Source organism: Erpetoichthys calabaricus, chromosome 7, assembly GCF_900747795.2.
Source record: "Erpetoichthys calabaricus chromosome 7, fErpCal1.3, whole genome shotgun sequence".
NCBI lineage: Eukaryota > Metazoa > Chordata > Cladistia > Polypteriformes > Polypteridae > Erpetoichthys > Erpetoichthys calabaricus.
The window spans coordinates 57,074,157-57,362,514 of NC_041400.2; positions in this window are offsets into that span (position 1 = coordinate 57,074,157).

A 288,358-nucleotide genomic window follows, 5' to 3' on the forward strand; every position below is an offset into this window, starting at 1 on the left:
TATTCTTAGTCTTATTTAAAGAAAAAACTTAAAACAAGAACTTTTCAAGGACTGGAAAACAAACTTCCAGTATAACTATCATTTTAAAAACAATATTCACCTCAGATCAGTAAATTCATTCATAGCAAGTCATGTGCCTAGAAGAAAGAACAAGCTTTTTTAGGAAGATAAAATAACTAGGGCAGCCTTTTTAGTTGGAGAAGTTTATTTAAGAATTAGAAAATACTGGAAATGTTGTTGGATTCTGTTCAGAAACACTGTCATGCCACATTGAGAAGCACTGTATAAGTTTGAGGAACAGCAGATGTAATCAACACATCATAGTTAAGCATTGTTATGAGAAACATGTTCAAGGAGATAACTGCCAAATAGGAACTGCATGTTTTAATCATTTAAAGGTAAACCAGATTAGTTTATATTTTTAATCACTTTAAAGGCAATATCAAAAATCAAGTTACACATAGCACTAGTGAATGTATTTATTGTCTTACTCACTGTACACATTATATTTTTTACATTCTTCATTGTTAGGGTAGCCTGTTACACAAGGGGTTATAACCTGGCATAATTCATTTGATTGTTGGCTCTTTAACATTCATCCATTATGACATTATCCAGTCTTGGGGGGGGGTTTCTAGATGATCTTTGTCTGCCAACAATGCTCCCTAATGTGCCCTGTGTATCCACATAGGTAAATACTGAAGATCTCTGTTGTCAATTGTGGAATTTTAAACTTCTCTGTGTTCTTTCATTTCTCTTGTGCCACATGAGTGTTACATATGCACTAGTAATATCCTAAAGATTGAATATCCTTCACAGATTTTTTATGCCACAAGCAGTCATTGAGAATATTCACAATTCTGATAACTTCAAGGATGTTAGGTATGTTGGTGCCAGACAGGCAGGTCTGCGTAATTCAGAAACTGCTGATCTACTGGGATTGAAGAAAAGCAAATTAAAGTACACAGCAATAAATACTGAAAGAACAAACCTGGAAATACAAATAATAAAGCTGATGCTTCTCTGGTCCTTTCTAGGAACACTTATAAGACCTCCATTATTAACTCATAGGGTGGCCGGTCCATTTTCCAATGCAAACCTTGTTTCATTCTCTGTTTTCTCGCTCACATTTTTTCTTCCAGAAGCACACTGACCTTCCTAACACTTACCAAGTGTATGCTTGCATTCTGTCCTCCAAAGTAGAATTGCCATAAGTACTTCTGGGGTCCCCTTCATTCCCCACGGAAACATTTTCAGGTCACATGCAACCATGTCAACAACAGGTCAGTGTTCTCCACACCCCTGGCAGATCCTGCTGTCCCTGCAACTCCACAGGGTTTTATTCAACAGAAACAGGGTACACTGTATAATATTAGGGCCCATGATATGTCTGTGCGAGATTTGTCTCAAAAATGCCACCACTGTTTCACAGTGATATGTGGATGTATAAAAAAATGTAAGTTTGTGTAACATTCATATCCAGGCTTCAGTGACGGTATGAATGGGAGAAGGTAAATTTTGGATCATACCTGTCGATCTGTTTGTCCACACCCTTTTGGTGAGACACTATCAACATTCATTAATCTCTTTGGAATGGGGCTAAAAGTATCTCATTAGCCTCCTTGTAGGCTTAATAGATTTATTATTAGCAGTCTAAAGCAGGATAACAAAGCTCCTTCATATTAATGTGAAGGGTTTTAATTGATGTAATGTGTGCACAATGAGTCTTTAAATGTACAAATATAAAAAGGTAACATTTTATATATAACGGTACATCATGCAAATGTTTTTTTTTTCACATAAGGTAATGATGTAAAAGGAGCAAAAGATAACTAGGTATGCAATAAATGCACTACCATTTGTAATGTTTTACCGATGTTCAGTCTTAAAGCAATAATCAATATGAGAGTGATTATTATGAGAGCGTTTATTATGGCTGCAATGACTAGAGTTGTCAATCATTAATTATAAACTTATTTAAACCAATCAATAGTCTCAGAAGGTATCTACTGAACATTTGGGAAAGAGATGTATCACTCTTATAAACTTATTCTATCACTAATAACAAAAAGTTTGACAGAAGCTACAACGTTTGTGAGAGAACATACTGCATATGTGTATAAGAAAATGTGTATTTGACAGTTTTTTCTTTTTCTTTGTGTGTCAATTTTCTGGCATTTGAGATTATTATAGTAAATACTGGTCCTTTCTGACAGGTGATCACTTGGATGCCTGCTTAAAGCTAGCAATCAGCCGTTACTGCCCTGATTATTCCAAGCATGCTGAAACCATGCTGAGAAAATAATCACATCAGTTAGGTAAGAGTTTTACCTTATTTTTAAAGTTTTTTTTCCTGCAACATTTCAGGTTAAATGTGTGATGGCTTCTGTAAATCATGATAATAAGTACATAAAAGTATATATTTAATTATATATTAGAAAAAAGTCATTACTTATCACACTTCGCAAAACAGCATGACACATTTTTTGGATGAGTTTATCAGGCAATTATTAGGTGTGCCTTGAGCCATGAAGCAACTTTTATGTGTGGGGAGGGTTAACAATAAGTCTTCAGATTGTATCAAAAATATATTATTTTATGACTAGGGGAAAAAAACACCTGTTACTGAAAACTGACTACACTCAAAATATTTTCTTTTCATTTTTAAAAAATACTTCACCAATCTTTAGATATACACCAATGTATTAGTTACTAAACAGTATGTCAGTAACAAGCTGTTGCTTATAATAAAATGGTTTCCAAACTGAGCAATTCATTAGTTGGTAATGTTGAAGACTTTTGAGTTTACCGGTTTGGACTGCCTTTTGCCTTAATTAAGAAGAAGATTTGCCATAATTCTTCGTGGCATAGATTCAGCAAGGTGCTGGAAATATTCCTCAGGGATTTTGGTCCATATTGATATGATAGCATAACGCAGTTGCTGCAGATTTGTCGGCTGCACAACCATGATGTGAATCCCCCGTTCCACCACAACCCAAAGGTACTCTATTGAATTGAGATCTGGTGACTGTGGAGGCCATTTGAGTACAGTGAACTCATTCTCATGTTCAAGAAACCAGGTTGAGATGATTTGAGTTTATGACATGGCACGTTAATCCTGCTGGAAGTAGCCAGTTAGAAGATGGGCGCACTGCAGTCATAAAGGGATGGACATGGTCAGCAACAATACTCAGGTGGGCTGTGACATTTAAATTGGGCATTTATATTGTTATTAATGGGACCAAAGTGTGCAAAGAAAATATACTCCCACGCCATTACACCACAACAGCCTGAATCGTTGATACAAGGAAGGCTGGATCCATGCTTTCATGTTGCTGATGCCAAATTATAACTCTACCATCCAAATATCGCAGCAGAAATTAAGACTCATCAGACCAGGCAATGATTTTCCAATCTTTTATTGTTTAATTTTGGAGAGCCCTTGCAAATTATAGCCTCAATTACCTTTTCTTAGCTGAGAGGAGTAGCACCCAGTGTCCTGTCCTACTGCTGTAGCCCATCTGCCTCAAGGTTCAATGCATTGTGCGTTCAGAGATGCTCTTCTGTATATATCTGTTGTAACAAGTGGTTACTTGAGTTTCTGTTGCCTTTCTACGTATCATCTCAAACCAGTCTGGCCATTCTCCTCTGACCTCTGGCATCAACAAAGCATTTTTGCCCAGCCAACTGCCACTCACTGGATATTTTCCCTTTTTCGGACCTTTCTCTGTAAACCCTAGAGATGGTTGTGCATGAAAATCCCATTAGATCAGCAGTTTCTGAAATACTGAGACCTGCCTGTCAGGCACCAACAACCATGCCAAGTTCAAAGTCACTTAAATAACCTAAAAATTCTGCTGCCTGGTTTCAACTTCAGTAGGTTGTCTTCACAATGACTACATCCCTAAATGCATTGAGTTGATGCCATGTGATTGGCTGATTAGATATTTGCATTAACAAGAAGTTGAACATGTGTTGAGCATAAAGTGGCTGGTGTGTGTTATTAGTATATTAGAAATGTTTTGTGTATCTTTCATTTTTCCATTTCCACAATAATACACATTTTGTTTTTATCATTGCAAAATTAATCTTTATCACTTTTAGGTAAATAATCTATTATGAAAGGACTACGTCTGTGTACCATCTTAAACTGGAAAAAGTGTGCAAAAGAATAAAAAAATATCCAAAACAGTTATTTCTTAAAACAAAACTTAAATGACATAAATAGAACAACAGAGATGAGAACAGGCCATTCAACTCAACCAGCTTGTCCATCCTAGTCATCTAAATTCTGCAAAATAATATCAAGTCTAGATTGGAAGGTCCCTAAAGTCTTAGCCTCTACTACACTACCTGGTAATTTATTCCATATGTCTGTCGTTATTTATGAAAAGAAAAACTTTCTATCATGTATGCAAAATATGCCTTTAACAAATTTCCAACCATGTCCCTGTGTTCTTCCTGAAGAATTTATTTTAAAATGACTGATGGGATCCACTGTTCCAATTCCCTTCATAATTTTAAACACTTCAATCACACCCCTTCTTAATCTCCGTTTGCTTAAACTGAAAAGGTTCAACTCCTTCTATCCCCTCTCAACTCATATCTCTCAGAATCAGCCTAGTCACTCTCTTGTGGACTTTCTGTAGCACTATTAGTTTTTTTTCTAAAAGTATTACAGGGAAAACATGGTGTTACTATTAAAAAAATTCCTTCAACTCACTATTTTAACTTTAAGTTAGATTGGCCCTTTTTTATAATTAATGCATCTGACACCAGTACTAGTGTGTACGCTGCTTGCCATTACTTAATATGCAACAGAATTCAATATGTAATGGTATGTGGACCCTTTGATGCCACCTACTGCTCTGGGGAGACTCGTTTTCTATCAGACCATCATGGCCACTCTTTTACTTTGATGGTCTATATGTAATAACTTCTAGGGTGCTATTCACATAATTCTCCAATGTGACATTTGCTTGCGTTTATTGGTAGTTAGAAGGAACCTCCGATCAATGGTGCAGCTTCCCTTTTCAAATGCAGCTTTTAGCCAATTTGCAGCTCTGTCTGCCCCTGCCAATTGATGTTATTATCTACCTGTCTGTCTACCAGCTTATTTAAAGCCTGTTAAAAAAGGCTGCGGGAATCTACCAAATAAGAAATAAATGAATGGAAAAGCTGAAAAAGGTTAGAAAACAGCTCATTTGGAAGAAATAACTTACCTAATGCTTGTATTCTATTAACTTGTTATACAAAAAAATCACTTTTCTGTAAAATCTATCTTAATACATTTAATTTTATGACTAATTGTTCATCTTTCTTCTGTTTCTGTTTTAAACAGGCAGACACCTAAAAGAATGCATAATATGTTCTTAGACCTTCCTTAAGATTCAAATGAGACACCGTTAATTGCAAGTCTGTAACCCTGCCAGTTCTGCTGCTATCTCTGCTCATGTCACTTATTCCTGCTCGCCTGTCCTTTTTCCCCTATCAGCACAGCATCAGCACCCCAGTAACTGCAGACACTGTGACATGGCTGGTAAACACTGGTTCCTGTGTGGTCTTCTCCTACCTATCAAATTCTGGCCTGCCTTTATTCAATGTGACAGCTGCCTATGATTACTTAAACTTTCTAATGACATGGCACATGTCACCAGAGGTTAAGATTTAAGAGGCAGGGTGACAAAACCATGCTGACAATAGTTTTTTGTGTTTGTTTGTCTGTTTGTATTGAGAACTTTTCTGTTTTAAAAATGAGAAATTAATTAAAGTAGAACATATAAAGTGTCTCTCATAAATAACTTCATCGGCTCTCCGCCACTGTACAAGGAAATTAAAACTTTTAAAGGCAGTGTTAATAATTTTAGCATAGACAAACATGCTATAGTAATAAAAAAAGGGACCACAGACATGTGGTTTCTGGTGAACAGCATTATCTACAGTATTTATACTTTATCTCGGACAGCATTTTTTTTAAGAAATTAACAGTCACATATTGTTTGCCAAACATCTTGTAATCAAGATGCCCTATTTAATTAGTCTTTCTGCTTAACAAAATAATGTCAAAAACTAAAACTTTCTTTAATTAGTGCATTACTGAAAACATTTCAGAAGGATCAAGCACAATGAAATTTATTTCAACATTTGACTTGGAACATGAAAGTGCCTTTATTAATTTTGGATGAGAGGAGCAGATTAGAAGTCTTTCAATATCTGAAAAATGGCATTTCAGATATCTATAATTGTGACTTACTGGTACAATATTACACATCTCTTTTTAATTATGAAATATTAACCGCATGAAAACCAAGGCAATAATTGTGCTACACCTGATGTTAATATGCTTGGATTAAATGTGAACCACACTTTGAAAATTAGGTGGATTTTCTTATAATGCCCATGGACTTGGTTTTCACTATTCCACTTGAATTTGGTTTTAAGCAGAAAACGTAATATGCCACCCGTTAAAGCATGTTTGCTTCCTTTACACAATTACAATCTATTTTTCTTTATATAATTTTTACATTTATAGATTTCTATTCTGGGATTGGCTCCAGCAGACTCCCGTGACCCTGTGTTAGGATATACTGGGTTGGATAATGACTGACTGATGACTGACTTTTCTATTCAGACTGATGCTGCTGCCTCACTGTTCCAAAAGGCTTGATTTGAATCCCAGGTCCAGTCATTGTCTGTATGTACTATCTTCAGGTCATCTGGTTTTCCCTCATACTACCTAAAGATGTGCATGTTAGGTTAATTTGTGAGCTTACATTGGTCAGACATGACTATGAGTGGGCATGAATGTCTTGAGATGAACAAGATACCAATCAAGAGTTGGTTCTTGTCTGATGCCCCATATAGTGTGACTTGGCACTCGCTTGACAAGGCTGTGCAGCCAGGAGTGAAAAGAGCATTAACACAATTAAATGTGTTATGAACAACATGGTAAGGAGTGGCCTATGTTATACGACATTATTTTTTAAGATATTCTGGAAATAATTACTTGTGGATAAGACATTATATGGAAGATGGCAGGTAAATGCTAAAAGACACAGGTCTTTCCCCACAACCTAAAATGGCATTGCAGGTGGAGTATGGTATAAGTTCTGAGTCTGGGTCTGGGTGTTTATTAGATAGGGCTCAGGAGTGCAGATAGACCTGGGGCTTCCAGAGAGCATTCTAGAAGGAAGGGCTCTGGAACCTCTAGGAAGTGTTCCTAATCCAAGAAGTTCTTCCAGGTATTGTTCTGGGAGTACCTCCAAGGAGATGTATAAAGCCACCCCTAGGCCACAGTGCCTTTGAGCTTGGAGTCAGGAGGTGTGAGAGTATCAAGGGTATCTCACCAAGGAGATTAAAGAGGTGAGCATGGAGAGTTATTGTTGTTTGTGCACTGAATCGGTTTATGCATTTGTTGTAGTTTGTGGTCTCCTTGGGAAACTGCCCCTAATCATTATTTTATGAGCTTTTTTGGTATTCTGTTGTAAATGATGGTGGTACACAGTTGTGGCCCATCGCCAGATTCCAACCCCATATGATGCTTAACTGGATTAAGTGGGCTTCATAACAAATGCCTATATTTTCCTATTCATATAAAAACAATTCATTTAAACATAATCGGAAAGAGATTTCCTATTAAGGCAATAAACAAACATATCATTGAGGAGTTTATATACCAGTAGTCTCGTTTTCAATTTGATTGTTAAAAATTCTAACCTATTAGGCATTAGGCAGGTTAAAACCCAGTGCAGTAGTATTCTCTACTGAAAAAACAGAGTGCATGTTGTCATAAGAATTAATTTTTTTAGGTTATGACAAGACAGAGCTTGTCTGGCCAGCCTCAGCTAAAACAGCACTGCATAAAGTGGCTTCATTTTGTTAATTTAATCAACAGTATACAATCTGAAAATTTTTACATTTCAAAGTGTGGAATACAAATAAGCATATATGTCTACATTTAGAGCACTGTCTGGTAATGTGACTCACTTTGACTCATACAAGGATTTAGCAGAGGGTCTTGTGGTTTATAGTGCAAAATTTAGCCTAGGTCACAATGCTAATAACCTGTGTGTGTCCTTTTGCATTAAATGTTCATCAAATAAGATCAGCCTTCCATGAAAAAGCATGAAAGCAAATATTTTAGATACTGTAACACTAAATCCTTGAAATACCAACTCAAGTTGGTATAAATCCATAAATGAAGAGTCTTCAGTGTTATTAGGAAAATTAGAATAGGCAACCCCAGGGCTGTTTGACAGAGAGAATGGTGTCATCTAGAGATACTGGACTCATTAAACCACATGTATATGTGTCTATATTGATTACATCCTGTGTGGCGTTAAGCTCAGCTCATGCAATTTGTAGCAATCCAGGCCGTCTGAGAAAAGAAGAAAGGTTTCAAGTCCATTAAGAGAGAATTTAGTGTAGCTAAAAATACTAATCTGACATTGGAATAAATTGCTGTAGAATGAATATAGCGCAAAAATACAGTATGTGTTTCATATTAGCTTTTAAGTATACTCGATAATCATGGGGATCAATAAAGTATCTATCAGTCACTAGCCTACATACCTACTGCAGAACATGCCTTGACATTTTGCCCTTTCTAGTGTTATATTAGTAGCGCAAGTCTGAACTTTGAACTCTGGATCTGGTGGCTGGTTTGAAGCCTTGACAGATAAATATAACACTATACCACTGGTTATCAAGACAGACTGTACAAAAACTCAGGTTGTACACAAGCGAATAAATTTAGGCAAGTAAAATTATTGCAGTGCACTATTTTACATTTTACATTTTTCACATATGTTTCTCCCACATTTCCCAAAAATGTTGGGTTAACTGGCAACTCTAATTTTTTCCCATTGCTAACATGGATGTGAGTGTATGCGTACGTAGGCTTTGCAATGGTGTGACATTGCAACCAAGGTTAATTCCTGCCTTGGGCCCATTACTTATAGAAAAAACTGTGGCCTACAGTACCCCCCGAGCTTAATAAGCATATTTGACAATGTAAGTATGTACAGTATGTAGAAATTAAACATGCTCTGTATAAAATCATTGAAAAGGTCAAATTTTTCAGAACTAAGGATAGTCTAATAATTAAATATTACAAAGTTACCCCTGGCAAGAAGTCGTTCTAAAGCAAATGTTGGGGGCATCTCAGAATAGTAACTGTACCCAAAACAAAGAGTTCTAGTTCTAATTTCAAAAATTCTATCAAGAATAATATTTTTATTTACCAAAACAAGCAAGTTGAAGATTAGTATGGGTGACACATAGATACACTACATGACAAATAAAGTGCAAGACATTACAAATTGTCATACACGTGCGCATGGGAGGTAGTAAAAGGGCTTGAGTAAGGGCAATTCTGAATCAGACCGGGATGTGGCAGAGTGCACTGACTCTTTTTCTCTCTTGCCTGCAGACCATTCACGGGAGATTCCACCTGGCACCTCTTGATGTCACGTCCAGGCTCAAGCCTATGGCTGAAGACCTTCATGAGCCTGACCCCTTTGATCTCACTCCTATCTTCCCCTTTAAAAGCCTCCACCTTTTCCCTATTCCCTCAGTTCTGTTTTGGACTCGGTTTTGTGCACATCAGTGCTATCATTTATTTGCAATTTGCAGCCAGGAAACCAAATATACGGGTGGCTGCCCTAAACCTTGCTATGGCTCTTTGTGGAGATTGTGACAAAATACAGTACAGAACAATTAATGACTGAATGGTAAGTTAATGGATGTTTGGTGTATGTTTTATTTACAATTTACTTATTCTAATTATGGCACACTTTATTCAGAAGGCAGATTAAAGAGGGGAAAAATTGTTCTTGAACCAAGAGGTGTTAGGTTTGATACTAGCATACCTATGGCCTGGCCTCAGTTTTGGAAAACTGTCCCTGTGGTAGGTAGGATCACGCAGAATTGCAACATCCTATTTATGCAGCATTTTTATACTGTATATGAACTCAATTGTGAGAAGAATAGAGTCAGCAATGTGCTATGCCTGCTTCACCACCATTTGTAGGGATCTCCATTCCAGTGCTGTGGTGTTCTCATACCAGATTGTGATCGCTCCTGTCAGTCCCCACTCAACAGTGCTGTGGTAGAAGCCTACCAGTATTTGTTTCTGTGTTACCACACTTCCTCAAGCTTCTGAGGAAGTAATAGTGCTGCTGTCCATTTTTAATGATGGAGACTTGTAGACAGAAAACTGCCCACTCTCCACACCACTGCCTTATCAATGCAGACTAGTGAGTGGTACACCTCTTCCCTGCTGAAGTCCGGAATCATTTCTTTAGTTTTGTTTATGTTCCAAGTAAGGTTGTTGATGTGACACAAGTTAGCCAAACTGTTAATCTTCTGATTGTATGCAGTGTCATTGTTATTTTTAATGAGACATATAACTGTGTTATTGACACCAAATTTAATTATATAATTAGTGCCATATTTGAATGTACATAAGTGAAAAAGAGAGTACAGCTTCGGCGTCAGACAACAGCCGTGTGGAGCTCCAGTGTTCAGTTGTGGCCACATAAAAGCTATTTGATTTGCTTTTGTCTCTTAGCCATCCACAATGCCAACCCTGTGGGGTCTGTTGCTGTGGATTCCATGGATTGAAAGATTGTTATGGAGAAAGGATGACAGGACACAGTTTAAAAAGACCGCAAAAGGCAAGCAGAGGAGGAAAAAGAAAAGAGAAAAAGTTTTCAACACACACTGATAAACGGGACAAAAAAATAGCAAATGTTGACTATCCACGGTCAGAGAAAGGATTGCCTCGTCTGCTTACGGAGGTGGCCACCTCGAAGACTTTGCCGGCCGACCCACTCTAAAGTATAAACGGATGGGACAGTCAGGAAAAATTAAAGTGGATGAGATAAGAGCGATCCTTGCTTATGAGGGGTAGTGTGTTTGGTGACTCTAGGGAAAAACAGAACAATGAAAATGGACTAATATTATTATATGTGTCTGGAAACTGCCTAGATCTTGGGGTTTGTCTGGGTTGAAGGTTTTTTTACATACTGCATTTGTGGGGATGTGGGGGAGAGAGGTGCGTTCATAAATTTGGTTGTTGCCATTTATTTTGTATATATTTTTTTATATAAGATTAATCTAATACAGTTATTTTCACTTTGTCTGTTTCTCACAGTTATTGTGCTGAGATTGTGTAAGTTATATTAGTTATCATATCAGTATCGCAGGAAGGGGTCAGAGAGCGTTTTGAAGTTGACCTGCTGTCCAACTCACATACACCACCTTCGGTGGTGACGTATAGTGATATCAGCCAACAAGGTCGAAGCGTTATACAGTATCAGGAATGATGATGTTTTGTTCCCAATCCTAACTACCTGAATTCTACATTTAAAAAAGTCCAGTGTCCAGGTATTGATGGAATTTGACAGGCACTGTTTTCTGAGTTTTACAACCAGTTTGGAAGGGATAATGGTATTAGAACTGAGCTGTAGTCAGTAAAGTGAATCTGTGAGGGTCTGGGATTCTTCTAAGGAGGACATAATGTATCATATAAACAGAAGTAAGATGGTGATTGCACAACTAGCCAAATACTTTACTCCCCTAAAACAGTGATTCAATTACCTATAATATGCTTTTATTAACCTTCCTCTCTATTTCCTTTTCTCTTTTTTCTACTTTCCCATGTCTATCTATGTGCCTTTGCTCAAAATCACCTCACGACCTCAAGCTTAAAGAGCCATAGGCAGAGAGTCACCTATTAAGCAAAACTGCAGAACTACTTTGGAGCAATCCCTGGAATCATTTCCTGAGTCAGAAACACATGCAGAAATTCCTGAGTCCATCTCCCTAGTGCTACCTCTGGCCACCCCAAGTGTCTCTGTACCCTCGAGGCACCAACTCTCACTTAAAAGGCCAAGTCTTTGCTATTTTCTGTTCTGCCAGGTCTACATAATATGCCAGCGTGCTACCATCTGGCAGTTTGGGAGTATTTTCTTGGTGTGCAGCAGCACACAAAACGCAAAGTTGTGAGACTTTCGAAAATAAACCAAAATGGTGTCATCACCAGCCATCCCTGAAAAGGCGACAATCCAACTCAATCAAGGCCCAATCAAATATAAAACTGATCTGCTCTTTAAATTTGGCCACACTTAATACTCCCTTTTTGTTAATTTGTTAAAGGCACACTTCAGTTTTTGTGGTGTGTTTTCATAAGTACACTAGCCATTTTCAAAATCTGAATGATTTAACAATAATGTGCATCCCTTTTTATGCAAGTGGATAATTTCCGCTTTAAGTTTCATGAAATAAAATAAACATATAATCATTAACCACTAGATAGTTATCCATGTTCAGTAGGTCTGTGTTCACCTAAATTAGAGGTGATAATGAAATTTCCACTGCTGCAGGCAGACTTTGATAGCAAGTTTCAGAAGTGAGAATGGATGCCAGCAGTCCCTTGAGAAGAAAATATGTACATACTTCAGAAGCCTAACTTGACGTTTTCTGTTTTAACTAAAATTATCCAATATTTTAAAACAATAAAGAACATTGTACATTTAAATATAATATAGCTTTTTATTATATTTATTTTAAATAATTTTTATGCTCATGGGAAAAATTGTAATACAAGTAAAACACACTTCATTTGTGTTTTCTGTTAAGTTAATCCAAAAATGTTTTACTAAAGAGTCAGCAAAAATCTTAGCATTAGATGTGTTTAGCCTTAATCACAAAGTGCTTCTACTAAACCAAATCCTTCTGATCACATCTTTTATGTAAACATAAGTGGCCCAGATCACAAAATCAATGCACATATTATTTTTAATTTGTATAAATAGGAAACACCTCAATGATACAATGACTGTATAAATCAGCAATGGTATTTTAGATATCACAAAAAAATTGTGTTTGTAGACAACAAGCATTTTGAACTATTCACACCTTTTAGCCATTTTAAAAAGAGGTTAAAGTGATGTATAGATATATTATTTTGTACAACTGTGTGGCTTAAGTGCTACATCTAGCCTAAGAAAACAGTTTGATTTAATTAATATGCAAAAAGATAATGCAAAAATACTGGTGTTCTCTCTCTCACTCTCTCTTTGTCTCTCTTGCTTGTGTCTCTTATTGTGTCGGACCAAAGGAAATTCCATGGGTAATAATGATTTACAGTAATTCTATAGTACCTATAAAAAGTATTCCCATTGTTTGAAGTTTTCACATTGTATTTTTATACAACATTGAATTATAGCAGATTTAATATGACTTTTTTAACTCTGAGCAACAGAAAAAGGACACTTTAATGTCAAACCACAAACAGATCTGAATTATTTACAAATAAAAAACAAAATAATCAATTACATAAGAATTCGCCCTGTTTAATAGGGCACACGTAAATCATCACTGGTGCAGCCAATTTGTTTCAAAAGACACATATGTAATTAGTTCATTGGAGATCAACCCACTGGGGTTTCTGTTGCTTCTGTTGCTATAAATACACTTATCTGGAAGGTCCAACTTGTGCTAGGTCAGTATCGTGGCCTAACCTACTGAATGAAGATGAAAGAACACTTCAGGCCACTCAGTGAAAAGGTGATTGGAAAGCACAAGTCAAGTCAATCATTAAGAAATGGAAGGATTATGACACAGCTGTAAATTTGCCTAGAGCAGGCCATCTACCAAAACTGAGTGATCGTGCACGAAGAAGACTAATGAGGTAGATCTATGATAGCTCTAAAGGAGTAACATGCTACATTGGCTTAAGCTGGAGAGACAGTGCATACACCAACTGTTGCCCAGGTGATTCACCAATTGTAGCTTTTTGGAAGAGTGGCAAATAGAAATCCACTGCAGCTTCTCTTTGTCGCTGACAATATGATGCCATGTGCCTACTTTAGCTTTTCACCAAACATTTTGATAAACACTTGTTTAAATATGTACAATCACAGTAACAGTAGTTTTCCCTTATAAGCTCTATAATATAGTCATTGTCCCTAAAATAAAACACAAAAGTTAAATATTACAAGTTTTATTTAATAAACAGAAAAAATGCACATTTTTCCTGCAAATTCATTGCAATGAAATCCTCCACAATTATGATCCTTAGTTCTAGCTACGACATGAGGCTTATTAACCTTATTTACCTAGCATCATACAATATTATGGTCTGGCCGCTGTAGCAAGATAGGTTAAATGTAATTAGTATAAATGATGTCCAAGGAGCCTCATACGTTTTCCACCACTGATGAAAGTATCACATACTTTGGTATCAGTGAGAATGGTGTAAAGTATAAATTAAAATTTAGGATACTTTTTGTCTTTTGTTATGCTATGTACTTACAATGCATCTGGAAAGTATTCATAGCGCATCACTTTTTCCACATTTTGTTATGTTACATCCTTATTCCAGAATGGATTAAATTAATTTTTTTCCTCAGAATTCTACACACAACACCCCACAATGACAACGTGAAAAATGTTTACTTGAGATTTTTGCAAATTTATTAAAAATAAAAAAATTGAGAAAGCACATGTACATACAGTAAGTATTCACAGCCTTTGCCATGAAGCTCAAAATTGAGCTCAGGTGCATCCTGTTTCCCCTGATCATCCTTGAGATATTTCTGCAGCTTAATTGGAGTCCACCTGTGGTAAATTCAGTTGACTGGACATGATTTGGAAAGGCACACACCTGTCTATATAAGGTCCCACAGTTGACAGTTCATGTCAGAGCACAAACCAAGCATGAAGTCAAAGGAATTGTCTGTAGACCTCTGAGACAGGATTGTCTCGAGGTACAAATCTGGGGAAGGTTACAGAAAAATTTCTGCTGCTTTGAAGGTCCCAATGAGCACAGTGGCCTCCATCATCCGTAACTGGAAGAAGTTCGAAACCACCAGGACTCTCCGTATAGCTGGCCGGCCATCTAAACTGAACGATTGGGGGAGAAGGGCCTTAGTCAGGGAGGTGACCAAGAACCCGATGGTCACTCTGTAAGAGCTCCAGAGGTCCTCTGTGGAGAGAGGAGAACCTTCCAGAAGGACAACCATCTCTGCAGCAATCCACCAATCAGGCCTGTATGGTAGAGTGGCCAGATGGAAGCCACTCCTTAGAAAAAGGCACATGGCAGCCCGCCTGGAGTTTGCCAAAAGGCACCTGAAGGACTCTCAGACCATGAGAAAGAAAATTCTCTGGTCTGATGAGAAAAAGATTGAACTCTTTGGTGTGAATGCCAGGTGTCACGTTTGGAGGAAACCTGGCACCATCCCTACAGTGAAGCATGGTGGTGGCAGCATCATGCTGTGGGGATGTATTTCAGCGGCAGGAACTGGGAGACTAGTCAGGATAAAGGGAAAGATGACTGCAGCAATGTACAGAGACATCCTGGATGAAAACTTGCTCCAGAGCGTTCTTGACCTCAGACTGGGGTGACGGTTCATCTTTCAGCAGAACAACGACCCTAAGCACACATCCAAGATATCAAAGGAGTGGTTTCAGGACAACTCTGTGAATGTCCTTGAGTGGCCCAGCCAGAGCCCAGACTTGAATCCGATTGAACATCTCTGGAGAGATCTTAAAATGGCTGTGCACCGACGCTTCCCATCCAACTTGATGGAGCTTGAGAGGTGCTGCAAAAAGGAATGGGCGAAACTGGCCAAGGATAGGTGTGCCAAGCTTGTGGCATCATATTCAAAAAGACTTGAGGCTGTAATTGCTGCCAAAGGTGCATCAACAAAGTATTGAGCAAAGGCTGTGAATACTTATGTACATGTGATTTCTCAGTTTTTTATTTTTAATAAATGTGCAAAAACTTCAAGTAAACTTTTTTCACATTGTCATTATGGGGTGTTGTGTGTAGAATTCTGAGGAAAAAAATGAATTTAATCCATTTTGGAATAAGGCTGTAACATAGCAAAATGTGGAAAAAGTGATGCGCTGTGAATACTTTCCAGATGCACTGTATATCTACAGAGGATTAATTTGTACTGCGGTGGGTTCGCGCCCTGCCCGGGATTGGTTCCTGTCTTGTGCCCTGTGTTGGCTGACCCCCGTGACCCTGTGTTCGGATTCAGCGGGTTGGAAAATGGATGGATGGATAGATTAATTTGTATCAGAGGCTTCTAAATATTTAGCTTTTCCCAGTAGCTTGTTCGTTCTACCCTGTTTTATTTGAGTAACTTCATGACACATCTATCTATACACAATGGACTAACCTTTCACAAGTTTGTATGCCACAGTTTTACCAAACTTAGTGCCCTCCATGGGTCAGATTATGCAGTACTTTCAGCTTCTTGAGACACCGAGTATTGCTTGAGAATTCCTTACTATACACTTGCATATCCCATGGAATCATTTTACATTTCATCATTCTTCTACTACTTTAGATTAAAAAATAAACCAACATAAACCAAATCTGCCATGATTGTGAAGCCTTGCTTGTAACACTGATCCACTCAGTACCTCGTTCATTTTGTGTCCGTTCTTCTGAAAAATAAGCAAATAAATGGCAGTTAAATGAGATGTAACTGTAAAAATATCTCCACAGCCATTTAATGGCCATTTAAACAAAGCTTTAAGAGTAAACTTAAACTTTACAGCAAACAGGTAAATTACACACAAAACAGAAACTCAATGTTGTCAGTATAGAATCTACACATCTTCCATAAGGAAGGTGCACTTTTTATTTAAACACCTCAATATATATTTGATGTCTGAAATCCCATGAGTATCACATATGGCAAACCTTGCTGTTTATGAATACATTTTTAACTAAAGTGTGTTCATACCTCTCTGCATGCATAAGACTTGGTAACCAGAGCTCTGTCTGAAAAACTACCTAAATGTATGGATGTGAAATACAGTTCCAAGAAATTACTTATGGACAACATCCAGTGGAATTTAAAGGAAAGACAAAGTGAAAATTTCATGTGATTATCAAGTCCCCCCCCCCCCCCCCCCCCCCATACCCAAGCTCCCATTACCCCTCCAAACATGAAGAAGCTCCACTTCCATTTTCTTAGGTAAAAGCATTTCTCCAGCAGGGAGTCTGTTCCCTCTGTGCCAACAGCAGGCATTCAGTTTGCAGCTGAACTTAAACCCAGCGTGAAAATAAAATTACCCTTAATGACTTCTCTCTCTTCTGCAAACAACACCCCCCCAAGGCAGGAGCTGGGCAGAGTGACTTAAAATGAAATTAAAGGAATTATAAAAAGTCTAAATCAATCTGTAAAATATATAAAAGAAGATACAAGGTGTGTTAGAGGTAGATTCATGCAAATTAAACAACTCTTAAAATAATACAGTATGGTATATTAAAGAAACACACCTACCTGTATGGTTAAATAATTTACAGCAAATTGTTAAAAATAGTCTGTTCCACATTCAGAAGTGATTTTTCAAAATTTAGGCCAAACAAAAATAATAACGAAAAATTTACTGAAAGGACAAGGGAAAAATGTAAAAAACATATAATGAGAAATGTATCATATATCTGGAAAATAAAAAGGTTGGGTCAATAATATGGGAGATACAATTTGTGGTTTGAGGTATTGGGCCTAAAAGAGAAGTAAAAAAAACAATGACAAGGAAAGCTAATGTGATCAAAAGCTGTTATTGAAGGAAAAATATTTAATGTTAATGACAGATCTAGGAAACTTACATGTACTAATAACTGAAAATGACCATGAGGTAGTGAATAAAATAAACATATATTTTAACCACATTTGTTTCCAAGAAAGAAAACTATTGTAATGGCTCACTCATATTGAAAAATAATAGACAGATTTAAAAATAGACAAAATATTTAGTATCATTAATTTTCCAAAGTGTCTTATTCCAGCACATGGTAATAGGTACATTATTTCAGTTCAGTGCAATTTATTCTTAAATAGTGTTCTTCTTGGAAAACAAACTTATAGTGAATGTACAGACAGGAAAAAGACCCCAGAATGGGCTTAACTGCTTGCTAGAAAGTCAACAGTTTTATCTTTTCTCCATAACAACATCTTCCCTGACTCAGAAAAAGAACCCAAAAACTTGCAGACCCAGTAACCTAGAAGATGGTAGTCTGAAGACACAGAAGGTAGTACAATATATGCAACAGAGAAAATGAAGCATATGGTATATTTTGTGGGAGAATATTGATCATTCCTTCATTTTTCTCTCTTTTCTAACTTTTATATAATAAATTGGACACGTGGATTGGCTCCCTAAATCTTTCTGTTATGATTTCACAGATTATTTCAACTGTATCAAAACACATTAATAAAGTAAAAAAAAGTACAGTTGTTCTGCTTAATTTTCCAAAAGGTGGAATGTAAGGAAACATAAGATACATACAGTTGGCAAGAAAGAAATGGAAAGCTGGATTGCCATCTAACAGAGTGCCAAGTGAAAATAAACCTCTGAAGAGCAAAGGTGCATTAGAATAACTTTAATCAAAAATGCGATTAACCATTAAGTCATTTCCTCGATGTTCTACAACATACTATGGAACAGGACAGAGTGCATAATTGTAGTTAAATTGCATGATGACTCTATTGGTTCACAAACACTATGAATTTTCATTCTCTAAGCCTGTAGTTGTCACACGGTTAAGTTGCTATGGTATCTTTTGGTCTTCTACAGGGTTTCATTCTAACCATTTTCTTAATTAGTGACTAGTTTATGCTATTAATTAACTTCATTGAATTTATTTGCTATTCAAGACTCAAACCTTTTAAATCAGGGTTGAGCAACGTCAGTCCTGGAGGGCTCCAGTGGCTTCAGGTTTTTGTTCCAACTCAATTGCTTCATGAGAAATCATTTATTACTGATGGAGCAGTTATTGCTCAAGTGACATTTTTCTGGTTCATTTTTGTTGTCTTGATTGTTAAGATTTTGAACCCTTAATTGCTTATTTTAGTCTTAAACAGTTATATTAATTTTTAACTGCCCCTTATTAGCAATTAGATGCAAATGACAAAAGAACCAGCAGTTCTACATCTAGCATGTCTCCATTTCCACCCCTGTGTATTCATCCTTCACTATTTGGTGTATTTAAGTACTCAGAAGGAAACTAAAGAGAAAGTGAAGAACTGAAAATAAATTGTCTGTTTTAGGCTTCAAATCACTTTGATGATACATGTATCATTAGAGAGGAAAAAAAATCTATAATTTAAGACTGAACTGACATGGTAGAATTAATACACTAACAAGTCACAAAATTAAATAAGATCTGTTATTGGTGAGGATTGGCTTCTAATTAAGCAATTGGTTTGGAACAAAAACCTGCAGGCACTACAGCTCTTCAGGATCGGAGTTGGCCACACCGATATATATATATTATTATTATATAATACAGTAATCCCTCGCTACTTCGCGGTTCACTTTTCACGGATTCACACATCAACCCACATACGCCATAAAGGTTGTTACAATTTGCAGGATATTTTACTAATGCTCCCCCTGTTGTAAGAGATTAAAACCAACACAGAAAAAGACGGTTTTTAAATACAAGTGATTGCCCGCCTATCGCGGAAGTTATGTTCCAGACCCATCAGCAACAGGAGAAAATCCGCGATATAGAAAGACCATATAAATAAACATTTTTATAGTTTAAGCCTTAAAATACCCATCCCACATGCTTTAAACACATGTAAACTTATAAAACACACTTTGTTAACACATATGATATGTGGATGTCGGGCTAAGGATATGAGTAACATCTCACTACTATAAAACATTTTAACTTCACGCAAGACAAGACAGTGAGACAGGAAAATTGGTGATGTACAGGCTTTTAAATTATTGACAGGCAGAGCGACAAGCAGCACAAAGCCAGCACAAAGTCCACTTCTCCTTAGCGTTCATTCAGCTCCCCACCCCCTTGACAATGCGAACTGCGCCTCCGGGGAGGGGAGTTTGAGCGAACGTGCGTTCAGCCCTCACACACCCCCACTCCTCCTCCTTCTTCCGAACGCACAGAGCGACAAGCAGGCATTTTGGCAGAAGCAGCACAAAGTCCATTTCTGCTCAGCGTGAGTTCAGCTGCCCCCCTTCACAAAGCGAGTGCAGACACATAGACGTCTGATCGCTGCGTGCAGTGTGCAGTGTTGGTCTGCGGTGTTTAAGAATGTAGAAAGTGTTTAAGAGCATAGGAAGTGTTTATAAGAGTGTGGGAAAGGTTAACAAGAGAGTGAGAAAGGTTTATAAGAGTGTGGGAAGGGTTTATAAAGCCTTAAAATATGTATAAATAATAAAATAAATGTAGGTCGCTACTTTGCGGATTTTCACCTATCGCGGGGGGCTCTGGAACGTAACCCCCGCAATAGGTGAGGGATTACTGTATTATAATATTAATAGATCAATCCCATAAATGATTGCATATACACCATTTGAACTTGCAGAGGTTGCTGGAAATACCAGTGTGAATTCCATCAAGTAAACAAAACACAAAACACATCTAGAGGAATACCAAACTTTCTTTTACATAGAAAATTGATTTTCTGTAAAAGCAGAACAAAAAATGAAAAACAATATGATGCTGACATGTTGGAAAAAGATTATTCAAGCAAATTTTTAAAAACTTTCATGGATCGTAATACATGGGTGCAAAATCTAAAAATGGAAAGAAAGAAGGCTGGTATTCAAAGACAGTTCTTCAGGACAATAATTGCCAGAAAATAATCTTTGAAAAGAAGAATGCTAAAAAGTAAATGTACTGTTTTAAATTAAAATATAGTAGATCTAAGAGAGAGAAATGATACATTTAAAAATGATAAAAGCAAACATTCACTATATGTGAACAAGAAGGGAAGTCTGATGATTATCTTAAAATCAGACTACTGATATGTAAAGTATAGCAGTTACTAACCTTAACAACAGTATCATTGGAAAACCATTAAAAATGTTATGGATAATATTAAAGAGGCATGAACAAATGAGCCAGAAATTAAGGCCAATAAAAAAATAATGGAGCTTTATTATATACTGTAAAGCTTCCTCGTGGGCTATAAACAGCAAGACAGGTCATTGTATAAATTAAGGCTAGAGGAATTACTGTACGAGTATGCATGTTCTCCCCATGTCCTTCGGGTACTCCGGTTTCCTCCCACAGTCCAAAGACATGCAGGTTAGGTGCATTGGTGATCCTAAATTGTCCCTAGTGTGTGCTTGGTCTGTGTGCCCTGCGGTGGGCCTTCAACTTGCCTGGGGTTTGTTTCCTGCCTTGTGCCCTGTGTTGGCTGGGATTGGCTCCAGCAGACCCCCGTGACCCTGTGTTTGGATATAGTGGGTTGGATAATGGATGGATGGATGAATGGAATTAATGTATGAAGCGCTAAAGATTCTCTTCTTAGAATCTAAACCAATTTAAGCTCTTGAAGTCTTAATTGTGGCACATTTTGTTCTTTTTTAATAAGATCATTTGAAGGAAGTGTAGCTTCAATTATTAACCTTACACACCAACTGTTATTCTAAGCACTGGCAATATTGAATTTTCAGCATAACGCAAGACAAAATAATAACCCCACCATGTATTTTAAACCAAACACACTGTTATATGGTAAATGCAACTAGGGTGTCACAGTGGTTTGAACAGCTCTTCTTCTGCTTTAGAGTTTCACACCCCAGGTATGTGTTTGCTTGTTTTATTGCCAGTTCTAATTTAGCCCTGTAATGAAGAATGTCAGTGTGAATGAATGTGCCCTTTGACCAACTGTCTTAATGTTAAAACCTAATTCCTGCCTTGTTCAGAGTGTTGCAAGAGCAGGCTCCAGCTACTTGAAACTCTTTAATGGATGACAGATATTCGGAAAGAATACAGATGGGTAATTGCTTGGAGAATTGTTCACAGTTTATTGAATTATCTTTAAGTACTCTTGGGCAGCAAATAGCGTCTTGTTCAAATGAAATAATCAGTGCAAAAAAGATGGTTATACCAACTTATTGTAAAATGTGATGTATGTTGTTAGGAATATTCATCTTTTACATTTTCTAAAATGGACAATTAAATCAAGACTGCATGGATTTAAAGTCACTTCCTGCCACCATTAAAATAATGCAAAAATTAGTTCTGGACAGGATGCCAGTTGTCCACAGATCACACCCATGCACATGGCTATACCCAGAGTTTTCAGAGAAAATTTATTTCAATAAAAGATGAGCATGAAAATGCCATACAGACAATGATCAAAAAAGGTTTGGTATGGTAGCACTCATAAGTACACTACCCATGTCAAGGTCATGTACAAAAGAAAATGAGGAAGAGCTATCGTGGGCTTGGCAATGTTATAACATCTATTGCACAATCTGACTTGCATGTGAAGAATACTTCAAAGTAGCTGTATATTGATCTGAGACTATTGTGTGAAGAGAATAGCACAACCCGATTACAATGCTAGGCCTTTTTATTTGCTTATTTAACGCAAAAGAACACAAAGTCTTTTCCACTAAATTTATGTTGTATGTCTAATTTGTCTTTTATGAAAGTGTGCAAATTTGACAAAAATGGGTTGATTGTCAGACTGCTCTTTGTTTGAACGTTTCTTATGTGTTTACGCTGTAAAAAATGCACATGCAAAAATTACACAAAAAACTTTAAATCGGATTTATTTTGCTTGTATTTACTTGACAATTTTTCTTAAAGTATGCTAAATAATTGTAAAAATAAATTTTTGGACAAGTTAGTAATTTTCAAAATATGTAAAACTAGGTTTAATGTCATGATTTAAATACTTTTCACTTGGTTTAGATTTAATTTTTTGCAGTGTATGCTTTTTAAAACGTTAAAAGGTGTCAAGTGTGTGCACTTGGGAGGCAGCTTAAGGGCTCTGGTGATGGTAGTTACCTGCCAAACCAGGAGGTGGCGCTGTGTTGTAGTGCCTTTTCTCTTCCTCCCTCTGCAGAAACAAAGACTAAATGCCATTCCACCGCTGATGTCACTTGCATGGTCCAGCCTCCTGGACTCTTGTCTTCCTGCCTGGAACCCATATGACCGGAAACTCAGCCATTTATCTCAGTTCTGTATTGGACTTGTGTCTGAAAAGATGTTGAAAAAATCTTTGTAAAAGATCATTTATTTCCAATCATTTTACATTATGCAGGTTCACAGACATGCCTCAGATCTTTTTCTGTGTTGGTTTTAATCTCTTACAACAGGGGGAGCATTAGTAAAATATCCTGCAAATTGTAACAACCTTTATGGCGTATGTGGGTTGATGTATAATTCAAAATCCAGAAGTAGAATTTTATTAATGAATTTATCAGACCATTATCTATACACAATTAAATTAGTTAAGAAATATAAGTCAGATAGTGCTTTAATTATCTTCTTATATAATACGCTACCATGGCTGTCTGTTCTTCTGTCCAGGATTTTAAATCACCTGTAGCTCCCAAACCGTTTGAACTGAAATTTGGTACACATATACTACGTGAAGTTTACTATCCGCTTTCGGGGTGATAATTGACCTCCAAGGTTATTCCTCTTTTTATTTTTATTTTATTGTAGAATCAGCTCTTGGCAGTGGCCACAGCACATGCGTACAGGCGCCATTCTCATCCCTACCACCTTCGCCATCACTTCCCCTACCTCTTCATATCATAAATCATTTTTGAGGCAGATTGAAGACTTAAGTGCCAGCTTAAGTGAAAAATTAAGGAAAACATACTAAGTAATTGAAACATAAACACCAACTTAATCAGTTTTAACATGAAAAGAAGCTGGTGAAAGAAGAGAAGAAGTGGGCCGCTAGGGTGGAGAAAAGAAGGGCTGCTCAGGAAGCAGCAAGCAAATCAACCTCTGAGCAAACAAATGCTAAATGTACAGAAAAAGAGCATGAAAACTAGGAATGCTCAAGTCAAGTGTATTCACTGCATGTTATCGTGCAATGCGCCGTTACTGTTTTTTTAATAATTAGAAGGACACCAATGCCATTCTGCACATTTTATTTATGTCCTTCGATATTATTTCAAGCATTGTACCATCTTTATATATTGTAGTAGAATAATACAATATAATTGGCACAACTGGTACTATGTTCTTCCACAAAACTATAATTAAATATCTTTGTCACAAAGAGGGTCTTTTCCCTTGATCTCAAGTCCCTTAGAACATGAGCTGATGTCTTGCACCAGACTTCATTTCACAGAAAAAGACAAATCTGGGTATGCAAAGAAAGCCATTTTATTCACTTTACTGTCTTACACACAGCAGTGATACTAAATTTTTTTGGTTATGAAGACCTTGCAGCTAGCGTTGACACCTGATAATCATCTGAGTACTTTCAAGCACGCCTCCCTGCAATCAATGGAACAGAGTGGGCTTGAATGTGTGTGAATTGTAATCACAGTCTCAGTCATTCTCATCTAATGCTGCGTTCATGTGATATGGTTCATTCAACTTGTTACGTGTGCTGCTCATTAACTTGAGCTTCATGGCTCATAAACGATTTAGAAATAGTTAGAAAGGGACAATGAATATCAAAAGGCCACTCCTTTGAATGTGAAACTTTTTTTTTTTTTGTTCTTTATTTCGTCTTATACGATTTCTCGTATTAGAAATTTGTTAGTTTTCGCATACCCCTTGGGGTTAGAGCGCAGGGTCAGCCATTGTACAGTGCCCCTGGAGCAATTACAGGTTAAGGGTCTTGCTCAAGGGCCCAGCAGAGTAGGATCTCTTTTGGCAGTGACGGGGATTCGAACTGGCAACCTTCTGGATACCAGCGCAGATCCTTAGCCTCAGAGTCACCACTCCGCCCCAAACTTGGTTGGATAGATAAACAGCTTTATTGAACATTATTTGGTAAAGTGAAAACGTCATGTTAGGTACTGTAAGTTTTGATGACTAATATTATTAAACTAATTTTGACAATTTTATTGTATTTTTGTGGTATTTGACTAAAAATTTATATAATTATTGGTCTGGGGAATATTTAAAAACATTACATTTCTGACAATTATGTGTTTAGACTGTAAAATTTAACCAGATAAAGGAGTTTGGAGGAACAACTTGGCTTTGCAAAATGAGGGAGGCGTGTAAAAAAAAAAAAATTGATTGTTCCAGCGCTAGTCCACTTTTCCTTATGGAACTGCCGGCACCAGATCATACAACAAATCAGAAACCCAGAAACAAAAATACCCCTCTGTCTAGCCTCGTACCCTCTTCTCAGATTTAGACAATAGGTTTAGTGACTTTGGCCATGGAAGAAAGAAACTCTAGTCAGTGTGTAGAGAGTACTCACTAAGGTAGTATCATAGATTTCCCTGGAACAGAGGGGAGGGTGTTTGTACAGTGAACACTTCCCCATAGAACTCACTCGTACTCAGGTCCATGTATAGCTAAGGCTTTGTAGGATTCCATGCACAGTATATCACATGTTTAACTCTCACAGAACTTTTTGGTACCCATCCCCTAGCAGACTAGCACCAGCAAAGTTCCTATTAAGTTGTATGTTATAAATTTTCCCATCTGCCTCACATTCTAATGCTTCAGATCTATCACATATATGCACCAGAAATCTTTACTTAAAATGGAAAAAGATACAAATTGTAAAAAGCATAAAAGTGTCAAAATTAAATTACAGAACACTAAAAAATTAAAAGAGCCTTGATAAAACTGTCATTAAAAGCAACTAAAATGAAATAAAACTCAGTTTTAACAAACGCTTCCTCATCAAGCAATCTTTCTTTTCCTCTTGATAAAGAGCAGGTTTTAAAAGCCCATCTTGCTGACACTAGCTGGTACAAGATGTTTTTTCTCCTGAACTGCTAACAAGAAAACAAGATAATGTCAAATAAGCCGGGCATGCCCATTGAGGCACCAGAGCCACTTTGCTGCTCCATATTCCTCAGTAAACTGACAGAAAAAGGAAATGAAAGTAGTTATTAGAGGAGGATAAAGACTGTTGTCACATGAGTGTGCTATAAAAAATAAAGTAATTCAGAAAAGGATGTGAATCGTTACAATTCTGTGTGTTAGTGCAACACTGACAACAACTTTTAGAATATGTTTTCGTAACAAATCTACAATGTATAAGCTAACGAATGTTTAGATTTAATGGGGAGACTATGCTTATATTCACATATGTTTCTTGTTTAAAAACTTAAAAGGACAACAGGCAACATTCTGCTGTAAGCACTGGTACCATTTGTGAGTGCATAAGAGATATTAGAATCTCAGCCTGCGATAAACTGGCCACCATCCAGAGCTCCTACTTACACTAATTAGTGGACCTCTGCAATTCTCTTATAGAAAGTTTGATCAAGAAGATGGGTCGATCAAATTAACAGATAGTGGGAATATGCATATGTAAAGAGGGGAGAGTAAAGAGTTCATGAAGAAACAGAATCGTCTGAGTGAATGCGAAAGCAAATAACTATTTATAAAAAGAAGTCAGAATTGGATGACCCAGGAACATTTGCATTTTTCTACAGCACTATGTTGGGAATGTGAGCTATTATGCAGTTATTGCCATGGTGCGTACACAGTACTTAATCCTGAGTCAGACTTTAGCCCACTATAATTTCTGTAGTCTCAGATGACCCAAAAATAGTACTGTGGCAGTGAGTAAAGAATATATTGTAGCACTGAGGAAGGAAGAAGAGGCTCAAGCAAACCTGATTAGCAACTGGCAGCAAGCTGAAATGCAACACAAATGAAACCACTGAGTCTTGCACAACTTTCTTAGAGGTGTGTGGATAGGCTGCAATATATTTTTTAAATAATTCTGCAAAAATAGAAATTGTATATACTAAACAAAGCTCAAAGCTGTATTAGCAGTTATTAGAATAAACAGTGAAATAGGACATTTTTTTAATTAATCATGAACATACTTAAATGTTTCTTAATGTTTTACATATTGTATCAAGCTAAGTTGTGGTACATGGCTAAAAAACATACTTAACAACTTTATTGTTTCAAATTTAGTATTGAAAACGTTGATAAAGTTGCAGCCATCACTATGAAGAACTGAAGTCAAAGCGATACTATCACTTATCTACATCAGCAGATTAGTTGCTGACTTCTCCATTGTGTTATGGATATGTTTGGTTGAAGGATTTTAATATGTAGCCTGACCATTCACCTGGCCCTAAACAGTTGGCTTGCATATAGTTCTTGCTCAGTGTTATTCCAGATGTTTAATGCAATTAATATTGCTGACTAGTTTGACTGGAAGTCATCAATAACACATTTTAAATATTTTTATAGTTCTTAATTTACCCTTCCATTTCTCTATTGGGTGGCATGGTGGTGCAGAGGGTAGTGCTGCTGCCTCGCAGTTAGGAGACCCAGGTTCGCTTCCTGGGTCCTCCCTGCGTGGAGTTTGTATGTTCTCCCTGTGTCTGTGTGGGTTTTCTCCGGGTGCTCTGGTAGTCCTCCCAAAGACATGCAGGTTAAGTGGATTGGCGTTTCTAAATTGTTCGTGTATGTGTGTGTGTGCATGCCCTGCAGTGGGCTGGTGCCCGTCCCGGGGTTTGTTTCCTGCCTTGCGCTTTGTGTTGGCTGGGATTGGATAATGGATGGATGGATTCCTCTCTTACCCTGTAGATTGTAGCTAGAAGTTAAATTAATCTGTTTTCCAAGATTAGAACAAATATTGTGGCCAAAATGAGAAACATATTGAGAATCACAATCAGACTATATTGAAACAGGAAGCATACAATGGAATGTTTTAGTTATAGATATAGAATTTAAGCCAATTCTTGAGTAGAAAAAAATTCTTCAATGGAATAAAATGGGAGTCTTTTATAAAATCTACCAACAACCAAAGCCTTTACTTCCTTAGGTTTCTGAGGAACGTAGAGATGTCACCATGTGTCTTTCCAGCTTATACAGGTTAATAGTCCACACTCCATTGTATTCATTGCCTTTTTTGTCTGTTTTTGGTAATGTGCAACTGTCATTAGCGTGTGGCAAAGGTTCAAGCAAGAATTTCATGTTATGATTATACTAGCCATCCCCCACGGCTCCACTGGCATAGTAGTGAAACAGAATGAACTTTAAAAATCAATAAACAAAAAGTTATCGTTGGCTAAGCGGAGGCAAGGTACACAACAAAACGCAGAGGTAAACCGACTCCCCATTCCTGACTTCACGCTTCCCCCTCCCCTTGGCCTGCAGAATCTGGATTAACATGAATATATGGCTCCTTCAAGTGAACTATGATTCTATGAGAGAAGTCGAAAAATCACCCGGATTGTTCAAGCAAATTCTAGAAAAAAAAAATGATCTAAATCCATTAAGTAGTTCTCTCTTGAAAGCAGCAGACATACAGACAAATGTTGGATTTTATATATAGAGAGATGATTATATGTACACATGATAATCTCTATATCTATAAAACAGAATCAGAGCTCAATCCATTAGGTGGCATATGTGGATGCCTAGGGAACCTTTTATGAAAGTTAAGGGTTGCACACTCCAGACACCTAGGGGCACTATAGAAATTATGTGCTTCCCCCTTCCCTGTCTGTGATATGGACACTGAGGCTCACCATTTTCGTAACTCAAGGGATGCATACTCCAGACACAAATAGGCACCCTTTCCTAGGGCTCCATATGGACTTCACCCAGCACTGAACACAGTCATTGTTCATTTCTTTGCACTTAATTTCAAAGCTTTGTTTTTATGATAACATTTTGTTGTTCTAGGAACACTGCCATTTTGGAGTGCCATTCTCATAACACTTCTATGTAATGATGACCAGAAGTGCTCGGTTTATGACGTCACCTTTGCAATGGTGTAAAGATCAGTGTTATGCACTTCCTTTGAGATTATGGATAAAACAAAAACACATTTGTATGTATTAGTGGTCAGAAGTTAACAGTTTAAAGTCTTTCACTCTAGTTTCTGACCTCAATTTTAGTTTAGCGTTTTGACTTTATTACCTGGGAGAATTGATTTCCTGGTAATGATTTCTCCCATTTTATTAACTATGTTTCGTCTTCTGGATCATGGTGCAGCCACCAAGCTAGGACTGACGACGTGAACATACAAACTGTTGGTGGACTGTGTTAAGCTGCTGCTTAGAAAGACTGATAAACAAGGAATCAAGCAGAAGGTTATCCCTAACTTACTAGTAAATGACTTGACAGAAACAAAAGGGTAAGAAAGGTGTTCAGGCAGCTAAACAGAGCTGGACAGCTGACACTAGAAAAACACAACTAGCTTGGCCCAAAAAGTAAGCTGCAAAGTAGTGAGATAAACCATGTGTTGGAATAAAGCAAGGAGGAGGGAGCTTCTGAGTTGGTTGTTTTCATCAGTCCATCTCATGGGAGGAAAGTTCTATGAAAACAAAAGATTCTGCTTTTTGCTTTTGTTTTTACTGCAGACTTTGAAATATACCTCTGACCAGGCCCATCTTAATGCATGGGCACGCTGGGCAGTTGCCTGGGGGCCCCACGAGCATAATAAGCATGCTAATCTATGTATGTTGTGACTTGCTGTCAATAAATAAATACTATACTATACTAAACTATAAATATTTGTTATTGCGTTACAAGTGGACATTGGCATTCACCTCTGATTTAGTATCACGGGCACCTCTGCAACCACATGTGCATATATGTATATGGATCTCACGAACTACATAATGTAAAAGCTTATATGTTAATGACACTTCAACTCAATTCCCTGTGAGAAATTTCGCTAATGTTTGTGTTGAACACTTGAATAATAATAAATAATTCATAGTAATTTCTTACTGTGCCATCTCCATCTGTATGGTTTACCAATTGAGTATCATTTATATGTTGTGCTTTTCAAGGCTCATGTTATATTGTTCAAATGTTTGTGTTGATTAATCTTTGCAATACAGCATGTTTTTTAATATTTAAATACTGATTTTGTTAGAGGTACCAATATAATAAATATATATTTAATTTTATCGACCATTTACATATTCCTGTGAGTGGATGTGCAGGTAGGATCCTCAGTAAACTGCTTTGCCCGCAGGCCTGTAATGCTGTTAAGACAGTCCTGCCTCTGACAAGAGTAGTGTGCTTATAGACCAGATTTATAAGAGGACAACTGTTATGTCAAGCATTAGAGAGTCTCAATGCGCGTTCATACATGTAGTTTATGTTTGTAACATCATCTGGGGCCTCATGTATAACGCCGTGCGTAGAACTCACACTATAACATGGCGTAAGCACAAAAGTAGGAATGTGCGTATGCACAGAAAAATCCAGATGCAGGAATCTGTACGTACGCAAACTTCCACGTTCTTCCGCTACATAAATCCCAATCAGCGTGAAAAGTAACGCACGTGCACGCGCCTTCTGTCCCGCCCCAACTCCTCCCAGAATTACGCCTCTTTGAATATAAAAATCAATATAAATAGCCTTCTGTGAAAAGACAATGGGAAAAGCACGGGGGAAAATATAAGAATTTCAGCGAATACTAAGTGGAGGCAAAGGAAAAACGCATTATTTGTTGGTTTAAACAGTGGTATAATCAACAAAATGAAGTTGATCGAGTGACAGAGTGTCGGAGAAACTCAAAAGCTCCAGTTCACAAAGTCGCACAGTGCCCGAAATAAAAAAGAAATCACATATCAAAGTCGCTGTGAAAAGATGAGTCGTAGCCCACCGTCTGAGTGTCATATGAAAGCTTATTAGGGTACAGATAAAAAAAATAGGCACACAGTGGGAAAAAAGCACGAAATGACAACTTTAATCTCGAAATTTCCACTTTATCACATAGTTTATTTTGCCATTAAAGTAGAACATCATAAACTTCATCTTAAAATCGTTTAATTTACTAGTTTCTCAAATCCCATTGTAACTAAAGTAGCACATTAAATGCTTTGTTCTGTATTCGATCTTCTATGTGCTCCATGTGTGTGAATCACTACCTGCTTCTTAAACGGGCTTTCTTTTTCTCCGACAGGACACATAATCCATTACATTCGTGATATTACAGCTCTCTGAATAATTAAAATACTGAGATGTATACGTGATATCTTTTTCATGATGATAGGAGTTAAAGCATGTTATTAAACATGGGAACACTGTGGCGCAGTGCTTGTTCATGTCTCACGCAACAGGCTTGCTGCGCCATGCGCGACCTTCGATGAAATAATTTATTACAGAAGTACTGTCTCTTTCAAACGTACTAACCTCCAATTCCTGTCCTTACTTTTCTTTCTCCAAATACCCAATCGCCACACAATCAGCTCTGTAATAGACATTAAGCCATCTGTAAGCTTAGAATGCCGATTCTTCAAAACTTTTAAGGAACATTGAAATATCTTCGTAGTACATGTTTAATTATTCTATCTGTCTATCCTTCCAGTGTCGCGTCAGCACCAGCAAGAATACAGCGCAATGCAGGAGCTATCCGTGAACTAGCTAGCACTGCGGCACCGTGTCCTCACATGTTTAATTATTAACAATACAGATTATTTAAATGAAGTTAAAGTTTTATCTGTATAATATAATCAACATATTTTGCTGCATTTCATCTTAAAAATGATATTGTCATCATATGTAAATACGTGCTTTATAAAGTGGAGCAGGTTGTGTAATATTATAACTGTAGTGCAAGTTTACAGTGAGGTGATTGTACTTATAAGTGCAAACAGTTCTACAAGGAGCACTTGATAGACTGATTGAGTGCGTTTATAGTTCTTGGGATGAAACGTTTTCTAAACCGCGAAGTCTGTACAGGAAGGTCTCTGAAGCGTTTTGCCGTGGCTCAGGCAGCGTCTGCTTCATGCTGTATACCGATAATTCTCTTTCCAATCAGCTGCTGCTGTGATTCCCCACTCAGATACAGTGATATAAATACTCCGAATGATGCAGTGAGAGTAATATGGAAAAAGATGATCTGCTGTGGCAACCCTTAACAGGAGCAGCTGAAAGAAGAAGAAGATGATGCAGTGAGAGTAACAATGCTAAAGCAGTTATGGTATTTGGAATACTATGGCTATTCCCTGGACCATTACACACCATTACACTAATAAACAATATGCAGTTAGTTTCAGTGTATTTATAAAGCTGCATCAGGAATGTGGATCTAAGAAAGAAAGGGTGACCACACAGGAACAGTAGCACTGCTTTGACGCAGGGTGCTGCCAGTCTGCAAAACCGAGCAGAGAAATTGCGTACGCCAGGGTATGAGGTATGAGGTGGAAATGTGCGTGGCTTTACCCCAAGTTTAGGTTTTATACATCGCGATTTGAGCGTGGAAACGTTCATACGCAACATTTCTGTGCGTACACACCATTTATACATAAGGCCCCTGGACAAAATCAAAGACACAAACACAACATAGAACAGTGCCTACTCATTGTCAAAAACAACCCAAAACAGCCAACACTCACGCAAAAGTATGCACAGAACATTCAAGATCCTGATAGTGTTATACATTGTGGGATATGGCCGGCCATTCATCTCAGCCAATACTCCCATGCCGCCAGATGGAGCTCTCCCTGCGGCGTGGAGGTGCCCCGAATTACAACAGGGCATCATGGACATTGGAGTTTTCCTGTACAGCCCTGCTGGATAACGTCGGGCCGCCAGGGGACGCTGCAGGGAGGCCCAGAGACTTCTATTTTACCTATAACCTGGAAGTACGTCTTAGTCACAGCGACAGAGGGAATGACGTGTTTCCGGGATGAGAAAGAAGAGTTTTGATCTGACCCAGAAGTGCTAGGAAGTCACATGGTCTGAGGGTTCAGAAGCACTTCTGGGTCGAGAACTATAAAAGACTGTGAGAGATCCCAGACGGACGAGCTGAGTCAGGAGGAAGGGTGGCAACGCGTCAGGGAATGGAGGATTGTTATTAATTATTGTTTATTTTTTTTTGTTCTTTATTTCGCCTTATACAATTTCTTGTATTAGGAATTTGGTAGTTTTCGCATACCCCTTGGGGTCAGAGCGCAGGGTCAGCCATTGTACAGCGCCCCTGGAGCAATTACAGGTTAAGGGCCTTGCTCAAGGGCCCAGCAGAGCAGTGGCCTTTTGGCAGTGACGGGGATTCGAACCGGCAACCTTCGGGATACCAGTGCTGCTCCTTAGCCTCACAGCCACCACTCCGCCCAAGAGCCACCACTCTTATAGTGGAGTGGAGGGTGCTTTGTGCACTGTATTGTCCAAATAAAGTCAATTATTGGACTTTTACCTGGTGTCTGGTCTGAGGGTTCAAGGGAGCGATAGCGCCCCCGATCTGTCACAACATGAATTTTTATTGTGATGTATACAACTGAAAGTTGCAGTCAGCTTCAAAGTAGACCATGCATCTTGACAAATCATTATTAATTTTTTCATTTCCAAATTAGGATATTTTGGGAAATTGAGTTTATGCTTAATTAAAAAGACAAAACACAACATATTTCTATTCACTTTTAAAACAGAAACAATGAAAATCCAAAAAAACTCAATGATTATTGAAGGCTCTGGTAAATTGTATATTAGCACAGCATAGTACACACCGGTCCTTTTTGGGTACATACAAGTATCTGTTTCCACCTTTGAATTCATAGCTACTGTGAGGAAATGTGGCACTAAAATAGAAATATACACATTAAAGGAGATGGCCCACAGTCAGAATCATTCTAACATGTGAACAACAGCTTATACAGGTGTGGTTAGGGACATGCTAATGACTTCAGTGCTATGGTGGAGGTGTGAAATGCAGTGGCTTTTGAACTGGCTTTATGACGATGAATATGGTCAGAATCATCCAAGTGTATAAGAAGGTGGAGACAAAAATACCAACAGCTTGACTAACGTCATGTTCAACTATCTCTCCAAGATCTTGTAATGACATATTATAGTACTATTGCTCGTATCTGTTACACATTGTATCCCACATAACTTTTGCCAAAAAAGTCTTGTAGGTTCCAGTAAAAAGTGCTAAGAAAAAGCCAATTCTGCACCCCTATTTAGTGTTAGAGCTGAGCACAAAAAATCTCAAACCTGTTGGAGTACACTTCACTCTTCTGCATGAGAGAATTTTACATAAGTGTTTTAGTTAATAATATTTTATCCCAAAATATATTTGGAAAGTTGCGAGCTTACAATTTAATACCCAGTATTGTGCTACAGAAGTAATTTTTTTATAGCTGCTTTGGTATTGTTTAATGTTGTTCAACTTGGGTTTCTATAGAAGAATATTGCATCAGAAATGTTGTCATCTCCATTCTCCATAAAAACATAAAATTAAAAGTTTTTCTCTGCCATCAATACAAACAATGAGGGGTCAGTCATAGATACAAAAATTATATTTTTGGGTTGAGTATTCCTTTAGAGAGATGGTAATGCTTATGAACTTTGTATAATTGTTTGTAGCTACCAGTCTAACCCATCTAAAAATATTTTCAAATTCATTTATTCAATACATGGTTGCAGAGGGTCCGAGCTTATCCTAAGCAGCCCTTGGTGCAAGGCAGTAACCAGCTCCATATTTACAGTTGTTGTATTTTGAATGAACAAACATAACACAATAAAACATTTGCAAACCCATCTATCCATCCATTATGCAACCCGCTATATTTTAACTCTAGGGTCACTGGAGTCTGCTGGAGCCAATCGCAGCCAACACAGGTCGCAAGGCAGAAAACAAACCCCGGGCAGGGCACACACACACACACACCAAGCACAATTTCGAATCCCCAATGCACCTAACCTACATGTCTTTAGACTGTAGGAGGAAACCGGAGTACCTGGAGGAAACCCATGCAGACACGGGGAGAACATGCAAACTCCATGCAGGGAGGACCCGGGAAGTGAACCCGGGTCTCCTTACTGCGAGGCAGCAGCGCCACCCCTGTAAACCCACAAATAAATATAATTTAAAGTAGTTTTGTATTTATTTCTTCTAAATGTCCTCTGATCTTCACACAATATGTTCATTTTCTTCTCGAGCCAGGAAATGCATGATGTTAGACTGAGTCTAATAACCCTGTCATTATACATTTTTAGGTTTATAGGATCATTATTGTTATGTGAGCAGCACAACAAGAAGCAGCAAACAAGTCCTAAACTCTGAAAAGATGTCTTGCTATCAAGTATATCAGCCTACCTGCACTAAGTGAAATTATATTTGAAATACATTAGTTCAGCTATGTCTGCCCTCTACCAATCCCAGAATTGAATTCAGGTGAATAACATAGTATTGGACCAGGAGAATTATGGAGAAAAGTGAGAGCCATAAACAGGCATCAGAAAACCCAAACGACAAAGCCCTATATGTTAACTAATAATCAAATTTGGAAAGTTTTTACAAAATTCCTAACTACCAAAGAAATTCAACATGTAACTAAATCAGAAGGGTTGTTGTTTTATCATTTAATCCACAAACTTGGATGCAGAGTGTTGATCATCACCACCTCCATCTTTTATCGACTTTATTTGTTACCTGTGTATGGGAACACAGTTTCACTTATTTATCAAGATCAGATGGAGTAATTGTTCCAAATCCACACAAGCTCAGGGACAGGGAAGATGACTTATGCAAGTGGCCACTTGTGATGTACATAGATATTTTTTTTTGCTTTATCTCTTTTAATGAACAGTGAAACTTTGAGAAATTAAATGAACAACAAAGCACACCAGTATTTCCACAGCAATAAAAGTGGGTTATTCAGTTGTCAGGCACTTTGAAAACAGAAGAGTTCTTCTGCTCAACAGGTAAAGTTTTGGTTCATTGCACCACCATTTTCATAATTACAATTGTACATTATATATCAGCAGGCCTAAAATTTTTTCTGGAATATTTCATATAGGCGTTACTCTAAATTGATCTGGCAAGAGGTTTGTCTGTGCTACCACACTGAACTGCTTTGCGACCGGCGAGTCTGATGGTGGGCAACATAGTGGAGTAGATGCAATCTGGAAAGCTGAACAATTCTCATGTCAACATCCCTGGTTTGTCTCTTTGTATATTTGATCATTGTAAACCCTTCTGGCATTGTTATCTTCCAAAATACACCAATGCTGATTTAAATATGCAATAAATGTTAGCCTAACAACCATCTACTGACCTAAAGAATATATTGGCTTTGAACTGTTTAAACTGATGCAACAATGCTCTCAGTTGTGAAAGGACAACCCATAATAGTAGATAATGATTGAACCTTCAAACTATACACACTGTAGCAGTAGAGGAGTTTAGCGTCCTCTTGAACCCTCAGGTACCACTCCAAACACCAGGTAAAAGTACAAGTATTATTTATTGTACAACAATCACGTGCACAAAGCACCCTCCACTCCACACTATTCATATAAACACAAACCAATCACTATACTCTCTCCTCCGCTCCGAGACACTTAGCCACCCTACCTCCCAGCTCAGCTCAGTGTCTGGGTTTTCCCAGAGTCCTTTTATACTCCCTGACCCGGAGGTGTTCCTGCCCAACAGTCCTTATTACTTCCAGGTCAGGGTAAAAGTCCTTTTCTTCAACCTGGAAGTATGTCATCTCTCCTGTTCACGTGACCAGGACGTACTTCCAGGTTATAGGACACATAAGAGTCCACGAGCCCCCCTACAGCGACTCCCGGTGGTCCCCAAGGTATCCAGCAGGGTTGTGCATAAAAACTACAAAGTCCATGAGGCCCTGCTGGAATTCGGGGCACGTCCATGGGGTCGGGAGAGCTCCTCCTGGCGGCCTGGGGGTGAGGGCCGGAATATGTTGCCGGCCATCCATCACAACACTACATAAACACGGTACTCTTAGGTAGTAATGGAGGGATGCAAAATGTTGTGCAGCCACACTTTTGCTAGACATCACCAGGTTGGCAAATAATTAAAACATTGTTTCTTCACATACATATTCACTTACATTAATGCTCTCAGCTACTTTAAAATGGGGGTATCATACCAAGACCTTTTTCTAGGTAGGCTTCCCTTGTGTCTGTCTTCTTTCTATAGTATGTAAAGAGAACATGTAAGGTTTCTTACACTGATACATCAAATTAAATACCTCCAGTCGGAAACAGCAGCCTTCCTCATTTTTCAGTTGCAGGTGAACTCCAAAAATGTGCTCCACAGCCACATTGTGATTGGCATGAAACCTTTGATTCAAATCATTCCTGGTAAAAAAAAAATATATATTTTCTTAATGAAGCAAATAGTATCTTGCTTTATCATATCTTGTTGCTACCTGTACTGTATACTTTTGAATGGGAAAGCTCCAGCTAAATGTATGTACACATTTTATCAAAAAATGGCATTCTCCATTTTGCCGTTAAATATAATGTGGGTACTGGCAGGCCAGTTACATCACAACTCACCATGAAATCGCAATGGGACAGATTACTAATCATAAAAAGGGCAATGCCTGTGCAAGAAAAATAATACAAAATGGCAGTGCAACAATACAAAGAATATGCTGATGAAAATTTGTTTATAAATGAAAAATAACAATAGAAATAGAATCAGCACATAACAAAATGTTCATTCTTAATAGTTTCTAGAAGATGTGAACAGTCAGTGATCAGACATCTAAAATATACACATATTTTCAAAATATCTTTGCCATATTACAATTAAAGGGATATGCAGACTAAAACTCCAAACCTTTTTAATGTGCTCCGTGTCTGACTGTTCATGCCTAATAATAAAGAGAATCTGGTTCAGGTAGTAAGACAAAAGTTATTCTTTATTATTAAAATATTGATAAACTATTTTTGCTTGAAAAAGTATGTGAACTTTAAATTTAGTAACGTTTGCACCTTTTTTCAGCAGCAACGACTTTAACCAAATGTTTCCTGTATCTGAGAATAAATGCCCTACATCAGTATGCAGACATTTTTGGCTTATTCCTCTTTACTCAGTTGCTTAAAATGATTTATATTTTCTTGCATGACCTTCTCACTTCAGCTCATGGCAAAACATTGCAAATGGGTTAAAGATCAGATCTTTGACTACGCCATTCCACAAGGAGAATTTAGTTTTGCTTCACCTATTATATTGTAAATTGACTTTTGTTAGTACATTTATGTTCTTTTATGCAGCATTGTTGCATTTTTTTGTAGATGTTATGGTAAAATCTTGACTTCATGTCTTTCACATTTGGGGACTATTTTGTATATCCCCAGCTATGTCTCATAGTTCGGTCCATACATCCATCCATTATCCAACCTGCTGAATCCGAACACAGGGTCACAGGGGTCTGCTGGAGCCAATCCCAGACAACACAGGGCACAAGGCAGGAACCAATCCCAGGCAGGGTGCCAACCCACAGCAGCATAGTTGGGTCAAGTTCGTTAATTAAGTGTAAGTTTTTCATTTATGCCAAAAAGTTTGGCCAAAGCATTATTTTAGCCTTCTTGATTTTTCAGTATCTAACTTCAGATAAGAAGCCGTGATTTTTCTTTTAGAGAGCAAACATTTCTTGGCATCCTCCTACACAAGACACTTTTGTTTAGTGTTTCCTCATGGTTAATAATAGTTAAAATTATAATCAAAGATCACACTCACTCAAGTCCCCATCTCTTTCAGTTATTACCATCTCAGAATTCTTACCAGTCACTCAAAGCAAGAACTACCCAGCATGAAAAATGGCACAACTTTTGATTCACCTCTATATTTCAAAACTTCCAACAGCTCCATCCAACCTAAATTACATACTGTGCAATTCTGTACATATTGTTTTATGCATTTATTTTGTTTTGTTATTATCATTAAATGCTGTTGTATATGATATTTTGGTTATGTCATATACCATGCATTGTAATATCAAATGTATTTTACTGTTGTTAAATATGTGGTTGCAACATTGAACACCTGGCAGCTATGTTTTCTGGAAATAAAACTGAATTCAATTCAAAAGAGTTTCAAGGCTGTAAATAAACCTGGTTAAGAAAAAGGCCCATCACAGCTGAGTCATGGGACTATAATGCAACCTGTTAAGAGACTTGTAGCAGAAATCTAGACTGGAGGTGTAGACCTGTACATACTGACAGAGAAAAAAGTCAGATAAAAACATATTTTATTTAAGCTGAAACCGAAAAGAGTAATCCAAAAGCAAGAAAGGTTATTCAGGAACAAACAAAGCACCACAAGAACTGGGTAAAAATAAGCAAAGATACTATATTAAACTAGACTTCAGGAAAGCAAGCAATATGGCATAAAATTAAAATTTTAAAAATTCAAAAGCTCGGAAGGCTTATGCTAATGGCATTTCACAAATGCTCTAACACGAAGAAAGAGTTCTCCTTTAATTTCCCATTCCCCTGCCATCATCTAACTACAGCTTTATTAATATTGCGCAATAACCAACACTGACAAGAGGAGCCAAGAGCAAACTGGGGGCAGAAGAAGGTAAAAAGAGCAGAGCAAAAGCTCTAATCCTGGAACTTATTATTTAACTTTACAGGTCCTGATATGAAAATCAAGTTAACAAGAAGACTTGACTTCAGATTATGCTTTACCATAAAAATCATTAACTTTATTATTAGTATCTTCCTGTTACTGTGTATGTGCAAACAAGTGTAACTACTGTAGGTACACTTCGTACATCCTGAGCCTTGGCCTTGAGGTATCCCTATTTTGGTGACTGGTCCCACTGTTTTTTCCCTTTGGCTTTTTCTTTATTCAGGTTTGCCAGTTTCCCAATGTATTTTACTTCCAGTCATCTCCATATTACACCCAATCTAGTCCATATCCTTCTTAAAGACATCATTCTATCTGTTTTTTGGTCTCTCTTCTCGTTCTTTCTGCTGGAAACTCCATCTCTAATGCCCTCCTTAGCACATTGTTTTCCTCTCATTTCCATTCATGTTTAGTCCACTATTGTCTTCTCTTTTCTTTCTCTGTATCCTTTTCATGCTTAAGTTCCTTCTAATTTACCTAAATTCAACTTTATTCATGTTGTTCATCCAACACATACATCTCAGCATTTTAATCTGTTCAACTTCCATTCTTCCAGACTACCTTCTAGTATTTCACCATAGTTTCTGTACTATACAGCATTGTTGGTCCTACTACATTGGCTGATATAACTTTGTCACAGAGTATGGCACTACACTTTGTACAATGTTTTGTGTCATGCTCAGATTCTTTACCTAATTTCCATTTCAGTATCTCCAGTTCTTCGAATTATTGATCTTAAGTGACCAAAGCACTCAGCTTTTCCAAAATCATCTGTTCCCAGCCCTACTTTTTTCATTCTTACCCTCTCCAATACATTTGCAAAACATATATTAAGTTATTGATCTGTTCATCTTTATCCCATACCCATCTACAGCATCTAATCACTTATCAAATTCCTATTCTAGCTCTGCCACTTCACATTCCCAAAACTCAAAATCATCTGCAAAAAGCTTTGACCACAGAGACGGTTTCTTTATGGAGTTGAAACAATGACTCATGAAGAAAGTTTCCAGTAATGGTAAGCTCTCACGAATGATTAGCAGCTTTTAAAAGTGGCAGGGTATAATAAACATTGGGTAAACCAATGTTAAAAAAGAAAAAAATCCAGAATAATAGGCATAATGAGGTTTAGCTCATTTAAAAGGTAGATGGATATTTTCTAAAAAAAGAGATATTATGCTTGTGTATATTTAGTGAATTATGATAGGCAAAACACTGAGAAACATTATAAAATATGTATCCAACCATCAGCTGTCTAACCTATATAATCTAGTTTATGCTTTATTAAGGTATATTAATCCAAGACATAGTCACAGCAATATCTAAGCAACATCTATATATATATATATATATATATATATATATATATATATATATATATATATATATATATATATATATATATATATATATATATTTATATATATATATATATATATATATATATAGCTGTGTTAGATACAATTTATTTAAAAATGGCAGCTTTTAAAAAAATAAGGAACCACACCATGTACTAAGTATTGGCATATAATAGGGAAATAAACTTTGATTAACTTCTTCTTCAAAACAGATACTTCAATGTATGCAAATCTGACTAATTTTAGAATTGCCATTTTTTTAATAATGTAAAACTGCTGTGTTTGACACAAAAACGAAACTCAAACTCATACATAGACTGTATTAAGACACTCCCCTCAAACGTAAAATGATCTTGAGTTGCATTATGGCTATTTTTATTTGAGTCATGTTTTCTGTTTGCCCTTACTGTAAGTCATTTATAAAATCATATGCTTGGGAATTCACTATCCTAACTGAATAAACTTTTGCAAGCCTGAACCTAAGAAAGCCTGTAATTAAGATAAAATTTTAACAAAGGGAGACATCAAAGTAAAGTTAAAGAAAACCGTGTACACTTTTAGTGTTATGAGACAAAGTGGTAAACGTCTAAAATGAGTTACAAAATCTTTTTAAGAAAATTCTTTCAAACAAGAAAGGGGGCATAATACAACCATATTAATGAACTGTAGGTATATTTTTTAGATATTAAAAGTTGCCATTAAGAACTATAGGAGAATAATGTTTAAATGAAGACAACTAAGACATGCTGTGATATAACTGTGAATGTCTCTTGTGGCGGACGCCCGGGATGCCCTTTTGGCACTGAATCCAGGGGAGCAGCCATGGAAGGCTTATTTCTTCCCCCAGAACACTTGGTGGCAGCCCCCTCGGTTGCATCGGGGCCACAATTCTGGAACTCATCCCTGTTGATTTCCTTGGTCATTGCCAGGGGGAGCTGCACGGCTTCCTGAGCCTATGTGGGCTGTAATGCAGCCACACCCGGAAGTGCAGCCTGAATTAGGTTAATTATCACCTGCAGTATTTCCGAGTGGGCTATAAGAGGAGCCTGCAGCAACATCTTGAGGCACCAGAGTCGGGAGGAGGAGGAGGACAAAGCTGCCTGGTAAAGTGGAGGAAGAACAGTGTGTGTTGGAGTTTTTCTTTTGTGTATTTTAGGGACTGTGTAGGGCCTATGGGACACGGGGAAGACATGCCCCATGGCTGAAGAAAATGAAATCCATCCATCCATCCATTATCCAACCCGCTATATCCTAACTACAGGGTCACGGGGGTCTGCTGGAGCCAATCCCAGCCAACACAGGGCGCAAGGCAGGAAACAAACCCTGGTCAGGGCGCCAACCCACCACAGAGAAAAGTAAATCTTTTTATATAATTTTTACGTGCCTCCGTTGTCAGTCTGTGTCGGGTAGATGCCAACAGAGCGCTTTTGCCACACTCTGATAGGCCTTTTTCAATCCAAAGTACATGCAATTTACTGCTATGGTACCTGAAAACTAGTCATAAAAAGATTCTGGCCTTTAAATAAAATTCCTGTTTAATTAGGTTGGCATGCATCGTACATACATAACAAGTGTAACGGATTGACGCTTTGTCTCCATGAAAACCTGTCAAAGTGTAGTCTCACAGAGCTAGACGTGATTCTTGAACAAGAATCCACATCTGGGGACAACGCGTTAAAAAGTTTGCATTGAATAGCATTGAAATATGCCATTGAAAGGCTCCGCACACAGGATTTCTTCTTAAAAACCCATGCTAACTTCTGCCAGTTCTTTGACTTTAAATGAATGGGAAACACAACCGAAAACACAAAATTGAAAAAGAAACTGAACAAAAGACTTGACACTAAAAGACAACAGAAGATGTAATAGCTGCTATCAGGTACATAACTTAATGGAACCTTAAAAATTCATTTATATGTTTTAGTAGTATTTAGAGAGGTACTGTGGTCTACATGTACAGTATATATTATGTGTTAAAGCATTGTGACTGCATTCTGGCATGGCATGTTTGGCATTTACAATTAGGCAGTAAAGCTACTTTATTTTAGTTATTCATGTAGAACATACAGCCTTGTCTGTGGTCTGCATTAATGCTGGAGTGTTGTTTGGCAAATTAACTACTTTCAGTGTACTGTAGCTAAATCTGCATCTCGTTGTGCCTTTTCATTATTAACAGAAAAAAGATCAAGCTCAACAGAATCTTTTCACCCTGTTTTTACTAAGTGTGATGAAAGGATTGTGCACAACATTGACCACATATAGCTGGAGGTAGTGCATCGTTCACTTTTACTGCAAGTCCAGTGATGTGCTTGAATGCTAAAGTATAATCTGGTTTTGAATAAAAATGTTTCCATTGTAACAGGTTATGTTTGTTTTTAACACATATAATGTGTTCTCCACACATACAACACACATTTATTTGTTTCACAGGGGTCTTTTTGGGAGACTTTTCAACCACAGAAAGTTGATTCATCATAACCTTAAACTTGATAATGGCTGGGCTACGTTGAGCAGACTAACAGCACTCTTTGCTCACTGCCAATACTGTGTTTTCTGCTCTCATGAGACATTGGATTGGTTTAGAAAAACTGATGCTCAGTAAACCACCTCATTTTTCCCACCCACACGTGTACCTTTTGTGAAAGTGTTTATTTGATATTTGGACTTCAGTCTTCACGCATTATACACTTCATGTCAAAATTTTGTCATTAGTACTATAACATGAAAAAAGTTTGTGGTTTTAGGTATATGTTCAACATTTCTTGCATTTCCGTTCATCCTACATTTACATATATCGTTGTGGACCCGGAACACACACGAAATGCATGTGTTCCAAATAACGATAAATTATTTACCCCATACAACTCCAGGCACCTCACACCCAGATAAACAAGACATGGGATGGGAGAATGTTTTGCCCAAGTTGAGTCGTAGCGGTGGGGGGGATGGGATAGCAGGCTGCTTGTTGCTTATGCTGATCGACACATTTACAAAACAAAAGACGCTGATGGAGAGGTGCGAAGGAATTTAAGGTGGCCCGGGATTATGAGTTTTTTCGTAGGCTTCAGGGATTCTAGTATTAAGCAGAATTCATTTATGGATGTCTCCAGATGTACTGTATATATTATACATCTGTCTCTGCAAAATTAAGAAAAGTGCAATCAAAGAACAGAATTAGACTAGATCCACACCAACTTGGATAATCTAGAAAACACATCTTTTTTATTTGTTTTGGCCTCCTCCCCACATTGAATAGGTGCTGTCGACCAATGAAAATGTATAATTTACAAAACACAATCCAAAGTGTGTAAATTTCAAATTTCTGGGTATCGCACCGTTGTATGGGTAGGAAAAAGCAGCATTTGAAAATGCTGATGTATAATTGACATGTGCTCAAACACTGACTTCCATTTGTTCTGATAATTCTTTTTCTGATCTCATCCTTACTGTGAGGATAGGCATTGACTAACTTGCTGGCATCAGCCAATAAGTACTGTGCCTTCAAGCACTTGAATATTTCATTATATTTATTCTGGCAGGACGCCCAGTTTGTATTTACCAAGACTTTGGAAACCTTATACTAGCTTTTAACCTTTAAAAACAGTTGCATTTTGTCGTCTGTCCAGAAAAAGGAATACATTTTGTTTTTTCATTATTGTTTCAACATTTACAGAGCATCCAGAAAGTATTCACAGCGCATCAATTTTTCCACATTTTGTTATGTTACAGCCTTATTCCAAAATGGATTGAATTAATTTTTTCCTCAGAATTCTACACACAACACCCCATAATGACAACGTGAAAAAAGTTTACTTGAGGTTTTTGCACATTTATTAAAAATAAAAAAATTGAGAAAGAACATGTACATAAGTATTCACAGCCTTTGCCATGAAGCTCAAAATTGAGCTCAGGTGTATCCTGTTTCCCCTGATCATCCTTGAGATTTTTCTGCAGCTTAATTGGAGTCCACCTGTGGTAAATTCAGTTGATTGGACATGATTTGGAAAGGCACACACCTGTCTATATAAGGTCCCACAGCTGACAGCTCATGTCAGAGCACAAACCAAGCATGAAGTCAAAGGAATTGTCTGTAGACCTTCAAGACAGGATTGTCTCAAGGCACAAATCTGGGGAAGGTTATAGAAAAATTTCTGCTTATTTGAAGGTCCCAATGAGCACAGTGGCCTCCATCATCCGTAAGTGGAAGAAGTTCAAAGCCACCAGGACTCTTCCTAGAGCTGGCCGGCCATTTAAACTGAGCGATCGGGGGAGAAGGGCCTTAATCAGGGAGGTGACCAAGAACCCGATGGTCACTCTGTCAGAGCTCCAGAGGTCCTCTGTGGAGAGAGGAGAACCTTCCAGAAGGACAACCATCTCTGCAGCAATCCACCAATCAGGCCTGTATGGTAGAGCGGCAAGACGGAAGCCACTCCTTAGTAAAAGGCACATGGCAGCCCACCTGGAGTTTGCCAAAAGGCACCTGAAGGACTCTCAGACCATGAGAAAGAAAATTCTCTGGTCTGATGAGACAAACATTGAACTCTTTGGTGTGAATGCCAGGCGTCACGTTTGGAGGAAACCAGGCACCGCTCATCACCAGGCCAATACCATCCCTACAGTGAAGCACGGTGGTGGCAGCATCATGCTGTGGGGATGTTTTTCAGCGGCAGGGACTGGGAGACTAGTCAGGATAAAGGGAAAGATGACTGCAGCAATGTACAGAGACATCCTGGATGAAAACCTGCTCCAGAGCGCTCTTGACCTCAGACTGGGGCGACAGTTCATCTTTCAGCAGGACAACGACCCTAAGCACACATCCAAGATATCAAAGGAGTGGCTTCAGGACAACTCTGTGAATGTCCTTGAGTGGCCCAGCCACAGCCCAGACTTGAATCCGATTGATGATCTCTGGAGAGATCTTAAAATGGCTGTACACCGACGCTTCCCATCCAACCTGATGGAGCTTGAGAGGTGCTGCAAAGAGGAATGGGCGAAACTGGCCAAGGGTGGGTGTGCCAAGCTTGTGGCATCATATTCAAAAAGACTTGAGGCTGTAATTGCTGCCAAAGGTGCATCAACAAAGTATTGAGCAAAGGCTGTGAATACTTATGTACATGTGATTTCTCAGTTTTTTTATTTTTAATAAATTTGCAAATACTCAAGTAAACTTTTTTCACGTTGTCATTATGGGGTGTTGTGTGTAGAATTCTGAGGAAAAAAATGAATTTAATCATTTTGGAATAAGGCTGTAACATAACAAAATGTGGAAAAAGTGATGCGCTGTGAATACTTTCCGGATGCACTGTATATCTACTTTGGGTTTATCGGGTTGTTTGTTAGATTTTGTTTTTTTCTGTTTTTTTTTTAATTTTTTTATTTCTCTGGTGTTCTTTCTAGCTTGATTTTGAAGTTATTTATTGAGTAAGTTCTGCAAATTTTTAAATTTTACTGCATACTATGTTATTTTCTCGAAATCAAATTAGTGAAATTAATTTTAAAAGGGTTTACTTTGGGTTTGCTCCATTAACAAACGGTATGTTTGGCTGATGTTCGGCACGTGTCTAATAGGCAAGATTTGGCATTTCAGTGTGAATGAAAATGTGATTGTGGACCGAAAAATGTTTAAAACGAAAAAAATGTTTTCAAATCTATATGTGTTAATTAAGACTAAGCCTTAGAATCATAAATTATTTCTTAATGCTACTTCAATTAAACATTTGTCTTTGTCTTTATCTTACACCCATGGCAAAAATTTATTCTCTCTGCCACCATGAACTCATACAGTTTTTTCCCCGAAGTGTCACTCATAGTATGTCACCTTAGAAATGTGACATGATGTCTTTTACTGGTTAGTTTTGGCACAGGTCCATACAGTCTCTGAAGAAGATTGTTAGAAGATAAGTTGCGAGTAAAAACCAACATTCCAGTGGGGGCTTAATAGAAGTTGTGGGACCTGACATAATAATTTGTGGCACAGACTGAAATTTTAGAGCAAGAGCAGATGGTGAATAAATAGCATGAATGACTAAATTTAGAGTTTTTGAAATTATTGTTTTGCTTTTATTTATTTTTTGTTTATTGCTTTTATTGCAGCTGTTGCATGAATATAATAGATGTGACATGAATTATGTTTTATGGCACCTCACTTTAAGGCAATTTGTGCCAACAGAGCAGTCAGTTAGAATGCAGATGGAAACGTTCCTGTCACATGGGACGTAATTCCTACATTAGTTTCAAACTATGTGCTCAGATGAGGCAGCAAAACATTGGAACTAAACTAAAGCTATTAAAGTATCAAATTGAAAATAAAATATATATCAAGCATTTTTCATTGTTAATGAGAAAGAGAATCAGCTGCTGTTTGATTACCCCAATGAAATTGTAAAAGTTCTAGCTTATAATAGCCATAAGACAAGCACCTCAGATTCAAGAGGGGGCAAAAGTAAGAATGGGAGTGGAATATTATCTAGTGTGTGTATTCAGGAATGAGGCTGAATCCTTGTGAAAGCAGAATAAAAGCTTAACTAAGTGTATTAAACATCTGTATTAAGAAATCACTGTCAAAGTTGAGGTGTTGGAAGGCTGTGTTTTAAATGAAAATCAGCACCAGCGCAAGCATTGAAGTGGCACCTGACAGTGCCTTGCTTTATAAGATTACCCAAGACCCTTCATTATTTGCCTATCTATCATTTTTTTACTTTTCCCTCGGGGTTAAAGGAATCTAAAGTCCCTTTTAACAGCATTTAGCCTAGACTGTATGGAATTAATTTTGATCTCGGGCATACACACCCACTCACTCACACCACAACTTAATACAACATGAATGTCTTTTGGATGTGGGAGGTAAATGGACTATCCAGAGAAAACCCACATGAAAACTCCACACACACACACACACAATGTGGAAATTGAACTCAGGTTCTTTAAAGGAATACTCCACCCATAACTTATATATTTTTATATTCTACCTTCTCCATGTAGTTTATAGTGATGGCCAAGAAAAAAATATTAATCTCATGTTTTCGTGCAGAACAGTGATAACAAAGTTTTTGACCAGCACTGGACAACAGCAAGGATATTTAAATGTCCAGGAAAAAATGTTACATTACTGGCATTGCATAATCCACATTTAAAGTCGTAAGCTCACAACATTCCAAACATATATATTTTTTACTAAAATATTGTTAAATAAACTAATTTCAGAAAACATTCTTGTGAATGAAAATGGAACACTCTCAGCCACACCCAAGCATCTGAACTGATGACCTGCCTTCCACCTCATTCACAGGACAGGAGTCCAGCCCAGTAACATCTCATTCATTGGCTCACATTGCACTTCACATGAATACAAAAAAAGTGCACTTAGTGACATGTAAAAGTTTAAGAAAAGTGAGTGAAAACATTATCAGGAAGCGAATTTCCCTCAAACTTGTGAGTATCTGAGAAGTTTCAACAAGCAGAAGGTGAATTCACCCATTCAACTTCACAGACTGCCGTTAAATAATCTCAAGGTACTCAAGCTGTGGATTTGAATACAGATATAATGATGGGAGACGAGTCTACAATTCAAATGCATGCTCATGTTGTGAGCTGCGGAGCTGATCGCACCTCCAGAGAATACAGACGCTGCTGGGAAAACCCCTGAAAAACGTTGACAGACTACCTTCATTCCTCCTTACCTTTCTGGTAGCTCTGTCGCGTAATATGCCTCTCGCGCGGTACTCCACTTACTTAAAAAGCTTGTACGGGCTTCTGTCAGTTTGGAACTGATTGTTTTGCTTCTCTCTCTCTCTCTCTGACATTCTCTGCTCATGGCGGAACTGTCATCTCTGACTTGTCATGGAGCATGTTTAACCTTTTGAAAAGAGACAAATGTTTGTTTGCAGTGCTTTGAATAAAGTTCCTTTTTTTTCTACAACCTCCTGTGTCTCTGTGCAAATCTGTGACCCAAGCATGACAATGTCTAATTTTTTCCAGAAGTGCATTATTTAACAATATTTTATTAAAATACACGTGTATAGGGTATTATAAGCATATGACTGGACAACTTGACATGCAACACAAGTAATATGATTTTTTTTTTATCAGAGTTTGGATCTTGTTTCCTGTTGTTCACCACCGAAACCTATTCTATCAGAAAGTTTGTTATCTCTATTCTGCATGAAAACATGAGTTTAAAGATTTTTCTCCTCAATCCCTGCCAACGACAAGGTGTAGGTAACATATAAATAAATATTTTTGGGTGGAGTATTCCTTTAATCGGTAGTAATACTAGTAATAGCAGTAGTATGAAAATGAATTTCTTAACTTGCGTGTCCAACCAACATGCAATATGTTGTCAAGTGGTAGCCTTGCTAATCATCACACAAGCATGTTGCTGTGTAATAAAATACCATGTGTTTTTCACATTTCTTCTGAGCTGTGTGGCACAAGGATATCACATGACTTACTGTATATTGTAAATCAAAAATGGACATAGTTTTGTCACACTCTACAGACCCTTCTATATTGCAGAGACAGCAGCATAAAATGGATATTAAAAAACACACTACAATATAATAAAGAAATAACACTAGCTTCCACTTTACTAAAATGCCTGTCTAACCAGGAGATATGTTATACTATCACCTACCTCCAATCTCATTGTGAACTGAAAGGGTACAGTCATTTCTGTTATTCACAATGTTTAACTTTTCAGAAAAATCTTTCTTGATGCTAGTACGTTTCGTTTCATTATCAATCTAAATGCGTTCTTGCTCTGCTCAGAAAACATCTCGACCTATCACTTGTACACTAAACTGGTTCTGGTTTTTGCAGTGTAATTATATTAAACTAATAATTAGAACACAGCTTATCAGTGTGTCTATACTATATTCTTGTCTAGTTGATGCTTATAAATAATTATATGTGAAACATTATTGCTGTTTCTCTATATATGAATAAATCTATGCAAAATGTATGTTAATTTTTCTCTATGCATCATTTTAATTTTCTATTTAAATAGGTTACCATATTCAGATATGTTGGAGGGTGGCAAATTAAAGCACTGCCCCGCCCCGAGCGGCATGAACTCTAGCTACTCCACTGGATAACCCTCTTGCCATTACAACTGTGGCATGCTGTATTCCGCTATTTTCCAGGAATGTAGTCACAGCTGCTGTTTCCTGTCTTATTGGCGGTGACCAGGTGTGAAGATGTCTGTAAGGAAGATTATATTTTCAGTTCTTTTACATTGTGTTCATATCTGCAATGGCATTATGCACAGTATGTGATCAGATCCTCACACTTGTTCTCCAACAGTATAAAAACCTTCTTTCTTCAACCACTGAGAGTGAATCATAGGCAATGAATTTATCAGCATCCTTCAAAATGGTGCAGTAGGACTTTAGTTCTACCATCACAGGACAGTACAGTAGTGCAGTAAGCAGAACATAACTAGAGGCACAGCACCATATCTCCACCAGACCGCTGTACTACTCACATCTCATCCTTGTTATGGTGATTTCCTGCCACAATAAACCTGAAAAATAAAATACAGACCTCATAATTAACAATAGCCATTCTTACCCTCTTTACAGGTCTGGACCCACTGAACTCAAATATTTTACAGCAGTAAATCTAAGATAAAGTACACAATTACAAAAGACAGGAATCACAATCTGAGCTACAGTTTCAGAGGTACCAATCCATCAGTATCTGATATACCAGCTACATAAATGACATTTACTTATTTGATTGACACCTTTATCCAAGGCATCTTACAACATTTATGATACAATTGGTTACATTTCCTTTTTTTTTCAATTGGAGCACAGACAGGTCAAGTGACTTGCCTGTGGTCACACAGTATCAGGATTTGAACCCGCAACCAGTGAGTTTGAAGTCCAAAGCCTTAACCACTACTTCACACTGCCTGATCTGGTGGTCCTGCCATGTTAGACTCCACATACAACAGACAGGGAAGATAACAAAAACACTAGATATACTTTCAAATTAATTTATAATAGCAAAATTAATAAACAACACAATAATTCATACTGTATGTATAAAACAGTCAGAATATACCAAAAACAGAAATAATATCATAAAATACATTTAAATAATTAAATAAGAGCAAATAAACAGCAACAATCCAGGCTGTACCATAACACAGATGCAGTGGCAGATGGCTCAGTATGCCAAAGAACATCCCTCAGCAAAGAGGCAGGCTAAGTGGACCTCCATCATTTCACACTACCAAATATCTGATATTATTTAAGCCTACCATGTTGATCTTCTATAATGTCATAAGAACTGTCTCCTTTTTTCCATTGTTGCCAGGGGAAAATGCTGTTGGGGAGGCCTGTAGGTGCAGTATCAGAAGATATCAGTGGATCCAAGCTACACCCCAAGATTTGCCATGTTTCAACAGTGGAAGTGAACAGAGAGCCACAACTGCTATCAAGGAAAACTGTGAACCAGCTAAGAAATAAAGAATTGCACCAGAGTTGCCATTAACAGAGGCTGTGCCCTGATTGAGTAAGAGAGCTGAACGGCACAGCTGGCATTAAGTGAATACTGCTCCTGGCAGAGGAACCCAACAGCACACCACAAAGGTCATCAATAGCCGCTGTACCACTGGCAGAGGAACAGAGCAGTGTGCTGCCGGCTGGTGATAAAAGAGGCTGTGCCTTTGGCGGAGGAAAAAAGCAGAACACCAAAGTGGGCTTGAAGGAAGGCTGTGCCTCTGGCAAAGAAAGAAAGTGGCATGGTGCCGCTGACAGAGGGAATATTTCTGCCCCTGAGAGACCTTCACTATGAATGAGGAGGCCAGTAATTTTGCTGTTGAGGTGGAAAATGGATGCTTCAAAGGCAGACACAGACTCTGCATGAAGAAGAATACAGACAGTTAGAAAACTTTGGTGCTAGTGTTCCATTAGATTTAGGAAAGGGGTGTCTCACAGCCAGAGGCATTCCTACATATAGTAATGTAGAGTACGGCAAGTCACAGACTGGTGTGCCAATGTCCTGCTTGTCCAATTACAAGTCTTAGGCTGAAAAAGGTAGGCTTAATTAAAAAGTTCAACATATGGAAAAAAATAAGTGAACCATTAAATATATTTCTGATGATTAGTTAACAGCACTCAATGATATTAAGTGGAATTGTATCCCAAACAGTAAATATGCAGCATTCCTTTACATAGAACCACCAACCCAGAGATACTGTTGAAGAAGACATGCTGCCATTTCAAGTGAATGGATTGGCTGTATGGACAGCTGAGTTATAAATATCCATTTTAGATAAAATGATGAAAACAGTTAAACATTAGTGATGTATCCAAAGACAAATGTTTCTTGTGAGAGATTTAAGTTAATAAATTCCAAAAGACAAAAAAGTTTTTCTTCAATATTATTTTTTTAATACGTACATCTGCTTTTCAATATAGGCTACTTTTTAATTCACTTTACTGTGCAGTTTAGGATAAACTCTAAAAAAAAACAGTTAAAAGACAAAAAACAAGTCCAAATGAAGATCAGAGTACACAAACATACACTATTGAAGATTATTTGTGTGGACTCCCATCCAACCAATTCATAGGACTTTTATGGGACTCATATAAATTGATATACAATATATCAGAACTATCATAATATTTAAAAAAGTTGTCAGAGTTGTCAGGTTTGAATGAATTTATATGACAGTAGGAATAATTCTACAAACACTGTTACTACATTAATTTCAGTATGTACTGTCATAACTTCACATACCACATAACATTACCCTGTTCTACGTCAGACATTTTTCATACATTTACTTTCTAGCCATCAACCAGTAAAGCAACACCTCCAAGTTTCTGCCTGAAGAACACTAATGGGGAAGAATTCAGATTATTTTGTCTCACTCAGCTGTTACTCCATCTAGATTTGGAGCTGCTGACAAGCAAGTATGGAACTTAACACCTTGGCTGGCTTCTTTCCAGCAACACTGGAGTTTTTGAACAGTCGCCTCAGAGTGTCACGTTTCCTAATTGTATCAGATAATGAGATCTGTTTTTTTGTTTTTTTTGTTTTTTTTTTAATTCTTGGCTATAGTAACTTCACAAATGATTTAAAAAAAGAACTGAGATCAGGGACTTATTGTAAGATTTATAAAGGTTTCATTTATTTAATTTATCAATACATAAAAAGACTGAAATGAGCTAAAGGGTGTTGGTAAAGCCGTCTTCATAGTTGCACTGTCTGTTGTAGCTGACTTCTACTAAATGCTACATTGATATGCTTTAAAACCACAAAATATAGATATTTACAAACACATAAAAGCCTGCTAGTCCCCACGCCCAAGCTGTGGTTTTTCTTAGTTCAGGGATGGCTTTGAAAACATTGCATGGTTGTCTTGACCAAAAATATCTCTTCTGGTCAGTGTGTTCCTCCCCACAGCTGTGAACTTGTCCTCAAGTCTCACAGCTTCAGGGTGGAACTGAACAGTGGCAACACCCATTTCACCTAAACAGCCCTGAACACATTTTTTTATCAGTTTGTTCCAATTTATAAACATACCATAGATGAAATACTACAATTCCAGATCTATTTTTGGGTCTCATCAGTCCAGGGAACCTTAAATAAAAGTAAATTTAGTGCCACACTTTCTTTATAAATGAAAATACAATGAAACACGCTTATGAAGCATTTAAAGATAGAGGACTTCAGTATTTAAGACTGCAATAAAATACTGCCGGAATAACTGTAGTTATTGCAACATAATACATAACAATAAATTAGTAAAGATTAGTCGTTGTTTACAACTTTAAATGCAGGGAACTGTTCTTAGTGCAGCTGCTCAGTCTGGTGACTGGAATATGTGTGCATATTCTCGCCATGTCTGCTTGGTACTCTTTATTACAAGAACTGCTCACCAAGGGTTAGTGAGTGAGAAAGGTGTTCCATGCAGTGAGCTGATGTCCACTAAGATTGGATTAAGAGGTCTGAAAATGGATGGACATATGGATAGGTGCATAGCTTCTGCTATCCTGCTATAATAATAATAATAAAAATAATGCTTTAAATGTATACAGCACTTTTCATAGCGAGTGGGGAGGCGCTTCAACCAACACTAATGAGTATGCATCCACCTGGATGATATGACGGCAGCCATTTTTGTACCAGTATGCTCACCACACATGAGCTATATGGTGATGAAATGGTGAGAGAGATAGCCAGTTAGAGCAGAGGATGTTTGGGGATGGGGGTGGGTGCAGAATGACTAGGCCATGGAGGGCAATTTAACCTGGACATTTTGATACACCCTGCTCCTTATGAAAGACACCCAGGATTCTTTTATGACCACAGAGAGTCAGGATCTCGGTTTTATGTGTCATCCGAAGGACTGTGCCATGTTTACAGATCAGTTCCCCTTCACTGAACTGGGGTGTTATGATCCACATTCAGATCACAGGTTAAGTGTTCCCTGCTGGCCTCCCCAACAAGCTTTTCCTAGATGATCTCCCATCCAAGTATTCACCAGGCCCAAATATGCTTAGCATAAGGTGGATGTATGGCTGCTGGCACACTAAGATTGGTTTAAGAGGTCTGAAAATGGAAACAAACATGGATAGGTGTATAGCCTCTGCTGTCCTGCCATATACCAAATATGTACATGTTAGAGTTAAATAATAACTATAAATTGGCAAAGTATGAAAGAATTTAGATGTGCCCAGTGATAGATTGCCATCCAGTCCAGGTTTAGTTCCTGATGTCGACAGCATAGAAGTTGACCTCCTGGAAACACTTAAACAGAAAAAATGAGTTCAGAAAAAAACTAATGGTTTGTCATTCAAATGTTGAAACTTTTGGAAAGATAAAATATTAAAACTTCACAAAACAATATGTGCATTTGTGTGTACGCTGTTTTTTCATGTGACGATCACTGGCTACTATGTAATGCAAAAGATCTAAACAATTAAAAATAAAATTTATAATAAAAGCTTCTAGCAGTAAATTTTTAAACCAAAGATTACTTCACAACTACTTTTTTTAGCCATATTGTCTTATTGCTTAATTCAAATGAGGGTCATGAGGAGATGGGGCCTGTCAAGGCAGCACTTGACACAAGGTAGGAAACAGCCTTGGACAGGGTGCCACTTCATTGCAGGATTCGCTCTCTCACAGTGACCAAGGCCAGTTAATAGTTGGCAACTAACTTAACTCATGAATATTGGGAGATGTTTGAAGAAACCAATACAAACAAGGGATGAATGTGCAAAGTCCACACAGACAAAGAGCAGACACGGGTCCCGATCAAGAGACTCAAATCAGTGAAGCTACATCACTAACTACTGTGCTACCGTGCTGTCCAAATGTAAAATAAATACAATTTTATGCAAGGTAGTATCATGATACAGTTTTTAGAACCATTATCTCACAGATCCAAAATCCTGTGCTTAATTCCACATTTGATTACAGTCTGTTTGGAGTTTGTTGTTTTTCTCCATGTTTGTATAAGTTTTTTTTGTCCTGATGCTCTAATTTTCATCCTAAATTCAAAAGATGTGAATGTTAGGGTAACTGACAATTCTAAATGGGCCTGTGAATGCCTGTAAGGCTCATATAATGGACTGACATTCCATCCACAGTTGGTTCTTACTTTGTATTCAGTGCTGCCAGAATAGAGTCTGGCTCCCAGCGACCCCAAATTGGGTGAAAAGGGACAAAGAATGCTTTCTCATTTGCTACAGTTCCTATCAAAGACAAGAAATCAGATATTTGAAAAATATTTGCTATCTCTTGTCTTTTCTCTCTAGCTGCATATTTGAAAGTCTCTTCACCAGTGCTCCCTCTTTGGAGCAGGTTGCCGTAAAGCCTACTTATCAGAATCTGACATTATTTTTGAGACACCTTTCTTGCTTTCTCTCTTTTTTATTCTTCCCATCTTTGAAGGCACCTCTTTCAGCATGTCTCATGCGCCTTTAATTTCCCTCGTGCGTCTCACATTTGGACTTCCTCTTTTGTTGTATCACGAAAGCCAAATTCACCAATCACACCAATGCCAAAATGACCAATAAGATTGCTCAGAGGCACTGGACACAAAGATCTTAGTGTTTTATTACATAGTAGATTTGTTGTGTGTGTTTTGGGTTGGTTGGTCAGAATCAAGTATAACAAATGAATAAGTTAACAGACAAGCCATCTCAAAAGTGAAAACCATTAACTACCATAAATAGTTCTCACCATATTATAACACCTAACAAATGTCACATATTCAATCTCATTGCAAACTGTTATTTTATTTCTAAATATGTTTGTGGTATTCCTTTTAGTTTGTAGCCTTCTCTTTTGCTTTAAAATGACTTTATAAAGTAACTTCAGAAATCTGATTTTGTATGAAATACAGTAGTTATGCTTTTAAACACATTTCCATGTTCCATTCACCCTATTTAATTGTCTCCCAGTTGCATATATATTGTACCTACACATTCTGATACCCAATACTATTTATCCTTGGGATAAAACTATCCTTTTGATGCTGTAGTTTATCCTCCCTAATAATAAACATTCTTTATAAATACACCAGTGTTCTACTTCAATCAATATAGTACTTATTGAATTTTTACATTGCCTAATACCAGTGAACAATGTAAGTAATTAATAAACCATATGTTTAGTTAAAGAAAATCATAAATTCTAAAGGTTTTTAAAACTTTAGACATTTTTCCGAAGTGTATTTAAGCATTGCAAATAATCCTAAAAATATTAAAATTTAAAAAGCAAATTCATTAACTATATTGTATTTGTAGAAAAATTAGTCAGGACATACCAAAAGAATTATACAATATGCAGAGCAGGAAACAGTGTTTTAGCCTTCACAAGAAGAGGCAGATAAATATCTACTGAACTGTTCCTTTACCTAACAATATCTGTCTCTTCATTTAAAGAACCTGTTTAATCCAATTCAAGTTCAGGGGAAAGCAAGATCTTAGCCTGACTGCATCAAGAACCAAACAGGAATTGATCCTTGACTGTTTGCTAGTCCATCATAGAGCACATAAAAACATCCATTACATACTCATTCCAGGTCAATCTGGAGTCACAATACAACCTCATGTTTGGAATATTGGAAGATAATTATCATACCCATGCAAAGATATGAGGAGAACTATATATACTTCACACTGGCAGTCACCAGGCTGAGATATCTTTAATGATAAAAACATGGTTTACTAAATACCATGTGATTCATGTCCAGCTGTATATGTGGGACAAAAATCAAAAACACTCACCCCACATATACAGGAACATCACAATACAGTCAGAAGAAAGGACCCACGGTCTCTGATTTATACACATTCACGTTCAACTGGACACACATTTGAATGGGACTCAGTGCAAGTAAAATTCAGGGCTAATACTAAAATGCCAGAGAACTGGTTGAAATGTGGCTATCCAAAGAAAACACCATTAACAGACATTTGGACATGAACCCAGCATACGCAGACTTGAAAAGAAGAACATGCATATAACAAATAAGACTTTATAACCAACATCCCCCTGAACCCCATCTCATCAATTCCCCCAATCCCCCACATCAACTTACCCTCCCTTCCTTATTTGCTATATATTGCCTTGTATTCCATCCATCCATCCATTTTCCAACCCGCTGAATCTGAACACAGGGTCACGGGGGCCTGCTGGAGACAATCCCAGCCAACACAGGGCACAAGGCAGGAACCAATCCCGAGCAGGGTGCCAACCCACCGCAGGACACACACAAACACACCCATACACCAAGCACACACTAGGGCCAATTTAGAATCGCCAATCCACCTAACCTGCATGTCTTTGGACTGTGGGAGGAAACTGGAGCGCCCGGAGGAAACCCAAGCAGACACGGGGAGAACATGCAAACTCCACGCAGGGAGGACCCGGGTAGCGAACCCAGGTCCCCAGGTCTCCCAACTGCGAGGCAGCAGCACTACCCACTGCGCCACCATGCCGCCCCGCCTTGTATTCCTGTAAGTCTAATCATGTTCCTTTGATGATGATTCCTAGTAAGAGTCGAAAGCTTAGGAATAAAAAACTATTTTCAGATATGTGATTCATTTTCTGTTTCTGGATTTCCACCTACTGTATACAGCGTTTTCATACCTGATTATGTACTTATACCTACAACTCATTGAATTACATTGTAAAATAAACTTCAATAATACACATTTACAATATACAGTAGTTATGCTGGTTGTTTCAGTATAATTAAGACCTAATTTTAAACTGAATCCTCAGCTTTTCAAAACTGCAAATACTCGCACATATTTTTCATGACTTTCAGGATTTTTTCAATATTTGTCAGAAGGAGTTTGATCAGCTACTTTTATAAAATGAGTGTCAAAGTTTTCAAAAGATGTTACTAAATTATTAGCCAAGGTTAGATCTCAACTGATGATCAAATTAAAAAAGATTACACTGAATTTAAGCTCAAACCAGAATTTTTTTCAAAAAGTGGTCAAATACTTTTCTTTTTTTTTTTTTGAAGTCTTTTGTTTATATTGTTTACAACATTTAGGTGCAGTTTAATGCATGTGGACATCTTTTATAATAAAGCAACTGTGACATCATGGGTCACATGGTACTTGCACTATACACCAAGAAACCACATTGCATCTTGGAGACTGAAAGCTCTATAATGGTAGTGACCAGTATGATGTTGCTCAACAAATGTAAAAAAAAAAATAATAAACAAATAAAACAAAGATGGAATAATACTTATGCAATCCCTAAATTCCTGAAACAAAACTACTAGGGGATTTTAAATTTAATAAATGCTCATTTTTTCCCTTTTTTTGCTAATGTTTGCCATTTTTTACCAGGAAGTTTGAATGATATAAATTTGTGAATATTCAAAGAATGGAAATTGTACAAATAAGTAAATAGTGTAGAGCAGTATATTTAAATATGAGGATAATAACAATTAAACAAATGAAGGGATATGGTACACATTATGCCACCAGTCCTCCTAACAGATATGGAGTTTTGACCAGAGAATGCCCTGCATTATCCATCATTGTTTTACCTTCGTGGCACCCACACAAAAGTGAAAATATCCTTAAAATGGGATTCATGTAATACACAAAATATAAAATAAACACTAGAGCAAGCCAAAGAATATAGACATGTGAGCTCTTAAATGGTTAACATGTTAACTGTCTTTCCGTAAATTAAATCTACTATGCACCACAGACATAGCAAATTGGCTTATTAAATCTTAAAATATACATAATTTGTCTCATTTCTTGAACACAATGCTGCCAGGATAGGCTGGCCCCCATGGCCCTGTATTGAAATAAGTGGGTTAGTGAAACGAATCCATGAATGATTAAAATAAAATACAAACACGAACAGCCTACGTTATCTTCCATGAGAAGAGTTGATGGGCATGTTCAATTGATTTGCACCATTTCAAATCTTTTTCTTTAATAAAAAAAAAATCAAATGTGAAAAAATATAACTGATCTTCTTCCAACCTTTCTACAGATATGTTGTAATCAGATTCAGAAATTAAACAGAATTCTGTGGAATACAGGGTTCAATTTTAATGATTGGAATCACTTTCTTAAAACTTGTAATAAATGTACTGACATCTAAACATAAAGAAACTTTCAGTTTAAGGAATGACACCTTCCTGTATCTTAATGTAATTTGAGCTAATAAGCTTTCATAATTACATTTTTTTTAAATTTCTTAGTGTCAGACAAATTATTATTACCTAAGTAAATGTTCATAGAAGATATGAGGTTTTACATACTGAAATCTTTTAGTATCCAATTGTCAAAATCATATGTTTTCAGTCAGGGGGTTTCCCCTTCCTCAGGGCAACATACTCTCAATTGATATTAAATAGATCCATCCTAGACCATTGAATTAGAATGTACTGCTAAAATTTAGTATTTATCATTTTGCTTACTTATATTAAACTCATGGGCGGCACGGTGGCGCAGTGGGTAGCGCTGCTGCCTCGCAGTTGGGAGACCTGGGGACCCGGGTTCGCTTCCCGGGTCCTCCCTGCGTGGAGTTTGCATGTTCTCCCCGTGTCTGCGTGGGTTTCCTCCGGGCGCTCCGGTTTCCTCCCACAGTCCAAAGACATGCAGGTTAGGTGGATTGGCGATTCTAAATTGGCCCTAGTGTGTGCTTGGTGTGTGGGTGTGTTTGTGTGTGTCCTGTGGTGGGTTGGCACCCTGCCCGGGATTGGTTCCCTGCATTGTGCCCTGTGTTGGCTGGGATTGGCTCCAGCAGACCCCCGTGACCCTGTGTTCGGATTCAGCGGGTTGGAAAATGGATGGATGGATGGATATTAAACTCATAACACCACATCTCTGAGATTTGAAAAGTATATTCTTGAGCAGGTCTTCACAAAATACTGCTTATATTTTACTGAAGATCTTACTCAATTAGCACATACATCAACAGAAATCTCTTGCCCTACAATTTTCAGTCTTTGCCTCTTTTAGACCCTTAACTGTTTAAATCTTATTTGCCTTTGTTAAAACCCACCTCAGCAATACAACAGATGTAATGACACATCTAAGAACCATATAGATCCAGCTGAAAAAACACCACTACAGATTTTGAAAAAAGGCTATAAAACACAATTAATAGAATCATTAAAGTGATGGAGACAGATAGACAGACTGAATTAAAATAATATCCCAAACATCTTATTATCAATGTCTGTCTGATGGTATCAATAACAAATTAATCAATTTATTCATTAATTATGTTTGGGGTCAACACGGCTTACACGTTTTATGTAAGTGGTCTGCTAATTCCTTAATTTGTTACTGAATATTAGTGATAAGCGAACAATGCTGAGTTCACTTCACTGTGAATTCAGCAAAATCATGGAAACATCCACAAGTTTCATCCAACTCTATGAAATGCATTGAAGTCAATGTGGAAGGAGGAACTGAACTAGTATTGAGTAGCTTATAATGATGTAATTGTGTCCCTAACGGATTGGGAAGCATCTGCCAACTATGTTGGACTGAGTATTGTGGCCTAAAATATGACCTGAGCAGTGAGACAGCAGGGCTAAACACAGTGGCACTGTGCCTCAAACAACAAAAGACACAAACAAAACGATAACCACAAACAAAATACAACAAATGGCCACCAACAAGCAATAAGTAAAAGATATATAAATATATCATTGCACTCACATAGTTCCAAACTTAGGGTACACATTAGCCATGTGACGAAGCAGCAGCATTAGAGTGTGCCATTCCATTGTTTCAAGTTGTGGCACCTGATGGAGCTGCACATTTTGTTTGCTTCCAATCTCTGTGCAGATGCTTTGCACTTTTTTTCTTCCTAAAGGAAGCTAGAAACATCTTGTAAACAGTAATAAATCTTTCAATTTTATTATTATTTCACAGGGTCACATGTTTTTTCTTTTTCAGAGAGGGGCAGGGCTCCTTCAAGGCTTGTTTTGAGATTGCAGCTGGGCACATGGCTATTCATGCATGCAGATTAGTCTTGTGGTGTTGCATGGTCAGTGCACAGGGATCAGTGTTATATGTCTAGCAACAGTACTCCTAATATTCTCATTATGGTCAGCTAATATACCCCTCAAATGAAAATAGTGCAAGGTTTTTTTTTTTTGTACTTTTTTTTTTAATACGTCTGCAGGATTGAAGGCTGGGGTTCAGATTGGATAGTGACATCACACATACCCAGAGCTAATCCGCAATAATGTTATAGTATGCCTGCTCTGTGATGTCTCATTGGCATTACTAAGCATCATAGAGGGCTGGGAAAAAATGTTTGCCAAACAGGTCGCCGGTAAATACAGCATATTCACTGTAAAACAGATTTTGGTAAAATTTGCTAATAATCACTAATGATATACTAAGTGCAAACATTATTGATAAGGTTGTTTAGATATTGGAATAATTTCCCACAGCAACAGAGAGCACTAGGGAATAGTTTTTTAAACTTAAACAGGATTCCGAGAGTCATCAGCCATAGCATATCTAGTGCAAAAATTTTAAGTAAAAAAATGTGCTTAGTACAATACTGCGTATCATCTTTGGCATCAATCCAAAGCATTTAAGTATAAATGAAGAGGTCAGACACATACAGCATAATTAGCATCTTGCTTTCCACATTTGAGCACCTTGACGTTGTATTTTGATACATATTATGTGTTGAATGAAAGAACACAATAGTAAAATGCAACTGTCAAAATATACAAACGTATGAGGAACATGCTGTCTGGGTATTTTAGAAGCAGAAAAGTCATTTGATCTGTTATGTGGTTGTAAGGCCATAAAAATAGTTCACAAAAATGAACCACTGATTATAATAGCAGAATGATCAAATGACAGCAGGCAAAAAGACCAAAAATATGATAAAAATGCAGTCTCTCTTAACCTAACTGGAGACATCATTTGCCATATTAATATTCATGATTCACTGTCTCTTCAACTGATGTTTATGTCTGTTTCAGTAATAAAGTAAATAATATATGTGTATACAGTCGGGTACTACTTTACTGATGAAATATTGAGATATGAGCTTTAAGTGAATCTATGAGTTTTACAGTCATTGTAGGTGGGAGGCTTCTTTCTTAGATAAATCCCCCAAATGTATAGAGGAAAACATTATGAAATAAAACAGCTTATGTATGTTGTATTTACTGTATTTCTACATTGTTAATTTGTAATGTTTTGTAACAGAATAGGAAACCAAGTACACAGACGCTGAACAGGATGGGTTTCGCTAAAAAGCTAGCATTCTAAAAGTGTTTCTCTTTTTCATTATCACTTAATAACTAAAATATACTTTGATCTGTTGATCTGTTCTTTGCATGCCATTTCTTTGTAAAACTCACCATTATTTTGTTGTTTGGGGTCTTGGGCATTTTCTGTCATCAGATACCTAGGAAAATCAAAGAGCAGAAACTAAACATATACATTACACCACTTCCCAAGGTGGCGAGAGGATATGCATGTTTTCTCAAAAAAGCAGCTTTCTTATCAAGTTCGTGGAAAGTTGCTGAAAGTCACACCATCTCTTCACACTGGTGGGAGCCTGTTCTTACCTGCAAAAAGTGATATGGAAAGCCATGTCATGTCAGTAAGAATAAATTAGTGTAAATAAATATACATTTATATTTCTGTATCAAGCCATTTATTGAAAGAAATATTATGAAGGTAAGAATAAATATCAGTTAAGACATTTTAATCCCCATTTTTTTACATTGGCACAAGAACAAAGCATGGTATTTGCTATTAATTCTCTCCTTATTGATGATACAGCAACATAACCAGGTTTTGTTTATTTCATTGAAAAAGTTGCCTACCCAGCAATAAAAAGTATGTATCATTCTGGGTTGAAGGATCTAAAATAAATTCTTTGACTGAAATATGAATATACAACTTTAGAAACGGGCGGCACAGTGGGTAGCACTGCTGTCTCACAGTAAGGAGACCTGGGTTCGCTTCCCGGGTCCTCCCTGCGTGGAGTTTGCATGTTCTCCCCGTGTCTGCGTGGGTTTCCTCCCACAGTCCAAAGACATGCAGGTTAGATGGATTGGTGATCCTAAATTAGTCCTAGTGTGTGCTTGGTGTGTGTGTGTGTGTGTGCCTTGCGATGGGTTGGCACCCTGCCCAGGATTGGTTCCTGCCTTGTGCCCTGTGTTGGCTGGGATTGAAACCCCGCGACCTTGTGTTTGGATTCAACGGGTTAGAAGATCAACGAATGAATGGAACTTTACAAACTGTTAATTTTATATTCTTAGAGCACTGGGAACTCTTGAAACCATGGACTATGTCCCTGATGAAAGGTCTTCTGATCTATTACATGATTATAAGGCCATCCCTGCAGAAAATGAGTATTTATCTCTCATTCAGAATGAAACAGTGGTTAGAACCGAGTTCAAATTCTGATCTGATCCTGGTGTATACAGAATTTGCCTATCTTCTCCTGAATACTCATTTTTTCCTTTAATGTCCAACAAACCTGTGTGTTAGGTTAATTGACAACACTTAAATGGAACAGAATGAATGAATTTGGATATAATTATGCCCACAAGCCTGAAAAACGGGCCCTTTCAATGGCTACTGCTGCTAAGCCAGGCTTCAAGCTTCCAGCAGCAAAGCAGAAATAAATTGAGCAGGTTTAGTAAATGGATCGACGAATGAAAATTCTCTTAAGCACTCATGGTTAACTCCCTTTCTTGAACATGAAATAAGCAATTCTTCAGAGGGAAAGTATTGCTGTGAAAGTAGTTTTAAGGACAAATTCTTATTGGGACTGACTGTAAGAGGACAAAGAGGTACCCCAAAGGAATGATTGTAGCCAATCAGTAAAAAATTGCAAACATAAACAGTAGGAAAAGTACAGGAAGTACAAGTACAAGAAGACTAAAATTGCAGCAAGGTTAAAAACACATTAAAAATATAAAGACAAACCAAACTGTAGCTGATTGCAACACTCATTTTTGGCCGTCTTCATAACAAAATCCAAGAATTATTAAAAAGACAGCTGAAAACAGCTCAATTAACAAAATGTATTATGTAACATTTTAGTTGTATATACTTTAAATAGAGAAAGTGATGATGACTGATGGGGCTGGCCCTTGCTGAAGGTTTTATTTTTGCTTTGTGTGGTGAGACACGTGCATGCAGCCTGATCACCAGCAACAACAAAACAAAATTGTCCAGGTCTACATGGAAGATGGGGTTTGTAACTTCTAAATGCAGATATTGGAATATACATTTTACTAATAAATGTTATTAATAAATTTTATTAAACACAATTCTTTATTTTCTTTTAATCAGATGAGATGTATCTACACATTTAAATGTGCTTGTCTAAAATGGGCTAAAGAAGTCTAAAGTATAGAGTGATGCACCAAAAGTAGTCCCACTCTTGTTTGAGTAGCATCAAACATAGTTAGGTTAAGCTAGTGTTCCTGCTAGCATTTCATTTTGTTAGTTCTGTTACACTATGTGCATACTTATGTGAATTTCCCCTTGGGATTAATAAAGTATCTATCTATCTATCTATCTATCTATCTATCTATCTATCTATCTATCTATCTATCTATCTATCTATCTATCTATCTATCTATCTATCTATCTATCTATCTATCTATCTATCTATCTATCTATCTATCTATCTATCTATCTACTTGCTGTAGAGGAGACCTACAATATTCATTGGAACATCAAAAATCATTTGTGGAACTGTATGTTCATACAGGCTTTTTCAAGTTGTAATGTGAGGGATTCTTCCAACAATGGCTCATTGTGAGTGCTCCTGCAAAATACTACTTGTTCCTTAAGCAACGCAGCAAAACCTACTGTAGAATCACTTCTGTCCATCCCCCAGAGGCCATCGACAATACAGCAGACAGTATGGAAAGAAGTCCTTCTAAGCTGATGCAGTGATCACCACAACAGATGAGCTGAGGTCTTTTTTCATAAGCATGTTACATCACAAAAAATACTGCATAGTTGCAAATGGAGATCATTTTCAGCAAATTTTTCAAAGTTTTCCATAACATTCTTTAATAATTCTATCTTTCTACCTGTTTAACAGGCAATCTTTAATAATAATAAGACAACAAAATGTCATTTCACATGTAATAATATTCATTATTCATGTATTACTAATAAAATGCTTAATGACATTAATACTTAGATCACCACTCTCTAATAATTATTTTAAAACGACTATTAGAAGAGGAGGTACACAGCTGTTTGGGGGATCTCTTCAATGTCAAAACTTCAAATGTGAAGAGTGTTTTTGCAATTCACAGTCAATCCTTCATGAACACCAAACAGAATTCCCTCTTTTTTCCCCTTAGTAAGTAGTGTCACATATCTCTCTTACCTGCTACAGAGAATTTGCTTCCTTCATAGAACTTAGCATACCTGCACTTCCCCATTCTCCACAGAATTTAAAATTGCTGATATTTATGCCTACAAGTTCATCTTGTTTCTCAGTGTTTCACAGACCTAATTCCAGTGCTACATATATTTATGCATGAGTTTCTTCATTATGTTCTAGCATGTTCTTGTCTTTCCTGTATGTAAAAAGTGTTCCTCTTATTAAATGATTCATTTTTGTTATTAATGACTTATTAATAATTCATATATTAATGTACGATTATTCATTCACATGTAATGTTCTTAAACATGTAATTTCTGCTGATGTAAGCTATTAAATGCTCTGTTATTTTCTACTAGTTATACAAATCTTTGAAAAATTCAGTAGTTAAGTTTTTCCTCTTTGGGTTTGGTTAAGTCAAGTTTGTTAATGATATGAAACTGATTGACTGTAAATCTAAATCTAGCAAAGAAGATCTAGTGTCTGCTTTTAAAATATTTTTATGAAATACAGATCGGATCATATATTTATTCTGCCAGCAGGAAAAGGAAAGAAAGGCCACAAAGGCATGCATGAATAAGGACCGGGATAATGGAAATGTTGAACATAACCAAAATAACTTGAGAAAGCTGCAACCATAGACCATGCAACAAAACCAAGACATTAAACAGGTTGAATTAAAAAAAAAGCCTATGGATGACTCAAAAAGATCAAACCACATAGAAATTAATACCAAACTATCTTTTTAATAGAATCCAAATAATAGACGCTACATAGTATACAGTGCCAGCTTTTAAAGCATCACTTCTGTTATGTTGCAAAGCATGGCTTCCAGAACAAAACGTATGGGGAACATGCTGTTTGGCAATATTAGTAGGTACCTAGCAACAAAACATGACACCATGGAAACTGTGTCACAGAATGGTGGCAACTATAAAAAACAAAACATGGTAGTAAAACAAAATTAACCTTATTTCAGAGAGGAGGAAAATATGAAGTAACAAGTAAGAAATTCTGAATCTCAGTGATTCAAAACTCCCAACTAGTTAGATAAGTGACACAAAAATGTATAGTTTATTAACTTTGCACTATTTGCTGTGATCTGGAAATTGAGGCTACAAAAATAACTATAGGACAGACCAAGAACTTCACTAGCCAGCCCAGAAGAGATACTCCTGACTAGCTTTCCCCAGAAATCTACTTGCAGACTCAAAGTGGGGAAAACCAGCTTAATAGTTCAAAATATTAAGAAATGTCCCAAAATAAAACAAAAACCTCACAAATGGAAGGATGACCAAAGTGTAACCAAAGAATCTTCATAAATGATGGATTGTAATAGAAAAAATAGAAAGACATAAGCAAAATGCACAAAAAGCAAAAAAAGCAAACCTACGCAAACAAGTACAACAGACAATCCAGAAAACATATTCCTTAAACAGACACAAGAAAGTCACAAAACCAGCAATGCCAACTACAACAGTCATAATCACAAATTGTCTAACAAAAGCATAATGATTTCCTGATCTGAGTTTACTCATCTATGTAATAGATAGAGTAAGGATTCAGAAGGTGTGATGTCAGGGTGGCCCTGACTCATTGGGATCCACTCACAAAGTCCAAATGCAGCTAAAGGGACAATACACAATTCCGAACATAACAGAAAATGCATAAAAATATCAATAACAATAATTTTATAAATGACAATGAAACATTACATAAAAATACAGACCCTTACATATCAAAACTGGAGCAAATAGTCAAGCCTTTAGCAGACACAAAGCATGGTGATTCTGGAGTCATAAATTACAGAGGTGCTAGTTACTTTCAAAGAATTACCCAAGTGTAGGACATGGAGCTGAAGTAGTGGGGTTGTTATTTTGGAAAAGTGTTTGTGTCTTCTGGAATTTTTTGTTGTGGTGTGATTACTACTGATGACTGACTTACGGTTGTGAGCTGTTCTCACTGCCAGCAGCCACACCACATTGACTTAAGGCAAATTCATTTTTCCACACTGAAATTCACTTCAGCGTACACTGAAAAAAGTATAACATTGATGTTGTTCATTCAACGTAAATTTTCTCTTTCAAGCTACTTAAGATTAGTCATTTAGTGTTGTAGCTTGAAATATTTGGTTTCAGATCTCAATCAAAGTAAAAAAAATTGTTTGTACCAAAGTAAGTTATGGTGGAGGGAATAAACGTAGAAATCCTATTTCAGTTAACTTAATATTTTAGTTTGTTTGTGTGCTGTGTTTGAGGAGCCGTTTGTATATTCTTCTGGTCGAACTTACCAGCGTGCTGGCTTTCCAACTGCCAAAAAAGAAAAACAACTTAAAAAATAGATTTAGTATAAAACAAGTGAATTGCACCCAATCACCCTAAATGATTTGCCTCAACTTAAAAATTGTGGGATCAATAAGCTAAAAAGAATTATATTGGTTCAGATTGAAAATATTAAGTGTGAATCATCACCTTTTTTATTCAGTGTATGGCCATGTATAATGCATTTGCTTGTACAGAGGTCTCTCTATATTAATGCATATATTTAGGCAAGATGTTAGATGCAATGTGAATGATGTATACTAAGTAGTAGTAAGCTATCTCGTAAAAAACATGCAGTATCTGATTGATATACAAGTACCGGACACACCTACTATACTTGCCAACATGGTGAATCTATTGCCTAAATGAATAAATGTTAGCAGTGATGCTTAAGTAACTAATTACAACTCAAACATTAAAGTTCATACTGTACAAACAGTTACTGTTCAGCAACTTGTTATTTCTATAGCAAAAGGAAAGTATATACGAGTACAGGAGCAGAAGCTGTTTTCACTAGAAATTCTAGTAGTAGTTTAACAAAAGATCCACAAATTCCATGCAGATGATCCTCATTATTTTATTTTTTTATCATCTTAGTCTGATTTTCAAGATGAAACCCAGTCCATTTTCTTCTTAAAGGGATACGATATACTAAGATTAGACACATTGCATTATCATCATAGTTGGATTTTAAAGCTAAAACACAGTTAATTTTCCTCTAAAAAATAAAAAATCATTCACTATTTCTTTAATAAGGAAATATCTGAAATGTGCTATGGATATTACAAAAGTCTTACAAGGTTTCATGACAATAAATACAGTTGAATTTAAACATGATACTAAAACCATTGCAGAATTCACTGTAGATTTCAAGACAATTGCTATTGCCTAACCAGTTTAGTTTTATTTAGGAAAAACTTGTAAGAGAAACATACAAGATGTAGGAAACAATACAGATGAGATTACAGATCTGACAAAAATATGTTTTAGAAATTTCAGAAAAATACAAAAAAGAGGTCATATTTGTAAAGTCAAGTTTTTTTAGAGTAAAAGAATGCTCAAGATTATATGAATCTGGAAAAAATGTAATATGTGGTGGGGAAAGATGGCTGAAGCTTAAAGAGACACAATTTTCATGGTGAGGCCATATAAGCAGAAAAGAGAAAAAGCATATTGTTCATCTGAAGATGTTAAGTTGATGAGCTTATTTTGTTTCTTTGATATAACTTACTTACTTGTATATCGGGCAACAAGCATTCTCCAGCATTTCTAGTCTTTAGTAAAGGTCTCGGCTTCATCCCAACTGATGTTCAGCACCATCAGGTCTTGTACCAATGGTCTTCCCTTAGTGTTCTGGGGGTATCCTTTTGGTTGTTCGGCATTGGGAGGTTCCCATGTCATTGCTGTCTTTGGAATCAAATGGTTCTCCATTTGTAGGACGTGGCAAGCCAGTCGGAGCCTTCTGGGGGTGACAGTGATGTGGAGTTTGCACAATACACTTCTTCATAACAAATAATTATCCTTTTTTATTGACTAGGAGTGCACTGGTAATTTATGTAGTTCTCAACCGGTTAAACAGTATAATTACAATTAATGGAAATCCACTAGATAATGGACTTATTGAATGGGACACAAAGCATTACAACCTAAGGTGATTCAGTCCTTGGTTTTTAATACAGCCATTATTGATTAAGCAGTGTCCTTTTATTAATGGATATAAATAAAGGTATTGCTTGATGAAGGAAACCATATACTGCTTAGTTTCTATGGCTGACAATTCCCACAGTTGACTGAATGCTATGCTAGTGCTAATGCTAGTTTTTCTATGTACAAAATACAAGTTTTAGTCTCAGATATCTGAGAAGTGTGCTGTTGGATTATTGCTTGAAGTCACCTCACAGAGGCAGAATCAATAAAGTATTATAGACAAAATACCTTTTCTAGTTCACCCATCAGTAATTGATTTTTTTTCTAAAATCTGTGGTTTCCTTAACCATATATTGATTTAAAAGAGTTAAATCAAATTAAGCTAGGAAACACTATTTTTACTAAGTTTTATCTTAAAAGTGGCAAGAACTTCATTCATACATGGAATAAATGGAAAACTGCTTTTACCACAGCAACTGAGTAGTATTGTATAGTATAGAGATTAATTAATTAGATTGGAAGCTGGTAACTGTATTTTAGTTGCATAAAAATAGTGATGTTGCTTATCCCAGCAACTACACTCAACTCAGTAACAGTCAAAAAAAATAAATCATTGGGGGAACTTAACTGAATTACAAAGAAAAATTTCACATAAGTGAATCAAGTAATTCAAACTCAGTGCTTAATCTACCACAAGCGAAATAAGTTACATGCAGTGGAAAATGTTATATGAATGGAACTTATTTGAGTTACTTTATCTTATTTTGATATTAACTTTTTAGCGAACAGCTCCGTTATACCCAGTAACTGAATGTTAATCAAAGAAAATGCAAATGCATTAATTGCATATTCTCACATTATGTAATAATTTTGTATCAGTTAAATACATCCAGATGGTTCGTTGTGTGCATGCTTCCAGCCTCTCTAAGTACATCTAAAACACAAGCTTTTAATTTTAGAAACATTTCCACATATTAAGTTGTTAAATCATCTGAACCTTTGATAACAAACTTTCCCAATATCATTGTTAAACCAGACTGATAACTAACCAATAACACATCTGACAGATAGATAGATAGATAGATAGATAGATAGATAGATAGATAGATAGATAGATAGATAGATAGATAGATAGATAGATAGATAGATAGATAGATAGATAGATAGATAGATAGATAGATAGATAGATAGATAGATAGATAGATAGATAGATAGATAGATAGATAGATAGATAGATAGAACGCGCACACTGGTCTAAACTCACACAAAGGAAGAAAACTTCTGACTTGATAAACACAGTCTTGGTCAGAGTGAAGCATTATGCAGGCATATTGCTAATGGTATAAAGGTGCCCAAATAGTGTTTCTGGACACAATTGTGATGAATATTTCATTGGTTGAAAGCCCTCAATGTTAGTGTGTAAGAGGAAGGATGTGCAACATGATACACAATGGCACTCAGTTTTGCCTTCATTAATAATAATAATAATAATAATAAATTTTATTTGTATTGCACTTTATATTTATCTGCTTTTCTGTTACCTCCAGGGGGTTGAGTGTGCATTCCATAACTGAGGCTGTTGACCTGGTGTTATATTTATAGCCTGAGATATACTGCGTAAAGAGAAAAGGAGACAAGACTGTTTCTTGTAGTGTTCCAGTGTTGTCCACATCCGTATCAGAAACATAGCCTTTGACTCTCCCAAACTGCAGTCTGCCAGACAGATAGTCCATTATCCAGGACACCATATTACAAACCACGTGATATGGGGGTGTGCAAAGGCTTTGACAAATTACCCAAGATAAACCAATAAATCCTTATCACCTAAAAAATATTGCTATGTGTAATCATTAACTCTCCCGTGAGATTGGCAAGATATGCAAATCGCTTAACAAAAAGGTGGTCCCTTAATACAAATTAAATAACTTTATGCATTTTTTGCAAAGAAAAAAAATCTGAACAACTGATTTCATAATGAAATCTTTTAATTTCTTGGAGAGCTCTTTTGAAAGACTATATTGTAGTTAGATGGGGACTTTATTCCCACTGATTAACCATATAGGTGGAGAGCATCAAGAAAATAATCGAGTACATTAAGGCTTGAATTTTTAATGTGAATGAATTGTTTTTATTCTGATATTTTAGTTTTTTAATAGATTGTTGAAATTATTAACTCTTTTCACTTGATATGCCATTTGCATAAACATTTCTAAACCAATAGATAGATAGATAGATAGATAGATAGATAGATAGATAGATAGATAGATAGATAGATAGATAGATAGATAGATAGATAGATAGATAGATAGATAGATAGATAGATAGATAGATAGATAGATAGATAGATAGATAGATAGATACTTTATTCATCCCAAGGGGAAATTCACATATGTAGAAATATTCACAAATTCACAACATGTAGAAAAACAAAAAAATAATTTATATGAAATTCAAAATGTGACACAACAACGTAAATCCAAAGTTAGGAACTGAATGCTTTATCAGTGCTCTATAATTGTGGATGCCATGCAACTTAAAGTAATGGGTACAGTCACACTTTAAGCGAGGCATTGCATATTCCTTTCTTCTTAAACATATGCCAAAGAATTTTGGCAGGTGTTTAAACTCTTACTGTTATCCCAGCTGGTCTATTAAAGTACTCCTTCATCGGCTTATCAGAAATGAAAATAATGTCACATAGATGAAATGGCACTTGTGCATCAAAAGTATTCAGCTAAAGCCACACACCTTCTGAACAGGAAACAAAATGTTATGTTTAACACATATGAAATTATAGAACAGAACTGATATATTTGCTGTTAATAAAATTTCTTTAACATTGATGGCTGGACGTTCTAATTGTTTAAGAAATTACAACTGTTTTTGCTTTTATGTATTTATTTCAGTTATATTTTAAGTCATAGAAGGCAGCAAACTATTTAAACATACAGCATGAAACACTCCTAAATAAATGCATCGCTTGTTTGCATTCCTCACTTTGTGGCTGTTACTTTGTCACCAGTTAGCTCCTAGTTTTCTCCTCTCAAGAGGCAGAAACAAATGGAAAAACTTAAATCAGAGGTGTTGCCATTTTGTTGTATATTTTGGTGTAAAAAAAAAAAAGAAAAACCTAAAACTAAAGTAATGTCAGTGATGGCAGTAGTGTAATGCAGTAGCTAAAGCATCTGAGACCAAAACACACTTTTACAGAGTAAGAACTCTCTACTAATTTACTGCATTACTTGCATGTCTGAAGAACCCTTTTTTTTCTAAACAACTGTGATGAGATGTGTCGCTGCGTTTACCCAAAATTACCGAAGTCTGCAGCTTCAGTATGCTTCATGGGATTCTGGCAAAAGCTTTATGTATTGAAATGATTCCACAGACAAAATATCTAAACATTCAAAGTAAAACAGTTCACACAAAAATAGAGAAAAATTGGTATTGCAAAGTAAAGAAAAGTTCTAATTCAAAAAAAGATTTTATTTAAGGCTTATATGTCTTGTTTGTTTCTTTAAGTTCTCTCATACAGTTGAACCATTTCTAAAATGTTCACAAAACTGTATGCCCATCCCATTTTCATATTGTAAGTATGAAAATCCATACTAACCCCTACTTTCTCTGCTGTTCTCTTTCTGGTTTTCTGTGGTGGCGATCTGCGCCACCACCACCTGATTAAAGTATTGTGCAGTCCCTATATTGATGGCTCGACTTCTCATCATTATCAGTATAACATGGAAAGAGTTTCGGCTTTAGGTATGTGTTCAGCATTTGTTGCCTCACATTTCTTTTCATCCTGCAGTTACCCAAATCTTTGTAGACATGGAACACACATGAAATGCATGTATTCCAAATAAAAATATACTGTATTATTTACCCCATACAACTCCAGGAACCTCACACACAGATAATGAGCCTTGGCATTTTGCCCACGAGCTGATCTCAGCCAAGGCAGGGGATGGGACAGCAGGTTGCTTGCTGCTTGTGCTGATCGATGCATTTACAGAACAAAAGACGCTGATGGAGAGGTGCAAACGGATTTAAGGTTTAGATTACGAGTTTTTTTCGTAGGCTTTAGGAATTCTAGTGTTAACACACTGTATTACAGATATAGCAAGAAAGTTTTATCTCATATTAACTTACAGGGTGTAAAAGACTACACCATTGTCAATGGTTATGAAAGAAAATTCTATTCTATTCAAATTAAGCACATACTAATATGAGTTTAACTTAAAGCATTAACTTTCTAAAACTGGCTCTTACAAGCTGTATTCAAAATTTGTTGTAGGAACATGTTCACCAAAAATGTAAAGCAAAATAATGGTTTATTTTTACAGAGTATATGTATGAACACCATTATGCATTCCCACTATTAATGCTCAATTTTATTCATCATTTTAAAGTTCCTGTCTTATGTCAACCTAACAAAAATTGCAATTTGAATGCAAAATATCATTTATACATGTGGGAATTTAGCATTCTGCAGTGTGATCTACAAAAAACACTAGAAAAAATGGTCATATCCAGAAGCATTGGTTGAATTTGCATGAAAACTAGCAAGGCAGAACAACATGGCCAAACATGCAAATGAATACAGGTTGTAAGATAAAAACAAGAGAGATGTGACAGGTGTTGGGGTTCCAGCCAGGAAATCACTGCTTAATTTCCAAAAGCAAAACTAACAAGGTAACAAAAACAAAAAAAAGAGAAATAAAGAAAGAAATAAAGGCCAAACAGCCAGTGGTTAGGCAGTCCAAAGGTCTGGTGCTATGTTGGCCTTTCTGCTCTCTTTGGAAACTGTTTCAAAGTGATTATGAACTTCTAGTGGGGCCATTTACTTTATACTCTGAACACCATAAAAGGTGATGCTTGGAGGTGGAGTGGAAGTGACATCATGTTTCTTCAAGGGCATCATAGCTAGGAGCCATACCAAATGCGCTTCAGAACAGGTCATTGTAATATCTCTTCTCTTCCTCCTTTTTGAGACCAGAAGATTGAAAGCTTTACGGCCATTGATCTGTCATGTGTCTGGACCCACCTCTTCCTACCAGAAGTCCTCAAAGCTCAAAGCACCCATCATCAAATGGACTTGCATTTGAGAAGATGTTAACACTTTTTGAATGCATTTTTTTTGGTTTCTTTTTCAAACAGTTATACGGGGCTTGCCATTTGGTGCCCTAAACATTTATGCTGTGTTGTGTACTCTCTCACAGCATCCACCTGAAGTTAAGCATGTTAGGGCTAGTCCACTACATGAATGGGAGACTATCTAGGAAAAGCTCAGGTTTCTGCTGGAAGAAGTGATGGTGAAACAAGCAGGGGACGCTTACCCTGTGTTCTGTGTGTGGATCCCAATGTCCCAGTGCAGTGACAGGGAAACTGTGCGGCAAATATAGCATCATCCTTTGGATGAGATGTAAAACCAAGGTCCTGACTCTGTGTGGTCATTAAAGATGCCAGGGCATCTTTTAAAAAGAGTATCGTATATCCTGATAGGCTAAAACTGCTTATTGTGGCCTTGTGCATTCTGGCCCCCTAATCATACCCTGTCTCTAACTGGCTTTTCTCTCACCCCTTCACCACCTAACAGCTAATGTGTGGTGAGTGTTCTGGTACAATAATGGCTGCCGTCACATCATCCAAGTGGGTGCTACACATTGATGGTAGTTGAAGTGGTTCCCTTCTCTCTAAGTAAAATACTCTGAGTGGTGAGGAAAGCACTGTATAAATGTAATTAATTATAAAAAAATGTATTAAGCTCCTCAAACTTTAAGGAGGAAAACTTGGAACAGGTTAGAGACTGTGCATCATCCTTATTCTGCGCCCTGTGCTCTTTTAAATAAAACCCTGAAAGGCACTAACCAGACTCACATGTTTGACAAGGTAGATGTCTTTTAAATGCTTAACACCGGTAGAAGATTCCACGTCAGCCTCTCCAGGTAATGATGCTTGTACTGCATCCACAATGCACTAGGAATGCCCTGATAATGCATTAATCGAATAAACTATTAAGTGAATCTCCTATGGGCCAGATCAATGATGTTTCCAAGTCTACATGATCAACATGATATTGAGCAAATAATTGTTAGGGGATGCTGTTGATTACTTTAATTGGGAACAGCACCATGAGATTACTGATAGTTCATGTCGCAGGCTGCGAATGAGCCTATCTCAGTGTTTTCTACCATATACAGAGACGTGGTACTGTCGATAATTTTTTAAGTAACACCTCGGGACCTCAGGAGACATCTCATAGAAGCAGAACTCTATCTGTGGATTTTATTATTACAATTGGCATTTACAGCTTTGCTTGAACAGGACTGAAGCCTAAGCATCCACCATTACCATGGAGGCATGTTATTATTACTGGAACTACTACTATTACTAGTAGTAGTAGTAATAATATTAATAACTAGGGGACTTTGCCCCCTGCTCTCTTCGCTTGCCAATCCCTATGCTATGCGCAAGTCAGTTTGCGGTTCTGCCACTCGCGTATGGGGATGTGGATGTACAATTTAAATAGATTGTTATTTTCATGGGAATTATTACATATGCATAATAGAACTAACTATTTTACATTAGAGCGAGTAATCAACCATATTAAAAAACAGTAAAATGTAATAATTAGAAAGTGAAAGTTGCGTTACAGTTTTTCGTTGCGTTATACGATTTCGTTCTGTTTGGATTTGAAATTAACACGCACATATTTTTTAAATTTTACTGTAAAACTTCAGTAAAAACTATTGTTTGAATTAAATTTTCATCAATATCGGATTGAATTTTGATTCTGTGTTTGGACTTACATCATGACAATGCAATGCATTATGATAACTGCCTGTGAGAGAATTTAATTTCTTTCTGTCTAATAAATAAACCGACTTTTTCAAATGTTTGTCTCTGTGATTTGTTAATTGTCTTTGCAAAATCTATTTTAAAGGGAAGTGGTTAACGTTTAATATGAATGGCATATCAAGATATTCTTTGTTGTCTAATGTTGAAGATGTACTACATTAACTTTCTTGGATACATCCTTCTTTCAACAGTAATTCGGGCGGTGGAAGACCAGACGGTGTTAATGGTTGTAGTTATTCTTCGGAATATTGTAAGTTGATGTTTTTATGTTCTGCACGATTACCACCAACTGTTTCAGTATAGTCTGTTGATGCACATTTAACCAATTTGCCGTGTAACCAATCAACAATTTTCGGGTAAATTCGTTTGACTTCATCATTTCTCTGTGCTAGGATTACCCGTGTACTCATTTCTTCTGTTGATATCCCTTCGGGAAAAATTTATAAGAGCTGAGAGAGAAGGAAATGTGTCTGTCAAAAGCATTCACAAGAATGAGATATGAGTGAAATGTTTGCATGTTTGAATAAGGTTGAGAGGAGGGCATGACTTAAAAAAATCTCATGTCAAAAGTCTCATTTCGCCGGTCTTGAAAAAGTCTCTTTTCAAAAAGTCTCGTCTCCTCACAGGATTTTTATTATATAATAGAGAGATAATAACAATAATAATAATGACACTGTAATGTATGTTTGGTTTATATCTTTATCCAAAGCAAATTACAAGATTAGCGCACCCTGCAGTTTTTTAACTGCATATTACAGCAGTTTAGACTTGTTTTGAAAACTGGAATACAGGCTTAAGTTCATACAGTTAGTCAGAGATGAGGACTGAAATGACAAACTTTCCTAAAGCTTGCACAGTGAACATCCACTTTACCATAATGTCCACCCAATGGGAATAAAGATATAGAATCAATACATATATTGTAGTGGATACAATATATATAACAATCTTGAATAGCACACCATCTGAAAAGTGGTTGAGCACTAGTATCATAGGTAGCAGGTACTGCTTGTTAGTAAAACCTGTTGGCCACTCTTTAAAATTTTGTGCGAGGAGTGCAGACAATGTTATTATTTTTCATGAATGCTAATGTGACATATGCGTACTTCTCTGGACCTATTTCTGATGTAGATAGATAGATAGATAGATAGATAGATAGATAGATAGATAGATAGATAGATAGATAGATAGATAGATAGATAGATAGATAGATAGATAGATAGATAGATAGATAGATAGATAGATAGATAGATAGATAGATAGATACTTTATTAATCCCAGGGGGAAATTCACATACTCCAGCAGCAAAAAATATTAAATTAAAGAGTAATAAAAAATGCAGGTAAAAAACAGACAATAACTTGAATAATGTTCAACGTTTACCCCCTCTGGTGGAATTGAAGAGTCGCATAGTTTGGGGGAGGAATGATCTTCTCAGTCTGTCAGTGGAGCAGGACAGTGACAGCAGTCTGTCACTGAAACTGCTCCTCTGTCTGGAAATGACACTGTTTAATGGATATAGTGGATTCTCCATAATTGATAGGAGCCTGCTGAGTGCCCGTTGCTCTGCTACGGATGTCAAACCGTCCAGCTCCATGCCAACAACAGAGCCTGCCTTCCTCACCAGTTTGTCCAGGCGTGAGGCATCCTTCTTCTTAATGCTGCCTCCCCAGCACACCACTGCGTAGAAGAGGGCACTCGCCACAACCATCTGATAGAACATCTGCAGCATCTTACTGCAGATGTTGAAGGATGCCAGTCTTCTAAGGAAGTACAGGCGGCTCTGTCCTTTCTTGCACAGATAATCAGTATTGGCAGTCCAGTCCAATTTATCGTCCAGCTGCACTCCCAGGTATTTATAGGTCTGCACCCTCTGCACACAGTCACCTCTGATGATCACGGGGTCCATGTAGCATATGGGAGACATCGTTCAGTGCTCTGTACATGCTCTGCAGACATTTCATGTGTTATCTGTTCTCTGTATTCATGAAAGGTAGTTTTGTAAGGTTATTTTTAAACTGAGTGTATAATTAACATCATTCCTCAATTCATTTTCTGAACTTGGAGACCAGAACCTTTACTGGCAGCAATAAGCATAAGGAAGCAACCAGCACAGATTAGGACATTCATCAATCACAGGTTATACTCAAGTAAACAAATGCCAATTTATAGGTGCCAGTCCACCTAATGTGCATTATTGCATGGATAAAAAACATGCAAACATTAGCAGTATATCTAAACTTCATATAGCTGGAATCAAGCTGGGTATTTTAACACAAGTGTCTGGAGCTCAGAGACAACAGCGATAACCATTACGTTTTGCATTTAATTTTAAGTTATAAAAGAAAATGCTATTTACAATACAATACAATACAGTTTATTTTTGTATAGCCCAAAATCACACAGGAAGTGCCGCAATGGGCTATAACAGGCCCTGCCTCTTGACAGCCCCCCAGCCTTGACTCTCTAAGAAGACAAGGAAAAACTCCCAAAAAAAACCTAGTAGGGAAAAATGGAAGAAACTTTGGGAAAGGTAGTTCAAAGAGAGACCCCTTTCCAGGTAGGTTGGGCGTGCAGTGGGTGTCAAAAGAAGGGGGTCAATACAATACAATACACAGAACAGAACAAATCCTCAATAAAAAATAAAAAATAAAAATTTTTTAGAAGTACGGAGCAGAATTTAACAGTAGATGATATCACATAATAAGATTTGGATAATTTTAGACTCCTGGAGACCTCATCCATCAAGCTGCCTCCCCCATTCGGCCATTCCACGGCTGAAACAGTGTTGGGCCAGCCAGTCCGATAAAAGGACCCCTCTTTCTCACGATTCCTGCGATCCTCCATCAGGGATGACTTTACCTTAGGCAGGCAATTAGGCAATATTTCAATTGGAAAGACAGCAAGTCCAATATAAGTAAGAACAACACAATATGTAGTTTAAGGTTACACTAGATGAATATAATGTCTGTAAAAAAAATCCACAAAAATAAAGATTTGACAAGGTTCCAAGTACTAGTGTGTTGTACTATGTTAGCCATTATGAATGTAGAGAAAAGCCAAGCAAAATGACACCTTTTATTGGCTAACTAAAAAGATTACAATATGCAAGCTTTCGAGACAACTCAGGCCCCTTCTTCAGGCAAGATTTAATCATTACATCTTGCCTGAAGAAGGGACCTGAGTTGCCTTGAAAGCTTGCATATTGTAATCTTTTTAGTTAGCCAATAAAAGGTGTCATTTTGCTTGGCTTTTCCCTACAAGGTTCCAAGTAAAACAATCATGGAGTAGCACAGATAACAGTGCACCACTGGCTTTTTTCTTCATACATTGAATGAAGAAATATCTGTGCAAATCTTTCTAGTCCCAAGTGAGTAGCTAATAGTCATTTGTAACTGAAGCTTTATACTGTACAGAAAATGACCTTCTTAAGCAAGACAGAGGTCTTGGAAATATGCATTTGTCTCCTTATTCATTTCACATTTACTGCTAAAACATTATATAACTGGTCCCAACGGTGTGGAAGTGAACCATTTATGCGACTGGTATGTTTTGTGTCAGGAAATGTCATAAAATAAGTCATTTAACTAAAAATGCATGGTACTGCACTATGCAGAATTATTGGAATTATACCTAAATGTGGAAAATGTGTGAACATAAGATATAGAAATATTAAAAACGACCAGTTATTTTGCAAAAAGTTTAAAGTTGTCTGTCATTTAAATTATAACAATTCTTTATTAGCAAAATTTTAATGCTTTAGTTTACCTTTCTTTAGTTTGATCCATACCAGATTTTACAAAAAAATTAAACATTATGTAATATCATTATTATTAATTGATGATTTATATTATTTTATTATTCTTCTTCTAGAAACTAAATATTGCCTGTTTTAAATGTTAATTCTTTAGTTTTTCCCTGAAAACATTCCCGACTACATAAGTGAGACACGTTTTTGACAATAAGTTTCAAATTCTAAATTACTTTTATTATCGAGTATACTTTATTTTAAACGCAGCCTTATATGTAATAAAAAGTGACAAATTTCTTCTTACTACCTTAGGAATTCCACACATTCTTTACCTTTCCAGCCTTTCTACACTGCTTAACAGAGGCATGCACAATTTTACAACTCATGTGAAGTTTTCATGGTCTCTCAAAAAAGCTTCTTCTGTGTATACGAACAGACCTGTCACATCATATAAGAAGCCAAGCATCTATTTTCAGCACCCATTGTACTTCCACCAATGCTACAGCTGACTGGCTGAAAACATTACCTTGATGCTGCCGCCAATACATTATCACTAGTATAGGTACACCACTTGTCAAATAGATCTAAAAGCCCCTCTCATTCCTCCACCCCACGATCTATTTTCCAAAATTTATTTCAGTGTAGAATAATGGGGTGCTGAGGTCTATCCCAGTTACAAAATGGGACACCAATTCCAATCTTTGAACCTGAACACATCCACAATCATTTAAGAATCCACGCGTTCAAACTACATTTTGAACCTCTGTGAGCTAACAACTTTATTCTGGACTGCTTGTGATTATTTGTTTCTGTGCTTTAATCATCTATAGTAAAAGACTTTTTGCAGTAACCATTTTATTTTTATTTTTTTCAGTGATTTAACTGAAAACAACCTGTGAGATACTAAGCTATTTTAAAAATTACGTTCAGTGATAGAGCATGCTAGAATTTTTTATTGTCTTCTTTGACATTTTTTCTTAATGCTGGTGCGATTTGCAAGAGTATTTTGAATACATTCCTTCTATCCATTCATTTTTACTTTGGATAGAAACACCTGTTAAAACAATAATTATAATTTTAAATATCCTGAAAGCACTTTTTTCACATATTTTAAAGTTCCATAAATTTAAATGAAGAATTTCTTCTAGACATCTACTCAATAGAACCTACAATGCTATACAAATGTTTTATGAATGTTACAAATGAATAAACAAACTTGACAATATAGGTTTAACAGAACTTATACTTGATTGTCACATGCATACTATATATAGAACAGATATGTCAATATTTGAAAATTCTTCAACTCTTCATTCATTCATTTTCTAAATATAGTACAGGATTGTAGGACACTGGAGCCTATTCTAACATCATTGGACCTCAGAACATCAGAGATCCTGCTCACATACACACAAACACTCATTCATATGAAGCAAAGACTAGAAGATCACACAAAATTAGGAATCAATCAAATACTGAAACACAAATAATACTCCATAAATATACAGTGGACTGAGAAAGTATTCAGATGCCTTCACACTTTTTTGTGTTGTAGATTTAATTTTAAATGGATACATTTGCTGTTTTTCCATCAATTTACACACATTAACAATAATGACAAAACATTTTTAGAAAGGTTTTCACATTTATTAAAAATCAAAATCAGAAATGTCTCCTTTCTATAAGCATTCAGACCCTTTGCTGTTGCACCAAATTGTGGTCAGCCACATCCTATTTGCTTTAATTCTCTGTAAGATGTGTCTTGATGTTGATTGGTGTCCAAATGTGGCAAAATGAATTGATTGGACATAGTTTAGAAAGGCACACACCTATGTGTATATGATATGTCACAGTTCATACTGCATATCAGGACAAAAACCAATCCATGAGGTTCAAGGAACTTCCTGGAGACCGATCTCCATGATGAAACTGTGGTGAGGCATAGATCAGGGAAAATTTTGGAACAACCAGGATTCTTTCATTCAGCCACACTAGGTAACCAGGTAAGACATGCTTTGGTCAGGTGGTTACCAAGAACCTAATGATCAGTTTAATAGAGCGTCAGAAGTCCTCAGCTGAGATGGTAAAACCTGTCAGAAGAATAGCCATCTCAGCAGCACTCTATCAATTAGACAGAACATGTTCTTGAGTAAAATACATATGACCTCCCATTTGGAGTTTTCTAAATGGCATTGGAAAAAGTTTCCCTGGTCTAATGAGACAAAAATTGAATATAGCCAAATACAGAAAGGTCCTTGAAGAAAACATGTTCCATACTGTATGCAACCACAGACAGGAACGACTGTTCGCCATTCAACATGACGATGACTAGCATACAGCCAAGACACACTGGAGTGGCTTCAGAACAAGTCTATGACTATCTTTGAGTGGCCCAGCCAAAGCCCAGACTCAAACCTCATATAACATCTCTGTAGAGACTTGAAGATGGCAGTTTACATAAACTTCCCATTCAGTTTAAAAGAGCATCAGAGAATCTGTCAGGTAGAAAGGGAGAAACTGCCCAAATCCAGTTGTGCAAAGATTGTAGAGACCTTCCCAAGAAGATTCAAAACAGTAGTTGCTACCATAGGGGCTTCCAAAAAGTACTGAATTAAGGGTTTGAAAACTTACATTAATGAAAGATTTCAGATTTTGATTTTTCATAAGTTTTACAAGCTTTCTGAAAACTTGTTTTCACTTCATGTCATTATGGGATACTGTGTGTAAATTGATGGACAAAAATGACAAATTAATTCATTTAAAATTAAATTTACTACACGTTAAAGTCCGCAGAAAATGAGGGGTTCTGAATACTTTTCTCAATTCACTGCACAATGAGTCAATAAAAGAAGCCTGTTTAATTATGAAACTGTAAGTACAAAATGGTCTCAGGTTATAAAGGTTTATTGACCTCTTGCCAAGGAACTTCAATTGTGATTGGTAAAAGGAGGCAAAGTTAAAGGAGTCATCGATCAGTCTACCCCAATCAACCTTTTTAAGAGGTAGGAGAAAACAAGTGAACCTGTTGAGAATTATGTAAACCCCACACAGACAGTACATGGGATGTGATTTGAACCCAGGACTCTGGAGCTTTTAGGCAGCAATACTATCCTTCATTTAAAAAGCAAACAATTTGTTTAGGCTTCTTGGAAAGCAAAGAATACTGAAATTTGTTATCTCCTTGCTTCAGTATTAGGTTGTCAAAAATGGTCATTCTTTAGCTTGAGTTGCAGTTTTCTTATACAAGGGGATATAGTTCTTCATTCAGGTCCATTCAGCTTCACTGGTATTTTTCTATTTACTGGTAGTGAGAAAGTGCAATGTTATCATCAAACTACCTATAGAAATGGTATAGCTAAGCAATTTTGTTTTGCTCCAAGCATAATGTTTATGTACAGTTTTATTTTTGTCAAACCTCAATACTTTTATAATTGTAGTATCTTCTGCATTTTTCTGTAGTGTTGCACAACTTGAGAGTAACAGTGTCAAGAGATGAAAAAGAAAAGAGGAAACATTACAGGAGATGGGCAGAAGCAAATAGGAACAAGCAGAAAATCAAGGTGTTTAAAGAGGCGGGACTCGCAATGTTGATAAAGACAAAGAAGTGCATGTCAAAATGAGAAACACAAAACAAAAAGCTGAAGCCAGGATGCAAAAGCAAAAAAAAATCTTCCCACTTAAATTTTCTCAAAGTGCCTTTTGACTTCCACTATTCTAAAGAGAAAGGTTTGTGAAGATGGATACTCATTTCTTTTTTAGGCAAAACCTACACAATATGTAATAACACAACATGTCATGTGACCACTATGTCACATGATTGGCAATTAGCATTAGAACCATAAACATCATGGCAGTGACCAGGAAAGATGTCAGAATAATGGTAAAAATGATAAATAACATGAAAATCAGGTCCAAAAATGAAACACGCAGGATCTCAAGTACCTCAAAACATTCACTTATAACATTATTTTTTATTACATTGCTTTCCAAGTCCCCAGCAAAGACCAACATTATTGAAGTTTAGGATTTTGAGTTTAAGATAAAAGAAAGAAACATTTGCCCTTAGTCACTCCTTTAACATTACCAATCATATACAGTATGCTGTTCCTGGGCAAGAGCTCAGCAATTTGTAATTGCAGTGCCATAAACAAGCAGGCTCCTTTCATGTTTATACAGTGGAGTCACTGTATATTTATTAAAAGATTATTTGTGTTTTAGTATTATTGTGATTCCTGGGTTCCTCTAGTCTTTGTTGCATTTAGCTCAGTGTTTGTCAACCATTAGTCTTTAATCACAAAGGGGGGGTGAAGACAAATGGAAAAAAGATCTTATGAACTTGGCCTGTGACCTGCACTTTGCCCACTTGTAATTGTTGTCACATAATCTATGCTGTGATCTTGTCCTCCCACTTGTTCAAACAGTTGCCAGTTTTCTTTTCTTTGAAGTGGTGTCTGTATATTAAAGTTAAACATATTTAAATTCACTTATGGGTGAGAAGGGGAAAAGACTTTAGTAAAAGTTCAACGGGTAGCTATACTCTGTGTCATGTGCATCTGTTATAACCCAGAAAAATTGCAAAGAAGCACACAAAAATGGTGTGCTGAGATGGTATAACACACAAGGGGAGGGATAAAGAATAGAGAGAATGCAAAGTACAAAATAAAACAAAGAAAACCAACGCCTGTTGCCATGTCTCTTATTGTGGTGAGACATTAAGTATCCCTGTCTCTCTCATTCCTCTTAAGCCTTTCCCTTTCTCTCATCTCGATTCCTCTTTTGCCCTAGTTCTACATAAACAACAGTGTATACTGCTCACCCAGTTTTTTTTAAGAAACTAAGGGGTTCTAAGGCCCCCTGCTCACTTTGCTTGCCAATCCCCGGGCGGGCACTACGCGCTAGACACTTCGCGGATCTGCTGCTCGCATATGAGGAAGTAGATGTACAATTTAAACAGATTGTTTTTTCATGGGAATTGTTACTTATGCATAATAGAACTAACTATTTTACATTACAGCGAGTAATTAACCATAGTAAAAAATAGTAAAACATAATAAATTGAAAGAAAATTATGTTCCATGTTGCATTAGAGGTATTCATTGCGTTACACATTTTCATTCTGTTTGGCTTTGAAATTAACATGCAAATACTTTTTAAACTTACACTTTTACTGTAAAACTTCAGTAAAAACAATTTTTTGAATTAACTTTTCGTCAATATTGCATTGAATTTTGATTCTGTGTTTGGACTTACATCGTGACAACGCAACGTATAACTGCCTTTTAGTGAACATCGTTTCTTTCTGTCTAATAAATAAACCAAATTTTTCGAATGTTTGTCACTGTGATTTGTTAATTGTCATAGCAAAAGCTATTCTAACGGGAAACTGTAAACGTTTTAGTACAAATGGCATATCAAGATCTCATGGCTGCAATAGGGTGTCTAATGTTGTCCGCGGAAGATGTACTACATTACCTTTTCTGTCGCCTGTTAAAATTTTACATGTCAGAATTGTTCGACCAATTTTGAATACAACTAATTTTGTCCTATTGCATAGCCCATCACTCAGACATAAATTATACAATAGGATTTGGACATAATACGTCTTCTTTTATTGGGAACTTAAAGTTATAAGAGGTGAGAGCAAAGGAACTGTGTCTGACAAAAGCATTCACACGAATGAGAGATGAGGGGACTATGCGCATGGTTGAAAATGGTTGAAAAAATCTCTTGCCAATAGTCTCATCTCATGTGACTTGAAAAAATCTTTTGGCAATAGTCTTGTATCAAGATTTTCTTTTATAATAGAGAGATATGAATTGTACACACAATGAACCTCGAATTATTAACAACAGTATTGCTGAATGCTTCAAAATGGTGCATACTTAATGGATCAATGTAAGACAACCACACCATAGATGCAAATATTGTTTTCTTTGTGTAGCCAGTCAAAATCTGCACATTAATACCACATATGACAAACAATTTTAAAATGTAAAACAGTTTTAAATAATAAATATAGCAATAAATATTGTTAGTTTTATTTAAAATAAAATTGTTAATGTCATTGCAGTTTGCTCAAAATAGTCCATTTCACATTTGAGGTATGAAAAAAGAATTTGACTCATCAATAAATGTTTTACCTGAGTTACATTGAAAGTTCATGTGATTCTAAAACTATTAAATGCAAGTTTATTATTGTGGATGGTATCCTAGGTATAACATTAGTATTCAAAAATGTCAACTAGCCTTAAAGTCAGTGAGAATTTTGCTGTGAGTTAAAATGCCACTCTTAAGATACAAGGCAGTGTGCATAATAACACTGTTGCATAAATATGTTAGATAAAATATAAATACAGTTTGCTCTTCTCATGTTTTTTGTTCTTTAAAGTATTGTACACAAGGTGACTAAATGACATGTTGAGAAGCTTATCAGGAGGATTAGAAAAAAACTGTTTTGAATCAATACAATTTTCCTCTAGGCTTTTTCTTCAGTTACTTTTAACATTCTACAAAAAGAATTGTATTGTAGAAGTTTAAAGACTTACTCCAAAGAAATGTACTAGAAGAAGATAATGGAAATTTTGCAGCAGGAATATTTTCAATTAGACATTAGAGGTGTGAGGTGTCCATAAGATATCACAGTAAAAATCCATGTTTACACTTATATTTGTGTAGATTTGCTCAAGGAATTCCGATTTTTGCCTATACTGTATATCAAAGACATACTGTTATGATGATTGGAGCCTCTATGGCAGTCTGGAATTGGTGTGAGCATGCGTGTTTACCTAACAGTCTGAGTTTAATTTCAATTTTCCATAATCAGTTCATCTGAACGTATAATCCTGATCAAAAAAAAAAAAAGCTGACATAAAAGACTGATGCAAAAACAAAAGCAAATCTCCATTTTAATGTTACTTGTTAAATTACTCCAAAATGGTTTAGGAATGGGATTACATTCAATACTACAGAAACATCCAGATAGATAGATAGATAGATAGATAGATAGATAGATAGATAGATAGATAGATAGATAGATAGATAGATAGATAGATAGATAGATAGATAGATAGATAGATAGATACTTTATTAATCCCAAGGGGAAATTCACATACTCCAGCAGCAGCATACTGATAAAAAACAATATTACATTAAAGAGTGATAAAAATGCAGGTATAACAGACAGTAACTTTGTATAATGTTAATGTTTACCCCCCCGGGTGGAACTGAAGAGTCGCATAGTGTGGGGGAGGAACGATCTCCTCAGTCTGTCAGTGGAGCAGGACAGTGACAGCAGTCTGTCGCTGAAGCTGCTCTTCTGTCTAGAGATGACACTGTTTAGTGGATGCAGTGGATTTTCCATAATTGATAGGAGCCTGCTCAGTGCCCGTCACTCTGCCACAGATGTTAAACTGTCCAGCTCCATGCCAACAATAGAGCCTGCCTTCCTCACCAGTTTGTCCAGGCGTGAGGCGTCTTTCTTCTTATTTCTGCCTCCCCAGCACACCACCACGTAGAAGAGGGCGCTTGCCACAGCCGTCTGATAGAACATCTGCAGCATCTTATTGCAGATGTTGAAGGACGCCAGCCTTCTAAGGAAGTATAATCAGCTCTGTCCTTTCTTACACAGAGCATCAGTATTGGCAGTCCAGTCTAATTTATCATCCAGCTGCACTCCCAGGTATTTATAGGTCTGCACCATCTGCACACAGTCACCTCTGATGATCACAGGGTCCATGAGGGGTCTGGGCCTCCTAAAATCCACCACCAGCTCCTTGGTTTTGCTGGTGTTCAGGTGTAGGTGGTTTCAGTCGCACCATTTAACAAAGTCATTGATTAGGTCCCTATACTCCTCCTCCTGCCCACTCCTGATACAGCCCACGATAGCAGTGTCATCAGCGAACTTTTGCATGTGGCAGGACTCCGAGTTGTGTTGGAAGTCCGATGTATATAGGCTGAACAGGATTGGAGAAAATCCAATAAGGATTTAGAATATTGTACTTATATGGAAATCAGATTTACCTTGTGTCATACATGTGCATATGGGAGGCAGCTAAAGGGCTTTAGTAAGGGCAATTCCGAATCTGACCCGGATGTGGCAGAGTGCACTGACTCTTTTTCTCGCTTTCCTGCAGACCATTCACGGGAAGTTCCATCTGGCCCTATTGATGTCAATTCCAGTTCTGGACCTATAGAGGAAGGCCTGGCCAACTCCGGCCCCCATTGATGTCATGTCCAGGCTCGAGCCTATGACTGAAGACTTTTCCGATCCTGACTCCTTTTATGTCACTTCCTGCCTTGACCTTTCAAAGCCTCCACCTTTTCCCTATTCCCTCAGTTCTGTTTTGGACTCCAGTATGTGTACATCAGTGCTATCATTTACTTGAAATTTGCAGCCAGGAAACCAAATATATGGGTGGCTGCACCAAACCTTGCTAAGGCTCTTTGTGGAGTTTGTGACACTTGAAATGTTATCATTTGAATTAGAAACATAAAAACAGTATTAATGAGCGCATGCCATTCAGCCCAATGTGTATATTGGATCATGAATATGTGAGCTCAAGTGACACAAAAGAATCAGTATAGTTTTTGATCAAATTAGGTGGACAATTGTAAGCTACTCAGGAGTATCTGGAGACTAGTGGTGAGCATATGGAAGTCTGTTCAGCGTTACTTAATCTTTTACCAAGTCAAACTATATAGAACATGAACTGAGAAATTATGAGGTAGCATAAAAGAGTTGGAGATGGGCGAACAAATAACTGCTTTAGAATATTTAGAGGTTTTGTGGAGTAAATGGTTATATTAACTTGTGTTTTTTTTTCTTTTTTGTACTGAATTGGATCAATGTTGAGTAAACCACAAAGAGCAATCATTAAGACTCATCTGTGGGTGGGATGCCATCTCAGCATGTAATGTATACATGTCAAACCATGAAGTCTCTCACTCTGCCCACACACACATATTTCAAACTGGAATTAGACTATAAGGACAATCTAAATCCATTGAATTATTGTTGAAAATGTCAGTTTATCTTTTTTAGAAGCATATTATTTAGGGTGTGGTGGTATTTCTGTCATTTATGAGGACATGTGCCTCCCAAATCTCAATGAGATAAGCAGGGATTAAAAATGAACAGAGTATTGTTCTTTTCCCCTAACACATTATCCATCTACTTTCTGAAACCACCATAATGAATACTTTCAATATGTTACTTGAGCAGCTAGAAGTCTACAAAAACAACAATTTAGGATTGATTACTCGAGGCTCAGATATCATTGCTTAGAAAAAGCACTGAAGAGAAAAAAGGGAATATAAAAGAAATGGCAGAATTCAAATTTTTGTGATTTAAATTGTGGTATAATTCCCAGAGGGTGTGTTCAAAGTGGAACATTTTCATGGGTTTCCTTCACATACTGTAGGTATTAGTTCCTGTAAAACCTTTTTTAAAACCTGGCAGGTTCTAATCAATAACATTTTAGAATAAGCGTATTCTCTTCCCTTTTTTATTTTATTTTATTTTATTTATTTATTTATTTTCCCTACTATTAAAGTTTTACTCTGTTGACCTAGCTCTCTTTCTCATGGGTAGGGGTTGATTTGACTTGAACTTACTTCTGTAAAATTTGACTTGCTTGTATGGAATGTTATTTGCTTTTAATAAAATCAATAAAATGTTAAAAACAAAAAAACTGATAAATTATTGTTCTATAAAGTTCTGCCTGTGCATGTGAAACTGGCTCATAGGTTAGTGACTGAATAGTGCCTGTGACAGAAGTATTCATTATGGCTCTTGAGCTTTACCTGTTTCTTGCATTTATTACAGTCCTTGCTGAAAGATTGTACAGTCAATCTTTAACACATGTTCATGCAAGTTTTTAGTTATACTATTAATTCTATTTTTTGAAACAAACACTTTTCCCATCGGAGCAGCTTACATGATTAGCAAACATTCTCATATTTTGTAAATGAGTATAAAAGAAAATGAAAGATCACAAGGGCTTGGGGTACCAGCCAAGCAATCTCATTTAATAGTGCTAAGATTAAAATATTTTTTTTTGATAGTACACAATCAGTTGGATAAGACAGTCCATGGCTCTAGAAGTGCCTCCCATGCTGCCTGGTTGGGTGATGATGACTCTTGTCAGTTGAGACCGAATGTATGTTATTGCAGGCTGAAGCAGAGGTAGAGTCAATGTCATTCCTCTGTGTCATGGTCATCCAAACTAAAGGCAGAAAAAGAGAAAAGGGTCAGTCACCTGCTTAATACAAAATCCTTCCATGGTGCACCCATAAAATATTTCCCACACATTACCAGCACCTGCAACAATATAAATATTTTTTTACAACTGAAGCACGTGGAAGAAGTGACTAATACTGCATTTAACTACCTTGTGGTTATAATTCCAGCCTCTGAGAAACAAGGCCACAAGACCTGGTGGTTGTATTCTTAATCTGCTAATGAAAACTGATTAAGTGCTGACAATATAATGTTCTAAAAGTTAATATTATATTACGAAAGCCTGAGATGACGTGATATAAGTTATGGTTGTTTGCATTTGAGGTTAGTGTTCTTGTGCTTAATGAGATGTTGACTTATTGTCAAAGTTTTCTTTTATTATTATCAATCATTTTGCTTAACATAGTGTTTTGTTTTTTAAACTGATTAAAAAAATTACCTTTGCTTTAAATGGTAAGGTATTAAATAATATACTGATTATTAAAAGTATGATGTCACAATCAAATTCATGTGAAAATCAAGAAAGAATTATGATTCTTACTTTTAGCAATAGATCTTGAAAAAATCAGAGGACACTTGCAGAGATGGGTCATCTGAATAGCAGTAAGAAAATAAGACAAAAAGGCGAAAGTAGGTGAACATTCAAATACCAGATAGACTGAGTGTCCACTTAGGAAACTTGCTAGTTAAAATCAGGATCAGGTGGGGTACCAAAGAAGTAACTGCAATTTTGGGTTCAACCAAATGAAAATACTAAAGAAGGTGGCAACCACTACATTGTTTGCAGAGTACTTTATTACATATTTTATAAATCTACATAAACATGGACCCCGTGATCGTCAGAGGTGACTGTGTTGAGAGGGTGCAGACCTATAAATACCTGGGAGTGCAGCTGGATGATAAATTGGACTGGACTGCCAATATTGATTCTCTGTGCAAGAGAGGACAGAGCCGGCTATACTTCTTTAGAAGACTGGCGTCCTTCAACATCTGCAATAAGATGCTGCCGATGTTCTATTAGACGGTTGTGGCGAGCGCCCTCTTCTACGCGGTGGTGTGCCGGGGAGGCAGCATTAAGAAGAAGGACGCCTGGACAAACTGGTGAGGAAAGCAGGCTCTATTGTGGTAGAGCGACGGGCGCTGAGCAGGCTCCTGTCAATCATGGAGAATCCACTGCATCCACTAAACAGTGTCATCTCCAGACAGAGGAGCAGCTTCAGCGACAGACTGCTGTCACTGTCCTGCTCCACTGACAGACTGAGGAGATCGTTCCTCCTCCACACTATGCGACTCTTCATTTCCACCCGGGGGGGGTAAACGTTAACATTATTCAAAGTTACTGTCTGTTATACCTGCATTGTTATCACTCGTTAATTTAATATTGTTTTTTGTATCAGTATGCTGCTGCTGGAGTATGTGAATTTCCCCTTGGGATTAATAAAGTATCTATCTATCTATCTATCTATCTATCTATCTATCTATCTATCTATCTATCTATCTATCTATCTATCTATCTATCTATCTATCTATCTATCTATCTATCTATCTATCTATCTATCTATCTATCTATCTATCTATCTATCTAAACAAGATACTGAGCAATCAATACCTTCCTGTTTTCACAATGCCACTTGGTAGTACCGTCCTGCATTGCTTACTCAAAGTTAATGTAGCTTATGAGTGAATTTTACGACTTTGTTTTGCTGGCTTGGGTGTGATTCAAAATGTTAAAAGTATGGGGTGGGTCCTGTACAACATAAATATGTACAACATAAATAAATACAACCACAACAGCATACTGTTCATTTCAATGATGCATTGTTTTTTTAGTCTTCCCTGACATTGATGGTGAAATTTTAGCTTATGGTGGAAGCGAGCTTTGCTTTTAAATTGGATGAAGATGAAGAAGAATATAAATGCCCCTCAATCTACTCTTTAATATGAACATGCCTTACCTAGTTGGTGTTTGCAGCAGCATCTCTCAAAAAGATGAGGGCAAAATGTAAACAATAAGCTAAAGAACATATGTTTTTACTTTTGCCTTTAAGACACCAGAGCAATGACCCAGACTGTTCTTAAGCAACTGTCAAATGTTTATATAAAATACAAGGCAAAATATTCAGGACTTAAGGTTGTCTCTGCATAGATGCTTGTAATTTACCTTGTTATTGTGTTACTGATTCTGTAAAGGCTGTAATAAATATTCTCTTTTGTATATTATATATGTGACATTATCTGGAGGTACAACATTATACTCGAAGTTAGACTATTACATTTTGTAGAAAAATATTCACAGAAATTGGGAAGGCATCCCAATATTAAAGATGGGGAGGCATGGCATTTCCCTAACCCTTTTCTCATGATAGCTACTGTAAATTGACAGCATATTCTTATATGTCAATTTAAATATGTTGCTTCTGGTAACTTTTAGGCAGTTTTTGTGGTAAAGTACAGTATAACAAACAGCAATTCCCTTTGGTCCCCTGTTCTTAATAAGTAATGTGCTACAGCTTGGATTGTGGTTCTTAAATCATTGAATTAGCTAATTATTTACAGTATGGTTCAAATATGGTTTTATTTTTGCAGGCTCAGGTCAAATGTGATTTTTAAAAATTGGACCTGTGTGGGTCTGTATTTGGGATGGGGTCACACAGTACACCTTTAGAGAGAAAACTGAGTAAATGTAAAAATTTACTGGAAAGACAAATGATATTTTGAATGCATATCCAAGGAGATTCAGAATACAGATCTGGTGCAAATAAGTGCTCTATTATTTTGGAGTAAATAATAATTAGATGTGAGGATGAGCAGAATGAAAAATACTCACAGGTAGTGGGGCCGTTTAGCGAATTTCAATAATGTGGCTAAACTGATTTGATTGGCAAAACTGACTAAATATTACACAATGGTACTGCATCTTGGTTTTCAGAGCTTCTCATCTGAATGGTGTGAAAGGAAGTTAAACAGGAAATGAAATGTATTCTGAGAGCTAAACCAACGCATAGAGATGTTTTATATTCTATGTACAACATAAGCAGACTCACAACATATTCAGACATTCATAATTCAATGAATTAATGTGTTATCTGTTACTAACCATAGGCTGACCACAAATAAGTTTGAGAGGAACTCAGAACTTCATGATACAAAAAGAACTGAGTAATCTCGAGCTTGGGGTGCCTCAGTAGCTGCAGGTTCTCAGTGTAACCAATTTCCTATTCAGTTTCTAATTTTCTTGCCCAAATTAAGTGTCTGTATATTCCTTTTGTGTGTCATATATACAGAAATATAATATTCGTACATCTGCAGCTTAGCATTCTTTGCTCACCAGAAATTTTCATTTAGTCTCTTCTCTTTACGGTATATATTTTATATAGAATGTGCTGTGGAACGAGCCCCAGACACAGACAGGAAGACATGTTGAAATCACCACCACACGTTTATTTTACAGTCACTATATACAATAACAAGTGCACACAAGCCCACAGACTTCCCCAAAGTCCGGGCCAACACCACACTATGCCTCTTTCACTCTTCAGGCTGACTCCTTGCCTTCTCCAAGTCCTTGTCTCTCGACCTCCCGACTCCAGCCCTGAATGAAGGGATGCGGCCCCTTTTATATTCCCCCGGTTGTGCTCCAGGTGTGTTCCGGCAATCTTCCACCGCCATGCCCCAGTGTAGCGGAAGTGCCGGCTGCATTCCCAGAAGCACTCCGGGTGTCCCTGCTCCTCTTCCCCCCAGCACTTCCGGGTATGGCGGAAGTGCTGAGGTCCAGGGCATCCAAGGCATCCGGGAGCCCCCTGGCGGTGACCACAGGCCCCTACAGGGTTGAGCTTCACAGCTCTGTACCCGTGGTCCCCAAAGCAACCAGGGCAGTCGCCCCCTCGTGGTCTGGAGGAGGCGCAAGCCCTCCTCTGGTCCTCTTGGGCGCCCCAGCTGGGTACCACCCCCAGCCGCATGCCACAGTGCTTAAATTCCAATGTTAAATATATATTGCATACGTGCATTGCCATTTCTTATGTAAAGTTAGTCCAGAGAGATTTACATTTTGTACACATTTTCAAATAACTTACTACACTAAAACTGAAAGCAAACCACAGGCTGTGTTATGCAAAATGCTAGAAATAGTAAAGCATGTGCACTACAATGATTTCCTTTGCCATAAAGTGGACATATACTTGCCATTGTCTAAACATTCATAAAGACATCCTTCTTAACATACCTGTTATGCTGTTATTATGACCCCAATACTTTACTGACAGTTTTCAGTGATGTTTATTTATAGTAATAATAATCAAGGACAACATTTGGCAACATGGACAATGTCAGAGATTTCTGATGCAATATATTCTATTCTCTGAAAAACATTTGGTGAAAAAAGTTCACTCTGTTGCAGTTTCAGATAAGACGGTCTTTAGTACTCTTTTTTATCTTGTTGCACCAAGAAATTGAAGATTAGCTGAATTCCTATTTTTGTATTCCAGAAAAAATTTTATACTCAATCCATGTAGATGAATTTACTTCTGTGATCTCATAAATATGACATGGGTCTGCAGCGATTCGATTAGCACATATTTGTACAAAGTGAGAAAACCAACCTTTGTGAATTTTAAATGTACTGACTACTGGAGAATGTTACATTTCACTAGAGTTTAATCATTTCCACAATGGTCACTTTGAAAACAAAATTACTCTTTTTGCTCAACCTAAAACTTGTCTCATCTTTAAAGTCATCTCTTTTTCTTTGGCCATTGCTTAATGTCATAGCATGGCTTAAGAAAAAAGCTGTATGCCCCAGTCCCACAAGATACCTGTGCTTAGCTCAGTTATAAGCAGGAAGAGCAGGGGAATCTTGATATGTAATGACATGACTGCAGCACAGTAATCATTTTTAGGAGGTGTCAACATTATGCAGAGAGGTTTTACTAATCTGCTGCATTTTGAGTTTATACAGATAAATACATAATATCACTAATTGAATTATAAAGGCAACACCAGTATCATTAAATACATCAGCAACCCTACAGTGTATATTTTGTCTTTCCTCCATTCTGGCAAGTGATTCATGCAGACCATCTAAACAGACAAAGTAGGAGATTGCCAAAAGCAGCCATTTATCAAGGACGGCTAAATGTACCAGATAAATCTTGCTACAGAATACGGCAGGAATTCCATCCTAATTTCTGCATTAAGAACCCTCTCCAAACTTTCCACTATTATGTGATATTTTATGAATAATGCCAGAGCATGTCATCAAAATTGTCTCTAATTATATTAAATGGCTGAGGAATGTGCCAGTCCCAAGATGGACTGCACACCTTGGATTGTACACTCTTAGAAATGGCAGTTTATGGTTATTTACTGTGTTGTGTGGTTCCTTGTAGAGCCACTGCTTGACAGGGCACCATTAGATTCTGAGAAAGGTTCTTTGCTTATGAAGTCGGTTCTTTGTATTTTAAACAACTTCCTAATATGTGGGAAAAAAACTAATATCTCTAATGTAGGCTACATAGCAGGACACTAACAGATTAAGAAAACCTGGACTTATCCTGTGTTACAGTATAGAACAAGAATCCTTTTTAAAATCAGGAACCCATTGGTATTTCTCAAATCTGTTACCATCTATTTAAGGCTATTTGCTGTAAAAAAAGCTTGTTATTAAGCCTATTCTTTCTGTACCCTTCACATACACGGGTCTTTTGGAAATTGAAAATGGTTTCTTTATGGCATCACTCTGAAGAATTACTTTGGCACCCTTATTTTTAAGAGTGTAGTGTACTGGCACCAATTTTGATCATTAGGGTGAGACATTGTTGAATGACAGTGAGTTGTAGAATTTCTAAATAACCAAAACTGTCTGATTACGAATACTAAAAAGAGACCACTAAATAAGCAAGGATTTCAAAAACATAAAGCCTCATTTTTAAAATCCATCATTTTAAACTCAGTTAGCAAAGATGACAATGCACCATCATCAATTCATCAACTCATTGATTCCACTAGAAAGTTTCCTTCACTGCAAATAAAAGTAGATGTAGCAGGTTCTCCTACCAAAAATGGCAGTAATGTCAGTCTTATCTAAAACAGAGACTGACCAGCAGCTAATGTTCAAATGTGATTAGATTTTGAAGGATTCCTGAGGAACAATAACACAAGACAGACTTAATAGTCTGGCTTCAATTTTCGTCGAGCGTAAAACACAAAGTGGCATGGCAAATTGAAACAGACCTTTTCAGCAATGAAGGTCCAGTGTCTACACTTCTGAAAGCTAAACTTAAATAATGTAATAATCGTCATTAATGTAATAATGCATTTTATTTAGTTGTTTAAGAATGTTGTCAGTCAGGTGTGTGCATAGATTTTTTTCCTCTTTTCTTCTGTAGATACCCTGCTTGTGTTTGTCAATGCCCATGAAAAAGAACATTAGAACACTCTAGACGAGAACAGGCCATTCAACCCAACAAAGCTCGCCAGTCCTATCCACTTATTTCTTCCAAAAAAAACATCAAGTCGAGTTTTGAAAGTCCCTAAAGTTTTACTGTCTACCATACTACTTGTATTCCAACTGTGTCCCCGTGTTCTTGATGAACCCATTTTAAAATAACAGTCTCGATCCACTGTACTAAATCCCTTTATAATTTTAAACACTTCAATCATGACACCTCTTAATCTTCTTTTGCTTAAACTATATAGACTCAACTCTTTTAATCTTTCCTCATAAGTCAAACCCCTGTAGCCCTGGAATCAGCCTAGTCACTCTTCTCTGGACCTTTTCTAGCGCTGCTATGTCCTTTTTGTAGCCTGGAGACCAAAACTGCACACAGTACTCCAGATGAGGCCTCACCAGTACATTTAAAGGTTGAGCATAACCTCCTTGGACTTGTACTCCACCACATTGTGCTATACAGTATAACCTAATATTTTGTTTGCCTTCTTAATGGCTTCTGAACACTGTCTGGAAATTGATAGCTTAGAATCCACTATGACTCCTAAATCCTTTTCATAAGGTGTACTCTCGAGTACACCTTGCCAAGTGTTTTGCATTGGCACAGGATATTTACTTCAAGCCATCATGAAAGGTTCAAAAATTTTGCAGGGGTCAAACCAGGTTGCTTTTATGTGTTACTGCCTATTGGTTGTGTTGTTGCAAACTCAATGAGGAAGACACAATTGTGTTTTGTTTAGAGCAGCAAAATGGCTTGTGATGGCCTTAAGATTAGGACTATTAACAGTCACATCAACAGATTCAAGGGGCAGTTTTTATTCATGGGTCATAAGCTTACTCAACAGCTACTCATGCTGGTTTCTTGTATATGCCATTTGACAGTTTATATAATGTACAGTATTTCGTTCTATTTATTGTCAGTGTTGCACTAACCTGTCTCTAGTCTGCATACTCATAACAAACATTTTTATTTTTTTTAATTGATTGTCTATGTAGTTTACTTTTGTCTTTGAGTGCCTAAAGTTGTACTTAGTCTTTGCTGCACCATCACCGCTGCCTATTTTCTGTCAAATGCTCATAACAGACATTCGGTAGGCAAAATTGCTGGCTATGGTACCAATTTATACCTATACCAACAAAATAGTGTCCACATTACCAAGAAAAGACATGCACCCCTTCACTCTACACCAGTGATTTAAAGTACAATTCCAATCTATACCATCTACTGAGCTTCTCAGATGAATCATCACTGCTTTGTGTGCATCAGTGACAATCAAATTATTGAGACATTTTTGGTGTACTGTAACAACTGACCTAAGGCCAAAATAATCTGGTAACACATTAGGTACTGCAAACATGTATCTATTACTCATATAGAGTGAGTAGGACTGCCAGGACGCTCCTTTAGCACTGCATCTGGGGGAGCAGCCATGGGATGCACGTTACGTCTTCTGGAAGACTTGGTGGCAGCCCCCCTGGGTTGCATCGAGGCCACAATTATGTTATACTGGAGCTCATCCCTGTTGGGCTCTGTGGCCACCGCCAGGGGGAGCTGCATAGCCTAACGAGGCTGTGTAGGCTGGAAAGCAGACACACCCGGAAGTGCAGCCTAAATTAGGTTAATTATCACCTGAAGCACTTCCGGGTGGGCTATATAAGAAGCCTGCAGCCACCACTCCAGAAGCCAGAGTCGGGAGGAGGAGGAGGAGGACAACGCTTGCTAGGAGGATGAGTGGTGGTGAAGAGTGTGTCTTGTTTTGGTGCTTTGCTTAATTTTGTTTGGTGTGCTTTTGGGACCGTGTACTGCCTGTGGGACATGGGGAAGACGTGCCCCACAGGTGAAGAAAATTAAATCTTTTTGTTTAGTTTTCTCGTGCCTCCATTGTTAGTCTGTGTCGGGTGCCTATACAGCACCTTTCACAAGAGTTAAACAACATTAGTAAAGTGGTTATTTATATGTGCAATATGGCCTACTTTGAAATGGTCAGAGGTGGGACATACTGTATTACTCCTGATATTGCCTGTTTCAGTATAAGACCTGTGAATCTTTCATATTTTCCAGTAATTTTACCAGCATAAGCTTTTAATATTCCACACTGCACAGATATGAAAATCCACTTTACTGATGCTTTGTGTTAAGGAGCCTTTATTAAGGTCTTGTCACATAACAGTATATAAGTAATAGACACCTTTTTGAAGTACCTAAACTAAAGTGTGTCCAATAATCCAAGCCTATGCAGTTAATAGTATCTATTGGTAAGGTTGTAATCAAGAAGTCTTCAGTTTGTCATAAATGTATGAAAAATGTAAATTTAATCATTCACTATTGAACTTACTGATCTTCCTTGTTTGTTTCATGTAATTTAGATCTCTAATTGTGGGAGTAGCAAATGTTGTGTCATTGAGTGCATTCAAGTGCAGTATAACATAGTAGTAGTAGTAGTAGTTGTTGTTTATTGTTGTTGTTGTTGTGATGAGGACAATGTCTTAACATTATAAGAAAATATGTACTTATAATATTTTAGAAAAAATTGTATGTAGGTTAATGCAGGTTAAAACTAGTGCAGATACAATTCCTTTTGGCCAGCCAACAAGAAGCAATACAGGTGGTCTGAGATGAAAGGCCATTAATAGGCCAGTATGGAATGGAAAGGACAGGTGTAATTTATGGTGCCAGGAGGGAAATCTAGAATTGGGACAGGACTGGAATTGTGGCTGAATAGGATCGGTATGATTAGGAAGTCAACTTATTTTGTTGGTCCAGGAGGTACATCAAAGAAGATAAAGACAGAGGTAACAAAGAAAATCTCTCTCTCTGCCATTTTCCATCCATAGAAGAGGAGGTCAGGCCATCATTGTATTCATTCAAAGGCCATTTGGGACCAAAGACCAAGCTAGGCCAGAACAAAGAATGGACAGCCACCTTGCAGCAAATATCTACTTAGGTTGTAATGGCAATTTTTGTCACATTCATATGAATTATGCCTATTATTTTGCTCATATTATGTATAATACATAAATAAATATGTAGTTTTTTTTTTCTTGTTTGGTTGCCTTGGGTCATTGAATGTAAAAGAAAGGAGGAAGAGCTGAACTACAGTACCTGGATGTATGCTAAGATAATAGGATTTTGGGGCATTATCTTAAGGTGTACATAATAAATGCAATGAAGGGACTAAGATCACCTTAACATGGCAAAAGAGTAGTAGTAGTAGTATTGTCAGTATTCCATAAGTACAAATCAGAATACCCTGAAAAAAAAGTTCAGATAGTCGTTCATAATTGTGCAAGTTCGATATATGGTGTTATATATATCCTTTGTTTAAATTTAAATATTTAAATATCCATCCATCCATTCATTCTCCAACCCGCTGAATCCGAACACAGGGTCACGGGGGTCTGCTGGAGCCAATCCCAGCCAACACAGGGCACAAGGCAGGGAACCAATCCCGGGCAGGGTGCCAACCCACCGCAGGACACACACAAACACACCCACACACCAAGCACACACTAGGGCCAATTTAGAATCGCCAATCCACCTAACCTGCATGTCTTTGGACTGTGGGAGGAAACCGCAGTGCCCGGAGGAAACCCACGCAGACACGGGGAGAACATGCAAACTCCACGCAGGGAGGACCCGGGAAGTGAACCCGGGTCCCCAGATCTCCCAACTGCGAGGCAGTTAAATATTGGTGGGCTGATTAATGTAAGCGCTCTGTGGTGGGATGGCGCCCTGCCCGGGGTTTGTTTCCTGCCTTGTGTCCTGTGTTGGCTGGGATTGGCTCCAGCAGACCCCCGTGACCCTGTAGTTAAGATATAGCAGGTTGGATAATGGATGGATGATTAATGTAACTTCACGTGTATAATGCATATTTTACACATGATCAGTCTGATTGTTTCTATCAATAAGCACACGCAGATCCTCTTTAAGTTACAAAGGTGTTCCAACTGCCTGCTTCTTTTGATTCCAATAAATTAGATTTTTTTTACCTTGCATGTTAAAGTCAACCATAACAAATTATAAAATAAAACTTAATTTATGTACAAATAATTGAAAGACTGATTTTGCTCTCTTGGTTCTCTTTTGCTGGTGCTAAAATGCTTTTGATGTAATTAGGTCACTAGTACAATAGATATAAAGAATTGATAACTAGAGGCACAGAAACAAATCCTTATAAAAAAGGGAAGCCCTCATAAAAAACTGACAAAAATCAATGGCCTCAACATCTGTACAATTTTTGAGTAGGTAATTAGTCTAAATGCCAGACATTGACTACAATCCAATACAAGAATATTTCTTAGACACTGAAAAGTGATGTCCTAAATATTTGTTGTAGCATTTCCTTAACTGTAATTATATCATAACAATACACCCACAATATGAATGAAAGAGAATAGCAAACAATATTGTGACAGAAGTTGTTTGTGACTCAGCAACTTGATGGGCCTAAACATGACTCAATGAATTCAATTAAAGATAAAAAAAGTTCCACTTTTATCTTCAATAACCTTTAAACCTCTCATCATATCTGCAGTATCATTAACTTTACATGCTACGTCTGACATTCCATTTCAGACAAATCTTTCTTTCTTAATGGCTTCTTTCTTGCTGCAAACCCATATATAGGCCAAGTTTGATGTATGAACATTGAATTTAATCTCAGACACAAGACTTTAAAAATCTTTCAAAGTCACTGTTGGCTTCACTGTAACACCCCTAAGCTGTTTTCTGCTTAGTCTGTTTCTCAGTTTGGAAGGCAATTTGATCAATGTAGTTCATGGAAAGAAAGTGGTTTATTCTTCTTCGTTTTACAGCAGACTTAACTGTAATTCAAGGGATCCTTGGTGACTTAGACATTTTGTTTTTAACTTTGTGATCTGAACCATTTTCCTTCTTTAACATACTTGAAAGGCTCTGTGGCATTCATGGCTAGTTTGATATATTATTGTGACTATTGACATGGCATTCAATACAGCAAATAATTTTCAATCAGGGAGCAGTTTTTTGATGTAATGCTAAGCTACGTAGACTGCACAAGACATACCTAGGGCATGCTACCTTTGTCTGGTTTAATACTTGCATTTAAGGTCCACCCAGCTTCATTTCAGTCAGCAGTGTAAATGCTTACAATGGCTTTGAAAGGACTCATATTAGTCTAAGTATAGCCTGTGTGAAGTAACTGCAGGCTGTAAGACAAATGTAAAAACTCAACATGTGCCTTAACAATAAACAGTGAAAGCAAAATGAAACACATAGTGAGTAAAACTTACAAACTGAGAACTGTCTTGACAACATTTTAAATACAAATGTTTGTTTCATAAATGCACATCTGGAAGAACATCATTGAGATGAGAGGACTTCGGGGTCATAGAGGACTCTTCACAGCACACATTCAGACAGTGGTCAAAACGGATTAAGCAGTGATGGGTGAAGGGAAGCTTTTATTAAACTACACAACACACTTGTGACACCTCATCTGTGATATCATATGTAGTTTTATTGTCCATATATCATGAAAGATGTAAACGATATCTAAATGTATAATGTACTGCACGTGGTACACTGCCAAGCCCAAGATGTGATCTGAGGCTTGTGTGGGTGCTACTGCCATGCAGCAGATGTTTGTGTGTAGCTGCTGTGCATTCTGTCTGGTCACCATGCACTTAGTCCCAAGAAGACATGTGCCATTGCTTTGGTGAGTCTTTTCTACACTCTGACAATATCTAATTGCTCAAACTGTTGCCCTGGTCTTAGAAATGGAGGCTTTGGGCTGGTGAGACGGGTGCTTTTGACTCTTTGGGTTTTTGAATTTTGCTTTTGTGTCCTGTATTGCTTGCTTGTACCTGTACTTAGTTACTCCTGAAAAATGTTAGACCTAGATTAAACTTTTTTACAATAAAAGTCTTTATATATATTACATTTTCTAATTGTATTTGCAATCTTGGCAGCACGGTGGCGCAGTGGGTAGCGCTGCTGCCTCGCAGTTGGGAGACCTGGGGATCTGGGTTTGTTCCCGGGTCCTCCCTGCGGGGAGTTTGCATGTTCTCCCCGTGTCTGCGTGGGTTTCCTCCGGGCGCTCCGGTTTCCTCCCACAGTCCAAAGACATGCAGGTTAGGTGGATTGGCGATTCTAAATTGGCCCTAGTGTGTGCTTGGTGTGTTTGTGTGTGTCCTGCGGTGGGTTGGCACCCTCCCTGGGATTGGTTCCTGCCTTGTGCCCTGTGTTGGCTGGGATTGGCTCCAGCAGACCCCCGTGACCCTGTGTTCGGATTCAGCGGGTTGGAAAATGGATGGATTTGCAATCTCTTTTGTCTATTGGTACATTTACAGCTTCATTTGCGCACAATCATTCTTTTCATCATATGATTACAATGACTGTAACATTAGACAAGCATAGTTACAAAAAACATTCACTTACAGAACAGAAGGGGCCACTTTCAGGGCTGCAGATATCCAATTTCAAACTAACTTTAAATTGTAAAATATTATTTCATTTTTAACTTTGTTTTGACTGTGTAAATAATGATACAGTAAATGCATCCAATACAAAAACTGCAAAAATATTTATACTGAATCATACATCTATGTACATTGATGATAAAACTTAGATTTCAGGTTTAAGCGTCTAAAAATTCAACTGTGATAGCTTGGTTAGTGTTAAAGAGCGGCTGAAGGAACAAAATGTTTTTGAAAAGCCTTGGAATATTTTGGGTTGGCACAACATTTAAGTCTTGTACATTAAGACAATGTGGCTAGTGGCTGAGGGTGTGGACTTTAAACCATAATGTAGCAGAACTGACATAATTTTCACTCCCTTTAATTTTGAGTTTTCCTTGAATTTTTTCTAATGTCATTTTGTGCTGTTATACTCTTCATGTTTTGCCTTTAGTACAAAATGCACTTAGTGCTGTAAAAACCTTGCCCTCCTCTATTATACACAAAGATGAAAATCCAATCCCATCATACTTATGATCATATACAGAAATTGTGTAGATGCCAGGCTGCCTTTAAGAAAAAGCATTGATATCATAGCTGCAAGAATACTGCAGCAATTCAATTGTCAAAATTCTAGCTCTGCATTTACCAGACACTTCATTGACTTTGACAAATCAAATGGATGCGAGTGATCATGTCTGGGAAAATGCAAAGAAATGTCATTGAAAAGGACAAAAGAGGTATCTACTGGTAAAGTACAGAGAATGGAGTCTTAAAAAGTGGAAAAATGTGATATCATCATATAAAACACATTCTTAATTGTGGTCATGGCCAATGGACTTCTGTGGTGTACCTACATAAAAAGCATTGTTGCTATAATTTTACTGGCCTTAATAACTGGTATTATGAATTAACAATTTAGTATATTTTTACGTCTCTATAAATTGTAGAGAACCTTTAAACGATAGATAGATAGATAGATAGATAGATAGATAGATAGATAGATAGATAGATAGATAGATAGATAGATAGATAGATAGATAGATAGATAGATAGATAGATAGATAGATAGATAGATAGATAGATAGGTAGGTCCTGTGGTGTGTTGGCACCCTGCCCGGGATTGGTTCCTGCCTTGTGCCCTGTGTTGGCTGGGATTGGCTCCAGCAGACCCCCGTGAACCCGTGTTCGGATTTAGCGGGTTGGAAAATAGATAGATAGATAGATAGATAGATAGATAGATAGATAGATAGATAGATAGATAGATAGATAGATAGATACTTTATTAATCCCAAGGGGAAATTCACATACACAAAATCACAAATTCAAGGGGATTCAGTTTTATAGGCATTATATGTCATAAAACCTGTATATTTATTTGAGCAGCGCCAAATAATTTGCTACTTCTCCCAATGCATTGCAATGCACTACACATACAGTATAGTACTTTTATTCTCTTTGTCTCCATTTTCCTAGATCAATCACATTTTTGAGACATTTGCATAACAGGTTTATTTTAATTTAACTTAGTTAATTTTCTAACTACTGTTCTACAATTCAAGGCAATGGGAATTCAGAAATCAGCAGGAATTAATTTTGGATGGGATGTTAGTTACAGGGCACTCACTTACTTACACACACACACACTTTCTAAAAAAAAAACTTTGGAGATCACAAATAAACTAACATTTCTGTGCAAAGTGAAAAACAAACATGCAAAGTTCATGAACATCTCAGACATAGAGTCACTGAGCTAGGATTCAAACCCAGATTCCTGGAGATGGGTGACAGCAGTGCTAACTATTGTCTTATCTCTCTCTATATATAAAATTCAACGTCTGTCTGTTTGTCAGTATATTTGTCTGTTTTTCATGAGATAACTGCTTCATGGATTTAGATCTGGTTTTTTTCTATAATTTGCCTGAACATTCCGGTTGATTTTGTGACTTCTCTCATCGCGCTATCATAGTTCACTTGCGGTACCGATTTATTTGTGCCTGCACTTAGCTAGCAATACCTGCTTGTTTATTGATTTTTAAAGTTTGTCCTGTTTCACTATTACATGGGTGGAGCCACGGGGGACAGCTAGTTAGTTATAATCTGAGGGAAGATTATTATCGGAAACATACATAGGCTGAAGATTATATATTGCACAATGTTATTTTTAGGCAGGACAAAAGAGACAGAAAAGATTGTGTGTACTATTATTCTTTGACCCAAAAATTGTACTTTGTTTTTAAATCGATTGTTTTTACAGAAGTACTGTATCAAATTTCCTACTTAAAAACAGTAATAATGTATTGTTTCATTGACTGATGATATGGCAAATCACTCAGTTTAAAGATTAAGGTTGAAATATATGCTCTCTTCCATGCTTTATTTTTATTTTTATGTTATGTTTTATGAATAAGGATCATTGTGTTCCTTATTTGTATCCAGTTTGTATCCACTTTTCAACTTTCACATTTTTTTTCTGTTCAGTGAGTTTCATTACTAGCTTTACATATTCTTAGCTCCTTTGGCTGCCTAAAAATATAAACACATTCTCCATCTCACTTTATTCAATTCAGACGATTCAGAGATGCCAGAGTTTATGCCAGCAGCAGTGTTTGTAATTCAGGAAGTAGCCCTGGACGGGGAGTTATTGTTCATAGGGCTTACTCACTCTCCAATTAGCAAGAATTTCTTTGGGGATATGGTAAGCAAACTTAAGTACTAGGAAGGAAATGGTTAAATGTGTAAACCTCATTTAGACAACAGATGGACATGTGATTCAAACCTTCTGGATGCATGAGTCAGCAGCACTAACTACAGCACCTTCATGCTGTCCATTCTAACTGAAATGTTCTGTTTTGCTACAGAGCAAGAGTTTTAATACAGCTTAGAATTCCCTGTTATTGAAAATGCTGTTAATTATGCTTTATATCATTTTAGATGGTGCCCCATATTCTGCAATACTGAACATTTTTCAGTTTCTATATATTTTTATTAAAAGTAATTTCATGTGTACAGGTGTCTCACTCTTAAAGGGTCTGTGGTTACTAATGCCTTTTTCTCTTTCACTTGCAGATCGTAGGATGATTACAGAGACAAATTTTGATGTCACTTCTGGGTTATGCCAAGAGGTTCTTCCTCTTCTACCTCAGGAACTATTTAAAGAATGATGGCCCCAGAAGAAGACATTTAATAAGGAACCTGCAATCGACGAGAATGGATCTCCACAGAAAACAAACACTAGACAGGAGAGGGTGCCTCAAAGTCTGCAGAGGATGAAAGAATTATGTGATTTTTATTTCAACTCTTTTCTTAATCGTGTTTATATTAAAAGGGGTACCCAGTCAGTCCCCAGCTTTTCATGATCTATTCCAATTCTTGTTATTACAATAGGAAAAAACAGTTTTTAATAAAATTTTTATAATTTAGTTTCGGCGGCATGGTGGCGCAGGGGTAGCGCTGCTGCCTCGCAGTAAGGAGACCTGGGTTTGCTTCCCGGGTCCTCCCTGCATGGAGTTTGCATGTTCTCCCCGTGTCTGCGTGGTTTTCCTCCGGGTACTCCGGATTCCTCCCACAGTCCAAAGACATGCAGGTTAGGTGCATTGGCGATCCTAAATTGTCCCTAGTGTGTGCTTGGTGTGTGGGTGTGTGCCCTGCGGAGGGGTTTGTCCCTGAATTGCACCCTGTGTTGGCTGGGATTGGCTCCAGCAGACCCCCATGACCCTGTGTTAGGATATAGTAGGTTGGACAATGACTGACTGACTGACTAATTTAGTTTCTCTGTGCCACCAGACTTAGCCCCTATTCTTTGCAACTTTAAAGAATAGATATTTATGGTAGGATGAATAACGTGATATTCCATCCATTTATTCCATCCATCCATCCATTTTCCAACCCGCTGAATCTGAACACAGGGTCACAGGGGTCTGCTGGAGCCAATCCCAGCCAACACAGGGCACAAGGCAGGAACCAATCCCAGGCAGGGTGCCAACCCACCGCAGGACACACACAAACACACCCACACACCAAGCACACACTAGGGCCAATTTAGAATCGCCAATCCACCTAACTCACTAAATGTCTAGAAGTATATTAATTGAAAGACTTATTTGAAGAGCAATTTATTTCCTACTTCTCTAATGTCTTTGCAGAATATTTATACTGCTAAACAAAAAGAGAGGCAATTTAAAGGCACTAGTTGACTTCCCAACTAACTAACTGTGTATATTTTATTGTGCTCATGTTCTGACTGCAGACTGAAATGAGAGAAAAACATTTACCATCTGTGAAAAGCAGTTTTTCAAAGCAACAAGGAATGGCAAATGTTACTGTAATGATATAAAAGCAGCTATTTAACTTGTAAAAAATTAAAGTTACAACAAACGTCAAGAAGATGCTATTTTAAGTAGATTTATTTAGTTAGTATTCTGACTTTGAAATACATTGGTAACATATACTATAATGTCCAAGTTGTGGTAAGCACACAATTCAATCACATTGTACTACCTCAGTTCCACACACAATGGCGCAAGGGTTAAATTGTACAATTTTGACAGTAACATCCTTTTGTGACTATTTGGCTATAAATACAAGCCTAACATAATGAGCAATACGCAAAATCACCCCATGTACTGGGCTGTACTGTAATTTCAGTGCCCATACATTTTCAGGCAAGTTAAATTCACAGAGGTGGGGAGGTAGACAGTAATGGTAGGTACATTAAAGCTGTAGGGCCGGTTTCTTTGTGATGCTCAGAATGAAGGCCTTTTGAAGTGGGAATCTGTTTAATACTGGTGTCCAGTAATTGCAGCCCTGAAAGGAAAAAAAATAATAATAATTTACCAGCCTCTTTTCACAATTGTAGATTCTCTCTGTACTCAAGCTAACTAAGAAAGTGATGTTGTTTACTTCTTGTCTGTTTCAGATTTAATTAATACATTACTACTCTCCCCGATTTAAAGATGAAGTACCTGTGAAAGCCAGGTAATTAGAAGAGGATATCTTATTTTGTTATAGCTCCAAACACTGCATTGGTGAAGCAGTCTTTACTGAAAATAATATATAATAATAATAATTCAACTTCAACAGTTATTATAGAAAAAAAATCAAAGCCTTGTGTTTAAGCTTAAAGTCAAACCACATCTAATCTTCAGTTAATTTTTCTGAGCCTACTTATTTCAGTTTTTTTGGTCATTTGAGTTGGGGGCCATACAGCACTGGGAGCAAGAAAGGAACAAGCCATAAATGGTGCATTACAAAACATTTTGAAAGTCACCGCATAAATGCTATTTGTGTTTTTTTTTTCAACTTTGAAAACTCAGTGCTATGAAATATGATACCATCAAATATTAAAAATGTGTCATTGGTATTTCTAAGGTAATGTCTTTTATAATGTATACAGTTATTGTCATACATTTATTATGCTGTACTTTACATGGTATTCTGTTTAACGTTTAGATCTTGTAAGAAACAGTCACTGGCTGAAAGAATACATTTTAAAGAGAAACAAGACAGTAGAATGTAAAGTTCTGGGGTCCCACTGAGATCCCTGTTTAACAGTTAGAATGCTGGGGTTAAAGAAAAAGACAAAACCCAAAGGTAAATATCAAATGTTTATTGATTTTTAACCATCGTAAGTTTGATGCTTCTGCAGGCAGTCTGGCTCCAATATTTGTGGTCTGCTGAATGAACGCAGACTTCTGATTGTGTTATTTCTTTTATGGCACAGTGACCGAAAGGCCACAACTTCCGTGGTGAAGAAGAAAGGATATCACTTTACTTTGGAGGAGTTCTCATTATCTTTAGGACTAGAAGAGGAAAAAGGAAAGTAGCTGTGTCTTACCCTCATCTGTCCTCAAGTTTACTTCATGAGCCGAGTCTTCCACCTCCTCCCATTGCACATGTGTGAAACAACATACATTACAAATGAAATGATTAAATAAAACAAGAAGATTACCAGAAGTACATATTAATTAAATTAAATTAAATTAATTTGTTTACCTTTTGTCACCATATTAAAAAGAAAAGGGTTGTGAACATCACATCTTTTAAGAACCAGATGTGTGATCACCTTAATTCTGTGCTTTATCAAGAGGGTTCTGACCTAATGGAACATAATGTTTACCTCCTTTTGACTGTTGTTACATCCATTTTCTTAATAATACTGTTGGTTCAGAAGGAGCTGGAACCATTGAGTACAGAGGTAGAATCATTAATAAATAGCAAATGATACACATCGACATAGGGCCGGTATAAAGTTACCAATTAATCTAACATGCATATAAATTGGAGTTAGTAGAGGGCAGTATCAGCATGCAAATGAAAAAGAAGAAAGGTTAGGGACATAATGCTATATAGTCTTCATCAGGTGTCTGACTGAAAAAGAATAAAAAAGCCTTCATATATGGTAGGGGCCAGGGAGAATAAAGCTGGGGAAGATGAAATAATTATTATTGAGCATGTACAAACTGGTGTTCATGGCCACAAAACCTTGGGTGAATCTCTATAGGTTGGAAAGGCCATAGATGTAAATTAGCTCATTTATAGTACATAATACAATGTCTAAGGCAGATACATAATAAATTAAAATTATTTAAATAAGTTCTAGGATAAAAACAACAAGTATTTCTATAGCACCTTTTCATACAAAATATGTCACCCAAAGTGCTATACAAATAGTTTAATATAGTACAATTAATGGATGAATTAAAAAGTAAAATAAATAAACAATAAAATAATGATAAAGACTGCGGTGGGTTGGCACCCTGCCCGGGATTGGTTCGTGCCCTGTGTTGGCTGGGATTGGCTCCAGCAGACCCCCGTGACCCTGTGTTCGGATTCAGCGGGTTGGAAAATGGATGGATGGGTGGATAATGATAAAGAAATAGACAAATATGAACTTAATAAATACCAAAAAAAGTAAGTAATAAGTATTGATTAAGTTGCTAAACTCATTTTAAGTGTTTAATGATTATAACAGTAACTCTGATGCTAAAAATAAAAATTCCACCTGGCATAATGCTAGAGAAAAACATTTGAAGGTGTTTCATAGAAAAAAAGACCATTCAGCTCCCCCCTTGGCATTCCACTAAACATCCATCCATTATCCAACCCGCTATATCCTAACTACAGGGTCACGGGGGTCTGCTGGAGCCAATCCCAGCCAACACAGGACACAAGGCAGGAAACAAACCCCAGGCAGGGTGCCAGCCCACCGCAGGGCACACACTAGGGACAATTTAGAATCACCAATGCACCTAACCTGCATGTCTTTGGACTGTGGGAGGAAACCGGAGTACCTGGAGGAAACCCACACAGACACGGGGAGAACATGTAAACTCCACGCAGGGAGGACCCGGGAAGCACACCCAGGTCTCCAAACTGCAAAGTAGCAGCGCTACCCACTGCACCACCTTGCCACCCCAGCTACAAAGTACTTAATCAAATGGTAGTAAGAAAACAGAGTAGCAGAGATTAGTAATGATTTCAAACCTATGAAGTATACTTATTATACCTTTATTAATATATTAGAACTAGTCCAAAAAAATGAAAAAGCCAACTTAATAAAGTGCATTTTAAGACTCTTTTTAAATATTCCTGTATATGGAGACAGACACTGTAAAACATAAGGACGGACATGATTGTTCAGAACTTTAAGTAAAAAATAAAATTATTTTCAAACCAGACCTAAAGGACACAGGTAACCAATGTAATGATATTAAGAATGATGAGATGTGCTTAGATTTGTTTCTTAGCACTTTTTCTTTTTAGGTTATTGCTGCTTAATTCTGAACTTGCTGCAGTTGGTTTAAGTTTTTCTCAGATAGTACTGCTGGGAGTTTATTACAGCAATCAAGCCGGCTAAAACAAAAGTGTGAATGAAGTTTTTCTGCATTTTAAGATTATATAAAAGGCCTAACCTTTGTAATGTTTAGTTGATATGTGGTTTGTAGTTTAAATCCATTTTAAAAGTAAGTTCTTTACTTCTGCCTTGATTTGAAATGACTGTTTGATTCAAAATTATTTATAAGACCTTCATTTATTTCATTTCTTCCAACAACTACATTTTTTTCATCGCTTTCCTTGTCTGGCTTTAACCCTCAGTTGCTGCCAGAATATTAGTAAAATCTGTAAATGTACAAGAGAAAAATTATTATTTATTGGAGTCAAAATCACGAAATTCTCATAAATATGTAAAAGAAAAAATAATTATTATTTAACATAGTAAAAATCATGAAATGAGAATAAAATATTTACTCTCTTACTGATTGGAGTATTCCCGTTAAACTGAGGTCCACTATGCTCAATGAGTATTTATAAGAGACTAAATAAAGGGTCCATTCGTTTTAACTGAGATTCTTATTGATAAAAAAACTTTTTAAAAAAAATGACTGAATCACGTGAAAACTAAGGTTGTATGCAATGGGTCATCATAACTTGACCTTCAGCTAACTAAATCACCTAAATACAAACATTGGTGTTATGAATAGATCATTTTTTTAATTGTTTGTTCCTGTGAAAGACAGTTTACTCGATCAAAAATAAAAACCACGACTTTCTTGATATCAAAAACCACGACTTTCTTGATATTTTAATTTATAATTTAAAAACGGAATAAGAATCTGAAAATCTAACAACATCACATTAAATTTCGATAAATTCTGAAAATTCATATATATGTAGGTTTTAAATTAAGCCCAATTTAAAGCGCGACAAAAAATGTGACATAAAAACATCACATAAAATCGTTGCACAAAATCATTGCACCTTTAGGTTTAGGATTTTATGGAGAAGATATAAGATTGACTGTGGTGGGTTGGCACCCTGCCCAGGATTGGTTCCTGCCTTGTGCCCTGTGTTGGCTGAGATTGGCTCCAGCAGACCCCCGTGACCCTGTGTTCGGATTCAGCGGGTTGGAAAATGGATGGATGGATGGATATAAGATTGAAACCAATTTAAAGGCTTACCAGAAAGACCAACCTAGTAGCTGAGGTGATTAATGGGAATACTGTTGTCTATGCTATGAAATTCTGTGCTCAGGTCCATGAAAAAAATAACAGAAAAGTTGTCTACTTTAACCAACACAGATTCTTTACTATGATTAAGTCTAAATTCCAAATGACACATATCAAGAAATTAGTTTTTATTCAGATAACCATTTAAATTCTGAAACATACTTTTCCTAGAATTTCACTTAAATAAAACCTGGAGCACAGAATTTGCCACCAAGAATAGTGGGTTCAGAAACTAAGTACTTTTTTGCATCAAGAGAATGTTTATTTTTGGTAGCATAAAAATCACAAACAAAATATGTTTGGTCAGAAGGAGGTGGCTAATGGATTACACATAAATACTCTTCTAGGATACTTTTTATCACATTCAACTGAAGAGAAATGACTTTTACCAGTCAGTTTCACTGGTTTTATATAAATTCCTTGCCTTACCTTACAAGGAATAAATTAAGTTACCTGAAACACCTTGGTGCTGAAATATAGTGCGACAACAAAGGAAATCAAAGAAAATTGTCATCAGTAGAATTTAAGTCGTGGATTGAAAAGTAAATAGCAAAAAAGAGCTTTTCAAATATAAACTAATAAAATCTGTCATTTAAGGTGTGTATAGTAATTCATTTTAGAATGTTCAAAGTAGAAATGAACACTTTTTACTACAGCATTTGTTTAAGTGCATGTGTAGCTAGCTGCAGAATATACATTTTATATACATTTCTTTGCATCTATCTATCTATCTATCTATCTATCTATCTATCTATCTATCTATCTATCTATCTATCTATCTATCTATCTATCTATCTATCTATCTATCTATCTATCTATCTATCTATCTATCTATCTATCTATCTATCTATCAAGACAGTTATGCAAAACACAATACATTAAAGCAGGGGTGATGTACATATGGCCCACGGGCAGCATACAGCCGATCACATAGTTTGTCTGGCCCATGATCTGACCAACTGAAATACAAAAATATTTTCTGCTGTTTATGAATGTGTACTCATATACATATTCATATAAGCTGCAACTGGTTCCCTTAAGCTGAAGTTTCTAATTTATCCAGTCTGCACTTGTGCCTTTTCTATTCTGTTGCCAGAGTTGTTGTTTTTTTTTTGTTTGTTTATTTGTTTGTTTTGTGTTGTTTATCAAAATAGGGTTAAATTGGTTGGAAAAGGCTAGTAACTGTTCAGATTAAGTGTTTTTTAATGTAATTCACTTTAGTTTGAGCTGATTTTTATAAATCTGGCGGGTTTGACAAGTCTTTATTAGAATCCATCTTATAAATCTAGTAAACCTGCTTTATTAGACGTGCGAACTAAACATTTTTCATTTGCAGCTTAAGCAAGTTAAGTCTAAATGTCTTTATCTAATAAACACAAGATGGATGCTGAATGTCAAGCATTCCAGGAGAAATGGAACGAAAAAATATTTTTTCTATGAGGTGAACTACAAAGTGGCTTGCTTAGTTTGTACCCAACAAGTTGCGGTAGCCAAAGAGTTTAACATTCAAAGATATTACGAAACCAACCTTGGAAAAAAATATGAACAATATGCTGAAAAATAACGAGAAGACAAGGTCAGATGTTTAATTGCTACTCTTAAAAAACAACAGTCTGTCTTCAGTTATAGTCATGAGGCGAACGATGCAGACGTGAAGGCCAGTTTTATTATTTCCAGGGAGACTTATTTGTTCCAACAGACTACAGGCTTTTATGAATATAATTTTATCTAGACAAACAATTTAGACATTGAACTTAAAAAAAAATTAAAACATTTGTTATCATTTAGGGCAGTGTTTCCCGACCTTGGTCCTGGGGATCCACTGTGGCTGCAGGTTTTTGTTACAACCAGCTTCTGTTTTTAATTGGACTCTTGGGCTAATTAAGTGACGTGTTATTTCCCAAGTTCTCTGTTTTGGGAACAATATAGAAATTAGAAAACTAAGTTTCGCAATATATGTTGTGAAAGAATAAAGTAACACAGGTTTAATTTTGAGGGGTTTCCACCCTGGTTTACTCTCAACGTAAAGTATCGCCTCCACAATACAACTCAAATGGTCATACTGGACAAAACACAAAGCAAATGAGGGAACATTTATACAGAGGGACAGGAAATTGAATCAGAGATGCTGGGAAAACGGAGGAATGCTGGGATGGAGACGTCATCAGATCGTGACTGGAGGGTATACAGGAACCCGGAAGTATGGCTTCCTTTTGTTTATGTAGCGCTTTCTTACGGTGGCAAGTCCTTGTTCTGGCTGATGAGACAAGAAGAGAAAGGTTAGTGCGCCGCCTCTGTCCCTCGGCATGGGTTGTTGTGATGTGGTCTGAGTCCTTTAACTGCTCGACCCCCCCTCTAGCCCAGACCTACCAGAACCGAGAGGTCGTGAGCCCGAGAAAGCGCATCCGCGTTGGCCTGAAGGTTACCCCGACGATAAGTGACGGTGATCTGGTGCGGCTGCAGGTCTAAAAACCACCTGGTAACCTGAGGATTCGACTCCCTATGAAGGGCCATCCACTGGAGGGCGGCATGGTCCGTCACCAGAGTGAATTGTCTACCTAACAGGTAGTACTGCAGGTGAGTTACCACCCACTTGATCGTCAAGGCTTCCCATTCCACTACGGCATACGTTGTCTCTCAGTCCAGCAGTTTCCGGCTCAGGTACATCACGAGGTGTTCATTACTGTTGATACTTTGGCTCAACACGGCGCCGAGGCCAGTGTCTGAAGCATCGGTCTGGAGGAGAAAAGGAAGTGCAAAGTTAGGAGTTCTTAAAATAGGTGCCGAAGAGAGGGCCTGATTTAAGTCACTAAATGCTTGCTCCGCGGCTTCATTCCACACCACATGAAAAGAGGCCCTTTTCTTTGTCAAACATATCAAGGGTGCTGCCCTTTCAGAGAAGCGAGGTACAAACCGGCAGTAATAACTCGTTAACCCTAAGAAAGCTTGCACCTGTTTCTTGAGTATCGGATGGGGCCATTCCAAGATGACTTTAATTTTCGAGCACTGTGGCTTCACCATCTCCCCTCCTACCAGGTAGCCTAACTATTTAGCCTCTGTCAACCCAAAAAAGCACTTCCGGGGGTTGATACGTAGGCCGGCTTTCACTAGTGTTAGGAGGATAAACCTGCAACACATGCACCTCCCAGGTGACGGAAAAAATGACAATGTCATCGAGGTGGGTGGCACAATAGGACTGGTGGGTCCTGAGCACTCTATCTACCAGACGTTGAAAGGTTGCTGGTGCCCCGTGCAGTCCGAATGGGAGAACCTTGTAATGCCAGTGTCCACTAGGGGTACTGAAAGCAGTTTTCTCTTTAGCGGATGCCGTAAAGGGAATTTGCCAGTACCCTTTGGTCATGTCAAGTGTAGTCAAATACCGGGTTGTTCCCAACTTCTCGAGGAGTTCGTCAATTCGGGGCATGGGATAGGCGTCAAACTTAGAGACCTGATTAAGACGCCGGAAGTCATTACAAAACCTCCAAGAGCCATCCAGCTTGGACACGAGGACAATGGGACTGGACCATGGGCTGTGACTTTCTTCAATAATGTCCATATCCAGCATCCGCTGAATTTCCAGCTCCACCTCAGTCCTTTTTGTCTCCGGGAGGCGATAAGGTCTTTTCCGGATAACCACTCCTGTCACAATATCATGCTGAATCAGCGCAGTCCTACCTGGTGCTTCGCTGACCACTTCCAGGACAGACAGGATTGCTCCTTCGAGCTCCTGTCGTTGGAGGGGCGTCAAATTGTTGCCAAGGTTAAGGGTTATGTTTTTGGAGAAAAGAGAGAGGGTGGACCCGGAAGGAGGATGTTCCTCCCTGGTCTTCCACAACTTTAGTAAGTTCACGTGATACACCCTCTCTGTCGGTCGACGATTTGGTTGGCTAACCAAATAGTCAACGAGACCTTTTCTTTCTTTAACCTCGTACGGGCCCTGCCAATGGGCTAGCAGTTTTGAGTGGGAGGTGGGCACAAGCACCAGAATGCGATCCCCCAGCTGGAACTCACGAAGGGAGGAGTTCCTATTATAATTTCGGGCTTGCGCTGCTTGAGCACAAGACATGTGGTCTTTTAATATAAGCTGGATTTTGTCTAATCGATCGCGTAATTGGGCGATGTATTCTAACAAATTTGTGTTGGGAAGTGCCACCCCCTCCCAACCTTCTTTTAATAAAACCAAAATGCCCCGGGGCTGGCGCCCATATAAAAGATCAAATGGGGAAAATCCTGAGGAGGCTTGAGGTACCTCCCGATATGCAAAAAGTACTAAAGGTAGGAGCTGGTCCCAATTTCTTCCGTCCGTGTTGACTACCTTACGAAGCATCTGTTTAAGGGTTTGGTTAAATCTTTTCACTAACCCATCCGTCTCAGGGTGATAAACAGATGTTTTGAGATGCTTAATATGGAGTAACTTGGCCACCTCCCTGAACGTATCCGAAGTAAAGGGTGTACCTTGATCCGTAAGGACTTCTTTAGGTATACCCACTTGGGAAAATAACCCTAATAATTCCAGTGCAACATTTTTTGTATTGGCAGCTCTCAGGGGAACTGCTTCGGGATACTGCATTGCATAATCGACCATGACCAATATATATCTATGGCCTCTAGCCAAAGGCTCTAGGGGTTCAACGAGATCGACTCCAATCCGCTCAAAGGGAGCGTCAATAAGGGGAATAGGGATTAAAGGAGCTCGGTCCTTCCTGGGAATCTGGCATAATTGACAGACGGGACACGACTAACAGACCTCCTCATTAATCCCGGGCCAATAAAATCGGAGTTTAATCCTCTCCAACGTTTTTTCGGCCCCTAAGTGGGCGCCTAAGAGGTGGGCATGAGCTAGGTCGCAGACCTCCCGCCGGTAGGTTCACGGCACTAACAGCAACTTCCGTACCTCGCCTTTGTGGTCCGCAACGTGGTATAATAAGTCATTCTCTAAGACAAAGTAGAGTCCCGGAGGTGTGGAATTTAATGACGCCAGGTCATCTGCGGAAACAACAGCATTCCGGGCAAACTTCAGGGAATCATCATTCCACTGTTCTCTTTTGAAGGATGCCAGCGTAGAGTGAAATTGAAAGTCTAAGCCGGCTAATTCATCAGGGCCTAGGCCCAGAGTGGCGTCCTCCCGAGACGTAACCCCACCCCGTTGTACTTCCGGGTCGGAGTCTGTCCCTGGAAGGCGTCCCCCCGTCTCGCCCAGATCATTAGTTGCCAATGAGCATGGCGTGGGAGCAGTTTGGAAAGTCCCCTGACCTTCCATATGTAGACCCAGGTTGTGTACGGGAGTGGTGACAGTTTTACTGCATTTAATATTAGACCAATCTTGTCCCAATATAACCGGATAGGGTGGTTTAGGCAACACCGCAACTAAAAGTTGTTTTGGAGTCACCTTCCACATTATATAACACCTTGCGGACCTGTATGATATAGTATCTCCTTGCAGACATTTTATACTTGACTTTTTAGTGAGCCATTGTCACGGTAAAACATAACGGTGAGCAACAATGGTGATATTGCTCCCGGAATCAAACAAGGCCATCACCGACTGCCCATTCACCAACACCCGTCCCGTATGTGTAAGTGCCAGAGGGTTTGATGGCGCACAGTACCTCTCTCCTCGGGCGTAGCTGCAGTCCATTGGTTCTGCGTTGAGGGGGCAGGTGGGAAGAATGTGTCACACCTCGCCACACTTGAAATAGCGCGGCGGGGTGAGCACTCGGTCTTTAGTCTTGGCTGGCAGCTCTGTGGTGACAGCACAACGGGGTTCTCCTGTGAGGCCACCCGTCCCTGTTGGATCATGCGAGCAGGCTTCTCAGACCCCCCGATTTGGTTTACCGCCAGCTGGTGCTCCAAAACCTCCAGGAGCCTTTTAATATCCCGGAAGGAATACTCCGGACCTGCTGGGCGAGCTAATCCGGCATGGCATGTACTAACGCCTCACAGGCTACTTGCTCAACCACCTGGCGGGCTTGATTGACATCTGGCCGCAGCCACCGCCCTAGTTTGCCCCAGAACTCGAACGCCTGGGCTCTAGCTGGAAGCTCTGGGTTGAATCGCCAGTTTCGCCATACCCTCGCCTGCTGGCCGGAGGTAATGCCGTAACGTTTATAAAGCTCGGCTCTCAGGAGGTCATATTGGGCGGCTTCCTCTTCAGGGAGGTCATGATAGGCCCGCTACGCCGAACCCTTCAGGTAGGGAGCCAAGATGGACGCCCACTCCGCCCGTGGCTACTGATTTCTGGCCGTGGTCCTCTCGAAGATGGTCAACAATTTGAGGAGGTGGAGGTCTTGCGTTGTCTGGCCTCGCAGCCTCTGCAGCTGCCAGGCATCTCTTTGTCTGAGCGAGCTCCCTCTGTGCGGTCGCTTGTTCCATCTTGACCGCCTGGAGTTCGTTGGCCAAGGTATTTAGAACTGCATTCAGGTCTTGCCCTTCCGTCATCTTTGGGCTCTATCCTGCCGACTACGCCAGTCTGTGAAAGAATAAAGTAACACAGGTTTAATTTTGAGGGGTTTCCACCCTGGTTTACTTGCAACGTAAAGTATCGTCTCCACATTACAACTCAAATGGTCACACCGGACAAAATACAAAGTAAATGAGGGAACATTTATACAGAGAGACAGGAAATTGAATCAGGGATGCTGGGAAAACAGGGAGGAATGCTGGGATGGAAACGTCATCAGCTCGTGACTGGAGGGTATACAGGAACCCGGAAGTATGGCTTCCTTTTGTTTATGTCGCGCTTTCTTACGGTGGCGAGTCCTCGTTCTGGCTGATGAGACAAGATGAGAAAGGATAGTGCGCCGCCTCTGTCCCTGGGCATGGGTTGTTGCGATGTGGTCTGAGTCCTTTAACTGCTCCCCATGCGCTCGTGCGTGACAATGTACATACATATATATATATATATATATATATATATATATATATATATATATATATATATATATATATATATAAATGAAACAAGCAGTTATATGGGAATACTACATTTTTTCTTTTTAACAATATTTTCATCTTAATTTTCATTCTACTTTTCCAGGTGTTCTAATTGTTGAATTAATCCATTATTTACTAATTAGTGGGTCTGATGCTAAAGTAGTTGCAGCCTTTGATTATTCAGTGTTGTTTGCCAGCGTATCTGCTCTGATCATTTTTAATTGACATTAATAAGATATAACGAAGGGGAAACACTGCACAGAGAAAGGGCAAAATATAATGAAATAAACAAAAGAGAGTTAAGCATTTAAATCTATAGCAAAAGCAGAAATTTTTCTAAATGTCTTATAAATGTAAAAATTATGCTGCTGTGCTTTTCTGAATGTCGAATAAAAGAAAAATAACACCAGCTAATTAAATTACATCAGTGTTATCTGGTGTTGTCACTGATAGGGAATCTGTTTGGAACAAAAACCTGCAGCCACAGTGTGCCCCCAGGACCGAGGTTGGGAAACATTGGTTTAAGGTGTGTTTTTAGTCTTTTTGGTTTTGACTTTTGCTTTGCTTCCAACTTTTGATTCATCTTGTAGACCACTCTATATTTTTTATCTGCTCAGTATTCTGTGTCAGGCAATACAAGCCTGGCTGTCATTATGTGCCTCACAACCAAACAAGGATCAGAAACATAAAATGGCATTATCCACACAATTAAGCTAGTAACCAAGAAAAATACACACACAAAACTGCTAAAAAATTATGTCACCTAAGCAGTAAAAATAAAAATGTCTATATCTGTAAACATCACAGAACACCCTTCCTAATGTGCAAAGACTGAATATGTGCAGTAGCTCTAGACTGGTGCATCAACTGAAATATCTGGAGGAAATTTGAAGTGTGAACATCCATGGCTAGTATCTAAAAACCATCATAATCTAGCCAATTAACTAACTAATCGTTTCAAATATGATGGAAAGTGAAACAAATCTTATATCCATCCATCCAACCCGCTGAATCCGAACACAGGGTCACGGGGGTCTGCTGGAGCCAATCCCAGCCAACACAGGACACAAGGCAGGAAACAATCCCGGGCAGGGTGCCAACCCACCGCAGGACACACACAAACACCAAGCACACACTAGGGCCAATTTAGAATCGCCAATCCACCTAACCTGCATGTCTTTGGACTGTGGGAGGAAACCGGAGCGCCCGGAGGAAACCCACGCAGACACGGGGAGAACATGCAAACTCCACGCAGGGAGAACCCGGGAAGCGAACCCAGGTCCCCAGGTCTCCCAACTGCGAGGCAGCAGCGCTACCCACTGCGCCAACGTGCCGCCCACACGAATCTTATAGTGATCTGTCAATTCAAGCTTATAATAACTGGCCTGGCCTCCTTTATGATTTTAATAGAACTAGTTATCTTTAAGCCCACATTCAGGATGGAATTCACTACTCTAAGTCTCTTGAATAGAGTCACACCTTCTGGCCTGATATCTAAGGAATTAATGCAGTTAAACACACAAACTTTTCTCTAATATCTCAGGAAACTTTTTTACTTACAGATAGTGAATTTTTATAAAAGGATATGCCATTCTTCAACAAGGTCTTCTGTAATGTATTCTGATTTCCCTTAAGAAATCAGACAGACTAGGCATAGAACTTGAGGATGAAACCACCTAAATGGTTACATAACCCTAAAGAGGAAAGAAGACTAGTAATAATATCCATCGAGCTGCTTTCCCATGGTGTTTGTGATAGCAGCAACTGCAAGAAACCTGCTGGACTACAATTTAAAGATTTCCTAACAATGAGTTGTTTAGCTTGCAAAATTCCTGGGTCCCCAAAAAGTAAAGGATAAATAATAGGCCACCAGAAACTAATTCAGGGGATGGTTTGTTTCTAAAGCTTTCATCATCATATCTTTTATGCCAGTGGAAGCAAGTTATTTCTACTCTCAAAAGGATTTTTATGAAAGGAATAATGGGTTCTAACTTACTCATTTTTCCTTAGATTCAGTTGCCACACGAAGATATCTGGCTTTCATATTCATGTAAGAAATTATAAAATGAAAATGACTAAAGGTAATATTCATCATGATTGTCAATATGACTTCTTGTGCTTCATTAGTTCACACAAACATTTTCTTTAACGCTGTAGTTAAGTTTATTATTGAATGTAATATGGCTCTAAAGTTATTAATAAAACATTGATAATAATCTGCAAAACCAAAAAAATAACTGAACCTGTTTGACAATATAGGGAACTGATTCTGGTCACATGTTACACAGATACATAAAAAGCTTAATGAAGTCTGCACATCTTATGAAGGTATATCAATTTGCATGTTAATTGCATAGATGAAAGGTTTATGTGAAGAGGTCACTCACTGCTTGTTGAAAAGGTAGAATGAAAATAGACTGTAATGTGTTTTTCTGATGAACAAATGTTTGCAAAGTGAGGCTTAGAGTGAAAAGATTTTTTTCTAACTATTGGATATTCAAAGCAGCCTTACATGGAAACTTTCATACCATTTTACAAACTGTAGAGGTGTCATAGCAATCACAAGCAACAGTGCTGTAATGATCATTTGGAAAAATGATGAGTCTAAACAAACTTGTAATTAATTATTACTGACAGGGAATATTAGAAGAATGGTCAGAGGCTAAGGCCATTACACATGAATCACAACTAATAGTCAAAACCAAGATGCTAGTCAAAATTAACTGTCAAAATTCTTTCCAAAACTCACTACCAAAACTAATCCCTATTTATGCTCATATTTCGAAGTTCTGTTATTGTATGCTACCATGATGAGTTTCCTGTGGTCTTCAGCCGCAAGTTCTTGCACTCCACTATCTTAAATAATGGTGGTGTGATGACTTCCTGCTTTGTGTGTCATTGCTGTCAGCAGTATTGAGGAACTCATGAAGTCAATGATCAAAATGGTGGCATCCACTGAAAAATATTTTAAAAATGGCAGTGTGATGATGTTAAAAAATCATGACAAAATTAACAATAACAAAAGCAAAATTACAAAATAATAAAAATTTGGCAAAATGAATCAGAGCATTTCTCTGATGTGATCCCATCAGGTATTTATTTATTTATTGTTTCACTGTAACACCAAGAGAAAAAATGAACTTTTATGTTTTTCAATACCAAACACAGATTCATTTCTTATTAGTTTAGTGTACAAATGAAATCTTCCTGATATATCAAATTCAAACATGACAAAGTACTATAGAGATGAGAAGAATTTTTATTTTGTATTCAGTTGCTTCTGTCATAGGAAAGAAAATAAATCTTCTCTTAATTGGAGGAAAAATCCACTGGGAGAACAAGAATGATGAATCATCTCTCTTGTGGGGTAAACATGAATCAAACACTTTCAGTCTGTGCTTAAAAAATGTTTAAAGTTTCTGTTCCCACTAAAAGTCCTGGCAGTGATAACAACACTTAATAAAAACTTAAAGTAGCACATTAAACTTTTTTCTTTAGACGATTTACATCTTTATCAATTTCTTAATTAATCAGTTGCTTTTATAAAACACCATTCACATTGTGTACCACTGCAAAATATTTTACAAAGAACACAATAATAGAAATAAAGATAACAAGGTACTGTACATAAATCTCATTAAACAAACATTAAGAGGAAATAGCAAAACTAGCAATATAACTGACTGTAAACACAAATAGTGTATATTCTGTTCTTTAAAAAGAGTGATTCAATAGAACAGAATGGTAGAATATATTGTTTTAATACTATGTTGGGTTAACATGAGCTGACAGGATGTAACACCATTTCTCCATGATAAATATCACCATTTGCTGTTCTGATACTGGGTTTAGAAAGATGTGTCTCAAGGATTGCTCCTGAATCTCCTATAAATATCCAGTTAGGTTGAGATACAATGCCAACGATGGTTATCCTGTAAACAAAATATCCTGTGTATCGAGGGCATTATTGTCCTGGAGGATTCTGATCCAATCAGGAGAGAAACACTACAATACAGGATAAACTGATCACTTTTGCCCACTTTGAGTTAATAGCCCTGAAGCTCACCAATATAGTGAACTCCTCATCATTATACAGCTATGAGAACCCTTTAACCACTCTATAACCACTTAGACTCCATTTACTGTATGCCACAGATGAATCCATCAATCGGTTTTGAACAAAATGAATGTTACTCATCTGTGTAGGTGAATTATCTCCACTGTTATTTTTAGTCTTTTTAGCCTTGCAGCACAAATCAGTGCATACATATCATGCTTGAGGAGTTTTATGCTGTAGTCCACAGTTGCCAGCCTTTGATGTTGTCCTACACTGCATGTTTCATGTCAACACCACCATAGCCTCCATTCCTTATGTAACAATAGTTGATTAGTCCTCATCACTTAGACTCCAGTTAAACATACACCAACAATCAGCTTTTTATTGCAGCCACTGAGATCACTTATTTGAGCCATGGTAGACAACATAATGAGAAAGTGGATCTGCTTTAGCCTAATAAGATCTTAATTGCTGTCACACACGTCCGCTTAGAGGGCAGCCAAAGGGCCCAAAAGAGCATGAAAGAACAAAAGATAGGGGATTGGAACAGAGTGCTAATGCCTTTTCTCTTCTCTCAATAGACCAACAGAAGAATAACAAAATTTTCTCACCTCAGTATATCGCAAATGTACCACTTCCGGCTCCCCATGATAACTCCACTTCCAGTTTCTTCTACCAAAGACGTCAGTTCCGGTCCCATTTCGATGACTTCACTTCCGTCTTTCCCTGATGGCTTCACTTCCAGCTCCCGCTGAAGATGTCATCTCCTGCCGACTTATTTCTGCTTCCTCTGTGTTGTATTTCCTGCCACCATTGCATAAAAGAACTGCAACAAAATTTCTAGTTGTCAAATGTCTATAAATTTACAAAGTACTGTACAAAGTAACAAAATCAACTCAACATTCACCACCCACCCAAGAGAAAGAAAAGAAGGGAGATACAAGTGGGAAAAAATCTGTATATTTTTTTTTAATATAATAGAGCTATTAATAGCATAGGAGAGTCAATCACAGTCCCCAAATGCTCATTCTAAAATAATATTAATGAATTTTTTCCAATATTTAAAAACACTTTGGACATATCCTCTAAGAGAGAATTTGATTCTTTTTTTCTGATTTGAGATAATGTAGAATGTGCTTACTCACTGAGTGTTAGAAGGTAGGTTGGGATTCTTCTAGTTGAGTAAGGCTGACTAAGAAGTATCTAAAGACAATTGTCCAAACTGATATAAATTTAGAGCATTCCCAAAACATTTGGCCTAGTGATGCTGAAGCGATGAAGCAACAATCACAGATTGGACACTGCCTGGGATATATTTTGGACAATTTTAAAAAATATAAATGTTATCGATAAGAGACCTTTACTTGAATTATACAATGCTTGGCACATACAGTATACAACTGAAGTGCATTCTGTATGTGGCAGAGTTCCACTCCCTTTCTGAGAGGCCAATTGAAAGGTTCCGTTCCCATTGTTCTCTAGCATTTTGAAAGGTTGGTTCTGTGAAATATTTGTATATATTGTTGAATGCTGTCTGAGTCTTTATCAAGACTAACCAGTTTGGCCTTGGGGATACTTATGGGTGTGAGATATGGAAAGTAAGGTAAGTTTCTGTTAATAAAATGTCTAATATGTACAGTACGGTATAATGGAAAAAAGTGTGTAACGGGGACGTTAGATTTGGAGTGTAGTTTTTCATAAGATGCAAATATATTGTTTATATAAAGGTTTCTATGTGTTGTAATAAAGAAACAGAATCGCATAAAGGTTTGGGGTTTTTAGCCCCGTATACTGTAACAAAATTCAAGGTCAATAGTTCAAAATAACTCAGAGACATAGAAGGAGGGGTAGACGGACAATTTATGGGGACGGACCGGAAATGAAACAGTGGGATGCTGGGAAAATTGTGGTGCTGGATGGGTAGCTGATGTCATCACAGGGGGACCAGAGGGAAGAAAGGAACCCGGAAGTGCTGCAGCTCTTTGGATTGTCCGGGTGGTATTACGGCGGCGGAGCCTCGTTCTTTCTGAAGAAATAAAGAGAGAGAGGTTAGTACACCACCATTGTCCCCTGGCATGACTTGTCGTGGTGCGTGTCGGGTCCTTAAACTGCTCCCCATGCGCGCGTGCGTGACAGTGTTTACTCCCTCGAATTTTCTGAGAAGGGGGAAAAATGTGATTATCGTGTGTAGAAACAACAGATAAGATTTTTTCTACCTTGAAATGTGTCCTGCTTTGGTTTGATATTTTAAGTAGTGGGTGGTCAACAGGATTCATAGTAAAATGACGATAGTTGGTATTAATTAGACCACAGGGCATAGGATACAAGGAAGATTTACAACAGGTGTGGACGCTAGGGGTCACTGTTGCCCAGTGAAACCCCACAGACAGACGTCCAGGACACACGTTTAAAAGCACCAAGAAGAATTTTAATATTTTCTTCAAATAAAGTGCACAAAGCACCACACTCGCCACAATTACACAATATTTAATAATAATAACAATAATGAATAATCCTCCACTCCCAGCAGCTTCGTTACCCAACGACCCAACTCCAGCTCTCCTGCTGGGTCTGCATCAGTCCTTCAAATAGTCCTTGAACCAGAAGTGTTCTTTCTCTTCTTCCGGGTCAAATGCCACATCATCCGTCTTCAAGTAGCCCAGAAGTACTGTGGGCTTCCGTCCTCGTGACTCCGAAGTAATTCCGGGTTATAAGAAAAGTAGGAGTCCCTAGGTCTTTTATGAGCTCCCCCTGGCGGCACCCAACAGGGCTGAGGAAATGGACTCCATGTCCCATGATGCCCTGAATGAATTCGGGGTACATTTACCATCCAGGGGAGCTGCCACCTAGTGTTCTGGGGGAGGCAGTGTCCTGGAAATGCTGCCCTTCTCCACTGTTTTAGTTCTGGGACGTCCCGGCTGGATTGAACTGCCGGCCGTCTATCACACAGGATTTGTTTTTGTTCTGTTTCAGCCAGTGTTCTTGTTTAAGTCCTTTTGCTTAATTTTTAAGATGATTTGTGTTTATGTTACATTGGTTTATTTTTGCTGTATTCCCGATGCCTGTGTCACATGCCTTGTGTTTTTTGGGTATTTCCTCAAGAGGCAGGGCCACCTGCTCTTCACTGCACATCACTCAGTCAAACAAAGGTAGAAGCAACCCAAAGTCTGTTGTGGTTCATTTGTACAGTGTCCATTTTAGGACATCCTCCTCCCTCCGAAAAAACTCCATCCTTCCTACTACCTTCGATAAAATATTCCTCCTCCCTGCGAGGAATCCCCAGTCACCCCTCCTCCCTCCTCCCTCCTCTCTCCTCCCTCCTCCATCCGCTCTCAGTTCTCCGATGTCCGTTTTCCGCCATCCACCCTCCTATCTCCGTCATCCGCCTTCAGCTCTCCATCAAACCCCACACTCCCCCCGCCCCCTCATCGACATTTTCGTTAATGAAGTGACGTAATACTTCAGCTCCACCTTCTTCACAAGTTCATTAACCATGCCGCCCGCATACAAACTTAAAAGGTTTAAATAAAACAGAAATATATACCTTTATTTTTAACTTCCTTAACTTGTGGAGGGTGTATCCTGTAGCAAAGCCCTAACTTTTTTCACGAAAGCCCCTTTCAGTCAATAAGCCTTAAAAACAGGTGTAAAGATATTGACAACAAGCAACGCAAACCCACCAAGACATGGAATCGTTTAAATCAAGGCGCTGTGCTACCTTATTCCAGATCGGTCCTAAGGCGTTCGTATTTTTCAAAGCAGTTCTGGTTTCCATCTGCATCTGTAGCTGAGTTGAAAAATACCATCCCATACTATTAGTTAACGATTAACACATTTCTATATGTATTGTAAGCATACAATACAACTGATAATATGTTGCGGTTATTTATCTGGTGTACCGACATTTTTGCGTGGTTTGTGCCCTTCAGAATGAAAAAAGTTTGCATTTACCTTTTTAATAAAAGGCGAGCTTTTAAGCCTGAAAAATCACACCGTAAATGCACACGTTTAATTGCACATGTGTTAATATGTATGCTTAAACAATATTAAAAGACACTCAACAATTAACGTCATTTACTTTCGTTCCCACGTTTGAGTCGTGCTGTAAATTCTTACTGTGAAATATAATTGACAAATAATTTGGTTAATGAACTTGTGAAGAAGGTGGAGCTGAAGTATTACGTCACTTCATTAACGAAAATGTCGATGAGGGGGCGGGGGGAGTGTGGGGTTTGATGGAGAGCTGAAGGCGGATGACGGAGATAGGAGGGTGGATGGCGGAAAACGGACATCGGAGAACTGAGAGCGGATGGAGGAGGGAGGAGAGAGGAGGGAGGAGGGAGGAGGGGTGACTGGGGATTCCTCGCAGGGAGGAGGAATATTTTATCGAAGGTAGTAGGAAGGATGGAGTTTTTTCGGAGGGAGGAGGATGTCCTAAAATGGACACTGTACATTTGAATGTGCCTGGGAGTTGTAATTATTTCTTTGAGGTTTTATCTGTGCTTTGCGATTTTTTGATTTTTTTTTTTTTTGCTCTATTCTTAATCACACTTTGGATTTTGCATTGATGCTTTGTTCACCTTGGATTGCCTTTGTCTTTTTGAGGCAATTTCTTTTAGTGGTCCACAGAACTCCTTGCTGCTACATAGCATTTTTGTGAAGAATAAATCCTTTTATTTATGAAGATTCTGTGTTTGGTCTTGTCACTTTGGGGTTTTGGTGGCTATCCCCTCTAGTGGGCACTTTTGGATGTTTTTTGGAACTTTCTGCTTGGGAACTCTCAAATTTCATAACAGCTTTCCATTGCAAGACAGGCAGGTGTGAATGCATAATTTCTGTCAGTTATCAACAATTTTATTATGGGTATATTTGCTGCCCAGTAGTAAAATTGTTAGGTAGTGCCATGCCACATTCTGCTTTAAATTTTTGTAGAGTGGCCTTTTGGATTTCAAATTTCAGGTGAATGATGTTATGAATGAGTCCAATTTCTTAAGGGATAATTTGTTTATGCATTTTTGCATACCCTGAAATAGGTGCAGCAGCTTTGGGAAGATGTTCATTTTTACTGTATTAATTCTGAGCTCTTTTTGACAATCCCTACCCTTCTGTTCTCCAGGCTAGTTCTGAAGACATCTCAATCAGTTGTCAATTTCAACCAGTGAAGCTAAAACTGGCACAATGGCAGCACAAACTGATTGTTTAAATTTTCATTCTCTCTTTCAGTTTGCCACTAGGAAAGTAAACAGGAGTTTTCAGGGGCATGTACATTACGTATTGGCTTACATTTTTGATTGGCAAAAAGTTTAATAATTAAAATAAACTTAAGTATAATGTACAAAAAATAGAAAATGCATATTTAGATGCAATTGGAATGTTAACACTGACATAACTTTGGAGACAAACCAAAAGAGAGAGTGAGCCTAGGGTGGTTAGATATGCAAAGCTAAATAAACATGGTGAAAGTTGCATAACAAGAATTAGGAATAGTAAGAAGGCAGGCATGTAAAGGTCTTGGGTGTCTGATGCATACAACCAAAGATACAACCAGTGGTGACAGATATTTAACGGTGCTGGAATTCACAGCTTTTGAACATGATTGCATGTTGGACTAAATGTCAGTTAAGGGGTAATGTGTTCATTGCATTTGGCCTTAATAAAGGTTCTGGCAGCATTAATTTATTTCCAGTGTCTGCTCAGGGAGACCATACAAAAGAAAAGCACAATAATTTAGTAACAAATTACTTTTCATTCTGAGAGAGACAGTGAGATATTTTAGGATTATGGTAATGTTATATTGTTGACAGAAATAAATTTTGGCAGGGGCTAAGAATCTGTGAGAAGAAATTAAGCAGTTTGAGATAAGCTAAATATTTCACAAAAATAAGACCATGTTTTTTTTTAGTATTTAATTTAACTATGGTAAGCTAATAGACAGCCATGCATTGACTGTGATGGATGTCTGTGGCTAATAAAACTAGGCATATGAAAAGAGCATGAGGTTTTGCTGGTGAATCAGTAGCCTCTGTATCAGCTTGTAAATACAGGAAACTGTAATGCCAAAGTGAAAAATGACTCTCAAAAAGACAATTCTTTTATATTTTCCATCATTGTGAAAGAGTGGTTTTGATTTAAACACAAGGTAAAATAATAGGTGAAAAACTACAGACCAGAAGTTGTTAACAGGAGGGCAAAATAACTGCTGACCAAAATCCCAAAACACCAAGCAAAATTGTGAAACAAATAGATGTGGCCTATGATTCAGAATCTTTTCTAGGCTTTAATATAAAGAAAACGCAAGTGAAAATTGTTTGTTTTAATTAATATCTCAATATCAGGGTAACAGGGATGGCACTTCACTATTTTAAAATATTATCATCAGTAAGTGGTGTTACACATGATAAGATGTGAATCATGTCACTGCAATCAAGATGGCAACTCTACACAATAAGGCTGTGGAAAGTAAAATTATACAATATGTGAAAAAATAATAATAATTTTAATGCTAAATAAAACACAATACCTTAATTACAGAAGCCATATGTAAATACTGAGCAAAGGTGAACAAAGGGTGGAATCTGAAGTAATACAAGAGAATGATCTGAATTATCGTCAACAGATTACTGGAGAGATACAATAGGAGTATACCTTTCATGTATTCTGGCATAGTTTCGAGTTATGATCATTATGTCCTTTTCCACACCACAGATATTTTCCCACTACAGAGGGATCTGCTCAAAAGATTCCTTCTACTCTTACAATCCCACGCTTAACCTCAAGACATGGAAGACAAAGTTGATGTAACTTTAATACATTCCAAAATAGTAACCTTGACAGTGGTTCTTCAGCACAGACAGCATTCCCACACAGACAACCAGGGCTTAGTAAGTCTCAGTGAAATCCATTTTGTCTGATGAAATCTCAGGGACACTTAACAGCTGGTTTCCAGAACAGCATGTGATGTTGTCATAGAATGAGAAGTCTGGTGTAGATAATCCATGTCGTGAGCATATGTTTCCATTGAATATCCACTGTTACTGTTACTTATTCTATTTAATAAAAATATAGTAGTGTACAACAAACTGGGTATAAATGTTGTACATTCAGAGGATCATACAAACACTACATTTCCTCCTACTTACAGTGTGTTTTGCTGTTTCAGTTTGCAACAATAAACTATGTTATACTATACTGGATACTAAAAATTCATCTGACAGATTCTTAAAAATCTGACTTCTAATTGCTGATGTCAGCTTCTCATGAGAATAAGGCCAGTTTTAAGGCAGTTTTCTGGGACATTTGACTACTTGAAGGATACACAAACATACTGTAGACTCGGTCATGAAACAGGCAATGTGTGAAGCTGACTAGGTACCTTGATGGAATTACATTGACTGAGGACTGAGCATATTTTAAATTATCTATACAGATCACATTGGTTTTGAAATTGAACTGTTGAGGGGTACCTTTTAAAGCCAGTGAAATGATGTCATACAATACACAAGTAAGTGGTCAGTTATACTGACACAGGGAGGTCTTTAAAGAAGCACCAGTTTTCAGGGGGAAAATTTGAAGGCATTCTTCTTCTACCAGAACACATGGGTTTTGTTTTTCTTAGGTCTTTTTTATGATTTATAATTTTTTATCATTTTTTAAATTTAGCTTGCTACAGCATGATGCCACATGTTGGAAGAGGAAGTATCACATGTGAGTGAATAAATGTAATGTAATAGAGGATGGTCACTACGGAAGCCGAGAGAGGATGTGCAATATAATTATTTTTTAAATTGTTTTCTCGAGATAATGGACTAATTTTATCAAGATCTCGATAAAACAAAAGATCTTGTTTTCTCGAAATTATGAAATAATTGTATCTAACGTTTAATGTTTAGCTTATTGAAGCCACGTCCTGTTTGAAATGGCAAAAGAGCAGAACTGTATTGATTAGCGCGTCACATTTTTGTTCAATTTAGGGCTGACGCAGGCTGAAATATGTTTATGCCTTAGTTTAGTTAGTGTCCGTCATTTAAGAAGATGGTTAGCAAGGCTTCAGCTGTATAGGCATCGCAATCTAAGTGAGCCTGATGCCAGGAGCAAAGGTTACATTTTGTTTTCTCGAGATCGCGATAAAATTATTCCGTTATCTCAAGAAAACAAATTTTCATTTTCTCAACATCTTGATAAAATGATTCCATTATCTCGAGAAAACAAAGTTCGTTTTCTCGAGATCTTGATTAAAATATTCTGTTATCTCAAGGAGACAATTAAAAAAAAAATAACGATATTGAACGTCCTCTCTAGGCTTCCGTAGGTCACATATTTTTGGTGCTGTTATAATTTTATTGTCAAGCAGCTTGTTCAGTAACTGTTGGCACTTTTCTCCATATCAGGGTTTTCTCCAATACAGTTCTGCTCCAGAGGGCTGAAGAACTGGCTACAGGTTTAAATGGTTTTACTCGACTCATTTTTGTTCATAACTTGTTATTTAATTGTATTGTATTGTATGTCACGTCATACTTACAACCTTTGGAAGCAAGTCCTGTGAGATGGTGACTTTTGCAAGTCACGCTCTACTTACAAAAATTTTCAAACAAGACCAAGGTCATCTAACCTCTCAGTAGTTGGAATGCTTTTGGCACACACAATTCCTGTGCTCTCAGCTCTTAAGTGAGACTAGACTTTGTGCGAAGAGATTTAACTACTCCTGGGGCCAGAAAAAGACAAAGTAGAACATCATAAAGAATTCAAAAACGTTGGCGTGATACCTATGCAGAGCGGGTTAGAGATAATGTAAGTAGGAAAATTTGAAAGTCTCAAAAAAATGATAGTAAAGATTGCATTAGCGCAAACAAATGGAAAATATTACTCGGTGAAATAACAGAACAGCAAAAAGAAATCGAATAGAGATGCAGATCATGCGGCACTGCAGCAGCAGCAAGACGGCAGCTGATCGAGCAAAGAGGAGGTAAAAAAAAAAAAAAACTGCGTTTGTTTCCCATTGTATAATCGTTTAAGAGGGGTTTTGGAGGAGCGACCACATCTCCTTAGAGTGCGTTCAGTTCCCCTCATCACAATGGCGCGTAGCACCGGTGTGAGGGGGGCGAGGGGTTGGCGAGCAAAGCGAGCAAGGACCAAAGCCCTCTAGTCTAAGAAAATATTATGTTATGTTCTGCTTTACTCTCAAATAGACTTAACCTAAATTGACTTTTTAATAGGCAGATCTCTCTTGGTCAGATGAAAGGGCAGTTATTAGAGGGCTGGCATTTACAACAACAAGGTTATTCCTAAACAATGCCTCTGTTTTAAAATAATTTAATACTGGTAGTTTTGAACTTACAAAATTGTGATTTACACTGAGCATTTGGAAGACCATCTGAATTTCGTCTGTTACATGTGTGAAAAAATATTTCTCTTTACTTCCTCCTGGAAGCATGGTGGATGAAAATGGCGTTGTCACAGGGATATTTTTTATTAATAGCCCTTGTAAGTGCCATGGAGGAAAGACAGGCATCCTGGCCAGGATGGAGAATGATTTCCTACCTGGCTAAGACGCCATAATGGATGTACTGGGTGAACATATGTGCCAGGAGCAGTTTGTTCACCCACATGACACGTGGCAGTGTTCCCCTGGGTTGAACCCTATTAGGACACCCTCAGAGTGACATGGGAATTGGAGTCTGGAAACACAGCACTGTCAGGATCATTGGGTGCCAGCAGAGGACACTGACAGGGAAGGAATGTCCTGGTTTCCACATGACCCAAAAGTGCCCTAGAGGACCTATGTGTTTAGTTCAAAGGAATTTTGCAGCCTTACTTCTGGGAATCAGAGTTGTGAGGCAGTGGGCGACACTCAACTGGAGGTAGAAGGAGGAATAGAATGTATTTGATTCTTGAGTATTTTGAGTGGTACTTGTTAGGTAAAGTGATGGTGAAAAATAAAAGCGTTTTATTTGAACCCAGAATTCTGTTGGGTGATATTGTGTCTGAGGTTTGGGACTTAGCAGAGCCCCCTTGTGATTACACCCTAAATGCCTACCTGAAAATCTGTTTTAGAAAGTTGATCACTAATAATTTATTTTATGTACTCTTTACTTTAGAAACTTAACAACTGGTGTCTGTCCGTGTTATGGCTTGGCCCTTGAGCAATCGCTCATCTCGACAAAATTTGCCACCAACCCGATTCATACATTACTGACCCTCCGCCATAATTTTTGAGTTACTTATTTTAATATTTTATTTGAGACTCTGACTTTAGTCTAAAGCTCCTTTTTTTGGACATTCAAAGTATGTGAGTTAAATATTTTTTATGATCTAGCAGACCTGGAACCACATCATCTTTTATGGTACAGTATGTACCATATATAACACTAAAAACAGTAAAAAAAAAACGGCTTCATAGTATTTAATCATTTACTTTATGGTTAATAAGGTGACAAAACAGTAGAACTAAAGCACACAGAAGTTGTTAAATTTCAGATCAGCCTTTTAGTAATATAAGTAGGCAAGTCTTACATGTGCTTTGTATTTTAGCATACCCTGATGTGTATTTAAACAATCTTACTTCACAGTGTTCTAAAATGTAGTCTGAAATGTTAATTCAGGTCAGTAAAAAAAAAAGAACAAGGTAAGGCTGGAAGCAATATAAAAAAAGGCAATAAGACACACGTTAAATTGGCCTTTCATTTAGGTTTAGATTGTGACCTTTGGCTGAACATTCTGCAGCCACATTAGATTCAGCCAAACAAAAGAAATCCACCCCTTGTAAAAATGTCTTTCCTCACAATTTGCTGCTTTTCTTCACATCAAAACATATTGACGGTTTACAATGCAGATTTCTGTGTGTTGGCAATGATTTAACATAACATATACTACAATAAATCAGAAAACAAAACTTTCTAGCAAGAACGAACTTTTCTGACACTTGTATCATTTTTAAACTATCATTATGTTCTGAAATAAATAATAAAATACGTTAACTTCCCAGATTAAACAATTCATAAAATTTTTATTTTTACCCTTTACCATACTTTATATTATCTGTATTAATTAAAAACTTTTTCAGCAAACAATATGCCTTTAATGTAAAGAATTAAATCATGTATAGGCTTATAAATATACTCTAAAGAGGCAGTAAACACAGTTTCTTTAATCTAGAGCCTAGCCACACTCTCATAAAACATTCCTTTTTGTCTAAAGTCACTTTCTGGTTTTTAACTCAGGAATTGGGTGAGGACAAATAAATTTAAAGGAGAAATTGAAATAAATGTTTATACACTTGATGATATATTCCTTATTCTATAATGATTTATAAAAATAGAAATTTTATGAAAGAAAATGTACTCAATTTGAAAGACAGGCTTCCAGGCGTACATATTTCAATAGCTAGGTGGTAAGTTATGATTTAGTATTTAGCATTTTCAGGCAGTAAATCATAATGTTTTTACAATATGTAATCTTATCTTCTTTCATTTAGCTATTACATGTGCAATTATACATCTCTAGCCATATCATGTGCAAACATTGCTTTGATATAATTCAGCTGCATGTTTTGTGGGTAGAGTTTTCTAACGATAATTGGAAGGCAAGCTTAGAAAACATTGGTACTGATAAATTAGGCATTTTGGCTGGTGCACTGTTTTGTTCCATAATAAGGAAAAATTGTAATGCTAGTTAAAATATGCAACAAAAAGCCATGAGTTTACCAGACTCACTAACAATTACTGTTACTGGCGGCTTACTTTGTTTTAATCAGTATATTTTGGTCTAGTATGAGTCCCTGAAAGGCAGCATTATTTTGCCCGCATACGTTTTTTTAAACACATTTTATTTTATACAGTGGCACAGTGGTATGTGTGGGTGTGTAACTTGCAACTGACTCTTGGCCCAGCCAGAACTGCTTTGTGCTTTGCATCTGATTTTGTCCTGCTGGAAAAGGCTTCAGTTCTCTGTGACCTGGTGTTGGACTTAGCAAGTTCACAATGTGGAGGAATGCCTGGATCAAGAGTGCAGATTCTCCCTATGTCTGTATTTTTTTTTAGCATATTCTGGTTTTCTTTGTAAATCTTAAAGAAGCAATGCATTGGCCTCTTATGAAAATGAGTGTGATTGTTTAAGTGAGTGAGACCTACAATTAACTAACATCCCATTCAGGCTTCGTTCTGCCTTGTACCCCATTCAGCCAGTGTTACCCCTAAAGACATTGAATTAGATTAAGCAGGTTTAAAAATGGTAAGTTATGTTAGCTGTATATACTTTGTTATTTTTTGCCATATTCTGTATAGGTCATTTTAGTACATCACCTGCATTACCAGTTCCCTTTTATTAAAAAAATTATCATTAGTAATTTTCCACTTTCACACTAATGCTATATAGATACCAATATTCAGAGTAAATATTTGTATCCACCTTAATAAAAATATAATTGTCTGTGTGTTTGTCCAGTTGCTATGTTTCTAGAAGGCACATCACAAAAATTAACACTGATCTTAACAAATCCCATACCAAATGGCAAATACGGTAACAGAGACATACTGTATGCATTGCATGGTGCACTGCAAACTTTAACACTGAGATCTACATTGGTTACTTAGATTGCAATCTGTTTTAGACAGGTCTCACAGCTAGTAATGTATAAAATGTGACTAATTTTACATTTGATAGTTATTTATTTGTGTGTTAAACTACTGCCTTCTGTCTGATTAGCCCAAAACATGTTTGAACCTAATGCACAAAATAGCAAAACCTTGTAAATTCGGCTGGGGTCATTTAAACAAACACTTTAACCATATATCTAATTTTTATGCTATGATACAATGAAGCTAGATTTACACAAATTCTCATAACACAGGAAATTAATTTATTGAAATAATGAAGTCATTTCAGACTATAGCAGCAGTTTGGCTCTGTGATAAGAATTCGGCTAAACAGCATCTGTTCCAGCTCTGTTGGCTTGATTTTTGCTTATAAAAGTGATTAAAGAAAATCTTTTGCACACCACTTTTCAGAGTCTGAAATAGTTTACATATTATTTTGCAAGAGCAAACATTGTTTTCTCAGAGTTAATAATGGATTAATCCTCTTTGGCTTTTTTTTTTTAATATCACATTATAATATCATATTATTTTTATAACACTACACACCACTCCCTAACCAATAAAAACTTCATGTTCCCTAGTAAAAGTTCCATTTTCGCCATTCTAATTTTGTTTGGTGCAAGACGGTATCCTCTTTAACTGCCATCATTTATAGCAATTGAAGTGCAAAGAAAGAATCCCTGACAGTTTTGAAATGGTGCAAAATAAGCTCCTATCCTGCAGACAGATCAGTCCTACTAGAGGCCATCACAAAACTTGAACACATGCCAGAACAGCATACACAGTAAAGAGGAATGGCAAGAGAATCGTTTTAATTTTGAGGCCCACTTCAAGATAGAATAGCATTATGGAAGGGGGGGGGGGACTGGGGGGTTAATGGAGAGATAAACATATATATATGCTTTGAAATAGACACATCAAAAGACTATAATTTCATTTGAATAGTGGGTGTACATTAATCAAAGATAATTTGTTATCCCAGTGAGAATCGTCTGCTTTGTAGAGTACATGTGATTTATTCATGTATAGTATAATTAATAGCTCGGAATTTTTAAGAGTGGGTCTTCTTCTATATTATTTTCCATAATCTACAGCTGTACGTTATATTTTATTCTATAAGAAATGATAAGGTATGATAGGCAATCATATAGCATATATAAGTGTAGCACTGAGCCCCCTCACCTCAACACTCTCAGTAAATCTACCACAAACCCATGTCCCATAGTTTAAGCCTTTATATGTGGCAATTATAAAAGAAAAAAGCATGGGATGGTGGGTCTAAACTAGAATTTAATGAACACCCTCATTTCAGTACACTTAATGTGGTATCCTACATTTTCTGAGGTAAATTCAATTTGCCTCGCACATAACCGCAGACAGTTACTCTGAAATCGCAGTATAATTTCTACAGAATGTAAGGCCATTATAAGCCCTTTGAAAATTATTTTACTGAATTCTTAAATATATTTGTCTGTTAATATACTAACAGTGCATAAATACTGTATACTCACAGAGCATAGGGATTTCCCCCTTAGATAGATAGATAGATAGATAGATAGATAGATAGATAGATAGATAGATAGATAGATAGATAGATAGATAGATAGATAGATAGATAGATAGATAGATAGATAGATAGATAGATAGATATGCATTTATCCCTAAAAGTAAATTCTCTAAATTGAACTTTTCAGGGTAATAAATATGGAACAGTAGTAGGATTTAATTGGAAGACACAGAATATGCACACAGATAAAAGTGAAATTGCAGGGAAAAGTGAAGAAACACCCCTAATATGGTAAAGGAAAAAAAAAATACACACACACACACACATATATATATATTCGAATTACTCAAAAGGTGCTTGTTTGAAATGAGGGCAATTTAATGTTTTAATTTAATATACAGTAGAATGTATAGCACAGTGGCAGATTCCTTAGGGCTGCTTGACCATTCCAGTGATTTGACTTCAGTTCTCAGCAGCGCCACTGTGTTTGAGAAGTTTGTACTTACTTACCCTGTCTCAAGTGTCTTCTGACGGAGTTCCAGTTACCTCTCTAATTCCAAAAATGTGAAACTGTTGACTGGTCTAGAGTGAGTGAGTATGGCCCACAGATGATTTGGAAAGAAAGAAAGAAAGAAAGAAAGAAAGAAAGAAAGAAAGAAAGAAAGAAAGAAAGAAAATCCTAACAAAATCATCTCTACTCATAAGCATATATTTTTATGTACACTAATATTATATACCCGAAATTTCAAAGGATTTGTTATAATTGTATGTCATTGATGTAACTTTATGCAAATTTGTAACAGTAAAAATTAAATCAGCATTTGGCAAAGGACTGTACAATAAAAGAGCAGATTGCCGGTGAAGCTTTATAGAGCACATGTTGTTGAAGGGGTGGATGGCTCTTGGCAATTACAAATGATACTAAATTTATCCTAAGGTAGCTATAATGATAGCAGGCGCTGACAAGCACATTTAGTAAATGTGGAAACAAATGAGCATTTACTGGAGGGAGAGTTTACCATGAGCCCTTCCCCTGCTGCCTCACCCCACCCTTGTCTTTTCATGTTTATACTTGCGGCTTGACTTCTCACACCAGGTCAAAGTGAAGGATATGGGAGCTGCCTGAAATCTCAGGACATGGCCCTGTAAACACAGGAATGTGCACTGTGCTGCCAACTGCTTCCCACATGTTCCTGATCAGTCTGCCTTCGTGAGCTGTTGATACATTTCTGGCATTTCTGAGCGTGGTATTCAGCCTCATGGATGTAGAAAGACCAGCAAGCGACGCCTGCTCATCTTTTATTTTTCACATGTAGCTAGGCTGAGGAATCTATCCGTAACATGCTGTATTTTATTGGGATGCCATAAAGAAACACTCCTGAGTAAATATGTGTAATTTGGACAAAAAAGCTTTTATAAGGCCCTGCTTTGAACAGAACCCAATGTGTATTGTATTGGGATTTGGCACAGGAAAGATGTTGGTTTAGAAATTGGAAAGCCAAAACCTATCTCGGAATTTGTCCTTTTTAGTAAAACTAAATACTGTAAACAAATACATTGAAATAAGGAGTACATTTTTTAAAATTGTGCTACTCAATTTGTTTCTTTAAGCATCTTTAAGGCTTAATACCTTAGTTAAACGTACATTTGGATTACTCTTCAGCTCAACAGCAGTGACATTGGATCAGGGCCTGATGTCAAAACACATCGCCAGAATTAGATGTTGTTCTTTTGGGATGAATATCTGTGACTAATGATGATTAACTATAAGTTGGTTTAGCAGAAAACCACAGCTTTGTTTTAAATTTTTGACATGAGTGTTATAGGCATTGGAAATGTTTATTTGTGGTTAAAATAAAAAAAAATCAAAATTTGCTACCCTGAATGGATTGCTGCAAGCAATCAGACTATTGTCAGATGAATATGATATATTGTGGATGCTGGATTATATCTTTCATGCAGCAAAGTTAGTTCTTTCTCTGTCTGTTAAATAATATATCTGTCACCATAGTGCCTTCAAACCACTTTATTTAACTTTAATTTTTTTTTTCTTTTTTTTCAAGAAGTAATCGTTGTGATTTCCAAAAATTGGAATAGATTTCATTATATTGATTTAGCCTTTTTTGGGTTTTCCAGATTATGTTACTGAAACCCAGAAGAACAACAGTCATAAATAGGGTTCATTTTGTTCATTAATAATAGTGCAAACAAACAGATGGCCTAAGCACAGGTGTCGAACTCCGGTCCTCGAGGGCCGCAGTGGCTGCATGTTTTCATTCTAACCATCTTCTTCATTAGTGAGCCGTTTTTACTGCTGATTAACTTCTTTTGCTTTAGTTTTAATTAACTTGCTCAGGCCCCATAATTGTCTCTTTTTCCTTAATTAGTAGCCAAACAATAATGAGACGTCAAACTAGCCACCATATTATTATATGACAGAAAAAAGAGAAAAATCAACAGATCTGGAAATGTCTGTTTTGGCAGAATGAGAGCAACAACAAGCCATTGAATTAAATAACGGGCTTAATTAACAGCAAGAATCAGATTCTCATTAAGAGACTGGGTGGAGTGAAATTGGTTGGAGTTTGAAATCCCAGTTTAGCTGGTCATCTGTTGGCTCGTTTCATGTCTAATTTCTGTTTGGCTGCCATTTAATGAAGAAACAAATCAATTCAGAGGACTGAATCCTTAAAAACTGGGCTATTGAAATGAAGGGAAAAGGAGTTAATTAGTATTGAAAACTGGTCACTGATTAGGAAAAGGGTCAAAATGAAAACCTGCAGCCACTGCGGCCCTCCAGGCCTGGAGTTCGACACCCCTGGCCTACAGAACAACCAAGAATACATCAGTGATGCCAAAAACACAAATCAAAATGCATAACTTATTATTATGCTTATTAATGGGTGAGGAATGGTGACTGATAACCCAGCTGAATTTCATTCTCCTCAGAAAAAATTAAGAATACAGGGCAGAAGAGGTCTACAGGATGCATTAGACACTTTAGTATTGTAAGATTCATGCTGACAGTCAACTATTATATGACAAAATAAAAAAAAAAAACACAAGTTCATGGACTCAATTTTTTTAACTATGCGGGCTGGTGTTGCCATTGTGATAGTTTAGGGACTGTATTTGTAGGATATACTGGGTCTCAGGATACATTATTATGGAATAAGTACCCCCCTGTCATGACCACTTTGACCTTTTAATATACGCAGGGTCAAATCCATTAACTATTTGTTCTGCGAGTTGGGGTAGAGTGTTAGAGAAGTCTAGACAAGTTGGGTTTGTAATGTTAAAGATGGAGATTGCAATCAAATTAGAAAAGAACAACATTGGTTCATAGGTAAGGAAAAAAACAGCAACAATAGCAGAATTTTAAAATGAATTTGCCTGAGAAAATAGTATTTTGATCCTAGAAAAGGTGCATTTACTTTATTTGAAACAAAGTGCAGTAAGTTACAGAGCAAACCCACATGTCAGTGACCTTTACATAGACATGTAAAACATGCTTCCTAACTAAGTCATAACAATTAATACTACAATAGTGATGCTTGAATATGTCACTAACAAATTTACTGAATAAATGAAAATATTAAGCATAATAATAATGTAGGACAGCATTCTATAATTCTCTAAAATCCTGACACCTTCCTTCATAGCATCACTAGGCCATTTTGGTTTATTTGGTATGATAAGGCCACAGTACCAAGAAAGTCTTAGGATTAAGTACAGACTTAGCACCAGCTAATCAGCAACCACTACAGGGTATAGAAACATTGATATGGATCAGCATCTCTGTGCCACAACATCTTGACTCTCTGATTTTCTTCAAGCTATTCTGAAGGTAAAGAGGAACTTGTTTCCAAATGGAGAGATGGACCGAATAAAGTTATAGCTTACTGCAATGGGAAGATTTGGTTAGATGAAGACAATAGCACAATTAGACTTAATAAGATTTTTATAGAAATTGAATTGTGGTCTTTCAGTTGAAAATGGGTTTTATCCATTTTCTTTTGCTTTTATTTTAATTTCTTATTGTCCAAATATGTATTTTAAAAATTACAAGCCTGATGATTGGGATTTGTTTTATTGATCGTACTACAAGTATTTGGGTCTCACCCACTTCTGATTTTCACATATTAACTAACCCGTTTTTCATCAGTTCTTTTCAGTTTCTCATTTATAGTGGTTTTCTTTTTTAGGACTGTATCACTTATTGGCTTTTCACACTATAATAATAATGAGGTTAATGGATTATACTTAGCTAGAAGCACTCACTTTTACTCACTTAGTCTTTCTTCATATATTTTCCCTTTAATCTTCTGTAGTGGTAGCATGTTACGCTAGATAGACCAGTCTACCCAGTAAACAGCAATAATTTCCAGGTACTTTCATAGAACCAGTCCAATCCACTTTAACTTGCTTTTCTAGTTCCAAAAAAGCAAGCGGTTTTCCCATATCATCAAGATGTTTGCAGCCACTTCCAACTTATTAAAATCCCTGTTAAGATTCTCCCTTTCCATAGACTCTATGTTAAGTCCTTCAGCATGCAGCTCCGTAAGTTTAATGGTGCAAAATTGTCCAGTCTTCTTACAAACAAACAACCAGAAAGTAAACATTTATTGAACATGATCTTGTGGTGAAGATCAAAGAAAACAAAACATTAAAAAGTTACTTTACTAAAATAATCAAAAGTCGAATGGACTTTTATTTTTTTAATCAAAAATATGTCAGCCAGGAACACTTCATCAACATCAGTAGTCAAAGCACTACTTTGTAAGAAAGTGATGCAAGCAAAATTACACCGCAAAATGTTGTTTTCTTCTAAATTTGTGGGCCCAGCACAACTCTAGAGTCATAATTATTACTGTCAGGTCAACACTTCAGGTGTTCTTCCTACAAAAGAGTGCAATAAGTACTGAATCTGCACAGTGTTACTGGATCCTTTGTCAGTCGTTTTTTCCTCTGCTAAAGGTTTCTTCATGCCTGACAGATGCTCCTGGTAAGTTCTGTTTCTTGTCAGAAATGCTGTCTTGAGCTGGAGTGCAGTGTGTTCAAAGCAAGAGTATCCAGAGATTGTAACAAGTAACTGAAAAGGAACCACTGTTTTGTTTCACAGTCTGTTAGGTTTATAGCTAACTTTCATTCAGTCTGATTTATGCACCGTAGTAGATTGTCATTCTATTCACTCCAGGTTTTTGCTTTGTACCCAGTGCTGCATTGAAAGATTTTAGCTCTTCATTGACCTAAAAATGAAAACAGGAGGATGTTTTAGGATATGACTGCTATTTACCAAATACATCATTATAATTCAAGAATCACTTACTCATTTTGTTCACCCTTTTTATTTTAAAGAAACAAACCCTATTAAGCTCTTAATAATAATTCTTTGCATTTATATAGCGCTTTTCTCACTACTCAAAGCCCTCGGCAATTGCAGGTTAAGGGCCTTGCTCAAGGGCCCAACAGAGCAGAGTTCCTTTTGACATTTACAGGATTTGAACCGGCAATCTTCCAATTGCCAGTGCAGTTCCCTAGCCTCAGAGCCACCACTCCGCCACTCTTGCATTTAATTACAAAAGAAACATTATTTAAAAAGCTGGTTTAAAAGAGACATTCCATTTACATATGGTGTTTTTTTACTGGAATGAATTGATATGTACAATATGTCTATTAAGTAATAGTACAAATATTAATGTACAGTCTATCAAACTTGTATGCCTTCCAAATATTTAGTGAAAAGTAGACTAGAACAAATACACTGCCATTACACACAAAAAAGGACCTGAATGTCCAAAATACTTTCCTTCTTCTCATGGAAAACAGACACCTGTGCTTGAGATTTGCCAATTCCAGCTGTGCCCAGTGTACCATTATGAAGAACTGGCTTTTTTGCCTCATGAATTGCAGAAGGAGATATTCCATGATTTTCCTCTTCAGATCCATCTACTTTAATTTAGGATAGAGGACAATTTTCTGCTAATATATAACACAAGTGAAACATTGTTTATACAGAAGCACAATTCTGCAATATTTTCTGTTACTTTCATTTTTGTGTAATACTGTGTTACTACACAAGGTACACATGATGAACTTTTAGAGCAGAGATTCCCAGTCTCTGGGGGTGCGAGATGGCATTTCAGGGGTGCAACAAAGAGAATGGATATGTCACAAATTCACCAAAATTGAGTGAGGTGTGTTGTCCGATCCAATCTGTGTCTTGCAGTGTGCCTTCATTTGTAGGTCGTTTATGAGTTAGTGCTCCTGATCTATGATATGAAACGAATCAAGCATTACATGCACATTTGTTACCTGTGAATGAACATTCCTGTTGGTTCCTTTTTGTGAATAACTTTTCTTTTAAGAAAATGGAATTTGGACTTTGCAATGATCAATAGAAAAGGTCAAGGACTTCTATTGAAGTATTGATTTCTTTTCAAGGCCTGACTGTGAAATGTTGTTTTGTATTTACGACTTTTTTGACACCCACTGTATGCCCAACCTCCCTGGAAAGGGGTCTCTTTTCAAATTACCTTTCCACTTTTTTTCCCTACAAGGGTTTTTTTTTGGGAATTATTTTTGTCTTCTTAGAGAGTCAAGGCCTTGTCAAAAGACAGGGCCTGTTAAATCCCATTGTGGCACTCCGTGTGTGATTTTGGGTTATACAAAAATAAATTGTATTGTATTACTTGTGTTGTGTTATCATGGGAAAAAAGCACATCAGCTGTGTGTCATTGCTTAGTGTCATGTCGGCACCCTTTGCTTCACAGGGGTCTCCAATCCCTCAAACCCCCTTGATTATTGATTGTATGTAATTTCCTCACGGCGCCTGATGCTTCATGGGATGCCCAAACTCCCAGCTCGTCAACAGAGTGTTTAAGCTTAATAGGGGACACATTTATAAGATTATGGAGATTTATAAAGGTATATTGCACAACTTACAATGAAATTTCATGCACAGAGTTAAAACCTTTTTTTTAGTTCAGTGTGCTACCTGCAGTACAATGGCTGAATTTGTGGTTTAAAAATGTGAAATTTGATTTCATTATCATCAAATGTGATATCACCATTGCAAATTCCATCACCTTGAATAAATATGCCATTTTCTGACATACTGGTTCAGTTATACAGTATTCTGCAAAAATGGCAGATGTTATTGTTAGAGCGGTGGGTGCACCAATAGTGACTAAAGAAGCACTGGCAAGTTGTATCAGAGTATACTCCCTTGTTCAGAACTGGAATTGAAGTCTTTGTGTTTTTTGATGCTGACACTGTGGATAGAACTCCTGCAAGATTTTATAAGGTGGGCTGTACTGTATACAGACTCTAGCTGAGTGTGAGTCATAAGTGGTAAATTAGTAGCCTATTGCAAAATATCCTCTGTATGAGTTACTCATGGTGAAATGACCTGACTCTAGAGATTAGCCTGGTTACTTGACTGCAGCTAACATTTAACATAGTTCATTGGTCTACTAAATGCTGTCATCTCTCTGGCTCAGTCAGTGATGTTACCTTTCATGCTTAAAACAAATATGCAGTGCTCATTAGGTACACATTTGACTTTAAATAATTTAAAGTAGGTGCTTTTATACATTAAATAACTGCTTAGCCCTGATCACTGGCAAGACTCATTGCATTTGCTTCAGCAAGTAGTCTTCATTAGTAAAACACTTGTCAAGATGCCTCATTGATATTTGCGCAGAGAATAAAATAATAAAATGATCATCTTAGAAACACTGCTTACAGTATCTACAAATCCACCCTAGTTTTAAAATATAAATGAAAAACTCAACACTCTGTAATAAAACCAAAGGCAAGTGCACTGTTCAGCCAAGACCAAGCCCTCTGAAACTCACTCCTTAGGTCTGTTCATGAAGATCAAAGGGTAGTGGCATTCAGTCACAATTGAAGACACATTACTTCTAATTTACATGTAAATCAGGTCTAGTATTAGCTTTAGTCTCTTATTTGAATCTTCTAAACTAGCTGTAATAATCCTTATTCTATATTAGTGTCACAATTCCTCTTATTTTATTGTTTACTATTATAAATCATCAGTTTATTTCTTTGTAATTTATCTTGCATTTATTGATCTTGCATGCTATCTACATTACTTTGTAATTTGCTTTTGTTTGCTTCTTTGTGATGGTGTGCTGTGTGAAAAGTGATGTATAACATAAATATTGATTGATTGTCTTGTGCCTAATGCTGCCATGGCAGGTTCTGACTTCCTGTGACCCTGTAATGGCACAAGCTGGTTTAAAAAAATCGATAGCTGGATGAACTTCCAAGTAAAAACTACAGTTTACATCAATTAACAACACTTTCTGTGAAGAGTTTCTAAACACTGCTTTATCTGAAACCCATACTAAATAGGGTAAAGGCCTAGATTCCATCAATTTTAATGCAGATTTTTAGAGATATCCAAAAACCTGTCTCACAGAATTGCTGTTCTTTAAGTTATGGTTCAAAATGGTAATATTAATCTCAGGCAGATATTCACTAGTTACAGAATTTCCTCTGTGACTCTTTTGGACCTGCAAACACTGCTAGGTTTTTCTTATATAGCATGAATGTTTTCTGCACCATATGTTAGATAATGTCAGTTAATGTCAAAAATCAATAGGGAAACATCAGGTGTAAGGTAATGCTTATAAATTATGCCTCATTGTCCAACATAAAAATAAACTCATTTGGGATTTGTGTCTCACTTAGAAAAAGTAAACCTTTAAAACGTTTTTGTTAAAAGCTCCTACAGGACTTCCATTTTTTAAATAGTCTGGTACTGATTACATTCTGTACAGATTGGTGTAAAATGATTCATAATGTAAGCTTCGTCATTTCTGTTTTAGGTAAATTATCCTTAATATTTCTTAATGTATTTTTGCTTCATTTATTATTTTGTGTTCTCAAAGAAACAATTATTAGAGACATGGCAAGATTTTCACTTCTAGATTATGTAAAAGCTATGTCATGTTCAATGTCTTTTTTATGGAAAGATTTGACTCATTCCAAGTTTATATTATGCCAGCAACATTTATAATTTTAAAGTAAACATATGTAACAGTGGTGAAAAAATTTACACAATGCTAGCATTAGTCATGTAACTGTTCCATTAAATTATTTTTGTTATAAAAGTGCCGATATTAGGACCATTATCACATATAAGCTTGCCGGGTGTCATTGCATGGCTACGCCATGTGGAGGGCTGATATTCTGTCAAGTGTTTGTTCCTATCCTGCCCCCACTGCAGCTGGAATGGGCTATGGCCTGAGTTAGGGGTAACATGATACAAAGAAACACGTTACTGTCATCTAATTACATTTCCCTGTAAACAGAGTAGTGTAACGTGTTATAGTTTGAATACTTGTAATCACATTACAGCTACTGACAAAAATAATTGAATTCCTTGGGCTACACGTTTTTAAGCAAATAATATTTTACTGGGCTCAAGGAAGTAAGGGTGGCTACCTGATTTGCAGCCCCTGTTTTCACATAACCATGAAGTATTTTTAATTTTAAAACACTATTATATCAGTACTGCAGATATTTAATGGTATTATATGATAGTTTGGTTGAATTTGTCTTTATATGAAATAAAGATTTGAGTTTTACTTTGAAAGATAAAAACTCTGAGTATTACAACACATTGAAATAATATGATTAACTGAGAAAAGTAAATTCTAGCTTAAGGTGTGTATCTGTGAAATTTTATAATTCAACAGCTAAACTTAATATGCTTGCTCATTGTGATGTACAGTACAGCCACTTGATCAAAGAGCTCATAAGGAATCAGATATAATAAAGTCTTCAGTGTTCAATCAGATGAAAATGCTGTAAGTGTCATGTGTTGTAAAATCTAGTAAATTATTCTGGGATGAATTTCAGTTTTTTCTTCACATCTCTTTCTCATTCCAGTGAAAGAGGAAAAGAAGTCTGTGTACAAGTGTTACATTGATATTTCATAATTAATTTAATTTAACCTGTTTTTGCAGTTATTTCAGACTTTTTTTCACCTTTATGGGGTTTTTGATTATGAGAAATCTACTTGCTCCATTTTTATTTTTTTTTTGGTTTTGAACACTGGTAACTTTTTTTGTATTTTTATACGTACTGTACCGTACTTACCGTACACATTAGCTAGGTGTCGACCTGGTTATGTGTGGCTGTTAAAACGTTGGGATAAAAGGTTGCCAATTTATCCAAGCTTCCAGATGACAATCTTGCTCCTTACGAATTAAAATGCTAATTCTGATTACCTTTTTGGGTTTGATATTTGGTTCATGACTTCACAGTTTTGGTGCTTGAGACATTGAACTCCTGGTTGTAATTTTCACTTTTCCTCTTACTACATCTCTTCTCCTGATCCTTTTTTATTTTGTGCTATTTTTCCACCTTAGCACAACAACAAGTTAACTCAATATTTACCTTAATTGGTAGTGAATGTAAGATAGTTTACAAACAAACAATTCTTTGTTTTGGATTGTCATGTATTTAATGTATTAAGCACCAAGACAGGAAACACAATAAGGCACGGGTGTATTGATTGTTTTACACTATAAACCTTTCCACGACCCATCAGTAAGTGCTTTTATCTGCTGGCTGCTACACTAACAATAATTTCACTCTTTCCCAGTTCTGTGTTTGCAAGTGTTTGAGTAGTTAAGTCTATTTTATTTTTAATTATTACGATTTATTTATTTACTAGTCATTTAGCCCGTTATAATAACGGGCGCTAGAACAGTAGTGCATAAACATTAGTAGAAACAGTCTATATTAAATGGCAAGGGACTTTGACCTCATTCTTTTCGTTGGTCGTATTTTTCTTTCTTTCAGCCTTTCTTTTGTTGATGTTTACTTGCTGAGCTGACCGTTCTTCGTGGGCTGCCGCCGTGTATTGTGTGTCTTTAATTTTCTGTGACAGTGATACTGTCTTGTACGGCTCTATTCAATAAGGGCGCGCACAAAAAGGCGAGCTTCAAAAAGGTGACCTCAATTGGGCGCACCTTTATTCGCTGCGCCCAATTGAGGTCGCCCTTTTGAGGCTCGTCTTTTTGTGCGCACCCTTATTGAAGGATACCGTCTTGTACGTCCGCTGGCTTCTACGTCCGTAATATACCTTTAATTTTCTCTGGCGGTAATACAGGCGTGCGTGTCGGTAATATGCCTTTAATCTCCTCTGACAGTAATGCTGGCTTGTATGTGGCTGTAATATGCATCACTGTATTGTGTACCTTTAATTTCCTCTCGCAGTAATACTGGTTTGTATTTCCGTAAAACGCCTCTAACTTTCTCTGATAATAATATCGCACTGTGCCCCGCGCATGCGCACTTCATCAGAAGACACCCACACACGGACACCTGGACGCACATAGGGATTTTATATATATAGATTTTAAATTCTTTGTTTCCCTGTCCATATGTTTGATATGGTACAGTACTAATATAAATCATGTACTTAACATGTCTAATTTCTGAATTCATGTTCATGTTACTGGATATTTTCTCCTGATTAAAAGTTTTAAATTTACTTTACAACAGGTACATATTTGTAGGGGTTTAGTGCATACTTTAAAAGTAAACTATTTAGTAATTTGATTACTTTTTCAAAAAGATAAGTAAAGTAGTCCCATTACAATTTGAAAGAACTAATAATGAGTACTAGGGTCTTGTACCATGTTAGCCATTATGGATGTAGTGAGAAGTTAAGCAAAATGACACCTTTTACTGGCTAACTAGAAAGATTACAATATGCAAGCTTTCGAGGAAACTCAGGCCGCTTCTTCATTACATTTTGCCTGAAGAAGGGGACTAAGTTGCCTCAAAAGCTTGCATATTGTAATCTTTCCAGTTAGCCAGTAAAAGGTGCCATTTTGCTTAACTTCTCAATACAAAGAACTAATTAGTAATTTGTAATTACTTTCTTTAAGTGACTACTCCAACTTTATTAGCCCTGAATTGGATTAAGTGGGTTAAAAATTAATGGTGAACATTGTATACCTTTCCATAAATAGTCAAAATTAATATATCATTACAGTTCAGTTACTGAGTGAAAATGATAATGGCACCATTATAGTGCCTTCATCCTCCAGCAGTTCACCTGTTAAAAAGAGTTACTTCTCTGCAGAATAACTACACTTATTCATCTTAACAAGAAACACCTGTGTTAAGAACACATAGACTAACACTTAGCAGTCGCTTATAGCCTATAATAATATATCTATGGCCAGATATGAGGATTGTTTACATCTCTCAGAATGACAGACAGCCTGTCTACAGATCCACATTGTTTTGAAAAAACTCATTACAAACTTCAAAAGGCTTTGTTGGACAGTTATCTTATCCAGAGATCTTGACAATACATTGTTCTTTTCTCTCTTGCTAAATTAGCCCTAGCCTGAATGAATCTATTAATTTTTTACATTTAAAATTTCTCATTTAAAGATTTACCAATGTTGTTTCTTGTCCTAGAGTGTGTATATAAACATAGGGAACTTCAGTCTCTGTATTAAATCTTGCCTGAAGAAGGGGCCTGAGTTGCCTCAAAAGCTTGCATATTGTAATCTTTTTAGTTAGCCAATAAAAGGTGTCATTTTGCTTGGCTTTTCTCTCCTTTTAACAAAAAAACTGATCTATATTATATACACAATGAGTTAAAAAGATAGAGTCATGCTATCCTCTGCAACAATCTCAAGGTCAGTAGATGGCTATAATCCTTCCAGCATGTCCTAGATTGCCTATGGGTCATCTCTCAGTGGTTTGTTCTTGGTGCAGCTCCTGAGAGAGGTACACACAGGGCGTCCTCTCTACAAGTCTGTAAAGATCTCATTTCCAAGTTGTTAAACGATTCTTTTATTTATTCTAAAAATCTAATAACAGAGAACAACATATTAGGTACTCCTACCTTGTACATCTCAGATAAACTCCCCTTATATATTTTCATTGAATTCAGTCCCACCCACATACATAACTCCCAAGCTGTCTCTCATTCTAGCACTTTCCATGACAATGTGCAAACAACGTCATTTGGTTCTTTCTAAAATATGTCAGGAATACATATGGTATGATTATAGTTAGAAATTATCTTACAGCTCAGTATGTGTAGCTCCAGGATGTAACATGTGATGTATATGAATATAGAAAATGATTTATTGAATAATGGAAAATACACACAGAAAAATATTTAATGCAAATAAATTGATGTAAAGCTTTCTTTTCTTTTATAATGCGCGTAATTGCAAAAAATATACTTTGTTTTCGAAGAATTATAATTTACAGGAAATAAACAAAATCAGGCAAGATAAGTCCATATGACAAACGCATCCTTGCAAAACTGATTCTTAATCCATTTAGCACATCACAATCTAATGGCTAACAAGGCTTTTGTGGGGTGAAAGGATACAGAATCAATATCAATCATTACTTTTGTGGCCAAAATTTTATAACCTACCTGTTTTTCTACAATTCCATGAATACGAATTTTATAAGTACATGTTTAGATTTTGATTTTTCAGTTTTCTCTTGGTGCTTTAATAGTCCCACTGCCTCTTTTCCTGATAAATTTAGGATTTGCTTTCAAAAGTTTCTTTACCTTGAACACATTGCCAAATTATCTACCTACACCTGGTATGTGAATTAATATTCCACGGATGTGGCTGTGATCTAGCCAATTAAATAGATACTGAATACGTCACATGTTATAGGTACTAATGAAATACCATAGCACCTATATTTTAGGTTTCTTTTTAGCACTTCACAGTATACAAACTACATTTTTATATTTAGTTCCAATCTGTTATTGTCATAAATTAGCATTTACACTTTAATAATATATCCTTAAAACAGCCTTAAATGTTGAAATATGCTAAAAAAACGTCTTTAAATGGGTGAAATCTGTTTGGTGGACATGGTCATTAGTGCTTATTCTGCTTGCCCGATATGAGATCTTGTAAATAACCTCAATATACCTTTAAACTATACCAGCACAACAAGTCCTATCCTGTCATTCCATTTTATGGACTCATGCCAGCCACTCATTTTTTTTTCGCATCACCCGTTCTATTTAAGTGTATATATTTATATACACACTAGATATCTGCATAATTAAAGAGCAGAAGTAATACATTTAAAAAATAAAATAAATGAAAAAAGACTGTAAATACATATAATTTATCTACTGCAGCCATCTTTTTCAAATATGAACCACTGCTGATGCTGGCAGGATTTAAACAACAAATATGACTGATTAGCTGTACATACACGCTTGCACAATTCCATAAGAGTACAGTGATTAATAAGAAATAAATAACTTAATAAAAGTAAAAGAAGCACTTAGCCTCTTCTTACACCCATCACCTGCATGTCCTCTCTCACCACATTCATAAACCTTTGCTTAGGCCTTCCTCGTTTCCTCTTCCCTGGCAGCTCTATCTTTAGCATCCTTCTCCCAAGTTACCCAGCATCTCTCCTCTGCACATGTCCAAACCAACGCAATCCCACCTCTCTGACTTTGTCTCCCAACCGTCCAACTTGAGTTGACCCTCTAATGTACTCATTTCTAATCCTATCCATCCATGTCACACCCAGTGCAAATCTTAGCATATTTAACTCTGCTACCTCCAGCTGTCTCCTGCTTTCTGGTCAGTGCCATCATCTCCAACCCATATAACATAGCTGGTCTCACTACCATCCTATATACCTTCCCTTTCACTCTTGCTGATACCCATCTGTCACAAATTACTCCAGACACTCTTCTCCACCCATTTCACCCTGCCTGCACTCTCTTTTTCACCTCTCTTCCACAATCCCCATTACTCTGTACTGTTGATCCCAAGTATTTAAACTCATCCACCTTCACCAATTATACTCCCTGCATCCTCACCGTTCCACTGACCTCCCTCTCATTCACACACGTTTTCTGTTTCTTGTTCCTACTGACCTTCATTCCTCTCCTCTCTAGAGCATATCGCCACCTCTCCAGGGTCTCCTCAACCTGCTCCCTACTATCGCTACAGATCACAATGTCATCAGCAAACATCATAGTCCATGGGGACTCCTGTCTAATCTTATCTGTCAACCTGTCCATCACCATTGCAAATAAGAAAGGGTTCAGAGCCGATCCCTGATGTAATCCCACCTCCAACATGAATGCATCCGTCACTCCTACCGCAGACCTCACCACTGTCACACTTCCCTCACACATATCCTGTACAATTCTTATGTACTTCTCTGCCACTCCCGCTTTTCTCATACAATACCACAGCTCCTCTCAAGGCACCCAGTCATATGCTTTATCCACGTCCACAAAGACACAATGCAACTACTTCTGGCCTTCTCTAAACCTCTCCATCAACATCCTCAGAGCAAACATTGCATCTGTGGTGCTCTTTCTTGGCATGAAACCATACTGCTGCTCACTAATCATCACCTCACTTCTTAACCTAGCTTCCACTACTCTTTCCCATAACTTCATGCTGTGGCTCATCAATTTTACTCCCCTGTAGTTACTGCAGTCCTGCACATCCCCCTTATTCTTAAATATCGGCACCAGTACACTTCCTTTCCACTCCTCAGGCATCCTCTCACTTTCCAAGATTCCATTAAACAATCTGGTTAAAAACTCCACTGCCATCTGGACCAACGGCCTTTCCATTTTTCATCCTCTTCATAGCTGTCCTTACTTCCTCCTTGCTAATTCATTGCACTTCCTGATTCACTATCTCCACATCATCCAACCTCTTGTCTCTCTAGTTCTCTTCATTCATCAGCCTCTCAAAGTACTCTTTCCATCTGCTCAACACACTCTCCTCGCTTGTGAGTGCGTTTCCATCTTTATCCTTTATCACCCTAACCCTAATACATTTAACTCTACATAAGTATGAATATCATATGCCTTCATTAAATATGCAATATGGGGCAACAAAGTAATGTAGTGGTCATAGTGTACTTTTTTATTTGTGTTAGGTCTGAATGGATACTTATATGCTTCATGTTAAGGTAGCCGCTTACTCTAAATTGATCTAAAATGAGTAAATGTGGACATGTATGCCCACATGTGTGCCCTTTGAAGGATTGGAGGCTTTGTCAGAGTGTACTTTGAAAATCAATCTAAGTACCTAACAACCCAAAACGTTTGAGAAATGAGAAAAGACCATTCCATCTACAAATGACATTAGGTAAGAGCTATCTTTTATAATAACTAAAGTATGGACAGTCTTTAAAGATGTCACTCTTCATTACTTACCAAATAATTTTTAAAGAAGTTATATACAGATGAAATAAAATAATCAGAAGCATAATACAATTTCCTATCATTTATTTGCTTTATTTGTTAATAAAGCACACTTAATCTCTTAATCATCTGTAATGCAAACAATCTTCTTTCACTGCACCCTTATACTTCAAATTTGATCTATTTCCAGAACTCTTTAAACAGTAGGATCCCCTTCAGTAACAAAATAATGCTTCAAAATAAAAAAGTAGAAGAAACTTCTTCATGAAATCTAAGTGTCCTAAAGATCTGAGGCAACATACAACCCACATTGATGTAAAAAAGTAAAACTTCAAATTAGACCTGTATCTGTATCTGAAGGTGTTTTTGAAATGTTGAAGTGTGAAGGATTCTGAATACTTTGTGAAACATGATGTACTGTATATTGATTTTAAATCTAATAGCCCACAGCTATTCTTAATAAAATATGTGTGCATATAAAATATTTCACCTCCAAAGTACTTTTAAAGGAACTATTGTGAGGGACACAGTAAACTATGGGCTAAGCAGGGATGTGAACGGGGATTCATCTGGTTTCAAAGTCGTTTCATTAATAATTGAACCAGACAGTCTCTGAGTTTCAGGGCAGAATCTGACTTACACATCTGCTCTGAAACCAGTCCAGCTGGCAAACTATAGGCTGTATTTATTACACTTTATGTACAAGTTCTTTCCTAGGTCTCTTTTAAACTTTCTTTAAATACTTTCCTTGTAAGGGCCATAATTTAACATTAGCTATCCTGCTAGAATCTGAAACATCCTAATCAAAATACCCTTTAATGCACTTTTTTTCCCTGCTTTATGAGTCTGAATTTTTTCTTGCCTATCTTTAAAAGCATACTCTGGAGTTGCCCGTTGAGTGTCCTTGTACATTTTAAAAAGTAAAATGATATGAAAAGTGGAACTAATTAGTCTATTATTAATTACACTCTGTGTAATCAAGCCATCTAAAGCAGCATAGAGTATGGCACGTCAATTTAAAAATAATTTTTTCTTAGAGAACAGAATAATCATAAGATTAATAAAATAACCTAAATAAACCAAATGAAGTATTTTGAAATGTTCTGTTTTCTTTTAGCTTTTAGGCTGTAAAATTGTAACCATTTGTTCAGTCTGGTATTTGACATTTTTAATTATGAAGGTTTATTTTAATACAGAAGACTATTATGGGAGCTAATCGGTCAACGTGTGCTATTTGACTAACTTCTCTACACCTTCTGTGAATATGAGTAAATGTTGCACACACTGATTAAAAAGGATATACTGTATTTTTTTAATAATTAAAATGTTATCATTTACACTTTAACTATTGCCACTTTCTCCTTATGTTACAAGGACTAAATAGAAAAAAAGAGGCAAATCTATAAAGATGGCTTTGGCATTCCTCACAGCAAGTGGGATCACTTCAATTAAGTTAATTTAATAATTTGCAACACCATGTAGATTGTGTCACAACCTGCAGTCTTTACCAAATAAGCATTTTGACACATTATTATTAAAATGTAAATAATAGTTTCAAAGCAGGCATGCAAGCAAATCTGCAATATCTTCCTATTCTCCAGATGACAGAGAGCACTCAGCTCTCTTTTATTTCACTATGTCCAGAATATGTAAGATGTCCTCCATTTGCAATTTTCCATTGGATTTTACCAAAGAATCTAAAGACACGTTGTGCCTCAAGCAATGGTTCATATATTTGATCCACAACTTCTTATACTTTAAAAGTGCACAACTCAGGTGACCAAAAAGAAATCTTAAACCCAACCGACGTGTTTAACAAAATAAGAAGCATTGTCTCATTTCTTTGCTACCATGATGGAAAACTGCAGTCTGTTTTTAATTAAATCAGAAATTCAGACAACATTTCAGCAAGCCAGTATTTTCTACTCTCTCCTTCAAGCTGTCCATTAATCTAGCCGGAGATCGCCATAAACAGCTGGAAGACGGGACAAAACTTGTGGGAGCAGCATACAGAGGAATATTGTTATAACATTTACAAAATTTAAATACTTATGTGACACATATACAGTACTTTTGTTTTATTTTTTACAATTCAAATGTTAGATTTTGATGCAAGTGAAACGGGATAACAAACACCTGAAAGGTCACTCATCCAAATAATTAAAATATTTACAAGCCTTTTCATAATACAGCAAACCCTACTAAGTAACAGTACTGCATGACAATTCCAGTGACATACCTATGTCAATAAATTTCAAAACTAACCCCATCTTTCCATTAATTTTTTGATCTGCCTTTGACTTCCCAGGCAGGACCCACTATGAAATGAAATGCCATTCCAGTGAAAGACATTCTTTCACATGCTCACATTTTCTCACAAACCATCCTGGGCCCCTTTTTTGTTACAGGGTCGTTTCAAATGCAGCCTATTCTTAAAAGCATAAGGGACAACGTAATAATGTATTTTTGGACTTGAAGAAGAAAAAGGTCTCCAAATATATAACCATGAAAAATATATCATTAATATTGTATCAAGAGAGAGCTTAGAGAGAGAGAAAACAGAGTAGAGGACTATTTGTGGGTATAGTCAGTAGAAAGCCAGTGCCAGCAGTATTAGGGGTGGGCTGGCTGGGCCAAGAGAAATGACTGCAGGCTGAAGAGCAGAGACCCTACCTATAACCATTACTCGATTCAGAGGATGCAAAGATGCATCCCTAATCCAGAATGGTGAGGGCCAAGGCATGTTTCATATGCCCCAGAGGCAGAAGTTGCTGGAAAGGCTGTGGAACTCACCCCAGGTTGGGAGCATCAGCATAATCCTGTCCATCCTTACAGTGAAAGCAGTTGACCTGCTGAGAGGCATGGCCAACGCTCAACATGGTGATCTGATCCTCTATGCTTGCTTTGACAAAGCAACTTTGGGGATAATGGGCTAAGTCTGGAGAAGACTTAGTGGTATTAAGCCATAAATTATAGCATCAAGATGATAGTGGCATGAAGTTGGTGCTACCTAGCTGTATACGATCTTGGGTGCTTCAAATGAGTCATTGTACCCCTGGGCTAGGTCATTTTGGGCAGATGAGGACTCTGTAAATATTTTTAGTGGCCAGGGTGGTCAAGCGATGTTGAAGAGTGGGTCAAGGATTGTGCCATATGCAAAAAGGAAGAACCAGTGAAACAAGGGGATCAGATGTCCTTGGGTCCCATACCAGTGGTGCAGGAGCCATTTAAGAGAATAGAAGTTGCTATAGTTCAGAAAAGATGTTCTGGGCAAAGATTTATATTAATAAAGAATGACTTAGATACCGGGTGGTTAGAAACAGTTCTTCAGCAAAACCTTAGGGCAGGCCATGTTGCTGAGGAACTGATTAGGGTTTTCTGCAGGGTGGATGTCCCTGAAGAAATTATGTTGAGTCAGGAACTTTGACTTACGTAGCTCTAGTTACCTTAATGTGTGTTTCAGATTTTTGGACTGGAGGGGGTTAAGAACACCTCATATACCCAAAGAATAGAACTCACATTGATTGATTCAAGAGTTTGTAAGTGGAACTGGAGTTGAATGGGATCAGTGGTTGCCACATTTGATTTATGTCATCTGGGACATTCCGCAGTCTTCCTTTGGATGATCCCCATACTAATTGTTATATGGATGCCATGCAAGAGGTCCTTTGTAGCTGCTGAAAGATATCCTGGAGAAAGACAGTAAAAACATTAATTACAAATATATGTTGACATGTTTTGTGGAAACGCAGTAAAAGATGGTTCACCTTTTTCAGAACTACACGGAAAACTGAGCAAATGTCTAAACCAAAAGGAAGACCAGATGTGACAAGGCTGAACAACATCCATTGATTAACACTAGAAGTACCAAAGCCTATGAAAAAACTCATAAACCTGGCCCACCTTAAATTCGTTTGCACCTCTCCATCATTGTCTTTTGTGTTGTAAATGTGTCAATAAGCACAAGCAGCCTGCTATCCCATCCCCCCACCGCCACAGAAAGGTCAAAAAGCTCTCTCACATCAAGCCTTGTTTATCTGGGAGTGAGGTAAAGGGAGCTACAGTATATAGTGTAAATATATCATTATTTGGAACACATGCATTTCATATGTGTTTCATGTCTACAAAGATCTATGTAAGTGTAGGATGACAGGAAATGCAAGAAATGTTAACATATACCTAAAAGAAATGTAAATATATACCTAAAAGACAAACTTTTTTCATGTGTTAGTATTAACGACAAAATTTTGACACAAAGTGTATAATGTGTGAAGACTGAAGTCCAAATATCAAATAAGCACTTTCACAAAAGGTAGAAATATAACAGAACAAGTGTGCTTTTATGCAAGACTATAACTGAAGAAAAAGAAATTGGGTTAGTGTACTTCATCGTCATGATTACTTTGGCAGTACAGCGGTAAGAACTGCTGACTCATATTCAAGAGGTCGTGGGTTCAAACTTTCCCACGTCCCAAAATAAATGTTTTGAGTATTCTGTTCTTATTGTTACTATTATACAATGAAAACATACATTTGATTTGAGTCTGTAACAGCTGGTGTAAATATACAGTACTTGTAAAGGTTAGCATTTTTTTTTAGGTTTTTTTTTATTCAGTTTTATTCTCTCAGTCGCATTCACGCTCCCCCTTTTCTGACACTGCTGTTTTCAAATAAAGACATGCTATAACAGAGGTGAACTCAGATGAGGATGAGGGTTCTACATCATAGAAAGAGAACAGAAGCCCTCCCCACAAGAAACATCCACTCACATATAAGAACAACACAGCTGCACCAGGCGTAAAGGCTAAAGATGGCACTGTTTGGATGCAGCAAGAGGTTGGGCTTCATCCTGCCAATCAGTCTGCCCCACACCTGTCCTTGAACGAAACAGCACAGCTTACAGAGCTTGCCAACATATTGTGCAAAATCCAGTTATCTTTCTACAGTGTAAAGTCACAAGTAGACTGCAGAGCTTCCTCTGTTTGATCGACATGGGTACTAAAGCGACTTTAGCTGCAGGTGGAAGCTCCTGTTGCACCCTACACAACTGTGTTTGATCTTATTCAGGGAAAGATCCCAGTCGCCCCACAGGAGAAAAACTTTCAGAGACTAAGGTCATAAAGCTTATGAAACCATTTCTGGAAAGAGGCAGAACCATAACAACAGTTACATGGAGCAGGCTGCTTGCTGCTTGTGCTTATCAACACATTTACAACACAAAAGACGCTGATGGAGAGGTGCAAACAGATTTAAGGTGGGCCAGGTTTACAAGTTTTTTCTTAGGCTTTGATAATTCTAGCGTTAAAGGATAAAAATGCATTGTGTTGTTAGCAACCTCTATAGACAGTGTAAAATATAGGTGGCAGGGACCATCTGAGGTTGCTGCAAAAAGGAGATTTGTGTACCAGATCTGCCTGAAAAACAACAGACTTTTCATTCAGATGTTTTAAAAAACAACAACAACAAAAAAAACTACCCAGAAACTAAGAATTTGGTATACCAGTTTCAAATCTGCAAGAACCCAGAAGGGGCAGGAGCTGAGCTTTGCAGAAACATGAAGAGTCACAGTACCCTTGAAGGAATTAGTCTGAAGGAGGAAGGAAAATGAATCTTCAAAGACAAGACAGAAATTCAGTATGAAGAGACAGAGAATATATACGTGTGTGTGTGATGGTTTTCCTTTTCTTTGAGTTCTTTTTTTTGTCCTAACAAGGTGTTTGCTGTTTTTTGTCTGGTGGGAGGTCATTCAGGGAGGTGACAGAAAATTACTGTTGAGGTTTAGGCAGTCACTTGATTGAAACTGGAATGAGGAATGGCCTGGACACAGGGCAAGAAGACAATGAAGGAAGACTGTGTTACGATTCCCTCTTCGTACTGTATTCCAGATCACACATGTTGAGGGGACAAAAGGTTGTTTTCTTTCTTTAATGGCTTGAATGTCTGGCACCTTTCAGAGCAGCTGCATTGTGATGAGAGAAAATGTAAAGCCCTAGAGTAGTGTAGTGGGAGCTTTGACAGTGGTTTTTTTTGTAAATAGTTTTTTGATTCATTTTTCATCCCCGAATAATTTTTGCTCTGCAAGGAGCAAAAGGGCAGATAATTTTCTTTTTGATTTTTGTATATAGTATTTATTCTTTTTTTTTTTGTACGGTTGTATTTTTCCCGATGATCTGATTTTACTACTAAGAGAAAGGGAGGAAGACTGTTGATTTTTTTTTGTTGTATGTATTTATTGTTTGCCATTTTGGTACTTTTGTTTTTCTTTGTGTGAGCGTTCCAGCTGACTGAATTTGGATTAGTGGATTTTGGAATATTCATTTTTGCACCTTTTTATATTTTTTTGGAAGCATCTGTAAATAAAAGAACACTTGTTTTTGTTCACCACTTGTATTTTAATGTCTGTGTCTTCCGGTCAGTTCAGGAACTGCAAGTACATAGATTGTAGCATGGTGCCAATTCCCACTACACGGGGACTCACATCCCCTTGTTCATTAGTCAAAAACACGCTATTCCTCCTCATTCATTGCCAAGAATCCTCTCTTCAATTCAGAAATATAAGATTATGGAAATGCTTCTTTTCTATTTATTTTGTATGCCAAGTTTTCCAGAAGTGTTAATAATATTTTAGCACATGAATGTATAACGAACATGTGAATTCTGCGACACAAGTTACATATGCATTTTTTAAATTTTTTTTCCAATGGATGTTTTTCATATCATTTGCTGCTGTCTAGTGTTGGTCACTATTGGCACTCTTCACAATCTTTGTCATTTACTTTCTCCATAAAAACATGAGAATATTTTTTTTTTCTCGACCACTAGTACAAACAAATTGGGGTGAGCAACACACAAAAATATAATTTTTGGGTGGAATATTCCTTTAAAATTTGAATATTTATCAGGAAGATTTTCATGGAAATTAAATTAGTTAAATTTCATCACAAACCACCCTGAAAAAATAAGATTGTGCTCATATATTTATATTGAGTTGATTCTTGGAGAAGGGACCTTTTATACCTCATATTACTGCCACCACAGATTAATTTACTTCCAGTCTCATCAGTCTAGCTTTTGCATTGTCCATTTGATCACTGCCCCAAAAAAGTTTAATAAAAATTGTATTATAGTTCATATTCATAAATATAAACATTTCATTTGTCAGATGCCTTGAAATTATTAGATGAGGTAGTAGCATAAGTATGACAGTGCGGGTCGGTTCTTTGCTCCCTCTTCCATATTGGGAGACTCATGAATCCGACACCGTCAGTACCATAACCAAGATGAGCATGACTGATGAGGACAAAACACACCAAGCAAGGGGAAGGTGAAAACTGCAAGTGCTTTCATTAAAACAATCCACAAAACAAGTGTTACAAAAAGTGCAGTGCTCAGAAAAAAATCAATAAATAATCTGTAAAAACATCAAAGTGCTGGTGGAGGTTAAAATCAATTAATCCAGTAAAAATTAGTTTAAAACAATGCAGGAGTCTTCTTTCAAATTCTCATCCCCGGTGCTTCCCTTTAAAAACCAACACCTCTCCGGCTTATCCTTCTAGGACATCACAGCACGGAGAGACGTCTACTAACAGGTGCAGACTCCCATCAAGAAAAAATTTCAGAAAAAAACCCAGCAGATATATAGGTGCTAAAGTGACAGGTGCTGACCCTACCACCCCAGGCATGGCCTAGTTAATAATAAGCTGACATATATCAGCCACCTTTATTGCCTTATTTACTATACCTAAATGCATTTCTTAAAATATATTTCAGAAAATATGTCATGAATAAATACTGTTATTGATTAAATTTGATTTGTAGTGGTATACTGAATACTTTTTAAAAGAGAATCTAATTTAAAATTGAAGTATACTATAAGAAAGTGTACTTTTAGTCAACAATGTTTTTAAAATAAAGGAGAAATTAAGGTTGGAAAAGTGACACAGTTCATTCAGCTGTAGAATTTTCTTCAGGGCACAAGAACTGAAACATCTCAAAGTCTGCAGTAAAATGCATTCCTCAGACAACAGGCGGGTTCCTGGCTTGCTGCTTAAGCACAAATGAAAACTTTGCATCCATATAAACATCTAAACTTTATGTAAGCGTTTTTTTTATTGATCTAGAAACCTGCAGCTAAATGTTCTCACTTGACACAGATTTTGTTTTCTAAAGATCTGCCTAATTATAATGATTTATTATGTAATATATATGTGAGTTTCCCTTCCTGTCTCTTTTGTATTCTGTTTCCTTTATGTTTGGAATTTTCAAATATTACGATTTTTCCCATTCTTTTAGTCTACTGTACATAATTAATATGTATAAATAAGGAAATGTAATGATTGGAAAACAGATTTGAATAGCACCCCAGTAATAACTTTATAATGTTGTAATTATTTCACTGGAAAAGATTTGTTTTTACATAAACATTGTTGGTTAGAAGATCACATTAAACATGAAAAAGTTCTGGCATGATTTGTCTTGATTTCATCCATTTTATCCACAGAATATTTAATCTTAACAAGGGTGTTTAGATTTTACACAACCACTCTATGTACTTTTGTAGTTTTGAGGATAATATGAATTATTCAACTTAAGCTAGAGGTAAGATGTATTATGTCTATAATGACAAGAATCTTTTAAAATTACTATTCATGGATCAGAGAGTTATTGTACATTTGTAACTTTCCAGTAACCAGGTACCTTTCCCTTTCCATGAGACTACAGCAACATTGGGTTGAAATAAAATCCTTCACTTCCTTTGGCAAAAATGGTAAAATCCCTTCAGAGCCAAGGGTTTTGGGTTGTCTGTTTTTGCTCTCTTTTTAATTTTTCAGACAAGGAGTCCATTTCAATATAATTTAGATGAAAGTTTTGAAAGCTGTCCTGACATAGTATCACCGCAACTTACGCATTTCTTTAATCCTTATGAGTATTTTCAAAATGAAATGTGAAATATAAAGCCATGAAGCCACACCCGTGGACCCTTTCTTGAGGGCAGCTTTGTCACCACAATACTAAAAATAAATTCTAAACAATTAAATATCAATATAATATGTGAATAACTTAATTTTAAATACAGTATGCATCATTGACAGAATTTATTTCAAATGACCAATATTTTAACAATACGTAGATCATATTAATGCATTAATACAAAACCCATGTGTGTGTTGGATCTTCAGTATGTTATTAATGCAACATTTCCATTGATTTTCTTCCTTCTCATGTTTATTTATAAGATGTCTGCATTTACAGAATTACACACGTGACAGGACCTGATAAAAAAAAATACAAACTAAACAAAATTAAATAAAACAAGGCCATGTAAAAAAAGGGCAGAACAAATGCAATTTATACGTTTTATTATACAGCCATTTACTTGCTGAAACTGTCATGGTGTCATGGGGGGCCGATTTCAACAGTAATGGCAGTAACAGAAAAGTTTACCTGGATGGAATATTAATCCTTTAAGGGAAATACTCACAAACACTCCCCTAATCACTGCACCATTTAGAGTCATTCATTTATATAAGGAATTTCAGAATGAAAGAGAAGACTGGAGTAACTGGAGTAATTTAAGAAAAGAAGATAAAACTATGCAGACTCTACAAGCGTATTATTGGTGCCACCAAAAATTAAATATCTTTTATATACAATGTGGCTTTGAGAATGCCTGGGGCTGTAATGGCAAGTACATTTATTAAGTGTGGTACATTTTTACAATAATTTGTGTATTCGTGTAGTAATAAAATGTATTGAACATTTAGTTGTATCTGTTTATTTAATACATAGTACTTTACAAGTGGATGGAAAGAAGTTTTGCTAATTATATGAACCAAGTAATATCATCATGTTACATTTACATTTAAAAGAACAGCGAAGTAAAAAAGTGGGAACACAGTACAGATTGATATTTTCAATAAGGAAGGAGCAAACACAACAAAATGGCAAATTAAAAGTTGCAGATTTACTAGATTGATGAGTTTATGCTATTGTTGAATTTAACCTGATAGGAGATGTTAAAGACGAATAAAATTCATGAACAAGTAAATAAATGCATTACATCTTCTCCTTAATAGCTCTATTCAAATTATGTGATTTTGGTGTTGTGATATTTTATTTTGGTATATTTTGTAAAGGTTTTTAATTGGGTTTCACTGTTCTGTTTGGTTACTAAAATGATAAAATAAAATGAACTAAATGAATTTGTACACCACTTCTCTGGAATGTGATTGTGGTGTGGTGTAGGGTCTTGTAGGCGCCAGGGAAACTCAGCTATGTTGTCAGAGCTTGGAGCTGGTTTAGACAAATTAGTCAAAAGGAATATCACATGATGGGTCAAATGAGAACAAAGAAAATTTCATTGAGTAAAGCAATACTTGAAACCATTCCTGAAGCAATGATTGCTGCTAAGCTAATTGTTACCTCAGACCTATATCTTACTGTACATAAACGAAAATGCTTAGGGAAAATTAAATATCTGTACAATGACTGGGACAAAAGCAAACAGAAGTCCAGTGCTTGGTAATGGAAACTGACTCACGATAAGCTGAATTTCATTATACTTGCGGAAAGAATATTAGAATTTGTGTAGAATATTGGAAAACACTGCATAAATACATATTTACATACAGCAGGCTGAAAACCTGATACAAAGTGGTCTCTTGAGGTGATCTCAGGAGTTCAGAGTTGCCCCACAAGAGAGATCCTGGGCATGTGTAGAAGATATGAAGTCCTTAAACAGAAACCATACAGCTGTAGTTTATACTGATGATATGCACAGCCACAAACGAAGAATACAGTGACAAGCCTCAAAGGAGAGTTTGAGGACCAGAAGATTAGGGTGTACTTAAAGGCTAGCAAGATGAGAAGAATTTAGGAGTTGTAGGGGACTTGATACTATTAACTGCCAGACAGTGTTCAGAAGCCGTTAAGAAGGCTAACTGAATGTTAGGTTATACAGCACAATATATAGAGTACTAGTCCAAGGAGGTTATGCTGAAGCTTTATAATGCACTACTTAGACTTCATGTGGAGTGCTATGTTCAGTTTTCGACTCCAGGCTCCAAAAAGGACATAGCAGCGCTGGGAAATGTTCAGAGAAGGGCAAATACACTGATTCCAGGGCTACAGAGTTAAATTATGAGGAAAGATTAAAGGAGCTGAGCTTTTTCAATTAAAGCAAAAGATTATGAGGATACATGATTGAAGCATTTCAAATTATCAAGGGAATTAGTATAGTGGATTGAAACTGTTACTTTAAAATGAGTTCATCAGTAACACAGGGACACAGTTTTAAACTCATTAAGGATAAATTCCGCAGAAACATTTGAGTTTTTTCTGTATAGAGATACCCATAGACATATGGAATATGTTACCATGTTGTATATTAGACAGTAGGACCTTAGGGACTTTCAAAACTAGATTTGATGTAGTTATTTTGGAACAATTACCGTATATACTCATGGATAAGTTCTCCCTCAGATAAGTTTGGTGTTGATTTTACTGGTATTTTAGAATGCTGGTTGTACAAGTCGAATGCAGAAAACTCACACTATTGGTCCAAAAGATTATAATATGCTAACGCCCACCTGAGAGAGTAACCACGGAGCACACTGCCTTTTTTTTCTATGTGGGTGCTTCAATGTGCTGTATCAGCGCGTGCTCCTAACCTCTCTCTCTCTCTATTGTGCCTATGTGACCACACGGTAATACCCGAATTATTCAGAAGCAAAGTTTGCACTGATTTGTGTTTTTTGTATCTCACATCCTCATACACCTTTATCGTAAGAGCATCCCTTATCTACCATGGAGAGTTCGATAAGAAGAAAATATGATGCTGGTTTTAAATTAAACATCGTTGAAGTAGCGAAAGAAATTGGTAACTGCGCTACTGCAACAAAATTCAATGCGTCTGAGAAACTGGTGTGAGATTGGAGGAGGCAATAAGATTTAAAAAAAAAAAATTAAGTGTCACATTTTTGAATGGGCGTATAAGTCGGGGTCTGATTTTATGATCGATTTTTCAGGTTTCAAGACCCGACTTATACATGAGCTAGGACTGACTAGCTTTGTTGGGATGCATCGCCTGTTGTTGTCTAGTTTGTTTTAATGTTATAAAAGATCTGCAGCCAGAAAAACAGATAACCTACATTTTGTAGCCAATTGATGAACCAAAATTCATTTACAAAAAAAAAAAAAAAACGTAAGCAGCAGTTCAAAATGCCAAGAATACTATTGATTAAAATATACAAATGTCTTGGATGCCACAAAACATGTGGGATCAGCTTTAAACATTTTGTGCAAGTGATGTGACAGCAACTTCAGGAAATAACTCTCAAAACAATTAGCCAGTGCATCTTAGCAATGAAGCTTTGAAATGGTAGCTCCTGCAGTAAAACAAAATGGTGATGTAGAAAACACCATACATAACTTTGTTAAAATTCATAATTGTCCTAGAAAGAAGAAAACAGTAAAACTCCAAAAGAGTGTCTCCTGCATCCTGGGGTAAATTAAATACCTGGGGCCTCATGTATAAACGGTGCATATGCACAAAAATGTTGCGTAATCCCGTTTCCACACTCAAATCGCGATGAATAAAACCTAAACTTGGCGTAAAGCCACGCACATTTTTACGGCAGCTCAAACCCTGTCATATGCAAGTTCTCCGCTCAGTTTTGCAAACTGGCGGCACCCAGCATCAAAGCAGTGCTACTATTCCAGTGTGGTTTTCTCTTTCTTTTTCAGATCCACATCCCTGACATTACTTTATAAATACACTGAAATGAACCGCATATTGTTCATTAGTTTAAGGCATCTGATTGTAATTAACATGTAACAATATAATGGTCCACGGAATGGCCAAACTATACCAAATACCATAGCTGCTTTAGCGTTGTTACTCTCACTGCACCACTCGGAGCAGCTGATTGGAAAGAGAATTATCGGTATACAGAATCAAGCACATGCTGCCTCAGCCATTCACCATTTGAACTGCTCTCTTCCGACAAAAGCTTTAGAGCCTTTCCTGTACGAACCTTGCGGTTTAGAAACATTTTCCTCCCAAGAACTATAAATGCACTCAATCAATCCATCAAGTGCTCCTTATAGAGCTGTTTGTACTTACAAGAACAATTACCTTACTGTAAACTTGCGATACAGTTATAATATTGCACAACCTGCGGCACTTTATAATGCGCATATTTACATATGATGACGATATCATTTTTAAGATGAAATGCAGCAAAATATGTTTATTACATTATACAGATAAAATGTTAACGTCATTGAAATAATCTATATTGTTAATAATTAAACATGTGAGGACACGGTGTCGCAGCGCTAGAAACAAGCTGGCGCCCTGATTATTCCTGCCTCGTGCTGTGTTCTTGCTGGGGCTGGTGCGACACTGTGGAAAAACAGATGGATAGAATAATTAAACACGTACTACGAAGATATTTCAATGTTTCTTAAAAGTTTTGAAGAATTGGCGTTCTAAGCTTACAGATAGCTTAACATCTATTACAGAGCTGATTGTGTGGCGATTGGTTACTTGGAGAAAGAAAGGAAGGACAGGAATTGGGGGTTAGTACATTTGAAAGAGACAGTACTGCTGCAATAAATTATTTCATTGAAGGTTGGGCATGGTGCAGAAAGCATCTTGCGGGAGGCAGGAACAATCTGTAGACGAGGAGCCTGTTCGTCACTATCACTGTGCCACCGTGTTCCTATGTTTAATAACATGCTTTAACTCCTATCATCATGAAAATGATATCACGTATACACCTCAGAATTTTAGTTATTCAGAGAGCTGTAATATTGCGAATGTAATGGATTCTGTGTCCTGTCGGAGGAAGAGAAAGCCTGTTTAAGAAGCAGGTAGTGCATATAGAGCATACAGAAGATCAAATACAAAACAAAGCATTTAACGTGCTACTTTAGTTATGAAGGGATTTGAGAAACTAGTAAATTAAACGATTTTAAGATGAAGTTTATGATGTTCTACTTTAATGACAAAATAAACTACGTGATTAAAATGGAAATTTCGAGATTAAAGTTGACATTTCATGCTTTTTTCCCTCTGTGTGCCTTTTTTTTTTCTCTGTACCCTAATAACCTTTCATATGACACTCAGACGGTGGGCTACGAGTCGCCTTTGATATCTGGCCACTTCTTTTTTATTTTGAGCACTGTGCGACTTTGTAAACTTGAACTTTAAAGTTTTTCCAACACTCTACGTCACTCGATCAACTTCCTTTTGTTAATTATATCACTGTTTAAACCAACAAATAGTAAGTTTTTCCTTGCCTCCACTTGGTATTCGCTGAAATTCTTCTATTTTGCCCCGTGCTTTTGCCATTGTCTTTTCACAGAAGGCTGAGCTTAAGGGCTATTTATATTAATTTGTATATTCAAACAGGGGAGGACTTGGGGTGGGACAGCAGGCACGTGCACGTGCGTTACTTTTCACACAGACTGGGATTTATGTAGCGGAAGAATGTGGAAGTTGGCGTTCACACTGATTTATGCATCTGGATTTTTTTGTGCATACGAACATTTCCACTTTTGTCCGTAAGCCATGTTATAGTGTGAATTCTATGCATGCTGTTATACATGTGGCCCCAGGAGTTTCACTTCCACCTTACAGCAGTCTTTAAAGAATCTTTGGTTGATTCTCTGTGTGAACTGTGCAGCACAATTAAATAACTTCATGAAAATATACACTTACTAATTATGGCACTGGAGATTTTTCACATATCACATGTGACAATAATGACCCAATAAAGAAATATAAAAAAAAAACTACAGATTTACTTGGATATAATTAGAAGGACTACTTGTGCTTTCTCTAATGTTTATATTCTTTCTTATCAGGAATTTATGTTTGCCATAAACTAATTGCTTAGTTTCATAAAGGTCAAATGAAGGAAGATGAACTACAGTCATGTTCGACAGGCCTTTATTTTCTCCTCAGTTGGTTGAAAAATATCCAGTATCTGCCTCCGTCAAAAGTGTTAGACCATTTCTCAAGATGGAAACTTTGAGTTTCTCCTTGAATAAACAGAGGTCACATTTGACAAGGTGTTGAGTGTCAGGTGCCACTGGTTCTTATTCCAGAGTATGCTAGACAGTTGTTTGTTAGAGCTGATTCTGCATATCTTATTGTCTAAGAACACTTGAATAAACATGTTGGAAGATAACACTGATTAATTATAATACCTTTTAAGTAAAATCTTGCATAATCCATGTACTATCATGGGAATGTTTCACTCCCTTAGAACTGGTACTATTAATTGTACTAAAGTGACTGTGTTTCTTGTGTTACATTTGTGTATTGGATGTTTTTGTCTTATACCCTAAAAACAACTGTCACATGTCTGAGTTGAGCTTTACTAACGTTTCAGATATCAGCTGTTTTCCTAATGAGCCACAAGTCAATGATAAATAAGCAAAACCAAAGTTGCTAGTGTGTATAATTCTGCAATATAGATACAGCAATGATCCAGATGTGGATTTTATTGATTAAATCATTTAGATTCTGCACTGCTCTGGAAGCACCTGCCTGTCACCAAGGGATATAGTTTCATTATTAATAGAGAAACAGGTTTAAACGCTATCCCAAATGTGAATGTTACATTGATGTGACATTATCAATGATAAATGCTACCAATGAAAGATATGTTTGCGAACTGCCTAGTTCTCAGACTGAAATGTGATAGGCCTTTTATTTGAATGTCTGACCTTTTTGGGAGTGTGTATAGGGTTAGGAACCACCAGTATAATTCATTCTGGTCCAGAAGTCAAGAAGCAGGCTTCATGGTCTGTATCCACACTAAAAAACATCACCAGAGGAAAAGGTGAAAACTGTAAAACCTCAAGTAGAAAATATAATAATTTCTTATAGTTAAAGATACAGCAAGAGGTCAAAATAAGCATTTAAAATGTCAAAAGCGAAACCGAAATAAAAGTTGTTAGTGAAGCCAAGGCAAACAGCAAACAATTTTTTCATTACAACTCCAGTAAAAAGACAATTATAGAGAATTTAACAAACCTTATGGACACAAATGGAGAAATCAATGAAAATCGTAAGGAAACAGCAAATTAATTTGACAAATATTTCATCCAAGTATTAATAAAGGATGAAACATGTGGAATGTCTCATGCAGAATTAAAAACAAACTCTTGGGTCCATTGATTTTAAAATAGAAGAGACAGATGTGCTTCAAGACCTCACTATGTTGAAGACTAATAAAACCCCCTGGACATGAGGGGATTTTACAAACTGTACAACCCTATGAGACATATCTCAGCAGTCACTTCAGAAAGGAGAAGTACCTGAGAATTGGAAAGTTGCAAATGTGACACCAGCCTTCAAGAAAAGATATAAAATGGATGCTAGTAATTATAGACCAAAAAGTCCTGTTTTTGTGCCATACAAAATTATTGTAATTATAATAAGAAATAAATTAGAAAATTGCTTAAACAAAATAATATTCTAAATGACAGGTATATGAGAGGAACACCCTGCCAAACTAATGTTTTACATTTGTTTAAAAAAGCAAACAGAATAGTAGACAAAAATAAAGCATACAACATAATTTACCCAGACTTTCAGAAAACCTTTGATACAGTCCCACAACAAAGACTAATTCTGAAACTAGAAGCTGTAGGCATCAGAGATAACCTACAAAACTGGACCTCTAGCTGGTTAACCATTAGGAGACAAAGAATATAGATAAGAGGAGAATGCTCCACCAAGATCAAGTTCATCAATGGAGTGCCTCTGGGGTCTGCCCTTGGACCATTAGTTTCTCTGATTTATATTAATGATATTGATTTTGGCATAATTAGTAATCTTTTCAAATTTGGAGATGACACTAAAATTGGAGTGATGGCAGACACTGAGGAGGCAGCAAAAAGAATTCAAAAAGACCTGGACAACCTTCAGATCTGGGAGAACACTTAGAAAATATAGTTTAATATAGAAAAGTGCTACACGTGGGTAAAAGGGACATCAATTATAAATACAAGATGGGAGACACTGTCATACAGGATTTAGAGGTTTATGTTGACACAACATTTTCATTGACTAAGCAATGTACACAAGAAATTAAAAAGGCAATAAATATGTTAGGTTATATCATATACACTGTTGAATTCAAGTCAAGAGATGTTATGCTCAAACAATATAATGCACTAGTAAGATTGCACCTAGAGTATTGTGTGCAGTTCTGGTCACCAAGATACAAGAAAGACATAGCAGCATTTGAAGCTGTGCAGAGGAGAACAACCAAGAGCATCCCAGGACTTAAGGACATGTCCTACTCTGACAAACTCAGAGAATTAAACCTGATTAGTCTCAAGCAGAGGAGACTGTGTGGGGACCAAATTCAGGTATTTAAAATCCTCAAAGACATTAATAAAGTAGATTCAGCAATATTCTTATTGGTGAATCATGTACTCAAGGAAATCAGTGGAAATTAATGGGAAATGCATTTAAGACTGAACCCAGAAAGCACTTCTTTACACAAAGAGTTGTGGGACTCTGGAACAAATTACTGATACATGTAGCTGAAGCAGATAGATAGATAGATAGATAGATAGATAGATAGATAGATAGATAGATAGATAGATAGATAGATAGATAGATAGATAGATAGATAGATAGATAGATAGATAGATAGATAGATAGATAGATAGATAGATAGATAGATAGATAGATACTTTATTAATCCCAAGGGGAAATTCACATACTCCAGCAGCAGCATACTGATACAAAAAAAAAACCAATATTAAATTAAAGAGTAATAAAAATGTATGTAAAAACAGACAATAACTTTGAATAATGTTAACGTTTACCCCCCCGGGTGGAACTGAAGAGTCGCATAGTTTGGTGGAGGAACGATCTCCTCAGTCTGTCAGTGGAGCAGGACAGTGACAGCAATCTGTCGCTGAAGCTGCTCCTCTGTCTGGAGATGACACTGTTTAGTGGATGCAGTGGATTCTCCATAATTGATAGGAGCCTGCTGAGCGCCCCTCGCTCTGCCACGGTTGTCAAACTGCCCAGCTCCATACCTACAATAGAGCCTGCCTTCCTCACCAGTTTATCCAGGCATGAGGCGTCCTTCTTCTTTATGCTGCCTCCCCAGCACACCACTGTGTAGAAGAGGGCATTCACCACAGCCGTCTGCTAGAACATCTGCAGCATCTTATTGCAGATGTTGAAGGACGCCAGTCTTCTAAGGAAGTATAGCCGACTCTGTCCTCTCTTGCACAGAGAATCAATATTGGCAGTCCAGTCCATTTTATCATCCAAACTTAACAACCATGACAACCTTGAGATATTGGGACAGCTTACCTATTACCTTGTTGGACTGAATGGCCTCTGTGAAATTTCTTATGTTTCTTATGTTAGAGTTTAATAACAAATTAAAAAAAGAACAAAGCAGAACCTCTAGTGCTCAAAATTAGTTTGTAAAGATGTAGACCTAAAGAAAAAAATCAAATCTATAATCCCAGAACAAAGTCGAAAAGCAGATCCAAAGAATCAAATATCCAAAGGTCCAAAGATGGTCAAAATCTAACACCATAAGAAGATCAAAAGATAAACTAACTAACAAAAGCATCACCTGATGTTGTAACACTAGCATTAAAGGCTAGCTTATCCTTATGTAAGTGAATGTAGTCAAAAGACAATATAAATATAATAAAACATATAATATAAAAATATATAAAAATGAAAGCAAACGCATCATCAGCAACATAATTTGAAAATAATATTTAAAAGGCAACAATAAAAGAAAAAAGAAACTTGAGCCAGGGTTTAAACACTGGCTATCCCTTAACAAGTTAGGGTTTAATCATGTATCTAATTAAAAACCAAATTCAGAGCTTCACTAGGATAGCAACAACTTGGTTACTTGATCATTATGTGCATAAAAAGTGATTTTCTACAACAATTGGATTGCTTAGAAATGAAAACAATAAGCGTTCTAGCACCATGTGTAAGTGGTCATTTTCCAATGTGATGCTTTGTTGATTATATATTCAACATCTTTAGGCTGCAAGTGGTAATAGTATGTTAATTATGGTAAAGTGAGTGTGTGTTCCCAGATTATCTCCTATGTAATGATGCATTTGGGTTTGTTTTTTATGTTGCTCCAAGACTATTTATTTGAGACAAGTTGCTACATTGGTTGTAGCATATATTCTCATTCTGGAAAAAATAAAACGTACTAATGAATTACGTTAAAATTTTATTTAGCTAATAGATTTCTATGGCTGCACACTTTTATGATAGTGTGTCTCATGTTCTGCTAGAACTCTGTTCACGGTATTTCCTTTTTTAGGTTTTCTTCCTCTTACAGTTGTCCTTATTAAGAACGGAGCCCAAGGGCAGATGCTCTCTACCACCCGTTTTGACACTGATTGGTCATTTGTATTACATTCAGTTTTGGTTTGATTAATGTGTGATCTTGAATCGAAATGCATTACATTCGGAGAAACCACTATGCTAAATTAAATATGCTTGCTTTGCTTTTAGCTATGTCACAAAATCTATGGACATACAGTATATTAAAATGAAATACAGTTTTGTATTTCATTTTAAACTGATACAAAATTGTGTGCAATACTGAAAAGCAATTGATCAGTTTGTTGATGTTTTTAATTATTAAAAATTATTATTAAAACTATGCTAAAATTACATGAACACGTACATATACATAGCACTGCAATGTAGTCAACACTTTGGACAGCATTTCATTTTGGCATAAATAATCAGTAGGGTGGGTAAGGAATTCAAAGTGAGCCATGTATGGGGAGCAACTGCAGTACATGGACTCCCTAAAGTCTTCAAGGCTGGCATTAAGGTTAAGACAGGGAGGAATTGTAAGGCAGCAGAGGCTATTGAATTAGTTGAGTTTCGGTTGAGGCTTTGAGGCCTGGTGGGCGCTATAGTGCAAGGAAGGGCTGATCTGAGGTACAGCACAATTTTGCTCTATGATAAGAAGAAAATGATGGGAAGAAGAGGAGAGTCCAGGTGCCAGAGGAGGTGTGGGCAGAGACTGTGCAGAAGAGAGCCAGCAGGGAAGAAGGTATTTAATAACAGTGAGCCTGGGTTAGATGGAAATTAGTAGCATAGCCTGAGCTTTGGAAGGCTGAACCCCATCCTTGAAATGTTTGATCCAGACTGTTCTTATACATAAATGTGTACAGTTCAAAAGAGGTAAGAATAATAAATAAAAATAATCTTAAAATAATAAAAACAGTTCTGTGTATAAAAATCGAGCGTGTAGTAGAAATAAAAACAAACATAAGGCTTTACCTTAATACAGTAACTCCTGATGATACAGTAAAACACACACAGTCCTGGTCAAATAGAAGTAAAATATTTATAAAACATACAACTATTCAACAGCCTCAAACAAAACAAAACTCCTCAACAGCGAGAAAATTAGGAGTCTTCACTGGTTAATAGAAGTACATTAGGCTCCTAACGTATAACCAGCCACTGACCCATGCAGCCTTTTTCTCTGGACTGAAAACTCAGTTCTTTTCTCCCTCTCTCAGTCTCTCACCAGCACCACCAGGCCACATGAATCGACTCCTACTGGACAGTGTCCCAAGCCTCACAGCCTATCATACAACAAGAAGGAACTGTCCTTGAGGGGGAAAAGACCCACTGCTACTTATACATACCTCACTCTACAATGACTAAAGAAAATCAATGATTTCAAAGTCAAACCTTTAACAGTAAATCTAAAAACAGCCTAAAGAGAGATCGGACACATTGTTGAAACCAAAGATTAAATTATACAAAAACAAAGATACACTCGCCCATGCTGGTCATTTTTGGCTTCCAACTTCCTACACGCATGCTGGGCTTGAGCTCCACTTTTAAAATTCCTTGCCAACTTCCACACTCTTATTTGTGAGTTTGATACCGACCAGATAAAGATGGACCTCCCGTGACCCTCTCACAAGGGCAACTGACTAGAAGTGCTGAGATCAATCCATCCATTATCCAACCCGCTATATCCCAAATACAGGGTCACGGCGGTCTGCTGGAGCCAATCCCAGCCAACACAGGGTGCAAGGCAGGAAACAAACCCCGGACAGGGCGCCAGTGCTGAGATTTAACATGTATTTTTCACTGTACTACAATTTTTGTGAAAGACAATTAAAGTAGGCAGCAAAGGGTTCGCTGGCTATTCTTTCTTCAAGATGCTTACTGTCCTTGGCATTTGTTGGGCAAACAAAAGAAGAGTCATAATGTGGCATCTAGGTGGCTATGGATAAGGAGGGGGGAGACGTCGAGTAGAGTGCAAGATTAACCCTGGCTATGTCACCTGGGTGAGGGACTCCCTAAACTCCTGATGTCCCCAGAAACAACACTGAAGATGTGTCCAGGTTTGCACCACAAGATCTGCCAAGACAAGTGTTTTTCTGGGGAACCAGTGGCTACCAGGAATAGTCTATCTGACAACAATGAAAGAGTGGTGACAACAAGAGACTCAGTTGACAGCTCAGAAAGATGGCAATTTGGGCAGTTGGGATTAGTAACCCAACCTACAACTTCTATAAAGAATCCAAAGGAAGTTACAGATCAACCCATGGAGAAATACCCCCACATACCATCCATGGAATTTGTGGGGATAACAAAAGAAGGGTCTTTAAGATAGCCATGGAGGTTGCTTGAGTGGCATTTAGGTGGCTGCAGATTAGGAGTGGAGAACCGTGGGGTAGAACACAACCTGGGCACAAGCAGAGGTTGATCAACCCCGGCTGGGTCACCTAGGCAAGGGAGTCTAATATTGGGAGACCAGAAACTCCTGATGATTACAGGAACATCACTAAAGATGTGTCCAATTTTGCATTGCAAGGTGTGACAAGAAAAAAAAAAACTATTAAATTAGAACTGGTGTAGTGCTTTGAGACTAAAACACAAACAAAATAATTGTGGGTAATTTTATGGTTTCTACTAAACATCCCAAGCTATTTTACAGACATTGTATTATAAACTACTAGTCTGAAATCACCTTTACTTTGGTCTGTAAAGGAAATCTGTCTGACCTACCCTGACCTTTTGTCTTTCTGTTTTGGGAAGGCAGAAACAAATCAACAATTTTTCCTTCCAACATGCCCTCCTGAGTTTTGATAATGCGGCCTTAAGTTAACAAGTAAAAAATAGGATTTGAACCATTACATTAAAACCTTTGTATGACAGCTTTGTGACAGTGGCCATAAGTTCTTTTTCGGGCACAAAACTACATACAGTGATCCAATAATTAATCATTAAGATGGCTAAAGAACAATGGAAACAATCTAGATTCATTTGCTACCAAAAGGATTTATTGATAATTCAGTTATTCTAAGAAAGAGAGAACTGTTTATTCTATGTTAAATTCCACTTTTCACCTTCACTTACTATATGATCTACTTTGGGATAGAGGATACAACAACCCAGCACGGTCTGTTCTTGTATTCATTTGTGTAACAAGATCCTGGTGGAAATAAGTCACTGCACTGTAGTTTGGAATTGCGCCAAAATAATTTAAAGAGCCTCTCAAATTGCTTATCTCACACACTGAGCACACATTAAAGTTTCGCTTTATTGCTTATCAGATGTTTTTACTAACTTTTAAGTCTGACCCAGTTCAAAATAATTCCACATGTAAGCAAATATTGGATGATGTGTACAGTAATAATATTGGCTGTTGTATCTTTCAGCTATTATGTCCAAGAAAAGTGTGCCCTGTGTGTCTTATCTTTAAAGTTTAAAAGTTAACCGCTGTGCATATTGTAATGTGACTAACAATATTCTAAAACATAACAAGAAACCATTTTCAATACGAAAGAATGTGAGTAGTGAACTGCATGTCATGTCAGTCTGCCGAGTCACTTCCACTGGGATTTTAGTTTTCATGTGTCATCGTGTGAAAGGAGCAGAAGGAGGTTAACTGACTTCCTAACGATCACTCAGTGATTCAGCAGATAAAATAGGAATTAAATAGGGGACCCATAATTTATACTTTATACTTCATAGTCTGCATAGTTTAGGCAGGAGACTTTCAACAAAGTCTGATTTCTCATAATTAAATAATATTTAAAATTCATTCTTCATGTGTATCTAACAGGATAGTGTGTACTTAATAAGCAGCAGGGAAATGAAGGAATTTAAAAAGTAAATAATTTTTATAGCTTACTGAGACCATTAAGCTCAATTTAAAAAAAATACCAATAGACACACATGAAATATATAAAATACATGCATTTGAAAACCCATTTAATCTACTTCAGAATTGCAGGGGAGCGGAATCCATCCCACTAGCACCAAATGCAAAGCATGAACCAACCCTTAGCACCGTTCTAGTCCATCAGATGTTCCACTCATGTGCACTTCCACATTCACATTGACACTGTGCCAATTCAGAGTTGCCAACTTATCTAACACATTCATTTCTAGGGATATTGGAGGAAAACTAGATCACCCAAAGGGAAAGAGGGGAACCCATAAGGACATAAGTACATAATTTGGATGCAAGATGCTGGATCCATGGTGCAGTAGTTCTGACTACTATACCACCATTTTCCCCCATATATATGTAAATATTTTGTATATTATATGCTGTACAAATGTAGATGCTGAGGCTAGCGTAGAGTATGCATATTTTGTTTCATTTGGTAAGTATTGTTACAGCATCCATGTGCATGGCATGCCATATTTATTGGAACAGCATATTTTAATTGTGGAGCTGTAAGTTTGTGCAGGCTTCTTCAAGATTAAATGTTACAGATGTGTTGTTTATGCATTTATGAGACGCACACTGCAGCAATTAGCAAAAAAGTGGTATACTTATGGTTCTGTGACCAATACAACAAAATCAAGAAACCCTTTATCCCATACTCCAGAGATTGTCACCAACACTGTTGATTGCAAGAACTGCTCATAAGTGAATGCATTTGTTGGGTTTAGTTACAGTAATCCCTCGCTATATCGCGTTTCGACTTTCACGGCTTCACTCTATCGTGGATTTTATATGTAAGCATATTTAAATATATATCGTGAATTTTTTTTCTGCGGACAATGGGACTTTTAATTTCTGGTACATGCTTCCTCAGTTGGTTTGCCCAGTTGATTTCATACAAGGGACGCTATTGGCAGATGGCTGAGAAGCTACCCAACCAGAGTGCGTATTACGTATTAAATAAAACTCCACAACTATATTGTGAGCACGGGGGCTGTTCGCACCCCTAGAGGATACGGCCGCTTCTCAAAAAACCCTGAAAGATTACCTTCACATTGCTCTCTTCCTTGCTGGGCTTACATATGGCTGCTTTGTCAAGCGATATGCTTCCCGCACTGTGCTTAGCATACTTAAAAGATCAAACAGCACATATTGATTTTTGATTGTTTGCTTTTTTCTCTCTCTCTCTCTGGCTCTGACATTCTCTGCTCCTGACGGAGGTGGTGTGAGCAGGGGGGCTGTTCGCACCCCTAGACGATACCAATGCTCGTCTAAAAATGCTGAAAGATTACCTTCACGTTGCTCCCTTCTGTGCAGCTGCTTTATCAAGCGACATGCTTCCCACACGGTGCTTCGCATACTTAAAAGCTCGAAGGGCACGTATTGATTTTTGATTGTTTTTTTTTCTCTGTCTCTCTCTCTCTCTCTGACATTCTCTGCTCCTGACGGAGGGGTTGTGAGCAGAGGGGCTGTTCGCACACTGGCCTAGAGGATACGGACGCTCCTCTAAAAAATGCTGAAAGACTACCTTTACATTTACATTGACATTTACATTGCAGCTGCTTTGTCCAGCGGTGCTTCGCATACTTAAAAGCCAAACAGCCCTATTGATTTTTGTTTGCTTTTTTCTCTCTCTCTCTGACATTCTCTGCTCCTGACACACACTCCTTTGAAGAGGAAGATATGTTTGCATTCTTTTAATTGTGAGATGGAACTGTCATCTCTGTCTTGTCATGGAGCACAGTTTAAACTTTTGAAAAAGAGACAAATGTTTGTTTGCAGTGTTTGAATAAAGTTCCTGTCTGTCTACAACCTCCTGTGTTTCTGTGCAAATCTGTGACCCAAGCATGACAATATAAAAATAACCATATAAACATATAGTTTCTACTTCACAGATTTTCACCTTTCGCGGGGGGGTCTGGAACGCAACCCCCGCAATAGAGGAGGGATTACTGTATTGGGTCTTCATTCTAACTAGAAAGTAAATAGCTCAACATGTTAGAATCTAACCTTTCCTATATTTTCTTATCCATGATTTTATATCAACATGACACATGCTTTTATATTGTTATGCAATACAAGTGAGTATCTATACACCTACTCACACTTTGTCCTAACATACCATTGTCAAAACCTTTCAATTAGTTTAGTGTCATGTGGTTAACTGAATTTATCCCAACAGTACTTTCTGCAAGGTATGAACCAATCCTACATGGCACAGAAGTCCAATACAAAGCCTGCTCTCTCTCTCTCTCACACACATACACACACATTCATACTCACACCAACTACGGGACACATACTGTATACTAACTCACATGTCATGGGAAATGTGGGATGAAAAGTGGAGTATCCGGATGTCTTCACAGATACAGGTAGAATTTGCAGACTCCAAACAGATATCAGCCATTCACAGAATTCAGGCTGCTGGGTCTGTGAGGCAGTGGTGTTAACCACTGTGTGACCAAGCCAACCCAACACTATATCAGTTTGTGTCAATTCAGACTAACCAATTAGTCTTTGGCATGTGGAAGAAATATTATCTGCTTCTTTTCACTAGACTATGACTAATTAAGATAAAAAATGTGGTGAGGTGAAAGAAACTACTTTTAAGCTAAGAGGGCTAAACTGTTAGGATTGCAGCCAGGGAGCACTTCTTTACACAAAGAGTTATGGGCATCTGGAATAAACTACCAAGACATGTAGTTGAAGCAGAAATGTTGACAACCTTAAACAAATACTGTATCTAGATAAGATATTGGGACAGCTTAGCTATTGGCTAAACATATGAACATCCATCCATCCATTATCCAACCCTCTTTATCCTAACTACAGGGTCACGGGGGTCTGCTGGAGCCAATCCCAGCCTACACAGGACGCAAGGCAGGAAAGAAACCCCGGGCAGGGTGCCAGCCCACCGCAGACATATGAACATGATAAATCAAATAATCTCTGCTCATTTGTCAAATTTGTTATGTTCTTACATTCTTACAAGAAATATAGAACACCTGAGAGGTACTCTACATGTGGTAACATATCTATGACCATTGAGAGAGGTGGCCTGGCTTTGGCTGTTCTGGCAGGAAGGCTAAAGGCAACATGGTCATCATCCTTGTTAAATTAGAGTATTAATGAGTGTTTTAAAATAGAGAGGGGGAATTTAACTTGAAAAATCTTTTGCTTTCCATATTACATTATGATTCAATAAAATGTCACATTGCAGTTTTTCAGTTTGGAATTTGGTGGATCCTTTCCAAATAGAGTGTTGGAGTTTAACAGTTGGATATTTTACCATTAATACTACTTAGCTTTGCTCAGGTTATATTGTATCACAAAATATCTTAAACTTGCCCACTTGTCATATGTGCCCATAACAACTAATATTTTTATGAGAAGCTAATGCATTTGTCTAATAGGAACAGTAGCAGTGAAAATGTTTGTGTCCTTACCTTTCTCAGGAGGCTTTGGTCAATGGTCATTGATGTTTAAAGGTATATTTAATAATTTACTGAGCAATCATCAAATACTCTGAGATACTTATAGTATCTCAGAGTATAGTGATAGTTTTGAATACTTCAAAAAGTATTCAGACCTCTTCACTTTCTGCACACTTCCTTTTGTTATAGATTTAATTTTAATTTTGCCCATTAATCTACAATTAATAATCCATAAGGACAAAGTGAAAACATATTTCCAGAAAGATTTGCAAATGTATTAAAAATACAAAAGTGAAATCTTTCATTAATCTAAGTATTCAGACCCTTAATTTCGTACTTTGTAGAAGCCCCTTTGGCAACAACTACAGTATAGCTTGGTGTGTCTGAACAATCTTTGCATGCCTGGATTTGGGCAGTTTATCCTATTTTTCTTTGCTGATCCTCTCAAATATTCTATGAGGATTGAGTCTGGGCTTTAGCTGGGATGCTCAAGGACAAGCAGTGACTTCTCCTGAAGCCATTCCATTATTGTCTTGGTTGTATGCTTTGGGTCATTGTTGTGCTAAAAAAAGAAAAGTCGCTTCAGTTTGGGGTCTCGTGCACTCTGGAGCAGGTTTTCTTTAACATCCTTTCTATATTTGACTCCATTCTTCCTTCCCTCAGTTCTGACTGGTCTCCCCATCCCTACCACCAAGTAGCACCTCCTATCATGATGGTGCCACCTCCATGCTTCACTGTAAGGATGGAATTAGGCAGGTGATGAGCAATGCCTGATCTTCACCAGCCATACCTGTAATGCTTGGAGCTCAGCTCAACAAATCAATTTATGTCTCATCAGACAAGAGAATACTGCCCCCACCCCCCCCCCCCCCCCCACTTACCCCAGTGTCATTTTGGCAAATAGAGGTTCCAGTCTAGCCGCTGTACCATAACCACCTGATTGAGTGCTACTGTAATGGTCATCCTTCACACAGGTTCTCCCAACTCATCAGAGGACATATGTTAGAGTACCATTGGTGTCTTAGAGTACCATTGGGTTAGGCTTAGAGTTAGGGTTAGGGTTAGGACCAATACCCTTCTAGCCTGGTTACTCAGCCAGCTCTAGGAAGAGTCTTGGTGTTTCCAACCTTCATCCATTTCACAATTATTGAGGCTATTGTGCTCCTAGGAACACTCAAAACTTTACAAATGTTTTATTACTCTTGCTCTGATCTATGCCTTACCACATTTTGGTCACAGAGGTCTACAGAGAGTTGTTGGTCTTAATGGCCTGATTTGTCTCCTGACGTGCAGCGTGAATTATTGGACCTTATATACACAGGTGTGTGCTTTTGTAAACCATGTCCAATCAAAACAATTTGAAACAGGTGGACTCAAATCAAGTCTAATCAATCTACACACATCTCAAGGATAATTAAAGCAATCAGGACGCACCTGACCACAATCTGGAGTGACACAGCAAAGCATCTGAATGCTTATATAAATGAGGGAATTTAGTTTTTGATTTTTAATAAATTTGTAAACTTTTCTGAAAACATGTTTGAAGTGTGTCATTACGGATTAATGAGTGTACATTGATATGCAAAAATGACAAATGTATCCCTTAAAATTAAATCTATAACACAAAAAAGTGTGCAGAAAGTGAAGGGATGTGAGTAATTTCTGAATATATGTAAATACTATAGCAAATGTTTTATTTCTGGGTAGCATGGGGCACAGTGGCTAAATACCACTGCCTCACAAACCCATAGTCTAGTGTTTAAATTCCACTCCCCGTCATCTTTATGATTTCCTCATCATTTCCTTTTAGATTAATTCAAGAATTTAATTTAAAACAACACTTCTTTTTAAACTGAGCTTAGTGAAAATCTGTTCAAATCGTCTGTTGGAGTTGTAATAGTCAATGGACATACAGCAGATACCGCTGTGATTTACAACAGACAGCCATTTAGATGAGATAATTCTTAATCAGCAGACTAGAAATTTATATTGCTTCCTTCCCCGTGATAACATACCACTGATAAGTAGCCACAGTGACAAGAGAATGATAAAAAAAAAAGGTTTGTGAAATAAGCTCAGTTTGTGAATAAGCTCAGAAGGAAGAAAAATCCTCCAAAATTATTCAGACTTTAAAGGAAATCTCAGCTGGAATTAAACAAATCCCTGCTGTAAATACAATATGGTTATTTTCCGTTCAAGCGATATCAGTTTTTACTTAATCTGTATTTTATCTTGCACCTTTACTGTTAAAACACTACAGCACAATATGTAAGATAATCACATATTTTCAGAACTGAAGCAGAAGCAGGTCAGGAATCTTATGTTTTAGTTATTCTGGCAGCCAAATGTAATATCTGAAACTGTAGCTTTTACAATTTCATATAAAACTATTAGATTGTTATAACATTAGAAATTAAACTTTTTGATATTCAATTGCTTGCTTTACTAGCAATTATTTGCATGCCTTTAATTACAGCAATTGGCCATATATTTTTATTTACTCCTTAAATGGGAAACACATTGTATTATGGGACTATGCAAAGAAAGAAACCATTTAAAATAAAGAATTTCAAGAGTCAGTGTTCCTCCATAATGCCAAATCGCATTTTTTCTCCATAAAAACCACTTTCTGTTAAACAGCTAGTACATGCATATATCTGAAAACCTATATAGAAATCGGACAAGCTAATGAGTGCTGCATTCACAAAACAAATGCATGTGCTATACATCATTCTAATGAATTAGTTCCATTTCTAGACAAGCTGTAAAGCATCTCAAGTGGTAAAAATAAGCTTTTTTCCTTCAGCCCTTTCCCTTGAAACGAAAGGCTCATGTTTCTTTAGTGAGCAAATTAGATTTGATGTGTTTCTGTATGGTTCAATTAATCCTAGTCAGTGGTACAAATGTGTGATCTCCTTGATTAAATCCAAACTCGTACTGTAAGTGAATGTAACGCTTAGCTTCCCCTAGACTGGCATTGGCCCAGAATTCCTGTCAGAGACTATAATCATTTTAAGCATTTCTTTGAAGACTGTATCTCCACGCCCTGTGCATTTAATAGGCTAGTACGGTACATTTAAATGTCTTCCATTCAGTTCTATTGCCATCTTCAATTATACCTTACCACCCTACCATGTGTGTAATTTTCAAATCTGTCTCAGGCTCTCCAGACGGCTGTTCACCACAGTGCAACATGACAAATTACCCATCAAGCTGTATCTGCTCGTCCCACAAATGGGAAGTCGCACGAGGTCATGGCTTCATCACATGGGGTACATTTTATTTTCACACAATTCATTTAAGGATGTCATTGTGTCTCTGACACGATGTTGCTGCAAATTAACCATTCTTTTTTTCTTTTGTTTGTTTTACCTGATAAGTGTAGTGGTAAAAATTGTTAAAACAATAATGAGTATAGCAGAGTGCTGTGTTTTTTATGGTTTTTTTTTTCATTTACCCAAACTGCCCTATAGTTTCATATTTTATTCAGAGAAGTTCAGCTCCTTCCACTTTTGCCATATTATAAAAACATGGTTGTCGGTGAGATTTCAAAGTGAAGTTTTTACCTGTTAATTCCATTATTGCCTAACATTACATGGCCAGACAGTTTACTTTGTAATTCTGAGGGACAGACAAAAAAAGCTGATACTGCTTATTAAAAGAAATAAGAGAAAGAATAATGCCAGATAACATTGAGAATGGTAAGGGCATAGGATGAACTGGCTGTTACGCAAAAATAAGCTGTTAATGAATGCAGATGAGTGTACTAATGAAAAAGGTTTTGTTAAAATTTTTTTCTATAAATTTAGTAATGCAGGTGGATATTAAATGGTGAGAAAAATTAGTCGATTTTAAGATTTTAAGTGGAAAATGAAGGTGAGCTAGAAGGGTAAGTAGAAAAATGAGAGATTACTTGCCATTGTCACGGAGTAAAGAAACTAAAGAGAAATAATGGAGGAGAAAAGGGAAATAACCAAGACACCTTTGGCAAAAGAATAATTATGAAATGATGAGAAAGAAAAAGTAAAGTGTAAAAGAGAAAATGAGAAGTAGGACATGAAAACAAAATGGAGGATGGTTTGAACGAAAGAGTAATACTGGAAAAAAGGTAATGTATTAAATTTATATACTTATTTTTGTCATGTCTATGGTTTCCAGTCATTTGAAGCAAAACCACTAAAAGAACATTGAACTAGAAATGTTTCAAGGGCTGAAAGGCCACATACACAGACATCTTTACTAAATGCAGTGGTGAATAAGAACAGCTCTAGACAACACCATTAACATTTCAGCACCATTTAGTGCATTCAGCTGCTTAATGTCAGGAAATAAAAGGTCAGCTCTGAAGGACCCCAGTAACATTCATTTACTTACAAAAACCTAAGCAACCAAAAGCAATACTAAATAAAAGTCTGACAAATCACTAACTTCTGTGCTTACTTAATTAAATGTCAGAACATATAAGGCCACATTTGAGAAACACTAGCAGCATTGTTGTGTAAACAAATACTTTAACATAAAAAATGAGAACATACACATAGTTTAGCAAATCACAGTCTAATTTTTTTTTAATTTGAATGACAGTGCTTGAAATCCAATGGCGAATTCTGTATTCAGGAGCACTGCCGACAGCTCACTAAGGTAAACCATGCACAATGAGAAGTGTAACTAACATCCCAGAAGTGCATTCAATGAAATCTGTTTGGTTCTTTGTGCATAAATGTGTACACATGACATTAACAACAATAACATAGAATTTTTTTTTGGTTTCTTAACTTTAAAATGACATTCCTCCAAGTAGCAAATACAAAATTTGAAATATAACCTTTCATATTATATAAATATAACAAATGTACAACACAGCATTTACCTGTATTTTTACAATTGGAGGCATGATGGAACAGAGCACATCACTTTTATCTCATACATTTAGCGTCCATGGTTGGAAACACACTCCCAATTGTTGTCATTGTGGAGTTTGTACATTCTACCTGGCTCTCCAATTTTCCTCCCACACCTACAGTTAACGTTAATCATTAATTTCAAATTGTTCCCAGTGTGAGTTTGAATGTGTGATGAGTGGGCGTTGCAGTGCACTGGTACCCTGTACAGAGCTAATACTTGTCTTATTCCTGGGATTGCTGGGAGAGGCTCCAACTCCCTTATGACCGTGAATTGGAATGAACAGCTTTGAGAATTAAATATTTTTATATTATATAAAAGTTATAGACTTATATAAATATAAAATTACAATAATAAATTGCACTAGAAAATTTCAGTGTAATAATTTATACAGTAGAGAGTATAATTGGCAAGATCCCACAGGCTGTACGGCCAAGGCTAAATGTTAACAGCGAGCAAGTATTGCGTCAACTACATGTTCCCCTCAACACTCATGAATACCTGTGACACTCTACAATTACTGGTTGTAGATACTGTGGAGTGGGCTTGCATAAATTAATTATGCCCTCCTCTAATTCATCTGCCAGTGTAATTAATTAGTTATGGGGTGACAAGGAGATGTATAGAAATCTGCAGAGAGCATAACTGCAGCAAAGTAGTACATCAATAATACACGAGTTACAAAATATAACATACTTTTTTTTTTATCAAATTTACCATCCAACTGCTGCCACTCCTTTCCTGCCAAAACCTTTCTCCTTATTCACTCCCCCCCATATCCATGTTTTAAATCTCTCCTTATCTCCATAACCTCCAACATAGATATAATGTATACACTGTATTAGAAGCTTGCCTTTATGTGCAGGATAACTTGGAACCTGACCAGAAGTATAATTGGCAATAGACTTCTAAAACCCAGTTATTAACCCCGTAACATGAATTTACTCTCATTAATTAACATTCCTGTTAGTAACTCTTAACTGGCAAAATCAACCCTAATTAAGTAACAATTTTTATATATAATTAAAGCATATAATCTCAATTACAAGCTGGTGCCTTTCTCACGCTGGCTTCTCTATGATGAGCCAGGACTTTGGGTTACATGTAGTCCCTATCTGGAGCCTGATAATGAGCCACTTCTCCTTTTGTGGTGTGGCTGAGGTGAGACTGACATATGGCTGTCTATATGTATGAAGGACATCTTGAGATGGGTATCTGAAATGCCCCTTTCACAATCCTAGAAGCTTTACTGATATAGACAGAATGCCCATATTGACAACTGACTGCTTTATCGTCTCAGTCTCTTTTGTTTTTTGTTTATTGTTTATACTGCATGTCTTATTTGCAAAAGAATGACCAAATGCAATTAACGGAAAGGCAATTATTTGTGGGGAGAAATGGGTAGTTTGACGTGTGTTTTTCTGCCATTCTGCAGTGTCGCTAGTTCTGAGCACTGTCCAGTTCGTCTTTAGGAAGTCTTTACCTTCAATGTGTGTTGTCAGTAAGGTTTACTTTAAATCCTTGCTAAAGTTCTTGATTTGACCATTTGTTTATGGAAAGCTCAATGTGAAACTGTTTTGTACAATAGCCTTGTGTCCGAGAAAGACCTCCATTTTGTGAGATATAAACTATTATTGTCAAAAATTGGTTCTTTTGAATAGTCCTTCCCTGCTGAATACAGCTTATAGAATCTGAAGCACTGATCTGAGAGGTACATTCTGAATAAAACAAAACAATGGGAAAACTGTAAAATGTTTGAATTGACCTACTGTATCTATTGTTGCCATTAAGGCAGTAGACAAAATTTTAAGTCACTGCATGTGTGTGTTACAATTTAATTTCTTCATACATTTTTACAGCTTTATTTTTCATTTTTTCCTGGACATTTAAGTGTTTTGAAGGCAGCTGAATCTTGCTTTAATTACTGTTTTTTGTAAAATACAAATTTTAAATAAATTTTTTCATTTAAAGATGTTAATTTTTTTTTTATATTTCCACCATACTAGTTTGTTTTCTGTGGATAGCAATTTTGTTCTTAGTTTGTATACTGATGTGTTGTTTTGCAGGACATCTGAAAGTGGTAACCCATGATGTCACAGGTTAGAGGGTAGAAAGGTCACATCAAAGACTTCAAGGTAATTCAGGTCCTGAATAAAAATCTTTAGTGGTGAGGTTTTTTTTTTTTTTCTTTTACCTTTGATTTGTTTTTTAATAGACTTAACAACAGATCAGTTTAAAGTTCCTGGGTTCGAAATTTGCAAGGCTTTTGACTAATTTCATTTCCTGTTTCTTCATCAGTAAAAATCTGCCTTACTTCTGCCTGTACACAGTACTGATCACAGTAGGCATGGAGAATAACCTGGACGTGTCTGAAGCAGTGAACCTTTTAAGGGCCAATGAAAATCTGGTTTTCCCCGCACAATAACCTGAGATGTATAGGTGCCTAGGGTGAAACAATGTGATAATACATACTGTAAGTGGATTAAAGAGCTGCTTGTGCCCAGTTGTTTATTTGTAGCCAATCTGTAAAAATAGCCTTATTATCTATAGGTACAATAAAATAGTAATGTGTTTTTCTTTTGTTTGAAATCTGTGTTTCAAAATAGATGGACAGAAGGATAGATGGATGGATGTTAAATTACTCTGGACAATGAACACTTTTGGGTAAATATTATGGATTTTTGGTCTGCTGATTGCAATAATTACATTTTCATTTTCCTATTGTGTACTGTGTTATTGCATTCGCACATTTTTGTGATCTCCTTATACTAAGGGGTTTTGCCCCCTGCTCGCTTTGCTCGCCAACCCCCACCGGCCTGCGCCACGCACCAGCCACTATGCATCTCTGCTGCTCATGTATGTGGATTTCACTTTCACCAGACAACAAATCTTTTAATTCTTGCAGATACGCCTCTTCATTGGGAAGAAGCACTACTTTTCCCTGATGGTAACACAAATTAGACGATCTACAAGTCTCAGACTTAAAGTTTAAATCCAATCTATTTTTGCTGTTCTGTTATTTCACCCAGTAATAATTTCTTTTTGTTTGCATTAGTGCGATCTTTACTATCATTTTTTTGAGACTTTCAAATTTTAGTTATCTCTAACCTGCTTTGCATGTGTATCGCGGCAATATCTTTGAATTCTTTACAACGTTCTACTTTGTCATCTACTCTTTGTCTTTTATTTCCGGCTCCGGGTGTAGTTAAATCTCTTGGCACAAAGTCTCATCTCGTGGGGCATGAAAGTATCTCTCTGAAAAAGTCACATCTCATCCCAGGCTAAAAAGTCTTGTCTCGTCCCAGGATTTTTTTATTATAATAGAGAGACATACACAGTACAACAGCTACAACTTTGAAAAAGCAGGTTTGGAAGATGGATGGATAGATGGATAGATCAACTAAAACAATGTGTCAGCATTATTAATTGATTAAACATGCTATATTCCTTTAAGGTTATTTTCCTGTTTCTCCAAATTTCTATTTATTACTAACAGTCTGAAACTATATTTGTGTTCAGCCTGAAGCTGATCTTAATAATTACCACTTATTTTTCAGGAAGGAAAACGTTTGAAAAAATTGTTAATGGTTTAGTTGAAAAAAGCCCATTCGAACAATATGATGATATACATATAAATGAACTATTCGAAAGATATTTATTACAAATATATTTTTATTGAGACAAGTCTGGAAACTGCAGAAATCTGTACTCTTCAATTTGGATTAAGTGAGTCTAAGAACATAATATATTTTATTAAGATATTCACTGTCATGGGACAGTCAAAGCAGCATATTTCATAATATAACATTCTCAAACCTATGTAAAACCAAGGGGAACAAGAGCATATCTCATCAGTGTCAGGCACAAGCAGAAATCAGCCATCCATGGGGTGTCTTGTACCTAATGTTCCATTCCTCCCTGTAACTCTGTACAGAGTTGAAATGAGCAGGTTTGGAAAATGGATGGATGGATGTTAAATTAGCAGTAGTTATTTAGTTTAGTGTTTATAAGGTGTAGGAAATGACCTGCATTCACAACATGAATATTCTTCTGGTACTCAAGCATCCCAAAGATGTGTGTGTAAAGTTAATTGATAACTCTTGTTAGCCCTGTGCAAATCTGAACATTAGTGTGCCTTGAGATGGCCTGGAGCAACATCCAAAGTTATTTTCCTGCCTGGTTCTTGCCATACATCTGAAAATGCCAGGATATGCTTTAGTCTCCCAAAATCGAGAAACATAATTAAGTGAATATATTGATCTTTTGGTTTGTTTTTTTTGGAGTTTGTTTTTCATATAATCATGCTCTCACAAACAGCCCTGTCTTGGTGATTATTAATTATGATATATTGCAATGATTAAAAACGTATTTAAATTAAAAGAAAGTTGCATTTGTTTAAGAAGCTGTTCAGTGCCACATGCTCTGTTCTTTATGACAATGCAGATACTAGCAAGGACATTTGTTGGGTTAGTAATCATTTCTTTTTTTGAAATACAACCCACCTTATTTCTACCTTGCTTAACTTAGTAACATGCCTGTATCCTGCCAGGCCCTGAAATGCAGTGGGCATGGTATGTCTGGGAGGATTTGCTCACAAGTACCAAAGTAAACCACTCCAAGCCCATTTTGCCAAACCTCTGACAGTATTATTATTGATTGAGCATTTTTTGTGGTTCACTATCTACAATTAGCAACTGGATATGCTCCCAGTCACATGATACACCCTGCAATTTAAGTGGCAGGGCTTTTACTAGGTGTGCGATAGGATGATGTCAGTCTTCTGCTGGAGTAATGCCATAGACCGGGGCTAGCCATGGTTTCTATCATGGCAGACCTGTTAGAATCTGTCCATTTATCTAATGTCAACTAGCTTTCAATTGGAACAGAGAATGATAGGAAACAAATATAATATTCTATTTTAAGAGCACACTACATTTAAATGTCTCTCTTTTACACTGATGGTATTAAAAAATGTAATTTCCTAAACCACAGACATCTAAATGTTCATACCACTGCCTTCACAGAACTATTTTGTGGCCGTTAATAATGATCTCTTATTGATTATTTTAATGCACACTCTTTGTTCTGTGCATGCAATGTTTGTTTATTTTACGTATAACCTTTTTAAAACAGCTTTATATCCTAGCACTGTTTGTTTGATTTAACTGTAATCTTTTTAAAACAATTTTATATCCTATTTTTACTGTTCCACAAAACATTTTTCAGTATTGGTATGCTGGATGACCATGAAACCTTTTCAGTTGAATCCATTCTGAGCTAAAACATAAAAATAAATTATTCTAAGTTACGTATACAGAAGAGCATAAGAATGAAACACTGGTCAGCAAAGGCTATAGCCTAGATACAGAAGCAAGGAATTTTACTCATGGATGGCACATTAACACTGTTAGCACACACAGTAGCTCACAAATACTGATTTTCTAATGCTGGATATGTTGTAAGATTAAATCCATTAAGATAAACTTCCTCATAATAACTAGGTCTGAGTAGGGACACGTGGGTAACTGTTCCTTATGTGAAGATGACAAAATGCAAAATGAATTCAGAAGTGTTTTTTATTTTATTTATTTTTTGACTTTGTTTTGTTTTAATTTGCTTTTTACAGTCAATTCATCATGGTTTGGATAATGATAATATAGCAAAATAGCATACCACTCTGCTATGGTGTACAACGAAATAACATTGCCAATGCACTAAATACCTTTGGCTGTTTCCGCTGGCTGTGACCGCTCTTTTTTTTTCCTTCCTTGTGCCTTGTGAGAAAACAAAGACAAAAAAATAACCTTCTTCATTTTCAGAGATATTTTTGTCTTTGGTCTTTTACGACTCATGCAGACTTGTAAGAAAAAAACTAAAAAACAGAGAAAACAGAATTGCATTAAAAAAGCAGAATCATAACCTCAAGTTGGTAATGCTCATTCTTTCTGCATTGCTTAGTATATACAGTAGTTAGCAATTTCACCTTTAAGTACTGGTGAAACGCTACGCTTACACTAATGACCCATGGCCTTTAAGCCAATGTAACATTACATGACTTCTAGTCAGAGGGGATGTCATACTTTGACTACTGCAGCTGCTGATCTTGTCACTGGAGCATGTCAGGTTACACAACTACAAATCACAGGGCATTTCAAGTTACTCAACTGCATGATGACTTCCCAGCACATTTTTTATATTGCCCCCTTTTCTGATAGCCAATAACGTGTTACCTGATGGAGCTAGTTCTTGTGGGAGGGGGTTACAGGTACCGCAAATTCAGCTGCAGTCCTGGCTCCCTTTTCTTCTTTTTTTCCGTTCATTTGTAGCAGGCAGACCACAAGCCAACAGACAGACAAGTCTCTCTTTTGTTAGTGAGATCCAAAACATTTGTGTTAGTTACTTCTTGTAACTGCAATGAGTGCTCTTTGGTTGTCAGGTCCCATGAACAGAGATGTCTGCCGCTACAACTTAAGACAAAATCTTGATGGGGAAGTCATGGACTAGTTGGACTGAGTTGCATGTCACACTAAAATTATACAAATGAAGTCCACACCAGAAAACTGCTAAAAAGTTAATGGGATGTGACATGGCCTTTACTGTGACGTTATGTTGGATAGAATGGAAGCAACATTCTTTCTCTTTAGCTGTAGTCCAGACTGTTGACTCTAACTTTATACTGTCCACAGTAAAAAAAAAACCCATTTATATTCAAAAATTGAGTTTTTTTCTGTTGAACAACATTAAAAGTAACACTTAAATGATAGTAAATAATCCCATTTTAATAGTATTACTATGCTACCTGATATACTTTTCACAAAGAATCCATCCATCCATCCATTTTCCAACCTGCTGAATCCGAACACATCCCAGCCTGCTGGAACCAATCCCAGCCAACACAGGGCTCAAGGCAGGAACAAACCCCAGGCAGGGCGCCAACCCACTGCAGGACACACACACACACACCAAGCACACACTTGAGCCAATTTAGAATCGCCAATCCACCTAACCTGCATGTCTTTGGACTGTGGGAGGAAACCCACGCAGACACTGGGAGAACATGCAAGCTCCACGCAGGGAGGATCTGGGAAGCGAAGCCGGGTCTCCTAACTGCGAGGCAGCAGCGCTACCACTGCGCCACCGTACCGCCCTTCACAAAGAATCCATCCATCTATCCATCCATTTTCCAACCCGCTGAATCCAAACACAGGGTCACGGGGGTCTGCTGGAGCCAATCCCAGCCAACACAGGGCACAAGGCAGGAACCAATCCCGGGCAGGGTGCCAACCCACCGCAGACAAAGAATCCAGATCATCAATATTTCACAATAGTGCAAGACCACAAATTTCACTTGTACATAATCTAGAAATCTTAACATTTATATAATTTTAAAAAAATGTTAAGGGTGAAATCTGATGGCAAATGTCAGTGTGTTCTAGTGGCTAAGGCACCGGATTTTAAGTGACATTATTGTTCACTTAGTTTTCACCACTAACTAAGTTCCAGTGATTAGTTGTGGAAAAAAATGTGATTTGCATTTTAGTTTAATTAAAAGCATCAACTAAATAAATAAATAAATGTGAATGCAATTAAAATAACAATGATACAACAGGAAGTGCACAATGAATGTTGTAATATATAATGAGAGTTATATGTGTGTGTGTGTTTTAGTGTGTGGGTGAAGAGTTTTGTAAAGCTCCACAATATGATAAAGCTAGGACTCACAGCACTATTGGAATGGTAATGCTGTAAAAGGCTTCTGCTCGGATGAATCATAAATGTTAAGTTTTCTCCCTCTCCTCACTGGTCTAGCCTGTGTCAAACAAGTGAGCTTGGTGAGTCTCTCATAGGGACTGATTTAAGGGTACAGTATGTGAAGGGAGGGGAATGATACAGTCCGTAAAAGGTTTCCCTCCTCTGTCCCTAGAATGGAAAAGAACTCCCATAAAGAGGACTGCTGACATCACATGCTCCATATATTCTGACACTGGGCTATGGAAGACAGCAAGAATAGGAAGTAGACATCATTAACCAGACAAGTAAAGTACCCTAGAGGATACAGCAATGTTTTTCATAATTTCACATTTTTCCGTGCCAGTCTTTTTTGCCTAGAGCACTTAAGCAGGGTTTTGTATCTCATCTGGAACCACAACACTTTCACATCCTTTGTTTAATAATCTTGCATGTGTTACGACTCTGTTGATGCTATCAGCTGTTATACAAGGCCCCAGATCTAGAAACTGGTAATGGCAGCTCAAACTTTCTTAAGAAAAATGACACCTCATGTCAAAAAACAATGTGGGGATTTTGTTATTACACTGCCTTTCTGAACTGACATAATTTCACCTTTAAAATAAAGCTGTGTCATTGTTAATTCACTGCTGGGTACTATAAAACTTGTGTTTTCATTATTTATATTTTTATTAGTTAAAAATATCATAAGTACAAAATTGCATTTTCATTTTTCACTATGCAAGGAAATGATTCAAGTTTGAAGGACGCACTAGAAATAAAAATCCTAATTAACTATTACGGGAGGAACAGTTTGGTGCAGTAGTTAGCTCTAGAGTCCTAGGCTTAAATTCCAACATGTACAACAACATGTCTGTGTCAGATCTGCACATTTGCTCCATATATACATGCATTATCTTCTTAAACCTGTTCAGTGGGCTCTTTGAAATCCTGTTAAACTTTCACATCTTTTACTTTGCATTCCTGTCAACTTGACTTTTTTATTTGTGTGTAACAACTGCACTACCCCCAATAACACTATAATGTCATTTCAGTACACTGTACAGTACTATGCTGTTGTTTTGTACTTATGAACATTTTCACTTGTAATTGTAACATTTAATTGATTTACTGTTTATTTTAAAATGAATCCTCTTCCTCTTTGTAATGACACTTGTGATGTTGTATTAAATGAAAAAATATTGATTAGTCTTGAGGACTCAGACAGCATTTCTACAATATATAAAAACCTTTTAAAGTCCCTCCCTTTCAAAGATCCCAGAGTACAGTGGGAAAAGGATCTCTTACTCAACGTTTCAGAAAAGGAGTGGAAGACAGCCATGCACAGATTTCACTCGAGCTCCATATCTGCAAAGCATACAATTATTCAACTTTAAATTATATATCGAGCACATCTGTCTTGTGTAAAATTGTCCAAAATGTTTCCAGGGCAAGATCCAACCTGCGAACATTGCAATCAAGTTCCAGCCTCACTGAGCCACATGTCTTGGGCCTGCACCAAATTAACAACATTATGGACCAAAATCTTTAAATGCCTTTCAGACAGTCTTGGGGTCACAATCCCTCCTAATCCACTAACAGCTGTGTTTGGGGTACTTCCAGATGGGCTTAAAGTGGAGAAGGACAAACAAACTGTAATTGCCTTTACTACACTATTGGCATGTAGACTTATCTTGCTCAACTGGAAGAATCCTATCTCACTTATTTTAAGTCAGTGGATAACAGATGTTATAAATTATCTGAAATTGGACAAAATCAAATTCGTACTTAGAAGATCTGTACAAAACTTCTTCAAAATCTGGCAGGATCTAATCAATAACATTTTACAATAACAATTTAAATTGAGGAAGCGGATTCTCTTCCCTTTTTTATTCTATTCATTTTTAATTATGAATTTATTTACTTATTTTTCCTACTATTAGTTTTATTCTGTTGGCCTAGCTCTCTTTATCAGGGGTAGGGGTTGACTTGTTTCGAACCTAGTTTTGTAAAACTTGACTTGCTTGCATGGAATTTTATTTGATTGGACCTGTATGAGGGATCATCAGTGCATGTAGTTATGAGTTTGCTCTGTGACAGAACTGGTGAATGCCATTTAGAATTGATTATTGCTTTGTAACGGATATTCCCTGCAAACTTATACTTGAAAAAATAGGTTCAGAGAACAAAACCATATTAAAAAGCTATTGCCTACCTGTATTACACACATCTGACATCATTATAAAGAGAAGAAAAGCAACTTAAGTATTTTGAAATAAATACAAGAAAGGCTGTCTCATGCTACGCGGACTTCTTATCCATCTGTGTTTTTATTTTCTAATTCTGCTTTATCCGCTGCATTGTTATGGGGAACAAAATCGTATTCCAGCAGCACTATACTGAAGAGGCCAACCAGGATGAGGTGCCAGTACATTGCAGAACACATTCATGCACATAACCATCCTAGACTAAATTTCAAATTGCCCTAAATGCAAGTCATCATATGAGTTTGTACAAAATGATTCCCTCTTCACTTTCACTCATCTATGCCTTAGAGCATAAGAGCCGCCACTGTGTGAAATAGAGGCAATTTAGGTTCCCACCTCACGGATGAGTTTACACAGGCACCAGATACTGCCTGTTTCATTAGCTGTCAATGTCAGTTATCAGGAATACTGGCATGTAAAAAGCAATCCATTACAACATTAGTTTCAGTGTTTTAACACATTTCATGGTTGACCACCCCGAAGCATGAAAGATAAAAGTGATCTTATCAGAAAGCTGCTAGAGTTGCAACAAATAGTAGGAGAAGATAGTTTATGAAACAGCTTTGCAATGTTTTGTACTATAATTAGTTGACATTGTGTCATATATAGTTTATACTAATATGTTAAACTTTTTTTACCAGCATTGTGATTTATATTGTTATATTGTTATAAATATTTGTTTTAGTTAACAAAATAAATTTTAACCTGTGAAAGTAAATGCTTTATATCACTTGCATATACCAGATCTTACACATAGCCTGTAGAACTAAAAAATACTCAGTATTCTTCACCTTGTACTCTTATGCGCTCCACAGTACTGCATTTACAGTACATTATTAATATTTTTTCTCAACTAGCATTGGCAGCATTCAGACTTACTTACAGCCGTCAAACATTTGGGTCATCTTTACATATACAGTACGGACAAAGAGACAAACATCCGAGTACATGCAATCGGGCACAAAAAACACTGTTATGAAATATGCATTTACCTTTAAATTGAAACATACAAGCAGTCATGGAAGGAAAAATCAAACAATGTCAAAAGTGTGAAAACAATTGCTTGCAAATCATATACAGTAAAACCTTGTTACTAAGACATCATTAATAGTGGCATGACTCAGGAAATTAAAAAAGTAATTAGCACATGAAATCTTTGTAAGTAGTGTGTGCAAAGCCAAAAGGCTACATTGCTGTTAAAGTAAAGTAAACAGTAAATAAAGTAAAAGTGAGCACTGTAGCTGTTTTGAACATTTTTTTAAAATGTTATTAATCTAGCTGCCAATATTAAAGATAATAACTTTGTAGTCTGCTGAACAGGAGTGAAGTGCCATTCATTAAGACAATAACTTCAGTCAAACTAAAATTTTATATTCTACTAATCAATCCAACTATATTTTACATTGAATTTTCATAGTGTACACCCATACAGTATTATTGCTTCATTGTTTTGTTGATCATATTAACTTATAATATATATTTTCTTCATAACCTAACTAACAGCGTTGCTGCTGATCATGTTTGTTAATGTAGTAAATCATACATATTATTAATGTGTCCTTAAAAATAGTGTTAAACTTCCATCCATCTATTATCCAACCCGCTATATCCTAACTACAGGATCACAGGGGTCTGCCCGGGATTGGTTCCTGTGTTGGCTGGGATTGGCTCCAGCAGACCCCCGTGACCCTGTGTTCGGATTCAGCGGGTTGGCAAATGGATGGATGGATTTAGACAATCTTATCTGGCATGGCTGCCATGTAATATTATTGGTACATTTTAATTTTTTTTGTGAGTTTTCCTCGCTATTTCTTGGTTATCTATGTGGCTTTTTTACCCCTGGAATCTAAATTTTGATACTACTTTTTCTCTTTCTATTTTCTGTAAATAAAAAAGACTCTTGAGTTATCATTACTATTGAAATTCAAAGATGGACATCCTTTTATTACACCTGGCCAGTGGAGCCATGCCATGTGAACAGTTCTGCACAGAAAGGCTGGTTAGTCTTAAAAGAACAATTCCTTTTATCATTGAGGTTCATTTACATAATATTTAAATATATTTTTGTTTACCACAATCGGCACACAGATGAATGGCATATTCTAGTAACATACCTATGCCATTAAGTATTATCTCAAGTCCCAAATTAGTTAAACATATTAAAAGACTTTGACACACACATTTATCTCTAAAGAGAGGCTTCTTTTCTAGAAATTATTAAAAAATAATATGTATTCGATTGTAATTATTTCATCGTTCCCTTGGTTACTGCTTAGAACTCTTTAAACACAGGACATCTTAATAACACATGAAAAGCGTACCCATAACCCTCATAAATTCACTTGTATAAGATATACTTTTGTATTTTTCTGTTCCTTAAATCCTTATCATTTTTATCATCTTCCTGAAACATTATTTTGGATTGCCAAAGCGATGATCCCAGAGCTCCATGGGATGTCGTCATTATCTTGACCAGTGAGTTCCAACTTGTGCCTTTCTCATTTATCCGTGTTTAAATAAAGAATACTTTATATGCTATTCTCTGTGTCTTTCTTATCTCAGGATTCTGACTTTCCTTTTGTTCAAAGTTTTCTGATTGTTTTCCTACATTTCTGGGTTGTCGAAAAAATTCACTTGTCTTTTTGGTACTGACCTCTGCTTGTATTTTTTCAACTAAAAAAATGTTTTTTTATCTCCCGATCCTTCAATTAAAATCAATTTCACTGTATCTTGCTGGAACAGTACACCATGATGTCATAGGTCTCATGGCATATCATAGTGATTAGATGCACAAAACAGTGCTGCCCATGAAAAACTAAAACACCAAATTGTGACTCACATGGAGAACATTAACACACAAACTTGCTGAGAAAATGTACAAACTGACATGAAAATGACATCACCATAATGATATATTATCTACTCTCTCTATATAAAATCCTAAGCCTAAAAGTGCAACGATTTTCTTCAATGATTTTATGTGACTTTATGTGTCACTTTTTTATCACACTTTAAATCAGGCTTATTTTAAAACCTACATACAGTAATCCCTCACTATATCGCGCTTCACTCCATCGCGGATTTTATATGTAAGCATATTTAAATATATATCGCGGATTTTTTGCTGGTTCGCGGATTTCTGCGGACAATGGGTCTTTTAATTTCAGGTACATGTTTCCTCAGTTGGTTTGCCCAGTTGATTTCATACAAGGGACGCTATTGGCAGATGGCTGAGAAGCTACCCGGCTTACTTTTCTGTCTCTCTTGCGCTGACTTTCTCTGATCCTGACGTAGGGGGCTGTTCGCACACCTAGACGATAAGGACGCTCGTCTAAAAATGCTGAAAGATTATCTTCACGTTGCTATCTTTTGTGCAGCTGCTTCCTGAAACGACATGCTGCACAGTGCTTCACATACTTAAAAGCTCGAAGGGCACGTATTGATTTTTGATTGAAAAACAAACTCTGTCTCTCTCTCTCTCTCTCCCTGCTCCTGACGGAGGGGGTGTGAGCTGCCGCCTTCAACAGCTTTGTGCCGCGGTGCTTCGCATACTTAAAAGCAAACAGCCCTATTGATTTGTTTGCTTTCCTCTGTCTTTCTGACAGACTCTGCTCCTGACGCGCACTCCTTTGAAGAGGAAAATATGTTTGCATTCTTTTAATTGTGAGACGGAACTGTCATCTTTGTCTTGTCATGGAGCACAGTTTAAACTTTTGAAAAAGAGACAAATGTTTGTTTGCAGTGTTTGAATAACGTTCCTGTCTCTCTACAACCTCCTGTGTTTCTGCGCAAATCTGTGACCCAAGCATGACAATATAAAAATAACCATATAAACATATGGTTTCTACTTCACGGATTTTCTTATTTCGCGGGTGGCTCTGGAACGCAACCCCCCGCGATGGAGGAGGAATTACTGTATATATGTTTGGTATCATTCTTTTCAGAATTTATCGATCTTTAATTTGACGTTGTTAGATTTTCAGATTCTTATTCCATTTTTAAATTATAAACTAAAAAATATCAAGAACTCGCATTCCGCGAGACGAGACTTTGAGCCAAAAGATTTAACCACGCCTGGGGCCAGAAATAAAAGACAAAGAGTAGGACAGCTGCTCTACAGGCTTTCAAATGTTTGAAGCCCCGTGCGAGCAGATCACGTGGCATGGCAGCAGCAGTAAGCCAGCAGATCGAGCAAAGAGGAGGTAAAAAAAAACTGTATTTGTTTCCCATTGTATCACCGTTTAACAGGGGGTTTCAGAGGAGTGACCACATTTCCTTGGGGTGCGTTCAGCCCCTCTCTTCACAACGCGAGCAGCAGAGACGTGAAGTGGCTGGCGAGTAGCGCAAGCCAGGGGGGTTGGTGAGCAAAACAAGCAGGGGGGAATCCCCTAGTAAATAAATACGTAAAAAAATGAATAGCATTAAACAAAAAGAACAATAACACACATTCCCAGTCAAATGTTTTAGAACATCAGTTTTTATTAAAATTTAAGCAGATTAAGTCCAGTGAATAACCTGAAATGTTACATAGAGAAGTTGTAAACCAGCAGGTTAAACAGAAAAAAGTTTAGGGTTACCAAAAAATTAAACATAATGTAACTTTCAGAGTTATACAAGAAGAGCTTTTCAGGGAACAGGTAATGGATTACGTAAGGTATTGATTCTCACAAATTTGACTTCTGATTCTGTTGTGGTTTTGGGTCTCTCAGACCTGTTCCTGTCAGAATTTCCTCCAAATTTTCCAAGTTCCTTTTGATGGTGTAGAAAAATGTACTCATCGATATCTTCACTTTCTTTGCAATTTCTCTAAAGAGGTGACATACACTTTTGTATATTATTAGTGTTTATTATTGTTATGTTTCTAGTTTTTAGAATACATTAGTTGTTTTGAAAGTAAAGAGGTCTCACTGCTGTCTGTAGACACTTATTGAAGGGAACTCAATTTCTTCCTGAATTCAAGACAGCTAGGTTTCTGGAAAAACATTTATGATGTGCAGTTTTGAGGAAAATGATTCCATGAAGGCATTCTGGGGTGGTACAGATGGTTTCACCCACAATATAACTTCTGGACTGTCCACAGTAAGTGAAATGGGGACTCTCAATTCATCTGGTATAAGTGAATGTTGGGGTGTGCCTGATGAGAATACTGTAATGAAATGGCACCATATCTGGGGTGGGCTGCACTCTTTTGTCCAGTGCAGCTGGCACAGGCTCCATCCAATCAGACGCTGAAATGGACTAAGCACATTAATTGGATTAGTAAACAAGTGGATAATCTGCATAGATTTCTGAGACAATCTGACTAATGATAAATCGATAGGGGTATGCTTCTTTATTTTTTCCCAATCTTATGGCATTACAAAAATTACACTGTACACATTAAGCAGGATTTAACACTTTTTTGAAATCATGCTTTCTTTCCTCCTTAATAAGTTGCAAATATTTTTTTCTTTCTGTCACATAACTTTTCAGGAACATTTTTTCTGTTACCATTTGTTGGCAGCAGGCAAGTATACCTTCTGCCACCTACAAAGACACAAGGAAAATGCCATCTCAAAATTGTCATGCTGTGCATAGAGAGGAATGTGTCATAAGGTAGTATATTTAGAATTTTTAAAACTAAGATTTTACTGCATTTAAAGAAAAAAATACCTTTCCAGGGCATATCAGCTGTTTGGAAAGTAAAATGGTCTCACTGCTGTCTGCAGAAAACTGATGCAAAGAATTCAAGTTCTTCTTGAAAACAAGACAGCTAGATTTGTGAAAAACTTTTATAACGTGCAGTTTTGAAGAAAATGTGATGCCATATGCAAAATGTACAATTATGGAAAATCTGTCCAGTTTTTTTCATTAAATTGTCAAGGGTACTCTTTACAAATAGATAAATTATTGTAAATGTGACATGCAATATGGAAATCCATGGTATATAATTTGTGTGAGTAATGCTTAAAGCTAATTTTAGCTAGGCAGATTCCCTGAAAAGTTAAAATTTAGTTTCTCTTCTGGATCGTGCTATAAAAAAATAAAGTCAAAGTTTCTTTCACTTGTTAATGATATAAATGAACTGTACAGAGCGAGATATGGATTGCACAGTAAATAAACGAGTAGTAAATTACCAAACATCTCAGATTTTAAATACTCAAGAAGCAGATATCATTCTTATATTAAAACACAGGTCTCACTAGTCACATTATTTTCAATATTAATTTAATTTTGGAAGAGCAAATTTAACATTCTTAATTTTCTGTCAGACTGTCATTGCAAAGACAGTTTATTATATCCACATATCCATCCATTTTAAATGTACATATGAGCAAGTTTTGGTTGTGGTGTCAGTTCATTGCAGAGGACATTCATGCTCAATCCCGTACTTTCTAATAACAGAACATTTTACATTCACAAATTATCCTAAACGGCATATCTTTGGGATGTGGGAGTTAAATAGGAGTACCACAAGAAAAACCCACACATAAATAGCCAGAATTTGCAAATTCCACACAGATAGGTGTAAGCACCAGGGGGCACCACCGAGCCCCATACCTTAGACACATTAATACCTGACACACTTGTAGGTTTGAATAAGAGGTATTTATTAAAGCTCAGCACCAATCCAACAATCAGCCTTTCAAAAGCCAGTTGATCCATTACAATAATAAACAATTTTTCCTCCTCACGTCCTCCCGTTGAGTGTGACCCAGTGCCTCCTTACTCTTACTCCTTAATGTGAGGCAGCAGGCTCTGTTTTAAGCCGGACCGAGAAAATGCTTCTGGTGCCATGTCTTCCTGTAAGCACTTCTGGGCCATAAAAAAGTAGGTAGGTCCTCCCCTGACAGAGCCCATTATCAGCACTCAGGGATCCTGAAAGGGCTGCACTTCCAAATTCCAACTCTCAAGCACCCCTGTGGGTTGCCTGACTGGGCTGCCATATGAGGACCACTACTATCTGGTGTATAAGAGAAATGGAACTGTTCCTAAATCTCCACTGGTCTGTCCATTATTTTCTATTGGCTGAGCACAAAGTTATTTTCTCGTCCCTCTGGCCATTTGTTGCTCTGCCCTGTCTTTCCATCCGGGTAATAATCCATCCTCTTTCCCAGCCAGGGTGCCTGTTCTTATCCTACACAGGGGCAGGCCAAGATTCAAACCTGTTTTCTGGGAATCATTAAATAATCCAGAAAAAAAAAACAGTAGAATTCCTTTAACGTAATGACATTTTGGAGTCATAGTGGACTTCCCGACAGTGTTCAGAATCCATTAAGAAGGCTAACAGAATATTAGGTTATATAGCACAATGAGTGGAGTACAAGTCCCAGGAGGTTATGCTCAAGGTTTATAATGCACTGGTGAGGCCTCATCTTGAGTACTGTGTGCAGTTTTGGTCTCCAGGCTACAAAAAGGACATAGCAGCACTAGAAAATGTCCAGAGAAGAGCGACTAGGCTGATTCTAGGGCTACAGGGTTTGAATTATGAGGAAAGATTAAAAAAGCTGAGTCTATGCAGTTTAAGCAAAAGAAGATTAAGCGGTGACATGATTGAAGTGTTTAAATTATGAAGGGAATTAGTACAGTGTATCGAGACTATTATTTTAAAATGAGTTCATCAAGAACACTGGGACACAGTTGAAAACTTGTTAAGGGTAAATTTAACACAAACATTAGGAAGTTTTTCTTTACACAAAGAATGATGGACACTTGGAATAAGCTGCCAAGTAGTGTGGTAGACAGAAAGACTTTGGGGACTTTCAAAATTCGACTTGATGTTTTTTTGAAGAAATAAGTGGATAAGACTGTTGAGCTTTGTTGGGCTGAATGGCCTGTTTTCTTCTAAATTGTTCTAATGCTCTAATGTTCTATAAAAATCCTAAACTTTAAGAGATCAATACAGTATACGTATCCAGTGATCCAGTGTGTAGCACCACAAAAACACCTTTAACTTAATTTGGCTCCCTACAATGGTGTAGAAGGGAGAGGTGTAAGGTACAGATACAGAACTATATGCAATGTTTACTTTCATTTTGCTAAGGGCTTCTCAACAAGGTTGGAAAAGTGTTCAGTTCAACTCGGAATGTCATTGAAAAGAGGAAGGAGCATTGTGTGAAACCTCAAATCCTGGATGCAGGCAGTTCTAGATGTATCTGATGAAAATGTATCCTTTTCTGTGACTAAATGCCATTATGGTGGTTGAGAAACAGAAGTTTTCAACAGAACATTTATTTCAATAGCACATTTTCATACAATTGTAGCTCAAAGAAAAAAATTGCAAAAAAAGAAATTAGAAATAGATAAGAATATGAATGAATAAATGAGATACCAAATGTATTAAATAAGAACAAAGCAATACATACATAACATAGACATACAAATAATTCATAGAGATTAGTTCTTATTTATAGATCCATTTTTAAAGTCTGTAATGATAAGTCTGATGCTATGGTCAGATGGCCAGGGAGGACAGAAAAAAAAATGAAAAACTCCAGGGGTGAGACACTGGAGAAAAAAATCCACAGTGTTTCAGCTGCCAGAAGACCACCCAGTCCCCACAGAGCATTCTACCCGACATAAATGTGCTGGTTGTACACATTCATTCCAATGTTACAGTTGGCTGTGCAGGTCTTTGATCAGGTGGTGGTGGTGGTGGTGAAAAACTGGAATAGAAAGCAGAGAAAAGGAGATTAATAAAGAATTCAACCCCCTGAAGTATATATTCCTATGCATAAATAAAGTATTAGAAGTACAATTAAAATGCCACTAAAAAAAAGCCAAATTAAAAAAGTGGATTTTTAGGAGTTTTTCTATGGTTGCTCTACGGCTGAGGATCTGTGCTGATATATGGAAGGCTGCCGGTTCAAATCTCATTACTGCCAGAAGGAATCCTACTTCGTTTGGGCCTGTGAGCAAGGCCCTAAACTTGAAAATTGCATTGGGGCACTGTACAATAGCTTACTCTGTGCTCTGACCCCCAAAGGTCATGTGAATAAACAATTACCCCTTGGGCATTAATAAAGTAAACTATATCAAAAATGTTTTACAATATTAGCCTGACATGTCTGTATTGGTAAGGCTTTCTAGATTTTTGGGGCATAACAGCAAAAGGCTACCTCGTCAATTCCTTTATACTCAGTTCTGGAAATGTTAGGGGACAGACAGTTCAAAATATATGAGAGAGCCAGGTTAGAGCTTAATATACCATTAAAACAAATTCTAAAGAACACAGGTAACCAGTGAAACAATGCTAAAAATGTTGAGATATGCTCATTTATTTCTTTTTCGGGTTAGAATTCTTTCTGCTGCATTCTGAACTAACCGAACTAATGATTGATGTCTTCCTTAGTTAGTCCAGAAGAAGTGCATTACAGTAGTTTAGTCAACTAAAAACAAAAAAATGAATTAATTCCTCAGCATCTTGCAATGTTGTAAGAGTTCTAACTTTTGTAATGTTCCTTAAAAGAAAAAATACAGTCCTAGTAAAATGATTAACATGCAATCTGAAGCTTGAATAAGCGTCCATAATAACAGCTAATTCTTTACTTCTGTCTTGGCTTTTAATGATGAGGGATCTAGCTTATTTTAAGACCCTCACTATTTCTGTTTTTGCCAACAGTTAAGGTTTCTGTTTTTTTATATTTAGCTTAACAAAATTACTATTCATTCATTCAGAAATATAAGTAAGACATGAGATCAGCGGGTCAAGAGATTCAGGATCATCAGGTGCTACAGACAGGTAAAGCTCCATGTCACCTGCATAACTGTGGTAGTTCACCTTGTGTTTCAAGATAATCTGGCCTAATGGGAGCATGTAGCTTGAAAAATAACACTGGGCCCAGAATAGATCCTTATGTTACCCCATATGCAACATCATGGATCTCTGAACTACAATCACCACAACTAACAAAGAATTTTCTACCTGTTAAATAAGAAACTAATTTAAAACATTGCCAGAGATAACACTCTTTAGTATTGTACTTACCTTTTTAGCTGAAGCTTCTCTGCAACTGTGTATATATTGTTTTGTTGGTTTTATTGTTTTGATGTCACAGCAGTAATTGCTGTTTCTTGGCCATTATGGCTTGTGAAAAATTACAACTCATTTACTGTATGTATCAATGTATCACAGTATGTCACTTTGAGTTTTAATTTTTAAGCTCTTAGCTCAAAATAGGTAAGCTGTCAACTTTTACCATATTTTTCAAATCACTTGATATAATTGTGTGCTGTTTTTCTTAGCTCTTCATTTTGGACGCCCTCTTTTGCTTCTTTTGATGGCTGTAGTGATCGAGTCTTAGTTTCCACATAATGGATGCCTTTCCTTTCTTTGTAGATTGTCTTTTGTATTTGTTTTTATGAGTTCTTCAGATTAGATTCTCTTTCACAGTCTTTGGAGTCTGGATTTTAAGATGTACAGTAGCTTCTTACTGTTAGGCTTAGTGCTAGGGCACTCTTCACAAGCAATGGCTACTGTTTCTCACAAAAAATATTTTCAAATAAGTAGTAATACTAACTTTTTTTTTTCATGAATGATGTAATTGTGACTGGCAGTGATGGATCTGGTCAAAAATGACAAAAGCACTAAATAGTACAGAGATGTATTTGAAAGGATGGGAGACTGGCAGACTGGGCATATGGTTCTCATTTTAAAATGGGAACATGAAGGTGAACTTCGGTTAATGAGGCATTACACTGTTCATTTTCCTAAGGAAAAGACTATGTCATGATTCCAAATTAAACATTCCAGCTGATGCTTGAAGCTCAGATTCAGGATATCCAAAGGCAGTATTGTGATTATTTTCCAGTTAAATTTTTTGCTCCTTTTAAGAAATGTATTTTGAAATAATTATTTAAGTAAGTGTTGTTTTTGGGATTGCTGAATCTGATTCTGAAGTTAGTTTTCTGTGTCACTTTCATTATAATATTGTTAGAAATCATTTATATTTTTCTGAGTCCATTTTGTTTTTTATGGGTGCTGCCATTTTGTGGTGTCTGTTGTTATGGCGTCAGATGTAGCAACACATGACGTAAACAGTGTGACAGTTTAAATTTTATTCTGTTCGCTTCCTCTTTACCTAAGTTTGAGGGATGATCCCTGTGACACTTGGTGCTCTGCTTTTCTACATCGTTTTCAGGCATTCATTTCTGGCAATTGTATTTTGACTACGATTTAGGGTTTTGCATTGGTTTGAGGCAAGATCAGCTAGATTTCCTGGTTTAAAAATAGTGTGTTTCTTCACACTTAATAGTCCTCGATTGAATTTATGTCTGCTGCTTTTTTGCTGAACAAGCAGATTACGTCATGGACATAAAGCAGGAAACCAATTCTTTGTTCTTGCATACATATTTGAAGGGTAGGATTTCAAATTCTTGACATTTTGTGGATTTGGAGAAGGATTTAATAATATAATTTGTGGCATTCCATGGAGGTGCTAGAGATTTGCAACCTGTAGTGCAATCCAGCCCCTGTATTTTTTGATTCAGAGTTATCTTTGTATTCTTTCCGAATAGGAGATATATGGGCATCCTACATAATCATGAGTGCGTATTTTCTTCATTTCATTTTTATACTATTTCAGAACCTTTCCTTGTTCACATTGGTTTTCTCTTTTTGCTCCAGTTTCCATCTGCTATCCAAAGCCTTGCATGACAGGTTAATTGTCAGCTCTAAAATGACTGTATATGAGTGAATGTGTGTATCAGTGTTCTTTGGCAGACTAGTATCCCAACTATTTCCATTACCTACCTTAAACTCAAGCCTATTGGAGTTGGCTTCAGCTCATAATATCTCTAAAATGAATAGAAAAACTGTTAGCAAGATGTAGCTTTGCTTTAACTATCTCTTGGTGCAATTTTAATATACTAGTTGCTTTTTCGGCACTAACAAATTACATATATATAATTTTGTGGTTAATAGTGTCTCTTCTAACACATTACTGCAGCGATCTAATGTGTTATGTTTTTAAGTGAGTACATTTGTACCTGGTTGGGCATCAGTGTCATACACATCCGTTGTTCATTATTATCCAAAGAAGTAATTAATTAAGATGATTACCTTTCTCTGTTACTTTACAGGTTATTGCTAATTGTGCACACATCTGTAGAAGGGCAGTCTGAAGATTTAATGTGCAAATAATATACATATATTCCTTTTACATTTACACTGTTCTGAAGAACATTTTAATTAACACAAATTAGCTATGTGCATAGCTAGGCACATCTATACAACTGTTAAATTGCATTGGTAATGAAACAATGAATTTAAAATTATGCAGGAAATCTAACATATTTAGTGCAAAATATGAAACAATTTTCTTTTAATTTTGTAGATTTATGAAGATAAAAACACACAGATAATAAAAGATATACCAACCAAAGAAGTGACCCAACCATAAATAAAAGTGGTTACTCTGATTTCCTCAAATGTCATAGAAAAATGCATATTAAATTAATGTGTAGCTTTAATTGACCTCACAGGAAAGAGTATGTGAGTGAGAATGCATGTGAGTATATCTTGCAATGTACTGGCACCTCATCCAAAATAGGTTCCTCACTTTTCAATGATTAATAAATGTAGGGAAAAATGAATAAGAATATATGAATTAATATCCACACATTCAATTCAGTTTATTAATTTGTAGTCCTTTATAATGAGAATAGGCTCATAGTATTTATGCATACAGCAAGAATAATACTTTACCACTAAACTTCAAAACTGGACAACACATACTGAATACCGTATGTACTCGCGTTTAAGTTCTCCCATGGATAAGTCGGGGTTTGATTTTACCGTATAATTTCCAGTATTTTATAATGTCGATCGTATAAATCGAATGCGGAAAACTCACGTTATTGGTCCAGGAGATTATGATATGCTAACGCCCACCTGATAGAGTAATCACGGATCACGCTGCCTTTTTTTTTTATCGTACCTACGTGACCACATGGTAATACCTCAACTATTCCGAAGTGATGTTTGCACTGTTTTTGTGTTTTTTGTATCTCACACCCTCATACACCTTTATTGTAAGCACATCCCTTATCTATGATGGAGCTTTTAATAAGAAGAAAATATGAAGCTGGTTTTAAATTAAAAGTTGCTGAAGTGGCGAAAGAAATTGGTAACTGCGCTGCTACAATAAAATTCGATGTGTCTGAGAAACTGGTGCGAGATTGGAAGAAGCAAGAAGAAAACATTAAGGGTCGCATTTTTGAACAGGCGTATAAGTCAGGGTCTGATTTTATGATTGATTTTTTGGGTTTCAAGAACCGACTTATACGCGAGTATATACGGTAATACACACTGCAAAAATTAATTAATCTGAATGGTTAATAAACAAATCACTTCGGTCTTCAAAAATACAGGTGAATGGAGCTCATGCCTGGGGTGGGCTTTACTTTTCTGAGGTATCTTTCAAAGGTATGCTTGCTTTTACAAAGAAACAGATTAGTTTTCCTTTATTAACTTGCTAATATATTATTTTATATTAAAGCCTCTTTTTAACGATAAACTGATACAGATGTAAGTATCACAAATTATCAGAATTTTGTTATGGCTGTACATGGATTGTACAAAGAATATACTAATCAGAAAGTAAGTTAGTAACTTTTAACAAAGAATTGCCTTGCCTTGTCCTTATAATGGAAAATTTGCATTGATAAGTTGAATTCATAGATTGACGGTTGATGAATTTACAAGACAGAGAAATACAAATGGACTTCATGAAAGATAAAATAAATGTTATATTGTGCTCCAGTTTCAACAGAAACTAGTGTTCGTTAAAACTAAATCATAAAAAAGCAAATGCTTATCAACATCTTAGCTATGTCCTAATTTTTAATCAGAAGTTCTTTAAGCTCTTTTCCTGTTGTATTCTGAGTAAAAAGCTTTGCAACCCATTAAAATCTCATTTAACTTTAATAGGTGCCCACTACTTTTGAGGAAACTACATATGTATGTCTCCTGTACATAAAATAAATCTTTATTTTTATTTATATTTTTTGGAAGAGTCCACTCTGTGTTCCAAACCAGAGTCTGATATCTCAGCTTTTAGAAAGTGCTATTTGTTTTTAGTACAATCTTCTTTTCTAAAAGAAAAATGATAATATAAGACAGTTCTGGGAAGCCTCTGTTTACCCAAATAAACTATACTCAGTTACAAGACTTTGTCTACATGATCTAGTAAACACCCTGACAGTCAGCTCTTGACAAATTCAGATTTTACAGAATATTTTGTGTATTTTATTGTCACAGAGAAATGTCTGTAATGGTTGTAATAGGTGGGCTGCAGAGCAAAGAAAGACGATACACACAAGTGGTAGGATGGTGGCATTAATAGAGATAAGACAGGAAGCAAGGCCGTGGTAGTTGTAAGGCGGCTTTTCCTTTTTTACACAAATCCAAAACAAAATGAATGAAAGATAAAAAATGATATGGTGACGGAAAAAACTGCAGCAGGACAGAAAGACAATAAAGTGGGTTGTGTAGCAAGCATAAAAGGCAGAGAGAACAGACAGGAAGCGTGTATAACAGAGGTAAAATACGATAACAGAAGAATCATAGGAAATTGCATTTCCTTGGTCAACACAGTGTCAATCTATGATAAAACACAATCTTCAATGACTATTTATTTGTTTCTGAGCCCTACGCCCAACATAAAATGAAGCCAACAAAAGGCTTTTTCTCTGCTATGTGCAGCAGCTTCAAGTAGCACTTCTTTATTCCTCTTATCTTGGAATAGCTATTAAGAATGACATGTTAGCTATTGCTTTGTGTTTCCCACTCATCAAGCTCACCTAGAAAATATCCTCAGAGTGCTGTCCAAAGGCAGAGACCTTTAACCTCAGACACTTCTCAGGCTGACAGTATGAGTGTTGAATTCCCTCTGAACTGCAATACATAAAATTCGCTATCTTTACTGGATTAGTTGTAAGAAGTCAAATGTAATTACACCATTGTTCTTGCATGCAGGCATCCTAGTCATCTGTCCATCTGCTTTCTATTATCAGCTTCATTTGGATTCATAATGTGCCCAAGCCTTGTTGTTAATAGGGTAAAGGCATCCAAACATTGCAATCTGCAGCCATGTCAGACTCTTACACAATCTGTAAGACGAATTATTCCCTGGGGTGGCACAGTGGATAACACTGCTTTCTCACAGGTCCAGGGACTCAAATTTACTATCTTTGTGGAATATGTGCACTCACTGTGAAGTCGCAATGGATTTTCTCCTATCACATTGGTTACCTCCCAGACCAATAGCATGTTAGGATAAATAGCAAGTAAAATGAGCCTAATGTAAGTGACTGTGCCCTGCCACAGATGGCATCCCTTCCATTTCAGCATAGAATATCATTTCCTGTATAGAATAATAGAATAACTGGTGTGGACCACCAGGGGGTGTACTGCTCCGCAAACTCAAACACAGACAGGCTGAGACACAAGGCTTGCCAGACAACATGCCTTTATTTGATTGGGGAAGCATTGTTTCTTTTGCTTCCCACCACACAACACAGTACAAAGCACCAAATAACAAACGGTTCATTTTCCTTTCTCTCTATTTCTCTCTCTTCCTCTGTCGCCTCCACTGCTCTTCGCATGCTTTGTCCTCCACCTCCTGACTCTGGCTCCATGACTGGTGGTAAGGTGGCTCCTTTTATAATGCAACCAGAAGTGTTCCAAGTGTTTCTTGCCCTTCTTCTGGCTGCACTTCCAGGTGTGGAGGAAGTGGTTTCTCCAATGACTCAACTACACCTGCAGCACCCCCTGGCAGCACCCACGGTGCCCAACAGGGCTGCTCCAAACTGCAATTCCTGACATGCCCTGCAAGGATACATGATGCTGTAGCAACTTAACTCTTTTATGCCAATGTTACTCCGGTAGTAATTGTCTTAGACTTGTTTAATTATTTAGGCATTGTGTATGGTATTGACTTTTAGCCACACGCTTATCCCACCATGGTGTGCTAAAAAGTGCCTCTGGGGATCTTTTTTGCCCACTGCTATCAAACAGTTCAATGTTTCATATTTATATTGTTTCATGAGTTTGGATTTATCCTCTAAATGTGGTGAAATACAGTGGCAGCTGATAAAATAAATTTGGGTTGGGTTTGCTGTTTTTGGGGCAACAAACTTGAGCAGTACTTATCTATTACATTGTGCCTCTCACATCTATCTATCTATCTATCTATCTATCTATCTATCTATCTATCTATCTATCTATCTATCTATCTATCTATCTATCTATCTATCTATCTATCTATCTATCTATTATATAGTGCCTTTCATATACTGTATATCTATTTGTCTGGTCAATCCACATGCTCTTGTGGTCTTCATCATACTGTCAATGCACATCTTGGCCTGTCCAGACCAGACCCATAGGACAAACCCAGGTTAAAATGTACCATACCCGTTCTACCTTGCTGCCCATATCTGGTGCCAGCTTTCCTATTTCTCCTGTGCTCCTAAACTTCAGTCCTGCCATTCGCATTCCCCTTATTCTTCCCATAACTTGCCCTGTAGATGTGGAAAGGAACAGGTGCACCTGCCACCCAAATTTTATACAACCCTGTCTCTAAATTGCCCAGTCCTCTGCCAACTTGTCCAGTTCCCCATTTTGCCAAACCCAACAACAAAATGTCTGCACCCACACTACCGTAATCTTTCAGTAAAGTGGACTTCCTTCTGTCCTATAACAGATCCATGGCATAAATCCAATCCAAATCTTATTCTGCCTCTGCTAATAGGGTGCCCAGTTCTTGGTCATTCCTACTGTACTCCATAAATCCACATCATACAAGCACTAGTCGTCTGATTTTTCTGAAGTCTTGCATCCCAGTTTATCATTTACCACATCCACAGAGTCAATACAACACTCATTTTTTTCTGCACTTGCTGCCAGTATGGCCATTCCTTTGCAAGTCTGCCAGGCCTATCTCACCTGAGCACAAATTCTTATGACCCAAATCTTAAAGCATAACCCACCCACCAACCTGTCCTGTACTTCACCCACAGGACAAGTCCACTTGTCTCTGTCTTTATGGTCAGGATGTCCATATTTCCTTGAGCATAAATTTTGCCCTCCTCTCCTTCAGGCCTGAAAATTTCTCAATTATATTCTCAATAAACTGAGTCATTTCAGTAAGCCTGCCAAAATAATTTAACCTCATCCTATTGTGTAGATCAGTGTTTCCCAACCTTTTTTTTTCCTGTAGTGGCACATTTTTTGTAAACCAAATCATCCCAAGGCACACCACTATCTTACTAACCACAAACACAGTATATCTGTTACAAGTAAGGAGACTGTGGAAGATTGTGGGTTCGCTTCCCGGTTCCTCCCTGTGTGGATAGCGCTTTGAGTACTGAGAAAAGCGCTATATAAATGTAATGAATTATTATTATTATTATTAAGTACTCAACAAACCGAAGGGGCAGGACTACAGGAGAAGCCAGTAAAAAAAAGGAGCTCCAAGATCAGGGTTTACGGACATGGCACTTAGTGAGCACTTTGGTGGCATCTCCAAGCTGCTTTGCCCCTTTGCCCACCCCTCTCATCCTCAGAGGCAACTCGTATGCTCAATCTCCACAAGCCCTGTGAGGCTCACTGGCAACCACACACCACGTCCAAAGTGCTCTAACATGGCAATCATGGAGCTGTTTTTATACCAGCTTCTCCAGGTAGTCCTTTCCTCCTCTGGCAGGTCTTGACCACCTGCAGAGCTTGTCCCTCTCAGGTTCAGACCCAAGTGAGCTACACTATTATTTCCAGGGTCGGTACACCTAGGTAGCTCTCACGACACACTACTGTGTCTTAGCATACTGGTTGGAAAACACTAGTCTAGATGACTGTGTCTAAATTCATGCCACTTACATTTTTCAGAAAGATGTTTTAGGTCTCATACCCCCATCGTTGTCCACAACGCTTCCATACCAACACTTTGAAGCAGCAAATAGGGAAAGCAAAAAAAGGCATCACTTACACCACATCCAGTTAGCCAACTCCGTTTTTCATTAAAAGAGCGAGAAAATGTCCACGTGTAAGTTTGTCTTCTTCTTTTCTTTAAGTGAACGATTTATGAAAGTTTGGGAATACCAAATTGTCTTTGATTTCTGAAGTTCCACTTGAAGTTACCAGCTCCCTAAAATCGCCCTTTCTCATCTGTAGTTATATTAATGGTGGGTGTGAACTGTGAACCATGGACATGAACATGAAATAGTGCATTGATGATTTTCCAATCACATTAGATTAAAAAAAACAAGAGTAATTCACCGCCAATAAATGTGGGAGTGTTCGGGGTACACAGAGCTGCATCCCCAGAAAAATCTGAAAGCAACCAATTAAAGGGGAGCCTGCTTGCAAAAATATCAAGGACTTAGATAGACTCTCATTTGGCCGGAGTCCTTTGCTCCAGGAATATAGGTACTCATACAGATTTTTTTTTTTTATTCACACAGAAATTAAACAAATAAAAGTCAGAAGTCACCAGGCACATTGTGCAGATAAGCAAATTTATTTAATGATTATTTCCCATTACTTAATTAAGCTAATTTAAACTTTAAATTAATTAAACTTAAGAGTTTTTAAAATTGCCCCGCATCACAAACTGCCACTAATATAAAGGACGTATTCAGTGTAATGGCTCAACTCTTGGTGACATTTTAAGACATTTTAAAATTGCCACATCATTCATTCAATAGGCTCTTTCAATTGTCCTACTTTACATGTTACTATTATAACAAAGAAAGGCAAAAGTTGCAATTGTGGAAAATAAAAATCATTATTTGCCCTTTGATTCTGACTTGCATGCCTAATATATTGTTTTTAGGTTGAATCCCACATCAAAGCAGCACAAGGTGCATATAAGGCATGTGTATTATGCTGTAATAATATTATTTAAGTATTTTTCATGTTAACTGAATATCTGAAACACAACAGAAGACCTGGTATGGGTGGATTAGCTTTTAATAACAGTTTCACCCAGTGGGTCAATGTAACAATGATAATAATGGATGAAAAACATATGTAGTTGAGCAGGTCTATGAAATGCTACAGTAAACATCAGTCACTTACAGTTATTTCAGAATGCATCAGCAAGAATCTTAACCAGAAAAAAGATCATCTGAGCATATCTCAATAGTTTTAGCATTGTTACATTGGTTACCCATACCCTTTAGAATTTACTTTAAAGTACAGTACTTTTAATGGTATATGAAGCTTTAAATAATCTGGCTACTTTCCATATTCTGTTCCTTAAACACTAGTAAGTTCATTATTCCAAGAACTAATCATTAAAGACCTGGTAAGGAGGCCTTTTACTGTTATGTGCCAAAAATGTGGAATGCTTTACCAATAGAGATAAACCAATGTTTTAAAAAAAAAATCTAAAAATCCACTTTATTAATTAGGCTTTTTCGTAGCTACATTTTAGTTGTACTCCTAATAGATTATTCATGAACAGAATCATTATATCCTTTAGGGATTTGCAATTGTTACTAATGTCTACTTTTCTTTGTTTTCTTTTCTGGTTTGCTGTGGTGGCTTTTTGTGCCACCATGACCTGATCAAGACATTGTGCAGCCACCTGTGATGCCCGAATGAAGGCAAACCTACTGCATCAAATCCTCTGGGACAAAGCCTGGAAACAATGAGGCATGACTTTAGAATATTTATGTTAGTTTGAATGATCAGTGGTGGGTGGGTGGTCTTTTTGCCTCTGCACATTTTGTTTTTTTTCTCCTTGTCTTAATTGGAGTTTTTTTTTTTTGTCTTTTCTGTCCTCCTGGTCATCTGACCTTATCATCTTTAGAGACTTACAATACAATATTATATATAAGGACTCTGTTTTTCTAATAATTATATATCTATTTTATGTAAGCTTGTATTGGTATATTTTTATTGCTTATTCTTTATTATTCTTACTTAATTTGTTTTTCTTTTTTTGTAAGTTTTTCTTTGGTATCTTGTAAAACACTTGCGGCTACATCCTGTGTAAGAAAATGATGATACAGAAATAAATGTTTATTTTATTGTTGGTGAATTGAATACAACTCAAAGAAACAATAATGTCTGAAATTGTACAAAAGGGATGAACACAGATATGCAAGAATATCGATATTAGTTCTGTAAATACAAAATACAAGACAACACTGAATTCAACTTATGGATAAAATATATACACCTACCCATTTTCAAATCCAGCAGTTGATTCCTAGGAGACTGAAGACCAACCTAGCAGCATTAAGTGCAAGGCAGGAACTAGGCCAGGATAAGATGCCAGTCTATTGCAGGGCACATTAATGTATGAAGTCTGTGTCCAGTAGGGGGGTGTTGTAGCACCCCAAACCCCAGACACATCCTTACCAACACAAGTCCCAATTTAAATAAAAAGTTTATTTACAAAAGTACCTGTCAATACAGACTTTCTCATTCTTTCTCTGTCTCTCTCTCCTTCTTCTCCACTCCTCCCAGGCAGGTGTTGTCTGTCCTCTACTCTCAACTCCAAGGTAGATAGGCTTCTTTTACCTATGACCCTGGAAACACTTCTGGGTTAAATGGAAGTCCCCGAAAGTAGTGATTGCAAATCCCACCAGCTCCCTCTGAAAGCCCCCATGGAATCCAAAAGGGCCCTGTGGGTGTCCGTGTGGGAATTATAACGCAGCATGTAGCGTATCAGGCCAGAAAGTACCCATATGTTGTTGTCTCGCCGGTTCTCTCACTGTAAATATATACACAGGACAAAATTTTAAAATCAATTAAAAAATTTTAAAAAATGTAATAATTTCTACTGAGAAGAATTTATGTTGATAGCTTTCATGTCTGAGTGCCTCTTGATATACAACTTTTTGGTTTTGCTATCAAGCGCAAGAATGTAGCTGTGATCTCTTCGCCAAAAATGTAAAAAGTTGGCAAGGTATCTCTGGCCAAGCGGAAGGTAGGTACTCTCCAATATCAATTGTTGCCACTGTATCTGATCTGCTCTGACTGGAGAGTGTTCCCCCGCGTGGGGAGAAAAGCATGTGGCCGTGATATCATTGCCAATGAGCAGGTACGCTCTAAAACACACGTAGCTCTGATCTCTCTCTCAAAAACGTCAAACATTACACTTTAACAGTGACTAGATGATAATGTCTGCTGAGCAAACAGGTATCGCTAACTAAGTGGAAGCAGGGTATGCTCCAACATGTGGCGAGAGGTAGAGCGACTCGAACGGAGGCTGGCACTTGAGTGAGGATGGCCTCACCCAGCTCCCTACTTCTTAGGTCCCGCCTCCCCCTCCCCTTGGCCTGCAGCCTGTCTCTCGGATTTGCGCAAATAAATCGGTGCTGCAACCAAACTATGATACTTAGCACAATGAGGGAAGTCGCTAAATCAACGGGAATGTTCAAGCAAATTATAGAAAAAAAAACAATCTAAATCCGTTAAGTAGTTCTCTTGTGAAAAGGGGACAGACAGACAGACGTTTGATTTTATGTATAGAGAGAGACATATTTTTTTTTCTATTTTCTTTTTTTTGTTTTCCTAATTTTATGAAGTCATTTATTGTATAAGTTTGACTTGATTATATGCAATGTTAGTTTCTTCAAATAAAAAAAGAAAAAAAGCTATTAATCTATGTCTTTACATCAAAAATTTTACTTGACTGAATATTATACATAGTATAAGCCTTCCCTTGAACAGAGCTTATGTATCTCTAATTCAAAGCTTTTACAAAAGTGGTTAATTCATCTGATGTTTTTAATGAAACAATGAAAAGAAAAACAACAAGGTTATTCCCCAAAGAATCATCATTTTAGCATTTGAATATATGCTTCAAAGACAGACTGATTTAAAATCAAATAAAATTAGGGGTGGGCAAATATACAGTAATGAAGAAGAAGGGGTAATGAAAAACAGCACACACTTCTACAGTATATCTCATACAAAAACAAGAAAAGATCAAAACAAATGGAGCTTGAGCAAGGATTTTGGCTACTTTCTGTAGAGTCATAGAATTAACTCTTCCCACTATAGTTCATCCATCCATCCATCCATTTTCCAACCCGCTGAATCCGAACACAGGGTCACGGGGGTCTGCTGGAGCCAATCCCAGCCAACACAGGGCACAAGGCAGGGAACCAATCCCAGGCAGGGTGCCAACCCACCTCAGGACACACACAAACTCACCCACACACCAAGCACACACTAGGGCCAATTTAGAATCACCAATCCACCTAACCTGCATGTCTTTGGACTGTGGGAGGAAACCGGAGCGCCCGGAGGAAACCCACGCAGACACGGGGAGAACATGCAAACTCCACGCAGGGAGGACTCGGGAAGTGAACCCAGGTCCCCAGATCTCCCAACTGCGAGGCAGCAGCGCTACCCACTGCGCCACTGTGCCGCCCCACTATAGTTCAGTAAAGACCTAATTCTCGATTTTTGTATTTTCTAATCTTTTAATATTGGAGAAATAAAAGGATTATTTATGCTGTAGTAACAAAGAAATATCTCAGCATTTGGTAGGCCCCGAAATAATATTAAATGACTGTACACTTTGCAAATATCTTGCAATTATTCACTCCAGTTGTGTGTCTTTGTGAAAAATAAAGGAGAAACTCAATGAAACAATGGATTCTGCTTCCACCATAGGTCTTTCCTAAGTAGGATATTGCTTCTGTCTTGATATCCAATTTCTTCATAGAGTCATTTCTACGGACATGGATGAGTGGCCCTCTACAAAAACAAGAGTTACAAATTTTATCACTTCATCTGTTTAGTACTCATTGGTTACTCTGCGCTCCTGATTTCTGCTCAGCTGTATAAGGGTCAGAGCTCAATGACAACTTCTTAGCACATTATTCTTTAAAAGTAGTAGTACAGCTCTCTTTATCTCAGTCAGGGATTATGTGGAGATGCATCACAACATGGCAGTTCCTCGTGGTCTCACGTCTTTTCTGTTGCTTCTGCAGCTTTCACTACTGGGTCACCTTTCTTGTGGATAGGGCAGTAGTTATCTGTTTTGTCTTGGTAGAGAAATATATTACTCGACTTTCCCCTTTTGTATTATTAATATATAGCATTTGTCAGAATGCCTCAAATCTCACAGACTTACCACTGTTTATAAGGTATTATAGTATATAACTTCTCCACACCTTCCCTTCTACATTTATAACTTTAGGCAATTAGGTGTAGTAAAAGACAAGCAGGAGTTAAGTTACAATTTAAACAATGTATTATTGATAATATTCATAAATAATAACAATATGCAAAGTACATTTGAATATTGGCAACCATACAACCTGATAAAATGGTGATGTGTAGTTTCAGGCGGCACACAGACTTGTTAGTTACTTAAAAATGTCTCTAGTTAAGGCATCATTTGTGGTCAGCTTTCTTCAGAACAGGCCGCATTGCCTGTCTCAATATGGCGGCTGAGCTGTGCTCTTCTTTGTGTTGTCCTTGTCAGTTCATGGTGTGAGATGGTCATTCATCAGTTTGGTAAGAGAGAGTGAGGGAGTGAGCAAATTTATAGGTTTTCTGTCCAACCCCTAGAGCCAATAGGACGTCATGGTACTTAAAGGCTTCTGATACAAGCCAGTTCCAAACAGCCATACTTCATACCAATGGAAGAATAGAACACCTTCACACCTGTCCCCAAAACCATATGTTGAGGTAAAGCTTCCTGCGGGGCGTTGAGAGAGAGACTTCAGCAGAGAAACACTTGCCAAACTGGTTTGAGGCACGTCCCCCAAATCCTGTCGTAAAATTCAAAGAGACTCAGTCCTGGTGGGGGGGTTGTAAACATGAATGCTTCTCACCAATGTAACACTAATATTATATTGCTTTGCCTAAGTTACAAATACAGACATACAAAATATTTATCAACTTATATACAAAATCTCACATCACAACACTATCCTTCGCTATACACACTGGTCTAAAGTACAGTGCCCTTGACCATTGTTGGCATCTGTCTTGCTTGAATGTTCCTGTTTAGGAATAATCTTGCTTCCCACTATTTTAGGTGTCATGTTGCCCATATTTGTTAAAGGTGGCCTTTTTACAAATATTCTTCCTATTGACCAGCATATTCTTGTCACTATTTAAGTTTTCTTAAAACATTCTGTTTAAGTCTTATAACAAATTTTGTGAGTGCATGTAAAGTGTTATCCTCTATCCATGTATTTTTAAGTAAAACCAGCTGGTACCAAATAGGACTGAAAGTACAGTGCTCAAGGACTTTGACACTTCTTCTTCTTCTGGCTACTCCCATTAGGGGTTGCCACAGTGGATCATTTTCTTCCATATCGTTCTGTCCTCTGCATCTTGCTCTGTTACACCCACCACCTGCATTTCCTCTCTCACCACATCCATAAACCTCCTCTTAGGACTTCCTCTTTTCCTTCTGCCTGGCAGCTTTATCTTTACTTGACTGTATTGGAGTTCATTTATTTTCTGCTGTTTTTCTGTGGCTGCAATAAGCTCATAAAGCACACAGTTGTGTAAGGGAAGATCAGCTAAAACACGTGATGAATATCTAGTTTGTTATTTTGAAAATAGTATTATATTCAGTTTATTCTGGTATAGCAATTTTCATTGCGTAAAACCAAACACAGACTTACAACTATGATACATTAATAAGGTATTCTATGAATAGGACATATAAAACAAATATAAAATGAGCAATTATTTGGAAAATGTGAAAAGAATATTTGATGTCTTCATAAAAGTGTATCTATGACTTCTTTTTTTGAACAGCACTCATATATTTGCAATTTAATGTTTATGTTAAAAGTGAGGTCATATAAATTAATATGTATCCGTTATTGGCAGAGCTGAGTGCAAGGCAGGAACCAATAACTACTCAAACCAGCTCAGTTTAAAGTAATACATTAACAGCCATTGTTCTGCAGTGATTACCAGTTGCGATGACATGCAATAGACAAAATAGGGTCACTTGAAAAATATATTTCATAACCACTGTTCTAAAGGCATAAAAAAGGCATAGGTAAAAAGCAGCAAACAAAATTAGAGAACTGAAGCCTGTGTTTTGCTCTTCTAAAAAGACAGGAGTACTGCTGATCTTATTATTGCACAAGTCTGTTTGTATATTGAGAGAAAATGGCCACAAGCCCATGTAACGTTGGCTCAAATGAGCATGGATACATGATAGAAAACATTACAACCACACAAAAAGTAAAGTCTGACAGTCCTTGCACAACATCATAATATATACATCATTAAGTATTAATTTTAAAAAAAGCCAAAGAAAAGAAAGGAAATGGAATAATGGATCGAATGCTATGTATTGTAGTGCTGTACTACTGCACAAAAGAATTTAGGAGCCGGAGTGATTTATCTATGAAGAGATCATGGAAGCCACAAATTTAAAAATATACAAAGGTACTAATATGAAAGTTATACTGTTGCTTCTTAAGAACTGAAATGGCTAGTCTCAAGAGATTATTGTGACACAGGGGCTATTCACACCGGAGAACTCATGATTGTTTAATGTGATTAAAAAGATGCATAATTAGACAAAATGACATCAGAACATTTTTGACTTGGCGCCCAACGCAGATGGGTGGATAACTTTGGACATGCTTTATTTAGTCTGTACAAAGCAACAGATACAGTATAAACATGAAAGGAGAATGTTATTCTGAAAATGCTGTTCAATAGAACTTGATATTTCTAAGTTTTCTAAGTTCTGAATAACATTCCACATGAAAAGCACTTTATAAAAATTACACTGTATTGAATATCTGACAAACATACTGTACACTGATTGTAAAATAGGCAAAACACTAAACATTAAATTAAGTCTATTTCAAACTATACCAAAACTGTGTAATCATTGAAATATTTTAGAACACAATATTACACATGTAAATGTTTTACATGAACTCATCCTAAAGCACTTTACAGGTACAGCAGAATACAGTACATGGCAGTGACTTGCTTGATCAGGATGATGTAATGAGTTAATGGAGAGGCTAAACTGCTATCTTATAAACCTCTGGCTACTCTAGCAGCTTTTCTGTGGGCTTTGACATTGTCTTTAGGAGTGGCAGTGGTCTGATACTGTCCAGATAGATTCTGGCTCCCTCTTAATACATTCTTGCTTATCATGGCTCCTGAGAATGGTAACATGTTGAATGTTGGATACGTAACTAAGAATTTTAGTATAATCTGTATATGTAACTCCTCAACTTCTACAGTTACTACTGTTTTATATATCTATCTATCTATCTATCTATCTATCTATCTATCTATCTATCTATCTATCTATCTATCTATCTATCTATCTATCTATCTATCTATCTATCTATCTATCTATCTATCTATCTATCTATCTAATTTAATGTATTTTGTTACTGGTTTGACAGGTAGCTCATTAACCTGCACCTCTGACACCCTGTGTAGTGGGAATTGGGAAACACGAGCCTACACTCTAGGTGTCTAATATGTGGGACTGAGCGTGACCAGGATGATGGTGTAAGATAAGGAAACACAGACACAATAGGGTTGGGTTTTTGCAAAAATAAAATGAGGATTTATTTACTGGTGCACTTAAAAAAAGCAAAAAATAACACCCTGCGGAAAATATATATCAATACACAGTCCAATACCGCAAAGGACACACAAAACAGTTATAAAACTGAGGGCAAAAATTATGACTATTTACAGTATTTACAGTGCTGACTGAAAGTCCCAAACGAAAAAAGAAAAATGCACACAAGTTAATGAAACCCATATATACACAAAAATAAAGCTGTCTTCCTCCACAGAAATCCCAGTCAGGAAGCTTTTCCTTCAAACAGTGTATAATACAGGGTTTACTAAGAAAAATACTCAAAATAAAGAAAGAGAAAAAGTTTATACAGTATACAGAAATAAACAGTGTGCCATTAACCACAATCCAATAAATACCTCCACCAAAGCTAATCCAGAGATATTTACATAAGAAAGAATATTTACAAAAATCAATGCTCGAGCAGTAGTGCTTGGTAAATTCAGTGTTCTACCATACAAAGTATCTCTTTCTCAGCAAGAACTAGCCAGAAGGCCCTCTCTAGAAGCCAGAAATTACGCCGACAAATTAAGCTGCTAAACGTCATCCCTCCACGGTCACGCGATGATGTGGACACATCTGTGAAAAGTGGTGACTCCCGCCCAGCATAATTTACTATATAAAATGCGAGCAGCCGGCGCGCATGCGCATAGCTGTGCCGGCCTTTGAGACTCGACTGCGCTTCTATCCTAAAACTGAAAGTAAGCCCTTTTTCTCTTCCCTTCCCTGAGCTACTGCCCAGACAACTGCAAATATAGGATCCCTTTCATAAGCTGCGGCATGCCGATACTAAGGCACTTCACACTTTCTTTTACTCTTCTAGCTGAGATCGCGGGAGGCACATACATGAGGGGAAGACAGACAACTCCATCCCGGTTGGTCAATGGCAGGGCCACCTTTCTACTCTACACGAGACCCACTGCAACGCTCCCCAGAAGTCACTCATGTTGTTTGCGGAGACATCCTTCTGCGCTTTGTAAATGGACAAAAAGGCAAGCTTTATTCTTTATACTTTTTGTCCTTTTTTCCAAACAAATGCCCCTCTCATAACCCAGCAGAGGACACAAAACTAATTTTTGTTTTGTTTGCTGGTAATGCCAGTGAGGCACATTACCACAGCACCATTTTACAGCTACGAAAAAAGAAAGATGGCAATCATTGATTTCTAATGCACAGATGACTGTGTTCTTCACAATATTGTGAATGAACTCCAGGCTAATACTTTACTAAAGCTTGCAAACCCATAGGACTTAACACTGGAAAAACAAAATATTGTACCATGATGTCCTTTGCCAGGTAAACAAATTCTTAAAACTAACATTTTTTTGCAGAAATGCAGGAAGTTGTTCACCACTTTCCATAACTCAGTAGCCAAATGGCCCAAAAGTCAACCAACAAGAAAGACAACCAGCTCCATGTAACCTGTTCAAGTGTTTCCTTCAGGAAAGTGGGCAGTCAGATTTTGAGAACCATGACCTCAAGAGTGAAGTCAGGCTTTTGCATCACAGTTCTCTTGTACGATAGAGACACTTGGGGGACATTTCATTGCCACCTGAACACAAATAATAATAATAATAATAATAATAATAATACATTTTATTTATATAGCACCTTTCCCATGCTCAAGGCACTTACAGAATATAAGAAAGAACGGCAGGGTATACAGTATATAGCGTTGTACAAACCAGATAAATAAATAAAGAAGATTACGACAGTGAATTCAGAGAAAAAGCCTAACAGACAACATAATTGATGTTCTAGCACAAACATATACAAGTTACATGAGCATCTTAACAGAGAAGTAAACTGAGAGAAGGGTAATAAAGTCAAGTAGAGCTAAAAGCCTTCCTGAACAGATGAGTTTTGAGTTGTTTTTTAAAAGAATTCATGGAGTCAGCTGACCTGATTAATTTCGGTAGGTCATTCCAGAGTCTGGGCGCTATACAGCTGAAGGCCCTGTCACACATGGAGTGTAGATTAGTGTGGGGCACAACAAGATTGCCAGAATCAGAGGACCTTAGTGGGCGAGCAGGCACATAGTGATGGAGAAGGTCACTGATGTTGTTTGGCATGGGGTTATTTAAGGCTTTGTAGGTTATTAGTAGGATGTTATATTCGATTCTGTAAGACACAGCGAGCCAGTGAAGACGGAGCAGGATGGGTGTGATGTGCTCACTGCTGCTGGTTCGAGTAAGGATTCTTGCAGCTGAGTTTTGAATAAGCTGGAGCTGTGATATAAGATTAGAAGGGGCACCTGCCAGTAGGGAGTTACAGTAGTCGATGCGGGATGTGATAAAAGCATGGACATGTTTCTCAGCATTAGAGAAGGAGAGGAAGGAGCGAACATGGGATATGTTACAGAGGTGAAAGTAAGAAAGTTTCAACTCTACCTCTGGAAGATCTAAAAATCTCTCTGTCAGATCTAAAAATGATTACACTAGTTCCTTACTAGCTCAAAGACTGCTGGCACTGAAGCCATGAACTTCTCTGAATGGGACACTGTATCAAATGCTTGATTCCTGTTTCCCCAAGCAAATCCTCTATTCTCAGGTAAGTCAAGGAATGACCCAATGATGAAGTTCAAAAACACTCTCAGTTTTTACCCTATAATAGTCCTCATCAGCATAGCTGTCTGGGAGGGTCTAGCCATTTTATATGGAGTTGGATGATTAATCATGCAGCAGTTCACTTTGAGACCAACAGCTTTTTTGAAGAGGCAAATAAAATAGGAAACAGAAAAAAAAGGGAGGAAAATCCAGATCTGAAAAAGCTGCTCCCAAATGGAACTTCATGCCGTCACTGTCCTAAGTGCTGTGGCTCAATTATTAACTTCTCTGCCTCTTTTTACATAAATCAAGACATAAATCTCTTTATGAAAAATATACAACAATTATGGTGAATTTACCATACTACTCTTTAACCCGTAGTCAAACATTTTTTGATTATGTGAGGGCATTTGAGAGATTAGTAACATTTATTACAAATATTTCAGTTATTTATCATGCATTACTACTACATTAGCACAGAACAGTCCAAAACTGTGATAGCTTTCACTCTGAGTAGACACAATGGACATTAAGAACACGTTTCAAATATGGTTTGAATCATATGAGTGGGATAACACAAAACCCTTTACTATAAAGATCGAAAACAAAAGAAAGTCTTCAACTTGTATGTGCAAAATAAGTGCTATTAACAGCCTATATTTAGAAAGAAGAAAAAGCCACACATGATACTAAGGTGCTAAGCAGGTGAAAATACACTTTTCCATTTAAAATGCTCTAATGGCAACCTTTCCCCAAAGGTGAACGATTTGTCAAAGTTGACACCTAAGTTCTTCTTTGAGAACTACTATGTAGCTTTGTTCGTTCAACCTTTTAGGAAAACAAGATCAGTTATGCCAGCCTGTTATGCAGAAGAAGAACGGTAGTGGGATCATAATGTCAAATTTTAAACAAGCATAACCACCAAAATATTTGCATTGTCTTAAAACCACTTCTTTACGGTCCTTAATTTGTCTCTATTTCAGTTTTCCTCATCATGACTGGGAGTGAGCTATAGTTTGGAGTCTTAGATTAAATTTTTTATACTTTAATTACAATGATTGCAACAAACTTAAAAAAATGTAAACATTCACCACTCCAAAGTTTTGTAAAACATTAAACAATGAGCACTTTACAAATGGACTGTCTCCCCAAATGTCTCTAAGGAAGCCCACATTCACACTCCACACTGCCTATTTTGTTCCAATTTACCAGGGACTTCAATAATAAAATATACTGCAGACCTTTGTGGATTTGAAAAACCTTTCTTAAATCTTAAAGGTATAGGAAGTCCACATTTAATGTACAGTGCCTATAAGGAGTATTCAGCCACATTTTATTATTATACAACATTGCAGTACCGTGGGTAAAATTTATTTTTTTGACATTGATCAACAGAAAAAGGCTCTTTAATGTAATAGTGAAAACAGATTTCTGCCAATTTGTCTAAATTAGATACAAATCTAAAATACATAATAATTGAGCATGTAAGTATTCACCCCCTCTGATTTGACACACTGAAATCACCACAGGAGCAGCCGATTGTTTTTAGAAGTGACATAATTAGTTCAGTTGAAGGGTTTCAATTGATTGTACAAAAAATGTACCTGAAACTGGAAAGGCCAGCCTGTGGTGAGTAATATTGTAGCCTAATTTACACAATGAAGACAAAAGAACATTCCAAGCAACCACTGTGAAAAGGTAATTGAAAGCAAATGTCAAGGGATGAATACAAGAAAATATCCAACTCATTGAATATCCCTTGGAGTCCAGTTAACTCAATCATTAAGAAATGGAAAGAGTATGGCACAACTGTAAATGTGCCTAGAGCAAGACGTCCACAAAAATTGAATGATTGTGCAAGAAGAAGACTAATGAGTGAGGTCTATGATAGGTGCTTCACCAGTTGTAGCTTTATGGAAGAGTGGCAAAGAGAAAGATCTTGGCTAGAGTTTGCCAGAGGGCACACAAGAGACTCTGAAGTTACCTAAAAGAAGGTCCTATGGTACTGTTGTTAGTCATTTGCACTAAAACAAAAGTATTACGATAGTTATGATTTGATACTAAACCTTACCTATTCTGTTTCTCTTCTCGGTACTCAAATGTAGCACTTGATGCCAACTGCCAACCTGTCAAGTTGTTTTGCCTGCCTAAGGTAAAGTCATCTCTGATGGAGGATTGCAGGAATTGTCGGGTAGAGGGGTTTCTTCATTGGATTGGCTGACCCAGCACTGTCTCAGCTGTTGAATGGCCAATAGAGGGAGACAGCTTGATGGCCGAGGTCTCCAGGACTCTGAACAAATCCTATAATGTGATATCATCTACTGTTGAACTCTGCTCTGTACTTGTAATATTTCTATTGCACTATTATATTGCATTGAGGATTACTTGTGTTCTTTTCTGTGTATTGTATTGTATTTATCCCCTTTTTTTAACACCCACTGCACACCCAACCTTACCTGGAAAGATGAATGCTATGAATATGAATGCTCAAAATAGATAGATAGATAGATAGATAGATAGATAGATAGATAGATAGATAGATAGATAGATAGATAGATAGATAGATAGATAGATAGATAGATAGATAGATAGATAGATAGTGGAAGTCTTTTTAGTCTGCTGTTTTAGGCTTTTTTATTATTCAAGACCAAATGTTTGAGCATAACTTAATGTAGCCTATAAATAAGAGAGTAGCCCATTTTCACTACGTAAAGTGTTCAGATAGCTATTGGGTGAGTATTACACAAATTTTATCACAATCTAATCCAATGATGTCAGAAATAATCACCGGGTACCTTTTTCAATGCTCCAACGCTGTGTTAAAAATGCTTCCTGTTATAGTGTACTTTCTCAGTTTTTCGTTCAGAAGAATGTAATCTGCACATGCTGGATTTACATCTTCACTGCCCTTTACTAAACAACTGATTAGATCTCCACAAAATGCTCACTGATGGATCGGGTTGCTCTAAACTGAACAAATACTGATGTCACTTCTACATTTGGATAGAAAGTCCCACTCTGGATTACATTTAAGCACCTACTGTATGAACTGGAAGTCGGAGAATCCCTTGAGGAATCCCTTCAAGCCTCCAGAAGTGCTCATAACAGCTACCCAAAATGACCACTTCAGTCCTATTGTTTTTTCTGATTTGTGTTGGCATTTTTTACCCTTAATAGGCTTGCCTATTAAAAGTGGCTTTGCCACATTGGTACCCAGCGCTTCAGTGTGTCTCTACATTTGTTTTCACAGTAGAAAAGCATGTGGTACTAATGCTAGAGCAAATGTGATTTCTTTATGATGAACACATCGGAAACACAAAGCTATAAAAGTAGTTATTTTTAATCATCTACAGGATTTCAGTGGAACCATCCTTACTGAACATTTTTATTAAAAAGCACAAAGATTTCTTCACTTATCACGTTTGAACCACCTTCATCTACTTCCATGTCACGGGATCACATTAACAGCCTATAAGTTTATAGATATTATTGACAGAACCTTGAAAACACGTTTTAGTGTTATACCTTCTGTCTCTTCTTTCATGCAGTGTAATGACACTCTCTCCAAGGTTAATTCCAAGCTTGAGCACATTACTGCTTGAATAGACACTGGCCTTTTTACCTCAAAACTAAAGAAGCATGTTTAAGAAAGTTTTTTTTTTAATAACTATACTGTAGACCAGAGTTAAGAGCACTTACAGAACTGTCTATTGGATTTTACTTACTGTACATCATTGTTGTTGTTGTTATTATTTTTAATAAGAATAACCATCTCATTCTATTGAATTTAGTAGTTTTTTTTTTAATTCTCTGAAGATGGCTAGAGGCATCTCTTCAACTAGGAGTCACATGTTGTAGTACAGTTGATGCTTCTTATTTAATTTTGCTCCTAGCAAATTAGGGCTACAAAGACATTGATCCACTTAATGCTACTATTTCAGAGATTTTCAGAATCACTGTAACAAATTTTTCCTACATTTAATTGAGGCTCTGGAAACATCAATGTTAGTAAAAACAAGGCTTGTTTAATTTCAATTGCCTTCATGCATGCAATCTTGCATGGATTTGCACTGGAGACTGTTTTTGGCTATCAAAATGAGAAATATGCCACTAGCATTTAGTCATGGGCAGCAACAAAAGAAAGAAAGAAAATGTTTAATTTAATGCCCTCCATGCATAAAATAGAGTAATTAAATCTTTAAGATGGAATATTAATTGACTTCTGTCTTAATCTTGTGTTCCAAAAAGCATAACGTTCAGTATGTGTATTTTAATGAGGGCAAGTTAAATTAATTTTGTCAATATTGTTATGTATATTTTTACAAAATTAAGCTTTATTATTTCCTTTACTCTAATCACAGTTTCACTCTCCAACCTGATTTGGCGATACACCTTCATGTTTGGTTGTCTGCTTTTCTTTTTAAAAGTTAAATTTGTAGAGGTGTTTTATTTTAAGTATGAATTCAAGTACAAATACAAACTTTCTTATACTGTACCTTCTTTTTATAAAGCTTTACTTTGCTGTGAAATATAATGTCAAAATCATGATTATCTGTGAGTCAAGCAATCAATCAGTTTTCAGTTTGTTTCAAATAATCCTGTGATAATTGCAAAGAGTTTGAAAATAAAGAATGTTGTACAGCCTAAATTACGATGGCATTTCAACCATCTCAACAAATGTCATATAAAATGCACAAATGGAAAACTGGAACTAGAGATTTAATAAGATTAATTGAAAGTGATGTGTGGTATTCCTACATTGTGGATCGAAAGATGCAGAGAAATTAGTTCATGCGTTTGTCTTTAGTCGGCTAGATTACTGTAATGCACTCCTCTCAGGACTACCCAAAAAAGACATCAATCGTTTGCAACTAGTGCAGAATGCAGCTGCTAGAATCCTTACCAGGAAAAGAAAATCCGAACACATTTCTCCAGTTTTGATGTCACTACACTGGTTACCTGTGTCATTCAGAATTGACTTTAAAATTCTGCTTATGGTTTATAAAGCTTTAAATAATCTCGCCCCGTCTTATATATCGGAATGTCTGACACCTTATATTCCAAATCGCAACCTCAGATCCTCAACTGAGTGTCTCCTTAGAATTCCAAGAGCAAAACTTAAAAGAAGTGGTGAGGCGGCCTTCTGCTGTTATGCACCTAAAATCTGGAATAGCCTGCCAGTAGGAATTCGCCAGGCTAATACAGTGGAGCACTTTAAAAAACTACTGAAAACACATTACTTTAACATGGCCTTCTCATAACTTCACTGTAATTTAATCCTGACACTCTGTATATCCAATTCATTATAATAACTATTCATTCAAAATTTGTACTAACCCCTACTCTCTCTTCTGTTTCCTTTTCCGGTGTCCTTTTGGTGGTGGCTTGTGCCACCACCATCTACCCAAAGCACCATGACGTTCCAACAATGATGGATGGATTAAAAGCCAGAAGTCTGTATAACCATCAGCATCAAGTGACTCCGTGAGAACCCTAACTACAAAGAGGACTATTTCATTTATGTTAGGTAGAATGCCCAAAGGGGACTGGGCGGTCTCGTGGCCTGGAACCCCTACAGATTTTATTTTTTTCTCCAGCCTTCTGGAGTTTTTTTTTGTTTTTTCTGTCCACCCTGGCCATCGGACCTTACTCCTTTTTATGTTAACTAAGGTTGTCTTATTTTAATTTCTTATTTGTCTTTTATTCTTCTTTTCTTCATTATGTAAAGCACTTTGAGCTACTTTTTGTATGAAAATGTGCTATATAAATAAATGTTGTTGTTGTTGTTGTTGTTGGATAACGATGATTTATGGTAAATTAAATATATTTTTTGATTTGACTAAACAAAACATCTTGATTGTACTAATCGCAGTTGTGTGTTGAGACATTCTTAAGACAGGGTCTACACCAAGATTTTCATTTTGCACACTTTTTAGGAAAATGATTACCTCAACATCTGAAGACGTTACACAAGAATTCCTGCAAATATTCCTGTAACACTTTAGTATAAGCATCCATTAAAAGCAGCAATTAATAGTTTATATTTTATAGAACATGTTATAAATACACCCTGCCCAGGATTGGTTCCCTGCCTTGTGCCCTGTGTTGGCTGGGATTGGCTCCAGCAGACCCCGTGACCCTGTGTTCGGATTCAGCGGGTTGGAAAATGGATGGATGGATGGATGTTATAAATATTTCAATAGTTTGATTAGTACATCCATCCATTATCCAACCCACTATATCCTAACTACAGGGTCACGGGGGTCTGTTGGAGCCAATCCTAGCCAACAAAGGGCGCAAGGCAGGAAACAAACCCCGGGCAGGGCGCCAGCCCACCACAGGGCACATACACACCCACACACACCAAGCACACACTAGGGACAATTTAGAATCGCCAATCCACCTAACCTGCATGTCTTTGGACTGTGGGAGGAAACCAGAGCACCCGGAGGAAACCCATGCAGACACAGGGAGAACATGCAAACTCCACGCAGGGAGGACCCGGGAAGCGAACCCGGGTCTCCTAACTGTGAGGCAGCAGCACAGTTGCTTTTTTGGCACGTGTTGCAAGCATCAAATTCAAAATGAGTACAGATTTGCAAAACAACAATAAAGTTTATCAGTTTGAACATTCGATATCTTGTCTTCGTAGTGTATTCAATTGAATATAGGTTGAAAAGGATTTGCAAATCATTGTATTCTGTTTTTATTTACGTTTTACACAACGTCCCAACTTCATTGGAATTGGGGTTGTATATATATATATATATATATATATATATATATATATATATATATATATATATATATATATACGTGTATATGTATATATATATATATAATAATAATAATAATTTTATTTATATTGCATATATATATATATATATATATATATTAGTTGATTAGTTTATATATAGTTTATTGTACTAGGGTATTGTACCATGTTATCCATTATGAATGTAGTGAAAAGTCAAGCAAAATGACACTTTTTATTTGCTAACTAAAAAGATTACAATATGCAAGCTTTTGAGGCAACTCAGGCCCCTTCTTCAGGTTGCCTCGAAAGCTTGCATATTGTAATCTTTTTAGTTAGCAAATAAAAAGTGTCATTTTGCTTGACTTTTCACTATATAATTTATTGAAAGTTAATAATTGTTTTATAATTTATACCTAAACTATCTGTGCAGTCTGTTACCATATTAATAAATGTGTCTATTCAGCGTGATACACTTTCAGATTTTTATGAGATGAATATTATTTCCTATGTATATATGAATATGTACTGAAAAACAAAGCTAAGTGTGACCCGCACGTTTACATGTGGTGTCAAGGAAAAAGTGTCCGTTCTAGTTTTAAAATAGCAGTTTTATCCTTGTGTATAGTCTTTTATCAGTTATGGCTGATATTTCAGATGTTTCAAAGGAAGACCATAATCCTTATGGGGCTTATTTTACAACTTGTTTATGTACTTCCACTTAACCATCTAACACTAAGTTGTTTCACAAAACAAGTGTTTAAATAGCAGCTGAATACTTGCTTTTTAATCCATTCATTAAAGTTATAATAGCACTTTGGTTGTCCATACACTTGGAGCCCTCCTAGCCATAACCGATTGTCCTTCAAGGTAGGTCTTTAGATTTTATATACTGTAAATCTAGAAAGTACTCAGACACTGTCACTTTTTTCACATTGTGCCATGTGGCAGCAGTGTGCTAAAATCATTTAAATTAATTTTTACCCACATAAGGCAACACACAATACCCCAGAATGATAAAGTGAAAACAGGATTTTAGGAATTTTTGCAAATTTATTAAAAGTAAAAAACTAAAATATTGCATTGACACAGACACAAGCATTCAAACTATTTACTTAGCACTTAGTTGAAGCACCTTTGGCATGGATTATAGCCTGGAGTCTTCTTGAGATATGATAGACAAGCTTCACACACCTGGATTTGGGGATTATCTGCCATTCTTCTCTGCTGATCCTCCCAATTTCTGTCAGATCGAATGGAGAGTGACAGTGGACAGCTGTTTTCAGGTCTATCCAGAGATGATCGATTGGCTTTGAGTCTGGGCTCTTGCTGGGTAACTCAAGGACATTCCCAAAGTTGTCCCTAATTAAACCCTGTCTTGTCTTTGCTTTCTGCTTAGGGTTATTGTCTTGTTGGAAGGTTAACCTTCATCCTAGTTTGAAGTCCAAAGTGCTCTGGAGTAGATACTAGTAGACATTTAAGAAACTTCAAAAATCCAAATTGTGCTTTTTCGTAATTTCTGTTTAGTTCTACTGTTAATAAACTAGATACTGTATGCATAGAATTTTCATTCTCTTCAGTGAACCTTCAATGATTATTAATCTTTATTTTTTTTCTGTTTTCTCTTCTGATTCTTCTGCAGTGGTGTTTTTACACCACCACCACCACCACTTGATCAAGGTCTAGTGCAGAAATTTGTGATGTCTGAGTGAAAGCTCATACCTCCACATTATCACAAGATCCACTGTATCAAATCATCTAAGACGAAGTCAGAAGCCAAAAAAAGAAAAAAGAACTACTTAAGTACATTTATGTTAGGCAGATTGCCCAGTAGGGCACTGTTGTCTTTTGATATATTTTGGCCTGGGACCCCTGCAGATTTTGTTTTATTCTCTTATAGAGGTTTTTGTTTTCTACTGTCTACTGTCCACCCTGGCTATCTGACCTTTAAAAATGTAAAAAAATAACAATTCTATGTTTAAGGACTCTTCTTCTGTTAATTATATATTGTATCTTTTTTATGGGTGGAGTGGTGTCTCTGAGGCTAGGAAGTCAGAAGGTTGCTGGTTCGAATCCTGTAAATGCCAGAAGTGACTCTACTCCTTTGGGCCCTTGAGCAAGGCTCTTAATCTGCAATTGCTTTGTCCTGGGTATGACGTTAATCTGCATCCAGCCCTACAAGCAGATCCTCCAATTTACAGGGGAAACTTGGGGGTTGGAGGCAAGATTGGCACTCCAGCCACAATAAAAACCTCACACTGTTCCAGTCTGCTGCCAAGGTGTCACCTGCTGCACTCAGTTCCCAATCCAGGTGGTTCATCATGTGGTGGGTGCGGAAATACACTGTCATTCTCATAACCTCTCTCTCTATCTTTCTTATGTAAGTCTGCATTATTTATTTATTTTTGGATAATATTTATTCATTATCATTCCTATCTAAATCTAATTTGCTTTTCTTTACATGTAACTGCTTCATTGACATGTTGTAAAGCACTTTGAGCTACATCATTTACATGAAAATATGCTGTAGAAATAAATGTTATTTTTTTGTTGGTTTTCATTCTGGAAATCTCTGTATGTTGCCCATTTGACTTTCACTCAATCCTGTCTAATCTTCCAGTGTTTGCTGCTAAAAAAACACCTCACAGTAGCTGCTGCCACCACCATGCCTTACCGAGATCAGAGAATATCTTGTTTCTCACAGTCTATGAATCCTTTTTCCAAGGTCCAAGTGAAGTGTCATTATGTCTTTTATTGTGGAGTGGATTATGCCTGGTCAATTTGCCATAAACTTCAGATCAATGTAATGTTGCAGTGATGGTTGTCTTTCTGGAAGTTTCTCTGATCCACACAGGTTCTGTATAGCGCTGGTAGAGTGACCATTGTATTCTTGGTCTCCTCTCTGACTATGGACCTTCTCCAATGATTGCTCAACTTCGCCAAATGGTCAACACTAGGAAAAGTCATTCTTGTTCCAGAATTCTCCCATTTAAGAAAGTGCTCTTGGAAATCTTCAATGCTGCAGGGATTTTTCCAGAACTGTGCCTCGGCGCAATCCTGTCTGTAAGCTTTACAAGCAATTCCTTTGACCTCCTGGCTTGGTTCTTGCTCTGAAACTCATTTTTAAATGTTATACATTATATAAACAGGTGTGTGCCTTTTCCTAATCATGTCCATTTGATTGAATTGACAAATGGACTCCAAATAAAGTATAGAAATATCTCAATGATGATCAATAGAATTGATACACCTGAACCAAAATCTAAAATCATGTTTTAGCCTTGTCATTCTGGGGTATTGAGTGCCACTTGAAGTGGGGAAAAATTAATTTAAATGATATTAGCACAAGGCTACAACATAGCAAAATGTAAAAAAAACAAGTGAAGGGGTCAGAATATTTTCTGAATCCACTGTAATTTGTAGTCTTCTCAAGGTATCCCAGGTTTACACTATTGTTAAGTCTTAGACCCTCACATTGCACGAAATGTGCGCTGCTCTCTTATCACTGTTTTACTAACTCAGGGAAAAGGCACAGACAGTTCTACTATAAAGGAATGATAAGATGCAGCATAAGTCAGAAAAGAAGCGAAAGTTCATAGCCAAAAATTCAGTCCTATCTTTTGCCAAAAACTAACCATCCATCCATCCATTCTCTTCCGCTTATCCGAGGTCGGGTCGCGGGGGCAGCAGCTTGAGCAGAGATGCCCAGACTTCCCTCTCCCCGGCCACTACTTCTAGCTCTTCCGGGGGAATCCCGAGGCGTTCCCAGGCCAGCCGAGAGACATAGTCCCTCCAGCGTGTCCTGGGCCTCCTCCCGGTTAGACGTGCCCGGAACTAAAAAAAACTAACAAAGACTAACCATAAACCAAAATTTGTTGTGCCAAAACAAATCAGGAAGACTTTACACCCAAAGTTAAACCATGTAAAACAAAATCCATACCACACGTGAAGTATTTTTACCCAATTTCTGATGACCTGAGAGTGCACGGTGCTGACCTTTTATATTGTTCTAATAACAATGCACAATGCACACTACTGGACATTAACCATTGCAACCGAAAGACACAAGTTCACAAAATGATACCACGGTATAAAAACAAGATTTTGTCTAAAAAAGATGCGACAATTAAGATATGCAATGAAACAAATTTTTAAGTGCAGAATTAGATTCATTGCGCTGCGAGTAAAATATCTTTATAACTTCTTCCTGTGCAATTATCTTAGTGTTTTTTACATTAGAAACAAGATTAACTGTGCTTTGTAAAAAGTCAAATCAATTCAATAGGGAACTACTCCAAAAACTTTTAATGTTGTGCTGGCCTTGTTCAGCATTGTCTTCCACCACCGTCCATCAATTCTGCCAGAACAGAATCTACCCTTCATGGCTCAATTTGTCACCTAGTGCTAAGTTAAGTGAAATTAGCAAACACTTTTTTTCACATTATTAAGAGTTATAAATGACCAACAATACTTTACAATAGGGGCTATGTTTAATGTATCTTTTAGTCATAAGACCTAACCTGTGATATGCCCATTTGGTGAGTAAAAAGTTGAGTATTTATTGACTAGAAAATTGACAAGTGGAATGCATAACCAGAAATAGTAAGAACCAGTAAAATTAAGGTCAAACATTAAAGTTCTATAGATCTGAACAAATTCAAAGTCATTTCAACAAAAGTGGTACAAAAACCTGAGCAGAGATTCCATAAAAGATTTTTATTTTAAGAAGATGGATTTTTTTTTTGGCATTTGTTAAATCCGCTAATTAGGCTGTTAAACAATTGTTGTTACCATCTGCATAGGCATGTTAAAAAATTTTGCAAACACATATTTCACCCAATTGTTGTGTGACAACAACCCAAAGAGTAGCTTATAACAGCATGGCTTTGTCCACAGAAAATTAAAATGATAATTCCAGTAATTTGAATTGAACCAAAAAATGTAACATAGTATTCATGAGCTAAGCATGTATATTTTAATTTCATAGTGTCATAGATGGCCGGGACGCCTCTTCGTCGAAAGGACTGGGAGAGCTAGCGTGCTCAAAACAGTACCTCCCCCGGGACGCTAGATTGGCAGCCCCCATGGGTTGCAGTGGTGCCTCGGACTCCAACAGGGCTTCAAGGGAGATGGAGATGTTCTATAGCCCTGTTGGGATCCAGGGGCGCCACCAGGGGCTGATGCAGCTGCTCCTGAGTCCATATGGGCGATCCTTTCAGCACACCCGGAAGTGCTGCCGGAAGTAGGTCATCAAGCAACTGGAGCACTTCCGGGTAACATATAAAAGGAGCCAGCAGACAGTACTTGCTGAGCCAGAATCAAGAGGAAGGAGACGAAGCTTGGCGAGGATGAGTGGAGGAGAAAGAAAAGAGAGAGAAGAAAAAGTGAACAAAAGTTTTGTGTGGTGCTTGTGCTTAGTGGGACTGTGTTGTGCCTGTGGGAAAAGGGGAAGGTGTTTCCCATGAGGTGAAGAAAAATAAAAAGCACTTGTGTTTTTATTAGTGCCTCCTGCGTCTGTCTGTGTCGGGTTGAGTGGCTGCTATGCACTCTACACTTGTCATAATAGCAATAACTATTAGATGCTATATAGTGAGCCCTTAAAACATGGGTTTTAAAGTCTTACTCGTTTCTCAAATCCAGTTATCCTGATTAGGGTTAACAGTTCTTATCCTTGCAAACTCAAAACACATGCAGAACCGATCAATTTTGAGGTAGCCAATTAATGCTACCTGCATATATTTGGGTTGTGGGAGGAAAATGTACTTGAATTAAAATTGCTACATACACCGTTAGAATATGAAAATTCTACACAGGCAGTATCTGAGCCAAGATATGATATAACCCAGGAGGCAGGAGCTCTGGAGCTTTCTGACCTGATCATGCTTCCTTTTTTCTTCTTATTTCTACTTCTTTTGATAGGACTGTAATGTATGAAAAGTTAGCAAAATATACTGAACATTTTGTTTTTTTTTAAACTTAGTTAAAAAGAGGAAATGAATGGTTGGATGCTGAGTGCCTCCTTAGGGGATAGTGATTTACAGTTTGAAAGATGAAAATCTTCACACTTTGTTATCTACAGGAGCAGATTTCTGATGGGGGAGTGTGTGGATGGGAATTGCTGTTTTTTTTTTTTTATTTATTTATAGTTCACACCGAGTACACATAATTTTCAGAAAGCTTCATGATGCATATTGCCATACTGGAACACACTTTAACAATGGTAATATGTGCGTTTTTTTAAGAAGAGGCCTCACCGATAGAGGGTGTTGCCCAGATGATCAGGAGGTTTTTCTGCCGTGAATGTATGCTGTGTCTGTCTCCTGCCTTCATTATCACCTAAATCTCAAGTAACAGTTGGTCATTTAACAGTGTTGAATAAACCTAAAGTGGCAAAATATATTTTGCTTTGATATTTTTCTTGACTTTGTTTTTCTTGAGGCAAACATAACATGTTAACTGTGTGTTGATTAACAGGAACAGGCATTAAAATTAAGATTGTCCATTACTGTTGAATTACTAGATTTAAAATTGTCAAAATTTGATCAGTAAATCCTGCATGCCAATGTGCAAAACTTCAGTGGTTACATAATTTATATATTACAACAAATAAAACCTTTTATATGATTCCACCCACTGATCCTGTTTGTCTCCATTGTTCCCAAGAACAAATAACAACATGTTAGCAATTAATCTGTCTTAACCTCCCAGCACTCTTCTTTAGGAAACTTATTTCCTGCTTATCTCTAATATAATTAATTACAATCAACACTAGGTCTTAATTCCCATCGAATGCTATTTTCTTTTTACTGGTCAATGTTGCTGTAAAACTCCTTATTGCCTTTTAATGGAAATCTCAGGGTAATCAAATCATAAGGCAGTGGTGTGACCGATTTTATGAACTACTGTAGCTAATTTGCAGTTATAATTAATAATGCTTCCATGATGCATCTTGATAAGTAATAAATAACCTATGAAAAATGTTTTGAAACTAAAGGGAAATACCATTTCATTTTTTTCCCCTCAGTACTCCAGGTTTTGGCTCAGGTAGGGTAGGATGACTTATAATAATATTAGTTGATATCCTCATTCCCTTATTGAAAATAAAGTAATTCTGTATGGGACTTTACCTATGTATATTGCAATTTACTTGAAACAAAGAAAAAACTGATTACAAAAAAAGTTATAAGAATAACATACTGTATATATTTTAAATCCCTATCCCCATCAATCTGTGAGTGTGGTTTTCTCCAAAGAAGATTCTTTTTTATGTAGAAAAGTCTATTCCTTATACCTCTAGTGGCACAAACATAATGTTTTATTTTGATGGTTGCAGATAAAATCTACTTCATTTCTCTAATTCTACCAAAATTGCTTTCTGCATTGAAGAAAGCCGTGGTTCTTACTCTAATGTAGTAGGCTAGTGCTTCATCAACCAAAGATTCTGGTTAATCCCCTTAGCCACCATAAATTAAATCCTTAAACTCATGTTCAACAGCAAATTAAACAGCTTAATCTGCCCCGTCTTTTACACCACATATTTAACACATTTACTCTTCAAAATTTTTTTTTAATGCATAATGTCATCCTTGAAACGTCTTCAATCAAAATCTAAGTCCACTTTATTATGGACTACCAGATTTATGCAAAAGTTAAGATTTGTTCTTTTGTACTCTTTTTTAATATAAATTGGTGACTCCGTTAGTATTGTTAAATCATCCTAGTTTCCTTAATTTTATCTATTTTCATGCATGGGTTAGGATGCTGTAGGATTTTTAAGGCAATTGTGAAGGTGAATATCCTGTAGAAGTTAACACTTCAGTTTGTGGTAGGGTGTCAAAAGTTGCCAGATTAAAGCTGGACTTAATAACATCAGGAATGGCAACTGGCAGCGGTGGCACGAAAGGTTAGTAGGTGGACATTGTGAAAACTAAGTATGGAAAATTGGTTAGTGTTTTCGGTGAGATTAACATCTGAAGAAGTAGAAACGGTGGGCAGGACAGTAGATGGGGATAGTGAAAATTTTGAGGAAATGGAGGAGCTGTACTAAGGCTAAGTTCTGCTGCTTTTCATGATAGTGAGACATGTGGTGGCTATAGTTGTGTGTGAATCTCTTGGGAGCTCTTGTAGGACAGTGATCTTGTGTTGATACAGTAGCAAAAAACTAAAGTAGAATTGAAAGCAAAGTTTCTGAAATTAAAAGATAATTTGAAAGCAAGAGACTTCAAGGTGAATACATGAATTGTGAATTTCCCCTTGGGATTAATAAAGTATCTATCTATCTATCTATCTATCTATCTATCTATCTATCTATCTATCTATCTATCTATCTATCTATCTATCTATCTATCTATCTATCTATCTATCTATCTATCTATCTATCTATCTATCTATCTATCTATCTATCTATCTATCTGAGAGACCAAGGTGAAGATTGAAGGCAAATGAGTAAGGAGGCGTAATAAAAGTGAGTCTGTGGCCATGTGTTGTGTGTAGTAACAGTGCCTGGGATTTTGTAAATGAGTGCCTCAAAGAGGCAGTGGTGTGAATGGTAGTCTGCAGGTAGTGAGTGTGATCTTTCTTTGCAGAAAATATTCAAGAGAGCCCCATAATGTTTTCTGGGGAAAGTGTGGAAGTTTCGCTTCTTAGGCGACATGAGTGCAGACAGAGGTGAGGGGATAGCAGTGATATTAAGAGTGAGACTGGCATGGAAGAAATTCTGAGAGCTCTTGCCCATTTCCACTGTCTAAGGAGATTCTCTGGAATTGAAGGTAAACGTTTTTGAAAGCTGCACTAAGAGTAGTATATTGTATGGGGGTGGGACATGGTTAATCAATGAGTCGGAAAAGCTGGAAAGAACAGAATTTAGAGTGATCAAGTGGATATATGGAGTGTCACAAAATGAGAGGAAATGACTGCTAACATGAAAGAAAGTCTTGTTGTCTAGGTAATTGGTATTGTGCTGAGGAGCAACAGACTAAGGTAGTTTAGGCATGTAGAGTGAAAGATGGCTGGCACCCTGATGGAGATGGAGGGGATGAAACCCAGAGGGAAGCTGGAAAGGTGGTGATAAATGACATGAGAAGAATGATTTTTACAGCTAGCCTGTGTAGACCCACAAAATGGCCATTAAATCGATGAAGATGATAATGGTGATGGTAAGGAGATTTAGGGTAACAGCTTTTGAACAAGTGGATCATGAACATGATATATTACATTTCAACACCTGTTTTAGGTCAGCTAGTTATAACATAAAACCATATTTTAGGTGCATTTGCATATAATCAGAATATCACCTACTGCGATGGGCATGTTGGTCTCTCTGTCCACATGAAACAAATGAGCCCAGTGGACTGATTTTGTTGAAATTTGGCACTATTATTCTTCAGCTGAATTTTTCAGGACAATTAAATTTTTATTGCAATAATGTGAGTGCAGCCTGCTTTTACCTTGTGTGTGATTGCTTCATCTTGCATATATTTTTTTCTTTTACCAAGAACATCTCGCTGCAGAAAATAGGATTTGGTAGGGCTGATTAACTGAGTATTACCATACAAAAAAGATCAATATGAACATATTTATTCAATTCCCTAAAATGATATTGTTTATGTATTCAATACAGATGTAATGGCATTGTATTCATCATTGCATAAGGTAAAACAAAACCCTAGCAGTTCCAGAATACAGGAATAGGTCTTGTTATATGTTATATGTTAATAGTTTGGCTTCTGCCTTAGCCCCTTCGCATGGAAACCTCTGTGGCCATATATAATCTTGACAAACCTCAGTTACAGCAGCTCACTTCTTCAGCTCATTGAAGCTGAAGTAAGTGACATGATGTTAATGTCCATAAAAGTAAAAGATAAAAGCAACTTAACTTACTGTATGAAGAAATGTATGAAAGATGGTTTTGTGAAACTTTATGCTGCAATGACTAAACATGCACTCAGTATTTCCATTACATTAAAAACAACCTCATGATTCTATTATATTAAGATTATAATGATTACAAAAAAAAATCAAAATTCAATACTTCTCTGACCCTGTAATTTATTGGCAAAGAGCCACAGTGATCCCCTATCTAACATGCTTGGATTTGGACAACAATTTTAACACAGATTTTAAATCTCTTTCAAGTAATTCTTTAAAAACTTTGAACTCCAAACAGCAAAAGACCTTCCACATTAAACAAGTAATGATGGCACATAAATATTTTCATCACTTGAATTAGACTCTGCTCTCTATTAAAGCAATTTCAGCTAAATAATATTGTAAAATATTGTTAAAATAACATATTTATACTACTAATACATATAAGTACATTTGATTACTTTTTAATATGACTCATTGTTGCAAAAATATTAAGCAAAATTTAATAAGGTGACTCTAGAACATTTTAAAATGTTCCAACTTTCAAAACCAGCTAACCATATCCCTGAATGTGCTTGAACGTTGGGACCATGGTGCATTTTCTTACTTGTTAAAAGTTCTGATTGTTTCGGCTTCCACTACATGACTTGTTAGTTTATTCCATATTCCCATAACTCTTTGCTTGAAGAAGTTCTTCCTGGCTTTAGATTTACATATGCTTCCCCTTAATTTCCACTGGTCTCTTCCTTTATATAATAAATGCAACCAAAATAGAAATATTCGATGATATTAATAGAATGCATGTCTTGCAGAGTGGAAATGTATGTGTGAAAAGTTACTTAGACCAGACAGTAAAGAAGAAAACCGAGATGAGTGGAAAGAATTAGTTTATTCAACACAAATGAAGTATGAGTGCCTTAATAGTGCTGTAGGGGTAAAATTATGGGAGACAGATGGTGTTAAACAATGCACTGTTATTGTTACTATTCTTTTGCAATATGTTGGACATGTGCAAATGGCATACTGTTTTAATGACTATTTTGGCGGTAAGTAAATGAAACAACTACCAAATCCACTAATTTACCTAGATCAGTGCCTTTTTTGCTTTCTCATATATATATATATATATATATATATATATATATATATATATATATATATATATATATTTATATATATATAATATCAAACTGGAATTTGACTCACTATGGGTAAATCATGTCCTCTGGGCATCGGCTTATTCTGTTAATTACAATAAAAATAACAATGTAAATTACAAGAAATTTACTTAGATACAGCTGTTGTGGTTTCATCTTCTGTTTTTATATAAAGGGAAATGGTGTGAAACTTTGCAATTATGTCTTAACCAAACCATTTTTAGAATGTTTGTAACTAGCTCCCAGTTTCTGTTTAGCAACATTATTTGCCTCATTTTGTGCAAGTTACCTTCCGTGCTGATGCAGTCACGGCATGTCCAATAATTTCTAACTTAAATATCATTTGTTCGTTGCTATACTGTAAATACAAGTAATTCAATAATTTTTGGAGGTCAGTAGTGTTTAGCATGTCAGTTCTTACTGTAAAAGGAAAAAACAAATCATAGTGAAAATGGCCCAGCACTGCCTTTTATTTATATATACTGTAATGCAGGTTTTATATCAAAGAGAAAGGAAAGATGAGGGGGCCCACCAATTATAATTTTTAAGAGTCACCTCCCTTTCGACAAGAAGAGCCTATCATTGTAATGGAGGTCTATTTTGCAAGGGAATGAAAGACGGTGTTAATAGCACCAGTCATAATTTTTAAGAGACAAACAGAGCTTATTACCTTTTGTGATTTTATTAATAATGGTTGATGCTGTTTTGTCTGTAGAAATCCAAAGTGAGATACTCCCCCCATTTTTTTTGTAAGAGTAGGAGAGAATCCATCAGCCTTTTATTTTGTACTGAAGTTTTGGTCAAGGTACCTACAGCAATAATATAATGTGATAACAATGGAAAACACAATCATTTCTCAAGCAAAGAAATAAACAGATGTACTGTACAAAGGGGGTCACTTGAAATCAGTTTTATTTCATATTTTTAATTTAATAATGAAGGCAGAGGAACATTGTTTACAGGCTAGTAGAAGATGGCATAGTTTTATCTAGTTTTTGATACACACATAAGGGTTTTGTTATGACGCATCTAGCAATCAAGGACCTTCTTCCCCTTGCCACTCTACTGAAAAGTACTTTCTTTGTAATTATTAGATTAAAGCCTCCACTTATTCAATGTTCATCCTTTAAAGGCTGAAAAAGAAATGCTCACATTAACAGAACTACTTGGCCTGTTGTCAAGGAAACGGAATGATACCTACCTTCTGAATGTTTTATTCTGAAAGTGGTATTTCCATTGAGGCACATGCAGTAAAGGATGCACAATTAAATTTAACAAAGTGTGTAAAAAGTTTATACATTTTTTCTCTTTTTATTTCCTTCTTTGTCTAGGTCACAGGCTCCATTGCAAAGTACAATTTTTTGCTGAAGATTATTACTCTTATATATTTAAAGTCATTTGCTAAATGCACATTTTTGGTTCAATCCTTTGTTTCAAAGAAAATATAATATGAAGATACATGAACGCAAAATTACATAATTTTTACACATACATTTTCTAACAGCTAAATAGCATCCAACCATACATTTTGTGAATCCCCTTTCCCAATGCAGTATATTGAGAAACCATTCTAACATCCCTGGGAGATTATCCTGGATGAAATTTATCAACTGAAACTGTGTAAGTTAGGAAAGCAGAGTGAATGAGCATCATTAGCAGTTTGCCATTGTCATGTTACAGTGCTTCTGTAACAGCTGTGAAGCGACACTATATAATGTTTCAGATTTATTTGGTGTGGTCACAAAAAAGTATAAAAAGCCTCTTGAAGCAGATGACCAGAATAAAAGTGGGGTTGGGTTTGGTTGCTTCCCAATGTGTGAAATATTTCTTGGTAATCATAGAATCTTGTTAATGTGCCAGTAGCGGCTGAACAATGTATTCTTATTATGGAATTAATGAATATACAATAAATTAGCTATAGAGAATGTTATCTGTTGGGACATGCATATCTTAAGTAGATAAGATTACATCATACACAGGTATGTACTTTACAAAACTAAAACCCACACCACCTTGTGCTTTTGAGCAGCACCACACAGAACTATCACTTTTCATGACACGATGTGTTCTTAGACACATCGAACATCTACTTCATCATGTGGATCAAAGTGCATGCCATGCCACCGTGTCACACACCAGCTCTGCAACTGTAGCTAGAGTGAAACCGCCCTAACCCGACACAGACAAGCAAATACGACTTTGCCACACAGCACACCTTTTATTTACAATTGGGGAGCATTTCACCCTGCTCCCTACAGTACAGTACATAAGCACCAGCACACAATACTCAGTCCCTTCTTCCTCTTTCTTTGTTTCTTAGCTGCCTCCACTCCTCTCCCAGCAAGCTCAGTCTTCCTTCTTCCCAACTCTGGCTCCTGAGTTGTGGCAGCTGTCCCCTTTTCTAGAGCACCCAGAAGTGCTCCAGCTGTTCCATGATCACCTTCTGGCTGTACAGGAGGACTCAGCTATTCTCCACACACCCCCTGGTGGTGGCCACGGGCCCCAGCAGAGTTGAGCTTCCCTGCTCCGTGGCACTGTAGCAAGCCAGGGGGACTGCCCTCTGTCGTCCCGGGGGAAGTATTGCCCCGTACAAGCTAGCTTCCCCCGGTCCTTCTCTTAAGTACGTGTCCTGGCTGGGTAAGCATCCCGGCTGCCCGTTACACTAGTTAAGAGCTCAGAAAGTAGAAGCATATTATTTTGAGGGAAAAACAGTGTACCCCTGCAGCATGAACCCAGTCGGTATCACAATATCAGCAAATTCTGTCACTTTCTAATATACACTGTCACACTCTTTAGCAACACTGAATCGAAAATAAGGACTGACAGCTGTGTGGTGCTCCTATTTATATGTTTTCTTTATAAGTCTCTGCCCACTTGAAACCTACTGGTGGGATTGCAGCTACTCTTGTGTCTAGCCAAACCCAGACAGACAGCTGCCCTTCCACCTTGCTTGCTGGATGCTACAATGCTTTCTCACAAATCTGAGTGATTTATAACACATAACATGTTTTAAAATTAATTTTTACGGACCCCTCACCCCATACACACAGAATTTTGATTCTCAGGCTTTCAAGGGGTCCAAATAATTAATTAGGAGGTCCAAGACCGCCTGGGCTTCCCTACATGCTAACTTGAAGGGACGAAGGTTATTTATTTGGTATTTTTATAGTTGCAGTTGTCAAATAACATTTAAATGAATTCTTGAATCCTTGCTGCTCACATTTGTGTCAGGAAAATCAGAATTTTACTTTTGATGCATTGTTCAGGTATTACTTTAAATTGCTTCTTTAAGAAATATGAGGGGACTTAGATGTTTTATTGCATTAGAAAATGTTATGTCCAGTATATCAATGAGTAGCTTATCTTTATAGTATACTATATACTGGAACTTTTTTATATATATAAAAAATTAAAGACTAACTTAATTCTTGAAAAGCTGTGTTCTTCATAACATTGTATGATTTAGGAAACAGGTATGTAAGTCTAAAATATTGTGATACACTCATGAGCTCAGCATACAGTGACACCCTATGTTTCATATTTGTGTTAAATAAATATTGAATCATTTAGTCTAACCTGCACACATCTGAGAAACCAATTGTCTTTGCATCCTGTTATGGAAAAGTGGTTTCAGAAAATAGGTGAATAGATGGACTGGCTAATAAAAATCATTAAAACAAAGTGGCTTTTTAGCTAAGGTGAGTGAGTTTATCAATTATTAGTTATGCCCTGTGGTCAGGCTATTCCGCTGCATCAATTGAGTATCTAAGTATTGAAATGATGGGGAAAGCAATTTGGAAGACTGTGCTTTGTGGTTAAGGTTGCATTTTAAATTTATGCCCCAGACTTTTTGTGTAACTTGTTACATATGCCACAGACTTGTGGAGGTCAGTTCCATTCATCTGTTCAGGAACCTGCTCAGTGCAACTTTAATGTAATATTTAGCTGGAACCTACCCTGCCAACATTAGGCATAAGGCAGGAATGAAATCTGGATGAGAAAAAGTTCATGATATGGCACACTCACACACACACACACACACACACACACACACACACACACACACACACAATAAAATCTGCAGATGCTGAGCAAGCATGGACTCACCAGTCAGTTCAACTTGTACATATTTGGCATGAAGGCAAAATATTAGAGTATAGCCCAACAAAATGCAGACATGGCCAGAATATGCCAACTCCAAATAGAAAGTAACAGGAACAAGAGCTAAGAATTACAACCTCCACCCCATTCCTGCTCCTTTTAAAGCAACTCCACAAGTCCACTTACCTCTTACACTAGCACATCTACTAGGACTTCTTGGAACCCTACCATATTTCTTCACACGATATCCCTTTAGAAAGACCTCTTTAATTCTAGGTTCTTTTTGATGGAGCTTTAAAGTAGTTGTTAAGGCTCTGCTAGAATCTAACTGAAAGATATATCATAACATACCTTTGAAAATACATAGTGTGAAGTAATCAGCCTCAAAATACACAAAAAGGTTTGGAGCAGCCACCTGTATATTATCCCCAGCTGCAATAGGGTATGAAAAGTCACACTGAAGTGTATAGATTGGAGTCCAAGTTTGAATTGAGGTATACTGATTTTGTCCGGTCTTTTAAAGGAGGGAATGGGAAGTGATGTCATGGAGGTCCAGAACTGGAATTGGCGTCATTCTTGGAGCCTGAACCTGAAGTAGTGTCGTCAGGGTTGCCTCTGGCAGAATTACACGTATTTGGTCTGCAGAAACAACAGAGGAAGGTTTAGTGCACCCCTCCACCCCGGCCTGGTGTGGTAATTGCCTTCAGTTGGACAATCAGCTTCCTCCTATGCGCATGTGTGTGACAATAGGTAAATTGTCTGATCTACTAGCCATTGTGTTTTTAGCATATGGTTTTCTTATAAAATGCTACTACAGTATTACAGAAATATATCCTTATTTATTAATAGGGTTATACTTTTTACTTCAAAGGCTAAGGGGAGTAAAACCCATCAATTACCACAACAGAAATGACTGTTAAAAACCAAGTAGGGACTGGTGTGTGGAAGGTTTTAATGAGAAAATGTATAAAATACACAGCATTGGCCATATGGAAATTTTAAGAAGTTGATAGCACCTTAATCTAATTTTAATAAATTCTGCTTATATTTACCCATCATTTTTGTCTTTCCAATTAACTTGGAATTTCTTGCATAGGATGAGAATTGAACACGTACTGCCAGTCATCAACTCTCACAGACAAGATGTGATCCTCTATCTCCTAACATTTTTTACCAAACCATTCATGGTAATAGCACCACCTTTTACAAAGATTTAAGACAATCCCAGTAACATTGTCCTCCTTTGAAACTCCATAGCAATCTTCTTTGATCATAGCACAACTATCATAGGGAAATGGTCAGGAGTCAGCTGCTCAAGCTCAATGTCTTCTCCAAATGCAGGAGCAATGGCACCACCCTTTTACAACTAGATCATGTTGAGCTCTTGACACTTGACAGAGCTATGCTTTTCTTGTTTATTTGCTTTTTCGTGTGCTTCTCTTTTTGTATTTCTCATTTATTCTCCAAAGAACACATTTTGTGCTCTTTTAAAAGCTTGGCAAACATCTCATTTTCTGTTTAATTCTGCATTGATAGACCTATTTATACATTGTGAATTTTCTTCCCAAGAGCTTTCTGTTCTTTATGATTCTTAGGTATGAACTACGGCATGAATTCTCGTTGGATATATGCTGAATTGTTAACTGATTATCACCCTATTGACTGCTAAGTTTTACTTCTTTCACCTTTAGGTCTTCACTGGTACATAGCACTTTTGTTCCTCTTAGGATGCTAATGAATAATTGATTAACCTTCTCTTTAAATTCCTGTTTTTTTCCACAATGCTGTTTTTGCATAATTTTCTTTGCTTCAGTTATGTTCTACTCTAAATTTAGGAAAATTAATTTAAAGACAGTCTCGTTTCATTTACTTTTTAATTTTGACATTTATTATTTTTGTAATTAATAGAAGACTAATACACTGTATAAGTAATTAAATGTTGTTTGAAAGCTGCCACCTTTTCCTATGCAAAAGGTCTGCCTTTTGTCTTAGTCTTTTTTTTTGCATATTTTCTCACATGATCATCCATGTATAATTGACTCTACTGAAGATGTCTACACTCCTGAAATGTTTTAAATCTTTTTACTTATATGCCACATTATTATTGTATGCATTAGTTGATGCCAGTAGTGAATTTCAGGAAAGTCAAGTGGTACACACAAAGTATTTTTTGAGCATACCCTTAAGTGTATAAAAAAGGTATTATGCTTAGAAAAGCCAAACGACTCTCAAACTGGTTTAACTGCTTCATGGAACATTATCCCATAATAATTCATTATCTCTAATAATGACTGACCAATGAGCACATTTCGAGATGAAGCATTCAATAAAGGCTTTAAAAATATCCTTGTCTCCATACTGGACCTATCAATATACTACATGAACTTGTCAAATACTAATTTTATTTCAGAGAAATTCTATGAACTTGCTGTTTGTCATTAAGGGTATTGCTATTAAAACCATCTGCCTCTAACTAGGAGCGAGGCTGTTGGTGAAGAATTCTGGATGGAACATCAGGAGTCAATTTGTCCTTAATTATTTTTCCGTTGTCCCACATTCATTGCTATCTATTTGATCAGTTTTGCACTGCTGCTTAATACTCTATAATGTACATATTGATTATTATATACTGTATTTTATGACAGGCACCTTTCTGTAGCACTGTCTTTGAGGAGATTGCACGTGTCTATGTGATGATTCTGGTAACACTTTAGTCTGGGTATCCATTATACAAAACATTTTGTAAACTTCATGTTATAAAATGTAAGCTTTTAACATAATATTAAACAGTGAAAAATTACAGTGACATATTTAAAGAGTGTATTTTTATAATTTATTTCTGGTAAATGTATAATTACAAAATATTATTGACTTTTTTATAATGGATACCCAAACTAAAGTGTAACCAACAGCAAACAGCTCGCCCTACACACCATTATAATGCACATCCAGAGCATAATGCACACAAATTCCAAGGATTCAGCATATGATTGGTAAGACTTGTTATGACATCACAAGTTGTGTGTCTGATATTAGAACCAGTGCAGATAGGCAAAGTAGCTTCCTTGAGGTCGCTAGTTATCATTGTTAGGGCTGGTAAATTGTGATGGGCCACTTTCATTTTCCACACTTCCTGGATGTTCATCTGACTCTCATTACTATAGTTGTTATCTGTATCCATCTCAGCATTTTTCTGTATTATTTACATAGTAGCTTTCTTCATTAGACAATCTGTGGATCCCCATCCTCGTGACTTTTTCTACACCTTTCTCATTGCAGCTTTAAACAGATGTAGTTGTCAGTTGGCGAAAAGCAAACAAGTGTTTTTGTTTTGAGTGTAATCAAAGAGAAAGTTCTTTCTTGCTGTATTTTGTACTCAAACATGCCTGATGTGTGCTTACCCATTTTCTATGAGGATAGCATGTAGGGGAATAGTCCTGTGATGACACAAAATCTAAACACTTATATAAAATGGTCAAACAGTAGCCCCGGATGAAATGTTGGGACACCTACCGGATTGTCCCTTTGAATTCTTTCAACAAAACAAAACAAAACAAATGAACAATGGCATTGCAGAACTGAAAATATAGGCTGCAGATGTCTCTTGTCTTTAATGTGCTGCTCAATGGAGTGGGTCTTGATCTTTTGTGGAGCTCTATCCTCTAGTTTGGCTTGACTCAAAGTGAGGCACCTCCTTTTGGGGATTCCCATCTTTAACTTGGCCCAGAAGGGGCACAGTCAGTTACCTTCATTGGGCTTCTTCTTAGAGCTGTGAAGGTAGAAATGAGTGATATGGTTAGTGCCAGTGCCCTCTCTGATTTTGGGGTAGTATTACAATATTTATAATATCTATTTTGAGCTTTATATTAAGATGTACCAGAATATTGAACAGAATTCCTATAGGTACTGTAGACAGGTACAGCTCTAAGTGTGGGTTGCGCAAAAGTATACCAATTTTGAACTCACTTCACATACAGGGTGCACTTCTGACTTTCTATATATCCTAAAAATTGGATAAGTACGTTCCACAAATGGATGGTGGATTAGTAAATAGATCAATTGATAAATGTAATTTTAAATGACGTTGTACTGCAAAATCTTTGAAAAGGGGCTATAGAAATGAAATATTTTGATACATAGGTTATTACTTGCCCAGATGAACATGTTCTCCTTGTGAATATTTTTAAACCTTATCATTCAAAAACAAACTAAGGAAATACCATATTTGGTGTTTTTCATAATTTTTTGAGTTGCTTTAGCAAACATAAAATTATTAGAATAAATGTGTTCAGTGCTAGAACTTGATATGAATTACTTAATATTCTTAGATATACAGAAATTACTTTAATATATGTATTTTTTGCTTTAAATGTATGTATAATCTGTTTAACTCATATCAGGCAGGTGCCACAATTCTAAAATTCTGCTGTTTTTCATTCTTTTTCAATGGAAAGACTAAAACCAGTGACATCTAAATTGAAGAGAAAGCAATGTTTTGCTCTGCCCAAAACACTGATGCATATTTTAAGCTGAGATATTAAAATGTTTAATTCTATTTTAGTTCTGCTCAAATCTATGTTGTAAACCTCAGGTTAAATAATTTTGTAACTAAAGTTTTATTGGGCTGTGTATACAATATATACTGTTCAGTTCCTACTGGATTTAAAATTGTGTTTTGTAATTATTAAAACTTTGATTATTTTTAAAATGCAGATTGATTGAACAAGTGGATATGTAGTAGTTTCAAATCTACAAACACCAGTTAATTACCGTTAACTAGTTTCCTTTTCGGATTCAGCGGGTTGGAAAATGGATGGATAGTTTCCTTTTATTAATACTAGAAAGTTCAGTAGATCAACAGTAATTGAAGTGTAGTGGTGTAGCCTTTACAAGCTGCTGCCTTCCAATTCTTTCATGTTTTTTTTTTTTTTTTGTTAGGCGAGAAATTTACTCTGTGGAATAAAGTGCTAAACTGAGTTCCCTGCAGTAGACTGATATCCATTGTGGAAAAAATCATGGCTTCTCCTGTGTGTGGGCCAGGATTGACTTGTTTTGACCCTTCTTATGCTAAATTATTTTCACATCATGAATAGAAAAATTTAAATTAAAATAGGTTTGCACCAAGGAAAAAAACAACAAAGTATTATAGTCTGAAAATATAATTCCGAAAGCTCTGCTTAATTTAGTACATTCATCCATCCATCCATCCATTTTCCAACCCGCTGAATCCGAACACAGGGTCACGGGGGTCTGCTGGAGCCAATCCCAGCCAACACAGGGCACAAGGCAGGAAACAATCCCGGGCAGGGTGCCAACCCACCGCAGTAGTACATTCATACAATTTCTAATTTCAATATGTCTTGAAAAGGATACGGGATAGGATGCTAGTCAGTACAGGACAATATCAGTCATATTCCCATAATTTCTTATATTGAGCTGATTTAGAGTTAGCCTAACCAGTATACATGCACAAATCCAAGGACAACATATGTACAAAGTACACAAAAAGTGACCAGCATAACAATCATGTCCACTGCACTGCAATAAAATAAATTCTTTACACAACAAATTGGTGGATAAAAACATAGAAATATGAACTCAAATGCTATGCTTTCTCGACACTTGTGTGGAGTTAGCACAGTCCCCATGCCTGTCTGTGTTTTTTTTTCTCCAAATACTACAGTTTTTCTACAGTTTACTACAGTTTTTCTGCTATATCACCAGAGACGTTCATGCTAAGTGAATTTGGTGATTCTATGTGGCCACATATGTAACTGTGTGAGTGGAACTTGCAGTAGACTGGATTTCCTGTCACTTCCCACCTTCTCCCAAGTGCCTCCAGCATGTGTTCCTGGCCCGGTACCCTGACCTAAATTAAATGAATGTGGGAATGTCTGTACAGTATGTTCATACATATAGTTCTTTCCTAACATATGCCACATTTAAATTTACAAAGTATGTATATTTACTGTTACAAGCATTGTACAATACAAGCTCTGTTTTTCCTGATTAATGATTAACCTGAAGTAACCCAGCCACATGGGATGCACAAACCAGTGTGTTTCTTCGTTCTGGGGAAGGTTATGTTAGCAAGGGCATCTGGTGTAAAATTTGGTCGAGTCCCAGGTTAACAATGGCTGCCACTAGTACTAATAGCCAACAGGGTGCTGGCGGAATATTTGCCTATTGTTGGCCGAAGAAGGAGAAGAAGAGGGGGAGACGTGTCCAGAGCCAGGAGGAGAGGAGGAAGGTAAAGAGAGTAGAACTGAGGGTAGGAACTTTCAATGCTGACAGTATGACTGGTAAGGGGAGAGAATTAGCTGATGTGATGTAGAGAAAGAAGGTTGATATATTGTGCATGAAAGAGACTAAGTGGAAAGGGGAGGTAAGGCCAGATGGATCGGAGGTGGATTCAAAATTTTCTGTCATGCTATGGGAGGGAGGAGTAATTAGATTATTCTGAAGGAACAGTATGTCAAGAGTGTTTTGGAGGCGAAAACAGTGTCAGACAGAGTGATGATTAAGAAGCTGGAAATTGAAGGTGTGATGATGAATGTTGTTAGTGCATATGTCGCACAAGTTGGGTGTGTGATGGATGACAAAGAAAAATTCTGAAGTGAGTTGGATGAAGTGATGGACAGTGTACCCAAGGGACAAAGAGTGATGATTGGAGCAGATTTCAATGGACATGTTGGTGAAGGGAACAGAGGAGATGAGGAGGTGATGGGTAGGTATGATGTCAAGGAGAGGAATGAAGAAGTTGAGGTGATAGTGGGTTTTGCAAAAAGGATGGACATGGCTGTGAAGAATATGCATTTTAAGAAGAGGGATGAACACATGGTGATGTACAAGAGTGGAGGAAGATGCACACAGGTAAATTATATCCTATGCAAGAGGGTCAATCTGAAGGAGATTGAAGACTGTAAAGTGGTGGCAGGGGAAAGTGTAGTTAGGCAGCATAGAATGGTGTTCTGTAGGATGACATTGTAGATCAAGAAGAGGAGGACAGTGAGGGAAGAGCCAAGGATCAAATGGAGGAAGTTGAAAAAAAAGACTGCAAGGTTGAGTTCAGGGAAGAGGTAAGACAGGCACCTGGTGGCAGTGAAGAGTTACCAGACAACTGGGCAACTACAGCAAAAGTAGTACGGGTGACAGCAATAAGGATGCTTGGCAAGATATCTGGACAAAGGAAGGAGGAAAAGGAGACCTGGTGGTGGAATGGGGAATTACAGGAGAGTATACAGTGTAAGAGGTTAGCAAAGAAGAAGTGGGATAGTCAGAGAGTTGCAGAAAGTAGACAAGAGTACAAGGAGATAAGGTATAAGGTAAAGAGAGAGGTGGTGAAGGCTAAAGAAAAGGCGAATGACGAATTATATGAGAGGTTGGACACTAAGGAGGGAGAAAAGGACCTGTACCGATTGGCTAGACAGAGGGACTGAGCTGGTAAAGACGTGCAGCAGGTTAGGGTGATAAGGCATAAAGAAAGAAATATACTCATAAGCAAGGAGGGTATGTTGAGAAGATGGAAAGAGTACTTTGAGAGGCTGATGAATGAAGAGAATGAGGGATGGAGAAAGTTGGATGATGTGGTGATAGTGAATAAGGAAGTGAAAATAAGGAGAAAATAAGGACAGCTATGAAGAGGATGAAGAATGGAAGGGCCGTTGGTCCAGATGACATACCTTTGGAAGCATGTAGGTGTTTAGGAGAGATGGCAGTGGAGTTTTTAACCAGATTATTTAATGGAATATTGTAAAGTGAGAGGATGTCTGAGGAGTTGAGAAGAAGTGTACTGGTACCAATTTTTAAGAATAAGGGGAATGTGCAGAGCTGTAGTAACTACAGAGGGATAAAATTGATGAGCCACAGCATGAAGTTATGGGAAAGAATGCTGGAAGCTAGGTTAAGAAGTGAGGTGATGTATAGTATAGAGGGAATATAGAGTAGGCCAAAAGGAGTTGCATTGCATCTTTGTGGACCTGGAGAAAGCATATGACAGGGTGCCTCGAGTGGAGCTGTGGTATTGTATGAGGAAGTTGGGAGTGGCAGAGAAGTATGTAAGAGGTTTACAGGATATATATGAGGGAAGTGTGACAGTGGTGAGGACTGCGGTAGGAGTGACAGATGCATTCAACATGGAGGTGGGATTACATCAAGGATCAGCGCTGAGCCTTTTCTTATTTGCAATGGTGATGGACAGGTTGACAGACAACATTAGACAGGAATATAAAGTTTGCTGATGACATTGTGATCTGTAGCGATAGTTGGGAACAGGTTGAGGAGACCCTGGAGAGGTGGAGATATGCTCTAGAGAGGAGAGGGATGAAGGTCAGTAGGAGCAAGACAGAATACATGTGTGTAAATGAGAGGGAAGTCAGTGGAATGGTGAGGGTGCAAGGAGTAGAGTTGGTGAAGGTGGATGAGTTTAAATACTTGGGATCAACAGTACAGAGTAATGGGAATTGTGGAAGAGAGGTGAAAAAGAGAGTGCAGGCAGGGTGGAATGGGTGTAGAAAAGTGTCAGGAGTGATTTGTGAGAGATGGGTATCAGCAGAAGTGAAAGGAAAGGTCTAGAGGACAGTAGTGAGACCAACTATGATATATGGGCTGGAGACAGTGACACTGACCAGAAAACAGGAGGCAGAACTGGAGGTGGTAGAGTTAAAGATGCTTAGATTTGCATTGGATGTGACGAGGATGGACAGGATTAGAAATTAGTACATTAGAGGGTCAGCTGAGGTTGGGACAGTTTGGAGACATAGTCAGAGAGGTCAGTTTGCGTTGGTTGGGACATGTTCAAAGAAAAGATGATGGGTATATTGGGAAAAGGACGCTAAGGATGGAGCTGCTAGGCAAGAGGAAAAGAGGAATGCCTAAGAGAAGGTTTATGGATGTGGTGAGAGAGGACATGTAGGTGGTAGGTGTAACAGAGCAAGATGCAGAAAAAAGAGAAGATACGGAAAACGATGATCTGCTGTGGCAACCCCTAACGGCAGCAGCTGAAAGAAGAAGAAAAATTATTAACCTGAAGGTGCCTTTCCATTAATTTAATTACATATTATTCATTTTAGTATTCATCCACTGACAGACTGAGGGTTTCATTCCTCCCCCACAACTGCATTTTTATCACTCTTTAATTTAATATTGTTTTTTTATCAATATGCTGCTGCTGGAGTATGTGAATTTCCCCTTGGGATTAATAAAGTATCTATCTATCTATCTATCTATCTATCTATCTATCTATCTATCTATCTATCTATCTATCTATCTATCTATCTATCTATCTATCTATCTATCTATCTATCTATCTATCTATCTATCTATCTATCTATCTATTATTAAGCTCACTTACACTTCCCGCACAGTGTATAAGAATTACAAAATATATTGTAAAATAAAAAGGAAGTTTTGTTGGAATATAAAACACAATATTGAACATAACCAGAGAAATGTCATGTAGTAGTTACCAAAATATCCATACAAAAACAGGTAATTCCGTTTCATTGCAATTGCCTCTGAACTGAACTAACTGGGAAGGCAACTAAAAGTTTTCAAATAAATGCATACATTTTTAAACTCATTACAATCAGTCTATGTGCCCCTAATCTTCTAGTAAAATATACAAGCACTGCTTGATTAGGTCATTTTAGTCTCATTAAAATGAAATAAGACTAAGACCAGTTGGTCCCATCACAAAAACCCTGAAATAGCCTTGGCAAAATAACTTTTCTGTTCCTCTTTGTTTTGTCTTCAGTCTCTTTCCTTTCAGTGAACTTTCATTCCACTTATAAAATTTAGAATTCCAACTCACTTACTGACAGTCCAACCAAAGTGTTATGATACACTTTTATCAATATTAAAATAATCCCCATGTTATTTCAGAATGGTACAATACTGTTTACAGGACTAGCAGAGTTTCTTAAAACTTTAAAAACTGACACAATCTCTTATTTAAAAATTGACACACCAAAGCATATCACTATCTAAACTCAATTAAATACCCCATTAGAGTGTCTAGAAAATCTTATAACTTAAAACATAAATGGCATTTTATTTAACTCACAGGGCAAGTGCCCTTTAGGGGGAGGAGCCAAAAAGGCAGAATAAAACTGTGCTGATGAGGTCACGGGACCAGTTGTGGGTATACTAGCCGGGGTGGGATACCATTCAAAATACCCTGAAGATGTCCTGTAAATATAGATAAAAGGACAAAACAGACTATTTAAAGAAGTCACGGATGCTCCAAAATAAATATAGCCACAAGTATTTTTGTTTTATTATTGTAATAGCCTGCAGTGTGATTAATAAAATATGGAATTGTTTGAATTTACCATCTGTTTTCATGCCACTCATAATGAAAAATTTTCCCTTAAAGTATAATAAATACAATATTGCTATTACCTTAAAGGTAATTGGTCTAACATAAACAGCACGCTTTCATTACATTTTATTTTTTAGCATAGTTACCTTACAGAATTATTTAGATATAGATTTTTGATTTATATTTTTGTGACTCCGTTAAAGTAACACTGTAATGATTAGTCACATTTTCTATTAGGAAAAATAGCAGTGCTTCATTTCATATTGTGAAAACAACTGTCACATTCTATAACAGACTTAAAATATTAATCTACAGTCTATTTAATTAAGCTGTACTTTTGCAATGCATGCACAAATGCAAAAGTACAATTATCAGTTTTAGTCACATGATTCCGTAAATAGAGATGGGGAAAATAGTTGTGGTGACAATTGACCACATGCAGCTGCTTTCCACTATCATAAAACTCTTAGTTCTGGGTTTTTATAAATTATATATATATATATATATATATAAAATATATATAGGTAGCGCCTACCATACAGTCTAGATATTTTTGGGAATATAATGCAATCAAGAACTAAAGAGTAATCAGAAATGATTTGAAGGTTTCTGAGCACGGGAGGCATCTTTGCCTCTTGTCAGCTCTCACTGCTTTTATATCAAAAGTCAATGATGAAAATTCAGCATATTACACGAGTTTGAGTTGCATGCGGAATGATTATCCTAATCCAGATGACCAGAATATTCCCTTTTTAAAATGTGTGCCAAGCTCAGAAATGTAAACTCAGCAGAACTAATCTAGCATTTGCTTCCTTTAGCATAAAGAAAAAGAAAGCTGAACAGAATAAAATTTTAAAAATTCATCCATCCATCTGTTTTCTGAGCCTACTTTATCCAGTAAAGGTTTACAGAGAACCAGAACATTCACCATACACCACAAACCAACACTGGATGGGATGGCAGCCCATTGCAGAGAACACACTTGTACATGCATTCATATCATGTTAATTTAGAATGTCCAAATAACCTTAAAAGTGCATATTTGGGATGTGAGAGAATACCTGAGCATCCACATAAAACACACATGGACATGGCATGTGGAACTATGAGGCATTCAAATATAGATTAAAGTGATAGAACGCTGACTACATCAAAATCAACCTAAGGGCAATCAAATAGTGTTTTATTTTATGAGGAACCGGAACCTTGTCACTTTGAAAAACAATGCATACTTAACAATTCCACACAAGATTAAAAGCTATTATTAAAATGGAATTCAAGACCAACTGAATAGTGTTCATCCTTGGTAGTGCTGACATTTGTTTTAGACTCAGATGAAAATAATGAACATTCAGTCATCCTTTCTGAACTGACTTTATAAATCAGATGGTCACAAGAATCCATATATAGGCTATTGTTCCACTGAAAGAAATGAACTGAACTCTTTGTATGTATTTAATTCATCTTTTTTGCCATTTTCGCAATAATAAATTGTGTCCTGTGTATCTTTCTATTGTTTTTATGGCATCAGCCATATTAAGATCAGTTTCCACCTTTGTTATCATGATGTTGTATACAGTTTATGAAAAGACTTCACTTTTTAGGTGCAACTGATTATCAATATGAAATGTGGGTAATCTGAAATATTTTCCACAGAGTGTGGTATTTTGATAAAAGGCTGTGTTTTAGGTGATGTGAATAAACCTAATTGCTAGCCATTTAAACACAACTAAGCAAAAAAAGAAAAAAAAAGAAAACAGGTCTTAAGTAGAAACAGCAATTCTTCCCAACAATTTCTAGTTCTTATTAGTCCTCGACAAAGTCCACTAGAACAAACAGCTGATTCTATGTAGCAGATGTTTGTCACTCTTTAAGAATTCCACTCCCTTGTGTCTCAAACAACACATGGCCTCTTACCTGGAGAAAAAACAGTTTCCCTGCTGTAGTCACTAACACAGCTATGAAAATAAACCCTTGCAGCATAGAGATTTCTGGGGATGTATCACATGTCACTAATGGGCCAAAAGTGTCTTCTGTGAGACCTTTCTTAACAGGGAGATTATTATTATGGACATTTGGTTTATATGATATGGATCACTTATGCCTCTCCTGTTTGGCTGATTTTACTGGACAGCAATTGTTTTCAGAAGTTTTGCTTTTTGAAAACTATTTGGTGAACATGATAGACAGCCTCAAGATGAACGCAAATATAATTTCAGATTAACTTTATCAAGAAATGTGGAGAAACATGAAATTTACTTTTATTGAATTTAGTGTGTTTAATTGCTTAATCAGGCCGACACATTGCATTAGTTCAATTGAGGTAAAAATGCATTGCTATAAATTTTTGTTTATACTCAGCAACTGAAACTTCTCGTTTCAGTGTCCAACACTAGTTGACCCACATTAATGAGTTCCACTTGCTTTTCTATTGTTGCAATGTCCTGGTGAAATCTTTCACCATGTTCACCCTTGATTAGCAGAATCTATAGCAACATGTTGGTATGACTTTGTATGCTTGAAGCATGCTGTCAACCAGATGGACGTAGTTTGATGCTTTGTAGTTTCCAAGGACGTTCTCAGCAACATCCTTAATTGCCTTTTTTGCAAATACTTTCAGCCCTAACAGCAGGTCTTCAAACCTGTAGTCATTGATGACATGTCTGGTGTGTAAACCAATAAAACGCTTTCCTTAATCATGTGTCACACATGTGTGCATGGGAGGCAGCTAAAGGGCCTGAATGAGAGCAATTCCATGCCAGAGCAGGCGGTGGCAGAGTGCACTAACTCTATCTCTCACTTCTCTGCAGACCAGTTACGGGAAATTCCGCCTGGCCCCAATGACGCCACTTCCGGTTCCGGCCTCAATAACACCACTTCCGTTTTTTCTGGGCCCAGTGATGATGTCACTTCTGGTCCTGGGGCCAATGACATCACTCCAAGTTCCGGCCCTACTGATGATGTCACTTTCGGCCCCCAGCCCCAATGACACCACTTCTGGTACTGGCCCTAGTGATGACATCACCTCCTTTGCTCTCCCTTAAATCCATCATCTTTGTGCAACCAAATCAGTTCAGTTGTGGACTAAAACCTGTACAAATCAGTACCTTACAATTATCCTTGAAGCCAGGAACAATATACGGGTGGCTGCCCCAAACCTTTTTTTAGTGTGGCTCTTTGTTGTGCTTATGACACACGGTATCAGTTATTTGTGGAAACATCTATCTCAGATACCGAAATCCCTCACCTTACTAGTATATCGCTTCACTAAATTTTTCATTAGTACAAATTTTATGTGAAAAGGAGGAAAAAAATATCTTTGTTGTAATTTATGTGCCACCCTTTTTTCTCTGGAACCAAATGATTATGGAGGGGCCATTTCTTTTTAATGTAATAAAACTGTTTAGCTTGGCTGTCCCATTCACAAATGAAACAACAGTAATTGGTATAGCCGAGCTGCATTTCTAGTGGATTTTCATGGATCATAGATGTTCCAGGTTTAGTTGTACTGTTTTTGGATAATTATGAGAGATAATCACAAAAATAGGTGATTATAATAAAATGATAAGTGAAAATTTAAAGGTGATTCTTGTTATCAATGAGCCAAAATCAATCCATTATCCAACCCGCTATATCCTAACTACAGGGCCACGGGGGTCTGTTGGAGCCAATCCCAGCCAACACAGGGTGCAAGGCAGGGAACAAATCCCAGGCAGGGTACCAGCCCACCACAGGACATACACACACACACCAAGCACACACTAGGGACAATTAAGGATGTCCAATGCACCTAACCTGCATGTCTCTGGACTGTGGGAGGAGACTGGAGCACCCGGAGGAAACCCACGCAGACACGGGGAGAACATGCAAACTCCTCGCAGGGAGGACATGGGAAGCCTAACCCAGGTCTCCTAACTGTGAGGCAGCAGCGCTACCACTGTGCCACCCCAATGAGCCAAAATCCATAAGATAAACCCTAAAGTTCTCAGGAAACAAGATCTTCATTGTTCAATGTTTTCTTTGTGAATTTTATTTTAAGGATAAGTTCAGTACTTGCCAACTGAAATTGTGTTCTAAAGTTAAAAATATCTTACAATGGAGGGTGTGTGAGGCATACACAAACATTTTTGAATCCAAGGTATCTGTCAAGTGTTGATCTGCACCTTCCATGCATTTTTATCGCGGTATGTTTTCAAATTGCTTGTGTGTATTTTCACATAGATATGTAAGTTAACCAAAACAAAACTAAACACGTGGCACGAAAAGTTCACTTTAATGTGATCATTCAAGAGGAAACCTCCCCCTGGGGGGAAGTGAAAGGTTGACAAGCAGGAACACTAAGGCTGACCTTTTGCGTACAGGTGGTCTTCTTTTAAAATGGCTGAATATAATAATATTATAATCATAATATTAGTTTTTGCACAAAAATGTAAACTATTTTACAATGTGTGTATGTATTTTCAAGATGCAGATCAATACTCGACAACTGTCTAGGCTTACAAAATAGATGTATTTGGTAAGTTTTTAAGCTTTTCCTCTGTAATAATAATTCTTTGCATTTATATAGCGCTTTTCTCACTACTCAAAGCGCTCAGCAATTGCAAGTTAAGGGCATTGCTCAAGGGCCCAACAGAGCAGAGTCACTATTGGCATTTACGGGATTCGAACCAGAAACTTTCCGATTGCCAGTGCAGATCCCTAGCCACCACTTCACCACTGTAGCCCATAGTCTACAACATAAAGGCCCAGTGTGGGCAAAATATATTTTTTAATTTATGGAAAGCACTTAACTTTAGAATGCAAGTTTGTGCAGCAAATGATTCATATACCATATTTGTGAAGAAATAACTTTGACTGGAAAAATACTGAACTTTTCCTTTAAATTTTAATCCTGAATTTTGAAGTTTTACTAACTTCTCCCTGTATTGGAAACAGAATGAATAAATTCTATTACAGCTCTACAACAATGTAAAAAGAAATTGACAAGCCGATCACAAACTGCCTATAAATAGGTCAGAAAGTCCAGCATTATCATTACATCTGGCCAATAGGCTTTTATATTCATTTGCTGTAAAGGTATATCTTAATACACATAATGATATTTTGTTATGAAACATAATCTCTGTCTAAATTACCAACATTACAGCATATTATAAAGCAAATGTCAAGTGCCAGAATGGATGCTTTTGCTCTTTACATGGCTCTTTAGGTGTCTCTGTATCCTTAAAAGGACTGCTCGCCATTAACCACACTGTTTCCGACATTGAAGGCTTGCCATTTTTATAGGTGTCACTGCAGCTGGCTCTGAAGCTGCTCATTTGCATGATGCAATGTTAGCTCATAAGGTTGATGACTAATCCCTGGCTTATGTAACTTGTCAGTACCATTATAAAATGAGCTGTAACAAGGTCAAAAGTCGGACCTACAATTTTAAATAAACTACAGTTATGTGGATAGAACAGATGTAGTGATCCCAAAGTGATCACTGGATCGGTTCCATTCAATTGATTAACGGTTTTAAAAATTTTGAGAGGCTAGGCTGACTTCTTCAGTTCCTTATTTTCTCACCCAAGATACGTCTGAGAGCATTGGTCTCCTTACAGAGCTGAAATGCTGAAGAGTTGACAAAATAGCATGGAGGCACCTAGCATAGAACTTGTGTGCCATTATTGACATACATCTACCTTATTATAAGGATAACTCCCTATGGTGTTAATGCTAAGAATATTGAAACAATTTCAAGTCAAACAGAAAAGTTTAGTCAATTTATCTTAACAGCGCTTTATAAAGTACAGCAATTGTAATATGAAGTAAAAGTCTCTCCCAAGCCAGGAGGCTCTTTCGACACTTATACACTATTTTAATTTGCTTACCACATGACTGGAATCCATTGACATGGGTAAGTTACAGACAAGCATGACAAAACAGGAATATTATGTCAAAAATAATATATATCTTGCAGTGTGTCATTTGGAGTGTTGACTGAGATGCACTAATGGTATATCATTTCTTTTACAAAGCAGGCTTAAATAATTTAGCACAAGACAGTGTGCTGTACATTTTAATAAAAGACACATTATGTGTCAGTATCTGAAGACTGTTTTTCTTTACAGACACAAATGTCAGAGCACTCTAGCAAATTATACTGGTAAGTAGTTTATTGACGAATATTTACATTTATAAATGTAACTGATCCTTTTCTCCAATTTGACTTACATGTGCATAGTGCAGTTGCTTACACAGTCCCACAAGCAGATCACCTGCATGTTAAGTGAGGTTAAGTGACTTTCTCAGGGTCACACAATCAGTTTCTTGGAGGTATTGAATCAGTAGCCTTGTGCTTTACAGCCCAACACCTTAGTCGCAAGGACACTGCTAACGCATTTGCTTAATCTGACATTACTAAAAGCTGTCAAGATATTCTTAGCATTTGCACAAGTATAAAGGAATCAATCTTATCTCATTAATATTAAATATTCATTTGAATGAAAAAAAAATCTGGGATTTCAGCTGCTTGTCAAATAATTCAGAATGTTAGCAGTAGATGGGTGAAAGTTTGCAAACAGCAGCATGCCTGCTGAACTGGTGTTCAGTAACTGTTAAACAACAAAACAATCTATTTTCATAATGCTTAATATAACATGGTGCCTGATACAACATAAAGCAGCAGACACTGGTGACAAATTACAAGCAAATGGTTCAATGCCCTTTTCTAAGACCTTTCTAAAATATTAATTTGTGCCAACAATTGTCAACTACAGCAAATAAAAACAATGTATCAATAAATATAGTAAAACAATCCAAAAATACCCAAAAATAACAAATCAAATAAATAATGGGTTAGTGACAATTTAGTGTACATTATTTATAAGTGCTTAGATGAATCAGCAACTTGTTCAGTGTGATGGAATATATGGTGGAGAGAAGTACCATTCATTAAACAATGAGCTGAAAAGAATAATTGAGAAGGCATTTGAGTGCTGATGGGAAGCAGAATGTGCAATCTCAAGTCATTAGACAAATAAGACAAAATTGATGTAGTGCACACTTACATAAAAGAACTGGCGTGAAAAAAGAAAAATGGCTAGGATAAATTACAAGTAAATTACAGCGGAAAGTGGAGTGTTACAGGCACAGACAATTTTAAATGGACATGCAAGAGATTCATGGAAGAACTCTATTGCAAGAATAGCAAACCTGAAACAGACAAGGGAGTAACCTCTTGAACACATAAAAAAATTTCTGAGCCCCGGAAAGGACTGCAGTCTTACAGTAATTTCTATACTTTATATATTGAACATCCATTTTGTGCCCTGGTATCTGTCCTCGTTTGGTGTTGGCAGTCCATAACCCAGTAATGGATAAAATGGGTTAAGGAAATGGATAGGTAGATAGTTTCCTTTATTAGGTAATGTAAGGCTTGCATTTTAGCATCAGTTTATCATTGCCATAGTGGTGTTTTTTTTTTAAATGTTAAAATCTTTGCAGTGCTTTGTGATATAACAGTGAGAAGGGCATGGAATGAAATTACTTTGGAAAAGGAAAAAAAACTTTGGAAGAGGAAAAAAGTATTGAGAAGATGATAGATAGATAGATAGATAGATAGATAGATAGATAGATAGATAGATAGATAGATAGATAGATAGATAGATAGATAGATAGATAGATAGATAGATAGATAGATAGATAGATAGATGATATGCTAAAAGTTAAAATAGTGTCAGCAATAAGGCATTTACAAATACAATACAATACAATACAGTTTATTTTTGTATAGCCCAAAATCACACAGGAAGTGCCGCAATGGGCTTTAACAGGCCCTGCCGCTTGACAGCCCCCCGGCCTTGATTCTCTAAGAAGACAAGGAAAAACTCCCAAAAAAAAAACCTAGTAGGGAAAAATGGAAGAAACCTTGGGAAAGGCAGTTCAAAGAGAGACCCCTTTCCAGGTAGGTTGGGCGTGCAGTGGGTGTCAAAAGAAGGGGTCAATACAATACAATACAGTACACAGAACAGAACAGTTTCTCAATATAGTAAGAAATAAAAAATATAAATTTTAGAAGTACAGAGCAGAATTTAACAGTAGATGATATATCCCATAATAAGATTTGGATTTGTATAGAGTCCTGGAGACCTCATCCTTCAAGCTGCCTCCCCCATTTGGCCATTCCACAGCTGAAACAGTGCTGGGCCAGCCAATCCGATGAAATGGGTAAGGCATCTGAGTCCATAACTGTGCTAGAAAAGAAAGGTCATGAGGGGTGGGTAGGAAAATGACAAATAATATGGAGGAGCAGTCTCAACAGCTCATCAAGACACCACTACTAAATCTTGAAAAAAAAAAGCAAAACAGATGCAATAATCAATTTAAAATAATGCTCAGGGTGCTGCTCATAAGATTGGACAGATACAAGCTTACTACATGTAAAAACACAAATTGAACTAATGGAAAGATGCAGAAGGATAATGGATGGTAGGTTTAGTAGTAAGCAATCCGTATAACAGAAAAAGAGGGATTACACCAGGAGTAGGGAAACTGGGACAGTAGCATGATAACCTTGCAGATACTAATAACAAATAATAATGGTGAATGTCGCCATGGAAGGACATAAGAGCTGAGCTTAATTTAGCAGACAATCATGTAATATAAATAACTTTGAGCAATAACTGCAAAGATTGAATAGTGAAGTAAGTATTACAGGTGCACTCTTAAAAATAAAGTTGCCAAAGCGGTTCTTCATGGACATGCCACAGAGGAATCATTTGTGGTTTCCAAAAGACCCATCTACATGAAAGTTTCAGAAAAAAGCAACTGTTTTTTTTTTAAGATCCATAACAGGCTCCATAAAGTAAATAACTATGAATAGATGGTAACAGATTTGTGAAATACCAGCAGGTCATGATTTTAGAAGGATTCTTGCTGCATATATACAGTAACACACACTAAGTCCAGATTTTCTTAATCTGTTAGTGTCCTGCTAGGCAGCCTAGGAACATTATAAATTTGGGGTTGTTTCTCTGTTTATTAGGAAGTTTTTCAAAGCACAAAGAACCAGCTCCATATGCAAAGAACCAATACCAAAATGAAATGGTGCTTTGTCAAGCAACGGTTCTACGAGGAGCCACACAACCCTGTAAAAAATCATAAAGTACAATTAAAGAATCATTATTTTTAAGAATGTATGAAGACCAATATCAAGAAGACAAAATCTATGAGTTTGAATGAAAGGTGAAAGCATGTGGTTTTAACAGATGAGAGAGAAAAAGGGCTGAGCTGCGGTGGTTCTATAATTCAGTTTTCTGGTTTTCATACTTCATTCCAGCGCAAATCAAAATGGCCAAAGGTGCATTTAACAGGAGAAAAGAGCCATTAACTAAGCAATACAAATTATTTTTATATACAATACAATAGAACACTTCCCCATGGGAACTCTAAAATGGTATACAACACACAGGAACATTCAACAGAAACACAGAATATCATGCAATAAAACAAATATACATACAGTATATCTAGTTGGGTTAGTCAAATGAAACCCTTAAAATTGCAACCATAATTCTAAACACTGCACCATTGTCATATAAGTCAGTAACAATGACATCAGGAGTGTTCAGTAGGTGGAAGAACGGCACAGACGAGCTAAATGGTGTCATAGTAGTAGTATAACGATGCCAGTACCAAAGAGCGGCAGTCTTCTGTCATTTTCTTCATGAGCAGTGAAGGGTGAAACTCATCGAACTTCATGAGCAATGGTGATGCATGCCTGCCACTCCAGCAAGAGTACAAGTGGAGCAGGAAGCTCTGGAATGGCGATGAGTCCTGTGACAGACTATCCTCGACGAGTCAGAAACACCAAGTAGTGACACAAGAGTAGACTGCAGAAGTTGATTGCATCATGATGGTAAATTGTCAAGTGATGGTGAGTGAAATAGCCACATGTCTGGATATTAGTTATGGTTCAGCAGACCACATCATCCATGATGTGCTCCACTTCAACAAAGTGTCCGCAAGGTGGGTACCACGACAGCTGACTCCAGAGATGAAACAACAACATGTTGATGCCTGTCCACAGCTTCTGTGGCATCTTGAAACAGAGGGTTATGGCTTCCTAAAAGGAGTTGTTAGTGGGGATGAAACCTGGGTTCACTGCCACCAGCCAGAAAGCAAGAGAATTTGCGAGGAATGATCATCCTCATCATAGTGTAAAAATAAGTGCATATGCAAAAAACAGAACAAAAAAAAAAACTTGAAATGGGAGTTGTTTTACTTATATTTAGAAGACTTTTATTTCTTGAAATAAATAATCTTAAATATAAATTTCTTGAAAAGTCAGTAAATCTCATAATGAGGAATATAGTTTAATGGCTTGATATAAAAACTTTTCACTTGCTTAAATTTCATTTTTTGAAGCATACCACATCTTTGGACCACTCAAAGAGCCGCTAGGCGAAAAGACATTCAAATCAGATGTAGAGGGGCAGAGGCTGTGCACAAGTGGCAGTGCATGAAGCCAAAACTAGTTTTTTTCTCGACGAAGCCATGTACTTTGTGAGTGCTGTATGACTTGATTGAGAATATGTAGAAAAATCACATAGCTTAATGACACCTTTGCTACAATAAATTTTGAAAAAAAATGAAGCAAGGATTTAATTTGACTCACCCTAATATGTTTATAGGCACTGGGGCTGGCACAGTCCTGCTACATTTAGCACCCCTGACTCACAGATGCAGTGTTTTTGGTTCAGCTGTGACACACGGTTATTATTTGTATGAATTTTCAAATTTTTTTTTAGTCCCCAAGTGCTCGAGTTTTCTTCTCATGTCCAAAAGACATGCATGTTTTGTTGAGTGTTGATTCTGAATTGTCCTGGTGTGCATGTGCATCAGTGGACTCGGTGAAGGACGGTGTCACACATGTACGAGTAGGAGGAAGCTGAGAGGACCAAGTGGAAGTAATTACCCGCCAGGCCAGGGAGTGTCAGAGTGCACTAATCCTACTTCTGTTATCTCTGCAGGCCAGATACAGGAAAACCAACCTGATTTATCATCAACTATGACACTTCTGGTCCCGGTACCAAGAATGATGTCACTTCCAGTTCTGGTGCCGCGAAAGATGTCACTTCGGGTTCTGGTGCTGTGAAAGATACCACTTCCGGTTCTGTCTACAGATAACGTCACTTCCAGTTTTGACCTTTAAAGCCTCCATCATCTCACTATTTGATTAGTTCAGTTCAGAACTCATAACAATGCACATGAGTGCTTCTAACAAACCCCATTGCAGCCAGGGGCAATATATGAGTAGCTGCCCCAGACCTTTTTGTGTGTGTCGAGGCTTTTCATTTCACAACAGGCATCCTGTCCAGTGCTACTTCCTGTTGAGATAGGCTTCATCCCCCACAATCCTGAATTGAATTAAGCAGAATTGAGAATGTTATGTTATAGACACTGTTTTTATTTGGTTTTTAATAGTAATAATACAATTAAATGGAAGATAATAAATATACTAAGGTAACGACAACTGGCATGTTACATACCAGTTCATAGAAATTCCCGTTAGGCCCAAAAGTCAAAGAGTGCTTCACCTAGGTCAACAGGCACTCCCAATTCTTCACTTTCTGTAGTATCTTACAGCGAATGAAGGTGTTCCTAATTTTCAGAGTGGATATTGTGGAATCAACATTAGAGATTCAGCAGGATAAACTGAGAACTTTTTATTTGGAGAGCACAAAACAAATAGCAGAATAAATAGGCATCACAAGTCTTTAGCAGTGAAGAAGGACAGCCTGTCTGCTGATGAGATTGTAAACCTTGCAGACAGAGTTTTACAATAGTTTTAAAATAAATCATAACACATTTCTTCCTCTCCCAAACCCCAGGTTCATCTCCTTTTATGCAGTCTCCCGTGCCAGCCTCACCCATGTCCTTATATTTATTTCGTATGGGACAGTCCTGCTTTTATCCATTGTCCTGCTTTTCAAGCTCACACCTAGTCCAAGTTATACTGTAGGTGTAGTTTGTACACATCTGTAAAGGTTCTCCAGGTGGTACTCCAGTTTTCCTCCGACATATTCAAAGACGTGAAGGTTAGTTGGTAATTGAACCAATGTGGATGTGTGTGTGTGTGTGAATGAGCCCTGCTGATATACTTGATGTCAGTGAGGTAGGTTCCTGCACCTTGAATAAGACTAAGCTGGTCTGAGAATGCCCTGCTATGTTAAGGACAAATGCTGGGCTGTTTGTTCACTTGGTAAGTCTTTCTTCACTGTGAGGGCACAATCCAAGGCCAAGGGAAATGATTTAGGGAAACGTGGCATTGTAGGACACAAAAAAGGAGGGGAATGCAGCTAAGCCCAATGATTTTCATTTTTTAAAAGGCAACATGAACAGCCTCGTCAACAGCTCCAACCAGATTAGGCCATGATAAAATAGTGAGATGTCTGCTTTGATTTAAAGGCTGAGGTTGGTGTAGCATTGCTCACACTGACACCTAGACCATTACCAATAACAGGGACCATTTCACTAAAGGCACTGCCTCCCAGAGTAGCTTACACTTTGTGATCTGAGGGTAAGAGAAGAAGTTTTATATTTGGCAGATGCCACTTTTTAATCTTTAGCTTTTGACAATAATTTCTTGCATCAGTAATGTGTTTGCCATTGTATTTATGAAAGTATTTCATATATTGACATCTTATTCTTTTGGCAAGATGTAAAACAGTTTAGTCAAATGGAAAAAATGTACAACTGTGTCTTTGCTATGAGTCTACTAATTTAATTTTAAAGCATTTCGCTTAGCCTTTTTTTTTCTTTGAGTCTTTTAATTGAATGGCTCTGCTCAAGTTTGAAACAGCAGTGCCAAACCAGAGGCCTGGCTCAACAGGGTACTGAACATTTGTGGCTTACCAAATTTGCTGCTGGGAATCCAGAAATGTTCAGACCATTCAATATAGTTTAGACGTTCCAATTCTAACAAGAAGGAAGTAATACCAAAATCATACAGTATATAATCCCTTTAATGTGGCTTTCCTGAGTATATTTCTTTGATTTACCTGTTTATTTCAATATTTATTCACTGCTAAAATATTCAGACAGACAGTACTTGCTTAGGGAAAAATGTGCATGAATGCTGATCATTAAATGTGTTTCTTGTGTTAGAAGAAATAATTACTAGATAATTACGGAATTTAAATATCTTTCAGATTACAGAAAAAGAAATTACTGTGCATTTTTAATAGGATGACAAAATGTAAGAACTCAGAACAATTACAGTGAATACCCAGCTGGAATGTCATTCTCCTCCTCTAACAAGGGAATAATGTCATGTTTACTTGTCACTCAGGTTGCACAGGTACTGCCACATTTTGCACAATTAGAATGCAAATGTTATTCCAACATGATATTTAGATGGTTGTTGTCTATGTTGCGTGTAATGCAATACGTAACCAATTCTTTTTTTTTTAACTATACCTTTGTTATGCTAAAGTTTGAAACAGTTCTAAGTACTGTATGCATTCTTTATTTATTTATTTTGCCATTGTTGCCATTTTTTTTTCTTTTAAAAATAGATCTCAGAAATATTTTAATGGAAGAAAAGGCACTGAACACAACAATGCTGAGTGCCTACTGGGAAATGAAACCACATGCCACTGCTGAGGAGAAATGGACAGGAAATCAGATAGCAGCTTCTCAGACAAGAATAATTTTATGTCACAATGTTCAAAATTAAGGGCCTAAAGAGGCCTGGATGTGTGGTTCTACACACACACAGTAAAGGTTGAACAAAATATTCATCCATCCCTCCTTTTTTAGATCTGTATAACTCAGTCCATAATACAGTGATAACCTAGACAGACGGACGGACGGACGGACGGACGGACGGACGGACGGACGGACGGACAGACAGACAGACAGACAGACAGACAGACAGACAGACAGACAGACAGACAGACAGATAGATAGATAGATAGATAGATAGATAGATAGATAGATAGATAGATAGATAGATAGATAGATAGATAGATAGATACTTATTTAATCCTGAAGGAAATTGCAGAGTTTCAGCAGCAGACAAAAAGGCACAAATACACATATAACAAGACTTATAATAATCTTTGGTATACTATTAACAAAATATAAATATGCATATAACATGAATTGTCTATAAGTACTTTATCTATGAGTACAGTACAAACTGAAGGTATTTAATAAGTGTAAAGTGATTAAAATTGCACATACTTACTCGTATCACTTACAGTTTCACAGTATAGGATGTCAGTCATTGGCACAGTGTATCAGAACAGTATACTGTATACAGTTTACCATCATTGTCTGTTAAAATGTCTGCTAGACCAGCTCAGTGCCATTGAGCACACAGCACACAATACAAACTAGGCTAGAAACAATCTTACATACTATACAGTCCTTGAACGGATGCAGTTATCTCAGTCTGTTACTTAATGTGCTCCGCTCTTTAGCCAAAACCTCATACAGGGAGTGAGAGTCATTGTCCTGGATAGTAAGCAGCTTCCTCAGCGATTTGTGTTCCTCCAGTGAGTCCATCATGACTCCCAGGATTGAACTTGCTCTTTTCATCAGTTAATTTGCTCTATTGGCAACACATGCACTGATTGAATTTTCCCAGCACATTACAGCATAGAAAAAATTACTGTCCACTGAAGACTGGTAGAAAACATGCAGGAGTAGCCCTCATACACCAGACAACCTCCGCCTCCTCTGGAAAAACAGGTGACTCTGGCCCTTCTTGTATATAGCCTCTGTATTGGTGCTCCACTCAAGCCTAATGTTCTGATGTACCTGATATATTCTTACCACTCCACATCTTTAGCATTAATGGGAACTCGTGGAAGAGTGGGATTGATCTTTATGAAGTCTACAAGTAGTACTAGGGTGTAGTACCGTGTTAGCCATTATGAATGTAGAGAAAAGCCAAGCAAAATGACACCTTTTATTGGCTAACTAAAAAGATTACAATATGCAAGCTTTCGAGGCAACTCAGGCCCCTTCTTCAAGCAAGATGTCACACATCTTGCCTGAAGAAGGGGCCTGAGTTGCCTCGAAAGCTTGCATATTGTAATCTTTTTAGTTAGCCAATAAAAGGTGTCATTTTGCTTAGCTTTTCTCTGAAGTCTACAATAATTTCCTTTGTCTTGCTCATGTTAAGGTGCAGATGATTCAATTTGCACTAATCAACAAAGTCCTGCACAAGAGTCATGTATTCATTTTCCTGCCCACTGCTTATACACCTAACTATAGATGTGTTTTCAAAAACGTTCTGTCCTGCAGTTTGAGCTCTTTGGTGTTAAATGCACTAGAGAAGTCAAAAAACAATATCCTTACCATGCTAACCGTGTTTATCTAGATGGGGGTAGGTTCTATTCATAAGATAGATGACTGCATCGTACACCCCTGTATGGTTCTGATAGGCAAACTGCAGAGGACCCAGTGCTGTTCTGATCAGGGATTGCAAGTAAACAAATATTAACCTTTCCAAGGTCTTCATAATGATTGAGGGCAGAGCTACCTTATGAAAATGAGTCTTTAAAGCTGAACCCAGTTGCAGTGGTAAGATTTTGTTGCCTTTGAAAAGTAAGTTTATGTAACATTGCTGAACTTTGGGAAGCCTAAACCATACAGAGATAATGATGATGGCTATTATTTTTTGTAGTTGTACAGAATCGAGCGGCTACACCTTACTGCCAGATGCAATACTGGATTTTAAAAATGCACTTTGAAGTGTTGGCAGTGATTGTGCCTTATGGAGAAATATAATAGAACATAATAGATAGATAGATAGATAGATAGATAGATAGATAGATAGATAGATAGATAGATAGATAGATAGATAGATAGATAGATAGATAGATAGATAGATAGATAGATAGATAGATAGATAGATAGATAGATAGATAGATAGTGAAATTTGACAACATATAATAATATAGTTAAGAATGTCTGTTTGTATGTATGTATGTCTTGTCACAAAATAAACAGACAAAAACGATCATAAGATTTTGGGGAAGCTTCCCTGCATAGTCTCCTGCCGTGGAGAAGTCAAAAACAATTGATATTGCGGGTCAGTTGTAAAAATCACAGTTGACAATCAGGATTATACTGAAGCTTGTTTATATAATGATCAGACATGAAATAGAATAGACAAAAATGGCTGGTGGATATGAGGTGAAGAATGGAAAAAGGAAGTGGAAGTGATGTCATCGGGGATGGATGAAAGTGACATCATCGGAGGAGGATGGAAGTGACATCATCGATGGATGGACAGAAGTGACTTCATCGATGCATGGCCGAAAGTGATGTCATTGGTGGAGGACGGATAACAGGTTGAGAATTTGTTTTCTTCGGAATGGAAGGGAAAAGTAAGGTTAGTCTTCTGTTTGTCTGTGAGAAGAGGAGAAAAGGCATTAGCACTTGTTTCTAGCCCTCTAAACTTCGTACTTTCACTGTCTTTTGGGCCCTTTGGGTGCCCCATAAACGTGCATGTGTGACAGTCTGTATGTTCGGACATCACTCAAAAATGGTTCTGATTTACTGATTTACATGAAATTTAAGTATGTATATTTTCCTTGGCCCCTGTCACAGTACAGGCTTTTTTCAGTCTTCCCTTTGGCACTAGGCGGCTTTCTTTTTTTTATATATATATTTAATTAATTTTATTGTAATCATTCCGTACAAATAGATCAATTTTTACAAGAAATAGGATTGAAAACAAATCAAACCCCACCCCTGAGAAGGAGAGCATGGCCAAAGGAGTAATACTTAAAGCTTGTAAACATACCTAAATTGTTGAGTTTAATAGGGCAATAAAGATAAATGGAGAAGAAAAAGAAATGCGGAGATAATTATTTCTTCTTATTCTAAAATATTATTGATTAGATCCTGCCAGGTTTTGAAAAAGTTCTGTACAGATTCTCTAACTGAGAATTAGATTTTTTTCCAATTTCAGATAATATAAAACATCGGTTTCCCAGTGACTTATAAGAGGAGAGTTAGGATTCTTCCAATTTAACAAAATAAGTCTGCATGCCAAAAGTGTAATGAATGCAATCACAGTTTGCTTGTCGTTCTCCACTTCAAATTAATGGGTTAGGAGGGATTGTGACACCAAGGCTGTCTGAAGGGCACTTAAAAATTTTGGTCCAAAATGATGTTAATTTGGTGCAGGCCCAAAACATGTGACCCAGTGAGGCAGGAGCTTGGTTGCAGCGTTCGCAGGTTGGATCTTGTCCTGGAAATATTTTGGACAGATGAGCTCGATATATAATTTTGAGTTGAATAATTGTATGCTTTGCGCATATGGAGCTCGAGTGAATTCTCTGCATTGCTACCTTCCACTCCTTTTCTGATATATTAATTAAGAGATCTTTTTCCCATTGTCCTCTTGGATCTTTGAAAGGAAGGGACTCTAATAAAATTTTATATATTGCAGAAATGGTGTCTAAATCCTTGAGATTGAGCAGTATTTTTTCCAGCATGGTGGAGGGTATGAGATGAGGAAAATCGGGCCGGTTCTGTTTAACAAAGTTTCTAATTTGAAGATAGTGAAAGAAATGTGTAGCTGGAAGGTTAAATTTGGAATGTAATTGTTCAAAGGATGCTAAGATATTGTCTATATAAAGATCTCTGAGCAATTTAATCCCAAATCTTTTCCAGATATTAAAAACTAGATATGTTTGTGAGGGTTGAAAGAGGTGGTTCTCCTGCAGAGGTGCCACAGATAAAAGATTTTCCATCTTAAAATGCTTTCTAAATTGGTTCCATGTTCTAAGTGAATGAAGCACAATTGGGTTATTAGTATATTTGCGATAACTTGCATTTATTGGGGCGCAGAGCAGGGAATATAAAGAAGTACTGCAGGATTTTACTTCTATTGCGGACCAAGCCTGTGTATGTTCAACTATTTGTGTCCAGGTTTTTATAGCTTGTATGTTTGCTGCCCAGTAATAAAACTGAAAATTAGGTAGAGCCATGCCATCTTCTGCCTGAGGTCTTTGTAGGGTCGCTCTTCGGATATGTGAATGTTTTGAATTCCAAATAAATGAGGTTATGGTTGAATCTAATTGCTTAAAAAATGATTTATTGATGTATATTGGAATGTTTTGAAATAAAAAAGAAGCTTAGGAAGGATATTCATCTTAACAACATTAATTCTTCCAGCTAGAGTGAGATGAAGGGTTGACCATCTATGTAAGTCTTGCTTAATTTTTTCCATACAGACGGCGAAATTTTGTTGATAAAGAGCTTTAAGTTTACTTGTGATATTTACCCCTAGGTGTTTAAACTGATCTGCTATGGTAAAAGGTACGGTGTCCAATCTAATATTATATGCTGGAGAGTTCACTGGAAAGAGTATACTTTTATTCAAATTAATTCTGAGACCAGAGATCTTTTGAAATTCTGTAAGTGCTGTTAAAACTGCAGGCACAGTGTTTTCTGGGTCTGATATATATAAAACCATATAATCTGCATATAGAGAAATTTTCTGTTCTAGTCCTTCTCTGATAATCCCCTTTATCTGATAAGAATTTCGACAGTGGACCGCCAGTGGTTCAATGGTGATTGCAAACAGCAGTGGTGACAAGGGGCATCCTTGTCTGGTGCCACGTTCTAGTTTAAAGTAGTCTGAACAAATGTTGTTAATACAAACTGAAGCTTCTGGATTGGTATACAGTAGTTTGATCCATGCACAAATATTCGGGCCAAACCCAAATTTCTCTAATGTATTGAAAAGGTAGTTCCATTCAATCATAGCAAATGATTTTTCTGCATTCAATGATAATAATATCTCTGGGGTGTTTGACTTTCCTGGTGAATATATAACATTAAACAGGTGTCGAAGATTGGAAGATAAGTGTTGGCCTTTAATAAATCCAGTTTGATCCTGTGATATTATCGAAGGCAGCACTTTCTCTATCTTTCTAGCTGTAATTTTTGAGAGTATCTTAAACTCATTATTCAGAAGTGAAATTGGTCTGTATGATGCACATTGTAACAAGTCTTTATTTTGTTCAGGAAAGATGGTGATTAATGCTTGACGAAAGGTTTGAAGTAGAATTTGATTGTCTCTAGCTTCTGTAAATGTTGCCAATAAGAGGGGACCTAGCTGAGTGGAGAATTTCTTATAAAATACTACAGGATAGCCATCAGGGCCTCCTGATTTCCCGCCTTGAAGTGACTTTACAGCATCTAGTAATTCTGGTAGCGTCAGAGGTTTATCCAGTTCCTCAGCACTAAAAGTATCTATTTGTGGTATCTGTAATGTATCCAGAAATGCATTAGATTGTGTGCTGTCTTCTTTGAGCTCAGTAGAATATAAGGTTTTATAGTAGTCTCTAAATGTGTGTATTATATTTTTATGGTCAATGATTTCATCTCCATTCAAAGGCGGCTTTCTTGAGAAGTTTTGCTATACATGAAATATGGATGAAAATGAAAACTGTCATTTTCACCCATCAAAGGTGAGAGGGCAGTACTGTGCTTTGATTGGTGGATCGTTGGTAGACGAGACATTCACAGTCACAATTTTGCACGTCTATGAGCAATAGGATTTGAAAGGCAAGCAAAGTACATGGTCAAATTTGTGCGTGTGAATGTCTGTGTCAGACATGAGTGCAACAAAAAGTGGCCAGAGTTACTACACAAAGCAGCTACTTTAATTCAAGAAGCCCTGAATTCATTATCCACTAAGATATCTGCTTATAAATGTGCCACTTGATGACCAAAGGTTTATGTGCACTTTATCAACGATTCACCAATCAAAACACAATATATTCACTAAAGCCCATCCTCTGTCCTTTGACAAGTGAAAATGAGTGTTTTCATTTCAACCCCATTTCATGTTAGTTGAATAAATGAAGAAATAATTAAATAAATACATAAAGAAATAAGCAACAAAAATATATTTCCTGGTACATTTAATTATGTATGCTTGCATATCATTGTGTTTCAATCTATTTTTTGTTACATTTTACAATACTTTTTGATACTTTTTTGTGAGTTATTTATTTATCTAATTTTGCCTGAAAATTTCCTTCTTAGCGAGTTAGAAAATCTAATGTTGACGACATTTGTTTTGCTTTACCAATGGCAGATCAAGCAAACCAATGACTGATTCTTCTAATTGCTCGTACAGAAGGAAGGCACCCAAACACGTGTCTATGATATGTGTCTTTTATTACTGGATGCAAAGAATGTTCCGACTATTGAGTGTTTCCCTAATTACCAGCAATTCACATGAAATATGTTAATCCCATCACAAATTATTGTTTTGTAAATATAATATGTGTTATCAACTCAGCTAATGTAATGAAGATATTAGATTGTATGTGATGTCCGATATATACAAGTAAACATTAAGATTTAGTTGAACAGCACATTTTTATTTTACAGTATGTTTCTCTAGGTTTGTTCTGGTGGGTAGCAGGGTAGAGAGGAAGGCACAGGGTCCTACCTGGCTTCTACCCAAAGAAAAAAAAACATGTAGACATAGGGAGAAGGTGAATACTACATAGAGACAATGTCCTGGTGCAGGATGCTGGATATATTTGGAGGCAGAGGCATCCATTGAACCAATCTTCACTCTATAATAATAAAAATCAAAATAATAATAATTAACAAGAAGGGACTTACAATGGTAGAAGAACATGAATTATTTTTGTAAAACAACCCAGACTTTCCATATTAATTAAAAAAAATGCTATAAAATCCCCTTGACCTGCACATATGGTGATTGGGATTTCCCATGCACATGCCATCTATTTTGAGGTCACTGGTTTGCAATGATGATCGCAGACAATTATTTTTACTACTGAGAGTGACAGTGATGATATTTTTAACTGTATTATGGTAAACACCTATTAATAACAAAAAGCTATAAAACCTTTTGCCAACCATGGAACAATACTGTTGATACAGAGGATGAAAGAGAAACTTATCAATGCTAATGAGCCAGATGACTTGCACATTGAAAGATCAGAATTAATTAAATTCTTTTCATGAAAGGTTAATTTTTAAAATTTCTGATTAAAAAAATTCTGATTTCTAATCAAACAGAGCTTGACACAGTATTGTTAAAAAGTAAGTGTACCCTTCTCACACCCCTTAGGCTCTAGCAGGAATGCGGGGACATGATGTATCAGGACCAAGAGTCAAAGGGACAATAAGGGAGGCAGACCCAGTAGATATAACAAGTAAAAAGGTGTATTTATTACAAAAATAATGTTCATTGGAGACAATATAAAAAAATGAACTCAAACTGTGGAATAATTAATTAAGATGAAAAAACAAGCCAAAGAAAGGAATGTTCATTAAAACAAATTAAAAATTACATTTACCACAACCCTCTTTGCAGCTTCTGTATTGGGAGTATACTTAATTTTCACATATGGTTTCTACTTGAATAAAAATGCCATAGTAAATTTTTTGAGTTGTTTAAAATTTAAAGTTACAATCACCTGATTTTAGGATATGGTCAGAACTGCCCTAGATACAACAATATTTTTAATGCATTAAACAGGTCACATTAATTGCAAAAATTAACATGTTAACTTTTCCAGGCCTAGTTTTTTTATCTATTTATTGTTACATTTTACAATATTTTAAGTTATTTGTGATATATTTATTTCGTACTTTATCTTTGGAGAATCCTTGGGTACCGCTGGTTTGACTTTGTTTCGAACGAGTGGTTGCTCATGGAGTCCCAAATGAGGGACATTACCTGCATTATGAGAAAGCATCAGTTATTACTGTTATTACAATATTACATATTGTTACTATGGCCCCCTAGGAACCTCATTGTTTAGGACCTGAGCAGCTGGACCAGGTCAAGGGGACACCCACATTACACCTGGCTACAGCACATAGATAGTCATTTCTGTCTGCCTTGGGAAGTTGCCTACCAGGATTCTGAGCTATTTCGTCGTGTGGTGGGTGCGGCAACATGCTGTACCAGTGCATGCTCCCCAACCTGGCCTGACTGAATACTGTAATTATGTCCTGATAATGTAAAACTATGGACAATAAAGAGGGTATACTGTCTTTATCAAATGTCTACATATCAAGAGTTGTTAAAGCTAACAAGATGCCAATCTTTGACTCGCAGTCCCTTTGCTAAAGAAGGCATCGACTTGCTGCCATGTGATTTCCAGCTCTTTTATTTCCTTGGTATAAAGGGGAAGCGGCAAGTGCTTAGTTTATGAGCTCTGATCTTTCACTTCAAGCTTACCGTTAGAAATCTAGCTATAAGTATGCCAGACCCCTGCTTTAATATTCTGACTTTGATTTTTTAGCAGCTTAAAATATTGCCATTACCTGTACTGTATATGCTCAGACTGTAGCTCGTGCAGCCCTGAATCTGTTCTCTCACAGAAAATTAAAACGTCTCAGTCCAGTCCACTGTATAATTTGGAAGGCAAAGGTAGACCTGATCTCTTTGACCTACTTAAGTGGTTCCCCTATTGGATATGACTTTAATCTGATTTACCTTCTAATTAAAATTTGAAAAAGTCTGCTTTTGCCCCATGGGCCATGGGCTAATCTTGACTTTGATATCTTTAATAGACATGCACATTATTCCAATGGAGGAGACAGTGCACTTGTGTTGTACAGATGAACTGGCTTTCAAAGGCATATCAGCTTTCTACACTACACATACAAAGTGCAAAGAACTGCTAAATCACTAGCCAATGTGTACACTGTAAATGATACCCTCATGCCTTGGGTATCAGTGTTAGGAAAATACGCCACACTGTAAGATAAGATCAGCTACATCTGAGGTTAATCTTGTTTTGTAGAACAAAGCTGAACATAATTGGAGCACAACAACTCAGGGCCAGAACTCTAGACTAACTTATTTTCCAAATATGAAATATATACACAATTCAGAAATGACACACTTCTGTAGGTTTTTTCTTTAGGGAGTCCACATTTAGTCAAAGCTGTTAAGTACAGATTTTATTTGATAAAATATTAATAAAATGTCTTCTGTGATTGACAGGTGCCCCACCAAAAGTTAGTTCCTTTCTGTCATGATGCATTATGCCTTCACACACTCCTAAATATGACAAATCATGACTGAAAATGTATGGATAGAAAATAATGAAATAACTAAAGATGCCTGATTTCTTCCTTCTTACTGTTTCAAAGTTATACAGTGTTACTCTAGTGAAATGGCAATTCAGTCTGGGACTTCAGTGAAGTTAGTTGGTTCTTAACACTAAAGTCCAGACAGTTGGCTAACCACCTTTTTCTTCTTTCATTTCGAAGTTAATTTTCTTTTTTGGTCAATTTATTTTAACTTGAACCTTTATCATATCTTCTATGATGTTCTGTATAATTAACACTACATGCATGCATATGGCTTTTTATTTGTTACTGCAATGTTCATTGATTTCTAAATGGAATACTAGAAGCAAAGATTGACTGAGATGTACTGAACAAAAAAAGCTGCGTGGTTTGAATTTGTTGTAAGATAATGTGATCTGCACCTAAAGTCTTTAAACATAAAAGCCAGAAGTCTTATATATTCTTGAGGTAAAAAAAATGTAATAGAAACTCACCAGCAGATTGTCTGTTGTGGGATTGCTATATACTGTATTGTAGTTGTTTATGGCTGGGAAAGCATCTCACATGCAGAAACCTAGCGACATTTTGCAAAGCTTGCAGCCAACCAAAACTTAACAGGATGTGGACATGAATTCCTGTTAACTATAAACCATGCCCAAGACTATTAAACTACACTATTCAAAAGCACCATGCTGTTGAACGAGATTTGGTCAGTTATACTCTTTGTCTGCTGCTACCTACCCAATGCAGAATGCTCATGTGACGTAAAAACAATATTAGCTCAGTTTCTACCAAATGTTTCTAGCACACCATGCAAATTTTCATCTTTGCAAATTTTCCTTTGTATGCATGGTTGCACCAGAACGCACTTGCAATTCTTCTGTAGTTTAAGTGATCTTCTTCTGGCAAGAATCGGTGCTCACCACTTATCAGAGTAACTTATGTGGAGTACATCAAACAACACTGAAATAAAGCAAGGATGTGGAAAGAGCATATGTCAATGCATGAAAATGATCTATTCATCCATCCATTTTCATCCACATCCAATTCTGGATTTTTACAAGGTACGCAGATGTTATCATATGCAAACTTTGGTTGCCTGAGGCAATGACTGGCTGAAACAAGGATAAATTTTGGTGCCCTAACCCGGCCGTCCCTGTTTACTTAACGGTTTAAACTAAAACACTTGATGGCATGGAAATGAAACATACACTGCTGCCACCACCAGAAATAATATGACTACAATAATAAAGACTGATTCGTCTGCCATCACATTAAAGAGGAGCTCATTTGTTCTGGTCGATTGAGTAAGAAGTGACACTTGATTTTATTGCCCAATGACTGAAAAGAAGAAGACAAGACAATTAGTCTCAATGCCCCCTCTCGATTTGAGTTCGTGCCACACAACTGACTCTGATGTACATGTGTGACAAAACTCACACTTATACAGGAAGAAATCTCCAATTAACTTAACATGGGATATATGGGTAATACAATGAAATACCTGGAGAAAAACTATTAAAAGAATGGTGAGAATGTGCAAACGCCAAACAGGCAGGAATTCATCTAAGAGTTGAACCCAGTTTCTTGGGACTTTATTCTTTTATAAGACACAGAAATACATACGTACATATTTATTGTAAAGGAGGCTGTTGATAGAGTGGCGACACGGCTGGCATGGTCTGTGATAATATCTTGGACAGAAAGCCAGTATTGTGAAGGGGCAAAGTAGGACTGCCTGTGAGAGCAATAAGTTCCCCCAGTACTCTGGGTGACAGCATACCTCCAGCATTGCTCCAGTTTAGATTCCTTCAGTGCTGTATGGGACATGTAGTTGAAGTGAAAATCCCTGTTGGGGATCTCCAGAATTTCTGGAGGAAGCTCTTTGGGAGGTGACTTTTCTGTCCTTATCCACTTTACTACCACTTTAAAAAGGTGTTTACTGGATGTGGATCCAGTGACTGGGAACATCACTGTACTCTTTGTCATGTTGACTAAGCCAGTTTTGCTTTGTGACAAAAATGCATTAACATGCTGAAAGTAGCCATTGGAAGATGGGTGACTTATGGCAATGTAGGGATGCACATGGTCAGCAACAATACTCAAATAGGCCATGTCACTCAAGAAATAATAGGTTAGTATTAACAAGCTCAACGTGTGCCAAGAAAACATTCTCGACACCATTACAACCTCCTCCAGCAGCCTGGACTGTTGACACAAGGCAGATAGGATGTATGGATTCATGCTTTTTCTGCCAAATTCTGTCCCTAACGTTTATATGTCTCAGCATAAATTGAGATTCGCCAGAGCAGGATATATTTTGTCCAGTCTACAGCTGTCCAGTTTTGATAAGCATATGCCCACTGCAGCCTCACCTACCTGTTCTTGGCTGACAGTAATGGAACCCAACATGGTATTCTGCTGTTGTAGCTCAACCACCTCAAGATTCTATGTGTTGTGTATTCTGAGATGTTTAAATGCTCATCACAGTTGTACAGAATTCTGCCAGCTCAAACAACTCTGGCCACTCTCCTCTCATCAATAAGGCATTTCCATCCACAGAATTGCCACTCACTGGATGGTTTTTCTTTTTTCGCACCTCACCTTTCTGAATAAACACTAGAGACTATTGTGGGTGAAAATCCCAGGAGATCAACAGTTACTAGCACCAGCAAACATGCCATGATCAAAATCACTGAGACAGGATTTTTCTCAGTTCTTGTCTTTGAAAATTAGCTGAAGCTCCTGACCAGTATCAGCATGATTTATATGTATTATGCTGCATTCATAATTAGATAATTGCATGCATAAGCTGGTGTACCAGTGCCTAATAATTTTCTCAATGAGAGTACATATACAGAACATATACGTACATATACATTGTATTGTATGTACACACACCTACAGTTAGGTCCATAAACATTTGGACAGAGACAACTTTTTTCTAATTTTGGTTCTCCAGGGCAGGATCCAACCTGCGAACACTGCAACCAAGCCCCTGCCTCACTGGGTCACATGTTCTGGGCCTGCACTAAAGTAACATCATTTTGGACAAAAATTTTTAACTGCCTCTCAGACAGCCTTGGTATCACAATCCCTCCTAACCCATTAACAGCTGTGTTCGGTGTTCTTCCAGATGGACTTGAAGTAGAGAAGGACAAGCAAACTGTGATTGCATTCACTACACTTTTGGCACACAGACTTATTTTGTTAAATTGGAAGAATCCTAATTCTCCTCTTATAAGTCAGTGGGAAACCGATGTTTTATATTATTTGAAATTGGAAAAAATCAAATTTTCAGTTAGAGGATTTGTACAATATTTTTTCAAAACATGGCAGGATTTAATCAATATTATTTTAGAAAAAGAGAAATACAGTAATCCCTCCTCCATCGCAGGGGTTGCGTTCCAGAGCCACCCGCGAAATAAGAAAATCCGCGAAGTAGAAACCATATGTTTATATGGTTATTTTTATATTGTCATGCTTGGGTCACAGACTTGCGCAGAAACACAGGAGGTTGTAGAAAGACAGGAACGTTATTCAAACACTGCAAACAAACATTTGTCTCTTTTTCAAAAGTTTAAACTGTGCTCCATGACAAGACAGAGATCACAGTTCCGTCTCACAATTAAAAGAATGCAAACATATTTTCCTCTTCAAAGGAGTGCGTGTCAGGAGCACAGAATGTCACATAGAGAAAACAATCTCTAGCAAACAAATCAATATGGCTGTTTGCTTTTAAGTATGCGAAGCACCGCGGCACAAAGCTGTTGAAGGCAGCAGCTCACACCCCCTCCGTCAGGAGCAGACAAAGAGTGAGAGAGAGAGAGAGAGAGATAGAGAGAGACAGAGTTTGTTTTTCAAGCAAAAATCAATACGTGCCCTTCAAGCTTTTAAGTATGCGAAGCACCGTGCATGTTGTTTCAGGAAGCAGCTGCACAAAAGATAGAAACGTGAAGATAATCTTTCAGCATTTTTAGACGAGCGTCCGTATCGTCTAGGTGCGCGAACAGCCCCCCTGCTCAATCCCCCTACGTCAGGATCAGAGAAAGTCAGCAAGAGAAAGAGAAAAGTAAGCTGGGTAGCTTCTCAGCCATCTGCCAATAGCGTCCCTTGTATGAAATCAACTGGGCAAACCAACTGAGGAAGCATGTACCAGAAATTAAAAGACCCATTGTCCGCAGAAACCCGCGAAGCAGCGAAAAATCCGCGATATATATTTAAATATGCTTACATATAAAATCCGCGATGGAGTGAAGCCGCGAAAGGCGAAGCGCGATATAGCGAGGGATTACTGTAACTATTATTGCATTTAACTCCCTTCTCCATCTCTTATTTACATAGATATTCACTTCTCCCTTTCTTTTGTTTAATGTTGCCTTATTAAAAAGCCTAAAGCAATTTTCCTTTAGCTAAGCTCTCCTTCTCAGGGGTGGGGTTTGATTAGTCTTCAAATTTGTTGGGTTATAAATTGATCTGTTTGTATGGAATGATTACAATGAAAATTAATAAAATAAAAATATTCATTTTGGTTCTGTACATTACCACAATGAATTTTAAATGAAACAACTCAGATGTAGTTGAAGTGCAGACTTTCAGCTTTAATTCAGTGGGGTGAACAAAACGATTGCATAAAAATGTGAGGCAACTAAAGCATTTTTTAACACAATCCCTTCATTTCAGGGGCTCAAAAGTAATTGGACAATTGACTCAAAGGCTATTTCATGGGCAGGTGTGGGCAAGTCCGTCGTTATGTCATTATCAATTAAGCAGATAAAAAGGCCTGGAGTTGATTTGAGGTGTGGTGCTTGCATGTGGAAGATTTTGCTGTGAACAGACAACATGCGGTCAAAGGAGCTCTCCATGCAGGTAAAAGAAGCCATCCTTAAGCTTCGAAAACAGAAAAAACCCATCCGAGAAATTGCTGCAATATTACGAGTGGCAAAATCTACAGTTTGGTACATCCTGAGAAAGAAAGCAAGCAATGGTGAACTCAGCAATGCAAAAAGACCTGGACGTCCACGGAAGATAACAGTGGTGGATGATCGCAGAATCATTTCCATGGTGAAGAGTAACCCCTTGACAACAGCCAACCAAGTGAACAACACTCTCCAGGGGGTAGGCGTATCGATATTCAAGTCTACCATAAAGAGAAGAGGGTGCACTGCAAGGTGCAGGCCACTCATAAGCCTCAAGAATAGAAAGGCTAGATTGGACTTTGCTAAAGAACATCTAAAAAAGCCAGCACAGTTCTGGAAAAACATTCTTTGGACAGATGAAACCAAGATCAACCTCTACCAGAATGATGGCAAGAAAAAAGTATGGAGAAGGTGTGGAACAGCTCATTATCCAAAGCATACCACATCTTCTATAAAACACGGTGGAGGCAGTGTGATGGCTTGGGTGTGCATGGCTGCCAGTGGCACTGGGACACTAGTGTTTATTGATGATGTGACACAGGACAGAAGCAGCTGAATGAATTCTGAGGTGTTCAGAGACACACTATCTGCTCAAATCCAGCTAAATGCAGTCACATTGATTGGGTGGCGTTTCATGATACAGATGGACAATGACCCAAAACATACAGCCAAAGCAACCCAGGAGTTTATTAAAGCAAAGAAGTGGAAAATTCTTGAATGGCCAAGTCAGTCATCTGATCTTAACCCACTTGAGCATGCATTTCACTTGTTGAAGACTAAACTTCAGACAGAAAGGCCCACAAACAAACAGCAACTGAAAGCCGCTGCAGTAAAGGCCTGGCAGAGCATTAAAAAGGAGGAAACCCAGCATCTGGTGATGTCCATGAATTCAAAACTTCAGGCTGTCATTGCCAGCAAAGGGTTTTCAATCAAGTATTAGAAATGAACATTTTATTTCCAGTTATTTAATTTGTCCAATTACTTTTGAGCCCCTGAAACGAAGGGATTGTGTTAAAAAAATGCTTTAGTTTCCTCACATTTTATGCAGTCGTTTTGTTCACCCCACTGAATTACAGCTGAAAGTCTGCACTTCAACTGCATCAGAGTTGTTTCATTTAAAATTCATTGTGGTAATGTACAGAACCAAAATTAGAAAAAAGTTGTCTCTGTCCAAATATTTATGGACTTAACTGTATATACAGTATATATACTATATACATATTATGCATATTAATATATAATACGCTGTATATATTTTTTATATATATGTATGTGTGCGTGTGTGTGTGTGTGTGTGTGTGTGTGTGTACAGCAGGATCTCAGGAGCCAGGACTTATCCCTGCAAATTTGGGTAAAAGTGAGGAGCCAAAGTTTGATGGGGTTATCAATACATCTCAGACCACACTCTTATCACATTTACAGTTACTCCAGGCTACAGTGCATAACGTGTATCTTTCAAAAGTAGAAAGAAACCAGGGTACCTTGCAAAAGCTTTTTACAGACAATAGGAGAATATGGGAAGACCACCCAGAAAGTGACCAGACTCTAAATTGAATCTAGATATAAGGTGTCTGCATCAACTACTGTGCCATTATACAGGCCATACAACACAACTGTATGCAAATGTATTTATATATGATATGTATATACTGTATATATGGAAGAGAAGGTCTGTGATACGGTTTGCATATTTGCAGCTGGAGATCCACAAAGGGAGAAAAAAATGAATCACATTTAATAAAGTAGTTTTTATTCCTGAGCTTTCAACCCCTGCCATGGGTCTTCATCAGAGGATAATGCTTAGACTTGCAAGAATGAAAGGCAATATATAGCAAAAAATTAATTTGAAAGCTCAGAAATAAAAACTACTTTATGATACGTGATTCATTTTTTTCTCCATTTGTGGATCTCCAGCTGCAAATATGCAAACCGTATCACAGACCTTCTCTTCCATATATACAGTATATACATATCATATATAAATACATTTGCATTATTGCACAAATACATTACATATATATATAATAATTCATTACATTTATATAGTGCTTTTCTCAGTACTCAAAGCATATCCACACAGGGAGGAACCGGGATATATATATATATATATATATAAATATTGTAAGAAAAGGCACTATATTGCACCCGACCCGACACAGATTGACATGGAGGCACATGTAATATAGAAAAAAATATTTATTTTTCTTCGTCTGTGGGCTATGCCTTCCTCGTACCCACAGGCACAACACAGTCCCAAGCACTCTAATAACACACAGCACTTTCTCTTCCTCCACCACTCCTCCCTGGCAACCTTGTCCTCTTCCTCCCGATTCTGGCCCAGAGTGGTGGTCGCTGGCTCCTTTTATTGGGTACCCAGAAGTGCTCCAGGTGCTTGATTGCCGACATCCGGCTGCACTTCCGGGTATGGCAAAACCAGTGTCCAAAAGGGGCCAGAAGCGCCAGCTGCAGCACCCCCTGGCAGCGTCTGCGGAACCCAACAGGACTGCACAGAACTCCAACCCCCATGAAGCCCTTGGGGAGTCCAAGGCACCACTGCAACCCAGGGAGGCTGCCATCTAGCGTCCATTTGGAGATACTGGGTTTCCCACCCTTATCCCCTTGGTATATATGTTGCAGCGGCATCCCAGCCAGGCATTTATATATATATTTTTATTTATATTTATTGTTAGATGATAGATAGATAGATAGATAGATAGATAGATAGATAGATAGATAGATAGATAGATAGATAGATAGATAGATAGATAGATATGCAGTTATAACAAACACAGTTATACTTTATTAAGCCTCTTAAACAGTTTACCCAATATCTCACAGCTCTCTAGTTTGATTTCTGAGCACGCCTTTAAATTTATTTGCTTCTGCTCTCCAGTGAACTCTCCATTCATTTCCTGAGTCTGCTTTTTAAATTTCTCACAGAGAGCCTGAGACCGGGACAACCTCCATTGCAGGGCACACTCCCACACTCACTCAGTTTGTGCAACATGCACATATATGGGATGTGGGAAGAAAGTGGAGTGCCATGTGAACATGGCGAGAACTTTGAATTTGTACACAGTGACATGACCAAGATTTAAAACCAGATCCCTGATGCTGTGAAGCAGCAGTGCTAATCACTGTGCCACATTGCTGCCTACCAGACAATCAATCTCTTAGAAAATCCTACAAAAGCATTCCCTTGCTGACTAGGTCCTTGGTGTAGGTTTTTGTAATTAGTAGGCTGTAAACACTCAGATTCCTGAATATATTAATGCTGCATAGGTTCAGACAAAGTCTGAGATTTAATAAATAATTTTTCATATGTTAATGTAGTAAATGTTCCGCTGGGAAGTTTAGTTCGGGTGAGAGTTACTCTTCTTTGATGTTATAATTAGGGCATTCCACTGTAAAAGTACATGTGCGAGTATGTGTGTGTGTGTGTGTGTGTGTTCATGCTATCTGAAACTAATATAAACAAGGGGGGCTTATAGTAAAAAGGGAAGATTACAGTATGTTAATGCCTCACTGTATTTATTACTTTCTTTAGCACATATTATAACTTATCTTTAAGAAATAATAATTTAATTTCTGATACTACCCTTGTGTTGCATGTTCATTATTAGCACATGCAAGTGAGAATTTCATTGTACTCTGCACATATTTCAGTAATGAAGCTACAAACCTTTAAAGCTATATACTGTACGTTTGGTAAACACATATAAGAAGATTAAACTTAGCCTGTAAGAAACCCCATATTCTGAGTATAATGTGTTTGTTTCAAAATGCAGGAAGACACAATGCTAAGATATCTTTATATATTACTAAACAAAGCATTCTGTAATGTGTTAATGCTCTGTACTATATACTATAGGCAGTGTATAAAAACACTTCTTTCCCCTTGCATTTTACACAAATGGCATCTTTGTATACAGAAAATCCTTGGCAAAAATGTTCTTAAGTATGTA